Raw genomic sequence first — 285037 nt, 5'->3', positions numbered from 1 at the left:
GAGGAATTGATGAGACCTGTTTCCATTAGCATTTAGGATACCACACCAAAAGAAACTTGATTTCTGAAGAGTTGCCTTTCCTGAAACATGCTGTGAATAGATGGGGCTTTTCTTGTATTGGCCCATGAGAGTAGGCAGTCCTGATGGCATGCTGTTCTCTAAAGAAGCTTCAGAAATCTTCCCTGCAGTCCCACCTGAGTTTCTTCTGTAGCGGGGGGTGGGGAGCCTGTTAACATTTGTGTTATAGTGCATTACTGTTATAGTCAGTGTCCTAGAAATGTTGTGTTAAGGAAAATTGCAGCATCTCAGCAAGTTACATAATCTAGTGAAACAGTGTTAAATGGAAACTGGTAAATATATTCATCAGTGATGAAGCACGAGAGCTTTGTTGGGCTGATGCTTTTGTAGTTGCAAGAAAGTTGTACAAAGCATTATAATTCAAGCAAAAATGCATGGTATCAGATTGCTTCTGTGTTTTCTTTTACTTCTGTGCCTGTTACTAACCATGGATTCCTGTTGTTCCACAGAATTACTTCTTGCTTTCTTCTTCTATGGACAAAACTGTCCGTTTATGGCACATATCAAGAAGAGAATGTCTCTGTTGTTTCCAGCATATAGACTTTGTCACTGCTATAGCCTTCCATCCAAGGGTAAGTGTAATAGACTTGTTTCTTCCAGAGGCAGAATTTGAGATTCTTACCCCTTTATTTATAACTTTAAAAACACACTGAATAATAGTTTGTGTGGTTTAAAAGTATCCCATTGGATACTATTCCAGAACAGTGTTTTCATCTTCACTAAGCATCACTGAGAGTGTCCATGTTTCACCATTTGTAGGAATAAGGCAGAAAGTGGTCTGTAACAGTCTCTAACAACATCACAGCTGGCTTAGTTTGGAATAACTCAGCTGACAGGGTTAGTATTTCTGCAGCTTGTGTTTGGAAGAAAAAATGTAATTGTTGTAACAGTGAGCAATGCCTCCAGATTGAGGTACTTTGTTCTGAAGACTACATACGTGTAATATTTTCAGAAATTTGTCAGTAACTTTAATGCTGTCTTTTCAGTCATCATAAACTTCATAATCAACACATTTATGAGATTCTGCAAAGAAGTTTGGAAATTAGTTGGGATGGGTTTAAGGAAATATTTCTGGGCATACTTATAGCACAAGCAGAGAGTAATGCAGTGTGTCCTCTCAGGATGACAGGTACTTCTTAAGTGGATCACTGGATGGGAAACTCCGACTCTGGAACATTCCTGACAAAAAAGTGGCATTATGGAATGAAGTGGATGGGCAGACAAAATTGATCACAGCTGCCAACTTCTGTCAGAATGGCAAATATGCAGTAATAGGTACATATGATGGAAGATGCATCTTCTATGACACAGAGGTAAGAGAGTTTTTGAGATTTTCTCATATTAAGCAATAAAGATTGAAAAGTCATGGTTGTTATTTAAGTATCAAGAGACAAAACCTGTTAGAATCTGAAGCAAAATAGGTAAAAACTTCAAATCAAATTATTTGAAATAAACATTTTTAAATTTCTTTTCAGCACTTGAAGTACCATACACAAATACATGTACGTTCTACCAGAGGCCGAAATAGAGTTGGAAGAAAAATTACTGGCATTGAACCCTTGCCTGGGGAGAATAAGGTACTGTATTTCAGTAAAAGCTTGACTTGATATTGGAGTCTTGCATTTATATCTAATGCTCATTAAGTTTGTTTTGTTTCCTCAGCTAACCTTTGTTTACCATAATCAACTTAAATCAGGATTCTTCTTCCTCTCCTAAGATGAAATTGCTTTTGCCTATTTTGCATTGCAGAGTACTGTCTAGTGGTAAAAAATATATTTAGTGATACTCTGATTAATGTAAAGCTGAGAAAATGTTTATAGATTAAATGGCATTCAGTGAAGATTTCTTTGGCGTAATTAATGTCTCCAAATTTAATACTCATTTGGAAACATTCTTCATTCTTCACCCTGGAGGTGTTCAAGGCCAGGTTGGATGGGGCCCTGAGCAGCATGGTCCAGTATTAAATGTGGAGGTTGGCAGCCCTGCCTGTGGAAGGGAGCTGGAGCTGATGATCCTTGTGGATCCTTCCAACCCAAGCCATTCTATGATTTGTACAGAAGCTGAAAAAATGCTGAGAGCTCAAGGCAGATATTCAAAAAAGTGTACTCTATTATTTGGAATCAGTCCTTTTGCTTGGTTTTGCTCTGAACTGAAGTTGTGAGTTGAAAGATGGAGAATGAACTCTGCTCCTTCTTAGACATGCTAACTGCTTCCACTTCTAATTTTTCTTTCATTTCTTTCTAGATACTGGTGACATCTAATGATTCCAGAATTAGATTGTATGACCTAAGAGATCTGTCTTTATCTATGAAATACAAAGGTTACGTCAACAGCAGCAGCCAAATCAAAGCCAGCTTTAGGTAAGACAGTATTTATGGCAAAGCAGTTGTTGAATTTTGGAGGTACCATGGATGAAGTACAGAGGTTTTTGTTTGAATAATCAGTATACCTTGGTACAAATCTGAGCCTCTGAGATGTCTTATAGCTCAGAATACAAAGGTAACTGAAGACTGTAATTCTATGAGAAGATTCTATAAATTGTGAACTTAGTCTGACTGCACTTGCGAAGCTGCAGGTCATCTGAAGAGCCACTGTAATGTTTTCTTGAGCATCCAATGAAAGTGACGTTTTTCCTTCTTTCTATCTTAAGCCATGACTTTACATACATTGTAAGTGGTTCAGAAGACAAATATGTTTATATTTGGAGTACCTACCATGACTTGAGCAAGTTTACGTCTGTAAGGAGAGACCGTAATGACTTCTGGGAAGGCATTAAAGGTAAGAAGTCAATTATTTTATCAAAGACTTTAAAAAAAATAAAAAACTGGAAGACAAATATTTTTCTGAGCAGTATTGTTCATTTAGTTTGAACAAATTATTAACATTATAAAGCAAGTTGCATTGTAATTTTTGGGTTCTTAATAAGTGGACTCAAAAACCTGATCCTCAGGAAACATGCGTGCAATTAGGATGCATGATTGGGATGGCAAGAGATGATGTGGCTTGGAGCTTTTCCAGCTTCAGTCAGATTCTGAATGAATGCCATGTTTCACTGGCAGAGTTGAGTTGTGTAAGTATGTAATCAAAACACTTATCAGCCCTTAGATCCCTTATGGAAAAGTGACTTCAAAAACAGATGTAAACATTTATTTACTTTTTTTGTCATGTAATGAATCAAAAAGAGCAACTCTTCTGTTTATCCAGCCTCATCACCACTCAATGCACAGGGTTCTTTTGGGAAATGCAGGCAGTGTTTATATCAGATGTGCTCTGGAACTCTTGCTAATTAGCTTTGGGTGCTTACAGGAGCTTCAGAGGTCGTCAAAGTTGTAAAACAATGATAATTGTTCCTTGAATGATGAATTTACTTAGTGCTGCTAACACTGATATTCTTGGGTGCTTACTAAAACGTATGCCTGCTGTTCTTGTAAAATGAACAATCCCTTGAAACAAGGTAATCAAAATTGGATTGTCTTTCTGAAGCACACAATGCTGTGGTCACCTCTGCGATTTTTGCTCCCAATCCTGGCTTGATGGTGTCACTGGAAACTTCTGATAAGCAAGATGCTGAAAGTAAAGGAGAAGATTCTGAAACAGCAGATACCATTCCCTCTGGTAGGTATTAAAATGGCCTCTGCTTGATACCATAATATGAGAATACTTTCAATGTGGGAGGGAGGCTTCTTTGGAAGAGAAGTCATTGCAAGGGGCGTGAATGTTCTGGACATCTTGGCTGCTATTACAATGCAAAAATCCCAGAACAGGAAGTGAGGGATGTAATTGTTGCCCTGTGTATTTTGGCAGTATTCTTGTTAACTTGAGCTCTTAGGAGGTACAGCTCTAGCTTGTATATAATGTAAAAGTCCCTTTCTTAGAAATGCAGATGTTTCTTGAAGAAATGGTTACATAATAAGAATGTGCTGGAGGAAGAAAAATGTCAGCGATTCTTTTAATGAGAGCTTGATTCATTTTAAAGAAGTAACAGATTATTCTCTTTCTTTAAGGAGCACTGAAGACAGATCACACAGAAGTACTTTTATCGGCTGACTTCACTGGAGCAATCAAAGTCTTCATTAACAAAAAGAAATGTGTATCTTAATTGTTTTGCAACTGACAGTATAAAACCATGGTACTGTGGGATTAAAATTCCATAAATAATGTGGGCAAAAGCAGAGTATCTAATATAATAATGTTACAGGCTGATTTATTTTTAAAATCTTTATTTTATGGCTACTCAAATATTGGATGCTTGGAAAGCAGTGTCTACCTAATTAACACTTTGGCTTGTAGAATAGAAGGGAATGTGTAAGAATAATGCTGCCAAACATTAGACTCTAAACTTTCTGAAAAGAGGTATTTTGCAATGTCATTGTGAACCTGTACAGGTTTCTGCACGAAAACATCTTCACATCTGTGTGTGCCTTTTGGTTACATGCTCTAAGTTGAAAATGTGTTGGAGATTTTGGTGGCTCTTGTGGCCACTGGGTGTGGGGGGTGGGGAAGATGGAGGAATGGCTGGAAAAATGCTGAATGATTCGGTCTGATCGTTGCACAAAACTCCATTTGAGAAAGATGTTGAATTTGTAGTAGCTATTGTTCAGAGTTTTAAGTTATGCAAGTTTTTTGATGGGTCAGCAACAATGTGTAAATGTTTTTATAAATTTCTCAACTTCAGGACGTGAAATTTTTTGTTGTCTTTTAAGTGTTGTGGACTTTAGATTCCTTTCTTATATATAATTTTTTGCACACTGGAGCACAATACTTGTGTAAAGAATTCTCTCATTCCTTGTTCATGGGCACCAGGATACGTTCACCTTCCAGATAAAATTAAGCTGCATTAGAAAGTTCTTATATTTTACAACTATGTAAAATAAACTGTTTACATTTTTTTAAGCATTGTAGCTTAAAGTTTTAAGTTCTTGTTTGTTTGTTTAGTGCTACTGAATTTTGGAAGTCTTTGTAAATATTCATATAAAACACCTATGAAGTAACATTCTGGGCACCCTAGCCCATGAAATGTTATTGATGGTCAAGTGTTTCAGAGAAAAAAATGTCATTAAACTTGGTCACACACTTGGAAAGTGTTGCTTCTTTTCCATTTTGATTCCTATATTTGCCATTTGTCTAAATAGTGTTGGCTGCTTTGTGAGATCATTGGTTTTGTGTGCTCATTTTTCTTTTTAGTTCTGTTTTGTCCCATCCTGTCACTTTTTTAACAGCTCTGTCATGGGGAATGGAGTACTGGGACTAGCTGTGGAGCAGAATGGAGTGTAGCTGTACAACAATCTGATGTAAGGAGGAGATTTCAGAAGCGTGTAAAGATTCCTGTTGTTGCCATTAGTGAGAGAATGAAAATATGGAAAATCAGGGAATTGGTCCCACTGTCTTAATTCTTTTTTTCTCAGATGATGGTGTATCGGCTTGAACATGAAAGGGAATTGCAAGGGATGTATTGTCCAACAAAATAAATACAAAAATGCTGTGTGCTTTAGGAAATTCACAGTTGACACTTGGAGTAAGTATAGCTCATGGATCTGAAAATTCCTGTATACACGAGGCAGAAGCAAACTCTTGAGATTTTTGGTTTTGTTCCTGGAGCTCTATTGACTTGACAGAGGTGGGAAGGTGGCACAAAAACACATTTAATCTGTAACTCCAAAAGCGAGTTTTGGTAATAGGTTGTAATGCAGAAGGCTGTAATTTCTTTTTCCAAGGACCTACTTATCCTTTTCTTTAACAAAAGCTGTTGACATCCATGTAATCCAGAATCCACTTACAAAACACAATTGAGAATTTTCAGGAGATAGAAGTGAGGATATGTATGAATTAACACAGAAATTCATGAAGTGAGCTCTCTGTAGTGTCAAAGATGATACAAATGCTTCCCTTCAAGACCTAATTTCTGCTCTAGCTGGCTCCTGTCAGTTTATTCTGGCAGCAAACAGCTATGACTGGAAACAGAGTTGTTTCTCTACTACCTTTGTCTCTGAGTCTCTGAGACACTTTGTCTCTGCAAGCTGGTGCATGTGCAGAGAAAAGGAACAACAGTATCTAAAGCAGCTCTGAGAAAGAAGGGAACAGACTGTCTCAGATTCTGTTGTGACAGGACAGGGGGAAATGGTCTCAAACTAAAATGGGCAAGATTTAGATTGGCTACCAGGGAAAAGTTTGTTATGCTGAGTGTAGTTATGCTCTGGAACAGGTTGTGTAGAGGTAGTGGTGGATCCCTGTTGCTGGAGGCAGGGCTGGATGGGGCTCTGAGCAATCAGATCGAGCTGTAAGTCCTGTTCATTGCAGGGGAGTTGGGATGGATGGCATTTAAAGATCCCTTCCAACTCTAATTTGTATTTTGGCAATGTCTATCTTCTATATGTATCTTTTTTCCCTCTAATTATAGTAATTATAAGGTTATTTGAGATTTTCATATAGGCACATTGGTTTTGATTCATTCTGTGAATGTGGGAACAAACTGGAAGGCTGGCTGGTTCTCAGTATGTGGTACTGGAGCTGTGCTTCAGAGTTCTTTATGCTAACAGCTACAGCTACTAATTCTGCTTCCCTAGTGTTATCCTAATAGTAGTGTTTTGCTACTGGGATGCTAAGGCAGCTTTTCAGTTCACGTGATTAGAAAATGGTCCTTTTCCTGTGTGTCCTTCAATGGCAATTCAGGCTTCTACGTGGAAATCACATCAGAATGTAATGCTAAGTATGTGGAGCACGTAAAACTCGTGAATTTTGCCTACTTTCCTCTTCGTTGTTTGGGAGGGTAGAGAAATCCTGAAGCAGCATATGGGATTTGTGTTTCTCCTGTCCTTGAGGAGCTGTGGCCATGCAATCCTGGGTAAGTCAGCAGAGGGCAGCCCTTTAACAGCAAGGAGCTCTTAGCCCAAAGGTAGCATCGATGTGTTGCCATACAGCTGGAATATGCTCCCAGCAATTGTGAAGTGAGGAAAGTGAGGATGTAATGGTATTCATAACTGTTCCTCCCAGCAAAAAGTCATGCCTGGGTCTGGGTTACCGAATCGTGCTGGCTCAGTACAGGAATGCAGGCCTCTGTGCAATGAAGTGAAGCAATGGGATTAATCACCTACTTACGGTTAATCACTTAGTTAAGTGTTTTTCTGGGATAGGCCCATTTGAAGGTGATAAATAGGTGCACAGATAACCAGTGAAGGCAGTGCAAAACAGGATTCTTTTCTAATGATATTACCTGTCTTTTACCTTGGATGGCTTGTGAGAAATGAAGCCCTAAGCCTGCCTCTAACCCTACAGCTTGTCTGAGGGGTTCTCAGTGATGGCCCAGGAGCCCCATATGTAGGGTTTCAGATTTTATATCAGTGTCAGCTCAAACTGGTGAGTTAGGCAAAAAATTGGTTGCTTTAGCTTATCCTCTGTTACAGGGCTACCAATAAGTGGGTAAGATTTTGCTGTTGGTCTTATACAGTGTATGTGCAAAACTTGTTTTCCTGTAGCCTGTGCTGTCCTGAAGTCAGCCTGAGCTTGCAGCAGATTGTTCCTTCAGAGAAATGTGTTCGCTGTAGTTCCTGTGCCCCCAGTAAGTACACATACCTGGGAAAAGGGCAGTAATCCATCAGCTGTAGCCCTTCAACAGGAGAGCCTGGTGTTCAGTGCTCTGCATGGAATCTGCAGAAGGCAAAGGGGAGGCTGCAGTTTCTTACATGGCAGAAGGCAGCAGTTTGGGCATTTGTAAGAAATGTATTGAAAAAAACTATTATTTGACTAAACCATGTTTTAAAAATGAAAATAGAAGTGATTTCAGTGATGACTGCATTTTGTAAGAGAGCCTGTGTTTTCTGTTCTTTCCTGGGAACAGAACATTTTCACCTCTTGAGGTCTCCAAGGTCTGTTGAGGCTGTGAGTTTCTTATGGCTGAGTTCAAGAAAGTTGTTCCCTCTGAGGTGATGCCTGAGCAGATCCACAGCACCTCCAGAATCTTGCTGTGTTCTCATGTGTCGTTGTAATGCTGGTAAACCATCCCTAACCTTTTTTCCCCATCCAAAAGGAGACTACAGCCACAAGCCTTGCAACCTTGTGCCTCCTCTTGTAGTAATGTTGTGGCTGCTGTTATCTGCCTTAGTGCTTGCTGTGCCTGAGACTTTTATTCTGATGTTCAGCATTCTTGAGAGCTTTCTGCATGTTGTTTTCATGTCATGTGTCCTCACTGCTTCTATTTTCCTTCTGTTTCCATGCTTAGCTCCACAAAACAGCCTCAGTTTGCTGGCTCTTACTTGGCTCAGCTGAGTGGGATGGTGACTGGGCGCAGCCCCTTGCTGGCACTGCACTGCACTGAGCTCGTAACCTCACTGGGAACTTCTTGCTTCTGACTGCATAAACAAGGGGTGGGTACTCCAGGGATCATTTTATTTCCTGTCAAGTGACCCATCATGGTGCTGCTCTCAGATCTTTCCCTGATCTAGCAAACCAAAGGCAGAAAATAGTACTGCCATGAATACTGGTCTCCTATCACTGCTGTTGCACTGGCTCTTGCTCTCCCATGAGGCTTAGGCTGTCCAAGCTCCCTCCTGCAGGCAGGATAAGCAGGGCTGCCCTGTTCTGGAGCCAGCAGCCATGTAGAGACTGGTGAAATCTCTGCAAGAATTCCTATGGCTGTAGGGATAAGGAAGTGAACCTCAGTGCTCCGTGAACCTCAGTGCTCCGTAGCTGGAATTGTTTGTCACAAAGCTTTCTGCTTCCTTAGAACTAGTTTAGACAGATTTTGAAAAGCCTTAAGGAAGGATATTAGTGAAAATGTTAATGCTCAAGTGATTAAACTTCCTCCTTTTCTGTCCCCCATCTAGATATTTCATAATCAAGTATAAACTTTTGGATTAGTTTTGCCTCTGTAGAAGATCAGAGCGCTGTTTAATATGAAATGGTGTCTGCTGCCCCTTCCATGAACTGCTAAAAAGCAGAACAATAACTGGCTTGCATGCTTTAGGAGTCACACAGAACAGTTTCAATGGTTTGGATCATAGTAGCTGTATTCATTACTCCCCTACACGTTGGCTCTCCTCATCTAAATGATTTCTCTATGTGTTGTGTGACTGACAATGTGTTGACAATTCCCGTGCGGTGCTTGTAAATAGGATTCAATCAGCCATAGCATACGCCATGTCCAGATTCCATAGGGCGTGACTATCATAGAATCATAGAATGGCCTGGGTTGAAAAGGACTAAAATGCTCATCCAGTTCCAACCCCCTGCTATGTGCAGGGTCACCAACCAGCAGCCCAGGTGCTCAGAGCCACGTCCAGCCTGGCCTTGAATGCCTCCAGGGATGGGGCATCCACAGCCTCCTTGGGCAACCTGTGCCAGTGCATCTGTGACCACAATGCAATGCCAGAATGCCAGCCAGGAATGCCACTGGGAACAGCAGCATAGGAAGGGGAACAGAAGAGCACCAAGTGAGCCTCTTGTATGACTATAGTCTGTGTGCAATATGACTGTATCTGTGTGCAATACCATTGCACTATAAAGCAAAGCAATTTGAAAGTAAGGCACTAAGATATAAAATACATGAAGTAAAATAAAACCAAAGGATCTCTCTGCCATCAATTCGCCATCCTCGGGACTGCGCACAAAGCTACAGGGACCAGGAACAGGCATTAACTCCTTTCCCCTCCTGACTTCTGGCCGAGCAGCCAGGCAGTAAACAGCAAACTGCCATACTACAGCAAACTGCCATGCTACAGCAAACCCCCCCAGGCTGGAGATGCTCAATAGCGGGATCTCGTCCTGCTGGCTGCTTAGCCTTACAGGAAGGCAGCAGGGACCCACTTTGGGGAGGGCTGCGTGCGGAGCATCAGCCCTAACTGCACGGAAACGCCGGTAAGCTCGGCTCTCTGCGGCCGGGAAGCGCCCAGCACCTGCTAAGGGGACAAAGCGGGGCCGGGCCGGGGCGGGCGCTGAGCTCGGTCCCTCCTCGTCCCCGCCCGCCGCTCAGCGGCTCCGCCCGGCCCGGCCCCGCCCGGCGCTGGGAGGCAGCAGCCCGCGGCGCGGCCCCGCTCGGCTCGGATCCGCTCGGACCATGTCGCCATGTCGGAAGTGAGGAAGTTCACGAAGCGGCTCAGCAAGCCGGGCACGGCCGCCGAGCTGCGGCAGAGCGTTTCGGAGGCGGTGCGAAGCTCTTTCGTGTTGGTGAGTGGCAAGGAGGGGAGCTCCGGTTCGGTGCGGTGCGGCGCGGTGCAGCGGTACCTTGGGCAGCTCCCAGCCCGGGGGAACGGCGGCGAAAGGGGCGGAGATGGGCAGGGGGTGCTCGGAGCGGGGGAGAGGAAAGGGATGGGCAGGGGATGGGGAGCGCTGAGCAAGGGATGGAGTGCGCTGGGTGAGGGAGAAGGGCCGGGCAGGGCGCGGCTGAGCCGGGCAGGAGATGGGGAAGGGCGGGGCAGGAGCACAACGCCCTCTTCGGGTACTCCTTCCCATGGGTGGTGCTGTGCCATCCTGCCTTCAGCCCCGCTTGCTGCCATCTGAACGTGCTCCGGAGGTGTGAGGTCGCAGGGACCGATGCTCTGTCACCTTGGGTTAGTTAGGTGGTACTTGCGTGGTGGGAGCACGAATCAGTGAGGATTCATCTGTGCAGGGCAATGAGGAGACAGGTAACGGAGCTCATCCCGTTGGGTGCAGGCATTGTGAAGGTGGTAAACAAATAGGGTGGGATTGAAGGGAACTGGCATTGCTGTGAGCATCCCAGGAACTGTGCCTCAACATCTGGGATGGAAGCCACGTGCTTTATCGGATGCGTTTCATCCCTCCATGTGGGATGCTGCAGCAGGTTGTCTTTGTTGTGTGCACAGCTGTGCAAATGTTGGCTGCGGTATCCCAGGGGGATGCTGGGGGTAGTTCAAAGCTTCCCTGAGCTCTGTTGGATGTGTTTCACCATTGCTCATTGAATTACTCTAGCGTGCAATCGCACTTGACCTTGACTTTGATGGAAGGTTAGGAAATGGGACATGCAGAAAGTGCAGTACAAGTTGAGTGAATAAATCCTGTTCGTTCTCAACTAGTATATTAAATTGTGTGAGAGAGCCAAATAGATGGAGAGTTTTAAACATTTCTTAATAAAATAGAATTTTCTTGTAAATTTACTAATTCGTAAGGCCAAAAAGAGTCATGCTGACAATCCAGTCTGGTTTCCTTGTGCCAATACTATTGTTTCCTATGTCCTTACAGGCTCCTGTGGGATTTGCTTTCACTCTTTCATCAACAATACATACAGATAAATGCTTCATAATAACTGATGGAACCCCTTGTTTAGAACCTCAAGAGCTTTGGTGTCCTACAGGCAAATGGTGGCACAATGCCTGTGCCGTGTGCCCTCTGTCAGAGCCTGGAGGGATGGGTGGGATTGCAGATGAAAATAAATGAAACCCTGACAGCAGCCTATAGGAGCTGGCAGGGTTCAGCAGCCACTCTTTCTGAACCTCTCCAGGGTTTCATTGCCTGCACCACCTCTGCCAGCTCTCTCTCATTCTCTCAGAAAGGCAAATCCCCAGAGCTGCTGCTCTGCTCTCTGTGTTTGCAGCCAAGCACTGGAGGAGGGCAGGGCAGGTGGCTCTGATTCCTGCTCTTGGCAGAGTTTCCTGCTTTTGACAGTTCAGCAGCAAAGGGATAAATCCCAGCACTTCCTCATCCCTGGGAAGAGCTGTAGGATACTGCAGCATTTGGAGAATGGGAAAGGAGGTGGTGTGAGCTTAAAGGACTGTCTTGGTTAGCATTTCAGACACGCTCAGTGATGAGGGATGAGGAGCATGCTCCTCAGGTTGCTCCAGGGAAAAGGTGGTTCCTCTCCCTTCACCGTTTGTAAGAAATGGATGGGATTGGTGTCCATGATCTGGCTGTAGCTGAGTCCGTAGGAAACTGTGGGGATGAGCATGGATGAGAGCAAAGTGTGGGGCACAGAGCTAGCACCAGGGCACTCATCTTCCTCCCAAGAGAGAGTGGGTGCCATGAAGCTCTATCACTATGTGGTGGATTTCAGCACTTTGGGCATCCAGAGCACTCCCTGAGGAGAAGGAACTGTCTGGAATAAGAAGCCATTTGCAGTCTGTGGATGAAATACTGCTAAATGAAAACATCTCTGTGAGGAGAACCTTTAACGTCATGGAAAAGGTCAGCCTGCATGGAGCTGTAATTTGTGCATTAGAGGAGGTGCATCTCCAGGCAGGAACGCTGCGATGCTGCAAGGCAGAGAGGCAGCTCCCAAAGTGTGGTCCTGCAGGTGCAGTGCAGCTCATGTCGTGCTCTTTCTGTTCCTGGTTCCCCAGTTATACTGGTATAGCAGAAGGAGAATATTTATTCCTCTCTTTGGTGTGCAAACCTGGAGTCAAGTCGGTCGAGGCTTGGGTGGTAACGTCGCTCCTTTGTGTCTGTGAAAGGGATGGGGTGGGAAGAGCAATGGGGATCTGTCCCGTGCTTCACTCCAGTCTCCCCCAGGTGTCCTGGGGTACCCGTGTCCTTGCTTTGCACCAGCTGCTTGGTTGCAGTCAGTGCTGCTCTTGTTACAAGTAAGGCTGTAGTCCTGATCTGTAGCACCCAGCTGTGGCAGGGAGCCCAGAGACACTTCTGTCCTTCAGTGGATGAAGAAGGATGAAGTGCAGCTTTCACTTGGTGCTCTTCTGTTCCCCTTCCTGTGCTGCTGTTCCCAGTGGCATTCCTGGCTGGCATTCTGGCATTGCATTGTGTTCACCGATGCACTGGAACAGGTTGCCCAAGGAGGCTGTGGATGCCCCATCCCTGCAGGCATTCAAGGCCAGGCTGAATGTGGCTCTGGGCAGCCTGGTCTGCTGGTTGGTGACCTGCACATAGCAGGGGGTTGGAAATAGATGATCATTGTGGTGCTTTTCAACCCAGGCCATTCTATGATTCTATGATGAGCTATGTAGAGGAGCTTTTGGTGAGAGAAAAGGCTTCAGCCAGAATCCCTTGAAAGCAAAACAGCCCTACAGAGCAGCACCACAAGAGCCCTGATTTTTTCTGCCCACTCTTCTTTGCAAAGCTGCAGGGCAGATTGTATCAGCTTCAGCTTTGAATGGTCTTTGATGGATGCTACTGTTTATAAATCAATGGATGGCAGAATAACCAACAAACAAAGTCACTGTTTCAGTAGACAAATTTAGCAAAAGCATTAAATTGGCTGGTGAGATAAATGGCGTGCAAAACAATGAAGGAAAGTTTTAAGATTTGGTTAGAGAGAGGAACAGGCCTAAGTGCAGTAATTTAAACTGTTCTTAGTCATGAAATTACATGCAATTTGAACCTTGGGGCAGCAGTACTAAAATACTGCATTCGAACTACGAATTCATAGCTAAAGTGTTGAAATTCAGGAGAAGGATCCAGGTTGGAGCTCAAGGAGAGGAGCCAGAGGACCTTTGGCAGTGAATGGACACTGGTGTTCTTGGCTAAGGCCTTCAATGAAACCTCCTTCCTCTCCTTCTCTCCACACTTTGGACGTTACTATTATGGGAGGGGGTTGAGGAGCCCACAGGGAGCTGCCAACGTGTGACCTGTGCAATCACAGCAGTGCCATGGGATGGAACTCAGCCCATGCCCTGGGGATGTGGATGTGCGCTCTGTGGTCTGGTGGAGGTGTCCCTGCACCTCTCCTTTGCCTCATTTTAGCCTTCCCCCAAAACTTACTGGGGGTGGAGTAGAGTTGAACAGAATGCACATGAATAGGAGCAGTAATCTTGTGGTGTTGCAGCATAGCAAGAGCTCTGCCTTTTGCCTGGGAAGCCTGACCAGCTGCCTGGGCTGACTTGTTTCTTTGGATGAATCATAGAAACATTCAGGTTGGAAAAGACCACTAAGATCACCCAGTCCAACCCCAACCCACCCCCACCGTGCCCATCACCACATCCCTCAGTGCCACGTCCCCACGGTTCTGGAGCACCTCCAGGGATGGTGACCCCACCACCCCTAGGGCTGCTGTGCAGCACTGCTCTTTTGGAGTAGAGATTCTATCTAATATCCAACCTGAGAACATAGAGTTGGGCCTCTCCTGCGCCTCCTCTCCTCCCAGGAGCCATGCAGTGAGCAGTGGCTGAGTACCAGTGGGAGAGGGTTGTCTCAAGCAAGTTGCAAGTTTTCCAAAGGTGTCATTCTCTGAATTGACAGAGAAATAAAATGTGTGGGAGAGGATAAGATCAGAGAAGCAAACATTTGACAAAACACAGACAGTCCATTTTCCCACCATGCTGCCAAAACAAGTCATCTGGTGGCAATTTTTGATCTCCCACGAGCGTTCTGCTTTTCTTTACATCATTTCTACGCAGATTAACTAAAGATACATCCACAGCTTCACCAAAGGACACGGACTGGGAGCACCATATCTGGGCAGCAGGCTTTCCCCACGCTGGGTGTTGGCCAGCTCAGTAGCTCTGCTTGGTGATGTGCATGCTGTGCAGTGGGATGTGGCTGCAGGAGTGAGCCCCATGCACTCGGGCACGCTCCCAGCTTCAGCCATATGTCTGCCAGCACATCAGCTCTCAGCAACTGCAGCATGGGAGATCATCTGCATGCAAACTGCACTGATTCTTGCCATCCAGATGTAAGAGCGCCTTCTCTCCTGTGTTACACAGTGCTGCTGGCAGATTTGGCATGAGGCTGTGGGCTGCATGCCAGGAGGAGATGGGTTCTGTTTGATCCGGGCTGGGCTGGGCTTGTATGTACTACTTGGTTTCAGGTAGGCACCAAACAGGAGATAAAAAGCTTCCAAAGAGTGATGTTGAGAAGGTTTTGACTGGAAGCAAAAAGGCGTTTTGTTCTCTCTGTGTTTTTCTAACAGCTTAATCTATATTATATGCGACTGAATTTATACTCCTGCAGAGGAGATCAGCTTTCTGCATAGAATCCTCCTTTAATAAGCTAAATTTGCTTTGATCAGTGTGAAGGCTGTTTATGTGCGGTGCTTGTAGTGATCTCAATGCTCGAGAGAGACACAGAATATATGCATGTTCCCCTTTGGGTGCAGTTGATATGCTGTGTTTGCATAACTTCAATAGCAAAAGAGCAAAAAAGTATTGGAGACATGGGAGGAAATTCTGCCCCTGCTTCAGAGGGAGTTTTGCCTCCAGAGTGCCATCAGCGCATGCTTGGGTGACTTCTGTGGAAGGAGGTTATTACTCATAGAAAACAAACGCGTTCTTAAAATTAATCACTTGCCTTCCTGAGTTGGTGCTTGTGCTGTCAAGGACCTCATTTAGCTCAGTGCTAAATGGCCCCGGGCTATGTGTGCAGTGCAAGTGGTCAGGGCTGCTCCTGTCTGAGTGCACAGCAGTTGTGCTCTGGGTGAAGGGCATCACTTTGCAAGGCCTGCACACCATGCAACCACCTGGGGCTGCTTCCTACAAATCTCAGAGCATCTGCCACTGACACCCAGTCTAAGAGAGAGAACAATGCCTCCTTATGCTGAGAAATGGGCACTGTAGGATGAACCATGCTCAGTGTGGCCACTTCCTGAGGTTTTTTGAGGCTCCAACAGCTTCACACAGACAATGAGTCTTACCCTTCCCAAAGCATCCTTGAAGTAGGTTTCCATGAGCTCATTATAGGAAGGCTCTGAGGATGTGAGCTTTGTGCACGCACCTCTTGCCACAGGTTGCAAGCTCTGTGGCTGTGCTTTTTGTGCTTGTTGGGCAAAGCTGAGAGTGGTTGGTTGTGTCTTGGAGGCAATGCCATGGAGATGCAGGTGTCCCTGCACTGACAGCATCTGCCCTGACCTGCTGTTAGCAGTGCCTGGAACAGATGGTTGTCAGCAGTGCCGGCAGCAATGCGGATGGGGATTTGGTGTGCCCAAAATCCAACGAGGGAATTGCTGTGGGATTTGTTTCAGCCCTTTCTGGTATCTGGAGATATTTGCAGTGTACCCCCCCGAGGCGCAGGAGAGTCTGAAGTTGGGTTGCTGGAGCATGTATTATAGCATCCTTTTATATAGGCAGTTTGGTGGCTCTTACATGATTCCATTTAGCTCTTTGCACACTGATTTATCATCTCTAATGATACAAAATTACACAAAGCTTTTGACATTTCTACACCCCGAGAATGCAAATCACAATTGCACACAGCAGCTGAAGAGCAACCGGTCTTAGGGTTGTGGTTTTAGGTTTCCCTGCTTAATTGGCCTCTTCGCTCCTGTTCTGGCTAAGGAAGAGAAGAATGGTTTTGTGTGCCTTTGTGGGCACTGCTGTCATCTTAGAAATACTGGAGTATGATTCCCTGTCACCATCTTCCTCTATCTCTTTCATTCCCTTAAAAAGTGCAAATCAAAGCTCTCTCTTGCTGGCTCTTCCCTTCAGCACAGCTCTGTCTCATCTTTACAGTTTTTCTCTGCCTCCCGCTGCTTCTCTAATGGGGTCAGGTCTGCTTGTTCCTAACCCCTTTCTCACCCCTCTCTCCTTTCTTACTGAAATGCAATTTCTTTCTCTCTTCTATTAATAACTCCTGTCACAGGGCTGTCCTTGGGGAAGGGCTTTGTGGAAGAGACCACTGCTTGGGTTCAGAGTATCCTTGCTCCTTCCTCCTGCCCTAACTCCATACTGATTGATATCCCTACTGCAGCAGCCTGGCCTCTCCATCCCCTGAGTAGGGACATGGCAAAGGTGCAGCTAAGGATAAGGATGGCTTCTCTCCTGGACAAAGTTAGGACTTAGTCATATTGTGGTGCTGTAGCTTTTTTTCGTGACAGCCATACTTCGAGTTATATTCTGCTGGTGGGCAGGAGACTGGGATGTAGGTTGGAGCTGTGCTGTGCTACAAGAGCACAGACGGAGGGCAGGGCCACAACTTGCACACTGAGTGCTTGGGGGTGGGTGTACCCGAGGGGTAATGATATCTCAAAGTAGAGCAAAAGCTGTGGCTCACCCATTTCTCAGGTGTTTGGTGGAAGTGGTGAATCCACAGGCTGCCCAGGGAGGTTGTGGATGCCCCGTCCCTGGAGGTGTTCAAGGCCAGATTGGATGGGGCCCTGGGCAGCCTGGTCTAGCATTAGGTGGAATGGTTGGTGGCCCTGTGTGTGGCAGAGGGGTTGGAGATTCATGGTCCTTGAGGTCCCTTCCAACCCTGGCAATTCTGTGATTCTGTGATTCTGTGAATCCGTGAGCAGAGAATTTTTTGTGCAGTTCAACCCCACGCATCTGCAGAGCCACTGAGTCAGGAGAGGTGAAAGGAAAGTGGTGGAGAGGGCTGAATGCAGCACAAAGCTGGGTTTTAGGGAGGTAAACCCCACTCTCCCAGGCAGCAGTTTGGAAAGTTACATTCAACCTTTTCCCCTGTGCTCCTTTGTCCCTTTGCATAATGCTGACATTCGTACGGATGTCTTCATTTTTGGGAAAGCTTGGAGGTGCCTCCACCAACAGCATTATTTTGGCTGGGCTGAAGCACTGCAGAGCCTGCCCTGCAGCTATGGAGCGTACAGCCACACATGGCTTACTGAGGAGAGAACCATTTAACTTAGCAGCTACCGCAGGCAGAGCTGAGATGGGGGCTATGCAGACAACTTCCTGAGATGTTTCAATCACCACCAACATCTCTGGAGCTTGACTTCACTGTTGTGGGTGTTCACCTTATTGCTAAGGCAACCCAAAACCCATGTGTGACTTCCTGCTCCAGCTCTTCTGAGGTGCTGCAGAGACTGGGGTGAGCCCCCGGCCATGGTTTGCCTGCAGGAGTGGCTGCAGGGCTGGCTTGGCCCAGAGCACGAGGTTTCTTGAGTGAAAAACAAGGAATTTTGGGAGCAGGCAGGAAAGGGAGGAGTTCTGCTTATGTGCAATTAATTGTTTTAAGATGTTCTGTCGTTGGATCTTCTGGAACTGGATGCTAAATATAAAACTCGTACTACATAAATAAATGATGAAATAGCAGTGACATCTGAAAATCACTTTGGGGTGCTCCAGTTAAGAGCTTATATAAATAAGTATTATTGTTGTTGTAATTACTATTTCCCCTTTTTTAGCATTCCTGCACTTACAGAATGTTTTGAGAATTCATGTCTGGCAGAAATTCAGCTGTCCCATGGAAACCAGGAGCTTTTTGCCAATTTCTATTAGCGCTATTATTTTCAGAGAAGAAAATCAGAGCAGCACTGCGTTTCCTTCTCTTTCACTCTCTGCAGCAGATGCTCAGCTGGATGCAGGTGCAGCTCCGCTGATGCAGGGATGCACTGAGCTCTGTTCCATGTGCAGCAGGGCTGGGTTTGAGCCAGGATGTACCCTTGCATGCAGGGAGAAGTGGGATTTTGGGTATATCTGGGGACTGGAGGTGCTGTAGCATGTCCCAGCTACAATCTGGTGGTGTGTTTCCTATTTGATTGGGGTGCTGTTTTCAGAGGTGACATGCACAGGTTGGCTGCAAACCCACCACTCTGTTGAACAGCTGTTTCCTTTAGCTCAAGTGATTGTGCAAGTTTCTCAGCTTTCAGGAAAAAAACAGCATCTCTGGCCCTTGTGGTTTGCAGATCTAAGCTTCAAAATGTAATCTCCTGAAGTGTGGAGTCCACTTCTAAATAAGTGGGAAATGAAAGTTATCCTGACTTCCTAAGCCAGTCTGAAGGTGCTTCAGACCCTGACTCACTTTTATTTGCCAGGACTGAGCAGTAATAATGGGTAGATGCTTATGTGTCTCCCCTGACATCAATTTCTTGACCATTTTGTCAAACTTTCCCCAAGCTTTTATCTTGAACTGATGCTCTCAAAGACAATGCTGATAACTACAAACACTTCCTTTTTCGTTAGAGAATTGAGCATAACACTGAAAAAGATTCCAGTCAATGCATGGTTCTGAGCTGGGTTCACCAGCTTGGATTCAACCCCAAGTGAGTGCAAACTGGCAACGTGCAGCAGCCCAGAACCCAGCATGTGCTGGCCCCAATGCACACGGCAAAAGGGGCCAAGGTAGGGGAGAAAGGAAAGGTTGCAGTGACTTGATCTATTGTGGGGTTGTTTGGTTTTTTTTGCAGTAATCCGTCATCAAAATCTTTCATTTGGATGCCAGGATCTGTCTTAGAGTGCTCAGCTGAGGCTTCTGCCCTGTGTGCCTGGTCCTGCGGGTGCAGACGGGTGTAGGCAGTGAGACTGCTTTGTGCAGGACTTGAACTCTGTGCTTTAGGATGGAAAACATGAGTAATTTTCACTGCAGATGTTTCCTTGCAGGGTGCAAGAACCGTGCACCCATCCTCCCTTCCCCATCACTTGATTTTTTATTTCAGTGAGCACTCCAGGCAGAGCCAGCCATCTCTGTTCAGTGCAGAGAAGAGGGAGAGAGGAGTTACAGCAGCCTTGTGTGGGAGTGCTTGCTGAGGGAGTGCCGGGGACTGGGGAAGGAAGAATCTGCTATGCCTGCCTGGACCACAGCTGGGATGTGGCTGTTTCCAGGGTATGAGATGAACAGCACTGGGCTACCCTGCTGAAGGCATCACCTAGCATCTTGCCAGGGAGCCCACACTGCCAGAGGGAGGATCTGATTGCTTCTGGGACAGGAGCAAATAGATGAGCCGAATCCTTTCCTGCCTTCCTCCCTGCTCAGTGCCTCCTTGGCCCTGCTTTTCTCCAACCCCTGTCTCCAGACTCAACTCAGCCTTCCCGAGAGCTTTCCCACAACAACCATCCCTTCTGCTTGTAACTCCTTCATGTCCTTCATACAAAGCCCTCCCAGGGTTTTGGGTCAGAACTGTGGCCTGCAGATTCTTCCTAGATCACAGGGCTTTGTGCCTCCAGCACAGCTAAGATTCCCGTCTGGGCATTTGCCTTGTGTTTTTAAACCTCCTTCTCTCTAGACAGCGTAAAAATAGTCTTGGCCTGCTCATACCCAGCCGTATTGACTGTTTTTCCTCCCTGTGGTTTTACCATAGCCCATGTCTCACAGCTCACCCTGGCCCTGCAGTTCCATCCAGCTGACAGCTGTATTTGCAGCACTGTCCCATGGGAGCTGCATCTTTGCCTCCCTCCTGGCTTCTCCCTGAATGTGGCTGTGCTGAGAAGCCTGCAAACCACTTGGCAGCAGCAAGGCTGCGTTGTGTTGTGCCTGCTGCCATCTGTGCTGACTAACACTGCCGCCCTGCTTGCCCTTCCTCCCCAGTTGCTCTGTTTCAACCTCTTTCCTTTCTCCTCTGCTTCTGAAGGCATTGGGTCAAAGACACTGTTTGGCTTTGTACTGGGTTACAATGGTTCCAGATGTCGGATAGGCAAGCAAAGCATTTCTCACTTTTTTGTTGTTCTTCCTTCTGCCCGGGCTCCTGGGATGATGAATTATGTGTGAATCTAGGTCTTTTTAAATGAAGCACTCCAGGCTTCCTGCAAGCTGGAGCTAGAGCCTGCGAATGCGATCAGATGGCAGTGCTGGAGCTGGGGGCTGAGAAAGTGAAGAGCCACAGATGTGCTACTTAAATAAAAAAACCTCTTTAGGACTACATGGTCTGAGAGTGCCACGACTGGTGGTCTCTGAACCCCTGCCTTTGGAAAAGCTTTTCTATGGAGTGAAATCCCTCACTTCCATTTGCCCATGCAAGTTGCCAAGTGTGTTTCTTGGTTCCCAGATGTCATATAAACTTTCCCATGACCTTCAGGTTTCATGAGCAACTCCATAACTGGGGAGTTTTCTTCTCTGAGTGATCTCTCTGCATTTGTAGGTTATGTATTGTGGTAGGACAGGGTTCCTCCCTGGGCTGATGCTGCTCTTTGAAGCGCTGTGTCTGTGTTTGGTACAGCCAAGGGGTGTGTGCTTCCTCTTTTTTGCCTCTTGAGCTTTGAATCAATTCCCCATTTTGAATTTGTCTCCTATTTTCTGTGTATTTCACCCACTTGGTCCTATGGGATTTGCCTTAATATCTGTGCTTTGCTAGGTGTTGCACCTAAGTGTATTACAAGGTTGCAGGTGAAGTAGTAAATGGGCAGTAAAATGCTTGCTAGATTTTGGGAACAGTCTGAGACAATACATTGATATGTATGTATGGTCCGTGCTGTTTCCTGTTCTTTCAGACACTTCAGAGAAGCATCACTTTCAATACACAGATCACTTGTGTCTCCAGCTGCTTTGTGAGGGTGGGTTTGTGGCACTGGGTCAAACTTCACTTCTGAGGATTGAAAAATCACTGTGTGCCAAGTGCTGCTGAGCCACGGAGTGTTTTGGTGGAGGCAGGGATGGCCATGCATCATACCCACTGGGGACCATAGGGAAGAAGTGAAAGCCGAGCATGGTGCGTTCCTTATCCTGGGGCAGTGGGTTCTTCTAGGGCTGTGAGTTCTTCTGGAGCTGCCTTCTGCTGAGCAGGGGGAAAAGTGAGCTGTCAGCCCACGTGGGGCGCGTGTCAACGCAATGAGCAAACTGGCTAACACAGAGCCAAACCAGCTGGGTTTGCCATCAGGTTGCTTTCTTCTCTGGAAATTGTTTGTTTCAAATGACAGTCAGTCTCAAAGCACTGAAAATACATACATTTCTGATCGTTTTCCCTAGGCTGCTGTTTTAAAATAACCTCAAATTAAACATTTTTCCTTCAATTTCTGTACAGTAGTGTCGCTGTGATTATACCTATAGTAATTCTGGGAGAACGAGAGCTCAGAAAAACATTATTCACATAATAAAAAAAAATACCACATTGGTGCAGTTTAAATGCAAGACAGTAGAAGTCAGGTGGCCACTGTGTTCAGAGCCGTAAAAGTAGAAAATAGAAATGCCCTTTCCAATTGAATGCATGAAGCCTTGTTTATAAAGCAAATGTAAGGATTTTTATGTGCTTTGCAAATGGCTACAGACAGGAGATGGCTCAGGGCAGTGAAGCTGGAGACATTTCCATGGGGTTTTCCTGGGGCCCGGCTCTCTGTGCTGCCTTGCGCTGGCGTTTGTGGGCATGTTTCTGTTGAAACAATTCAATTGAATTTCCTGTTAAAATGCCAGCCAGCTTGCTTCTTGGTGGAGAGTCAATAGTGTAATAGATGGGCTGTTGTTCTGCTCGTGTCATTGTCCAAGAGCAGCTCGTGACCTGGCCAGGCCCTGCTGACCACCCATCCCTCATGCAGGCCCTTGCAGCACTGTGCATTTTTTTTTCCTGCAGAAACATGTTGGGTTTGTTGCTGGACTGGCAGCATTTCTTTGCACTTGAATATTGGCTTTCCCTGTGGAGGAATTTGTGGTTTCTAAGACTCTAATTGCTTTAGTGTAATAGTTCTTCCTCCGCTTTCATAATGGCTTTGGTGGGTGCCATCTGCTGTTGTGTCAGCGCCGGGCAGCAGGGCTGGGCCTGCTTTGGGAGGTGTGCTTGAACCCTGCTCATTAGTACTAAGACTACAAAATCTGCTTTTCAGGGCTTAGCGTTTTATCTCCTGCCCTGCTGGGACCAGAGGGGGAGCAGAGGCTCCCTCCTGCTCTGCTGCTCTGTTTGCAGGGCCCTGACAGACTGACGGAGGTGTCCGTGTTTCCGTGGCAGCAGGCAGAGGCCACACCACATCCTTTTCTCAGCAGTTGCTCTGCTTGCATATGGCTTGACCTACATCCTTTGAGACGTTGCTGTGGTTCCCCTCGTGGCCTGTGACAACTAACTCCGTTATGTCACGCAGGGTGCACTGCATGCAGCGTTGTCTTGCACTTATGCTGCAAAGAGCCATCACACAGCTGAATTCGGAGTACCCAAAGCCACTGCTTAACACCACAGCAATGCACAGTGCTCTTAGAAGGATTCTAATTCACCCTTACCCTAGGGCAAGGTGAGATGTGAGCTGGTGTGAGTTCAAGCAGCTCGTGCTGGGGGTGCTGGTGGGATTGCTGCAGGGATGGCAACAGAGCTGTTGAGATTTGGGGACACCAGACCTTATGCCTACAAATGGGAGAACAGTTTGTGAGCATCCCAATGTGTTAATTCACATTAACGTGCCAGGCTTGGCAAATCCGCAGCAGTGTGTAGCATTGTAATGAAATAAGACTGGTGCTTCGGATGATTAACCACATTCAATTAAGCATTTAAGGAGTGTGAGGCTAACTGAGGAAAAACTGGATCCCTTCTCTCCATCTTCCTGCTGGGTTTTAGGGACTCCTGTTTTTCTGGTAGTCCTTTTACGTGAGATCTCTGTGCAACTCAGATCCTGGAGCAGAAGCAGTGCTGGGGCTGGCAGCTCTCATACTGCAGCATGGGCTCTCTTTGGGGCCACACTGCCCTTCCCCAGCTGTGACCCAGTGGATTGCTCCCTGTTATGCTCCAGTGCTGCTCAGTAGGCTCTGGAGTTTTCTTTTAGAACTGCATTAGCAGTGAGGAAAAGTTTTCCAAAGAGCGATTAAGAGGGAACTGTTTCAACTGAGCAAATCCTTGCTGGATTCCTGCAAGCATGGAAAATAGGCATTTTGAATGCGAGAATGCCTGGGGCAGGAGGTGTACTTTCCCCAGACAAAAGTAAGACATTCTCTGTGGACAGCCAGAAGCAGGGCAAAGCAGCTGCCCCTGAGACATCACTGATGTTGGTAATACAGGTTAGATTGCACACAGGCTCCATGCTGTCCTCCCTCAGCGAGCAGCTGGGATGTCATCCTGCTGCTGGGATGCAGTCCTGAGAAATACAGTCTGAGAGGTACCTCCTTGCATTTCTGAAGTGTTTTGGGGAAAATATTTCATCTTGTATTTCATTGCGCGTATCACAAGCTTGCCAGGTATGCGCCTGGAATGGAGGAACAGCCAGGGAGCTATGGGAACAGTTCATCCAAGTGAAAATATTCCGTTAAGTTTGCTGATGGTTAAGGAGATTCTGACATTCCTTTTCTAAGAGTGGACAGCCCCACCTGCAAGGGCATGCTCTCCCATGGGTACCTGCCAGCCTGGCATCACGTTACAACCATCTGTAGCATAGCCAGGCACCAGCAGACTTTTAGCTGGAATTCAAACAGAGATAAAATTGGAAATTCCTTCCTCTTTTATTGTAACTATTCATGTGCATGTGCTGTCATGTGTTTGCTTGCAGTGTACAAAGTAACTTTCTCAACTGCAGTGCCTGATTTGTACTTACAAATGCTGATGTCTAGGGCTGGAGAGCTGAGATGGTGTTTTCCTGCTTTGGAAGTTGCTTTTGTGTTTTTTTTTTTAAGCTCTGTTTTCTGGACTTGTAGCATGAACAGAAGTAATACAAAAGAAAACGTGCTGGCATTCTCTTAATAGTTTTTAATGATGACTCCAGGGATTTTGGAGAAGTTCCTCTTGCTGCCCAGAAATGTAAATAAGAGCAAAGCCAAGCTCTAGAGTTTTCCAGCCATGAATATGGTTTATGCAGAGGGCTTTCCTGCATTTCCAGAGGGATCTTCCTTCCATGGAGAGGATCCCTGTGCTGGACTTGCAGGCAGCTTGTTCCCATCCTGCCAGCAGCACCTTTCTAAAGGCACTCATCAGCTCATCTAGTGAAACCAGCTTCATGCTGGTGCAGGAGCCTGTGCTGCTGCTGAGCTCTGCTCATATTGGAGGAAGCTGGAGCTTGCAGCTGTTAAAGCTGCACCCTGTGGAAGAGGATTTCTTGCTCCATTAAGAAATTAGAGACTATGCCTAGGCAAGAGCAGTGCAGCACTTGCTTTCTTCCCATAGTTTGTAACCAGGCCTGAATAATTTAACCCCTTGTTTCCATCACTGCAAAGCCTGCATGCCAGTGCTTCCTTGCATCGTGCATGCATCCAATTGTTGAGTTAATGGGCAATCCATTGGTAACGTGGTTTGAAGACATCTGACTAAATTATGTACAAGATGCTAGTTATTGGTTATTTTTTATATATATACGTAATTGTTACTCTCTTCTATTTTTCCTACAGGAAAAAACCAAAGTGGTTGAACCCTTGGACTATGAGAACGTGATCCTCCAACGCAAAGTTCAGATCTACAGCGATCCCCTCCGGGACCTGCTGATATTTCCGATCGAAGATGTGTCTGTAAGTTTATGCTGGCTGTTTTTTCTCTTTGAGGCTCATTCATCTCCAGTCCTGCTTACCTTGGAAAATTTCCACTCTTGGCCGCGTGTTGATTTTGGCTGTGTTACTGACACATAAAAGTGAAAAGGCCCCCTGGTGATTTGGGCCCACTGCGTTTACTCAAAACAAGCATCAAACCCTGGAGACCCAGTTTGCAACGAAACCATTTTCCCCTTTTCCCTGCAGCTCTCAGTCATCAGTCGGCAGAGAAGGACTGTCCAGTCTACAGTGCCAGAAGATGCTCTCAAGAAAGCTCAGAGCCTCTTTGTCAAAGAGGTAGGGGCAAAAGTCCACGCAGTTCCTGCCCACAGCACCTTCTCCCTTAGGCAAGATGTTCAGCTGCTGGTCTGCAAGTTGCAGATTGTTTTTTTCCTGCATGGGAAGAGCTGATTGCTGGCAGGGTGTTTGCACTTGCTAGTTCCCACTTGTGCCTCTTATGCTTTGCTTCTTCCCATCAGCTTTTGTACTCAGACAATGTGTGTGGCTTGAGCTGCAAGGTGCAGGTGTGCAGCTTCCTTCACTGCATTCTGAGTGCTGCAGGTTTGTTCTGCAAAATGCTGCTCTCTAGGACCATTCCCCTTCAAGGGCAGTGGAAATAAATGCAAAGTGATGGTCAGCATTGAATGAGAGGCACTGCAGTTCCGAGGGCAGGAAATCTTTCTTGGGAAGCAATCCCCTCCCAGATCACTTCTCCTTTTTTAAAGTCTTGGAGCTCTGTAAATTGAAAGTCAGTAGCTGTGTCTAGCCAGATGCTGTGTGATTTCTGTCTCCATACTGAGAAGTTTCCTATGAAGTTCTGTGTGGCAGCACAAAATAAGTGAAGCAACCCTGCTTACCTCACCCCGCAGCCTGTAAACTTTTGGACTTGTGCATGGTTTTGTTCTGCTTGCTGTAACTCTCAAAGAGCTCTATTGTTTTCCTTCCAGTGCATTAAAACCTACAGCTCCGACTGGCACGTGGTAAACTACAAATATGAGGAATACTCAGGAGACTTTCGGATGTTGCCATGGTAAGTGTCACACTCCCTTGGAATACTAATGTGTGGTCACAGGGCCGTAGTTTGATCAGGCTTAGGAGAAATAGTCAAAGTAGGTCTGTTCTGAAGAGCCTGCAGAGAAGTGAGGCAGCAATGGAGCAACAGCATTGATCAAATCATATTAAAATTTGCGAATAATCTTGCAGCCTGATCTGGCTTCTCTTTTAGTGAGATGGAAGGCAGATGGGCCTGCTGTATCCCTGTGCTGCATAAATGCAAGTCAGCAAAAACTCTGAAGAGACAAACTGCTAAAACGGAAAGCTAGTTATGTGGTCTTTACACTTAGCTTCCACAAGGTGTGCTCAGAAGTTGGCTGTCCCCAGTTGTAAGGGGTGGAGGTCTCCTAGCATCTTCTGCAGAACTTGCTGGTGTAACTGGCATGGGATAGCTGGTGTAGAGGATCTGTGTTCCCCAGTCTTTGACAATTCAAATGTGTTGTGATTTCAGCAAATCCTTCAGGCCAGACAAGATTCCAAGCCACGTGTTTGAAATCGATGAAGACTTTGAAAAAGATGAGGTAAGGAGAAAATGTTTTATATATTCCACTCTAAGATCTGTTAAAAGGCTGATTTCACAAGGCAAAGTCAGAATTCACTTCCCAGCAGTGGTTTTCTGGGGAGGTGCTTCATACTAGAGATACGGGGCCAAAACTGAAACATTGATCTAATTGAAAGTGGGACAAGATAATCTGCCAGAGCCAAGAGTCTCCTAAATTAGGTGGAGGATGAGCCATCAAGTTTTCTGTGGCTTTTCCACTTGATTCAATGTGACAATGAAAGAGGAAAAAAAAAAAAAAAAAGAAGAAGCCAACTGACAAACTAAGTAAAATTCTTCATGGCCATAATTTAAAGCAGACAGTTTGGTTTCCAGCCGCATGATACACATAGATACAACTTTATCAGGGTCCTCTTCTTCAAAAGGTTTGTGCTCTGCCTCATAATCTGTGTATAATCTGTATATCACATTTTCTGCAGAAGGAGGGTAGCGCTTTCCTGTGTGAAGTTTAATTCACACGCTTGGCATTAAGAATTCTTAGATTACAGTGTAAGGAGTTTAGTCCAGCTGTTTCAGATCTGCATGGCACTGGGATGCTGCTGAGGAGCAGACTTAGGAACAGGGAAGTTTCTTTCTTGCAGTGCTGTAGTTCTGGAGAGTTACTTCAGCGTGCTTTTAGTAATTGTTTTGTATGTCCCAGCACACTTCTTGTCTGGAATGAGATAGCTTTTTCCTAGATGGAAATGTATTGTCAAATCTAGCTTTGATTTTTTGGCTGTATTGGTAGTACGTTACTCACTTGATCCATTACCTCCTTAATAGTATTTACTTTTGGCTGGAAACAGAGCTGTGTGGTGTCTTATCAGCATGCCTCTGAAAAAAGTAAAGAGACAAAGATATGCTATCCAAATGTGGTGGAGAGCTTGCTTTCTTCTGATCAGTGTCCCAAATACACAAACAAATGCAGTTACCATTGTTGGTACTGGAAGAGTATTCCAAGTACCTTGGCAGATATTTGGGCATTTATGTCTTTTGGCTTGGCCGTATCTAAAGGCTTCTGTTATAGTTTCCTGACAGAACATTTACATGAGGATATGCAATGGAAATTCATGTAAAAGAATTCTCTTGATTCTCTGGATGAAAAAAAAGTAAAAACGTTATGAAGGAAAAGCTGTGGGTTGTTTTACCCAGGGAAATAAAACATTAGAAACTTTTTTTAATTGGAAGTCTGGCAAGAAAAGAGTTGAAAAGCTGCTGTTTCGGATGCAGGAGATGATATAAAGCAGTGCCTTGATAGCTCATTGGCAAGTAGTCCAGGTTCACCTCTGCTGCTGAGTCACTGGAAGGCACAGGGCAAGTTTCTTTCATCTCGTTTCCCACTGTCCCTAGTGGAGGTCATTGCCAGGTATGGGTGGAGGGCTGCTCTCCCTTTCCGGGAGCACAAGGCAGGACCAAAGGTAGAAATCCCAGCCGATGTGCCAAGAACAGTGCAGCTGGGTCACTTGAAACTTTCTGATTTGATAAATGCGAAACAAGTCAGTCGCATTTCAGCTGTTTGGCTTTGATGTTTTTTTGCCTCAATTTAAAATGGAAAGTTGATTTATGAAAAAGGAAATGATGAAATGAATCTGAAGTGCTGCATTTTGCAACTGTCCTAAGACACCATGTAGAAAATGTCCAACTTCCCCAGCTTTTTGAAATACTGCATAAGGACCAATATGCATTTCCTCATTGCAAAACCCCTGTGCAGCTCTGTCAGCATAGATGTATTTTTTCCTTTGAAAGGTGACCCACGCTAGCTTGTTACTTTGTTGGAAAGAGATGACTCTGAATTTTCTTGGTATAACACTGTACATGTTAAGTGTGCATTCTACACTGTGGGGTTAACTACGTCGCTGTGGTTAACTGGATTGCTTTCTAGTGCAGACATACCCTTGTGTCCCAGGGGTATTTTACATGGGAGGCACTTAAGCTGACCTGCTCTTTTTCTGTTCTTTTGCTCTCTTTCAGGATTCCTCATCTCTGTGCTCCCAGAAGGGTGGTGTGATAAAGCAAGGCTGGTTGCACAAAGCAAATGTCAACAGCACAATCACTGTTACCATGAGGGTGAGACTTATCCCGTGTTAGGTTAATTGTGAACAAGACACAGCCTCTTTTAAGTTCAAATCCCATCTCTAAAGGCAGTGGGAGTGCAGGGATGGTTTCAGGTTTGGGTGTGTCCACCCCTCTTGTAGGGCATCTCAAGATGGGTTGGAAAATGCAGTCTGGAAACAGCTTTTGATCCTTCCCTTCCCAGAATTTAAGCCCAGTGCACTTCAAATCACAGCAGGCAAGCTGAGCACGAAGGCAAAGTGTGCTCAAGTAAACCAAGATTGTTTTCACAATGAGCAGCAGAGGCTAGGAAGAGGAAGGTAATTTAAATAACAAACAGCTGCCCTGCAAAGAATACTCTCTAAATTGATAGTTTCCTTACTGGTAGGAAATATGTACAGAGAGCAGCTTTAAATTGAAATGACAAGCCTTTGCTCTAAAAGCAGGGATGATGTCACTGAGGAGACAGAGCACTACTGACCTCGAAGCAACAGCTGCCTTGTCTCTTGTTCTCCTTTGCACACAATCTGGCTTGACATTGCTTAGGTTTTGCAGTGGAAATTTTTAATAGATCCACCACAGGTTTTTGCCATGGCAAGAAGCCTGTCCAATGTTCCACCATGCAGCTGCCTTCCTACAACACAGAGAGAATACTGTGTAGTTATCCTCAGCTGTGCAGCTGAGGGATGGCTGCAGTGAGGTCCTTTGCTTTGTTGGTAATTACAGTCTCTGCAGCAAGCTATTTATCTAAGTGATGCCAGAGGATACAATTCAGAGGGGTTAGGCACAGTGTTCCCTTCCAGTTCCATGCAAGTGAGCAAGTGGTTTTATTGTACATGTGATTGTATCAGCAGTGATGGGGGCACAGAATGACTGGTAGTCTCCCATCTGGGGGTGAAAAATGTTCTTTTGTAGCTATTCCATGTATTCGGAACAGTGGGAACACTTAGAGCTTTGCAGTGCTGCTTCACCCTGGGATGCTTCGTGGTTCTGCTAAGAATGATATCCAGCCACTGTGAGATGCAGCCTGTGCCTCACACACCTGCCAGCATATGGTGCTGTCTTAATTGCTGCCAAAATGCTCTCCTGAATTATAGTCCAGTGCCTATGGGCTGACAAGTATGAAGGAAGGTGTTCTGAGAGAAAGCTGGAGAGTGTGCTGGCTAATTAATTAATTCAGTCTTCGTAACAATAACTCAAACATACAAATACCTCTCTCAAACTTACTGCATTTGAGGTGAGAACTGAACACGCTAAGCCAAAGCCAGTTCGTGAAAACAGATGTGTTAGAAAAAATGGCAACACAAAACCACAGTAAATGAAACCACGAGCACTTGCATGGATTGCAGTGTTCTTTGGCTTGCATTTGAGGGCTAGGAATTTCCACATGTCTGTTACAAAGTCTTCTAGAGACTTACTTTGTAATTCTTTATCAAAACAAACAAACAAACAAAAAAAAAAACCCTCTAGAAATATGTGCTGGAGAGCAGGATGAATCTGTTGCACTGATCTAGATTTGCCATGTGCACAAACTGAGGCTGGAGCCAGCTGAGAGAGGAGCTAGAAGCCCTGGGGCTTTGCTTTAGATGGACAAACTCATAATAACAACAGAGACATTAAAATTAAAGCAGATGACAAAATCTCTCATTACAAAACCAAGTCATTCTCAGAGGGGTGCATCTACAACACTCAAGGGTCATCAGTGCTTCTTGTTAACAATATTTTCTCAATAGCAGGAGGGCAGAAACTGAGACTGTTGCTTGTGATATCCAGCAGAGTGAGTACTTCCATGAGTGAGATGTTTTACTTTTGCAGGTATTCAAGAGGAGATATTTTTACCTGTCACAACTCACAGATGGCTCCTACATTCTTAATTCATACAAAGATGAGAAAATTTCAAAAGAATCCAAAGGCTGTATTTTCCTGGATGCTTGTAATGATGTTGTCCAGGTAGGTGTGCCTGTACTTGAGCTTATGCTTTGCAAGCTCAGAGATGGAAATGTTCACTCTGTGACATTGAGAGGTGAAAGAAAGGACTTACCAACTAACCCAAATGTGCAGCCCTTCAGGTGTACCATTCCCAAAGTGCTTGTAAGGTTTTAGAAGAAAGTATTTTTACTAGGCTTCAACTTGGGTTGAAAGCCAAGTGTAGCAGCGCATCACTGCTGTGCCTTCTGCTGTTCCTGTCAGAGCTGAAGCTCCAAGCACCAAGTGTGGCAGAGCCAGTACAGGGCAGCTTGAATTACTTTGGCTGTTTGCTTCAGCACAGATGAGTCAGAGCTGTGCATTTCCATTTATCTTTCTGAATACAGCTAACGCAGAAGCGAAGATGCCTTGGTGGGGTACAGGATGTACTGCCCAAGTTGCATCAGATTTGCCTGGGTTTCTCACTGGGAAATGCTGTTTAAAGACAGAGATCAGAAAATTATATTGAACCACTTTCCTCTAAGATAGAGTCCTCTGAATGTGCCACATTACTTACTGTGCTGGGCAAATCCAGCTCCTGTCTTCTCTGGGTAAATATTAAAGGTCTAATGATATAAGGGAGCCTGCTGCTGTTCCTCAGTGCAATGTTTGTGGTTCATTCTGGCTTAATTCCACTCTCAGAGTAACTGGCAGCTATGGAGCTATATTGCACATGATTACAACCATACAGCCCTCTGTGATTACTGCAGCAGAGGTACCAAGGAGGGTCCCTGTATGGTGAGGTGATTCTTCTCCCTGTCATAGTATTTCAGTTCAGGTTGCTTTTTCAGAGAGGAGCTTTGCAGAAAGTCCTGTGCTGATTTACTGAGGGAGGTGTAACACAAAACTTGCCCTTTCTTCTTTGTTCAGTGTCCCAAAATGCGCCGCTATGCATTTGAACTCAAGACAATAGATAAGTACAGCCACTACCTTGCAGCTGAAACAGAGCAGGAGATGGAAGAGTGGCTGGTGACTCTGAGAAAGATCATTCAGAGCAATAGTGAGAGTTCGGTGCAAGAGAAGAAAGATACTGTGGAAGCTGCACAAGGTCAGTTTATAAATCAGTACCTGCCTTTACTTGTCTCTAGCAGGAAGCAAGCAGGGTGCCTGCAGAAGCATCCATTTTTCTTTCTGGATTAATTGCAAGTATTGTGGCTGACAAAGGATGTTATGCCAAATGGCTTAGTGTAATGCAGACAATATTCTGAAGGATAAAAGGGAGAGAAACATGACCCTTCCTCTGGATGGGAAATCCGTGGCTACGTTTCAAGACCCCTGGAAAGTTGGATCTGGGCTGAAGTTCTGCTTTGGAAAAACCTAGCAGGCTGTTAATAGTACATTCTGCTATTAGTAATGTATGGAAAAATCTTACATCCAAGTGGAAAAGTCTCCATAGATTATCCATAAACTATTTTTGTGCTATTGTAAGCAAATATTGCAGGATGCTTTCTGGCAGAGGAAAATAGAATGGTGCTCCTGCAGTTGTTTTGAACATCTGCTTTTCGTGTCCTTGCAGATGATGAATCAAGCACGCAGGGAAAATCAGAAAACATCCTGGAAAGCCTGGAGAGAAGCATGCATCCAGAGCTGATGAAGGTATTGTTTTTGCAGGGGTCGCTCTCCCAGCCCAATCTATAGCTCTGTCCACCACTTCTATCTCCTGCATGATCCAGAGTGCAGCTGCCTACTTCTGCCTGCTTTCTCAGTTAGCAGAGTCACTTTGCCTTACTCTGAGTGGTGTTGGTGGATGCAGCTGGGAAGCCTTGCACCGTCACAAAGGATACCTGAAAAATATTTATTTTATTTTGCTCCCATTCTTTCATTGAATGGATGTGAGGCCGGGCAGTAATATCAATGCTTTTCTTTGTCCTAGTATGGAAGAGAAACAGATCAGCTGAACAAACTGAGCAGAAATGATGGAAGACAAAACCTCTTTTCTTTTGACCCAGAAGTCCAGGTAAACATTCCCCTGTTGGCAAATGTGAGGTTTTGCTCCCTTGGCATCGTGCCTCCTCTATTTCCTTAAACAACCACAGCATTTGCCTGTAGATACAGCAGGTTTTTTGGCAGGTTGGAGAATAGGAGTTCAGCCTACGTCCCTGTCAATGAGGTCTGAACAAATCAATGCTAACCTGATAGCTCAAATAAAAGGAGCATTTGCAGTAGCCCCCCACGTGGCCTCCCTCTAGCTTTTCTGGTTTCTGTGATGCATCTTGTTTCTGCATCTCAAACTCATCTTTTGGGCCTTTGGGAGAGTTTCACAGTGGGGCAGAAGCAGCAGAAGTGGGATTGCAAGGAGAGCTGCAGTGCTGCATGGGCTCAGCACATCTGGAGGAACGAACAGTGACACTAGAGGTGAACTGCAGAGTTTTCACACGTGGGGAGATACAAGCAGAAGAAACTCCACACACTGTTCTAATGCCCAAAGTAGGGGATTGGACACTTTGGTTTGTTTTCTGCTCAGTTTTGACCTCTCTGCTAAGCTCTCTGCCAAGACCCAGCTGTGGGATTTCAGTGGAATGAGCTGCAATTGTTAACACAATTGCAGAGAATTGTTCCAAGTCCTTTCTTAGTTTCTGGTTCCCTTTCTGGAACGTTTGCTGCTTGTTCACACCTGTGAAGAAAAACATCCTGGTTTAACAAGGAAGTGTAATTAGGCTTTAAAAAGTTTAATTGTACTAAATGAACTTTTTTCCTGGCACCTCTTTAAAGTATTTGACAGATAGTCCTGAGGCATCCAGGAGAGATTTAGGTGTGTTTTTTTCTGTTTGTTTTTTTGTTTTGTTTTTTAAAGGGAAGCTTGAAGAAGTTTCCTATTACTTAATCAAATAATACAAATGAAAATATCATTCAGTGCAGCACAGAACTTTTTTTTTTTTTAATTTTGGCTAGATTTTCTGCCCTCCCTATGTACACAGAGCTCTACATCATGGTGTGGGTCATTCAGATCTGCTCTTAGACTGGACATCCAAAATCACCTCCCCAGTCAGTGCAGTGTGTACGTGCTTGTGTGCCTGCTGCTAAGGAAACTGGGAGAAGGAACATAAACCTGCAGTGTACTTTCCTCATAGAAGGAAAATGGAGAAAACAGTGGGAAGAGTTTTTCAGAATCAGATGAACAATTGCACCCTGTTTTGCACAAATTACTTGATTTGAGATCCGTGTCTCACTTTTGCAAGCAAGTTCTGCAGAATTTGAGGGAGAAAAAGCAAATAGAACCGTGCCAGATTGTCACTGAGAGATGTGCTGATGTTTAGGGGGGTTGGTATCTGTGTCCCTGGTGCCCAGGACAGTGGGAGTGGTGAAGGTTATGAGTCTTTCCCTGGCTGATGGTATTTTGGTCACATATGTGCCTGCTCTCTGAGAAGGGTGGGCACTGAGGAACTAACTAGCCATGGGTGTGCTGGTTTAGGAAGGATGTGATTATAACCAAAGCTGTTTGGATTTCCCAGCCAGCTCTGCGGGCAGCCCTTGTTGTTGCTAACCTTACCACTTATTGCCGTGCGTCTAGAAATGCCTTCAGTTCAAGATGTTCATGATCCCAAAAGCATGTGCCTTCTCTCTATTTCAGGCACAGGGACCATCTCTTAAACTAGTCAAATCTTCAAAGTGGAAGATACTTTTCTGAGGGTAACGATGGCTTATATTCTGCTTTCTTCCCCAAGCTCTAAATGGTGTTTTGGGAAGATCCCCAGGGTTACAGCAAAGCAGGAAGGAACTGAAGTCATTCTGAGGTTTAGTTTTCTGTGCTCTACAAACCAGATTGCTAAAAATTGATACATCCCCATGAATTCATGTCTTGAACACATTTGTGTAACATCACAAAATGGCACTCATCTGTGAACGTCTCGTACTTTTTGCACCACTTAAACAAAAATGGTCAAGATTGTACTGGCTGTAATGTGACCCCTTAACATTATTTGGAGGTATGTTTTCTTTTTTAATGAGACCAGATTTGTTTGTTTGCTGTCTAGAGGCTCGACTTCTCAGGGATGGAGCCGGACGTGAAGCCATTCGAGGAGAAGAGCAGCAGGCGCTTTGTGGTCTGCTGCCAAGATTTGTCCCTCAACCTCCTCGCTCAGCTCAGCGACCAGTCAGAGGGAGGACCCACCAACGTAAGGAGAGCTCTGGCATTTCCTGCTTTGTCTACTGGCAACAAAAACCTATGGCAGGTTGATCTGGATGGATAAAGGAGTCCCATTCTGCCATGAGCTATAGTGGGGACTGGGCAGGTGCTGTCTGCTGGCCCAGGGTCTTTGCAGGGTTTGCCTGCCTCAGTATTCTGGTGTTCCAGAATATGTCTTGGGATGGAGTTGCCCTAACATACCTTGGCCTGCCAGGAACTGGGAATACTAGGAAGCCAGAGGTTCAGATGCACAGGGAACAGGGAGTGTGTTTGCAATATTCTGGATCCCCATGAAAGTCCTGTTGGTAAATGATTAAGCTCCATCTCTAAGCCACCCACTGCTGTGTTTTATTTCATTTCCTCTAATGGCAAGGGATTTCCCTGTTCTGAAATCTCCTGCCTCCCAGACCAACAGTATTCACAGCCACTTTATTGTATGCATTTGTTATTGTGCCAAAGCTGTGCCTTAGCCTAAAAAGCTTTTCCTTGTATCTTAACCTGCAGCTCAGAAAATTGTAGCTAGCAATTATATCTCTCCTCTCTCTTTGGTCTGCCAGACTTGAATAAACCACTCTCCTCCAGGCTTTTCTCCCAAGACATTCTTCCCATTACCATGTCCTGCATTGGAGTCAGCCCTTGACACAAGGGTGCCCAGATGGCATTGCAGGGCTGGGAGGCAGCAGCACCAGCTGACCAGTCTGTGCTGATGGTATCACGGTCCTGGTGCGATCAGCCAGCACACCAAACTTGTTCTTCAGTCGCTCCCAGCAGATGAATGCATTACTGATAACAGATTGATATTATTTGATTGATATTATCAGCCCAGTGCTGGACCTAATCAGCATGTTTTTAGTATGGAGGTAATTTTAGTATTGAAGCCTCCAACTTCTGCTGTAACATCTCGGATGTGCTACAGCCTCTCTTCAAGCCTTCACTTTTATCTTTATGTGGACAACACCTTCTGGGATCATTAAACTAAAAACACATGGAATTGTTGGCACTTGCATTGTGCTGTCAAGGTCAATAGCTACAAAACAAACTGAGCTTGGTGCAAGACAGCCTTCTGCTGTAGAGCAGCTCCCCAGATGCAGATTTTGCACGTAGAATTCCCAGCCTTGTGCTAGCTCTCCTGGCTGGGAGGTGGTTTGCACCTACTTTGCTTCTGTGCCCCCATGTGTAGCAGCAAGGGAACGCTCTCAGTGTCTGCAGATGGGCCATCCGGGGCTGATGGACTTCAGGCAATAAGAGGGGTTCTCCAGGATGTGTTCATAAACATTCTTAAGTTGCTTTCTGTCCCATTACCAGGGTTAAACAGCTCTGAGTAATTTGGATCATTTTTTCTCCAAACTTGTAGTTTATCATTTATAGAAAAGCCTTTCTATTTTTTTCATGAAAGCCTTTTTTAAAATCGATTAGATCAAAACATAAGATAATGAAGAGGAAAAGTAGACTTATGAATGTATAAAGCAAATAAGCATGAACTGTAAGAATCTGGGAAAATTCTAATAGACAAAACTAATGGAACAAACAGATGCAGGAGGGCATGGCTGGTGGGGAAGGCAATGCATGTGAATAACCTTGAGTTGGTACCACGCACTTTTTGACACACAGATTCCATCTGCAGGTTGAGCCCTTTTTCCTCAGCTTGGCGTTGTTTGACCTGAAAAACAACTGCAAGATTTCTGCAGACTTCCACGTGGACCTGAACCCTCCGTCTGTTCGTGACATGCTGCTGGATACATCAGCTTCTAAGGCAGAGGATGTGAAGGGGCGTTCGCCAGGCGAGAGCCTCGTGCATGGGATCCCTGAGTCCTGCCTGCGCTACATAAAACGGGTGAAGAACTGACTTTGTCCTCTCATTCTGTGTCTCTGTGAGGCTGTAGCTGTTCAGTAGCTTCACGTTTTGGTCAGTCTCAGCCTGATTGCTACTGTGGGTTCATAGGCACCAGCTAGAATTCTTCAGGAGCTGACCATTCTCAAGCCTTGATAGCTCCCATGGCCCATCCATGGCAGCTGCCAGAACAGAGTCTGTGTCCCCTCTGGGAGAGGACAATCAGGGCCAAACCCAGTGCTACAAGTAGGGTATCCCACTTGCTGACAGTCTCCCATTTTGTCTGTTGTAGGGTGTTTTCTCTGTGACCGATCCACATGCGGAGATCTTCCTGGTGGCCCGTGTGGAAAAGGTGCTGCAGGGCAGCATCACACACTGTGCAGAACCATACATGAAAAACTCGGACCCAGGGAAGGTGAGATGGGGCTGTGAGGGGATCTGCTTAGTGATACTGCATGCTGCTGTGGGCAGCAGTGTGGTCTGTAACGTGGGATGTTTCTGCTGCTCTGTAGCTGCTTTCTGGCAAAGTCTGATCTCCGTACATTCTGCTGCCTGTGCTGTAATAAATGTGTGAAGTGACAGGGATTTTCTATCAGCTCCTCAGGCCATGCTATGCTGTGTGTATGCAGCACTGTGCATTGTGAAATACAGAGCATCTCCTCCCTGGAGAACACAGCCCTCTCTTTTCTTTTCCCAGTGCAGCATGGAAGCAGTGGCACATGCTCACCTTCTCTCTTGTGTTTTTCAGACAGCCCAGAAGGTCCATAAGGTGGCCAAACAGGTGTGCAGCCGTCTGGGACAGTACCGGATGCCCTTTGGCTGGGCTGCCAGGTTAGTGGCTTTGGACCGTGCTTTTCCTGGGTTGGGAGCTGCTGCTGTCAGTGATTTGGGACAGCATCAGGCTGATGTGGCTGAGTGGGCTGGGGGCCAAGCTGCTGAAGTCAGTGAGGCCGCATGGAAGCAACAGAGAGCAGAATCTGGCCCTGACTTCTCATGCAGAACATGGATTGGCCTGAAATACTCTCTCTAGAATTAGAAACAAAATATTAAATAGTAAACAGTGCTGGGAAGACTGTAACCTTCCTGCTGACCTGCAGCTACTGATTTCAAGGCAGAACATCCCTGTGGCTGGGTTACCCTGTCCTGTGCTACTGTGAGAACTGGTGCAGAAATTACCCCCTGGCACCATGCATTGCCAGGGAGAGGACAAAAACAGACACAATCAGCAGTTACACTTCTGTCTCTGGCTCTGCTTTAATTAATGTTCTTGGGAACAGCTGGAGATAGTGACTGTATTTCATTGCTGTTATTTCAGTGCTAACTCCCTTAAAACTCATGTCAGAAGAAGGCCCTACAGGCAAGTTCAGTTCTCTGCCACTGCCTCCAGTTGCTAAATTGCCATTTGGTGCTGACACCAGGGACAGCAATGACATGGGAACACCAAATGACTGTCATAGTGGACTGGGATTTGGTGGTGTGCAGCATACCGTGTGTATTCTGAAGCTTGATTTTCCTATGCCTGCATCTTTACCATCATTTAGGGAATGTGTCTCTTCTTTTCTGCAGACCGGTGTTCAGAGACTCCCAGGGCACTCTTGATGCTGAAGGAAAATTCTCGCCCTTGTACAAGCAAGACAGTGGCAAACTCTCGAATGAAGATATGCTGAAGCTATTAGCAGAGTATAAGAAGTAAGCGTGGTGCAAGGGCTGAACAGGCCTCTTAACATACATTTTTAAGCAGTAGGTGTAAGCATGAGATAACAATTTCTAAAATACTCAGGAGGTAACTAAAAGCCCTGCTGATGGGTTCAGCACTTGAATTTTCAAGATTCACCATCTCGTTCCTTTCTTCTAATGCAGACCAGAGAAGACAAAACTGCAGATCATTCCAGCCCAGTTAAATATTGTCATCAAGGACATCCCACTGGACTTCACAAGTAAGTATCTCAGATCTGAAAATAAATGCTGATGATGCTAGCCTCAGGAGTTAGTGCTTGTATGGGGAGCTTTTCTGTTTCATTAGCAAGAACACATTGGGGTTGAAATAAGAAATCAGTAATTCAACACAACCACTGACTTGTTTTTCTGATGGATTCTGTGGAGAGAGAGGTGGAGATGGATTCTGTGGAGAGACACCCTCGGGTGTCACATTCTGCTTGGATGTCACATCCTAAATCTAAAGGAAGCCACCTGTCTGCTTTTGCCATTATTATTACATTGAGCTCAGATAACATTTTTGATCCATAACATTACGTGTTCAGTGTCACATTACAGGATCATCCCATATCCTGTCATGGATTCTGTCATCTGCTTCCCCATCTAAAAGACTTTTTAGCAGGCTGCCCTTCTTCTCCTTTTCCTCCAACACCATGACTTGAGTTAAAAACTCTCTTGATGGAAGCAGAGGGTGGAAAAGTTCTAACACTGTGGGAATTGTGCACTTTGAGAAGTCAGTCTCAAGCTTTCATTTCAGAAATCCATCATCTTTGGTCATGTGGTATCTGCATGTTTTATAAAGCAGTAACAGGTCAGATTCCTAGAGTCTTAAGACAGAGGTGCTGAGCAGAGCAGCCGTCCCTGCCCAGACATGGGAAGGTCAAAAGGCCCTTTGATTTTCCCCAGAACTTCAGCAAAGTGACACTTCTGTAGTCCCCTCTGGCAAGAAGAGCACAGCCCTGTGGTTCCTGTGCCCCATCTTTTCTCAGTGTTGCCAGTGCAGCTGGGGATCTCAGATGTTACATGATTGAGAGAATTTGGCCCTAATTATTTTTATGGAGTGAACCATACCTTGCTGCCTGGTCATGCACGTGGGCCTCTGGAATGGAGAGAACTGAGTTCTTGGGAGCAATGGCAGTTTCAGACCTGCAAATTTCATGACACATGAGCTGTGCTTCCCATGTTTGTGGAGCTCATCCTTTCCTTCTCTTTTAGATTGTGTGACAGCTTCTTATATTCCTATAAAGCCTTTTGAGAAGAGCTGTGAAAACATTGCAGTTGAAGTGGAGGAGCTTGTCCCAGAAGTTGCAAAATACTGTTATCCCTTCACTGTCTACAAAAACCACCTGTATGTGTATCCCTTGCATCTGAAGTATGAGAACCAGAAGGTGTTTGCAAAGGTGAGTGACTCGGTGGGCTCTGGAGTGATGCTGCTGACCTGTGGATGTGGCTCATCCTCCTCTTTTCTTCTAATTCAGGCGAGGAACATTGCTGTCTGCATTGAGTTCAGGGATTCAGATGAAGCTGATGCCAGGCCATTAAAGGTGGGTACCTTTTATTTCTAGTGACCCGAGGCTGACATTTGTTTGCAGCTTTGTACCATATGCCAACCAGGCTGAGCAGAACAATAGGAAAACAGTTTCCATGCTCACTGTTTCCATTCGGTCATCTAATTTAGGGTGGCAGCAACCCTGAATCAAGCTTCTCATTTGTATTTCCAGTGTATCTATGGCAAACCTGGAGGCCAGCTCCTGACATCCAATGCATATGCAGCTGTGCTGCATCACAACCAGAGCCCAGAGTTCTATGACGAGGTAAAGCAAAATGATGGGAAATAAACTTTCCTGGTTGCTACAAAGCCAAGCAGCTTTTCAGGATACGTCTGTTTCCAGGGCTGGGGGAAATACAGGTTAAAAAACAAACATCATCTCTTTCCCCCTCTGTAGAAGAACCCAGCAGAGCCAGAGATTTTATCAATTTTTAATGCCAGTTTGTTTTCTGCTGTTTTTACTGTCACGCTTTGTGCACTCCAATCACACACCACCATTAATAAGTAATGTGCAAATGTGCTGAAAATGTTAGTTGGGATTTATTTAAGATGGTAGGAGTCTGTCTTGTATAACTACGTAAAATGTAACATTTGTGAAATAAAATAGAACTTAAAGTACTATTCCATGATTAAAAATACAGCCTTACCTATCATGGTATCATTTTAGATTAAAATTGAGCTTCCAATTCACCTCCATCAAAAGCATCATTTGCTTTTCACCTTCTATCATGTCAGCTGTGAAATTAATACAAAGGCAACATCGAAAAAACAGGACACCATTGAAACTCAAGGTATGTTCACTCCTTACATTACTTCTGCTGGAGCATAATATTTGACTACAACACTTTTCTATCTACATTTTCTTTTGTGGGAGCATCTTAAGACAAACCGTGGGTTTAAGCTGTGTATAGTGAAGCTCAAATTTTGCTGCTGGTTCCAAACATTCATGTATGAATGGGGAAATTGTCAGTCAAGTCACTATCACTTAGCACAAGATCAGGGTCTCAGGGGCCACCCCTGCCAACACTGGGCATGTGTAAAAGACTGAAGTCCTCCTGGTTGGGATGCTTCTCCTTTCAGCTGGTCTTTGGGCAACTAAAGGACCTTTGCCACTTTGCTCAAGACTTGCACATCATTTCTGCTCCTCAAACCCATTTCTGATCTCCATTGTGCTGAATTTTGTTCACTGAGTCAGCAGGTAAAATATGTTTTAGCAAGGTTGACACGATTGATCACTGTCTGGTAGGAGCTACAACTGTGAGTTGGATTTTTGTAGGGTGAGATACAGCTCTTTTTGGAGCTTGAACTAACTATATATCACTGTGTCTGCTAACTTTGTCATTGGTTTCCTCTGCAGTGGGATACGCTTGGGTCCCGTTGCTGAAGGATGGACGGATTGTCACCCTGGAAAGGCATTTGCCTGTTTCATCCAACCTTCCACCTGGCTACCTGGGTCTTGGGGACACAGAGTCACGAAAGGTAGGGAAGACATTAAAAATGGGCTTAAACATAAAGGGAAAAGAAAAGCTGAGCTTTTGCTGCCCCCGCACGTTCTGGGCTTGTGCTTGTGCATGGCTGGAATGATCGTCACAGCAGCGTAGCCCTCAAATCTGGTGTGTTTTGTGATAGGTTGGACTGGGCTATTGCACATGGTGCACAGCAGGAGAGTGGACATGTGTTCTGTGAGCATGTTCTCATGTGGTCAACTCTGCCCATGGCTGAGTCATGTCATTGGGGGTCTCCATTCCTCCACCTCAAGCTTACCTTCTGACTCCTTCTCTGCCTGCATACAACCACCTTCTTCCCACAGTCTGAAGCCAAGTGCATGAATGTTGTCTGTTCACAGCAGTCCAGCGTGGATGCAAAGTGGGTGGATGGAGCAAAGCCACTCTTTAAAGTCAGAATCCACTTGGACTCAACCGTTTACACCCAGGTAGGTTGAGCATGTTATCTGTGTAGACTTTTAACACAAAAGCAGAGGAAGCGTTTGCTGTATCTCTGCTGCTTCTCTGCTGTTTGCAGAGCAATGCTGTGATACTTCTCTAGCAGCAGGTCTGGAATTCATTGCTGGGGTTTTCTGCTTTGTCTGGGTGTAATGAGACAGCTGTATGAGTGAATGAGCACTGGGAGGTGCTGGTGTTATCTTGGCTGGTGGCTCTGTAACTGGCAGGACAAGGGAAACATTTGAGTAAATGAGCTGCTTCAACGGCATGGAAAGGAAAAGAACTGGTGGAGATGGAAGATTTCCCCCAAACATTAGACTGTTTTTTGATTGGCATACAAAAAAGAAGTTTTCTGACTACAGCAGAGACTTTTCACAAGAAAACCAGATTCCTCATTTCCCTTTGAAACCAGTTTAGGCTATTTAACCTAGTCCTTAAATGTTCTGCTGACTTTCAGTGGTGTTGGACTTCCCTAAGCTTCATGTGATGTGCAGCAAAAATTCCCAGCAGATGCTCCAGGGCATTGCCTGTCCACACTGTCCATAGGGAAATGCCCTTGGCAGGGCTTTTTGTCCTGTGCTGGATGTGATCAGCTGCATTTGCATTCACTGCAACTTGTTTTCAGCATAATCCAAACCTGTTTTAAAGTCTTACTGATTTTGTACAGCACATTATCTCCATTTCCCTTCAAAATACATCCCCAGATCCTTTTCAGGATTAAGTAACTCAGTAATTAACTTTAGCCTGGGAGGAGGAGGGAGAAGAATGGGGAAGCAATGGCAATCATTAAGAGTTGCAGCAATGCCGTAGTCCTGGGGCAGGTGGCAGCTGGGGACCAAAAAGTGCCAGTGATAATGACAGGGAGCTTGCTATGGATGTGGTTCTAGCTTGCTGCTGTGGGTCAGTCAGTGGAGTTTCAGGTGTAAGCTAGAAAGCAGGGACTGACAAAGACTGAGGCTACTGCACTGAACTTGCTTTTCATCTCTTTCAGGACATGCACTTGCACAAATTCTTCCAGTACTGCCAGCTGGTTCAGGCAGGTGTGAAGGAAGTCCCTGGAGAGCTTGTTAAATACCTGAAGGTGAACAGTGCCTGTCAGTGAGCTTTATGTTTTTCTGCATCATCAGTAAATACCTGGAGCCCTATTCTGTAGGAACATGCACTTGGGCAGTGCTGAGATCGGTTGTGCAAGATCCTTACCTTTTCTTACTGACATGACCTTCTGCTGTCTGTGTGCTGCTTCCTGCTACCTTTCCCAGGAGATGAAACAAGTCAGCATCACCCATCTGTGCTCATGGCACAGCCTCCTCCCAGCAAACTTGTATGCTCCCCCACTGCAGCCCTACATCCAGCTGAAACTTTTAAAGCTGTAGTGTGATTCCTCTCTTTCAGGAATAAATCCATTCAAATCAAGACTTTTTTTCAGGCTGAAAAAGATCAGTGAGATTGTATCTTGCTGAAGTTTCACCATAGATGGGCTGTGACCCCAGACCCAGCTTTTCAGCACTCACTGCAGCATGAGTAAGGGCACTGGAACGGGCCCAGCAAGGCTTTTGAAAGTGTTGTATTCCTTGGCTCTTCAGTGTCCTTGCTTCCTTCCAAGCTGCCTGTGTTTGAGATTGCTGCTGTAGCAACAGCTCTGCTTCAGTGGTGGGGATTTATCATCACGGAGTTACTGGGTGTGTTTCACATAGTGTACAAATACCCTAACCAGAAATATGGCAGGTTTGGGAGCCAAGCACTAAAAGAGCAGTTGCTTTGACCTCACTGCAGTCTGCAGACAGGGAGACATTTCCATGCTGACCACAAGTGGGAGCTTCTTACTTCTGTGACATTAGTAATTTCAGTAATTTAAATATTTACATACAGATTTAAGATTTAGATTTGTAGTTTAAAAACTGAAAATGAAACACATCATCTTTTCTGGACTCATATGGTGATACTCAGGCAAAAGGGGTCTATGTGATGGGGGAATGGTGCATGCACCAGATGATCCTGACCTTCACCAGATCTTAAATCCCACTTGGAATAGCAAGCTGTGACCTCTAGAGAAAGGTCTCACTGCAAGCTGTTGGGCATCAGATCTTTGCAAAGGCCTTTGGGAAAATGGGACTTCATCCCCTCAAATGGCAAGAAGAGTTGGCAGCAAAACTTCAGCCTTAAGTTCTGGGTTATTGGGGTCAGCTTATAGCATGTGACCTCTAATTAAGTCACAGCTGCCTTGGCACATCTGAGAGGAAGATTAATACCTGCCAGGAGTGATTCATGCTGCTCCCTGAAGGCATGCAGCTGGGATCCATCAGTTGGAAGCAGGCAGTGAGCACTGCTCAGGGTCCAAGTCCCCCTGTCCTCTGGCAGGCTGATGTCCACACCCCAAAGCATTTTCTAATGTCTGTGGACTATAAGTATTTGACATCTGCAAATTGTTGAACTAAAAGTGTCTGTGTTTTGAACATTTGTTTTAGTGTTTGCACGCCATGGAGATCCAAGTAATGATTCAGTTTCTACCTGTAATTCTTATGCAACTATTTAGAGTCCTTACAAATGTGACCCAGGAAGATGAAGTAGCTGTCAACTGCACCATGTGAGTATCTGGTAAACCATCTGTCTTTGGTTACAAATGCAAAGCCACAAATTACAGTGCAAGGCGGGGTGGTTTCCCAGTACAGGGTGCTAAGTGGCGGTGCTGGCTGTCCACTGCTGCCTGTTGGTGTGGCTGTGCACTAAAGCACTCAGATGGCACATCCAGGTGGCATAGGGCAGTGTGGGGTCTGGGAGCTGCCTATGGGAAATGTGTGATCTGATAGATAACTGCTGAGAAGGAGTGGTGGGGACAGCGAGGTGGTGAGGGGACAAACCTGGGAGCAGGGATTGGATGAATTGATTGATTGATTTGTGGCTCAGAGGCTTCTCTGCAGAAGTTTCAGGCCAGTAGGGTTTGCTGTTGGTGTTGTGCAGTGCTGCTCGGCGGTGCCTGCAGCCCCCAGAGGGCAGTGCTGCCTTGTGCCCTGCTGCTTCTCCCAGTGGAGCACTAGAGCATCTTTCTGTCCTACTAATGATCCCCGTGCATGCAAACTGATGGGTGCATTAAACACATACGCTTCCACCATACTGCAGTGCAGAGGGGGATGCTGCATACCACTCCATGGAGGTCTTGCTTCAACTCCAGGTCATGTGCAGCCAAAAGCATTTCTCTCCAGTGAAACTAAAGGACAGAGACTGAGCCCTGGGTCCCCAGGGATGTAGGGCCCATGTCCTGTGACACGGGCTGTGGGAACTCCTTCTGTGAGGAACACTCTCCTAAGTTCTGCTAAGGACAGAGGACACCTTCTGGCTGATCAGTTCCCGTGTGTCCCTCCACCAATTTTTTCAAAGCTTGGCTTGATCCTTTCCAGTTTGTCAGTAGCTCTCCATTAATGACAACTGTTTTCCTATCCAGGATTTCAGAGTGGAATTTCGAAAGTTGCCGTATCTGATAAACAGCTTGTAAACTCTCTGTGGTTTGGCTCGTGGGGTCTGTGACAGTATGCAATGGTTTGTTGTTCTCTCTGACCTGGACTGGAATGTAAATCTCTGATATTGGCTTGGGAAACCAGGCGCTTGCTGCCTTCATCAGCTGCCTGGAGTGCTTCCAGAGGGCTGGCATGTTCTCCAGGGGCTGTGTCCCCAGTGAACTGCCAGACTACAGCTTGAAAATAATCCAGAGCGTGTAACTAGGAGCAGGAGAAGATATATATCCTAGTTCAGTAAAAAAGAGCTTTCAGAATTAGTAAATTTGGGGGTTCAGGAAGAGTATAGGGTTTGGGGGTTCAGAGTATAACAACCATAGAGAATTTTTCCCCGCTTCTCTGAGCAGATTTTGAGTTGTTGTTTGATTTTTTTTGTTTGTTTTGTTTATTTGCATAGTTTTTTTAAAAAACTATTATTTATCTGATGTAGTGCTGCAGCTGTAATAGTCATTCATACCATTGTTAGGACAGGGCTCACAGTGAGGAGAAACTCAGTATGCCACAAAGCATAGAGTGTGGATGAATCTGCAGCATGTGCATTAGGCAAAAATGGGTTTGTTCTCCATGTAGCTGCTCTGAAGATGCAGCCACTGTTGGGCAACCCCAGCCAAAGAGAACTGGCTGAGAGCAGATGAATGGCATATTTTTGTTTTTGACTTACCTAACCCCTGAGTGTTGTTCAGGTGCCCAATGCTCACTGCAATATGGGTGTAAGTAGCTGCAGGCTTTCATGCTGGCATGCATAAAGAGTACGATGTGTCCCCTGCAGGGAATCCTCCACCTCCTTGTGCAGGGAGCACTGAGCATTGAAGGCAGCTGGGTTGGGTGACACCAAGAGAAGAGGCTTTGGATGCTCAGCTCTGAGTGCTCAGTGGGGAGGCTGAGTTATGGCAAGAATAGCGCAGCCACAGGAGCTGTGAGGGACCCTGGCCTGCAAATACTGGCTGAAAAACCAGTGGTGAGGCTTTTGGGTGGAGCAGGATAGGGCACACGTGGTGTCTGCTTTTAAGTGTGGGAGGAACTTGCCTTCACGTTGCATGCTGAACACATTTCTCCCCAGGGTTCTTCTGCACATCGTGTCCAAGTGCCACGAGGAAGGCCTAGACCACTACTTGCGCTCCTTCTTAAAGGTCAGTCACGGCTCGCTGCTCCATGCAGCTCCGTGCTGGAGCAGGCACACTGCTGATACTGTCCTTCTTGTCTCCCAGTACGTCTTCCGAGCTGAGAAACCCAGTGTGACACAGGCAAAGATGACCCATGAAATCCTGGTCCTTTCCATGGCCACGATCTTGAAGCAATCAGCAGATTTTCTCGCCATCAATAAACTGCTCAAGGTGAAGCACAGGCAGCGCTTGGTTGCTTGAGGTGAAAGGGAAAAGGGGATCTGATACAAAACCCAGTATTTCCACCCATCCAACCCCACCACAGGAGCAAAGCTACCACGACGGCTCCTTGTATCTGTGTCCATGAAGTTCTCCCCTTACAACAAAGACAAATTCTTACAGCGAGCCCACTGTGTTAAGTCTCATGGCCAGCCATAAGCAAGGTCTTTCCATTTTGCCAATTTTACCTCTTTTCTTCAAGCCAGATAGGAGAGGAAAACTGAGCTGCTGCCCTTCTGGGCATGGCTGGCCCCCCACACTCTCCTTGCAGGGTGCTGTGGGGTGCAGAGGGGTTGGAGCTGTTCCTACCCCAGGTAGCAAAGTGTGCTTCCAGGTGCCTTCCCACGCTGAGCTGGCTGCTGAGCACAGCCATGCTTTCAAAATGCCATCTGAATGCAAACTCTCCCTCCCACACTGCTTTTTCCCCACACAGCGTGTTCGATCCTGTTGAGAAAAGCAATAGTATTTTTTGTTTGTTCCAGTACTCATGGTTTTTCTTTGAAGCACTGGCGAAGTCCATGGCAATATACTTACTGGAGGAAAACAAAATCAAGGTAAAAACGAATCTGTTCGATGCTGCATTACAGAACCACCACAAACAAACTCTCCTGTGCATTTTTTCAACCAACACTTTGGCTTCCAGCTGCCCAGGGCCCAGCGGTTCCCAGACTCCTACCAGCACGCCCTTCACTCGCTGCTGCTTGCCATCATCCCTCATGTGACCATACGCTATAATGAAATCCCCGAGGAATCCCGAAATGCCAATTTTAGCTTGGCCAACTTCCTGAAGGTCAGCGGTTTCTTTCATTCTCCCAGGCTTTAATCAGAATTATATGTGTATAGAAATAAGTAGCACACAAACATAAGTGTCTGTACTGTCTCATCCCTTACGTTTCTTTGGTGATAAAAACTTCAGGGAGTTTCTTCCTAGGAAAGACACTTTATCTTTTTGATAGACTGTGGCACTCTATATGCTGTCTAGGGTTTTCAATCCTGCCTAGCAACTGTTCAAAACCTGAGATGAAATACACATGTTCTCATTTTACACATTTTACATATTTTTGTTGTCTGCTGGAGATTTAAGAGAGGTCGTCTAAATAATCTCGGAAAAATGGGAGCAAGCATATTTTGGAAAGTAAGCAGCAATCTGGAAGATCAAATCTGGCTGTTGGTGGGGTGGTGGCATGGAGATGATTTAGGGAGATTGCTTTCTCTTTTACTGATCGGTGACATGCCACTATGTCTTCTGCAGCGCTGTTTGACCTTTATGGACAGAGGGTTTGTTTTTAACCTGATCAATGATTACATTTCTGGATTCAGCCCTAAAGACCCTAAGGTAAGCAGTGCATTTCTTGGAAGTTTGTATGTGTCTGCATCAATCAAAGCTCTGTAGTGAATTATTTCATACCATGAAATTTTTGCTATTGCACTGAATGCTGTTTAGATTCCCCGGTCTTTATGCAAGAAACACAACTAGAAGCAAATAAGCCAAACTGAAAGCATATTTTGTGTTTGTTTGGTTTTATTTATTTATTTTCTCAGCTGCTGGTTGAATACAAGTTTGAATTTCTTCAAACCGTTTGCAATCATGAGCACTACATTCCTCTGAACTTACCGATGACCTTTTCCAAACCCAAGCTGCAGAGAGCTCAAGGTATGTTTTTTCTCAAGGGACTGGTTAGAAAGCTATGGTTTGTCTTTCTCGATGGCTACAGAGCAGACATAACTCAGTTTAGTGTCAAGGAAAGTATGCCCAGTTTAGCCTGTCTGATGCTAACCTTAAGAGAAGATGTTGATCTGGCAGCGTTACTTAAGTCAGCTCCAGAATGGTCTGCAATCAGTCCGTACAGTATTTCCTACATTTAAGTTTGCAAAGGATTAACAGTATCCAAAAGAAATTGCCCCTATTTCAGTAAGTACAGATTATGCAAGTCTAATCCTTTGTACCCACCACTGTCAGCATCAGAAGGGTGCCCTGTCAGCCAGAGTCACAGCGAACGGAGGTACAGGAGAACAGACTGCATTCACTGCTCTGCTGTCAGCTCTCTTTGTGGTTTTCTGCTTTCATTTTGAACAAGAGTGTAGGGCTGTGCTCAAGCCTGGGTTGAGCACAGCCAGCAGAAGCCTTGAGTCTGTGCCAATCCTCAATGCATACCATGCTTATACAGTGGCATCATGCACACCCAGCCTGTTCTCACTGTCACACCACACCTCCCCCTCTCCTGGTGTTGTTCTCTGCAGGGCAAACGGGGTTTGCAAGTGCCTAAACTGAGGTGTCATGCAAATGTGAATGTCTGCAGCCATGCAGCCACTGTGTTGAGTGCAGGACACACCTCAGTGGCCTCCTGAGGTTTCTGTAGACAGAGCTTTATGCTCTCTGGGTCATGGTTTCTCACTTGTTCTTGATAAATACAGTGCAGATTGCCAGCTCTGGGTGCAAGTAGCCTGGCCAAGTACCACAGAGGAAAGCGAGGTTTGGAATTCCCCATGTGAAAGCCCTGTGGATTTATTTTGGTGGAGGTGAGGGAATGTCTGGGTGTGCCCCCAGGTGCAGCCATGCAAACCCTAGAGGGGTTACCTTTGCACCCAGGTAGCAGAAGCAGCAATAACTCTCAGGTTTCCCTTATTCTGGTATGTCTCTGATTGCTCTGAGCTTCCTCGGGGCCAGCTGCTGATCTTTTACATCACTTTGGCTACTTGACTGGCGTAGTTTAACAAAGTGCACTGCTAGAAATGGCTGAGATAGAGAAAAGCACACAACCATGGTGCCTCTCCTCTGCTTGTAGCAGCGTGTTAACACAAGGGTGCTCTTCCTTGGTTAACATTCACCTTTGTGTTTGCCAATGGTGAAACTGAAAAGCTGTAGGAGCAGCTCATCCTTTCTCCTCTGTGTTACTGTGATTAGGACCTGCCAGTTGAGGTTTTGTTTTTAAAATATCCTCGGGTATTTGTGCTCGCTCAAAGAACCCATGCAATTGCCAGGAGTTGGAAGTTAAGCAAGTGCCTTGGGAAAAACGTGAAAACATGACATACTGTCCAATTTCTCCAAACATGGGGAAATTTTACTTATTCCTGCTTACTTTCGCTGTCTTTATATTTGTTCCATTTCTTTTTACATGCAAACTAGATATTTGCATGTGCTGTGGAGCAGTAAGTGGGTCCAACTTGGATGACTGAGTCCTCTAGTGTCAAAATAAATTAAATATTCAGTCTCCAGTCAATTAGCTTGTATCCAACTAATGAAGTAACCATGATGTGTGACACTTAGGCATTTGCTAACATGACTAACAGTGAAAGCTAGATAATACTCCAGATTGCTTTCTCTTTCCTCTGAATCAGATTTTCACAAGCCAGTAAGGGCAACTTATGAATCAGCCAACAATCTGAAAGTATTTTTTGCATGGAACAGTGCTGTTGGAGCCCTTTGGCTGGGACTTCCAAAGCTGTGTGTGTGCACCACAGAAAAGCTTTCACACCTGTGGGCTTTTCAAAAACATATCAGAGCTGAGCACACGGGGTTTGTACCATCTGGGGGAGGAGCACACAGCTTTGAGGTTATCCCTCTGGGAGGCTCAGAGCTGTAACGCAACAGTCAAACAGTGCCTGCTGAGGCTCTGATTAAGCATATGGGCTGCCTGAAAGAGATAATGGTGGGTGTCAGGGCAAGGTCATTCGTAGTAGCCTGAGTGCACGTGCAACCCACACTGAAATCTGTGTCTCTGTCGCTTTTCCGCTGCATTATCTGGGCAAGTCAGTGACAACGATGCCTTACCCATGTTGCAGCCATCCCTTTGATCACAGCATAGATACAGGCTGAATCTGTGTGAGATGCAGACTGCAAGTCAGTTCACCAGGATGGTTAGGTACTCAGCTGCCCTTCTCCATGGAGCTGTGCTTGGTGTCTGCTGGCAGGGAGCTAACGGAGCCTCACAGCTCCTGGCACACAGCTCCCTGGAACCCTGCCCTGCTTCCTGAGTCCTACAGTGGGGCTGTGTAAACTGCTGGAGGTCACTTGGCACCTCGTCCTTGTTTGCATCCCTCACTCCAGCAGCATTTGCCTCTGCTCCGCACTCTGACCCTGATGATAGCACGGGGTTCTTGGAGCTGTGCTGCCTTTCCATGTTTCATCCATCTCTGACTCTACAACTGGTGCTCGGAGCGCTGAGATTTGCAAAGCGTTGCGCTGCATAAATCCTTCATTTAGCTGCTGCTGAGGTGGTGAGGTCTGGAATTAATGCCTCGTCTGAACTGGGAGATGACAAATTCTTTCGTATTACTTTGTGGTTGAGAAAGCTGTCATCGATTCAGGCTTCATTAAAAGATCACTGCACTGTAGGAGAGAGTGAGATGGACTGTACCCTGTTGTGGTGCCAATGCCAAACTGTTGTGGCTTACTTGACCGTTCTGTCTCAGTCTGAATAGATCATTGGAACAGTTCCCTTAACCATTGCTTTGCTGTTTCTTTCAGATGTAAATCTTGAATACAGTTTAACTGATGAGTATTGCAGGCATCATTTCCTGGTGGGGATGCTTCTCAGAGAAACCTCTGTTGCCTTGCAGGACAACTATGATATCAGATATACGGCCATCACAGTCTTAAAAAATCTCTTGATAAAGCATGCCTTCGACAACAGATACCAGCACAAGGTCAGGCATATTTTCTTGGCTTTAAACGTATAATGGTCTTGAATTTTATGGAAAAACATCAGCTTTAGATTTTGTATGGTGCACTGAGGGCATTCTCATTACTGTTCAGGGAACCGTTTTAAGTTACAGTTATGGCATTACAGGAATAGCTCTGAGAAATGATCTAGGAATACAAATAATGTGGCGTGATAACTGCAGAGCTCTTATCCATGCTGAGTATTTACATAATAAAACCCCGAGCCATTAAAGGACTTGAAAGTGTCTTTAGCCAAGAGGCTGTTCAAAGTTAAGCAACGTCAGTGGTCTTCTGGACTTGGACTTAAATTAATATCCTGCGTTAATGTACTATAATTAGGAAGCAGGACTAATCTCTGTTACAAGTCAGCTGCATGTTTTGCCAATTAGTGAGCCAGAAGAAAGGATCTGTGGATTCTCACGAGATGCTGGATTTCCGCTGGGGAGTTTTCAGCTTCCTTTAGTCAGTGGCTCAGCATGTGGTATTGCTGAGAGCTTGGAGACGGGCTTGTTTTCTTTCTTGATTGTGATCCCTGTTGAAACATATGTCCTTGAAAGTGCTGAGCTACCAGTGCAGACACTACGTGTCCTTGTTGTAGGCTGTAAACGTGCCTCTGTTAAGAATTTAGCTCTTAAAATTGCTCTTAGTTTGCTACATTCAGGATTTTACTTTGGAATATGGATAGCATCCTGGACACAAAGGGTGGGGGACGTGACCCAAATGCACCAGGGACTCCTGCCCCTCTGCATGGACTGAAGCCAGCTCCTCTCCTCTCCTTTCTCTGCACGTTCAGCAGCATGAGTGGGAGGGCTGAGTGGGAGGTGGTCTTGTTTCTCTCTGCAGCAAGGATCCCCAGTGACTCGCGCAGCCTGGAACAAACCGCAGCACGTGGTTGCTGCCCAGACTTGGTGAAACAGGAGAGGTTTGCCAACTCTCTGTCACAGCTGGGTCAGAGGCAGCCTGTTTCGGCTCTTCTGGGTGCCTGAAAGCCCTCATGCTAATTCAGAAACTGTTTGCTTCATCAGTATGCAGCAGCTCCCTGCCTTCTCAAAAATGCCACGTGTCTTAAAACTGCCCTGCTGTATTCTGGTATGCGTCCTGCTCTGGGCAGCATGGCCAGAAGGCTGCATGGAGCCAGGGCAGGATGCTCAGCTGGCATTCTGGAAACCAGTCCCATTGCAGGCAGCAGACGCTGCTGCAGTCTCACTCCAGCTAAGGAAACCTCATCTTCATCAATGGTTGAGAGAGGGTTTGCTGAGCCCATGGGCATTATCAAGGTTTCTCATATCTTTTGTCATACGGAATCAGAAGAAAATGTTGGGTGCTTGTATCAAAACAACACAGCCCTTAGATATCTTTTTCTGTCAATTCCAGGATAATCATTTTTTAACAAGAAAAGAACTGGTTGTCAGAGAGCCTTGCATTTAGAAAAGGCCAAACGGACTGCTCTTGATTTTTTCAAAACTTTATAAACAATCTGTATCAGTTAATTCAAGTTTTCATGTTAATCCCTTCCTCCAAACTGTTTTAACTAGAAGTGTTTGCTATGGACAATTCCCAACTGGAAGCAATAGTCAGCACCTCTGAAGAAGCAAATATTTTTATTTCATTACTGCTGGGTGTTGCACTTCAAAATGGAGCTGTGAAGTGCCAGTTAAAGAGTTAGGAAATCCGGGATTGTGTGTCCAGAACTGAGGTCCCCAGTGTAAGGAAGGCATGGAGCTTTTGGAGTGGGTCCAAAGGAAGCCATGATGATGCTCAGAGGACTGGAGCAACTCTCCTCTGGAGAAAGGCTGAAGGATCTGGACTTGCTCAGATGGGAGAAGAATCCACAGAGATCTCACTGCAGCCTTCCAGCACTGAAAGGATCTTTTGAGCAGAGAGGAACTGACTTTTTACACAGTCTGACAGTGGCAGGACAAGGGGGAAGGATTTTAAACTAAAAGAGGGAAAATTTAGGTGAGATGTTAGAAGGAAATTTTTCACTCAGAGGGTGGTGAAGCCCTGGCACTGCCCAGAGCTGTGGGTGCTCCATCCCTGGAGGTGCCTAAGGCTGTGCATGGGGCTCTGGGCATCCTGAGCTGGTGTCTGGTTCAGTGGGTGGGAACCAACCCATGCCAGGAGGGTTGAAACTAGATGATCTTTAAGGTCCCATCCAACTTAAGCCATTCTATGATTCATTCTATGATTCTATGATTTGTTTGTCATGCTTCCTGTACAACTGGGAATGCCATTCAGCCCCCGAAATCCCTCATTTCCCAGAGCTCATTGCTGGAAGGGTAATACCCACTGGTGGCATATACACATTTTGGCTGAAGAATTTCCTTTTTTCACTTTGTGGAAACCCTGAGATCTTACCTCTGTTCCTCTCCCCTTCTGCAGAACCAGCAGGCCAAAATTGTCCAGCTCTACCTGCCGCTGCTGGGGCTGCTGTTGGAAAACATCCAGCGCGTGGCCGGCCGCGATGTGCTCATCTCCTGCACGGCTGCCTCCAGCCCTGTGAGTACAGCCCAGCAGCCCAAGTGGGCTTCTTTTTCTTCCTTCCAGCAACGTGCTTGTTTGTTTTGTTTGACCTTTTTTCCTGTGACGGTTCTCTACCTGCTGCGTTGCTGTTTTCTTTGCTATTGTATTCCTCCATGGTATGCATGCTCTGCACAGGGGTAAGTCCCTCCAAGTGCAATGAGCTAGAACAGGACTCAGTTCCCATCTGTCTCCCAGATGGGCTAGGGCTTGCAGATGAGGCTTCCCTGTTTGTTTAGGGCAAAGCAGCAACAGGAGAAAAAAAAAGAAAAACAACATCAAATCAAGTGATGAAAAATGAAAGGGAACAAGCTGCCATCACTTCCTTTAATGTGCCTTGCTGTTCCCTGTACTACTCCTCAGGGCGTTTGTTTCCTTATTAAGGATGTAAGGAATTTTCACCTGCCACTCTAGTTTTCTTTTTTATTCCATTATTCTCTTCTATAAAAGAATAGGTGTTATCTTCTGTTGGTCACAAAAACCTCATATTGCTTTACAGGCATCCAGGGATGAATTCATCTGCAACTTTGCATCCCCCTCAAACAGATCCAGCCTGATTGCAGACAAGGATTCAGGTAAATTAACTGTTCTAAAATTCTACTTTCGCTTTTATTTTCAATGCAACTACCACCAGTCCTTGGCAGTGTGATATGATGAGGAGTGTGGGTGCAAACCGCATCATTTGGGGTCTGTTGTTTTTTTTTTCAGCAGCACTTCCAAATGGCCATGGGATGAAGAGAGAGGACTCAAAAGGATCCCTGAACTCAGAGGGGGCAACTGGTTCCCCGGATCAGAGTGAAAATGTAATGTATCTGGGGTTAGAAAGGACAGTGCTCACTGCACCTACCTGTGGGCTGTGCGCAGGCTGTTAGCTAAGGGGGACAAAAAACAATTGGTAACAATGAAAAAACAGTTTGTAAATATCAGGGAGACCTCATTGTGGCCTTCCAATATTGGAAAGGAGCATATTAGGAGGGGGTACATCTGTTTACAAGGGTGATAGTGATAGGACAAGGGGAATGGTTTTAAACTGAGACAGGGGAGGTTTAGGCTAGATATGAGGAGGAAGTTTTTCACACAGAGGGTGGTAAGGCACTGGAACAGGTTACCCAAGGAGGTTGTGGATGCCCCATCCCTGGATGCATTCAAGGTCAGGCTGGATGTGGCTCTGGGCAACCTGGTCTGCTGGTTGGCGACCCTGCACATAGCAGGGGGTTGGAACTAGATGATCCTTTTCAACCCAGCCATTCTGTGATTCATTCTGTGATTCTACGAAATACCTCTGTATGGAAAAAAACAGATTCATCTTAGCAGAAACTGGGCTTAGTGGTCTGGTATGCTTTCCCTCTTTAAAAGCCTCTGAGACAAAAATATAAGTGTTGGCAAATTATTTATGAACAGCAAAATCCATGAGGAAATTCTCTGCTCCCACAGTGCATGTATCCACACACAGATGTGTTCCCTGTGCTGGGACAGGGCTGAGCCCAGTCAGCATACATTAAGTGGTGCTGGGAAGTGGTTTCCACACACATCTGGGAGTCAAAGCACCATGATGTGAGAGTTGGTGATTGCTGATGTGGGAGATGAGATAGTGGTAGGAAAATCAGCACAGGGTAATATCCACAATCATAAACTTGTAGAAAGTGACAGCACTAAGAGGTCTGACTGCAGCATCCAGATAGCGTGTGCTCTCCTTGTTGGCAGATCGCACACATGGAAATCAGTATTTGTGCAGACCAGCTCCTGGTTTGCCTTCAGGTGCTCTCCAGATGTGTTGGATTGGCACGAATCCTTGATACAGCTTTAAAAATATTGGCCCTTCCAATGAGCAAAGCAAAGCAATGCTTATCCGGACTCCTGCTGACTGTGTCCTGACATGCTCAGGAGAGGTGGGGCTCCCCTTCAAGAATCACAAGGCTACAAAACCAAGGACAGCCAATCGCCTGAGCATCACACTGCAGAGCTCAGGGCATGTGCTTCCACCCTGCTGACAGCAACACCTGGCTGGGTTTGCAGAAAACATTTCAGCTCACCTCATCCCCACAACCAGGCACACTCGTCCATATCCTTGAAGGTATATTTTTTCAGAGTAGTAGAAAATAGCTTCTTCTGTCAATGCATATCACTTCCTCAAAGCCCTGTAAGAGCAATGCATTGTGAAGGAGCACAGCTTTAAGGCTCTGTATGGGAGCAGACATTGTTTACTGCAGTTCTGTTGGATTGTGTGCTGTCTGGACAATTTGGCATGGTCGGCAGCACAGTTCTGGCCATAGCACTGTATCTCCAGCCTTAATCTGAATGTTTAATTCTGTGTTCTTATGACTCACGTCCATAGCCTGCCCCAGAATAAACAACACATATGATCTGCGGGTCAGTTTCCAAACATGTGAGGCACAGCTTTAAGAGAAGCATCCTCCTTAGAGCTTAATTGTATCTGTTTGTCAGAGGATATGAATAGGGCAAGCACAGAGAATGCCAAACAACGTGGTGCATCTTTAAAAGTCCTCTCTTTCCCACCACAGAATGCGCAAGCCTTCCTTTCCCTCAAATACTGACAACAGAAGACTTTCTCTTGTGTTTGCGTAACTCACGAAAGAGGAGGGGAAAAAAACAAAAGGCACTCCCAAAACTCAGGAGGAAAAAACAAAATGGTTCTTTTCTTAAGTGGAAAGTTCCTGTTTCTTTAGTTACTGACATTTTGGTTTGATGCGTACACGTTTAACAAAAAGATTCTTGCTTTAAACCATGAAAGTGAATGAATTTTGTTTGGCAAAAACTTCAAAAACATCCAGAGGTCAGATGCTGTAGCGAGAAGGAGCGATAGCAAGGCTGCCATACGTTTTGCTAGAAAAGGCATCCTTCTCTGCCCAGACATCTGTTTGCTGGGCAAAGAAAGCTTTGGCTGGATTTCCAGACTGCCTGTCCCTAGATGGGACGTGTCCAAGGCATGTCCTGCGAGCTGCTGCTGGGGACAGGAGGAGCGCTGGTGCATCTGGCACATGCCAGATTTGTTGTGTCTGTGCTTAAGCACAGCCCAGACACCCATGGCCACTGAGCCTCCACGTGACATTCCTGTCCCATTAGATCCGCAGGAGCTCCACGAGGAGCAGCGTGTCTCACTGCAGCCGCCTGGACCAGTTTGAGATCCGCACGCTCCTGATGTGCTACCTCTACATTGTGAAGATGATCTCTGAAGGTTGGTGGCTCTTGCTCCTTATGGGGTGTACCAGAGGGCAGCCAGAAAGACAAGAGGCCGTCGTGGGCTGCTTGGGTCTATAAGGTCCCTTTTCTATTAAAACAGAAGAATCTCAATGTATTTCTTTCTCTCTCTCAGACACACTTTTAGCCTACTGGAACAAATTCTCACCCCAAGAGCTGATCAACGTCCTTGTGCTTCTGGAGTGAGTATCACGAGGCTGCAGTTCAAACCCTGCACCTCTGTGCTGGCAGCAAGGAGGAAGAAGTGAGTGCAGCTGCCTCTCAGGATGCACAGGTCCCTGCAGAGCCCTAGAAGTGTCTGGCCAGGGTGTGATGAGTTGGCACAGCAGCAGATAGCTGGGGAGTCAGCAGTGCACCAGGGAGTTCAGAAGCAAGGATCTGAGGTCTTGCAGTGCACGAATATAAACCCCAAACTCTCCTGTATGGAGGAGTGTGTCCACAGACAAGGGTTGGGAAGACTTAAAATGTTCTGATTGTTCCTGATCTGCAGAATCTGTAACGTTTTTCTTTCTTTCTTTCTAGAGTGTGTTTATTTCACTTCAGATACGTGGGGAAGAGAAATATCGCCAGGTACTGTGCTCTTCCATCTGGGGTTGGAGGCCCTCCCCACGCTCCCTGCTGCAGCTCGGGCAGGAAGGGAGCACTCACACCCACGCTGAGCAAACCCTAGCAGGCAGGAAGTCTGTGGGGCCACACTGGGACTCAGCTCAGTGCCATGCAATGAGCAGAATCCTCTCCTTGTAGCACCCTTCCCCTTCCCTCCTCTCTAGCTCTTGCACGAGACCCCCAGCTCCAGGCACTTTTGGCTGCCTGTGCAGGTTTGCAATGTACCCTGCAGCTGGCTGCAGGTGAGACATGAGGCATGGCTCTATCCCAGCCCTATGAGCAGCAGCTCTCGTGTTCTTAGCTCTAAGACAATCTGAAGCAGGAGACAGTAGTTCAGTCAGTATTGGGATGAGCCACATTAATGCATCAGAGGGAGGCCACGTCTCCAGGCAGGTTCCTCAGGTGTCATAGAATCACAGAATGGCTGAGGTTGGAAGGGACCTTAAAGGTCATTGAGCTCCAAACCCCTGCTGTGGGCTGGCTGGATGCCCCCCCACCAGTTCAGGCTGCCCAGAGCCCCATCTGTGGCCTTGGGCACCTCTAGGGATGGGGCACCCACAGCATCTCTAGCCAATAGTGTCAGTGCCTGGTGAGTGTCAGTGCCCTCTGAGTAAAGAATTTCTTCCTAATATCTATTCTAAGTTTCCCCTCTTTTAGTTTAAAGCCATTTCCCCTTATCACTGTTAGACCATGTAAAAAGTGCTTATAAGCTCTCCTAAGTACTGAAAGGCTACAATGAGGTCTCCCTGGAGCCTCCAAGCTAAACAAACCTAGTTCCCTCAACCTTTCTTCATAGGAGAGGTGCTCCAGCCCGCTGAGCACCTTTGCAGCTCTCCTCCATACCTGCTGCAGCAGCTCCACATCCTTCTTGTGCTGGGGCCCCCAGGCCTGGAGCAACCCTTGTCCCATCCCACAGCCTTCCTTCCCCTTGCAGGGTGCACGATGTCTGGGTGTCCAAGCATGTGGCAGCTGATAGGAAATCGCAGACGATGCCAGCACTTCGCAGCAGAGCTGGGGGGATGCAGGCACGGCTTCAACACCTGGGCAGCTTGGACACATCTTTCACGCTCAACCACAGTACGTACAGCAGAGCAAGGTGTGCCCATGTTAGCCTGTTGAAAACTGCATGCATCCATTAGTCACTTGCTCCTCATTGCCTGGGGATGTGGAAAGGGAGAACCTTATCTGTATCAGTATTTGGATTTGGTGGGAACGAGAGTGCTGAGCACCATTTCCTCCTGATTTGCTTTCCATTCGCAGATGCAGGCACATCAGAAGCAGATATTGTGCACCAGGCGTTGCTGGAAGGCAACATAGCCACCGAAGTGTGCCTGACAGTCCTGGACACCATCTCTTTTTTCACTCAGAGTTTCAAGGTCAGCTTTGAAATCAAAAGTGCCATAGAGCAGCGTGCTGTGTTTCTGTGTGCCTGTTGCTTTCAGTGATCTGTTCTTTTAGACTGACAGATTGTGGAAGTGTTTACAGAAGTAAATCATTTGCAGCTTGTTGCATGGAGTGTTTCATGGGCTTGCCGAGCAATTATGCAATATCTCCTAATTCCTTCAAAAATGCAAGACCAGAGAAAATTATGTGAACGTTGTTTCTTATGATTGTACACATTAGCAAAATAGAAAAAAAGGAAGCCACCATATAGAAAGGAGGGACCAGTGGAAAGGGAAATGAAGGTCTGGCATGCTTTCAACAGTCACTGCTTTCTATCATTAATTGCTTAGGTTTAGATTTCTGTATATTGCTGTGTGTGGATGTGTAGGGCTGAGGCATTCCAGCTGTACTTGACAGTCCAAATAACACCAGTGCCCTCCATGTAGTGATTCACATTTGTGGCAGTCACTGTCATCTGCAAGAAACAGAGCCTCTGTGATGGAGAGAAGCCCAGGCAGGCAACCAAGTACTGACATACTGGTCCAGAAAAGCTCTTCCTCGAAGTTGGAGGAACTCATGAGCAGAGTTCCTCCAAAGAGCATTGTGTTTTGCATGGTATTGCAAGAACAGCTCTGTATCTCAGAGTAAGCACCACCAAGATTTCATTTTCAGATGTACTGAACAACACGGAACAAATCGTATCCTGTGCTTCTGTTACAGAGCAAAAAGGCCATCCTGGTGCTTCCATCTGCTCCAGCAGATGAAGGATTCCAGCAGCAGAAGGATTTAGATGCAAGAGTTAAAGCTTGTTTTATTTTCACAGTTGCCTCTTTTTTAATATAGCTGGACCACAAAACAACGTGATTTTCAAACCACAGGATAGGCTGCATTCCCTTCTGCTTTAGTGGGCTTCTGCTTTGCTTTTACGGACATCCAGTGTTACCACACAGAAGTGTGCTGCAGTAGAAGTGCTGATGTTGTTCTTATTGACGGCATAAATAATTTCAATTAAAACATGTGGATCATAAGTAAAACTCTTGTTGAGACTCGTAAAGCAAAATGGAGAAAGCAGTGTCTTATGTTGGCAACTGCCTGTTTTATTTAAAGCATACCTGGACCATTGGTGAACATTTTACAAGCATTGTCCAAAACCTAACTTTGTTTTGGAATTAGTGATGCAGTAGTGTCAACGTGGTTTTATTCTCTTCTCTTAAAATAGCTTCTGGCCAAATAGGTAAGTTTGTACAGATTGTCATGGTTTCTGGTGATAGCTTTAATGAAGGCTCTGCTCCACATCTGGGTTAAGAATTGATATGGTGCAACATTATCTCTGTCATTTTCACCTTCAGACACAACATTGCTGCAAAGTAAATTCTCTCATTGCTTTCCAGACCCAGCTCTTAAGCAACGATGGCCACAATCCCCTCATGAAGAAGGTTTTTGATATTCATCTTGCTTTTCTGAAAAATGGGCAGTCAGAAGCAGCTCTTAAGCACGTGTTCGCCTCCCTGAGAGCTTTCATCAGCAAGGTACATAACACAGCTGTGGGATTTCTGTAGGCATGACAGAGGAGACCAATATCTCCTGGCCTTGGCTGCATGTGGGAGAGGGTAGCATGGCTGAACCAATCCCTGCACTTTGCTGAGCTCAGAGCCCTGGAACACAGTGAGGCTGTCCAACCCCCTGAGCTCAAAGCCACAGCTAACCACAGCAGAGCAGTATGATGCTATTGCTGGCATTTCCTTCCATGTTTGTCACAACATACCACTTCTCATAAGTACATTTTCGATACCAGAGGTACACGCAAGCTCCATTGCTTCCAAGCTGCACAGTTATAATCAAATGAATGAAAAGCTCTGGAGTAACTGGAATGCAACTTTTTGTTAATGAGGTAAATTTGTCTGGCTTGAGATTGCAGGCTGGCAGCCCAGCATGTGATGGACATGCAGCAATTATTTCCAAAGGAGGTCTTGCACAACTCACTGAACAAAATTTGTTATTAGACAGAGACATCTAAAACTGTTTTTCAAAGATGGAGAAAGCCTGTGCTATGAATGTTTTACTGTAACCACACAGCAAAGCTAAGAGCTAATATGAATATGTCTAGGACTGATGTTTGGTTTGTCCTGAGCAGATAGACCAAAAGCAGAAAATGCAGAAGTCTCACTAGCTAGCTGGCTCCAGACAGCACAATTTCCTACTTGAGGTTTTCCACAGGGCTCCTTACATCCTCCCACACTGGCAGCTGGCACCAGCAGGAATCACTCCATTTTTCTGCAGGGTCTAATTGATGATTATTGCTCTGCCTTTCCCTGTGTCTGTCAAGTTTTCTGCTTGACCATGGTCTGCATAGCCTTGAAATACATCCTGCTGCAGATCTACCCACAGCCCACATGGACACAGTCTACCTGCTCCTCTCTCCCTTTAACTAGCTGAAATTTTGTTTAGCTGTAAAAAAAGAAATTCTCCCTGCAGCAAATAAGAGATCTTCCTTGCCTCCTTGGCAAATTTTCTGTGGTTGTAAAAGCGTGCGGCCAAACCTACACACCTATTCCATCTGATCTCACCATCAGCCTTCACAGCCTGGAGCCCTGTGGGGCTTACATGCTCACTTTCCAAAGCACCGATTGCAGCAGTGCAGGCTGCACTCTGGGCTGCTGTGAGGATGGGGTCTGGGTGGTTTCCTTGGGTTTCTGCCAGCTCAAACCCACAATGGATTTGGCATTTAGGGTGGTGAGTCACTGGCACGAGCTGTGCAGAGCCGGGGATGCCCCATCACTGGAGGTGCTCAAAGCCAGGTGGGGTTGGATGGCCTTTATGGAACCTTCCAGCCCAAATCAGTCTGTGATTCTGCCATTCTATGATTTTCTGGTCCTGAGATCTGAAAGATACCTTTCAGTTAATTTCTCACATTTCCCCAATGACAGGACACAGTGTTGCTTCTGTAAAAGCAAGATATGAGCCCAGCAGATGGTATCTATAAGGAAGTGATTTCTTTGCCAACTCCGTAACCACATGGGTCCCAAACTTCCTTTTAAGTCCTCTGAAGGGCTTTTCTAAGACACAAAGTGACGATTAAATAACTGGGGGTGAGGGTTACAGCATTTCACAGCAAGTGCAAGGATGGTTTGTTTTCCTGCCAGCTTGTTTTGAAATACAGAAATTGTCCTGTTTTGTTTTGAGTTGCATATTGTGGCTAGCTATAAATTAGTGTTAACTTTGAGAAAGCCAAAACTGCATTACACCTTTGACACAGCTGGAATAGACAATTTCCCATTTTTTATGGCCTTCTGCAGCCAATAATTAGAATGAAAAGAATCCCCCTTTTATCTCGTGTCACAGCAAATGATTGTTGGAGGGAAAAATTGAGAGCTATTTCGCTTCCTAAAATCTGTCTTAAAAATACTCTTCTTCTTTCACTAAACCTGGTCATTTGCTAGGAAGGAGACTTTAAAAAGATCTGTCGCAAGAAAGCAAAGAACAAACAAGGTCTATAATTGTTTGCATGTTTGGTTTTGGGTCTAAAATGAATGCTGCCTGCATGCATGTATGCTGGGAACATGTTGGAGGCATCACCAATCCCAGGCCCTGAAGGAACAGGGCAGCAGAGCCTTGCTCTTTTTCTGCAACAGCTGATTGTATCCAACCACATCAAGTCTTGCTTTCCCTCCCTGTTAGCGCAATCTCACAGCAGCAGACTGGGAACTTCACTATCTTCTAGGCTGGAAAAGGCAAGAGGGAGCATAAAGTTGTCTGCCCTGCTTTACTGGGGTTTATAATGGCCCCTGGCAGCTCTAACTCAGCAGCTGGCCAAAGTTATGGCAAGCGCAAACCCTTTGGGTTCTCCCCGGGTGCCAGGAGTGATAGCATCTGCTCAGGATCAGTCTCCAGCAGGGAGTTGCCTGGGGATGCAGGCTTACTGTGAACAGGGCACAGGTTCTCCTCTTGGAGCAACACAGGGAGAAATGCACAGGGAGAAAACTGGAGCTTGTTCTCCAGCAGGTTCCCAAGAAAAATTTTTCTCCTTAGTATTGGGTTGGAAGTGTCTGATAAGTCTCTGCAGGCAATCACTGATTCATCCTGAGAGTCAATGCCAGCCATATTCCCTTGGATATCCCTGTGCTGCCCGTGCACTCCCAATTTCATATCACTGCAGCCAGCTCTGGGCTAATCTCAATTCTGAGCATGACCCCATCTCGCAATGGGGGAAGGACTGAATTACAACAGGCAATAATTACTTAATAGCTTCTTGCTCAAGTGCATACTTGATCCTCTTGGCCCCATTTTATTCACTTCTTTTCTCCTGTTTTTTTTTCTCTGTGACAATTTTCAGCAAGAAGCAGAGATCACCAAGTAGTGGAGCAATGTCTTCACACTCTTTTAACCTGTGTGGCTCTGTGTAATGGTGGACTACACCCAGTGAAGTAGTCTTGCTAGATACAACTCTTGGTTCCTGTTTTAAAACCTGTTTACCAGCATGCCATGGTGGTGGCCCCAGCAGTTTGGCTTAGTTTGGAAAGGATCTTAATATGGAGTACCTACAAGCTTTTCTGAATCACATATATTTAGCGTAAAAGATAGAAGGCCAAGGTGACAGCTCCAGGTTCTGACACAGAGGATGTGAGTGAATTCATGGGCAGTGTTTACTGTCATTTCCTATGAGGAGAAGGTGGTAGAACAGAGAATTGGCTCATGGACCATGCACAGGAAGATGTGAACTGAGCAAACCTCTCCCCTGCATGGAGAAGACCCATGGTTATGGCTGTGCCAAGAAGTCTATAGGGCTCAGAGTGCCATCCCACAGTGTCCTAACCTTCACTACTCCAGCAGGCTCTGGTGTCACCCCATGCAGCCACATCCCTGTGGTGGCTGCGGAGGCAGCTGCATGCCAGCACCAAACCCTTCCTTCTTCTGCTTCCCTGTGCCCAGCCCAATGCAGTGGGGGTGGAAGGAAGCAGCATGCAGTGTTCCTTCCCCACCAACCACCACTCTGACCGCAGGTGAATTGGTGCTCCAGCAAATCCTGCAGAGATGTCTGCCGCTCTGAAATAGGTGTTTGCTCAGGGGACAGATGTGCTACAACAGTGTGGGCCATTCCATTGCAAATCCCCAAGCCCTGCTCCCAGCTGAGATGACTCACACTGCAGTTTGGCTTTGTTCCACTGCTTCCTGGCGCCAGCTCAATATGGGGGGCAAGGGCATGAGTCACTGTGTGTGTTAGGGGCTCTGGGACAAGCGTGTGCTTTTTTTGCATGGAATTCCTGAGGGAAGTCATCCTTTTAGGTGTTTTTTTTTTTCTTTCTGGGGCGTGTGGAAGTAGTGGTGCAGGCATCCAAGCACGTGTTTGCCAGCAGGTCCTGTTGGAGGGCTCTGGCAGATACCTCCCACAGCAGACATTGGTGGGACCTCTCCTCTCTCTCCTATGTTTAGGGCTTTTGTAAGGGACAGAATAAGACAGAATTACATATAAGACAGAATTCTGTCTGATGTGCTGAGAATCTTCCACTGAACCCAAATGTTGTTTGGGATAAGGATAGATGGACATGCAGAAGCACATCCCCAAAAAGCATGTGAGCTAAGGACAGCAAGAAAATGCAGTTAAAAATAGGCCCTGAATGTATTCCCACAAATTAGTTTTGAGCACAACACTTTGGCAGAAGTTTTATTTAGGCTTCCCAAGGTTGAGCCCAATGTACTGCCCCATGCCCTTGCCCATGTGAGCCCTATAGGTGTAATTTTGTGGTGTGTGTTCTAATGTTTGCCTGTCTTTTGTGAAGTTTCCCTCAGCGTTTTTCAAGGGAAGGGTGAACATGTGTGCTGCCCTCTGCTACGAGATCCTCAAGTGCTGCACTTCGAAGGTGACCTCCACAAGGAACGAAGCCTCTGCTCTTCTGTATCTGCTGATGAGAAATAACTTTGAGTTCACCAAAAGGAGAACGTTTCTGAGAACACACCTTCAGGTGAGCAGCTGGGGAAAGGAGGGCAGTGGGATGCCTCAGGTGTAGTGAATGGGTGTATCAACGTAGCTATGTCTCACCTCATGTCTACAGAGGAGCTTATCATTTATTTCTAAAAGGAGTGGTCTTATATATGGGCAGAAAGCTTCTGGATTTCCTGGTTTGCCTAATCCCTGTTTTCAGTGATTGGCCCCAGGCTTTTTGGGTGCAATACGATTCCATCAAGCACTCCACGTTGTTGTGTTTTTGGAATTGCTACAAGACACACCTCTGCTTTGGATGCTGGCTGGGGTGGGGTGGAAAGATGGCATGAGACACCTTCAGGGCAAGAGGAGGGATTTTGCTGGAGCTGCTTTTGCAGTGTTACTTTTTTGAAGCAAATGTAGATACCTAGATGTGCAGATGAATGCTGTGTGGATTGTGCTAAAATAGGGAAGATAATGATAACCTTACTTCCACATCAGCATTCGTATTAAGACTTATCTCGTTAATTCTGTGAACTTGCTGTTCAGCAAAGAAGTTTGGCCCTCTGAGGAGTGTTTGTCCACAGGAGATCGGACAGTGAAGCCACAACAATGGTCCTTGCTTACACTGTGGGAAAGACATGATGTTTTTTATGAGCTTTTTTTGTAACTGTGACAATAAAGCTCTTCTATTGGGCTCATTTGAATAATGCTCCTTTGCTGTCCCAACAGATAATAATTGCAGTGAGCCAGTTAATAGCAGATGTGGCACTCAGCGGTGGGACGAGGTTTCAGGACTCCTTGCTCATCATCAACAACTTTGCAAACAGTGACAGGCCTATGAAGGTAGGTTGGAGAAGAGAGATCACATCGTGTGCTATCAGTCATTAATGCGAGATGTGGGATGCACTCAAGAAAATCATGTTTAGGATAAGCCTAATTAGTTCTAACTGTAAAATTGATAAGTCTGCACTGGACTGTTTGCTCAGAAAAAAGGGATTATGCCAACAGCAACAGGGACAGGTGCACTATGTCATGTTCCACTATGCCCAATGCCCAATGCCAAGAGGAGGGAGCACTATAATTCAGGTTACACTTTGCATGGGGTGCTCCTTTCAAGAGTATGCAAAGAGCTTTCTAAGAATTTCCAGCTTTGATAGAAATGACAGGGGAGGACCTGTTACCTAAAGGCCATAATTAGCAGGAATTAAAATTAACTCTTTTATTGTAACCAATATTAATGATGTCTTCTTTTGTAGACACTGATGGTTGTATTTCTTTGGAAAATAATTGTCTGCTCTTGTGCTGGAATAAACAGCTTCTATCCAATCCATTGAATAATAAATTATCACTACAATTTGCTCTGTTGCACCCAGTATAGCTGCCAATGCTGGATTGAGAAAAACAGGAGAAGTTTTACAGCTCTGTGATCATTCCATGAGCTAAAGGAATGGAGCCTCAGTTAGGTGTTGAATTGTGATATAACAAAATTATATTTCGGATATAATACCTGACAGAACCTCTGTTCCCTTCTGCATACAGATGTCGATAGGGGTTTCACTAATCCCTGTTTTGCTGATCTTATTCTACATCGTGTGACCATTGTTATATCCAGATTATATACTTACATAGGAGCAAGAGTACAGGAGAGGCCTCCCAGTACAAGACAGATCCCAGGACACTGGAGATGGTGCTGTGCACAGACACAGACATAGCTGGCATGTGGGCAAAGTGAGCCAGGCTCAGCACAGGGAAGAGAAAGATGAGGGGGCATCTAATGAGGTTTTAGAGAAGAGGAAGTCAGACTTGTCCCAGAGGTGCAGAGGGACGGGACGAGAGGCAATAGGCACGAGATGCTACAAGGGAAATTCCAGCTTTACATAAAGAAAAATGACTTCCCAGAAATGTTCCCTTTTTGTAACAGGGACCAAAAAGGATATTAGATATTTTTCCTTGGAGATTATCAAAACTTGGCTGGACAAGCCTCAATCTAACTGCTTGTAGCAGAGGATCAGCTGGAGACTGTGTTTCTTTAACGCATTCCTGTGGTGAGAATGTCCATGGGACTTTAGGAATTAAAGAGTGACCACATCAGACACTAACAGTCCAGATGGTGAACTCAGTGGAAAATGCTTCAGGAATGGTTTATGGTTCCATTTTGTGGCGTTTGCATGCAAGGAGCACTTCTGTCCAACCCTCACCCAGCTCCTCAGCTTGCAGAAGTACCTGCTGCAGTTCAGCACTGGAATAGCCAATGTCTTGTGCATGCCCAGGTGGAAACACTTCTGATTGCATGTTAAATACTGTATGCTGTAAGCACCGTGTGTTCAATAGGTAAAACTGCAGTCAGTGTTATTTCCTATGCTTTGCTTTTTAGATTGGTAGTAAGTGGAGTTTTGGCTTACGGGTAGCAAAAGTCTTTGAAAAAGCCTGCCACACCTTTTGTCTCTGTGTTTGCTTCTAATTAGATTTGTTTTGTATCAGGCAACTGCTTTTCCTTCGGAAGTCAAAGATTTGACAAAGAGGATCCGTACAGTGCTTATGGCCACTGCTCAAATGAAAGAACATGAAAAGGATCCAGAAATGCTGATAGATCTACAGTACAGCTTAGCTAAATCTTATGCAAGTACCCCAGAGCTACGGAAAACATGGCTGGACAGTATGGCAAAAATACATGTGAAAAATGGAGACTTCTCAGAGGTAATTCACAAAATTCACAACACGGTGCTTAACAAGACAGATGTGGAGATGAGATTTTAATTTTCCCTTTGTGCTTTGCAGGCAGCCATGTGTTACGTTCACGTAGCAGCCCTTGTTGCAGAGTTTTTGTACAGGAAAAGTAAGTGTTTGCTGTTTGAGGGGCGTGAGGCAATGCAGTGATGAGTGACAGTTTGGTAAATGGTTATTTGTGGATCTCTTCTAAACAAGCTAAAAAGGAAAAGAAAAAAACAAACCAACGAATGCATTGTGGCATGATGAAGGTATCAGACGATGAATAGTTTTAAAGAAAGTAATCCGAGTGTTACTGGGCTGGTCAGGTCTTCTTAGGTCGTCATGTTGGCACTTCACTGAGTAAAATAAGAACCGACACATCACGTCTCGGTTGAAATGTTTGGATGTATTTCACATTAGGAAATGTGGTCATGGGGGAAGCCCATGTTAAAAACTGTCTGCCAGTGTGTTTATCAGAAGTATCACAATAGTCAATATGGGAAACTATAGGAGAAAGCAGTCAAAAGTTAGTCAAAAAATGAGGCTATAGCCTAACTATACAAATATGTAACCTAACTATACAAATAAGTAAAGAGCAACCAGGAAAAAAAGGGAGTGTTGTGGTTTAATGCAAAACAGGAAGCAAGGACAGACTCACGTGTTCTCAAGTAACAATACAACGTTTTGCGAGTTTTCTTGTAAATATCAATTCTCCAGTTGATACATGGACCACATTTCACATCCCTATGTGAGCAAGCAGTGCTGAAAGGGACTTAGCTTCCCACTGCTTTTAATGTTAGGCTGCACAGAAGATGACTGCAGGCACTGCCTTGGCAGGAAAGGTCTCTGAGGGCTTTGCTCAGGGGGTTGGAAGTCCCTCCACATTCTGTACTTTGTGTTGGCTAAGTGGGAAGAATCAGGGCATGCTGATACGTATACAAACTTCACATGGCTGCAGAGGGGAAAGCATTGAAAGTGGTCATTCTTTATGTGTGCCCTAGAGGCTGCTGACCACAAGCCCCATGTGGTTGTCACCCCTTTGCAATCACAATCACAGGGGAGAACTTGTGAAAAAGAAAAGGAACAAGGAATATCAAGTGAATACCTCGAGTTATTTCTGTCACTGACACTTTACATCCATGTATTATATGTAAGGCTAGAAATGATTCAGTACAGGCTGAACTACTCAAAGCTTTGGGGTGCAGCAAGAACTGTGCTTTCTGCTAGGGGTGTACAATCCCAGTCACTTCCTACCCAGCTTTCCAGTATCTCACGATAGCTTTCTTTTTGCATCTTCTGTGGAAAAATACACCCTTTGTTTCAGGCTATCAGGTTAGTCAAAGGTGACTTCAGATAGCACACTGGAAGATCTGTTGTGCTTGGTGTTAGTCACATATCAGGAAGATTCCTGTGGCAAATGGCTGGGGAGATTCTGATGTGTTCAGTCCTATTATAGCAAATGAGCAGCAAAAATGAGCAGTGTCAAGTCCTCTGCTGCTTGTAGGACTTCATTATTAATAGACTGCTTCCTTGGCTACTGAAGCAAGATATATTTGAAATAAATTATTCCATGAATCCATTTGCTTTTGTTTACTACAGAACTCTTCCCCAGTGGATGCACTGCCTTCAGGAAAATCACTCCCAACATTGACGAAGAAGGTGCAATGAAAGAAGATGGCGGGATGATGGACGTCCATTACAGTGAGGTGAGGTCACGTAGCACAGACTACAAGGGCTCTGATAACCAATTAAGATTTAGTTTTAGACTCATGTGAACTGTAACGAATTAGAGTTGTATGCTGGCATCTGCAGAAAAGACTGTTCCATGGCAATTTCCCAAGAGAAATCTGATGAATTTTTTGTGTGCAATTCAGATACGTAAATCTGGTATAGCTTTTTGGTTCCTCTGAAAGGCTTTTCGAGCCCTGAGACTGAAAAAGCTACACCGCAAACTTTGCTTGCCATGTTATGCAAATGCTAACTCTCGCCAGCACCGGACAGCACAGCATAGTATTTTCAAGAAGGTAGAGAAGGTTAGAAGTCAAGGTCTGCTGAACAAGAAGTCAGCTCAGGTTCCCCTTGAGTTAGGGCTGTGCTGCCATGGCAGCAGAACAGTCCAGAAACCAAAGCAGTGCCCGGGGGAAGTAAGAAGATCCTCCTGTCAATTATAAAGACTCACAATTACTGCTGTATCACCCCTGTGCAACTGTATTGGGTGAGCCATGCGGCTGAGCAGGGTGGCATTCTGCTTGAACATCCATTCATCAGTGCTAGGCCTGGGGATCCCAGCAGCACATCTTACTGCTCTTGTACACATGTTCCTCAAATGTGTTTCTTAGACGTGTACCCTCTCTCTTCCAACACTATCATCTCCGTATCCTCCCAAAGCTTTGGCATTTTCTTAGGAGGTACCTAAATAACCAAGGCATACTTGCACTATTGTGCAAATGAGTTATTAAGAATGAAACTTTTTAAAAATCGAGAGCTTTTTTTTTTTCATTCAAAACTTACAGAATACCTTTGGAAAGGCCAAGAGCACGCAGTGTTTAAAACTCTATAGCTCTGGCCACAATAGTGGAACTTATTAAATTATCTGAAGCTCAAATGATTTATATTCTTTTTGACTTAACCACACCCATTTGATTTCTCTTGTAGGAAGTCCTAGTGGAGTTGCTGGAGCAGTGTGTGGATGGTCTATGGAAAGCAGAGCGTTATGAAACAATTTCTGAAGTTTCCAAACTGATCATTCCTATTTATGAAAAGCGGCGTGAATTTGAGGTTTGCATTTTGAACTCATCTGTGTGTGTCTTGTTTCACAGACTGCTAGGAAAAAGCAAAATGCTTGTATTTCTGATGTGGAATTAATGGGTCGGTGTCAGTGTAGCACACACTGTGCTTCAGGGCTGGTCATTAAACAAATCAGTGAAAGATAATGGAGTGAAAGGAGTTAAAGCTTTGCTCCTTCCCAGCACCTGCTGTGATCTGTGCCCTGGTAAGATTCAGCTGCTGAACAGCTTCCCTTTCCCTCCCTCTCCCATGACCCTTCCACATCAGAACAGCATGCAACTCTGCAATTGAAGTTTGGAGAAATCATGATCTATTTTTTTCATCATAAAGCTGTTTTTAATTAGAAAAAATGTCGCTGAGGAAAATACTGCAAGTTTTTCTACCCTTAAAGGCTTAGTGCTTAAAGGGAACGTGCTGAGACTGTAGGTCCAGCCTTCTCTCTAGGGACAGTGTTTTATTGCAGCCTGTGGTATCTTTCAGGCTTGAAGCCTGAAATTCTGGTTTGACTCCTCTAGAGAATTGTGTTCAGACATTTCAGTAGCTTCCAGCGTTAGTTAGAATTTCCTACTTGAAGTTCTGCTTTAAAGATGTCAAATTTTGCTTTCCAGAAACTTACTCAGCTGTACAGAACACTTCATGGTGCATATGCTAAGATACTGGAGGTGATGCACACAAGGAAGAGGCTTCTTGGAACCTTTTTCAGAGTGGCGTTTTATGGACAAGTAAGTACAGACACAGGCTCACCAGCTACTGCTCACCTGGCATCCTGCCCCATGCAGCTGCTGCTCAGGCAGGTCTTCAGCTGAAAAGCCTGATAGCTCCACAGCAGGGTCTGGTGCCTTTAAGGTACCTTCCAACCCAAGCCATTCTATGATTCTGTGATTCTAAGTAGCTGGAAAAACTGAGAAGATCTAAGGCTCAAAGTCACAAGAAAGAGTGTAAACATCATATCTTCTGAGCCCGAAGGCAGTTACTCAGTGTTGTTATTTTTCCAGCTAATCTAATGAAGTGTGTTACATCTCATCTGCCATGTGTCTTTAAATGGTCCTCTTCTACTTGTGGACCCATAACTCTGGGGGAAATGCAGGTCACCTCTCTAGAAAATGCTATGTAAATGACACTAGCCCTGCCTTTCCTGGTTCCTTCTTTTAGAGCAATTGATGTGTACCCCTGAAACCATCCTGAGTTTGTACCTTTGACCCCTGTCACTTCACACACAACAAATCTGATCACTGACTTCTGCTGCAGCAAACGTTCCAGACTTTGTACTTTCAATATGTGAAAAGCAAATAAGTTAGCAACAAATTAAACAACTGCTAATTTGGTTTTCTAAAATCTAAAGAAATAACTGGGTCAAATTACGCAAGCTAACATCATCCTGACAGCCAATGCTTGATCCAGTTTTGCACTTTAGAGCTTTGCCAGCTTTATATTGTCAGCTGCACAGAGATCCTTCTAACAGTCTGTCACGACTTCTGACCAGAGCAGCTTGCCAAAGCATGAGGCTTTCACACTGTTTCCGTTACAGGAAGGACTGGTGATGCAGGCACAATCTTTGCTGCAAGTTTTTCTCTACTTACCACAAATATTCGGAGTTCCACTTCCCTGAATACAGGAGAAATCAAAGCAGCGGAAACACGTTTCTCCATTTATTACTTGAAGTCCCTGTTGGCTTACACAAAACCCTCTTATTTCCAAATTTCACATGGCTCTGCTTTCAGGTCTTAGAAAATTTGTTTTTCTACTCATTCTCTATGCTTTGTTTTTGTGCTTTATGTCCTGGTTGCTTCTTTCCAACCTGCCTCAAAGACAACCTCTGGCCAAACCCTTCTGCCACACTGTTTGGATTTCTTGTTAGTCATACTCAGGCCTTTGTGCTTTATGATGATGTGTTTGTATTGGTCAAGGATAAAATTTCTTTACACAATATTTGACGGAATCTGTTAGACTACACAGAGTCTTTGTGCAAACCGTAGCCTTCTAAGCCTCACTGACATTCTGAATTGTTAGTAGAAAGTTGCTTTCAAACCAGCAAATCTTAAAGAACATTTTCCAAGCAAAGAAACTCATCTATTCCTCATGCCTTGTTTGTGATTAATGCTAGACGTTCTTCGAAGAAGAAGATGGGAAGGAATATATCTACAAAGAGCCAAAGCTGACGGGCCTTTCCGAGATCTCCTTCAGACTTCTTAAACTTTATGGAGAAAAATTTGGGTCAGAAACAGTAAAAATTATCCAGGATTCTAATAAGGTAAAATTAAACTGCGTGAACAAGCTAGTGAAATGCAGTGAACATCGGGGCTACATTGCAGATGAGTGTGACATAAATATTGTTCTCTGGGGCCTGGGACTACACTGGGCATAGAATATCTATCTATTTATGCTCCCTTGGGTTGCAGCTATGGATTCATCTGGGTTACTAAAGGCAATACTGGAGACCTCAAAGGTTTTGTGCAAGCCTGCAGATTTGCATGCTACAGCACAGTGCTGCACAAGTGGTATTTCGTGGCCTGGAACCAACATGGTTGTTTTAGAAGGTCTGAGTAACGTGTGAATGTGCTGCATTGATGGGTAGCATGATATGACTGCTCCTTCCAGGTACACCTTTTTGACACCAGATGAGGTATTTCTTGTGCTGCAACCTCATTGTTTTGTGTGTCTGCTAGCTCACAGTCTAGCCAACCCTGCTGAGGTCAAAGGGAGTGCCTGATATGTCATTCACACGCATGCAAAGGGGCTGAGACAGCGGGGAATCAGAGCATTCATCAGGTCCCAGGAGATAAATTAAACAATTGTAAGTCACTAACCTTTGTTTTTCTAGAGTGTAACTCTCTTGTTTCACAGGTCAACATTAAAGACCTTGACCCCAAGTACGCTCATATTCAAGTGACTTACGTGAAGCCCTATTTTGAAGACAAAGAGCTTTCTGAAAGAAAGACTGAATTTGAAAGGAATCATAATATCAATAGATTTGTATTTGAGACGCCTTACACTTTATCTGGAAAAAAGCATGGCAGTGTGGAAGAACAGTGTAAAAAAAGGACCATTCTAACCAGTAAGTTAAAGCATCTGAACGTGAGGCAGTAGGTATCAGCAACTAATTATAGACTTATTTTAGCTCATAAAAATATCCCAAAAGAGTCAGAAATTCTCTCCGATTCTTAATCAGAATTGTGGTATAATAATCTGGTTGGGAGGGGAAATTTATCTTACATTTCTATGGGCAAATTTTTATAAATGAATAAATGATGCTGTTAAATTAGAGCTTTGTTCAGGATTTCACCACGCCGAGTAAAACTGATCTATCTGTACATACTTCTGCTTACTGAACAGCCTTTCAATCTATAAACTTTCTTTGCTGTTTCTGCCAGCTTTGAACTCCTTTCCATATGTAAAGAAGAGAATTCCAGTCAATTATGAGCATCAGGTTAATTTAAAACCAATTGATGTTGCAACTGATGAAATAAGAGACAAGACAGCAGAGCTGCAAAAGCTCTGCTCTGCAGGTGATGTTGACATGATCCAGCTGCAGCTCAAATTGCAAGGCTGTGTTTCCGTGCAGGTAAGGCTTGACAGCTCTTCAGAATTACATTGACAGACACATCTCAATGAGTCATCTTTTCACAGCACGGCACGTTTGCTTTCCATAAATGATTAACTACCAAGTTTGCAGCACTGCAGCCATCAGCCTGCCACTTACTTGAGACAATAAGCATTTTGTCCAGTGCTGTTTGCAGTGCTAAGTGTTACTGTACCTCAGCTGGCCGTGGAAGAGTTTTGAAATATACTTCTTTCTTTAAGATTGCACTGGTAAATATCAGGCAGAAATAACCTCTCTGTGAACCTGACTTTTTTCCAGCCGGATATATGACTTTAAGACTCAGGCCATACTGCTTGCCAAGCAGAAGTATGAGGAAAGTATGAGGAAACAGACTCCCTTCCTCTTCTTTATCTGCATTTATGTTTTGGGCTTTCAAAACCTAGATAGAAAAACTAATACTCAAGTTTAGAGACTTCAGCTGGTGATATTAGTAGCGCAGAGTTGGTGGCATTCAAATAACATGATAATGGTTTTCAAGCCTTGAAAAATTGGTCTAACCTTCTAAAATGCCCTCAGCAACTTAAAAGATGTGGCATAAATGACTTTTTACTTCTTTGGTTCCAGGTTAATGCTGGTCCCTTGGCCTATGCCAGGGCTTTCCTAAGTGACAGCCAGTCCAGCAAATATCCTGCTAAGAAGGTGAATGAGTTGAAAGAAATGTTCAGGTAGGATTTCTAATGTAATAAAAAATAGTAGCCTGGCTGGAACACGGTTCTGGTTTTTTTAGGTGTGTTTTTTGCATGTCCCCAAAATCAGCAGATGCTCCATGCTGAGGTGTATCTTACAAAGATCCACGTGTCACAAGCTGCTCAGACATAGGGAAAAAAGCCAGTGTGACAATATATGTCAGGTCTTAGGGTTGTGATTTCCATGCTTGAATGCCTTATTCAGTTATTTGCATTGATATTTGAGGTGATAGTGTGAAGAAAGAATGTTTGAAAACCAGAGGCCTGATAGTCATGTTCAGGGCCCTTTCATACTGTGCATTGTTTTCCCATCTTTCAAAGGGATTTTTAACTACATATTAGCATTTTGAAACAAATCCCTTTTCAGTTTATGGGGGACCATCATTCTTGATTCTGTCTCTAATTTTGGACACTAATGACTTGCACAGGCATTTTTCTATCCATCTCCAGCCCTTCACAGTAGGTGCTTTGAACATGGCCTTTTACCTCCCACTTGAAAGTGTCTCCCAAAACCCAACCAGGTGAAGCTCTCGCTTTACCTCAGGACTTTTGTGTGTCCCCACACTTTGCCATACTACTTTCTGGACCTCCCAGCAGTGAGCAGTTGCCCACCAGCTCCTATATTTATTGCTTGGTGCCCATTTCACCCACTGGTAACTTATGGACAGAGCATTTGGTTCAATCCTGTTTACCTTCATCAAGTGACCAAGCAAACCATGAAAAGAATAAGTAAATAATCTCTGCAAATCTTCCATGCACGGCTGCAGAGCAGAGGTAATGTTTTCCTTTACTTTCCAGCCTTGCTGTGCAACCAGAAAGAAAAACCAAACATAATCTGTTTCATGCACACACACACAGAAAAAAAAAAAACATCCTGGAAAATCCCAGAAATGCTTGTGTTTTTGTTATAGTCTCAGTTAAATTAATGAAATAATTAAAAGGAGAACTATGCATGTGAAATGAAAAGAAGAAAATGAGAAACCATGAAATGAGTAGCTGTAAAAACAGTATTAGAGCTCCACGTGATGTAAATTTCTTCCTGGAGGGTGTGCCTGCTGTTAGAAATTTGACCTCAGATGGACCAAACCCTGTGTACCTGACCATGGCCTGCCTCTGTTTGTGACCCCACTGGCAGCTGGTTGGGCTCCCCTGGGATCTGCTCACTGTGTGTGGTGCACAGGCTCTGGAGAAAGTCAGAGAGCACTGTGTTGGACTGCAGGTGCGTGCCACATTTAGTGCCATTTAGTGCCTATGGAGCCTCCAAGGAGCTCCTTCAGAAAGCACAGTCCTTCCCCATTCCCTGATCCACTGTGCTCAGGATGGCCCTAGAATGTGACTTGGAGAAACAGGAAGACATGGTTGTCTGCTTCAGTAGAAGACCGGGAAACGGTCATGCCTAAAGTTCATTCTTTTCCTCCCCAGGAAATTTATACAAGCCTGTGGAATTGCTCTGGAGCTCAACGAGAGACTCATTAAGGAGGATCAAGTGGAGTACCACGAGGGACTAAAATCAAACTTTCGGGATATGGTGAAAGAGCTTTCGGACATCATCCATGAACAGGCATGTACTGCATGTCAGGAGCCCACAGAAGTGGTTCTCTGTGCTTGAAAAGTAGCTAAAGCTGAAAACTCACTGAAAACTAATAGAAAACACCTCATGTTATCAATGACATGGTTGGTTTCCCATTCCATCTTAGCTGCATGAACAGCAATGAGCGAGGGTGGCAGAACACTGGAACAGGGGGTAGTGGAGTCTCCTTCTCTGGAGATATCCAAGACCCACCTGGATGCTTTCTCACACAACCTGCTCTGGGGAACCTGCTGTAGCAGGGGTTTGGACTTGATGATGCCCCTTCCAACCCCCACAGTCCTCTCATTCAGTGCCAGAAAGTCTCATCCTCGTGTTGGTATGCAAGATGGAGCCTTCAGTGATTCGAGTCATTGGTTTCCTAAATGTTGTGGTCATCAGAATTCTTGTGCCATGTTTGGCTTTTGTGTTTTCTACATTGCAGGAAAGCTGTGATAAGTCACAGATTGAAATTCTCTGCCTAAATTTCCGTTTCCTCAATTATATCCTGCTTGACTTCCTTTTCTTTCTTTTTTTTTTTTTCCCTTTAAAGGATATTTTCTTTGAACATTGACCTAATACCAATCATTTGCACGCATTGAGAAGATATTTGTGCTGCCTTCCATCATCTGTTTTAACGTTCTCTTGGATCTTTCTAGGAAAACACATTTGAATAGTAGCATCTGTGCGGTGCACACCTCCCTCGTATCGTGCTGAGAAATACAATGAGAACCTTCTGAAGTAGCATCTGCTTTCCTATTTTAACTTCATTATGACCAAAAAAACCTCATTGCAGTCATATAGCAGCAAGCATGTGAGATGAGCATTGCTGAATGTTGTGATTCATAGGTCTTGAAAGTTAGGAGAGTTTCCAAAATCTCCTGCTGACGTAATGTCTTTTGTCTTCTTCTGGCTTAGATAATATACGGCTCAAATTTTGTTTATTTGCCTTTAGTGCAACAATCCCATGTGTGACAGTTAATTACAACTGCAGCAGTCCCTGAAAATAGGTAAATCCCACAGTAATTGGAGCAGTTGTTCAAAGGAACACAGAAACACGCAAGTGGCAAAATAACCAAGGTGCATCGGGCTGCTTTTTCTAAGTCAGACTTATATACAGTAAAACAATGCTCAAAGGCTTTTTGGTTGCTTTATTTAAAAAAAAAGCACAATACAATTTCAGGGGAACAGGATGTGGAGTGTCATGATGGGGCTGAATTTCATTGTAGAGATATAAAAGACGATGTGTTTGTGGATAGGTGACTGCCACGTCCCCTCTGTGTTACATTTCCCTGCTATTCCACTCAGGATCACCTTTCTCTTAGTGGTCTTTTCCTTTAGCACACTCATTTTTCTCTCATTCATTGCCTACTTTGTTTACTTCACTGCTGAATTTGGTTGAGAGTTGTTTATTATAGGAGTTGCCACCTGCTTACTCCGCACTGTTTGCAAATGCTTTCCTCCAGGACATCTGATTTGCATGCAGCTGCTGGAACTTCTGTGGTTTCTGAATTCTGCAATAGTCAAATTGGAAACAAATCACTCAGTTCTGTGCTGTGGGAGCTCTACAGTTAAAATTATCCTGGAACAAAGAAGTACCATTATAGCATGCCCTATGATTTTTACATATTTACAAATGCACTGCCCTGTTCTCCGATTAATGTGCAGAATAGTACAGCAACTGAAATATCAAAGTGAATTGCTCGTTGGGAAGGATATATTTTCACTTTCTTCTGTGGGGCTTTAGTATTTTGTATTAAAATATGGTGTTTACGAGCACTGTTCTTAGTTGTTGTACAATGATCTGTAGATAACCGCTGACCTGAACTTTGTACTGCCATCGAATGGGCTCAGTATCTGACAATCTAAGCAGCAAAACGTGTTTTCCTCTCCTGCAAAATTAGTCAGTTAAACATGAAGGTACATTATATTCATTAAGGGTTCTCATTACAAATAACAGGTCCTTTTCTAAGTGTGTTCAGTGCCACGAAGCACAGGCAACGCACTTAGTGAAGGTGATGGGACAGATGGGTCAGCCTGTGACCTTCCTACTGATATTTTAATTGAGGGAAATGTGAAAACAAGCTGCAGGCAGATGGGCACAAGAAGCCTCCGAATGGCTGAACACTGGGTGTCCAGAATGTGTTGATGATGGCCCAAGGATAGTGAGAACTATTGGTGATAAGGGGATGGTTGGTCTTGGATAGGTGGACTGGATGATCATGTAGGTCTTTTCCAACCTTGGTGTTTCTGTGATTCTCTGATTCATCTCAGTTTGCCGACTGTAAATTCAGACAAACTCTGATGAATCACAGGGTAAAAACACACTCAGCTTTAGGACAGCTCTACTGGTGCACATAGATTCAGTGCTGTAAGGCATTCTTCAGGTTAGAGAGTGCAAAGTCTTGGCACGTGGCACAGATGTTTGCTGCACTTAGCTGCATATATCCCCATGCTTATGTATATAAGTATTTAGATCTGATTTATACTGATGCTAAGATATAATTTAAAAGTTCTGTACAGAGAAAATTGTTTCTTTCCTAGACTGGATAGTCATAACTGAAGGCTATCTGGTAATGTACAGAAGGGCGTATATATCTGAATGCTACAGAAATTGCTAAATCACTGTTCTTTCTCATTTCTGTTATGCTGCCTTTGTGAAACAGCTCTGAAGACAAGGTTGGATATCTCTTTCCCATACCTATTTAAACAACTTTTTTATAGCAACAAACTGAAACTTTCACTGAGCTTGTGGCTGTTCTGTTCTGTCTAGATGTACCACGAAGACCCAATGCACTCACCATGGATGCACGACTCCTTGCACGTCTTCTGCGCCATCAGCGGCACATCCAGCAATGGAAGTTACTGCTCTCTCAGACCCACTGCTGAAATATAAACGTATCGGTGACACTTCACAGAGCTTTCTCAGGAATATTTGGAACTGTGTAAAGGACTTTTAAAAATCCGCCATAAGCAGAGATTTTGGTTTTTTCCTCCCCCTTGAGTTTACCGTGCTTTCAGACAGGGTGCTTGCTTCTTCTGCTGAGCAACATGGAAAGTGCCTGGACATTGCACCACTGTGCTTCTTTTCTACCTTTTTTTTTTTTTAAAGCTGAGTCTATAACCGGACACGGAAAGGCAGTTAACCAAGTATGCATTGAATTGCAGAACAAGGAATTGAAATGATAATGGTACTATGTAAAGTTGTACAATGGGATATAATAAAATGTAAAACTACTCTGTAAATAGAAGGAGCATAGAGTATATAGACATTAGCACTGTATCGTATTTGCTGCTAAAAGCTTTCGTGGGCAGGGGACGTGAAGGAGAAATTGTAGTCACTGTAAGAGACCTTCCCCTTCTAGAAAGAGATCTGGGGCCCGGATGTCCCCAGTTGCACTCACATAATGAGAGTAAAATCACCCTGGTCTGGAATAACTAAGACTTAATTCAGAAATGATAATTATTGTACATCCTCTGGGCAGGTGGTTGTAAAGTAACCTCCACAAGAGCTGGATTTACTCTAGCTGGTTTGAATCCTGGCTAACCTTTCACATCTGCAAAAGGATGGATTGTAGCCACTAAGGACAACCCGAGAGATTTGTCATTTGATAGCAGTTTATCCTCTTTATTATTCACGGTCTCACACAAATATAAGCTCTGAGGACACCTGAAAGTGGGTTGGGAATTACAATGTTCCAATAAAGTTCTTATTATCTGTGAGATGTGTTTTTTAACAAAGTGCAGCGCATTGAAATGAAATAGCTCAGACCTGACTGGTGTTAACATAACATGACATGAATGGTCCCCCCCATGAAGCAAATCTGTTTTCTGAAAACGTGTTATTTTTGTCCAACAGGTGTTGGAGAAAATGTATTTGCCATCATTCCTCTACTCCTTTTTCCCCTCCCCTTAGCTTTGATACATTGGCTCTGTTTTCTTAGGGAAGGAGAAAACATATCAGGAATTCTTTTATCCAACAACATTTTTAAAGTCTGTGTTTTTCAAAATCCCATCAGTTGTACCTATGGTTCCAGTAGTTCATATGGAAAGGTTTGGGGTTTTTAATGAGATGTAACAAAATGCCATTATAAGAAGACTCCAGCCTAGGTATTTAGCTTGGCTATAGAGCTGAAAGAATGCTAAGCTTCTCATTTCTGTAAGAAAAATTATCTTCAGGTAGTAAACGTACCACATTCCAAATGTTTATTGACTGTGATTCTAAATATCTGAAATTGTCTTTTGAGAAACAAACGTTGTGATCCGTAAATCCACCCGTGAGCTTTGCAAGCAACACACAGATGTGGCATCGTGACCACCAGACCGCATTTCTGCTTGTGTGTGCTCTCATGCCAAGCAGGCTCTGCATTTAGCTTGCAAGAAAGAGGAAGAGAGATTAGGACATGTAAGTATGGTTTCCTACCTTATTGATTTGAATCTTTCAGCAAAGGACATACAAGGGCAGAGAGTGAGAGTTTTCCAATTTTCTAAAAGGTGATGAAGCAGTTTTAATAGTGAATACGTTAAAAGGCTTTTTTTGGAGCTAGTAATATTCCAAACTCTGGTACTGAAGACCTATTTTGAACATACCAAGCAATGATGAGATGTGAACATACTAAAACTCTTGAGCTGTAGCTCTTAAATACGACAGAAAATCAAATTGTTCTCCTGGAATTGCAGTGAAATCCTTGTTCATGTCTCTGGATATCTTGGATGTTCCACAATAACATGTATGGATGAATTTTCACTTGTTATTCCTTATTTTTGCTGGAATTCCAGCAAAATTCTTGTTCATGTCTCTGGATGTCTCTAATATTCCAAGTTGAATTTTTGTCTTCACTTCTAATTCTGTTGTTGGTCTTGGAGTTGTCATTTCAATTTAATGTTAATATAGAAAGTTGTTGCAGTAAATCAGCTAAAAAAGTGTATTTAATTCAATTAGCATATATAAATGAATAAGAAAAACACTCATTCCTTAAGGATTTGTCCCCCGTTCCTGCAGCTAAATAATCCAACCGGATGTAGAACAGAAGAATCTCAGAGGAAAAGGTGCCTTTTAGACACCGGATATAATGACACTGATGACAAACCAGCTTGGCCTTGCTTTGTGTTTGTACCAATCTGAGAACAATAGGGAGTGATCAGTGGACTGCAGAATGCTGCATCCGTCATTACTCCTATCTCTGGGCAACTCTGCCCGGAAGGTGCTCCCATTTTCCCTTCCTATCCTTTTCATAGGCAATTGTTACCATTGAAATAAGCCCTCCGTTGTTTTTTCTTATTTCTGGTTGCAGTAGCTTAATTCACAAACATTCTTTCTAATATCCTTATAGCTGCACGTACATATTGTACAAGTAGACCTCTGATTACTATTGCTGCACAATTGCTGTCTAACCTGTCAAGTCTCCACAACAGATGCGTCGGTCATTTTGCAATCACTGCTGTTTGCACAAAGGGAAAAGGAGTGGGTAAGATGCCTGGCAGCGAGGATTAGGAGCATCATTCTCAGCATCGGGACTTTTTTGGATCGTTGTGTGTTAGAGCCAAACAGATTAGGGCATGTAGAGCCACCCAGGGTCTGCCAGCACTCTGCACACGAGAACATGCTTTAGAGATTTGTTCACCTGCGTGAGACGGAGCTGGCAAAGCATCAGTATTTACTGTTGCCTCTGGCAGGCGGCTTTTCTCTCTGCACACAGATTAGAAAGTAGTATTTTAAGACATCATTTCAACGTTTCTTTCAAAATAAAAAAGCCTGGGACCTGGAATTTCCTGCAGCTGAGGATATATTTCTGCACACTTGTTAATGATCTGAATTTCTGCCAAAAACAGAATTTTCCATGAGATGGGGGTAACAAATGGGAAATCGTGGCTGTAAGAATTTCAGTTACTCTGGATGTAATTTACTCTCTTTGTACGTGATTAACACCTGCTACTAGCAAGTCATAGCAGAAGTGTTCTTATGGTGTGTGTTGGATGGCTGTGCGTTGTACAGCCCTGGTTAACTTCTGCGATGACAGAGCAGCACCTCCCATTCACCTCTGCTGTGATCCAATGTAACTTTGGCACCGAGTAATACACAAAGCAACTCCACAGAGGTGTTCCTACACTGCTCTTTTTATCCTTGTCTTGTTCTTGGAGAATCAGTAATTTCAGCAAGAAGGGCAAATTCATGTTCCATTCAACCCAAAGATGGGAGAGTTTATTCCAGTGCATACTCAAAGGCTACAAAATGGAAAAATAAGTGTTGCAAACAATATACTTTGCTTTGGTTCCTTTTTCTTTTTTTCCTTCTCTGAATACCAGAATGAGAGAACTGAAGCCGACACCACAGTAAGATGCTGGGGGCCAAAATCATTCAGATGTGCCATTGCATGCACTGTCTCCAAGTTTAAAAAAAGAACCTTCAGATGCGTAAGCACACCAAATCTTAGGATTAGCACTGAATTATTCACTGGGAAATGGAAGATGATGACTCAGAAATAGCACAGGAGCACAGATGTCACGTGTCCTTCTCCGAGGATCCCAGAAATGTGATTCTTCAGGAAACCAATGACTGAGATGTAGGAATTTATACAAATTTAGAATAAAGTGTGATTCTCCAGTGAGGAAATCTGGTGGCAAATCTGCCTATTTACCTAAAAAAGAAAAATGTTCAGTAAATTCATGATCAGGGTTTTGCTGTGTAGTTCCAGTTCTCAAACCCAGACTTGTGCTCTTTGGGAACACATCTCCAGCCACTCTGCTCCCACTAACTCAGCTGATGGGGAGATTCAGTTGCCAGGACATAATTAATATTCCAACCCAGGCAATTGTAGCAACTATAATGTGATGCAATGGAAGTCAGTAATAGCACTGCTACCGCCTCACTTCTACTGCTGCTTCTGCTCTCCTGCACAGGATTCTTGCAAGTCTTGGCAAAACAGCTGCAGAATTAGGTTTGTTCCCACCTGTCTGGGAACAATGGGAGGTGAAGGAGTCACTCCCTTGCCAAATACAAGGTGAATTAAACAGACCTCGAACTGATGCATGCATTTATAGTACCAATGTTTTGGAGAGGGATACAATTTTTTTACACAAGCACGCTTGGTTCCACGTCTACCCAAAAGGGCTCTTAGAAAGATTTAGGTTTTATTCCACATCATTTCTGGATTTCAGAGGTGCTGGTAGCAGCTCGCAGGCAGCTTGCTGAGTTATGAGGCTGTTATGAGTACACATACTCTAAAACTCTTGGCCTGCCCCAAAGAACACCGAGGTCAAAAAGGGAGAGGCCCGCTGAGTCAGAGAAGGTTTTTTCAGCAGTGTTTTTGGATGTTTGTGTTTCTGATCCAACTGTATTCTAATCAAGCTGACTCTTCTTTGAATTGACCCCATCCATCTTTTGAAGAGCCTGTAATGACGTCAGCTGAGATCTGAAGTACCCACAGAAGCTGCTGCAAGATCAGAAACGACGAGGAAAGAACTTTGTGATTGATGTGGGGCAACTGAAGATCTCTGCTCTCAGAAAGGACAGTCCCCCCCCTGCCCCACACTGCTCATCACTGCTGCCTCTTTTTTGCACCCAGTCACCATGCAGCCACACCACGCCATGCATCTCATCCATCTTTTAACCTGATTTAGAGGAAAAAAAAAAACCAAAACATTACTGTTGTTTTTTTGGAACGTGTCAGCAAAGTCACTGCACAGCCCTACGACTGCATGGCTGGACATGGCAGGAGCACACAGCCAAGGGCAGCTCACCAGTGTGATCTTATTCCGATGTAACCAGACGTGATGCCATGTATTTAATAGAGCCTTTCAGAAACACATCAGGTGTGTCGGCATGAGATCCAGGCACTGCAGTGCAGATTCATTAGTTCAGCACATCAGGAAGCACGGGGCTTGCAACAGCAAGATGCAGGACAGGACTCACTGAGATTGGGAAACGGGGAGTCTCGGGGAGGTGGTGAGGATCAAAGCGTTCAGCAGGAGCTCTGATTGCATTGAGACGTGGACGGGAAAACCGACAGCAGTGAGAGCAGGGGCAGGGAGAAACATTGCTTCTGCCTCCGACTGCAGGCAGGCAGCCAACAGGCTGAGCTGAGCCCCGGCTGTGCGCCTGGCGCTGCATCCCAGGAGATAGAGTGGACAAAATAGAAAGAGAGAAGGAAGGAAAACATTGAGAAGGAAACTGAAAGCAAGAGAGAGGTCACTGGGTCTGCCCAGCCGTGCTGTGCAAAGATCATCTGCAGCAACCATAGTCCACATCAGCTACATGCAGTTCTACAGCCTGATAATATCGTCATGTCCTGCAATGTGAAGTGGTGATTTTCATTTGTTTATAACTGGAGGTCCATGGATGCTTTCTAGCAGCAGCTAGGAAACTTGCTAAACCCTCCTGTTTTTCCAGGACTATCCAAACAAACAGGCAGAAAAGAAAAATTACAGCACTGGCCCAGGACATTTCCCCCCCCCCCCATTGTAAAAAGATCTGCTTCCCTTTTTCTAAATCGAGCTCTGAAAAGCAGATGAACTCTTGCAAAACTCCTTGAATTGCTGAGGAAATACTGAATAGTTCGGATGAGTGGGAACAAGCAATCCTCACTAATCGGTTTCGGTTTGCCTTGAAATTTAGCCAGCATCTCCTCTCTGTTCCATGCTATTTTCTATCTGTTTTCTGGTGATAGCCAGGAGCAGGAACACTAACCGGAGCAACAGGGGTCAGAGGAAAATGCCTTGTCCCGAATGTTTTCTTACCCTGGGATGTATTAAAAGATCACTCGTGGGGTATTTCCACTTCTGTGGAAATCTGGGAAAACTACAGCCACGTCACATCAATAAAAGAGAGCAAAAAGCAACCTTAATCTTGATTGCAAAACTACTGAAGCAGAGGAAGTTTGGGAAAGTTTGCATAAGGAAGAGCTGGCGCAGTGGGTGGGAAAAGGAACAAGGCACATTTTTAGTTCAGATGGCAACTACAGCAATGGCACGAAATTGCAGGAGGGATTTGGAAGCAAGGAATTCTGCTGTGGTGGGAACTGAGTGTAACATCATGAGAGCTATTGGGGACTCGCTAACATGTTCAATTTCTTCGCGAGAAGACGTTAGCATCTTGGGCACGTTTCAATAGCGGTCGGAGCCGAGTTGTGAAAAATCACTTTTCCTCCCCCAGATGCGATCTTTTCGAGCTTACGGCCGCGCTGATGCCTGGGGGAGGATCCCTGGGTGGCACAACAGACGTGCGGGGCACACATTCGGCTCCGCGGTGCGGGCGCTGGAAGAAGCGGTACCAGCGGGCAGCAGGCAGGACGAAGGGCCGCCCAGGTGGGCGCTCGTTGGCCGCCGCCGCCCTCCGAGGCCGCTCCCCCTCGGCTCGGGTTACCTGGGCGGGACGCGGCGCGGCTCTTCCCGTCTGGCCCGGCCCCCGCGACGGGAAGTGCGAGCGTGCGGTCGGGCTCGGACGGACGGAGCGCAGGAGCCATGGAGAGCGGGGGTTCGTTCGGAGCTCCGCTGCGGTGTCGGTTGCTGTTCCTCGCCGTGTGTTTTGCGGTGGCGGCTGCAGGTGAGCGGGGCCGGACCGGGCCGGGGGGAGGCGGGCAGAGAGAGCCGGGTTCGGTGCCGGCGGGGAGCGGTCATCAGCGAAAGGCTGCGGGCGGACGGACCGACGGACGGCTGGGGGGCCGGTTGGCATCGTGTACCGAAATCAAACGCTTTCGTTTCGTGGCTGCATCGCCCGGAGTGCGTAAACTTCAGAGGGATCAGCACCCGCACTGCGCTGCGCCTCTTACGGGAGCGGGGAAGGGAGATGCTCGGAGTTCTGCATCTCTTTCCCTGCTGGGCGGCATTGGATGCTGTCGGCAGGTATCTTTTAAGCTCGGCGGGTCTTGGGGTTGTCGCTGTTTAAGAAACTCGAGCCGAAGCTGTGCCAGCATTGCGGTGTGCACTGGGCAGCAGCGGTGCTCCGAGCCGCCCCTCCGCATCCCGGCTGCCTTCGCTGGTGGAAGGGCGAGAAAGAAAGAGGTGCGGGTGCGTGGGGGGCTGGTGAGAAGCGGGGGGTCTTCAGATGCGGGGAGGATGAAGCCCTTTGCTCGCTTTGGTGCGTCCGTACGGCCGCAAGCGTTTGGGAATTGCTGCTTTGTAACCACGAAATGCGTCTTAAGAAAATAAAGGACGAGGAGAAAGGGCTGTTTGTTTGTTTGTTTGTGTTCTTTTTTTTTTTTTTTTTTTTTACGTTATTTTTACAGTAGTTCATACAAAACGTTCGTTGATGTTTCCATTTTATGGTTTTTAAAAGGTGTTGTGGGGTTTTGGTGCTGTTTGTGTTTGTTTATGTGCAGGATTGTTTCAGCTCTGCTATTTGCATTACTGCTGTACTTTATTAGAAGCTGTCGCTGTGCTGTTTGGTTTTGGTTTTCTTTTCTTTTAAAGAGTGAAATTAAAGCTTTGGAATGGTTTGTGTTGGAAGGAACCTTAAGGATCACCTACTTCCAACCCTCCAAACAATCGTATCTTTCATGTTTTGTATTTGGCTGTTGAGGTGTCCTGCCAAATTGCTGTGCCAATGAGATTTGAATAACAAAGTATTAGATTCTGTCTATATTACGTGTAAATACATATGTGTATGTGGGACTGGATGCACAAATAAAAGCAGGTTTTCAGCTGAATGAACCCACACAGTTCTTAAGCTTCGGCTTCAAATTAACACTTTTTGGATTTCAGTTTCTTACACCGCTGCAATTCATGTATTTATAAACCTGGAGTGTTCCCAGTTCTCACTGCGGGCAGGCAGAAAATTCTCGCCAGACCTTTTAAATGGTGATCATTGAGAACACTCACTTTTGTCATGATTTGTGGCTTTTGTGGATGGTTTTAAAGAAAGATCACAAAAAGACATCGCTCAGAGCACATGTCGTCGCATTGAAGAAATATTTGGTGGAGGGTTTTGTTTTCTTTGTGTAATCTAAAGGACCTCCATGAAGCAGCACTTGGTGCTGACAGGCTCAGGCCCTGCTGCTGTTTGGAGGAGCTTTGCTGTGGAAGAGGCAATAGGGAAATGTGTTCTGGATGGGACAGGTGATGGGAATGGTGTTCTGGCTCACTGCCTTGGTGTTCTAGAAGGAGGCTATTTTGTAAGCTTGGTGATTCAGAATTGCTGCGTGTTCTTTGCTTCTGAGATCAGCTGTTTAAAATAATAATCTCACAAGCTTTGTCTGCTCAGAAAAGCCACGAGTGTTCGGGCTAAGGCAGCAAATCCTGGTGACTCTTCTCATTTTTGTTCTGACCGTAAATTGTCACACAGATGGTAACATCTGAGCTCTGCTGCTGCTTTTCCTTAGCTGTGCAAATTCAGAGAGCCATGTGGCTGCTGGATGAATTTTCTTGGAGCTTCAGTAGAAATGGCTCTCAGGACATTTAAGATAATGGTGTGACAGATGCTTGCAGCAGAATTCTTGCTGAAGGAACCTTTTTTTTGCCTTGTCTTCCATCTAGCAGAAGCAAATGTGGTTGCATGCTGAACTGGATGGGAGATCTCGTATCTATGTCATTGTTTTCCCTTTTCACATACATTGCCCCAAATGTTGGAGGGGGTTTTGGGGCACGTAGCGCCAGTTGGTATCAGTTTCAAGTGTTTGTGGAGCTGCTGCACAGCAGAGATACCCCTTCCACAGCCAGCAGGTAGCAATGAGACCTAAACGCAATCGAGAAGCCGCCTCGTTTGGCCTCTTATTAAATATCCTTTAGTAGCACGCAGAGGGTTTCTTAGGGAGTTACCAGTTGCTGACTTTTTCTAGAATGCACCACGCTTTAGTTTTTCCTGACAGTTTTCTACTTTCTGTCTCGTTTCCTTCTCCATCTGACCTTCGAGCCGTGATGAGCTGTTCGAAGGCAGTGACTCAGTGCCCAGGTCTGGAAGGTTGGAGGCACAAATGGGCTTATCCCAGCGCCTCTGAGTCACTTTCCTCTGCTTTCCTCTGCTCTGTCGTGCTTTGGAGGAGGCAAAAAACGTTTACCACTGAAGCACAGCCGCGGTGGATCACTGTTTTTCTGTGCTAAGTTGGCTCAGTGTGTGAGAGCGTGGTGTTAAATGTGAGTAATTGAAGAAACATTGTGGGCTTTTTTGTCTGTTTGTTTGAGTAACACTCTTGGTTTTGATGAGATTGTAGGCTAGAGCCACAGTTCAGCCCAGTTGTTGCTTACGAGTGGTGATGGCTTTTCTCTTTTTGAAGTATTCTTTCTGAACCTGTACTGATGGCTGAACTGTGGGTAGGATAAAGTATCAATGGCTTCACAGACTCTACATATATTTGTAAAAGATTTGGCATTCGTGATGCAAACTCGCAACAAAAAATGGGAAACACGGGCATTGAGATTCATCTTTCCCTATAGACATTGGTTTCTTTGCCACAGATGCTTTATGCTGTGATTTCCTTGAAATTCCTTTAAAATATTTTCCATGTTTCTTACAGTAATTTAAGTAATCAGTGGGCCTTGTTAATGGGAATGGTGGAGGTGTTTTGGTGGACGGTAGCTTATCTGATAGCAAACAGGAAAGAATGCTCTTTATGTTCTGATGAAGAGCTAAAAATCTGTCATTATTAGTGGTGAAATGTGGAGTGATGGGGTTGTTATTGCTATAACTTCTCCTTCTTTTTAGGAGAAAAAATTCTTCCCCCTCCATCCAACCTCAACTATTCATTTATCCAAATCTGCACCTTGAACTGGACGTGGAATCCCCCGGAGAACATCAGCAGCAGCTGTGACCTGGAATATTCCAGCGACATCCTGATCGATGAGGTGTCTCAGCACAAAAACGTGAGTTCCTCTCGTCCTGCTGCTCTGCTGTGCTCTGGTGAATATTATTGTGATAAAGCGATGTCTGCGTGCGTTCTATTATTAAATGTGTAGACATATTAAAAAGAGCAGTTGTAGCACAACTTCTAATTCTTGTCGTGGGATCAAAACCTCAAAAACGAGTCATGCCAGCATGCAGACAAAAACCTGTCACTCTCTGATAATGGAACTACTCCCGATAACACAGAAGTATTGTAGTAATAATGTCAGTGTGTGTGCCTGCCCTGCCCCAGCACTGTGCTTACAGTTGCTCGTGGGCATTGTGTTATGAAGACAGCATGGAAGAAATCTTTTTCTCTTGAAAACGAGTTCATTTGGCTCTTCTGCTTTTCTTTCTGTGCTGGGTGTTTTGCATCCCAGGTGTGATTCTCGGGGTGTCTCACTATAGATTAACAACTCTTTGATCACAATGACAAGAAACCTTTCTGTGACATTGAAGGGGCTGTAGGAGAGCTAACAAGATAATTCTCCATCCATCAGTAGTTCCAAACGGTCAGAATTTGAAGCTTGAAGTACACACTGACCATGGGACCAGCAGTGCTGGGCATGGTTAAAATCAATGCAGCACCCCTAAGGATGTCTGCTGAAACAGTCCTTTGTTGTTGAGCTGTTGTTCATGTTCCTTATGGCCTTTGCACTGTGACTGCTGCGTTCTGTCTGAGAGCCCCAGGATGTGCTGGGATTGGAGCAAGGCTGCGGTTTCACAAACAGATGAGCTGATAGGATGAGTGGACGCTGCTAAAAGGGTTATATGTCATTTTTGACACCCTCTCCTCTAATGATCACTGTCGGACCTTTCTATGAGTCAGTTGAACTTGCTAACTCAGCAGAAAGATATTTACTTCCTTAATGGTTTCAGTAAGTAACTGGAAGCCTGCTTGGATTGCAAGTGGAATGATTTGTGGGAGGGTCTAACAAATAAGGTCAGCAGCAGTGAAATAGCTGTCAGATCCATGCGGACTTATTGCGGGATCATTTTCCTCCACACTGTGCTAATTCTTTGATCCCTTAACCCCACTGTGGTAGGGTTCTTTGCTCCCTTTACAATAGTCATGAACAAACACAGAACTCTGTTTTGCTGAGTTGGGAGCATGTCTGATAAGGAAAACAAACATCTAAGTGGCATTGATTCTTCCATGTGTGGTCAGACGTTCATGGGCTTTCAGCTTTTTTTTTATAGTGTTTGTATTAATAGTAATTTCTGTGTATTTGATGCCGTATTCCAAATGTTCTGGTTTTCTTTTCCCCCACCTAAACCTAGGAGTGGAGAAAGAGTCTCTTTCGTGTGACTGATACAGTCTTGAATAAGGAGATGCGTTTCAAAGTGAGAAGTGAATGCAAGAACAGTAATGCCACCAATCACAGCCAGTGGGTGGAGACCTCTGTTCCACCAAAAGGTAATGCAGAACATCAAGGCTTGAGGCTGGCGTGCATCTCTTGGGTGAGGAGATGGATCCTTATCTGCGCTGTTGGAACAAAATATCACAGAAACAGATCAGAGCAAAATATGTCTGAGAGATACGGGGGTAAAGGGAAGGTCAGTTGGCAGAGCTTAACAGAATGGCACACAGTGATATCTTCTGACACTTAAAGTCTCACGGGCAAGCTCTTCATGTTTAAATGCACTTTCAAGGTGTTGTGATTGCCATCATTCATCTTCTACCTGCCATCTTGTGGTTGTGAGATAAGAGAGAACTTACGTTGATTTATACCTACCGATCAGTCACTAACATGTAAGTTTATTTCTATGATTGGATGTCTGGAAGTATCAGTGGAAATTCCAACTTACCCCAGTGTTGTGTTTGTCCATAGTTAGGAACTAAAGGTATTTCTATAATCATACGATTATTAAGGTTGGAAAAGATCACTAAGATCATCTATTCCAACCATTCAGAATGCTGAGAAAGTAATATTTTTGTCTGGAGAAGATAAATATAATTGACTGTTTTTAAGGAGGGTGTCCATAATAATGATGATAAACTGTGCCTACGACAGTTGTGTACTTCAATTCCTTTCTAAAGTATCTGTAGTTCAACAGAAACAAAATATTTTCCTGACTCATCACCTCAGTTACCTGAGTAGTAATTCACGTGTGGTGGAAACTTTGAGTATCACTGTTACAATCACTGACATTCAGGAGCTCTTGGCAAGATGTCAGTGAACAACTGGAGCTGATGATTGGTTGTGCTGGAGCAACACGATTTGGGACATTACTCTTCTTTTGCCTTCTGCGCGTTTTCAGTTACATAAAAAAGGATGCTTGACTTTTGAAAAGCAGTGAGAAGTGGTAAAATCAAACTTTCAAACTCGCCTTGCAGGTGTTCCAGGTACTGCTGCTGTTGGCTTGAGCTGTGTCTGGCACAACCTGGAGTACATGCTTTGTATGTGGCATCCTGGAGAGAATGCAAGTAGTGATACTAATTACAGTTTGTTCTACTGGTTCGTATTTAACTTTTTATTACCAACCCTAAACTGCTTTAGTGCTAATCTGTAGTTCTACATTACTTAATGCATTTTATTTCCTGTTGTTCTGAAACGTCCTGAAAGCACTGCATACAAGGGTGTCCAGTCCAACGGAAAGCTCAGCTGCTGGAGGCTGCAGAAGTTGCTACTGCAGAGTCCAGGAAATTGATATGTTTATTATATGAAGGATTTGCTGCTTCTAAAGCCCTTTTACTGCCTTTTTTTTTTTTTATTTCTAATTGTGGATTCAAATATGGAAAAAGAAGAGCTGCCCAAGTTTCTCTCCTTGCAGCCCCATAAGTGTGGGCTGTTTAAGTCAGAATTGCTCACTAATGCGCATGTGAGCTCTTAAATCATTGGAAAATGGTATGGAAGCATTAACATTTAGTAGTTCTGTTTGAATCTTCTATGTCATAAATAACTGATTCGCACTGCATGTAATGAAGAGCATCTTTTTATCATCATCCGCACTTGCCAGCTGACTGCCATAAACAGACTCTTGTTCCAAAGGGAGAGGCTTGCAGTGCGGTCAGAAACTTGGCTGATGGGGCTTGTGGGATGCCTTGGGTATAATGTTAGCTGAGAATAAACAATTTGGGTCAGTGCACTGTAGTCGTTGCTGAAATGGAGGCTTACCAGAGCAGGTTGATGCACCTACATTGCACTGTCTGCTCTGAATGCTTCCCTTCTTTCCTAGACCCAAATTAGAGATAAGAAATACAGATACAAGAGGGAACCTGATAATAGGATGGGCAGTTCTGCCTTTGGCAGCCCTTCAGTAGGGCAGTGTGAAACAGGAAAGCATCATTCCTATTGTGCTCCTTAACAAAGCCCGGTTTGCTGGTTTGAGAACAATCCCTTCTGTTTCTGTGGAGGGAAAGTTACTGGAATGTTGTCAGTGGAACCTGCGAGGCAAGGAAGAAGGCAGTCATTGCCTCGCTGGTACTGGAAACGTTTTGGAAAGCAGATGCATGCAGTAGGTGAAATGTGTCCATCCTTAACAGGAACAGCCATACCTCGGGCATTGTGGAAGGAGATTAGTCACCTCATCCTAGCACAAGTGAAACTGTTGACAGGAAGTGATCCTGATTTGTTTGCTCTCTAAACTCTTCTGTTGTTTTGTTTTTTTTTCCCCTTGAAATTGTTTTCCCATGGAGAAAACAAGGACTCAGTCTGAAAGCAGTCATCAATCTGATGCATGGCAGTAGAAACACTGTGACCTGTCTCTCTTTCAGCTATTGGACACTCTATGAAAATAATATTCTTCCTAAAGCTTGATAAGAGCGAGAAGGTTTTTACATAAAATTAATGCTATACAAAAATATGCTATAGCACAACTTAAGATCTGCCTTTAGGATTTGTAACAGCTTTCCAAATAAACTTGCCCCTTGCTTCCTTCCCTTTTGAAGTTAATTTTTTTTTTATTCCTATAGGTTTGATGGTTTGGAAAGACACAAGGAGTGCAAAAATTATTCTGTGAGCCAAGGAAGCTTTGAATGTGCCTTCAGTTTTACCTTCCCTCAGGCTGCCTCAGGGATCAGGGAGTACCCACTGATCAGTATATTGATCAGAGATGACTCTGAAAATATTATGCCTGTATGCGTGACTGAAAATCCTACCACCCTTGGTGAGTTGAATGCCATGTAGAGGGGGTGGGAAAAAATGGTGGAGGAAAAGAAATTGCTGGTGTGTCAATGTGTTTGAGAAACAGTGTGATTAGCTGTTCCCTTTTCCTACTGATCTTTGATTTAGAGATTATCTGTATACGGTTTGGTTCTCAGGAAGAGTTTTCACTCATTTCTATTCTTACTCTTTCTTTGTTTTGATTCTTTATTTTTTGGTGCTTTTTCCTCTTTCTGTTGCTAAATTGGTATATGTGTAACGTTATGCAATGTAGGACTTCTGCTCACATCTGTAACCAATGCAATACCATTTCTAATTATTTCCATTTATTTCTGTTCTGCATGTCAGTAAAACCTGCCACACCAACAATAGCTAAACTATCATATGTTAACAATGGAATTCATCTGCAGTGGAGTGAATCGGGCACCATTCCAGCAAATTGTCTGAGTTATGAAGTGAGATATCACAATGGTGACTTGACCACTGCTCAGACAATTCAAGTGAGTTTTCATTGCTTACATCTAACAGTTGCTTTTTGTTTTGTTTTCCCTGTGCATAGAATCATAGAATGGCGGAGGTTGGAAAGGACCTTAAAGATGATCCAGTTCCAACCCACTGCCATAGGCAGGAGTGTGCCTTCTGTAACTTGTGTTGATGATCACTGTAACTCATCCTTTGTTTAGAAACGAATAACGTGCTGCGTGTGAATGGGTTGGTTGCACTAGCTGAAAGCATTGTGTGGATTTGATAGATTTTTCTCCCATACAGTAGTTTTCCAGTAGTAATATATATATATATATATATATATATACACAACATAATCCATGCTAGTCTTCCAAATCCATGCCATTGTCTATTGCAAAGCAATGAATTGTAATAACTCTCGGGTAAAGAGCTGTGTGTTCAACTAAGTAACAACGCTCACCAGGAAATATACTGTAGTGCCTAAGACTTCCTCTTTGATCTGGAACTTTGGTCTGGTGGCGTTGTGCTTGCCTGCTATTGGTCTGCTCTCTGCCAAGTGACTTGTTTGTCCTTGGATGACACGGCTCGAGTACTGTGGAGCAAAATTAATTGCACACAAGATGACAGAACCTTGTACAGAAAGTTGTGGGGGATTAAAAGTGACAACAAAGGGTGGGTGTGGAAAAAAAGTTGTGCAGTCTTAAATATACTGATTATACGTACGTATAAAAAGCGTTGACTTTGGTGTCTGGATGTACTCATGCCTGAATCTGTGTAGCTGAACTGGCTGTGCTGGCTGATCAGAATGGTAAACAACGAGATAAATTTAAAAGCAAGGTGCCAGTCTTGTTCAGCAGAGCATCGTTAGCAAACTCAAATTACGTTAACAATTCTCGGGGAATTGGCCTCTTCTACCAAAAATATGTGAAGTTTGAGCCCTGCTCTCCATGGAGGCATTGGAGAAGAGTTTTTTGTAGTTAAAGTTAAATCAATGTTGTTACCCTGTCTGAGGTGGGGCAGGCAGTGCAAATCATAGATGTTTTGTCAAAAAAAAAAAAAAAATAGAACAAAAGGCACCATGCCAGACACTAAGTCTGATGAATGATAGGTGCAGCAGTGAGTCAGTTTAAATCTTAGCTTTGGAATCTCTGCTTAGGCACTCTTTGCTGCTTAGATGCTATTATGTCCTTTTCTGTGAAGTTCAGTATTTATGAAAAGATCTTCCATCAAAACATAAGTATTACAATAACTGCAAGAGGGAAATGGGCTTGTTGTTGGTTTTTGGTTTTTTGGTTATTTTTTTAACCAAAAACTATATTGGTAATCATACAAAGCAAATTACTTTTTCCTTTTATGCTAGGTTAAATTTAATTCTACGTCAATTCCTAGTGTTGACCCTAATAGCAAGTACACCTTCCAAGTGAGAGCACTGCCCAAGGTTGAATGCTACAGCAGCAAGTTCTACAGTGAATGGAGCGATGAAAGGAGCATCGGTGAGAGCAATTCTTCCTTGAATTTGAATTTATCTCCTAGGAACCTCATACCTTGCCTGATAATTTAACGGGTATCCTGGATCATCTTCCTATGTAGGTATTTAATTTTGCACGAAGAGAGATCAAGGGAATTCTATTATTGCTTACACTTCTGTGTTTTGGGTTGCCATCTATTTAGCTGTGCAGTCACCTCTTCCAAGTGCTGTCACTTCTTCAGCTCTGAGTCTCTGTTTTCCATTTTCTTGCCAACTGTATCTACATTACAGTTATCACATTTTGAAAAATAATGTCCTTGCCTACGAAAGTATTAGCATGTTTGAAAAACATTGTCTGTGAGTTAATTAGACTTAATTTATTCATTGTCATTTTTTTCCTGAAAAGCCTCCCAAAACATCCCTAAGTTTCAACAATTTTTGTCTTCCAGGTGAGAATCCAAACTCTGCGTTCAATTTTATTTTAATTATCACCATTCCACTAATAGTGACAGTGTCCACAATAATCCTACTCGTTTACCTTAAAAGGTAAATTATTATATTGCTTTATTTACAATCCAGTACTTCTGACTGGTCTTTGATTTACGTTGTAACACATCTGTCTTCCAGTTAATTGCTCACGATGTGACACATTTCAAAAGTAGTTGCTTTTCACAGTAGCATGGATCAAATACCAAGAATGGCAACCATTATGCCTCATCCATTGGAAGTAGAGTAGTAGGCCAGATAGGTGCTTTGTTTTCCTGTTGGTAACGTTGCTTATCTCTGCTCACAGTTAGATTCTTGTTGTACGGGTGTCGCATCCTCTCTTTTTAAGCAATGAAATCTGAGTTCAAAATTAATATATATGGAATGCATATACAAGCGTGGAATTAAAGAATGGGGCTGCAGTTGTGCAGAAGCTACAAATGAGCTGGTGGTGTCAAAGCTGACTCCACACATTTTTTTTGTCTGCACCCAACTGTGACTTGGAAATGGTGATTTTTCTTTTGTAATGAATTCATCTGAAGTTTTTTTTTCTTTATTTTCTGAAGGCTTAAGATATTAATTCTTCCCCCAATCCCGGACCCTCGGGAAATCCTGAAGCGCATGTTTGGGGAGCAGAATGAGGATCCCCAGGTTGGTACAAAGCTGTTTGGTGAGCTTATCTATGGAGCCGGAATCTGTAAGCTTCCACTTTTCTTTTTGATACCATTTATCTCAAAACCAACACGATATATATGTAAGACCAAGTAATTGCAATGGTAAGAGCTGTATGGAACCAGTTACCCAAAGCTTTATGTTGTGAAAACTGGTCTGTCTTGTGGGGGGCTGAAAAAACAATTTTCATAATGAAAAGAAAAAAAAACGCTGCTAAAAACATTGCCCTTCTCTTCCAGAGTTGTGCAAAGGAGGACTGTATGAGTGGTTACGACAGGTTAATCAAGGAAGAAGAAATTCATTCTTTAATTTTAATAGAAACTCCTGAATCCTCTAATTCTGAAAAAGAGCACCGATAAACTGCTTTCAGAATAGAAGATAAATGAAGATTTCCAGAGTTGCTCCTTTAACTCAGGTGACAGTGTGGATGTGGAAAGGCCTGCGGACCATTCACCAACTCCTACCTTCCAGAGTCCTTTCTGAGCCTTATTTCTTTGATGCTCAGAAGATGCATCACCACTGTTGGCCATTCTTCCATCTCTGCTAGCAAAATTATTCATCTTGAATCCTTTGAGATGAGCATGTACACAAATATCATTGGACTGCATCGCAGCGTTTCTTGTTCAGCCTCCAACCTGCTCTACCCTATTACTTGTCACCTGCACCTGTGTTTGTGCTGCACAGTTTGTAAGTGTTGGCTGCTTTTTTGTCAGTTTTTGTTTGTTTTAGAGCTCTGAAGTGTTTGGCTTTGTTCCTCAGCAGGTGAGGCAGGGTTTGATTGCAGCAGGTGAGTCACTGTTGTGCTGCACACCCAGCTGCCAACAGATGGGATGCAGAGCAGTGGCCCTTTGGATGCCCTGGGCGGGGGGTTTCCAGGAGACATCCATGGACTGACCTTCCCAAGCTGTGCTTCAGCCGTGGGCTGAATAAACCCAGTGTGAGAGTTGCATTTTCTTGAGATATATATGAGATGCCTCCTCACCTTCCAGCTGGTATCCAGACTGTTCACAGAAGGCTCGCTTTGACTTTTTTTTTTTTTATCCTTTCAAGTGCCTTTGCTACAAGGCCTTCATGAACTTTGAGTGTTAATGAAACTTCTTAAGTGATAACCATTATCTTTACCTCTGTTGTGCAGTGGCTGGTGACTGTCACCAGACTGTCATCCTGCTTTGGCCATATTGGCCAAATGACTATAGAAGAGAAGCTAAATCATAGGGAGTTTATCCAGCAGAATTACCAGGATGGATGTATGAGTCCTAAATCACAGAAATTGAGTGAATGCAAAGACTTCAAGATTTGCCTGTACTGCTGTGCTGACGGATTTGGGGAAGGAGATGATGACAACCTTGGCCTGCTTTTTTGGGGACAAACTTTGTTGTTTCAATATTGATATAGAATTGTTAAGGTTAGAAAAGACCACGAAGATTACCTGCTTCAACCGTATGATGACATTTGGATTCCAGTTTCCTCTCTTGGGACTTTGCAGTTTTTTAAAAGGTGCTTATTTGACTTCAAGGAAAAAATTTATTTGACTTTTTTTTTTTTTTTAATCATGAATTAATTTGTTCATTTTTTTTCTTGCATGGTTTTATTTTGAGGTTACTTTACCCAGCAGAGCCCAGCAGAAGTTTTCTGGCACAACTGTGATGTTTCTCCGCACTGAGTTGCGAGCGTTTAGTTTGTGAGCTGTGCTGCAAAGCTGCTGACAGCAGTGCGTGGTTTGTGCTGGAGGCAGAAAGCCTGGGGAGAAAGGGGCCGTGCAGAGCTGCTGAGGGGCTTCTTACTTCTCCCTCTTCTCCCTCAGCATCACAGCGTGGCTGTGTGGGTTGTTGAGGTCTTCATAGCAGACTGGAAAGAGATCTCCAGAGGTTTGTTAGGAGCGTGTTCTGAAACCACTGATGTTTTAAAATTCAGCCCTACCCTCAACTCAATTTATCAAAATCCTGAAATGAAATACTGTTTTGTTTGGTTGTTTTTGTTTGTTTTTTGAGAACATACTATTCTACAAGTAGTAGAACTAACACAGCTATAAATGTACATCCTTTACCCTCCCATGTACTTCCTCCCCCTCAATATTTCCCAGTCCCCACTGAACCACTCAGATATGCAGTTCCTTCCGCATCTCCTGCCTACCTCCAGCTGCTGATGGTGGAAGGGGAAGGAGAAGTGCAGCAGAACTAACAATCACATACTACTTTAAATCTTCTACTTGCAAACATGCTAAAAATATATAAATTGGTTGATGAGACAAAACAAGAAGTCTCAGGGATTTCAGTGCGATAAAATGACACTCAGGTTATACAGAGTCAGCTAGCAGCACTGTTTGGTATTCCAGAGTAAAAGAATAGCATGGGGGGAAAGTTATTAATTTAGTTCATCCCGCTGCCATGCAATGCTCATGTCATTACAGAGAGAATGATTTCTCACATCTACCTCATCTCAAATGTTGCTTGTTGTAGACCGCTAGACAAACAAATGTATGATTTCAGTATCAGTAATCATAACATAACGTAAAGGTTTGTGGCTTTCAGTATATCAATCTAGGAAGATAATCCTTGGTACTTTACCCTGAGTTCTTTCGGCTTTGTTCTGGTGTTTATGGTAAAACCAAAGTGTGTTTGTTTGGAAAACAAACAGAAATCCCTTAAGGAAAAGGAGGGGGTAAAAGCAGACCTGAAGTTCTAGGCTGAAAGAAGAGCTTAAATGCACAGGATGGTTTATATCAATAGAGAAATGTTTGGGGTAGTCCTTTGTTTTCTATGTAATAGCACTTGACACGCTTCCCGATGGATGGGTGCACTTCCTGAGCTTGTGTTTTAGCATGCAAAGTGTCTGCGTGTATTGTGGTCTCCAGCACATCTTGTTTACGGTGAGGGTTTTCTCCCCACTTTTGCTATTGTTTTTGTGCTGTTTGTTGCAGTTACTTGAGCTGTACGTTTGTTTAAAAAACGAATAAAGACGTTGGAATATTTTTTGATACAGGTGTGTGGCGTTTTGTTCTTGGCTTGAGAGAAGATGGCAGTGGTTTGATAAGGAAGCATGTTTGAGGCACACAAAATACAGAAGAAAAGCGATGTGATGCTTTGCCACCTCTCCTCTCAGTCAGCACAGCCCACGTCATCAATGGGCAACACGCGGATTGCTGGTTTGGGGCTAAAATACTGAGATGGAGATGGAGCTGTGCACACAATGCACGCTCTTGCCCTGTGCATTCTCACTCCAATGCTACTTTCTTCCATTGGTGTGTTTTTCCGTAATAGAGAAGTAATAAATAATACCTTCTCAGGCAGAAATTGGACTTGGTTTGCTGTAACCGTAGGAGTAGTTTCAGTATTTTATGTGCCTGTTAGCTGCTGAAGTAATTAAAAAATGTCAAGTTGCTAACCTGATGATAGCCATTGCCTGGCTGCTTCGACCCAGATGTGCTCAAGTGCCAAGTAAGCACATCAGCAATGGCTTGTTTGAAAGATTCCGTGAAAGTACACGTTGTTCCCTTCAGTTCAGTGAGCAAATCATTCAAAGTGAAAGAACAGACTGTGAGGATAAATAGCAAGGCTATTTGGGTTTTTGTTTTCCAGTTCCACAATTCCTGTGGCACTAATGAGCAATAATGATTTTAAACACTCCTCAAAAATTGTTCTCTGTTCTTAATACACTGTGCTCGATACAAAATGAAGTTTTCTATATCTGACATGTACAGAAAAATCCAACACCTGATTCACTTGTAAATTTTCATAGCTCTCAATTAAGGTATGACATGACATAATTAGGTAGCTTAAAAGGAATCAGTAGGTGGATACCTCAGTTGTAAGTTAAAGCATTTCAGTGCTTAAAAGGTACAACTATTCACAGATGGAAGACTTTCCAGTGAATGGAAATACCCAATAAATTTAGTTCTGATTTAGCACTTGAAATATTCAGAATTTCCACTGGAAGGAAAAGGTTGATTTTCTTTTCTTTTCTTTCTTTTTTGTTAAAAGGCTTTCAGTTTTGGAGGGATTTTCCCCTTGCCCCAAGAAAGAGGTGGGTGACTGGCAGCCAGGTATGGCCGTGGCACTGCAGAAACAGCCCAGCACTGTGCTCAGGCAGCTGCTGCTGCTCTGGGAGTGGGCACAGCGGGGCTGGGGAGAGCAGGAGGTCAGCCAGCACTACGGAGAACTCATCGAGATGATGACCAACTACTTTGGTTTTGCTCACTTGGTTTTTGCTGCAAGCATTCAGTCAGAACAACCCTCAGTGAGCGTGTTGCCAGCTGTAGAAATGTGGCTTTTAGATGAAAGCTAAAATCCAAACACAAAATCAGATTAAGGTATTTCGATTTGGACGAGTTTCCTACGAGCTCTGTTGAATCATGGTGAAAGTAGATGACTGAAGATCAAGGTGATGTAACTGAATCCATGCTATCACCACAGCAAAGCGATATGGATTTGGGTGGGAGGCACTGGAGAGAGAAAAACTTTCTTTCAGGTCCGGAAACGGCGCGCTCAGGTTTGCACATGAAGATCTTGAAAGCTTGTTGATGGCTTCTGGGTCTTTTCTTGGTTTTTTTTTTTTTTTTCACCAGTTCTGTTGGTTTAGGTTAATGAAATAATTTCTCTTTGCTGCAAACCTAGCGTGTTTATCATTAAGGTATCCTCTCTGCAGCTGTGCTGTGATTATTTCCAAGTGGTGCTCTTAAGGTAATAACTCAGCAGGGAAAGCTAATGACTGCTGTCACAGCAGAGCTGTAAGCCAGCCAGTGTATTCTAGTAATTTCTGCTCCTTGCTTTGCTTTTGCCAAAGCACTAAAATTATTTTGACTCTTGCGCAAAGCGTCTATGAAGAGATGTTTTCCAGCTAACCCGTGTTTCGAGTAATCATCCTCTTAGCCTACTGCACTGAAGTTTTTGCTGTACAACTTACCCTAAATGGCTAAAATAGTTTTGACTAAAAGCATGGGATTAAAAATAGAGACGAAGAGGTTTGTTTTTGCAGTATCACTTTTTGGAACTTGGACAGATTGAAAAGTTAGCAGCATGCTGAACCAAAGTTGAATTACTATTGAGCTTTTTAAAAAAATAATAAAACTCAATGTGTGATGGAAAATATACTGATTTTTATTTATTTTTTTTTTTTAGGATGTGCACTGGGTGTTTTTTCCTACTGATTCAATCAAAGATTAATTAGATCACATATTATCAGCTTTTTCTCACTGGTGCTGTTCTCACTGGATGAAAGTCCAGTGCTTCCCTACAGCACTCAGGTGTCACTGCCCCTTCTCCTGGGCCTGCTTGAACAGAGCAAGTTGAAGGGAAATCATTGGTTTTTTTTGACAATGGCAGTGGGAGAACTGAAATTAGCTCCTGGTAACCATGTTTTGCCTCTTGGAACCTTTCTCCCTCCTACACAGCAAAGCCTCTGAGCATCACCTATTTCCTTCCTTTACACAAAATGTCAGTGTAGAAACTTAGAAAATACCGAGGAGGTACTTCTAAAAGCCATGAAACTGCTCAGCTCTTCAAATGTCAACGTGTCCATCTGTTACAAGGAACATTACTCGCAGCCTGGCTACTTAATTTTTAATTTACATTCTATCGTAGAATTATAGAACCACCAATGTCGGAAAAGACCTACATCCACCTGTCACTAACACTTCTCACTAAGCCATGTCCCTCAGCACAACGTTTGAATATTCTTTGAACACCTCCAGGGTTGGTGACTCCACCATCTCGCTGGGCAGCCCGTTCCAGCACGTGATGCTCTTTTGGAGTAGTAGTACTTCTTAACATCCAGCCTGAATCTCCCCTGGTGCAATGTGAGGCCATTCCCTGTATCCTATCACCAGTTACACGAGAGAAGAGGCCGACCCCCAGCTCGCTACAACCTCCTTTCAGGTAGTTATATCCTCTTCCACAAAAACATTCAAATGTAGGTAACTTTGCCTAGATGGGCAAATACTAGGGCAGTATCACTAGCTGGTGTTTTTCCAGAGCTGATTTTCACATTGCTTTTGTTGCACGTGCAGGGCTTTGTGGCTTGTGTTTCATCACCCATTGGTTAATGCTTTGTGGAGCTGGAGGGGCTCTCAGTTCACCACTGTGATTGTTTGCCTGCAAAAGAAATCTCCAGTGAAGGAGGGTCTCCAGGCTCTTATTCTGCTGTATTTGCCTTAATTAGAAAGCTCCCATAGTAACTGACCTAAATTGAATTTGCTGCAAATTTAGTTGATTCCTTGTCCTTCCTGCCATTTCTGCAAATTGTGGCTGTTCAGCAGCTGTTCTGCACTCTTGAATGTTGCCCTGACTTCAGTCTGCTTTCACTTTTCTGCTTTGAAAAGAGTCTGAATCTTTCAAACTCATCGCCTCAATCGTATTTTCTAAGCAATTTGTCATTCATTTTGTCTTCCTTGTGGTGCCTGTGCTGTATTCTAAGCAAAACTGCATCATCCCTCAAACAGAACACTTGCCTGGTTGGGCTGCCAGTCCTCATTTCCCAATATGTCCAGAATTAGGAGCGTCTCCTCCTTGCTGCAATGGATTGTTGCACAGTCATTTTCAGGCTTCTGACAATTTGTGATTATTTTTTAGCAATGCTTCTACTCTGTCTGTGACTTTTTACTGATTGATTTAATTGAATTAATTGATTTCTCTTGCCTTAGAGGAATGCTTTTAATAACTTCTGTCACTTACATTTCTATGCCAGTTGAAAACTGTTGCAACTTTTTTTAATACTCTAATTGTGTCCCTGGATGTTTTTCTAACCATTCTTCATTCAATATAATCAATGGAGTGCATTCTTTCACATGATTCAATTGTTCGAAATGCTAGATGGAGCTATTAACCTGACAGATTTCTGGAATAATCTGCTGAAATACCATTTGCTGTCCTACTGGATGGCCAAGAGCTCTTTAGGAACTGTCCCTGCAGACACCTAAGGTCAGGCTGGATGGGCTCTGAGCAGTGATGGAGCTGTGGGTGTCCCTGCTCAGTACAGGGGAGCTGGACCAGATAGCCTTTAAAGGTCCTTGAGTGTTCTACATTTTAGCAAGCTGTGTGTCCATCTCAGTGATAAGCTGTTGTAGTTCCTTGAATTGATTGGAAGGTTGCCATGTATATGTGTCCTACCAAGAAAAAAAAAAAAGGGGGTACAAACAGTTGTTGAGGGCTTGTAAGCAACATGAAGAGATACAGAACTTACTTTATCCTTATAGAAATCTTAGAACAAGAGTTGGATAACTGGACAAATAACTTCTTGCAGATTTCCTTTCTGCAGAAAATCGTGACGTTTGTGGTTCAGTTTTTAAAGAGGATTCCCATTTGTTTCAAAGGGATGTACAGTGTTTCAGGTGGCTGCAGAATTGAGGTGGTTCTGTGCTGGGGGATCAGCACGGCCCTGCCCACCCGAAGACACACACTTTGAATGCTCTCCAGCCAGTACATCTGGATGTGTCTTTATTTGCCTGCTGAAATGCTCTGATTATAGATAATAATTTTTTGCAAGGACTGAAACAAAAGGAAAATGGAATGCACCATGATTCACTGTCTGTTCCAATCTTCCCCACTGAGTCATACACCTCTATTTCACCTTTTATCTTGCAAGGTACACACAGACTCTCCTTGCCTGCTTCACCCTCTGTTGCAGGATGCCCTTAGCCTTAGTGCAGAGCAGAGGCAGGGCATGCTCAGAAGGAACGAAAAACATCAGATTTCCTGAGATAGCGACCACAAATGACAGCATACACAAAGCAGGCTTCATTACCAGTGCCCTGCCAAGCCAGGCTGCAGCTTCTTGCCTCGAATCCTCGTTGTTCTACCAAATATGGCAGGAGGATGAGGTCTGGTGCCACCTATTGCTGCACGTTTGTCAGTCTTTGCTCTAAGAACACATGAAAGTGGATGCAATGTGGGTTTTTGCTCTGTTGCTATGTTCTCAAAGTAGAATAAGAATGGGAAGTGCACTATAAAAACAGAGAGTTGAGGCTTTGTCCTCTCCTATAATATAAGCTGTAATTTACAGGAGGTTTTCTGCTCGCCAGTGCCCAACTTTGTGCTGCTGGTCTTTATATCTTCTTATTTATACCTGCAAGCTTTTATTTTATGTGTATGTTGGGAAGCTGTGTAGCATCTTCATAATGCATGTGGACTTTGTTGTGTTTTTTGTTCTTTTTATTTAAGCAAAGCCTTCTAGAGTTCCTAATTTGCACCACGAGTGTGGCCCCTGTGGATTTGTAGATGCCTATAACAGTGGGATTAGAGTGCATGTCTCTCCTGGGGTGACTGAGGTGTATCTTTCACAATCTGGAACTGACTCAGCACTCAGCACTCGTACAGCTTTTCTTCCTCATGAGGAAATGTAACATCTTGTCTGGGTTGGGAAATGTGATTTTTTTTTTTTTTTTTTTAGCAACTAGGAAGAGGAAGCAGCTGAGAACTCAGTCCCCTGTGCAAAGCAGAGCTTTGGGCTAGTGTCCATCCCACAGCCCCAGGGGGGTGTGATGCTGGGAGCTCCCCTAGTGTTCATACACAACTACATACAGTCCTATTCCAGATGGTGTCTATGTAACACTTAGTCCATTTTCTTCATCACAGACATGCATAAAGGTGTTTTATGGAAGATTTTGTGGATGTGCTGCTGCTTAAATTGTCCTCCTGTTATCTACCTCCTGATTTGCCATGGGTTTTCCACTTTTCTTCCCCTCAAGCCCAACACAATGGTTTGACCCCGCAGCAGCTCAGCATTGCTTGCTCTCTCCTCCCACAGTGGGACGGGGAGAGAATCAGAAAGGTAGAAGTGTGGGAACCCATGGCTTGACATAAAGGCAAAGAAAAGCCACGGTGAGAACAAAGGAGAGCAAAGTGAGCAGTTTGTTCCCATCAGCAAGCAGCTCAGTCCCTTCCGAGAAAGCAGTGCTCATTGTGCATAAGCTTCTTGGAAAGATGAACGCTGTCACAACGTGTGTCTCCTCCCTTCCTCCTTCCTTCCCCCAGCCCCCAGTGCTGAGTGTGCTGTCACATAGGATGGGGCAATGCTTTGGCCACCCCCTGGCTGGCCCCCAGCCCCCAGCCCCTCACTGGCAGTGCAGCACATGAAGCAAAAAGTCCTTCACTCAGCGTGAGCGCTGCTCAGCAACAACGAAACACTGCTGTGTTATCACTGCTGTTTTCATCAAAGATCCAGAACACGCTACTTCTAAGGAGGGAATTAACTCCACCCAAGCCAACACCACCACATCAGACAAGTAGAATAAGCGATGCGAAGCAGCACTGCCTTCAGTGCACACAGCTCATGATAGCAAGCAGTGCTGTAAGCAGATTCTCATCTGAAGGCACCTACTTGGGATAAGTGAGTTATGTGCGGCCTCTACAGGAACTGGCACACAATCAGTGCTTTCACTGTACAGCTGGAGTGTCATAAAGTCCTTCTGAGCGCTAATAAAGTTAAGGTGGAAAATCGTTGCTGTGTTTAAGCTAAAGCCATGTACTTTCTTCAGTACGACTCTTGAATATTAGGAGTAAAACTTCTCATTTTGCCAGGAAAAAAAAAAAAAAGAAGAAGCAGCAGCAGCATGTTGTGTCTCCAAAAGCACAGAACCTAAGCTGGCTTACTTGGACTGATACAACACAGATACAGATGGGTCACATCATACCTATTTTTTTTTTCTTCCCTTGGATTCTTTGCCTTTTTGGTGCAATTGAGTCAGCCCCTGGCTCTCCCTTGATTATAAGGGAGGTAAAAGCTTTCTAATGGAAGGACTCTGAGCTGCAGGGGAAATGTCAAACACTGTAAGATCCACGGCAGGCCTTGGTGTTACTTGCACCTCATTTACAAATAGTCAGAGGCACTGCTCCTACCAGCTGCAGCTTGGACTTGTCTGGAGTTATTAATGCTGGAGGATAATTCATTCCTAGGGAGAGCCCGAGCTCCTGCTACATGTGCTTTTCTTAGCTTGGAGGGGGCACATGGAGAAAGGTACCATACTTTCCATGCCAACAGAAAGGCTGTGCTGAATGAGGTGTTGATATCTGCAGATTTGTGCCTTGTGCTCCCTGGTAGACAGCCACTTGGCAGGCGGGGGATTGGCAGGTGTTTTTTCTCACCTGGTATTCATTCACAGGTCTCATCCATCTCCTGTTTTACAAGCTGGAAGGACACCTCCCCTGTGAGGACAGGCTGAGAGCTGGGGTTGTGCAGCCTGGGGAAGAAAAGGCTCCAGGGGGACCTGGTAGCAGCTTGTCAGTATCTAATGGGGGTCTATAGGAAGGAAGGGCCTGTTGTGATAGAAGAAGAGGAAGTGGTTTCAAATTTAAAGAGGGGAGATATAAGGGATATAAAGGAAAAGTTTTTTACTGTAGGGGCATTGAGGCTTTGGCACAGGTTGCCCAGAGAGATGGTGGTGGTGATCCATCCCTGGAGACACCAAGGTCAGGTTGGACGGGCTCTGAGCAGCTGATCGAGCTGTGGGTGTCCCTGTTCAGTGCGGGTAGTTGGACCAGATGGCCTTTAAGGGTTCTTTCCAACTCCAGCAGAAAAGCTGAAAGTGCCCAAAAGTCCAACAGTGAAAATGGAGGGGGTGGGAAGTGATGGTCCCCCTCCCCCCCCAGCCTCACAGAAATCACGTTTGCAAAAGAAATGGAAGCGTAATCCAACATATATACAACGATCAGAGAGCAGGAGGGTGCCGTAACAGCTGCGTGCGTTCGTTCATTCGTCGGACCGATGTCGAACTCACTCTCTGCAGAACAGCGCAGGCGGAGCGGCGGGGCGGGCCGTGCAGCTGGCACTGCCCTGGGCCGACACTGGGGGGCAGGAGTCTCCTACGAACGGGTCCGCGCTGCTCTGCTCCATTCCCAGCGTGGCATCTCCAGGTACTTCGCACTCCCATCCCCAGGAATGCATGCCTTGCCACCCGCTGTGCATGCCTAGCCCCCACCCCGAGCACGCCCTGGCACCTTGCACGCCTCGCAGCTGCCCCTGGGTGTGCAGGTGTGCTGTCAGACGTGCTGCAGGGCATGGACTGCAGAGGGGCTGGCGCTGAGCTTTGGAGGTGAGTGGAGGCTGTGCATCCCTCCCGCTGTTGGGATACAACGTTAGGGCGTGCATCTGTCCTGTTTGAGAGCAACTAACAGCTCCTCGGAGCACACAGACATCCTATATGGGAACGTCGCCGTTCCGTGGCATATTTGTGAGTTCCTCATGCTCTTTCCCCTTTGGGGCTTTACATCCCTCATCCGAAAGACTCGGTGGGGTGTGAAAGGGCTTTGTCAAGGTGCAAAACACAGCCCAGTGGTGAGAGGGGGCAGGACTGGTCCCTCACAGCGTGCAGCTGCTGGGCACTGCCTACAGTTCCATTCAACTTCAAGCAAGCAAAGTGGCTGTGTTAGCCTAGAGTTACCTGTGTGAGCAGCATGTCTCGCGTTCCCTTCATAGAGAGGGCTCCTGCAGTTGCCTCTCCTGGTACTTTAACAGCCTGAAAGCCTGAATTAGTAAAGGTAAAGCACACCTGGGAAACACCTTAGAGGCACAGCAGGGTGCCCAGGCTCTGTTCAAAAGTCTAAGATGACAGGGAATGATTGCATTTTATTAATAAGCCACTAATGACAGTTTCTTTGGCGTTTCCTGAAAATGTAATGTGTTGGCTTTGTCTTGCCTTCTGCTCACAGAGCGCTCTGATGTCAGCAGCCAGAAATCCTGCTGAACCGGCCTAACCTGCAAATGAATGAAAGTCGGTGTAATCTGCTCTTATCTCTCCTCCGCCCCCAAATCCATCCACTTGAGGCATCACAGGAGGGCTAATTGACTGCTGAGCTTCCTTTTGGTGCAGACACCTTGGGTGACTTGGCTATTTTCTCTCAATTTTGTTTCCTAAACAAATCAGCTTCAAAGGCAGTGCTGGTGCAGGTGGCAGTGCTTTGTGATAAGTATCTCTGAAATAACTGGGGGAAAAGTCTTGCTTCACCAAGTGCTTGCTGTTGGTAGTTGTGCTGCCTCTCCCAGAGAACAACAGTGAGAGTTTAGCACTGGGAGAGACACTGGTTGCTGCTTTTCTTCCCTATCCCCTTAGCCCTCAAAGCAGAGACAGGTGGCGACTTTTGGGTGGAAAGGACTGCTGTGGAGTGCCTTGTCAGGACATGGGACCTTTGCAGGGACATGGCACCATTCCTCAGAGCAGCCTTTGTAATGAGAAGGGCAGATGTCTGTGGGAATGGTCTCATGGTTGGGGGCTCTGATAGCCACCTTACTCCTCCTCCACCCTGCAGAGCATGGGGCCAGATATGCTGTATTTTCTATTTCTGGGCTGAAAACACAGTGGAAGTTTGGAGGTGAGGGAGGCTGAGCTCTTTGCCTTGGCATCGGTTGGGGGAAACTGCTCCCTGCCATCCTGCAGGAGTGAGCAAATGGGCAGGATGCAGAGGGCTCCTGGGTCTGCACCAGGTACAGAAGGGGACAGGTCTCAAAAGCCAGCTCACATCAAAAAGGACCTACATCAAGGTCTGGGAAACCACACAGGGCACCCTTGTGCCACGGCCTATGCTTCAGCACAAAGCATGGGCTGAGAGGCAAAGCTGTAGGGCTGAAGATATTTACTGAAGGGATGGGATGCAGGACCCAGGCCATTCACCTAAATATTTGCATATGTGCAGCTGAGCCTTGTTTTTTCTTTTGGTAAAGCACTAGCAGCAGTATCCAGCTGTCAATAACTGCTCCAAAACATGGGGACTATGGGTGTAGCAGCATGGGCACACAGGGGCAGAGTGAAGTGAGGTGCTAAGAGCTGAGAGAAGAGCACATTAATCAAAGTGGGTTAGACTTATTTACTTATACAGGCAGCTCTGGAGCACATCTAAGGGGTATGGGTAGGAAGCAACCAGGAACAGGAATGAGGACTCCCAGCACCCAGGTGGGTGAATATCTCCTTGGTGCTATTTGCTGCTGCTGGCCAAGTCCCAGCTTCTTCTGCAGCCCTCCATCACAGAGATTTCCACTCCCTTTGCCCATCACCACAAGGAGAAGTGAAAGAAAAGCACTGCAGATTAAGATGTGGCCCTGGAGTTCTTCCTTCCCATGCTGTCATGCCAACAGCACGCTGTTGGTTAGGTTGGTGTTTTCCAAAGGACAAGCCAGCCGCAGTGCATCCATCAGGGCAGTCATAAACCACCACACCACAGCAGGAGGAAATGTGCTGGAGAAGACATACGGGTTGGTTGGACCTATATCACCCGAGTGTGTCCTTGCAGACCTCGATGCTGTCACCAAACAGTTCACAGCTACAGCAGGGCTGTGACCAGCAGTTGAAGCACAAACCTCCAGGCACTGGGTAAAGCTAGATATGGGACTTGTCCTTCCTGACCTTACACTTGCAGATTGGTGACCTGTCTCCTCCTGGGGAGCTGACGGGGGATGAAATCACCCTGCAGGGTCTCCCCCTTGGTGGCAATAGGATGTGGGGCAGGAAGGCCATGTGAGGGCACCTGCTTGCCCTGCCTGCCAGCACCCACACCCATCCCTTGTCCCCAGGCATCCCAAGCCAGAGGCACAGGAGCACACAACATGGGCAGCCAGCAGTGACAGAGATGACAGTATTTCCAAAGGCTGGCACTATGTTTCATCCTCCTGGCTTGTGCACACCCTTTCAGGAGGCTGGCTTGTTCCTTTTATCTGTAAGCTGATGTTTAACCAAGTTAAGCATATTTAGCTTTAATCGTTCTTCATCGGCACTGTTGACTTCGAGCCTTCTCTCTTCTCCTCCCCTGAATTTCAGTCTGTAAGCATCATGCTTGATTTGCCTTTCTGTGAACACAGGCTTGTCTGTTTGGTTTGCACAAACTCCTGGATTATTTCTGGTTGTCTGTCCACACCATGGTAATGATGGTTGGACCATGGCTTGATGGTTGGACTAGATGATCTTGGCAATCTTTCCAACCTTAGTGAACCTGTGATTCTATGAATGAACAGAAAGTGGAAAGCTCAGCTAGAGAAGTTTCCTGAGCAACTCTATTCTTCATGTGATTCAGCAACTGCCATTGCAACTGCAGAATGCCATAGTTTTGCTTTCCTTTGTGTTTGGAGAGTAGAGGAAAGACGCAAGAAAGGGAAAATGGAAAAAGAAGATGCCATATTGTGCTGTCTGGGAACAATCAGACTGGTACAATGCAAAACTATGGTGTTCCAAATTTTCTTATTTGAAATTGCAAAAACAGCGGGGTTCTGCAAGACACAGCTCTACTGTGTTTCCTCCCCAGGGTTACAAAATCTGCTTGCAGGTCACCATGCGACAGCCAGAGCTGCAAAGGCAGAGCTGTGCCCTGGTGGGCACTTTCCAGGCAGGAGAGCTTCCAGAGAGCTGGCGATAACCTTGCCAAGGGTAGGTGAGTCCATCTTTTCACTGCTTTGTTGTGCACTTTTTCCTATGTGCAATAAATACAATTTTGATACATAAAATTGGTGAGTGAAATAGGGTTAGTCACAGGACTTCCTGACAAAACTCAAAAACAAGCTTTCCTCACTTCCTTCTTATGAAAGAAAGTTCATCTCTCCTCTGCTGCACTGACTTCTTTGTTTCCCTCTTCTCCCACTTATCCCCTGATTCTGACTGGGATCTGAGTCAGTCTAGTAAACATTTTGCCTTGCAGCAACCTTTCCAAACACAGCAGGAGGATGAGGCTCTGGAGTGTGCTCTCAACACATCTCCTGGGGATCCTTTTGCACTCTCTGGCAGGTTATCCTGCTGTCTTCCTCATTCACACATTGAGAAAGAGAGAACCAATGTCCCAGCAGCTCATTAGCAGTGAATGGTAATGGGGTCTGCAATGCTTCCTCTTCCCTATCTCACTCACATCCTCTGTGTACTTGAACCTTTGTAGTGGCAGTTTCCTGGACTGAACACACTGCTTGTAGGAGAGGGTACTTACCTAAGTCTCACCATTATTTACATTTCATTTAGAAGCATGCCTACTTTCAAGACTAGCATGCAGAGAGGATGCACAAACTGCTGTGAGTTCTTTAGATGCAGCTGTCTGTCACCCTCATGCCATTTAGTCTCCCCAGTAGCCTTGCTGGCCTTGATCCACATATTTATGCCTGACTTCCTCATCAGCACAACAGGTAAACGTAAAGCTCTCCCAGAGCAGCTGGGAGAGAAGTAACTTATGAATCACTTGCTCTTGGTCAGTCCTAGTTGGAAGAAAAATGACTCCCTATGCACAGTGCTGTACTTGAAATTTCCCTTCCCTCCTTCAGTCTCTACCACTGAACCCACTTAGACCAGCTCCCAGTGTTGGTGTCTAGGCTTTCTCCATTCACATGGAGAGACCCTTGCGTGGAGTTCTTTATGTTTTACCGATGACGCTCTGCCCATACAGTGTGATTGCAGAACTGAGACAGAACTGTCAGCTCTACTGTCACCTTGTTTGCTCCTCAGCCCTGTTCTGGGCTGCTTTTCAGCATTGCTTGAGACTTCATTTCCTGGAAACAAGAACTGTGAAGGCAGGAAAGTTTCTAGATCACCTTACTTACACGCTCAAATGGCAATGAGAAGCCAGTAAGCTTTTCTGGTAGCCCCATGTTTCCTCTCTATTCCTGTTATATTCTGTGCTAAAATTAGCAAAACTCTGAACTGTCCTCACCCTCTCAGCTTCTCACTGGCCTCTCTTTCCCCCTTACTGGCCTTGATAATGTCACGAGCATCTCCTGACCTCCTCTACACAAGCCACCACCTCTGATGTTTAGAAGCATGCCCAAAGCTGGGCACTTGCTGTTCTCATCAATTGATAGCCCAAGCAGGACACAGATATTGAGGCTCATTTCCCACAGCCCAGTGGCTTCTGAACATTTTTCCAAAAAGTTCCATACTCTCTTCTTGCTGAAGTCCTCCTTTGACAACCAGCTCAACTTCACATCTTTTATGCACACAAGAATTTTCTTCTGAGGCTCCCAGTGAAGGCGATGTTTGTCACTTTGTGCTCTGGAAGAAACTTGGGAAAGATGAACCAAAGACAAAAATCTCTCTGTTCCCTCTCCTAGGAAGTTATCAGCTTCCTGCATACAATGTGCATCTCTGCTCTGGAAAAGAGCTCGGTAACCACAATATTATCAGGCTGTCTCTTCACATCGGTTCCTGGCTCAAACACATTCAATTCATTCATTAAAAAGACTTGTTGCCATCGTTACCAAGTTCCAGCTGGAGGCTCAGGTGGGTCTGCATGAGCCAAGCTACTGTCCTGTCCCTATTAGGGCATTGTCATTAATAGTAAAGGTACAAAGGCAAATACAGCACTGGTGTCTACTAGCTGTGGCAGTAATACAGTCCCAACTGTTCAAGCTCACTGTTCCTTTTGGGCTCTGCTTGCTGGTGGGTAACACTTTCCTCTGCTGGGAAACAGGAATGCAAAGGCAGACATGGAGAGCAGAGAGCTCTGCACTTGGTGCCCTGCTCTGGCCTTGCAGAAGCTGTAGGCAGAGACAAGGGCAGTGGGTCTCTCCCATTTCTGACAGCTCCTTGAGGAGTTGCATGATTCTTTTAACTGAGAGCTACCAAACCCTTGCTGCTCCTCAGGTGCCAGGGACAAGTGCTCTTCTACAGCCACATCCCAGTGCCTTCTTTCTCTTGCTGATTTGGGGCAACAAGGAAGAAACTGGCTGTGGTTTGGGGTGATCCCAGCCCCATGCAGGAACTTACAGTGCTGCAGTCTCTTCCTATTTGCCAACATCACTGCAGGGGCAGTGAATTTCTAAGCTGTATTCCTCCAAGGAAACCATGAAGTTATTTCTAGCTCTGACTGAAGTTTTCTCTTCTGAGCATCCCCGTCTGTGCTCCCCACCAGGCTGTGGCCGCTCCGCCAGCCTGTTTTCAGCAGGTACCAATAGCTGTGATGTGCCAGGAGCACTTGGAGGGCTGCCCATGCATTTTGCGAGCCCCGTTGCCACGATACTGAACGCAGAGCAGATGTTTATTTCAACAGAGATGGCTTTGATTCCTCTTCAACTTTTCTCTTGAGCTGCCACCGTGTGTGAATGCTTCTTCCCAGGAGCCAAGCACTGTCAGGCCCAACAGGCAGCCCTTGTCACTTCAACCAGCGTGAAGGGAAGCGGGCTTGCGAGGCATGTGGCAGGGCAGCACCAAGCAAACCAATGGCCCCGGCAGGTTTTAAGCCTCCCAGGAGGGATGAGATGGGCTGAAAATGGGTGTGCTTATGTGTGCATGTGTCTGTATGTGTGCACAGCTGTGTGTGTAAATACAAGTGCTCGCTTGACGCTGGCTGGATGATGACAGCTTGGCAAGGCGAGGGAAAAGCAGTCTCCTGCTCTCAGCTGGTGCTCCTAGCACTTCATTGTTCTAGTTGTTTCTTCCCAGTTTCCTTCACCATAAAATTGCTGCCTTGCTGCAGGCCTGGACCAGTGTGCATGGGGTGATGAGATAACTCTCTTCTGGATAGCAAGAGAAGCCAGACACCAAAAAGATCAAAGATGCAATAAAAAGGTGAGCAGATCCTTTTTAAAACAAAACAAAAAACAAAAAACAAAACCGTAATTCCAAGTGAGAATTACTGAGACAAGCTACTACTTCTCTCTGAAGCTGCTTTTCCTATTCTTTTTTGATTCCTCTTCCTATTCCCTTCCTATTCCTTTCCTATCCTATTCCTTCTTAAAAAGTTCCTCTCTCTCTTTTCTTTCTCTCTCATAACCCATCCCACCTCTCTCTCTCTCTCCCCACCTTTGCTGGGTGCTGGCAGAAGGCTGCTTGGGGCTATCAACCCATGTGGAGCAATTGCTTTTTCATGAAGAATTTCTACCAGATCCAATTTCCTGTTACTATTTCCTTACATAAAAATGTTTTTAATTCTATAAATACCTTATGTATTTCACTTATATATATGTCTGAACCAGCTATGCAAAGAAGCTGTGCTGATGGGGCTGGCATTTGGCTTGCCCACTGGCAGGGCCTCTCACTCACTTCCTTTACCCCCTCCATTGCTGTGGCCAAAGTATTTTTGGTATTCCAAGTGTGCGAGCTTTGCTGAAATTTTGGTTTCCTGCTATGGGGGGAAATTAGAGCAGAGAAGAGTTATTTAAAAGAATAAAGTATATTTGCAAGCAGGGAGGAGAGTATGTGAGAACATTCCTTCAATAAGATCTATGTTCTGTGATGTTAAACTACTGAACTGTATCTAATTACATATGTGTGTGTATAAACACACTGTTTATTTTACAAATGAAAGCATAGGTAAAGTGTATTTGTAATGACGATGCAGAAACACAACATTTAGCACTATCTCACTTCTGCACAGGACTCCCCTACAGAGGACTGGCTCCTTTAAGCCAAATACTACACTGAAACACGAAGTTCACTAGGACAAGGATCTTTTTATGACAGAGGTGGAAAATTTGCCCTTGAACCTATGAACAGACCATTTGACTTGTTGTAATCTTTAGTCACATAGTGACTCACCATTCACCACACGGGTACAACACGCATTCACTGTTAGCTCAGCACCTAAAGACAACTTACTGATATTTTGATTACGTCCAGGAATAACTCCCAGGGAAAAGATGGTGAAACTGAGCTGCAGGATTATTTAGGACCATGGATATGGTGTCTCCCTGTTCTGGCAGAGCAAATAGCTCTGCCTACAGTGGCAGGAAGGTTCTTTCATTCCAGCTGCGTGCCGTTTGGCCAAATGTTAACCTTCCAGGTTGAGACTTCAACACAGAAATGGGCAGATTATGCCAGATTGAATATCTGTCTGCCATGGCAGCTTGTCTGACTGGAGCCAGTGGCAGCGACTTTGGGAGAGAGTGTGAGAATGGAGTTAAATCTGGGCAGTGCTTGCACAAGGCTCCAGGGTTTTGCAGCTCACACATACTTCCTCAACCAGAGGTGCTGGTTTTATAAATAGTATTTCCCAATGTTTTTTCTTTCTTCCATTACATTGTCCAGTCACTTCTGGCCTGTAGCAAAGAGTTCCCCAGTGTAACTATACCCTCTATGAAGGAGTACCTACTTGTGTTTGTTTTGAATTTGGCACCTGCTTGTTTGATTTAATGATTGTTAGTGTTTGCATGGAAGGAGATGGTGAATGAGCATCCCTCAACCACCCTTTCCATTCTAGGTGTTTATCTCAGCCTGATTATTTTCCTTAAAACTTCAGGAAGTGACAATTAAAAAATAGTTCAGCTATTTCTAAGAAGACTGCAGGAAGATGTGTCATTTTGCCCCTCTAAGGAGAAGAAATGTGTCCCTTTGCTTTTGAGGGAGGATGCAGAATGTGGTAAAGCAATCATTGCTGTGTCGAGGATGTGCCATTGTTGTCTTCAGGATGAAGTGCACAGTTTGGACACGTCATGTGAGAACTGGAATATCAAAACACTTTGGTGATGTGGGTAGCTGAATTCTCTCAATAATCCATTTGTGCTGTAGGAGCTCCAAGCACCTGCTGGCCAGGGAAACCCAGAACTGGAGAAGGCTTTTTGCAGCCAGTTCTTCTTGTGGCATCAGGCTGCTGTCACTGTGCTTGGAACAAGGGGAACCTCTACTCTATGTCCTGGCACTCACCTATGTGCACGTAGACAGTGGGAGGCTGGAAACAATTACACCAGATCACAGAGGAAACAGACAAGGGCGGATGCTGCAGGAGCTGGAGAATGAGGGGAGGCGAGGAGCTTGGATGAAGGGTGTGGACAGGGAAGCCATAGGAAGAAGTGGATGTTTCTAGACCAATGGCAAGGTTTTACAATTTTAACAGATTACCTGGATGTAGAAATATCAAAATTGGGATTGATGATAGATCTACATCTATCTGCCATGTGGGGGATTACCAGCAATTCCCAGCAGCAGTACTGGAAATTCTGCAGCTACTGAATAACTTGCCTCTAAGACAAAGTGACTCCTAGTGCCCATGAATCAGAAACTGATTTATGTCGAGGAATGGAGAAATTATATCCTTCCGAAAACATTTTCATTCTTCTCTTTACATCTCTGGTGTTCTCATTAATAAAATAAATATGCCTTTTTTTTTTTTTTTTCTGGTCTCACTCAACTTTTACCATCCAAAGCATCTTCAGTGGAGGGTTCCAAACATAAAGACGTGAAAGGCATTATATTTTATCAGTTTGGGATGTAGTTTCCTGCTTTTATGGAAGGACCCTTTAGCGATGCTGCTTTTATTGTGAGAAAGGTATGAGGAGTCCCTTGAGCCCACAGCTATAAAATGTGATATTCTTCTGCTCACCAGTGTAATGATATTCATTTAAGTTTGGAAGTGTGAGAGAAATCTCTGCTGTGTTTTATGATAGGTCTAAAGCAGCTAATGTGGTACAGGTAATCCTTGTATTTTTACCAACTCCCTGCAGTCTTTTGGTGAAGAAATAATCGTGCTTTCACACCAGAAACACCAACGCAGCAGCTGAATGCACGATACAACAGAAGGTCTGATTTGGGTTGCACTGCTACTGTGGGGCCCCAAGAGTTGTCCTGTGTGGATTAGAGACACAATGTAAGTCTTGGAAAACAGCAGCAACAGGCATTCACAGAGCGGGCTGTGACAGGGCAGGGAAGGCCTTTCATACAGCAGTATCAGCAACTGACCATCTGGCTTTCTTAATGAATGAATTAGATCTTGTTAATTACAGAGTGGCACACAGTATTACAACCCTTTTCTTAAATGTTATGGTGCCAGCCTACCTCACTCCTCTGCCTGGCTTGGTGATTCAGTCCTTACGTGCCTGTCTGATTTCTCAAGATTCCCTGGCAGACTTTTTTCCCTGGCTGTGCTCCCTGTATCATCCTATGGTTTTCCTGGTGTGTGTGGCATAAACACATTGTACCATGCATCCCAATAGTCCTGTTCTTATCCTATTAAATACATTTGTTACAGAGCCTTTGTTGTATGTGGTTTTATGCAAGTCTGAAATGCATAAAAGGCTGAAAGTCTCAGTTTATGGCCCTAAAACAGGAAGCATGAATTGACAATTTGTACTCTCTGATTTAAAGTAAAGAGGTGCCTTCAAAATGGAGAAGACAATCCAGGCAAGGCTGAGATAACCAGTTAGCAGCATTTTAGGAACAAAAATCGAGGTAACCAAAAGAAAAGCAGAGCTTCAGAGCCAGAAGAGGAACAGCGGAAACCAGAATGGTGATGCATTAGCAGTTGGAACAAAACTGCTCTATTTCCTTTGCCAGGATTTTTTCAGGGATCACCTTCTAAAGATCAGTATGAGGTAAGATGAGAAGTGACTTGGGTATGTTAAAGTAGAATGAATCAGGCATGATTCAGAATTGTTAAGAGTGGATATTTATTCATATATTTGCTGAGCTGCTGTACACAATTAAGAAAGCTAGTCATCACTAGAAATCCTCTTTTTGTCCCAAACATTTATTAATCAAAATATTTTAAAATTTAAGTGCACAGTACAAACTTTCAGAAAATGAAATATTCCGCTCATTAAACTGATCTCCTTATGGGCTCCTGGTTAACCTAGATGTATAACTTCGCTTAGAAGCTTTTTACAGCTACGTATTTTTTAAATAGTGCAGAAGAATTGAAATATTTTAATAACGGTAAAGGCTGAACAAAGTGGCAAGTCAGAAAATAAAGTAATTCCAGCATGAGCCACAAGTCTGTCCTTAGCTAACATCACTGTGAGTTGTTTTCTGGTTCAAACCACAGCGAGTTAAGGTTGGAAAGACTGAACACTGAAATTCTTGGCGCTAGCATAACCTTACCTTACACAGAGGTGTTTTGTTCTCCTTGCCATGGTGCAGCATTTCTCCATGCCGTAATGGAGAGAGACCTCTTTTGATCACACTCTTTTTGAAGGGAACTACCCTCTGAACGGGGTACAGACAACAGTCTGATATCTCACCTGACCTTCCAATCGCATGGCTTTCAGGCCCATGGATCTGTGAATTTGAGCAAAGTCCTCAAGAGTGGTGAGGTGCTGGAACAGCTGCCCAGAGAGGTTGTGGATGCCCTGTCCCTGGAGGTGTTCAAAGTCAGATTGGATGGGGCCCTGGGCAGCCTGGTCTAGCATTAAATGGGGAGGTTGGTGGCCCTGCGTGTGGCAGGGGAGTTGGAGATTCGTGATCCTTGGGGTCCCTTCCAAGCCTGGCCATTCTGTGATTCTGTGATATTTGTAGACGAATATGAGTATGACTACCTCTTGTAATTTCTGTGCTCTTGCCCAGAAGGTTGAAGGGAAGGTCATAAAAGATGTCATTTTTAGCTTCAATTGAGTAATTGGCAAAACTTTAATGTATAGGAACGTGAATCATACAACACAGAGAGGTGACTCACATATGAATGAGAAAAATGTCGCCCTAAAACAATGCAATTTTCTCCTCCCTGGGTTCTGGCAGAACCTGGGGGAAGCTGACCCCACAGTTGAAGGAGAAGGTGGGAAGAGGAAAAAAAAAAAAAAAAAAAAAGACCATAAAATGTCCAGCAAATCATTTGCACAGGGGATACCGGGGTACGGGCACTGTGGCTGTGTTTGATGTTTTTGATGTATGGAAATCTTAACATGAACCAGCAGTTTGCTCTTGCAGCTTGAAAAGCAAATGGGATCCTGGGCTCCATCAGAAGAGGGATGGCCAGCAGGGTCAAGGAGGTGATTGTCCCTCTCTACTCTGCTCTTGTGAGGCCCCATCTGCAGTAAGGCGTCCAGGTCTGAAGCTCCCAGTACAAGAAAGTCAGAGCTGTTGGAGAGGGTCCAGAGGAGGGACATGAAGATGATCAGGGGGCTGCATCACCTCCCCTATGAAGACAGGCTGAGGGAGCTGGGCTTTTTCAGCCTGGAGAAAAGAAGGCTGTGGGGTGACCTCATTGCAGCATTTCAATACCTAAAGGGAGCCTTCAAACAGGAGGGAATCAACTCTTAGAAAGGGTAGATAACAGCAGGACAAGGGGAAATGGTTTTAAGTTGAGGGAGGGAAGATTTAGGTTGGATGTCAGGGGGAAGTTCTTCACAGAGAGAGTGGTGAGGTGCTGGAACAGCTGCCCAGAGAGGCTGTGGATGCCCCGTCCATCCCTGGAGGTGTTCAAGGCCAGGTTGGATGGAGCCCTGGGCAGCCTGGGCTGGTATTAAACGTGGAGGTTGGTGGCCCTGCATGTGGCAGAGGGGTTGGAGATTCGTGATCCTTGAGGTCCCTTCCAACCCTGGCCATTCCGTGATTCTGTGTTTGTGGGCACCGCGCTGGGTAGGACGGGGCCCGCAGGGGACAGGGCCTTGCCACAACGCGCCTGGGGGGGCACGGAGCGCCGTGACAGCTCCGCAGGGCCGTACAGCACGGCGAGCGGCCCCGCCCGTCACACACCGCGCTCGCAGCCCCGCCGCCACCCGGCCGCTCCTCCCCGCCCGGCCCGGAGGCGGAGGCAGTGACGCCGAGGTCCGTGCGGCGGCGGCTCCGCCCCACGAGGCCGGAGCTGAGACGGAAGAAGCCGCCGCCGCACAGCAGCCGCCTCCTCCTCCTCCTCCTGCCGCCCGGGGCCCGATATGGCGCTCTGAGCCCGGCCGCGCAGAGAGCCGCCACCCGGGGGGCACCGAGCAGCCGCCGTCCCCGCTTCGGGAGCGGGAAGGGGGGCATGGGCAGGGCCGCCGCGGGGAGCCCGGCGGGCATGGCAGAGCGGCGCTAGGAGAGCCCTCCCCGCCCGCGTCGCGCAGCTCGGCCCCGCGGCCCCAGCGAGGTGAGTCGGCGGCGGGCGGGGCCGCGCGGGGAGGGAAGGAGGGAGCGCGGCCCGCGCTGAAGCCGCTCCCCGCCGCTTTGTCCTTCCAGGCCCCGCCGCCGCCGCCCAGCAGCAGGGAGGCCGAGAGGAGGGAGCAGCGGGCGGCGCCCGGCCGCCGCAGCCCGCCATGGCCCACTCGCCCGTGGCGGTGCAAGTGCCCGGCATGCAGGTGAGCTCCGAGCGGCGCCGGTCCCAAAATGGAGGCGGCGGGTTCGGCTCCGGCTCCGGAAGCGGCGCCGCGCGGAGGCCGCCGTTGGGGCGCTGGGTTCGGGGGAGCGCGGGCGGAGCGGAGCGGGGCGGCCTGGGAACGGGGAGGCCTCGCGGGGCTTGGGGCTGGGAGCGGGCCGGAGCCCTGGCGGTGCGGGAGGGGTCGCTCGGGCCCGGGGAGGAGCCGCGGCGCCGCGTACCTGCGGGCTGAGCGCCCTGAGCCGCTTTGTTCGGGATGGGCCGCGTCCCGGAGCGCGGAGGGGCTTCTGGCGAAAGGCGAAACGAAGTGAAGTGCGCTGGAAGTGGCGATACCGACACGGGCCTGCGGAGCGGAGCCCTGCCTGCGGCAAGGCCTGGTGCTCGGGGAGAGGTGCGAGCCGATGTTTGTGCTGCGTGCCGTTGGGAGCCGTCATCTGTCAGAAAATGCCTCCTCTCCTTGGCTGGGAGGGAGGCCCGGTGTCCTTCGTGTGCTTGTGGAACTTGTTGGAACAAACGAACGTGCCGTATGTAAGTGGTTTTTCGGAGGAGGGCTGGGGTACCTCTGACTCTTCATTCTTATTCTGCTGGACAGCCTCGTGTGAGTTTGGGCAGCGATCTTTATCGAACAACAAGGAGCTGAGCTCATTTCGGTGCTGTTTTCGGCCTGTCAGAGGCTGGCAGCTCCGTCAGCGTTTTTGGCTTTCTCTCAGCTCCATACCTGCCCCGCAGCTGAAGGATTCTGGGGTTTTCTCAGTACCAATAACAGAGAAGCCTTTATGATACATCTGTGTGAGATACAAGGAGTTCAGCAGGTTCAGAAGGTTAAAATTTCTTCTGGTTGGGTATCTTCCATGTTTTTCAGAGTGTAGAAGTGATGTATAAAGACCACTTCTATGCTGATTTGCATTGGTTGCAATGCTGAGGTTTGGTTTACCTTTTTCACTTCTAGTAACTTGAAGGCCTTCTGAAATCAGTTAAATTTTGGTTCTCCACTGACTTTCTGTTGAGATAAGATGACGTAAGCCACACTTTCTATCCTCTGTCTTCTGTTAATGTTTTTGTATTTGGAAGACTTCTATTTCAAAATCCAAATTTATCAACTCCTTATTGTCATATCTACTTGATCTATTGCTGACCTATTTTCCATGGCTGCCTTGTCACCACCAAAGGACCTTGAGAATTATTTGAGATCCTGTTTTCTGTTGTTAAACCACTAACATTTATGTAATAGTTTCTCTAGTGCTGTTAGCTTAACCCAAATCTCTTAACATATAGTACGTGTAAAATCCTTTTTCTCTATTTTCTTTAACTGTTAGATATGTGCAGCTGTATAGAATTAAGAAATAGCTCCTTATGATGACTTTTGATGAATGCTGTTACCCAAGTCCCAACAATCTTATAATGCAAAGAAATTAGATTTGGTGAAAAATTACTCACCTCGCTGTTCCTTAAGAGGGACTGTAATGTAGTTTAAGAAAGCAAACAAAAAATCTCTGGCAGAGGGTGGTAGTCTAAAGTATAAAGTTTACTTTTTTTTTTTCCCTTCCTTTTAATACTTATTTGAACTGTTCATTCAAGATCATCCAAGTGATTACGAAAGCATCCCTGCATCTGCTCAATGTTAAAATGAATGCATGGCAACTGAAGAAGGAATAAATAGATTTGCCTGTGAAGGAGGAAGATCTAATAGTTATATTAAAACTAGCACTGTGCAAAAGTGCATGTAGTGTCAAGTTCCATGTTTGTAGTCTGTGTTGAGGGATGTATTTTCACTGAATGTAACAGCTGAAATAGAATTTGCCAGAGAACGTGTTACAGGTATGAATCCTTCGGTTTTACTGTAATTCTATGACTTCCATCCCAAACAAACAAATCAGACTCCAAAAAGACTTTGCCAGTTTATCACTGAAGCATTAAAAAAGCTCTTCTGACTGCTTTAAGATCTCTTAAATGTTTTATATCCAAAAATACTGAAGGTCCCATAGAGTTGTTTTGGTCAACTTGAACTCTGCCTGTGAGTAGTATGACAACAACGGAAGACCCGGAGGTAGTATTATCTGCTGCCCTTATGAATAGTTACAGAATTATGTGTTTATTTAGTGGTTGCATTCTGTTTAACCTGTCTTGTGTCCTTGACAAAAGCAGATGTTATACCCAACAATTCATGCCTGTGCAAACAGTTTCCTAAAAATGTTTTTTTTCCTCATCACTTACTTGGAAAGGCCCAGTTTGCACCAGTTGTATGATATGAACATATTCAACACTCAAACTTCTAAGCCTGTTTAGTATGGTCAAAGAACTCAAATGTATAAAATGAGTCAGGTTGAAGCTCTTATTCAGTTTTTGTGGTACAGAGGGTTCTGTTTGTTTCAGATTATCAGGAAATGTAAAGTATGTCAGTTCAGATTGATGTGTCTTCTCGTGGGCTTATGTTATTGACAGCATCTTACACATTACTCCAAAATTCATTAGTACGAATGAGTGACAGCTTTTCTAAGGTTGGACAGTGGGGGAACTTTACTGTCAGCATTCTGAATTTTCAGGCTGGTCTATAGATTTCATCAATGGAACTTCACATAAATAAGTTCTTTATTTAAACTGGTACACTTTTCAACGTGTAAACTTTTCCTATTCCAATTTGTTGTGCAGAATCCAGGTCTGAAATATGAATTAACTCGTGTTTGTGTTGATTCTGCTCTCATTTGTGTTTCTTGTCTCTATGTGTTTCTGAAACCCAATTTGTGGCTTTGTATTTCTGTTCCTCTGCTATTCTACTCATCTAAATATTTTTTAACTTTTTGTTTTTCTTATGGCTTCGTTGGTATATCCAGTAGTCTTGAGTGTAGCCACAAAGGTTAGACCTGATCTGCTCTTACTGGCATCCAGACTATCCCGCAATAAAAAGCGTAACTTCCTCTAAAAGCAGAGCAGCCAGGAGCACGTGACCTGTCAGCCACTGTACTCTGATTCACAATTGAAGGACTGCTTGATTAAATACAAACTTGAACGTAAAGGTGAGCTTTGCTCTCAGTGAACAGACCAGCTGTAAAGAGCTCTTCAGTGCGCAGCCTGAGCCTGGCAGTTGGAGAGCCTGTCCCTGCAGGATGCTGTGGGGGAGATCAGTTAACATCTGGTTATTAGATGGGTATAGAGAGATGAAAAGAGAAATCGCTTTTAGATTTGGAAGTGATGGGCTGAGATTTAATAAATAAATAAATGGGTGCCTTTGTAGAAATGCGCTCTTTGTGTGGTGCCTAAAGATAGTCTGGAGGTGTGTCAGGTTTCTAGTAAGCCTCATTCATTGTAGTTTCAGGAGTGTCTCTTAGTTAAGAGCAGACAGTTCATTACTGTCAGATACCTAAATGTTTAGAGGGTGTGCATTGGAGGATCTTGAACCTTTTGAGGAAGGATCTGTTCGAGGATCTGTTGATGAACTACTGTCTCAGAACCGAGTTGCACTCAGTTCTGCAGTGGGTTTACACTTCTATTATTTAGAAACGTGACTTAACTAGAGAAAAGTGGGACGTCCAGCTCTTGCAGGACGCCGTCGGACTTCCACGGTGCCTACAAAAGAGGGGTTCCTTGTGATTGAGCTAGGGTGGGCTCTAGGGTTTTGGCAGTTAAATCAAGGAACTGAAACTGGACTAAGGTATTTGAGCCACAGCACAGTCAGGCTGCAGGAAGATAGCATTTTAAAAAATAGGGAGAGCATGCCTGTTTGCTTCTTCAAGTAGATCACATGAAAACATTTGTGGAATTTAACACTGCAGTTGTTTGCCTTGTTGTGCTTGCTGTACAAGCTGTATCATACCTAGTAGCAGTCTGCTAACTCAGCTCAGGCTTCATTAGCTGAGCTTGGTTCTTCCATCTCGTGCACTTTGATAAGTTATTCTGATGACAAAGAAAAGCAGAGCTCAGTCATACTTACATTGGCTTAGTATCATCAAGGGAGGATAGAGCAAGCTTTGGAAAATGTTTGCTACGTGGAAGCTATGTAGGTATAACCAACTGGAATTCAGCAGATATTTTATCAGTCTGAGAAGAAAAAACCTACAGCAGTCTTTTACTGGTAATTTTTGGGTGCAGATTTTACAGTTTTATATGCTCGTTAAGTGCACTGACCTGAAATTCAGCAAATCTGCTGAAGCTGCAGGGAATACATAAGCCAAACTTGACTCTTCTCACCTTAATTGCTTTGCTCTTCTGCACCATCTGATACTACCACTTTTGAGCAGAGAATAATTTCCCTCAAAAGGTTTTTTTTTTTTAAATATGCCTAAAACCAGATGTTCAGCTTTAAAAATACACTTAATTGTTACTTTTATTCTGTAGAGGTTATTTTATTGAATTCAATATTGAAGAGATTCACCTGAAAATGAAGACCTGTGACCCGTGCCCTGCAGGGCTTGTTGCGCTGCCCACTGCTCTCAGAGATCTGTGATAACTGTGGCACACCATTAAGAGCTCATGACTAAATGTGCCTCTGCAGCTGTATTTCTAGTGTGAGACCTATCAAACATCTTAGTAAAGGTGGGCACCTTATCTTCATTTTCATTGTTTTCAGTGCCCTGAAAATACGGTTTTCAGTCTTCCCCAAAAGTGAAAGGATGAATTAAAAACCTGTTAGTGATTGTGTCAATTGTTTGGTGATTAGCTTCAGATTTAGAGTGGGTCAAAAACTGTGAAAAGTGCTAAGAGGTGGTTTGTAAGGCTGAAAAAAAACCTGAGTTTAATAACTGACAGGCACTTGAAGAGTTCATGGATGTTTTGGGGGGGGATTGAGTAGGAGATAAACAGTACAAGGTTAGCTTTGAAACTGTTCTGTAACGTAATTTTCTGGTATGCTGTAATTAGTGGCTATATGTATTCTCTCTGCAGGAATAAACTGTTGGTGAAGTATTTATCAAGTCAGAGCCACTGATGCAAGTCCTGCTATTTCTTTCCAACTTATAACAATCATTGGCAATCAAATTCCTTCTCACCTGTCTCACCAGGTTTCTTGATGTTCTGAAACTCTATTTAAAGAACTGTCGTTTGTTCTTTAAATTCATTAGTTCAGCAGTTCTTTTAGAAACTGTTCTGCTGATTAGATGAGGATCACTGAACATGATCCTTAGTTCTGAAGGAGGAACTTAAATCTTGTGAGAAAGGTGCCCATCTGGTGATACTAAAAACCATTCTGCCAGAGGGACTGCTACCTAAATAAATAGGACAGAAAGAACTAAATCAGTGAATTTGTTAATAGAGGGTCTGACAAGGTAACAGTATCTTGCTGGTCTTGTTCTTCTTTTCATCTTGTGCATGTGGTTTTGCAGAGATACACTGTATATACTGAGTGTTGTTTAGGTCTGTAGCTCAGGACAGATTTTGGCTTAGATCTTTCTTGATTACAGTTCTTCAAAGCTTCCCTTCATAGCTGAGTGTTAGAAGTGTGAAGCAAAGTTTGTCTTGCCAAAAAATGTGGATTTGAATGGTCTTGGTGGAGGCAGTGTATCCTTGTGGAATTACATATCTTGGGTCTGCATGAATTCTGTATGCGCTGATGAATGAGAACTGTTGGTTAACTGCAGGTTTCACACCTGAGCTGTGGGAATGTTGGGAGCCCAGGGTGACAGCTCTGGTTTCATGCACCAGGAGTCAAGAACCATCTGTTCCCTCAATGTTTGTATTTCCTCACCTTGTCTGCCTTTTGCAGGCTTTTCTTTCAACTGGGGGTATGTCCTGAATATTAGAATAGCGTTGACTTGGAGGGGATGGAGGATTATCAGAGGGTATTTATTATCTGTGCTTTGCTAGATGTCAAGCTGTATTTCATTGCAGGCTTCTGCACTGGGAGCTGAATGTAGAATACAGGGAAAAAAAACCCATTCACCTTGGAATGACTAATAGTGTTGTAAAGCGCAGAGCAAAAAAGGCTGAATTTCCACTGATGCAAATCGACCTGAAAGCATGTAGAGAAATGTGGAGGGGCAAGGTGATCCACACAGCTCCAGTGCCAGCGTTGGCAGAGAGCTCCTGCAGGGCAGAGGCTGGGTGTGGTGGTGCAGACTGGCAGAGATCACTGCTGTTGATCTCTCACCTAGGAAGGCGTTATCTGGCAACCACTCACAGCAAGAACACTTTTACATTCCTGCTCAGCTTTATTCCAGCCTAGTTGGCAAGAAGAATCTGATTTTCTTTTTTAAGGTGTTTTTCTTCCTCCCCTACCCCTTCCCTCTGCATTTTATGTAATGAGTTGCTTTGCCATGCTATGAGTGTGCTGCAGAATTGGGGAAAAAGGAGTTCCCTGAAATGGCCAGGTTGGTTCTTGGTGGGGAAGGTTTCTTCCTTCCTTTGTAGCTCATTTGGGAGTTTTATTTCTGTTCTTTTCATTGTGTGCTTCTTGTAGCTTCAGATCCTGTGATTGATGTGATCAAGGGCCTGTATTGAAGAGGAGGCCTTGAAGAGAGGATGGGAATGCAGGATTCTAGAAGACTGCTGTGTTTCTCCAAAGGGTCCCTTCCAGAACTAAAGGAATGGTGTCATATCCCCTAACTGTGGGTTCCCATTTGGGGTTTATTGCAGTGGATATTCCTGGAGAACTATCCATGTGAAATAAAGTTATTGGCTTGCTCCTTACCCACATGCAGTGTTCTGGAGCTATCCCTTTCCAGCCAGTGTTTTTTCTGTCACATTCTAATTTTGTTTAGCTTGAAAAAAAGCAATGATTTTAGTAGAGAGACTTAACAAGGATACTTGACTGTGTTTAACTTAAGGTTTTGTTGCTGCTTTCTGGTCTATGAACCAGCAAGTTTAAAAAGCTGGATTTTGTTGTTTGTTTTGTTCCATCTGGATTATAGCATGAGTTTAATCTTATTTACAGGAGGGAAATCTGTATATCATGTTCTAACTTGCACAGAATGAATGCTGAAATGGCTTCTATGATAGAACAGCGAGGAGGCCTTTGAAGTTTGGGTAGCGATGCAATTTAGTTGCAGATGCTAAACCTCTAAGTATTATAAAAATAGTACAGATGTCTAAATTATATAATTTACTGCCGATAGAGCTGTGACGTAGTTGTTCCTTTAAATGGGTGTGGCAAAAATGGAAAAAAAATTGTTTGTGTACTGATAAGCAGGCTGCTGGCTGAAAGGAAGGGCATACACTGCAAGGAGGCTGCAGCCCATAAATGGTGCTTTTTCCGTGTTCCCATTAGATGTGGCTTTTGTAATCTCTCTGCAGATTAGGTTTTTCAAAGCAGTTCATGGAATAGGAAAAGTGGAAATATTCTTTTCCAGTGAGAAACTGGAATAGTCTTCTATCTTCTGATTCTCATGTACAGGCAGTTCATTGAGGTGGCTTAATTATCCATTCAGCAGTCATTTGTCCTGCTCTGTTCAACAAAGGAGATTACATTTGTTTGGAAAGAGCAGCTTGGTGAATTCCATAATAAAATACAGAATGGAATTTGAACACTTGGCGATCCAGGCATCAGTTGAATTCTGACTTCTGTCAGCATCAAAGCACACCCAGACATCCTAGCTGTAGAGTGTTGTCATTTGGGCCTCTTTATTGCAAATTACAGTGCAGATCTGGTCATGTAATTTGTGGCCCTCCTCCCCCTTGCCAGGCCGTGCTCCTCACAGATGGGAAGCAAATGAAGGACAGGCAGTGGTTTGAGGATTTTTGTTTTTAAATGATACTGTGTGCTTAAAAGGTATTTGTATATAGAATGGAAGTTAATTGGGACACTGTTAACTGTAAGTTACATAAAACTTCTCTGGCACAAGAACTTCCTTTTTATGTCTTTCCTCTATGCAGAATATGTAAACAATTGGGGTCAATTCATAATTGCCAGCATCAAAGGGCTCATCTATAGTAGATGTACTGTTCCTCTAGCTTTTTGCTTATTTACCCTGTTCCCTAAGCTGCTTCATGCTGTGCTACTGAAGTGGGAGAATAGCTAAGAATATGGGAAGTTGGGTCGTTTCCTTTTTCAGCACAATATGCAACTGACAACATGCATCTGTCACAGGTCAGAGAGAGCTGGAGAATGAAGATGATTCTTCCCTTAAAAATCTGAGACTGGGCAAGAAGGAAAGCTGGTATTTAAAACTGGTAGTCGTAAGAATTGACAAGCAGCTGGCCTTATAGCCAGTGTGATGAAAACACAGTCCTGTAGGTTTCTGCTTTTGTTTTACACTAGTGTTTTCAGGCCCTTGCTAAACCCAACAGTGACTCTTGGCCTTGAGTTAAAGGAGGTGCATCATTAAGGGTGTAACAGAGCTTAGGTCCCCCTCAAGGACAGCAAAGCTCAAGTCTGTTTTTTTTTCCCTGTAGCGTAGAAAAGTTAGGTAGTATAAAGATTTGATACTTTGACAATAAAACAACTTGATTTTAAAGTCACTTTTTACTTCAGTACTTACCATACAGTTCTGGTGAGCATAATGAAGTGTCTGATATCTTGATGTTGGAGTCTTGGAAAGGACTGCAGGGAGATATCGGAGTTGAATTCCCTACAGAAGTCACTGAGAAGCCAGAGTTGCATACAAGATGGAGGAAAAAAATGGTTGCAGGCTCCACACTTATTGTGAATGTCTACAGGTTTTCTTTTCCTGATTCTTTGTAAGTGATAATGGATTTGCACCTGTGTTTTCATTGACTTCAAACTATTTTAGTATTATGTATATATATACAAGCCTGTGGCACTGTGTGCGTAACTTACATTGTAATATGCATTTAAGAGAAAATACGTGGGTGAAGAAGAGATCTAGAAATTAAAGTCTTTCTATACCTGTTGTGGCTTTGTTTTGTAAAGAAGTAAAACATTCCCGATGCAGGTGAAACATGGAAGTAAAGTATGTGGATATAGAGATATATAATAGAATGTGTGTGGCCTCTAATTTAGGTAATCTCTGAAGCTGCGTGCAGATAATGTATGAAAAGAAATTCAATTAAGATGTTTTGGCATATCTGCTGAGTGAGACATTACTTCAAAATCCCATAACCTGTTGGTTTCACCAATCCTATTCCCACATATTTTCAATTTTCTTTTGCATCTAAATAGAACAGAAACTCACAGGTAACTTATTCCCTGAGAATAGATAATATCTGTGAATAAATTGGTTACCTGTGACTTCAGTGTGCTCTATCCAGTGTTTTGTTAGTCAGTTCAATGCTGAGAATAGGTGAAGTGACTCCAAAGTCAATAGCATGATATTAAAAACCACGTCTCTTATTCATTGTAATCTTAAGACTGTAGGATATCTTAGAGAGTTTGCAGTTAATAGTGAAGTAACAGTTATGATGCCTAGCTTATTTTATTGTCAGCTGTAATTCTGGGACTTAAGGGAAATGGTGCAGTACACACTGGCTTCAGCAGCAAAGCTTGCATGTATTCTTCATCTGGCATTTAATGCTAATATGATTGCAGGCCTGCACAACAGATAAGACTTCTCCAGAAGCTTTCTGTAAGATGGCTCTTCTCCTTAAATTTCACCCTTGACTTCTAGCAGACTTAGAAAGGTCAGACTTTACTCTAGAAATTATTTGAGGTGTTTGAAATTACGCAGGTAATTCTAATGACAATGCCGAAGATACCACATGGTAGGGCCACAGTGGAGGGGATACTTGGAAAACGGTAGACACTCTAGTCTTCTTTTATTAAGTCTTCTGAGCTAATTACTTTATCTTTTACATAACGTACACATAACTGCTTGAGCAATGTTTCCCAGTCTAGTTGAGCTATTCTGTAACACTCCTACAATTTTAAGGGAACTTCTATTCCAAATAAACACTGTGAAATGCTTCAGCATCCACATAACGTTACAGCGCTTCTGATTCAGGTTTTTGAAATAGTTCTGAGATAATAGTGTGTGTTTTCACACTGATGACTGCTTAGAAGGAATCTAATGTGACTATGCTGAATTATTTGCTCTGGGAAACCTTGAGGATCCTGGGTCTGAATTAGTTGGACTGAAACTGAGCTAATGGCTTGCATCTAAGATACTTTACATCTAATGTTTTTCATCCAGTTGTAAGAAGATTCATTAAGGAATTTTGTTAAAGGCTACTGAGTACAAGAAGGCTCAGTTCTGTGAATTGTAGGTCTTGAATAAGATGTTATGTGGAGACTATCCTTTTCTACCTGTTGTTCATTTGTATTTCAGTATTATAATACAGCTTAATTACTGAATAATTTACCATAATTTGATTCATATCATTAGAAGCCTGTATAATCTTGGAAGTCAAATCTGCAGCGTGCTTTACCTTTGTTTTAAAGGAAGAACACAGAATTTGGAGAGCAGGTATATGAAAGGGTCAGAGAGAGATAGGAAGGTGAGTCAGCCAGTCAGTCCTGTAGCTGAATCTAGCCAGGGCATTGCCTTGCTGTGTTTATTAAAAAGAAAATGCTTATGTAAGCCATATTGGCAGAGTGCTTGATAGCAGCTATTGTGGGTATGCTGGCAGAAATTGTTGGGCTGTGGAGGTTTTTATCTGGGGACTGTGAGCAGCAGGCTGGACAGTGGGGCCTCTTGAGATCCCCTCCTAGCCAAATTACGGTGTGATTCTGGGACTCTGTGTATGTACACACACTTGCCTGTGAACCCAGACAGTAATGGCATGGAGTTGGAAAGAAGGATAGGAGAGTTTTTGGTAAGCACTAGTATAGGTTGTGTCGTTGTGCTGCGCTGTTGAAATGGTGGACTTCCTGAGCTGTGCAGAGGGCTTGTGTTGTCATGCTGATACCGGTGCTGTTACTCATGCTGGCTAGATTGAAGCTGGCATGTGTATATGCCTGAGCTTGTCATATTTGGTGCTGCTTCTGCCTGTGGGAGCAGGCTTAGAGGTGAGAGGAGCCAAGTCTTGCTGATTTGTCCACTTACAGGTGTTACCTTATCAGAGGTGATGGAGTCCATGCGCTATTATACTGATACCATCTGTTGTCCAACAGACTTGACTCTCCATAGAAACCAATTAAAATAATAATGCACACTCGTGGGCAACTTTCAAAGCTTCTAAACCTCTTACCTATTCAGCGAAAGCACACAGAGTAACAGTTTTGCTCAGGGGTGTTAGTTGTATTAGATTTTTAATTTTGGGCACGTTAGAAGCTTAACTGACAGTTGTGCTGCAAAATCTCAGTGGTGGATGTTGCTGGTATATGTACACGCATTTTTTATTTACATAAAAAATATCTCCATCTTTCTCTGTACTGAGAGAGAGAAGATGGGCATTGCTACATCTTTTTGTCTTCGATTAAAAAATAGTTTGCTGTAGTTTTTTGTTTTTTATGAGACAGAGGAATACTTTAGAACAGTAGCCAGAAAGATAAGGCAATTAAGAAAGGTAAAGGTAAGTCTGTTTCACAGTGCAGCTTTGTTCTAAGCCTGTGTTTTAAGTAATGTGAGTGTTCTTAGTTTGAAGCCTTTCCAAGAGAAATTAGCTCAATATTAGCCGTGATTGTTGAGAAATTCTTGCCTTCGTCCTGGAGTATCCTACAGATATTTGTCAGCTTGGGTGAATAGCAGAAGCTGTAAAGCTGGCTTTGCTTGCAGGAAAAGAATTTGCTCAGAATAAAGATCTGCCTTTTTCCTTTAGTAATTCCACACCATTTGTTCACCTCTGATGTGCCTTTGTTCCACTCTCCCATGGGTGCACATGGAGTGCTGTGTGTCAGGATATCCAGCCACGCTCCATCCCTCCCTGTACTGCAGCACTCCCACATGATGGCATTAGGAATTGCTGGAAGTTAAGATAGCCTTAAAAGCTCCGATTCACCTGAAGTAGCTTGGGGGTGAGAGTTGAGGCCTGCCTTGTTGTTGACTGTTAAGTGGGTGGTGGGTAGGGTGGGATGGCATGTGTTTCTACTGAGGAGTGCAGAGGAATTTTCTGCTTGCATTTTGCTTGGGGAGAAACCTTAAGAGCTGCTCTTTGAGTTCGTCAGGCTCCTGTCAAGGTTGGATCAGTGACTGTATCTGGCAGCACGTTGCTTTTCTTTTAACTATGTGGAAGTGTTCAACAGGTTTTCTACCAAATCCAGCAGTAGGTACCAGGTAACTTGAATGGGAGACGCAGGCTCCAAGATGTCTCAAAATAAAGCTAGTATTTCTGCAGCTGATTGCTTTAGGGTTAATAAAAAGTTTTGCCAATCCTCTCTTTACACTTTCATGTCATTTTTTAAATGTAAATGAAGAATTACTGGGTATCTATTCTTACTGCAGTTGCCACTGTCGTTCAGGAATACATTAGTTTGCTAACTAAATAATAGTCGTGAGGCCTACAGTTGCTTTCTTTCTCTTTGTATTTATTGTCATGTAATTATCCCAGATTTCAGGTCAAAATAGTTCTCATCATTCACTTTGATTGTGTATTTGCTTATCAGTAGATCTAGCAATATTTGGGGAGGGGAACAATTTTATGCATAGTTATTTTTCTGAAGGTGTATTCTTGTGTATTTCTTTGGTTTTTATTGCATCAGAGTAGTAAAGAGCTCTTTGTGGGCAAAGAAGAAATTCCTAATTCTTCCTGCTTTAATGTATCGCCCAGGCACAGTAGTGTTTCTTGTATTTGCAAGATTTAAAAATTCAGTTACGCAGATCAGCACAGATCTGCCATACTGCTTAATGTTCCTTCCTCTTGTGAGAGCACAAATGACAGCTTCGTATATATGAGCAGTGAATTGATTCTGCTGAAAATAAACTTGACAAATCATATGGTTAACTCTTAGCTAAATCTGCTCCCTGATTCATCTCACCATATTGTGGAATAAGTTCTGATCCTGATAGAAGGAAGGGAATGGTACGAGGCCGATAAGGCAATGAGATTGCTGCTTTATTGCAGTCAAAGGAGGAGCAGTGTTTTTGTTTTCCCAGTGAAGATTTTTGCACCTATTTCCAAGACAATGATGTTAAGATGTTTTGTGGAGTTCCGTGTTGGTACTGGAGTATTCTGCTGTGCAGGGTAATCATGCAGCAGATGCACAATGGCTGCTTTTGCCAAAATGATTGCTTCTGTCATGACAGTTGAGTTGGTCTGCTGGGTAAGCATGATGTGTAGGGATGCAGGAGAGACATCAGGCATCAGAATCAGAGGGTCTTTGGGCAGAGGTTTCTTGTTCGTGGCAAGTTAACAACAGCAAAGCTGCTGCAAGTGCTAGAGGTCATCCTTCTCAAAATCCTGTTGTGTTTTTTTGTAATTGGTAATGTATTTAACTTCTTCTGCAAAGCACGGGCTGTTCTGTTAACACATGTGCTTTGCCTCTTAAATTCATCTTTCTGCAGATTTCCTATGCTCTAAAGTTCAGTGCTCTTAAATTATAGTTCAAGTCATCCATATCCATCAGAAGTTGCTGTGGAGGCTTTTGGATACACAAGCAGCCATATAATACGCTTTATTTTGAAAGAAAAAAGAGAATTTGCTTCTTTCCCTTTTGTTTTTCTTCCTTTCTCTTCCCCCTCTTTGCTTGAATGAGAAGTGTTAGTATCTTTGTATGATGTCAGTGCTGATCTTAGAGCAGTTTACCTTCAGAGTAAACCAGGTGTCCTCAGGAGTGCTGTACTGACTGGTGCTGTGTTCCCCCACCCAATGCATGTTTGGGTGATATCAGCTGGTTCTGATCAGTGCTTCAGTTTCATTTCTGCATCCATACTCCTTTGAATGTCTCACAGTCCCTTTTGCTGCCCTATGTGTGCACCATCTTAGCAGATTTCAGAAGCTCAGTGTGCTTGGGTGGAGGATGCTGCTGGTGGGCTCCAGGTGCAGCAGTCCTCTTGCAGCTACTTCTGTGCTGTATTACTTGCAGTGCAGCTTTGTCTGCTCAAGGCTGTTGGCCTTGTAGGAGAGCCCAGCCTCATTCACGTGGGTAATGATGTTAGCTCTTCTGTGCCAGTAATTGCATTCTGCAGACTTCTGAATTACCACACAGACAGGATTAATATTAAGAACAGCTCTATTCTTTCCTTTAAAAGCGTTATGTGGGAAATGAGATTTGTACCTGATGCTTTCCTTGGTGGGAATCATTTGCCTTTGACATAATTGCATAATATACATTCTGTAACTAATAGCTGAATTAGAAGTTAGGGTATGGGAAATAAATTCATCTGATACGAGCCCTCTAATGATGATAAATCTGGATGATGTGTTCCTTGGGAACTAATGAGGGCTAATAACTTGGAAGTAAATTAAGATAGCTCATATCTTTTTTATTTTTTTTAACTTTTTCTCTAGAATCATAGAGCAGACCCAGAAGAATTATTCACAAAACTGGAACGCATTGGGAAAGGCTCCTTTGGTGAAGTCTTTAAAGGAATTGATAATCGGACACAGCAAGTGGTTGCTATAAAAATCATAGACCTCGAGGAAGCAGAAGATGAAATAGAAGATATACAGCAAGAGATAACAGTTCTAAGTCAGTGTGACAGTCCTTATGTAACGAAATACTATGGATCATATTTAAAGGTAAGGTATGGTACTGCACAGATATTTACTAGCAACGTGTCAGCCCATTTTGAATGATGCAAAGGAAACATTCTAAAACTGAGGAAATGTTATCATATCAACTTGACTTCTATTTTTTTCCTTTGAATGGCGTTGACTTTGTTCTGCTCCTTTTGCTGCTCTTTAAGGCTCAGATTTTCACAAAATGGCTACAAAAGGAACGGAGTTGACAGAAGATTCCTATTGCTTTTGTAAAATTACATGGAGAAAGAGGTTCTCTCTTTTTTTCTTTCCTCCCAACTTCTAGTACAACTTTGTGCCTTTTTGGAGAAGGAAAAATATGTTTTCATAGCTAGGTTAACAAAAAAGAGAAACCTTTCTTTGATATGCAAGGAAACCCTGTGCTGTGTGGAGATGTTTGTAATCATGCATTATAGTAGGCCTGAAACAAAGTGGAACTGACAAGAGTACAAAGTGGTTATATAACTCTGAAGTGTTATCTAAGGCATAATTTAAGAAACAAGCTTAACAAAAAAGTAAACATCAAATCAACACGCAGAGCAATGCAGAACCCCACAGAAATAAAAATTGAAAGTATATAAATGTATAGCACTGACAGAATGGCTGGATATAACTTTTAGCTCCTGGTTAGGGTTTTCTGCTCTTTAAAAATTCCTGGCAAATGCAAGAGTGTGTTAATTCTGCATTACTTTCCTTACTGCTGTTTGGGTACTTTTTGTTGTATTCTGAAAGATTAATGCTGGTTTCCTGATTTTTTTTGTACCTCTACTATTTGGGGAAGGCTTCTGTGGGTGAAGAGATGTCTGTGAAATTGTGTTTATTTTCCCTTAAGAAACTTCCCTTAAAAAGAAACTTCCCTTAAAAAAAATCACAGGAATGTTTTTCATCCCAGACTACCGTGGCAGTTAATTGTATTGCTTGCTCTTCCCTGCCTAATTAGTATCTTAGGCTAGATTTATCCTTGGTTGCTAGTACTAAGTCTTCCAGCTTGAGATTCCTTGGGGGGGGAGAGTGTATTGGCTTTGTTAGAAGTGTCTAAAGAATCTTTTATGCTGTCTCCAATTTTGGTAATAACAGGTATTTTGAGAGTACTGTCTGTCTATTCTTAAAAGTAAAAACTAAAGTTGTTATAGCTTCTCAGAATTATAGCTAATAAAAAATTAGAACTGCTGTCAGCCTTAGTATTCAACTGTTCAGTATTTTGTTCTGCATATTCTTTAGACTTCTCCTGGAAACAGTGAAGTATGTATGGTTTTGTACAAAATGACTTTATAATTAAAGGTTAAAGAATGTTGAGGCTAGATCCTGAAAATTAAGACACATTATTTCATAGAAAGCAGAGTCCTGGGCTGCTGAGAGCAATAGCAGTTCTCAGTGGTTCTGACTAGTACCAAGATCTTGTCAAAAGTGATCAAATGGGCTTGTTGGTTTTATACATAAAGGTTATTGAAAATAGCTCCTATAAATACTTTCAAAGGTGGGGCAAAAAGAGCACAGGTGTATTTCAGTATTTAAAAGTAACCAAGTTTATTGAACTTTGAATAAGCAGATGGTTACTGCCATCAAGTCCCAGTCAGCTTCAGCTCTTCTCCTTTGTAAGAAAGCACATTTGATAATTGAATGTTATGATGAAAACATTAAATAAGATGTGTTAACTGTGAGGATTCTCTAATTGTTAAGTTTTTCAGATGAAGTTTTTTCTCTATGTACAGTCTTTTAAATATTCTGGAGCTTTACACTGTGCTTAGTTTCTTGCTTGTCAGGATGCAGAGCCAGCATTGTGACTAACAGGAATGGAGTGACCCAGTCCCAGGGGCCCTGTGACTTACCAGCAACATGCAGGATCTTCCCAGTGCTCCTCCTGCTAAGCAGAAACTGAACAGGAGGAGGAAGGAGTGTCTTTATCTCAATTACTTGACTTACTAATTTGTAACCTAGTCAGTTCAACTGATGCTATATAAGATACTCTTATATTCTGCAGCCTCGCTGCTCTTTAGCTACAGCTTCGTGTTTGACTTGTAAATGTGGTTTTAAAAATACAGACAGCCCCTAAATATTTTTACCTAACAATGTAGTGTTATTTTTCTGTTAGTAGATATTTTAAAAACACTATTGATACAAGATAAGGTCTACTTCCTTACCACTGAGGTAGAACTGATGCTAATTTTCCATTATTGTGAAACAAAAAGGTGCAAAATTCCCAAATTATGAAGACATGGGATACGTTTGTATCTTGAACTTTGGAGCTCAAATGGGAATTTACTGTTGAATAAATTTTAAAGCTTTGCTAGTCTTTTCATTTTCTCTCTTAAATTTGGATGTCTTGCATTTGATGTAAGCATTGGTAGGTGATATACAAACATGTAGTCAAAGAAGACATTGTGAATGCATTTGTGTTGGGTAGGAAAGGGTTTTGCCTTTCATATCACATCTTTTGCTGTTAAGTGTGTAGTTGTGCAAGGTTGCAGCTGTTTTGATGAGCTTTTGTAGATGCACGATAACTTAAATCCTGATATAGATGTTTGTAGACATTCCTGTCTGTGGTAGGTGAGCATGTAAATTTGACTTGTCATCCAGGATTGCACTTTGATTGCAGTTAACATCATACCTCACTAAATAAAACATAGATTGTGGAAAGTGCCCTTCAGAATGATAGCGTGTAGCAGTGTAAGATATGCTAGGGTGCTGAAGTGTTGTCCTCATGTCAGTATTACTGCCTTATTGGCTTATCCAAGAGAAAGATTAAAGTTACTGAGAGTTACTTCAGTTCTGGTGTGTTCTAGTTATGCCAGTTTGTGAACCTCGATAAAATACGTGAGCTGTATTTTCTGTCTCATCCCATAGAGAGTGATCATCTCTGGGTGACTAAAACACGTGGATTGTTTTCCTTATTTGTGCCATGTAGCCTTTGGGCTAGGGAATTAATTATCCATCCTGTAACTTGCAACTACTGAACACACCTGAGTTGCTTTTATTTTTCAATTTTGCTTTTAAAACAAGCCTGAAGTTATTCTCAGCTTTTAGTATGGAAAATTCCTATAGTAACATCCAGAACTGTACAGCACTTAGTGCAGCAAAGCTTTGAGGCCATCTGAAGATATTGTTTGTTCTACATTGTCTATTTATACATGGCTGACCTAAAATAGCTAGGAAAAAGGTTGTACATGCTTGGCTAGAAAATATCCCCGCCCGATTACGCTGGATAGCAGCAGTTTCTTTGAGACATTATTTCAGAAACACAGTACTTATTCATTTCCACCTTCTGCTGTTTTCACGTAATGGTCAAATGCTCCAAACACGTCTGGTAACCACAATGTTTGCCTTAAACTGGAGCTCCTTGCAGGTCTTCTCAACTGACAAAGTTGGGCTTTATAAAAACTGCTAAAATTAGCCAACCCTTCCCTGCTGATCTCATAATATTGGAATAGACTCTCATAAATTGCATGTTTCTTAAATTTAGTATAAATCTAACAGAGTGTGCCTTGTTCGCATAATTGGATGTGGTACTTCCAGAAACTGCACCTTTATTTGCTTGTTGTTTCCTTTAGATTTCTATCACTAGTCAGGAAATAGGGTAGGTCAGAGTACAATGTGAATGCAAGAGGCTTTAAAAAGGACTTCTGCTATGAGCTTGTGCTTTGCTGTAAGAAACTAGTGCTAGTAAATACTTCCTACTTAGAAAGAGTGCATGGTATTTGGGCTACATTAGTATTTCTGATAGCTGTGTTTTTCAAATAAGTGTTTTTATTCTAGTAATTTCTTAAGCATTAACCTATGGGTTACTGTTCTAGGTTTCTGTTTCTGAAATGTGAGGGAATTTTGGTGAGCAGTTGGGAAACTGCTTTTGAAACATACTCTATGTATCTTGTACCAAATCTTTCCATTTCTGTTTACATTAATCTGCCACTTCTTGCAGTTGCTCGCAAAGGACAAAAGCAGCATCTAGAAAACCCTTGTTGGAAGAACTTGAATTCTAATACTGCAGCTGAGATATTTCAATAAAGAAAGCACAATAACTCTCAGTATAAAGATCCAAGTAGCATGGCATGAAGAACAGAAAGGAACACAGGACTTCGAAGTATTGCTTCAAATTCAAAACAGAGAAGAAAAACCCTGTGAAATCTAAGATAATTAGATAAAAAGTATAACTTAGGGGAACTGTGGTGTTCTTATCACTGACCTTTTAGTGGTTGGTTTGGAATGTCTGATGTAAAGACCTCAGAAACATGAGCATTCTTGTAGAGTTTGGGTCTTGCCCAGGAGCTGTAACTTGGTAATTCATGGGGCTCTGATTGTGTTCTCCTAACAGCTGGCTGGTACTCCACTGAAGTACATTTTCTTTTTTTTAATGGTACCCTTGGACTTCTAACATCTCCCACTTCTTCTGTAGGGCACAAAACTATGGATAATAATGGAATACTTGGGTGGAGGGTCAGCTTTGGATCTCGTAAGTATATGATTATTTGCATTCTAAGTCCTAGTAAAACTTATGGAGTGGTTTTATGTATCTCTTGGTAACAGAGTCCAGATTTCACTGTTACATCAGCACTACATTGTAATGCTTCAAGAAGTGTTAATTTGTATAATAGTTCTGTCACATGTTGGTGCCTTGAGTTGAGTCTTTTCTATTTGTTGTTCCTATCGGTTGTTTCTAAGCATGAGGAAACTTTCATTCTCAGTCAAATGCAAGGTGGTAGTTTTCTTTCTTAATACTTTCTTAGTATAGAAGTACTGTTTGCCACGTGAGGAGGAACTTGTGGGAGGGTGGGGGTATTTCTGTGGGCCCCACCACCAGGTTATTCATTACACTTGCATACAAAATACTTCTGTTAGGATAGGATCTCAGGAACGAACGTTGTATGTCACCACGGAGTGCAGTTAAAATTAACTGCTCAAAAGGTGTTTAGTTTTCCACTTTCAGAAATCCTGGTTGAACATGAAAGTGCCTTTTATTTCAGATAGTGGAGCATTCATGAAGGATGTAGCTTAGGCAGTGCAAGAGCACGGTTCACTGTATGTGGATGTGGTTTCCCCATATTTTCAGTACAGCTCTACCTCAGCTGTAAAGCTATGAGACCCACCCTTTCCTGCAAGATAATATAACGCCTTCTTTGTGTGATCTGAAGGAGAAGTATCATGTCTTCAGTATTACAGAATGGTGTTAATTATATGTTTGCTAGCAGTGGTTCTGTCTGCAAGGGTCTGTGTATGTGCTTAGCCTCACAAGTCTATTTCAACTTTATGAAATTACATCATATCAGCTTTACTCTAGGAATGCAAAAGCATAGGAATTATGAGTAGCATGTAATAGTTTGTAGCTTGGGAATTTGGTCATCTTGAGAAATAGGCTGAGAGAATTTGTTCTTTAACACTTCTACATAGTTTGTAGTCTCTTTTGGACTGTCAGAAAATAATGAAGTAATGTGGGGGTTTTTAGTAGTGCTCAGTGGTTTTAGGTTTTAATGTTCTAAAGGGCAACTTAATTTTTATTTCCTTTACTTAACCTCAACTTTTTCATGTTTCTATTGTTCTCCATTTCACTGCTGTGAGTTTTTTGTGTGCTTTTTAAATAGCAGAATTACACATCTTAATTATTCTGTTTTATGTACATAGTTTTCTAATGTGCAAAGCTTTGACAATTGTGCATTATGTTCATAATGCAAAAGCAAGCATAGAATCAAAAATATTGGAACAACTTTAAAAAAAACTTTTATTAGTTTTATTTTGAATTAAACAGCTTCTTAATGGACTCATTTTAAATGCAGTATTGGGTCTGCTGTGTTTGGTAAGAATGTAAAACTTCTTGGGAAATTCTAGCTTTTCATGGGTATTGCATGCTGAGGGGAGTGTGTACTGCATGGAAAAGTAACAGAATTTGTAATGTATTATCAATAGAGGAGATGTGAAGATAATTATTCTAATGGCATCTTTTTCTGGTAGAATACTAAGCTACTTAATTGAATCTTCGCTTTATGAATTCCATTAGCTCTTTAAATTAAAAGTGTCTCAAGTTTAAGATTGATTTAAATCAATAATAAGGCAGAAATTAGATATGGCTAAAATGATTTTACTGTGTGTTTTCTCTAAAGCTTCGTGCTGGGCCTTTTGATGAGTTCCAGATAGCTACTATGCTAAAGGAAATCCTGAAAGGTCTTGACTACCTGCACTCAGAGAAGAAGATTCACAGGGATATAAAAGGTTCACTTAAAATGCATCTTTTTAAAATCCTTAAAAGTAAGTAGAACAGCATTCTGACTTAGATATTGTATTATTTCCTCTTGACAGCTGCCAATGTCTTGTTATCAGAGCAAGGTGATGTTAAGCTTGCTGATTTTGGAGTTGCTGGGCAGTTGACAGACACGCAAATTAAGAGGAATACCTTTGTTGGAACTCCGTTCTGGATGGCCCCTGAAGTTATCCAGCAGTCAGCATATGATTCCAAAGTAAGTATGAGTGTAGAGGATCTCTTCTCTCTATCTGCTGATCTAACATAAATGGCTTTGTTTTTTTGTCTAATTCTATCAGTACTGGAAGGAAAAATGATAATAAGGAGGGAGTACTCCTATTTCTCTTGTGTGTATGCCCATGAGATGGTTTAGGGCATGGGGTTAGTGAAATGGCAGTGTATTTTAGTGCTGATACTAGATTTTCTGCCCTGGTTACATGCATCCAGAAAGCTAAACCTCTTGGTATGTACAAAGTAACTTTTTGTAGTGTTTTTCTTAGATAGTAAGTCTGTAACTGTACTTGTGATGGGCCCTAATAAAAAAACCTGTTGAGTATCTGAGAAGTTCTAAAGATCCACAGAGATCTTTCCCAGAGTCAGATTTGAAGAAATGTGTATACATATGAGGGATAACAGTAAGGAATTTGTACGTTCAGCTATAATTTTCATGTGTAGGGTTTCAGCTTTATAACTGTGTTACTCATTCTGTGGCATTTTGGGAAAGCTACCTTGTTTTAAAAACAGGTTCTCCAATCCAAATTAAAATAATTCATCTTCCGGTTTTCCTGTATCAGCTGTGCCACCCCTTCATTTACGTTCTGCACAATCTAATCTCCTGCTTTCCTTGTCTCCTCAACGTTGTTGCAAGAGCAGTACCCTTTCCCCCTTCTTTCCAAGCCTTCGGATACAACAGATGAAGGGTTTTGGACAGGACACACTAATTTCTAGCCTACAGTTGTTGGTTATGATATTTCAGTAACAAACAATGAGCTACTGTAATTCTTCAGTATTAAATAGAGATATTTTAGTAGTTCTTCTGAATAGGAAAGGAATATTGTAGAGAAATGCAACTTGTAACTCAAAGCTGCCCTTATAATTGTTACAACTTTGCCATGTGTAGTCAAATCATTCCTAGGCAGTTTTTAATGAGAAACGCTTATAGTGATTTTAATGGCTCCTTATAACTCATCTGAAAATAGTGCAGAGAGTCTGTATTTCACTTGGGAGAAGCCTCTAAATTGAAAGAGGATTTCATAGTTCATGAGACATTAACAAAACTTGTCTTTTAGGTAAAGTCAGTATCTCTTCATGATTCTTCAGGAATTCCTGCTTCCAATTTGATGTTTCAGGTCTAACTGGAGTTGTTGGTTGTTTCCTAGCTAAATTCATTAGGCTGTTAGGGAAGAAAGCAACAGTGCAAGAATATTATGTTGTATTCATTAGTCAAAGTTATTAAAGACTGATTAAATTGCTTATGTCTTCAGGAATAATAGCCTTGGGGTATAAAAAACAATCCTTGTGCATTATCAACTGAGACTAGAATTAATTCTACTATATAGATGCAGATTTCAGTTAGTAAATCATCATTGTTATGATGGCATTCAACTTTGTACTGAAAGTAATTTTTCCGTTTCACAGGCTGACATCTGGTCATTGGGAATCACTGCTATTGAATTAGCCAAAGGGGAGCCACCCAACTCTGATATGCATCCGATGAGAGTTCTGTTTCTCATTCCAAAAAACAATCCTCCAACTTTATTAGGAGAATTCAGTAAACCTTTTAAAGAATTCATAGATGCGTGTCTGAATAAGGATCCAACATTTGTGAGTAGATAAGTGTGTATGTTTGTAATGTGTGTAGAAATGCTCATGTCTCTTTTCTTAATGCATGTTTGTCAAGTATTTTGCTGATGTAGTGCATCAGAGTTGACTAAAATAGTTCTAGAGACTAATTTTGACTGCAAATAGCAACAGTGCTTTTTAATAGTTCTCTCCACCCCAGCCTCTTTTATTTAAAGTAATGGAGGGAGGAGGAATGACAAAGGAAGTGATGGCAAAGGCAGCTTCCCAAAATGCATGCAAAGCTAAGATAATGTCAGAAGAGAAACCCAACAGGAATCCTAGATCTCTTCCCTGGTAGAACTTTTGTTTTCTGTCTGAATTCTGCTTACAAGGAAATGCATTGGAGAAACTTGATTAGTCATTTTCCTGGGTGTGTACTTTCTAGCATAGAAGGGTAAGCAATATAGTCTGTGTGACTTGGTCATATTTTTAGAGTGCTTGTAAATATGGATTACTGGCTTTTTTTACTTCCTGTTTCTACTAATTTCCTGATGCTGTATGTGTTAGAACTGAGAGTCTGTTGTTGTACCAGATTTTCCCTGCTAACACTTAAAGTCATAAAATGCTAGCATAACGTTAAACATTCCAGTGTTTTGTTTTTTTCACAGCGCCCTACAGCAAAAGAACTCCTGAAGCACAAATTCATTATGAAAAATGCCAAGAAGACTTCATATCTGACAGAGCTAATTGATAGGTTTAAGAGATGGAAAGCAGAGGGACATAGTAGTGATGAAAGTGATTCCGATGGTTCTGATTCGTAAGTTAATTTTCACAGTTTAGTCTCTTTATCTAGCTTTGTTCTCTGTGTTTTGCATTGGCTTCTTTAAAGAAAACTGTTTGAAGCTAAAGGCTAATGCTTAAGTCGGGCTATGTGCTTGTTCTCTAAACTTTTTTTAACCTCTGAACTCATTTTCAGTTCTGCTTAAGTGCTGTGTGTTTCCTACTCTGAGGCTAGTGGTTATACAAAAAGTACTGAATCATAACTGGAAGTATTGTTTGCACAATGTGGGTAGAACAACATATCCTCTGCAAATCTTTGGTTTTTCTGGATACCAGATAACTGGGATGCCATTGGAGAAGGGAGGTCCTAGAGATAGACAGCATCTTTTGTTGCTTTGGTAGCATTTCAGCTTGGTCTCTGAGATAGTGTTTCCTAAGTTTTAAATACGTGCTTTTTTCTTATTTTAAGACATATAGAAATAATCCTTATAGATGTGTTCTAGTCTGGTCTAGTATTAAATGGGGAGGTTGGTGGCCCTGCTTGTGGCAGGGGGGTTGGAGATTCATGATCCTTCCAACCCTGGCCATTCTGTGATTCTGTGTTATGTATTTGGGTTACCTCTGGCTGCTTAGCATTATGTTGTGACTGGTGTTGTGTACATCGTATCCTTTTCCTTCAGGGAGTCAAGTAACAAAGAGAACAACTCTCATCCTGAGTGGAGCTTTACTACAGTTCGGAAGAAACCAGATGCAAAGAAGCTGCAGAATGGGACGGTATGTAGTCTGAGTTCTGCTAAGGAATGGCTTTGTAGCCATCGTAAGGAAGGTAGTGTTAAGACTTTGTAACTATACATTTTTTCATATGAATTGACAGCCTTTTTGTACCTCAACAGATAATGCTTGTTACTGATATATCCGTTAACTTTGTCAGCCTTAACTTCAGAAGATATCACATACTAATAGTGTCTATTCATGGAGATATGATTTTTTTTGAACTCTGATGTAATATTAGAGAGAGTAAATTGAGCTGTTACAATATATTGAGTGCCATCAGGCATCTCTTTACACATCACAATGCTTGATGTCCTGTAGCCTGTTTTGAGGTGTACTGTAAGGGCTGTGTTGAATTCATAGGAAGTTCTAAAATCACATGGTGTGTTAAATGCAGCTTATGTACTGCATAGGAACATACTGATATCCTTATTTGTTAATTTTAGGATCAAGATCTTGTTAAAACCTTGAGTTGTTTAACTATGATAATCACTCCTGTCTTTGCTGAGGTAAGTTTTCTTTTCAAATTAGTTTTTTGAATTAATTGTCTGAGTGTTCACGAATTCTGTAAGCTTTATCTCATTTGCTTTACTACTCAGCTCAAACAGCAGGACACAAATAATGCTAGCAGAAAGAAAGCAATTGAGGAACTTGAAAAAAGCATCAATATGGCAGAAGCAACATGTCCAGGGATCACAGATAAGATGGTGAAGAAACTTATGGAGAAATTTCAGAAGTAAGTTAGTATTGTATGCATTGTGTGGTGGGGGGAAGCACTTCCATTTGGGAAAAGCTGGTTGATTTTGGGCACTTGTGTTAGGGAGATTGCAGTACAGTTTTTTGATAAGTGAAAGATCTGTTATGTATAGGGCTCAGCTTTTAGCTTCATTGTTCATACAGAACACTTCTGGTTATTGAAACAAAAACTAATAAGAAACAGTGACTTTTTCTGGTCTTTTAGCACTTCAGTTTTATTGTAGCTGTCATACTTTGTTTCCTTAAGTTTAGCCTGCAGTTGTATCTTAAGCATGTTTATAGCAAGTAAGTCAAGGAGTCTCCTTTTCCATTATCTTTCTAGGGAATGTTTTTTTAAGTGTGTATTTTCTTGTTTGTTTTCCTTTGAGCAGTTAGGATGAGGTGAAGGCACTTAACCACTTTAATGATGCACAGGTAGTTACTTGCTGTTTGCCACACCAGAATATAATAATTAACACTCTTCCTTGCATTTTCATGTCCGTAGATTTTCTGTTAATGACTCATCCTAAGAAACTTCACATAATTGACTGCTGTTTCGTATGGACCCAGTGAAACCCACCAAAACTACTTCAAGCTTGGCAGTGCTTAGCTCATGAGCTCCTTGTGCCTTTTGGATCTTTGCAACATATTGATGGTGATTTGAGGATTTGAAAGAACCTACTCAACTATTTTGTGGCAGTGCACATGGTTTTATATTTTCAGGAAATTATTTTGTAAAGAACAACTTTTAATATTGTAGTTTCACCTGTTTAATCTGATAAAAGTTGAGGTGCAGTTTTGCTTTTAGAAATAACCATTACTTTAGTTAATAGAAAGTGCAAGTACAGTATGTTTTGATGCTATTTTGTTCCTGTACACAGGGATGTACAGGTCTTTTGTATTCATGAGTTAAACTTTTGTAAATCACTAACAAGCTTCAGAGAAAATAGCTTTTTCACGAGCGTATTCAAAACGTAGTGGCAAGGTTATTGCTGTAGCACCTGCTTCAACCAGCATATAGTTATCGTGCCCTGGAAAATAAACCTGCAACAGTATCTACTATGATTCTAAATTGGTACAGTATTTTAGGCAGCTCTATGATTAAATATATTTGAGAGCAATATGTCAATAGTTTGCAGGTGATATGTAGCAACAGGTATATCCTGATGTACAGTATATGTATTACCTTTTAGAACAAGTAGTAACTCGATCTTACATCATCATGGAAGGAAAATTAAAGCAATACAGTTGAGGGGGTGGGGCTTTTGGCAATAATGGACGAAACCTGAAGTCCAATTTAATTTAATGTTTCTGCTCTGACTATATATACCTGGGTGGAAGGGAGCCAGAGAAGCCGAGCGTCGCATGATACATACCTCACAAGCAGGTATAAGCGTAACACCAGCGTTCTTTGTGGTGGTGTTGTTTCTCCTGTAAGATATTTATACACATTTTTGTTCTTAAATACATTAAATACAGTACATCAACATAATTTGTTTATAATTTTCTGGAAGTGTATTTTAAATATGTATTTACCAGTTAATATGCAAAGAGCTGAGTTATAGATATTCTTTCACAAACAGGTAGTACTGTGCAGTACGGAGTGATTTTTTTTCATAAAAAGTAGGTAAGACTATAAAGTTGCTTTCAGTTATATATTTATGGTACTGCTAGATGGGTAATCTCTTCTGTTTTGTTTTGGTTTTGTTCTTTTTTTTCTTTCTGTTTCAACCCAGTATGTATATTATGCTGAAGTTTTGAACTGGGATTGTTTTTCAGTACTTAGCTGTGGAACTGTTGGTGTAAATTTATTTTTTGATAAAGGCTGGGTGTGTTTATTTTATGGTTCAGACCTGCACATTTTGTTTTTGCACAAAAGTCATTTTAAAGAATCTGAAATATATCTGCCAAATATTGAAAAAGTAATGGTGTGCAAGTAAATACTGCATTTTTAGTCAAATGTTGCCATTACATCGTTTTTATATAAAGGACACTTGTGAGAGATGGTGGTTAGATATGCCAAGGACAATTATTTTCAATGGTGCCTACACTGTATAAAAAAAAAAAAAGAAATTACTTTTAATTCCTTGTTTTAATTTTAAGAAAGTGTTTCTGTTTAAAACTTTCATCTGCTATATAACTGAAATTCGATTAGAATTTATATCTGAGAAACAAAGTCTGGAAATAGTTTTTGAAAACAATAATGTTATGGATTAAATAAATATTTTTATAAATGTAAAAGCAGCAGAAGTTGTAAATACAGTTGATCTGAAGCTTTACAGAATAACTGCATCACAGAAACAAATTGTAGTGCTCCTCTAGCTTCTGTAGTTGTTAGTCTTGTAAATCTGTTTATAGATGAAGCTTATTTCAATGTTTTGGGGGGTTTTAAATGGTTTAAAAATAAATATTTAAGTTCTGTAAACTTTCACAAGCTTGTTCTGTCGTGCGTTTTGTTCTGGATTTCTAATAGATGTGCAGAGGTGTGGATGTCCCTCTTAGAGTCTGGTATTGCTTTTCAGCAGAGGCACACAGAGCTGCGTGGTCATCCTTATTAAAAAGGTTTGGGGTCCCTCCCACCCCCATGCTGTTCTTACCCACAGAGCACCTAGCAGCTGTTGTGCAGCACAGAGTGCTGGAGAGGCAGAGCAGCTCTAGTGATCAGCTTGGTTTCAGTCCCATAGAGGTGCCTTCAGGATCAGACAAGTGTTCATGCCCTGTGACAGCCATGTGCAGATGTGGGAGTGCTGGCTTAATGGTGAGTTGGACGTTGTGGAGCGGAGGTACAGAAAGGCCTGTGCCACAGTGACCTCAGCTTCTATCTACTTCACCTGTCTCATCCTAAATCTCATTTTAAAGACCTGCAATACTGATTTCTCAGAAGTAAAAGCATGTTTTTACTTCTGTGCCAGCTTCCTTGTAAGGTGCTTTTCTTTTTTTTATGAGGCCAAGTGGAGGGGTGATAGGAGTTTTTCTTGACTGTTTTAAGTGGTGGCTCTAGCCTGTGGACACAGGGTCTTTTAATCTGTGCAACTCTACAACCAATTTTGGGTAGCTAGGAATAGTGAATTAAGGGGATAAAGGAACGTGTAGTCATACCACAAATAGGACACGTTGCTGAACTATGGTGCACCTTATGAAATGGGTAGATGTATACCTACCTCTTAGGACAGTGTGTGGAGGGGAAGTTATCCGTGTTGTCGTTCTCTTACAACATCAATCCCTTTAAAACTTTATTTTACTGCATGTGGCATTTTTGCACCTAAGATCTCTGCTTCACAGGACAGTAACTCTTTAAGAATGGATGTCTGTATTACTGGTTTCCAGAGAACAGTTGACTTTTTTGCCATTATGTATTAGTTGTTGAACTGTGTAACTTAATCAGCACTGTTCTGTTGCTAGCAGATAACCAATGGGAGAAGATACCAAAATATTCAGGCAAGAGCCATCTTGCTTGGTTGGTTTGGTAGTTGTCCCACTGTAAATTGAGAAGAATTGACATTGAAGTTTATATCCTCCTTGATGAAACCCCAGTCTGATTCCTCTGATACTCTTCTGTATGGTAAGCATGTGGTATTGTGAAAACCTGTTCTTGCACTCAGTTAGGTGCCTGTAGTTGGGTAGGAGAGTATATAGATTCTTAATGTGTTTGCATAAAGCTTAGTATTTGTTAAAAGTCTGGTTTTTATCACGCTCTTTCATGACTTAACACTGGAATAAAATTATTTTCTTTGCAAAGTTGTAATGGTATATATGCTGGCTTGCCTTATTTCACCTTATTCCAAGAAACAAAGTTACACTTAACACAGAAATGAGTTAGATATTCTGAAACCTTAGCGCTCCTCCAGACTGATGTTCTTCCTATACTGTGTATGTTTTGATGTTTTATACCCTAATACATACACACATGTAGTACTGCTTGCTTGCTTAATGAGTGCATTTGCCTTTTCCTATGTACTGATGTCTTCCATCATCAGCAGTTCAAATCCTTCTGTGTCATCCCTCCATCCCCTGTTTTACCAGTAAAAGTGTGCTTAGTTGATATTCTTTCTTTTTCTTGGTGAACAGGGCTAAGATAAGGCAGTACAGGTCCCACGGTTAAGGATTTTCTTGGTTATCCCTTTGCATTTGTGCTTACTGTGATTGTTTCTTTATTTTAGTTGGTTCCAGGGAAGTTGGTTTATGTGATGAATTTAGTTTAAGATGTTAATTTCTATCCCTTTCTCAGGGCTGCTTAGTTCCTCTGCTGTTGCTGGCCATCATGTGTGATGTGCTAAGTTACAGTGCACATGCTGTGTCTCAGAGCTCTGTGCTCAATGGAAAAAGTCCAAAAATAGTCCCCAAGTCCTTGTTTCTCCATCTCAATGTAGTTTTCCCAGCATAGTCTTGCATGCCGGAGCTGACAGTTCCTGAAGGTTTGTGCACTGTAGTTGGATGATGATGCCTTTGGTGGGACTCTGGACAACACCCAAGGTAAAGCTTATCTTGGCCTGCCTTCACACAGCTCCACGTGCTCAGGACCTAACAGTGACTGTAGATTTGCCTGTGTTCTTAAGGTATGACAGATATTTAAGGGATATTCTTTAGGGACCATGCATAGACTTTGTAGTTGCTTATTTTTTCCTTACCCTGTTAAGCATGTGAACTGTCACGCCTAAATGCTATTTCTGATATACAGCGTGGGGAAAGGGAAGAAACAACTCTTCAAATTTACCTTTTCTCTTTCTTTAATAGAGCAGTCCCAAAGCTGCATGGAGGTTCCAGGTAGTTCACAGCTTCAGCATGGAATAATCTAGAGCAAAAGCAAACTCTGCTCCACTATTGATCTAGCATGTTTCTTTGGGCAGCTGACCAAGAATGTGGCTGTTCTCAGCAGCATTTATTGAGCCATACAGTTGCTGAGACAATGAAGGCAGAGAGGTAAACGAGACCAGCAGCTCTGTGGAGCACTGAGGGCTACCAGGGAGCAGGGGAAGGTGGGTCACAGTAGAGATAAGGCAAAAAGGAAACCAAATTTCAGCTGTGAACAACTCCTTTTTATTGTCCAGCTCCTAAAACAAAAGAAAATGATGCACAGTGTGAGACAGTAACCACAAACCTAGTTCTTTGTACATCTTAATCTATTTGGTCCTTGCTTCAGCTCCTGTGTTCCTGCTGTGTTCCTGAAATCCATTCCAGTATCTCTCATAGATAGACTGTCCCTATTGTAGTCATGTCCTACAGTCTCATAGAGTTATTAAAAATCAAAGAAAAAGTAGAAAGGTAGCACCATTCTCCTGGTGGCAGAGTAGATGACTTGTAGTTGTAGGGTAATGGTTGTGTTATTACAAAAAAAAAAAAAGGAAGAAATGCGTGCAGCTGCTCTCAAGGACTGGGAGCATGATTGCAAGGTGAGGTAGCAGACAAGCTCTGTGCTGGGACATTGGCAGCTCCATGACCATGCTGCTCCCCTCCAAAGCTCAACGTGTGCTTCCCAGGGCCTGGAAAAACAAGATGTTTATGAACTTTCATGGGATGCTGCCTTCTTTTCCACCCAGTGTACTGATAACAGCAGCAGTGGCTGAGCTCTGAGCCAGCCAGCGAGGACTGGAGGTGGTGGCTGTGGGGGTTTGGGAGAGCCTGGCCCTTCTAGCTGGTGTTGGATCCCTGGAGGGAACAACCTGGTGACAGGAATGTGACATCTTCCTTATGTGCCACAGGAGATGGGTAATTCTGGATGCCCTCAGCTATCTGTTAAAACATCCTCTAAAGCTAATGTCACTCACACGATACAAGCCAACCCCTTGTTTCACAAACAGCAAGCAGGACCGTGATCCTTCAGCAGGCATGGCTCTGCCTGGCCTCTCCTTTTGGCAGGCATGAGGCACCTACGTGAAATACCTGGAGGCCTCCCTGCAAGTCCTCTCCTCAGCAGCACTGGTGGCCAAGGACACCTCTTCATCCTCCTCCTCCTCCAGCTGCAGGCTGCCCGAGGACAGCCGCACACGGGCCCTGGGTGCCCGCAGCACTCTGCCGTACAGGGAGCAGTAGTCAGCAGCCAGGAGGTCGGAATCGGAGTCGCTGGACTCGGTGCTGCTGCCCACATAGCGCTCAGCAGCACGCCGCAGCCCTGGCACTGCGCCCTGCTGGGCCAGCAAGTGCTGCAGGATGCCGGCCTTCTGGCTGCTCAGGGCTGGGCACGGACCCAGGGGCCTGAACTCAGAGCTGTAGGGGAAGCGGATGGCCTTCATGTCCGACTGACTCCAGGAGCGCTTGGGAGGCTGTTCCTGAAGGCTGTAATCGAAGGAGCGAGCTGGCTGCCTTCTTTCTGCATCTGGGCCCATGCTGGTGCTCACAGCCCTGTGCGAGGCTTCGTGCTGCAGTTCCCCCATCCATGTGCTGCTGGGGCCCCACTTGGCCGTTTTTGTGGCCATGGGGATGCACCCACCGGCCGCTCCCTCTGCCTCCTCACTGGGCACGTGGCACAGGGGCGGTGGTGGCCTGTCTACGTAGAAGAGGAGCTGGGAGGCCGGGGTGGGTGGCAGCGGAGGGCATGGCACATCCATGTACACCAGAGGCCTGACGCTGACCTCCCGCATGTTGCCCACTGAGGGGCTTCTGCTGCTCCCAGCAAACTTGTGGTGGGGGCGGAAGGATGTCAAGGGGTTCCTGCTGCTAAAGGGGTCGCTGGGCTCCCATGCCCGCTCCAACTCCAGCTGGGCGTAGAGCAGAGGGAAGGCGGAGCTGCTCTTGGAGTGGGGGAGGAAGGTTGGGACCACTTCAGGCCTGAAGCGCTCCAGCTCGGCAGCAAACATCATTGCTGTGGCAGATCCGCTGTGGCGGCTGTCCAGTGTGGGCTCGGAGGTGTGCACCCCGCTGGTGGTGCGGAAGGAGCCGCAGCTGCCGTAGGCCAAGCGCAGCTCCTCCACCTGTGAGACGAGGGGTGTGTGGGTGCCCAGGGGCAAAGCAGGACCAGCAGTAGGATGAAGAGCCAGGTGCTGGCTTGGCCTGTAGCTGCTCCCCACCCACCCCCTAAGGTCATACCTGCTTGGACACATCAGTCAGGAGGTCGGGAGAGGAGCGGCACTGCCTCTCATCATAGTGGGATGCATAGTGCTTCCTGCAAAGCAGAGTACATGGATGGGTGCATGGCTCCAATCTTGGTCCTGCCACTTCCCCTCTCCCCCCCCCCATCTCCCTCCGCCTCCCAGTACCTCTCAAAAGGTAAGCTTTTCATCTTTGCCTTCCTCCCGTGCTCCAGCAGCTGTCTCTGCGTCCTCCCACTACAGCAGTGAGGATAGAAAGATGTGAGAAATGCCCTCAGCCTGGCCCTGGGCAGCCTCACACCAAGGTTTTCCCCTGGGCCCTTACCTGTAGCGGAAACTTGAGCCCTTGCTGCACAGAAGGGCTTTGGGCTTTGACTTGGGCTCCTCAGACAGCCGGAAGAAGGCATGGTACTCCACGCATGTCTTCCAGAAAGCCTTGCAGGCATCCCTGCTCGCCATTGTGAACTCCAACGTGTCCTTGCACAGAGTCTGCATGGCAGGGGACAAACACACAGGGCTCAGGGTGCAGGGCTCTGTTTGGCTGCTTACCCACCTAAGCCCCAGCACAGCACTTACAGCAATGTTTGCATGGAGCTTGATGAGAAAATGCTTCCTCTTGAAGCTCAGTTTGCGAATTTTGGACCAGTTGAACGTGTTAATCTTCGTATTGCCCTGCAAGGAAGGACAGAGCATTACTGTGGGACAGGACAAGCAGAGAATGCAGAAATACAACTGGGTCAGAGCTGAGCTAGCAGGTTCTGCACAAGCTGCTGCTGCAGCTCTCAGTGCTCCTCCCTGGCTCTAGGCAAGGGGCTCCAAGGGTCTGGTGTTCACTTCTAATATATCAGTTGGTTCCAAGAGTGGCAATTGATGTTCAGGGCTGAATGCTGCCTACTAAAGCTGAAACTGCAGCAGTCCGAGAGAAAACTCACAGAAGTCACAGCAGCTCCCCATCCTTCCCAGCCCACAGGGCAGGTGAGTTAATGCAGAATCTGCTCTTGAAAGAAGTGCTCATCTCACCTCCATGTCCTTAACACCAGCTTGGACAGACTGCAAGCACACCTCACCTTTCTTATTGTTACGCATGGATTTGGACACAGCCACGCAAATCGAATGGTGTCACTCCGTACTACAGCACTGACTCTCCTCTTGGCTTTCTGGGAGAGCCCAGGCTGCCATGAGCTCACAGATGCTCCAATCATGCCTGCACACAGGGGGTGTTTACGGCTCTCAATAAATCATGGGGTCTGGCAGCACTAATTGCCAACTGCAGACCCACAGTTAGGATTTTTTCTGTGCTAGCAAGATGTTCCCATGTTGAAGTTAGTTGGTGTGGGAGCCGAGCGCTGTTTCACACCGGCTGCGAGGAAGTCTGTATTTATTCTGCAGCTACACTGTGATTACAGCATTATGTAATTGCACAGACAGTAGATGGCTATTTTTGCTGGAAGATTACACGGTGAGCGTGCATGACGCAGCCGTGTAACCTTTGGTGCTTACACAGACGTGCATGCAATGACAAGGGCTGTGCATGGGCATGCACTGCAGCGTACATCCCGAGCTGGCAAAGCACAGAGCCTAAGGCTGTGCCCAGAGCAGCTCCATGGTCCCAAGCTGTGTGGGACAGGGAAGGACTTGGAGCTGGCATGGGGAGAGGGGAGGATAGGAGGTGGTGCTCACCCGCAGGACCAGCACCCCCATGTGTGTCACCGCCAGGTTGATCTGCGTTCCCTCGCCATCGCTGGCAGGGTGTGGGCGAATTCCATACATCTCCAGCTTCCTGGCCACATCCAGCAGCTGGGCATCTGACTCTGCCGGCGTCTTCCCCCTGGAATCCCAAATACACCAAGAAATTGAAGGAATTAATAAAAGGTTTTAGGATGCAGGCATGCCAGGGTACTGAAAAGCTGTAGCACTGATGGAGAGGCAGAGCAGCTCTCACCTGTGCCGTCGGTGGTAGTGCATGATCTTGTTGTCCAGGTAGTCCTGGTTGGGCAGGTACCTGTGTGTGGCCAGGTGCTGCTGGTCTGTCTCCTCATGGAAGTCACCCAGCTCGGCTGTAGGGGTGCATAGGGAGAGTGAGGTTGTGGGCACTCTGCACTGCATGGCTGAGGCAATGCCCTGCAGCCCCGCTGTCCTTACACTGCAGCAGGTGGGAGACGAGCAGCGCCGCACTCTTGTCACTACAGGGCAGCCTCGCCAGTGCCAGGTCCTTCTTGATCTGCAGGGTGAAGAGGTACCTGCAGGGGGGACAGGAGCTGCCCTGAGCATGGATACTTCCATGGGACACAGAGCCAGGTGCACCTGTGCCCCTGCCCAAAGGATGGAGGAAGGGGGCATGGGAGGAGCATGCAGGCCCCCAAGGAGGATCCAGCTGGGCACACCCTGAGCAGTGTGCCCCTGCTGCTCATATGGCCATTAGTAGGTTTCAGAGCTAACATTCCTTTATGCTTCGGAGGGCATTCATGTCTCTCGGGGCTAATGTTCTGCAGAAGCACTGCGTTGATTTTATTCTTAGTTCCTGTTTGCAATGCTTTCTGTGAAATGTAAGAGCTCGCCCTGTCCATTTCAAAAATAAAATGGAGGTTCTTCTTTCAGAACACAGCTTGAGGCAAGAGCCAGATGACTGAGAGCCCAACTGCTCAAACATTTGGCAGAGAGCACATTGCATTGCCATCGAGTGGATTTTGTATAAAAACAGAGCATCAAGAAAAGATACGCATTGGGGTTTTGTTTTGTACAGCACGGGGCTCTGTCAATATTTGGGATTACCACCACCAACAGACAGATCAGATTGGATGATGGTAAGGAAATAAACACACGCGTAGTGACTGCAGAAACAAGGTGACAGGGCAGTAAGGGAGCATAGAACAAACACGGTACCTCGTCAGCTCCTCTCGCAGGTGTCCGGGGTCCACTGGGAAAAATTTCACCATAAATTTGAAAAGAACCTCCTTAGGATCTTAAAACACAACACCTTCATAAGTTTTCTTTCACGTGGCTCTGGAGAACATTCACAACCCTCTTCACACACACCTCTCCTTATGTTACTCTGCCCCTTATAGGCCTGGGGCAGAAGCCCTGAGCGCTAGGGCCTCCATCCTGCCCAGACCCCACCACCATGGACGGAAATAAACAGGGAGGTGAACTCCTCAATAGCATTACAGAAAACATGACCCAACATTACTTTAAATTGTTAAGGGTCAGGAAGGGGATTTCTGCATAGGTTCCTATGGCAGCAATGCTTTGGGTGTTGCCCTGGAGTAGTGCAGCTGCCATTGGGGCTGCATGTTAAACCCTCAGCAAAATCAATGGGCTTTCCCTGGCCCTTTGAGCCACTGGGATGCACCAGCATCCATCTGGGCAAAGCTGTCCTGTGACACAAGCAAGAGCAAGCAGCCAAACCCAAGGCAAAGCACATGGAGGTAGGAAGTCAACTCTGTAGGCACCAAGAGAGCCACTGCAGGACAGCTCCAGGACTCCCCATAGAAACACAGGGTCATGCACAGCCCTATGATTTTGACCACTTCCTAACCATCGTGTTTGTGGCAAATATCATTTGGTTCATTGCAGGCTGAAGGAGGGGCTGTGTTAGCACTGCTCATGCATTCAGGTCGGGCTGCAGAGCATCACCAAGCAGCAATGGGGCCTTGGGTCTGGGAGGGAGTGGGGTCACTGTGTGCTGAATGCCTTACAGCTGGGCACCTGGGCTGCAAAGAGCTGCAAATGGGAAAGGAGGGCATTCAGAAAGCGATCCCCACTGCTCCGCCAGCCCAGCAATGCACACACACAGCCACCCCAGCTGTTGGGATATGAACAGCTCAAGCCTAAAACATGCAGCTAGCACTTTGCAGAAACATTTCTGAAAGGGTTCGTTGTGTCTTTGCAAACAACCCTGCCCAGCCTCAACCCATTAAGGGAGGGCAGGTAAACACCAGAAGGCAAAGCTCCCACCCCCAAGAACAAAGAAGGACAGCAGAGTGCAGCGCTGTCTGCTTCCGCAATGCTTGAGAAGAACCTCATTCTGGCAATACTTACTTTTAATTTGCTTTGTTATGGGTTTTAGAGGCTCCAACCAGACCTGAAACAAGGTAACAAAGAGCTGTCAGCAAACAGCACTAGGGCAGCAGAAATGAAAGCAGCAGCTTTGTGATGGGATGCCATAAAGGAGCGCTGGCCAGTGTGGGGCTATCCTGCATTGCCACAGGTGGCTATGGGTAAACCCCATGAGCAAACTGTGGTTGTCCCCAGGGCTTCGTCAGCCTGGCTGTGGCCCGCAGCTCCCATTTTCAAGGTATTCCCATCTCCATTTTCCACACAGTGCCCCGATGCAGGACGCTGCTGCCACGCTATGGGCACAGTGCACACACTCACGTGGTTCCCAGCCTGGCTGCAGAACTCCAGCCCGAAGTATTCTTTCTCCACGAGGTTGAGGTGGCTGCAGGTGAGGTTGAACAGCCCCTTCCCGCAGGACTTTTGCTGGTGAGCAAATACATGGAGAAGCAACAGGTTAGCAGTGCTGACAGCATTAGGGAGGGGGGATTCAGGGAGGTTGGGAAGTTGTTCATCCCCTTCCCTTCTGCTGAGACGGGCTGTGGGTTGGTTTGTTACTATGCCACAGCAAAACCTTACTCAGTAAATGTCTTTGTTAGATGGGATGGGACACTTGCAGCTTTATGCCACTTATCTTGGCTCGTGGAGGTCAGATTTCTCCCCAGCACTTCTCACCTTTCCTTAGGAACTTGATAAACCGGGAGAGAACTCTCAGTCTCAGGACACCTGTTGCAGTCACTGCTGTTGGGATTGGAGCTGCAGACAGACACTACCTGGGTGCCCCCACAGCTGGGCACAATGAGCTGCAATCAGTGGTAATTAACAGCACCAGACCCTGCAGAGATCCTGCACCCTGGGTCAGCAAAGTGCTGATGAAGTAGCACCATGCTCTGACACAGGAGGCCAGAAAGCACCAAAACTGTACAGGGCATGGAGCAAAAACCAGGAAAAACTCAATTCCTAAGTTATTAACTTGGGCAGAGACACCCAGGAGCACAGACAGGCCGGCACAGGGGCAGCTCAGGGTTCCGTGGGGGTGCTGTGGATGGCTCAGGGCTCAGTAATGAGCACCTGTCACAGCTGCTGCCAGCTCTGCACGGTCAGCCTGCTGCAAAGTGATAGCCTAATAACAGCATTTGCTCTGCAGCACACCCGGTTCTCCTCGAAATTACAAGATCTCAAGGCTAATTAAAAACAATTATAAGGGTTGATTTCTAAGCTAGAATTTTCCAGCATGAAAGGCCTTGGCCTTTGTCAGGTGTACGGGGAAGATGGGCACATCCCAGCGGGTTGTTACCCACCCGTGTGTGGGCAGAGAGCTGCTGGCTGGGCTGGGTGCACGCAGCTGCTGCACAGGGCTGGGCTGCACCCCACGTTCCTAAATGTGCCCTTGGAGCTGCCTGTGGGGCTGCTGCAGGGCACAGCAGTGGGGATGGTGGAAAGGAGAGGCTGTGTTCGCCTTCCCTCTCCACACTGCAAGCAGCAGAGCAGCCCAGTGCCCTCAGTGCCAGGCAGCCACTCACTGATGCCTTCCCCTGCCCCAGAGCACTGTGTTACGCTGATTTGTAACCAGCCCTGCCATGTTTTTTCTCTGCTGTCCTTCTCCTCCCATTATACTGAAGTGCTCTCCATTGAAAAAAGCTTTCCAAACTCGGGAAGGGCTTAGGATAAGTCTCTCGAAATGCGTGCTCAAGACTTAGCCCAAAGCGGTCCCTTTCTAATGGAGAAGTCTCTAATCCAGTTCTCATTTATCTGAACCACACAGCATGAAACACACAAAGTGCCCCAAAGGGATTTCCAGGACCCTTCCACGCTAAAATAGGAAATGGCTCCAAGTCTCTCTAATGGAACCTATTTGTTGCCCTATAGTGTGCAGAGGCACAGGACTGCATTTTGAGCAAAGAAGAGAGCAGAGATGGATAAAATGCAGCAATATTGTAACAGCAGCATCTTTCCAATGGTCTCTCACCGTGCCCTGATCTAACCAATACGAATCCCTGGCAAACATCTGTGAATGACCACTCTCATTTTTAAGAAAAACTCAGGTCTAAAACGCATCAAAGAAACCAAATCAGATGACCTCCATGTCATTCTAAATGAAGAAATTACTTTGCAACCCTCTTTGTGCAGAATCGCTGTCACAAAGAAACTGAACAGCACATCAAGACTGAGCAGTGATCTATAAAGAGAACAGAAGTGCCTAAGATCTGCAACAGAACATTAAAAAACGAATTTTATATTAAACACAGCAGTCCCAAAATAGATGCAGGTAAAGGTTAGAACAGATTCATTTGGCTTATCTCATTCAATCAGCTGCTGTGGTTAACAAAGCCCAACCAACAGCTCAGTCCCACTTCCAGCACACAGACAGGGCATCGATCACATTGAGTTTCAGTCATCCATGTACACACACACCCATCTAACACCTCTGATATCAATGTCTGACATTTAAAACGTATTTCAGCAGTGGATATTCAGAGCTGGTATTCATTACCTGTGAATTATCAGTAACAGTGTGCTTTGGGACACTGCCATGTAAAAACAAGATACGGTCAGCTTGCTCCTCAGCTATTCCCCAAACCACACACTTTTCTTTTTCATCCTGATGCCCAAGGAGAGATGCACACAGACGTTTCTCACCACAGGCTGTGTAGTTCAAGCTGCAATTTTCATGCTGTTCTCAGACTTATTTTTGCTTTTTGGATGCTAACACAGCAGCCAGACAAATGAGAGCACCCCACCCCCCACCCAGAGCATCACCTCACCTTCCCCAATATCCAAAAGATAACACCAGATAAGCATTCCTCTTTCTCTATAAGATACCCACTTACGTCCACTACAAAGATCTTCTGGGAATCATCCAGGAACTGGACCTTCAGATGCAGCATCCTGGAGCCAGGCAGGCGCAGAGCCCTATTGCTGTGAGCAGTGTGCAGGGCAGAGAGCCTCCTCTGCTCGCTCACACTGCATCCTCCCCACAGCTGGGTGCAGGGCTGCACGCACAGATGGGCAGGGGAGGCTGCAGCAAGGGCACGGAATGCCTGAGAGTGGGCTGAACGGCATCGCTGTGCTGAAGGATTCTTCCCCCTGTGAACTGTGCTTCTCTTGCTATGGGAGAAGGCTGAGCACCGACGCCGTGTGGTGCTGATGGGGCTGGCACAGAGGCTGCTAACACAGAGTTTTACAGATACTGGTGAGAAATGGGAAGGCGAAGCGAGGGCAGGAGTCACACAGCAGGGTCAGGAGAAATGGCAGAGTGGTTTTGCTGTGAAGTTTGGCTGTGCTTTGCTCTGCCTCACTGCAAGCAACCAGCCGGCCAGCAGCACTGGGATGGTTCACCTGAGCCCCCAAAATGCTTCGTGCTGAACCAAACCCTGTGGGAGCCCTTCTTGGGGATGCAGAGCAGAGCTTGGGGCTTTCCCCCAATACCAGCTGAAAGCTGTGTCCCAGGCACACGAGCCATGACCCTATAAGTGCAAGACAGAGAAATACTGGGACAGGAGGTCCAGGCAAACCCCCTCCTGCTGCTGCGCTGACTCTGTATGCGAGCACAGCCACCTCCTGCCAGCAAGGACCTTTCCAGCTCCAGAGAAGGATTCCTAGACTGTCAGTTCCTGAATAGCTGCTGGTGGCAGCTGGGGACCCATGTGTGCAGGGGAAGAAAGAGGAAGCAAAAGGAAAGGCTTTCCTCTGGGCTAACTCAGCAGGCGGCTGCCAGTGAGTGCTGTTATACACAACACCTCATCAATTTGTTGTTGAGAAAAGAGTACAGTTGTCTGACAGGGCTGAAAAGCACCAACAGCTAGCCCTGACTAAGAGAAGCTCCTTAACTGTTTAACAAGGACAATTATTTCTCATTGTTTCCCCAAGTCATTTTGGTTTGAGCACATCTCAATCGACTCAGCCAAAAGTTCTGCCCTTCCTAAAACTTCTGAGCCAGAACCACCCTATTTATTGAACACAATAACGATGCATTTGCATTTCCATCAAACTTTGCTTGCTCAGCATCAGCAAAATAGTTTGATGTTATTATTCAGAAGTCATTGCTGGGAAATGGAAGTGGTCACATTGTTAATTCTGTGCTTTAGGTGCAGGATCATCAGCTATGAACCACCTGTGCTTTACCACCAGAAGATGACATTGCAGCAACACTTCTCTCTCCAGTTTGCCCCAGTTCTCCCCAGAAGGAGCCGTGCTGAGCATAAAGGAGAGCTGAGCAGCATCACCCCCGGGTGGTGCCAGCACAGCAATGACACCATGACACAATGACATCACCTGGAGGAGCAACAACCCCTGATCTCCCACAAAAAGTCTCCCAGCGTCACCTGCAATCCCCGATGGCTGATAGAGAAATTAACTGAAAACACAAAACTTTCTGGGAACGCTCAGTAAGACACACTGCGACCACGCTGAAATACCAGTTTCTCTCCGTTTATCTTTTGTTCTCAATCCCTACAGAGCTGTGCTTGCAGCCAGGCTCCCTCTCGTGGCTGTGACTGACAAGACGGTGCAAGTGGCAATAAGGCTTAAATCGGAATCGATGGAGTTGGAAACGACCATTAAAAGCCATCTGTCCAACTCCCTGCACTGAGCAGAGGCACCCAAAGCTCCATCAGGTGCTCAGAGCTCCATCCCCTACCTTGGTGTCTGCAGGGATGAACACCTGAGCACAGCAGTACCACCACCCATGGTGCAGTGACGCAGTGCTGACCCTTTGTTGTGTTTTTTCCTCCAGATTTCACGTGTCACATAAGAAGGATGGTTGGACTAAATCATCTTGCAGGTCCTTTCCAACCCTGTGATTCTATGATGTACTATCAGGAAGTGAAGCAGAATTTTTTTTTAAGCAAATGCAGATGATATAAAAGAATCCTAAATAGCCCTACTCAGCTATTATCCAGAATATGACATTATCTCATTTTTATTATGATGGTTGCGCTCGGTGAGGTTTAATTTTGATAGATCACTTCCAAGACGCAAGAAAGCAATTTATACAGAAAAAGCAAAGCCTCATGATTCTCTCAAGCCAAGTCTATGCTTCTATAGACTCAGGCATTGTTTGGCGTTCAGTCATTTCTATAAGGGGATGCAGCTACCTACATCTTATGCAGCAGCAGAAAAACCCCAGGACTTGGCTAGGCTGTCCTCAGTTTGCATCAAGCGTGATGCAATGAACTCTTCCAGGCCCACCCAACACAGCCCCACCCCAACAAGGCAAAGCAGTGCAGGTTTACCTGCAGTCAGTACTGCTGCAAAGTCACAGTGCCCAGGCTCTGTCCTATCAGTGCTGTCAGATGAACCCATCAACCCCTTCTGTATGGCTCTCTGAGTCACGTGCAGAGCTTTCCCACCTTATGCTCCAAGGCAGAAAGCATCAGATCCCAGCTAGGAACTCATATTGGTTTCACCATGCAGGTACTACACTGCAGAAACCTGAATGACGGCTGGCAGTGCCTGCTCTCTGCTCACATAGTTCTGGCAATGGTTACGAGACCGTAAGCAGCAGCAACTGCTCAGCAGGGAATTAAAGGCCAGGATAGTGGAAGCCTCTGCTGAGCATCGTCAAGAACGATTCTATGGCCAAAGGCTGATGCTAAGGAAGCTATCAAATTGACTCTCCAACAGCTGAAGAAGAGAATGAGTGCTAGAAGAAAAGATGGACATCTAAGGAACTATATTGCTTACTTTCATGACAGATGTGGTTTCCCTCTTGGCTAGAGACAATCATCTCTAGTTGAGTAAGCCTTGATTACATCTAGGCAAAGAAACACACGTGTTGTCAAGGAGCCTCCAGGCTAAGGGATCAGACCCACCTCACCACACAGACACCAACCCTGCGTTTTGGTAATGTTTTCCTCCCTGGTAGCCTCTCATCTACAGCTCCCTTCCTTTAAAGACCCTTATTAGCTCTATCAAGGCCCACCAAATTTCAAGTATATAGCTCAATTCAGAGCTGAAGTTGAATGAAAGTCATTCTTTACAGCGGGAAGGAGAAGACAGCAGAGCAGCATCCATCTGAAGCTGGGAGCTTGCTGCTTTTGTAGCGATCCAAGGCAACCTCTATCCCATGGTTCCTCTTCCAGGGCCTTCCAGCAGAGCGTGCTAGCTGCAAGGCAGACACGATTTAAAGAACAGGAAACATTCACACACCATGACTGGCAAAAGGTTTCAAGGGGATGTTCATAAAACCTTTGTAAGTTTGTCTTTTTGGCCTCATACAAAACAATTCAGTGTTCTGACAGGTGAGAAACAGCTGACGTAGTTAAAACACTTGTTTGGAGAGGTAACTAACAGACATTTCCCCAAAAGGAGCCACTCAAATCCAGACTGCAATGCACTTCCAAACAGCCTGACCACAGGAAAAAGCCCCGAAGCTAAAATCTTTATTCAAACCTATTTTAAAGCTACATTTGCATTTCTGAGCTTAAACATAGTGCATTTGGCTTGTCCATGCTAATTCCTGGGACATCCAATGGAAACCAGTGCCAGGATCAGCATAGTGACTGGAGTCACAGGGACACAGGGCCTCAGGGGACTTGGAGAGACCCTGCACAGCAACCCAGCACAGCGAGGCAGGGCTGGGCACACCACAAGTGCTCCTTCATCCAGCCAATGCTCATCCACTGTTGTCTTCAAAAGTGCTCCATCACCTCCGACTGCACATCACCCCAGCACTTCAGCCATCCTGAGAGCTTTCTCTCATTTCCAACATAAAGCACTGAAAATTCAGTTTATTTCTTCTTGCTTTTCCACAGTGACCACAGACATCGCTAATTTGCATTTATGAATAAACGTCTAAGGTCTCTTACGGTGGAAGGGTGAATCCCAGGCTGACAATGATCCTGTCTGTCAGTTCCCAAAAGGACAAGTAGCCCTTAAGGAATGTCACAAACACATTGCTCCACAAAAAGGAGCACAGGCACATCACCAACCAAACATTAAAAGCACACACGTCCCTTCAGTGAGGATTAGTTCAGGTTCCTGCAACACAAGAGACTCCCCCCTACCAATTATTGCAGTTACCTCCAGATTTTTGCAGAGCTCGAAGAGAACCACTGCTTTGAGAGAGGACCAGAGGCAAATTTCAAGCATTGATTCCATACTAAATGTACAGGTTCTGAGAAGAGCAATGCACTTCACTCTCTACAATCCTGTAATTAAACTGCATCATCGCTGCCAGCAAAGCTTTTATAAGCTCAATGCTGCCCTCAACAGAGCCAACAATTAACTACAGTGGGATTTAATCTTTGAATCCAGCGCTGCTGTTGCTGATACACAGCGAAAAGTTCACCTCCTCTGCTCCTTGCAGCTCTATGGACCAGGCAGAGCTAAAAACGGCTACTTTTAAAATAAAAGCCAATGATTTCACTTTCACACTGTGTGGAGCACAGGGCCACACTCCCCTGCCTGATCCTGCCCATGGCCTCCTCAGCTGTGACCCAATGCGTGGTCGAAATGCCCACCTCTGCACCCCAGGTCTGCTGACTGGCCAGCAGAGAGAACTCAAACTGATTAACGTGCATTGTTTTAGAAGCTGTATCTCATTTTAATTAAGACTAGACACTCGCACCTAGCTCAGAGCTGTAATTACAGCAAAGCTGATAGGGGCAGATAACAGCTCACCACCCACCAGGAGGTGCGGCAGCCGCACTGCACCCCACCCACACGAGTATCTGCGGCACTTCCTCCTGGGGCTGCAGCTTCACAGCGAGCGTGCAAGGCCAGCTCTGCCCTCGTTAGCAATTCACTTACGTGTCACAGTGCTGTGCAGGATGGGGAAGAATTGTCCTCCAGGTTTGTGTGAGTGCCGTTCACACACAGCGGGGGTCAAACCTGCGTGAGAAGCAGGACGAGGAGCTTTGTGCACGGCCTGTGCACTTTGGTAGCAGGAACTGTTAAAATGAAGACAAAGCTGCCTGGGAAGCCCCACCTCCGTGCCCTCTAACACAGGCTTACAGCAGCACAAAGCTGTCACACCTATTTTGTGAAAGACACCACTCGACACTTCGTTCAGCTGAGCTGAATCTCAGCACCAAGACGTTTGAAATATAACGACACACAAATCTTACCTGGTTCCTTAAAGCCCCCAACCCTGATGACTGCACAAACTGGACAGGTGAGGGCACCAGGACCTCCTGGCTGCACTCACACACAGCTCCGGAGCTGAGTAGGAACAGAAGTAGCTCAGTGCCACACAGAGCAGGAATATTATTGTTCAATGATTTTTTTAACTGCGTGAGAAATCAGACAGACAAGAAGCAACCAACTACATCTCAGAGCACAGTGGTCTTCATCAGCAGATGCACCCACTGACACATCATTGCCGGTCACAACAGCCCGGAGAAAGCAACTCATTTACTGCAGGCTGACTGGGGATGGGAGCCTGCCCTTCCTCTCCGTCATCCTCCTTTGAGATGGAAATGATTTCCCCATCTCAGAGAGGAAGTGGAAGCCTACCAACAAGATAAGGTTCACGCTGTTCTACAGGAGGAGGGGCATTAAGTCTGAGAGGTGACATGCCTGCCTACCCAACCAGAAGTGCTACTAAGAGAGCAAGGCTGTTTTTAAAGCTTCAAACACATTTCACATTAATACACATCTTTAGTTACAAAAGCAATACAGAAGGTCAAGTACCAAGACAATAAGTTCTAAGGAAGAAGCAGTTCTTGTTACATCTAGCCCAGATGACTCAATCACTGACTTAGCAAATGTAAGGCTTTTACAGAGCATTTAAGATAACAGCCAGCAAATAGCACTCTCAGCTGAAAGGTTTCCTAGAGAAATCTTCTGCCTCTCTGAAGCAGAGCTCCAAATGTGCTCATCAGTGAGCGAGGTGGAGAGGCCAGCACAGGGTTACCAGGAGACACGGTAAGATGACAGCAGCAGGACCTGCACTCATTGCCACCTACACATACAGAAATGCCTGTGTGAAAAAATAAGGCCATTACAGATTTGGACAAGGCAAACATATATACTCAAACCAGAAAAAAATAATTTTATATATATACTTAAATAAGAGACTTGCTTGTTTGGCCCACTCTAAAAGAAATGGAACACAGACCAGTTGACCCCAGTTTGGTAATACAGGTATCTATTTTATTAAAAAAAGTTACAAACAGGTGGACTGTAGGGTTGTCTTACAAAATGACAAGTATGATTTCTACTGGAAAAAACTCTTTTACAAAGCATTATAGGTAATTGTTCCGTTTTTTGCACTTGTTATTCCAGATTTCACCTATCACTGATAAAGATACAGTACATTAGATACATGATGTTAGGTTACATTTGTATTTGTAGAGCCCTACTGCAGTGATTTGAACAACTCCTAAACAGATGCCATAGTAAAGACGATACATATCTCATTTATTAGCCTCTTAATCTAATAAGCAACTTCACATGCAATCTATTGAGGAAGCCTAAAATAACTTTTGGTCCCTTTTTCCCCCCAAAGTGTGCTGAAGCAACCATGTCTCGTTCTCCCAGTCCTGTCACTCTAAGCTAGTTCAAGTTTAAAGTTTTTCTTTTTTTTTTTTCTTTTTTTTTCTTTTTTTGGCTGAGGACAATGAAAATGAACACTGCTTTGATAACTACCCATAGGAATGAACCACTGATTAATATCAACCAACTTTTCCCCCCTTAGACAAAGGAAAACTAAGACCTTTATGAATTACTTTTATTTCCTATTACTTCCTTACAACCTACAAAAAAGATCAACAACCACCACTTAAAAAAACCTACTCTGAGTACAAGGTTTGGTTTAATTTTGATATTAAAGTGCAAACCTAAATATTAGCCTCAGCCTGTTGATAAAGTTTGTACAAACAGGGGAAAAAAAAACAACATTTCAAGTAACCCCACAAGAAAATATCAGGTGTTTTGATACCCAAGCAGGAAACCTGCTCTTCTCTTCTCATCAGGATTCAAATTCAGTGCTGAATGTAGACTCAGAATCTGTATTTCTGCTAAACGCTTAAGTCAGCTTGTGTTATTACCAATAAAACACATTAATGTTGAGATACTGTACTGGTGATCCTTTATTGTTTCAAATGCCATCATCCACAATACATTTCGTGAGTTTGAAACTGCTTAACCTCACATATCCATCACTGCTTTTACTGGAGCTTTTCTCGAAGGTATTTAGCTATTACAGGGAAAGAATGGACATTTCTAGAAGCATGTTCAAATGACTAAAGCTGGGCTCCTAAAAACCTAGAACTTTGGTGCAGTAGGTGAGCTGCAGTTATTAAACTTCTGCAAAGAAAAAAAATCACACATTTTAAACCACTGCTAGAAAAAGCTCTCATGTATGCAACATGTTACTAAAACTGAACAAAACGATTTCATCTGTCCTTTGTACATTTTCATTCTGCTCTTTATACCTGTGTTATTGTTAAGATTTTCAAGTATTCAGAGAAAATGTTGATCAGGTAAACAATATGGAAGGCAATGGCTGTTTAAAGCACGCTTGCAGTTAGTATCACTGAAACCTGGTGCTTTTCCCCTTGTTACACCAACTTGTCTCTAAAATTAAACTTGTTTATCGGGAAAAAAAAAAACCAAACCTAAAAAGCAATTTGTGACAGTGCAAGAAAAACTTTTAACAAATATTGCTTTAAAATATTATTCAGAAAGACAAATATTAGGAACTACAAAATGTAAAGTGATCTTATTTGCATTAGATTTACATGTGCAGAGGTCTACCAGATGTCGCTTACTGTGCCAGGCAAAGCTGAGCTGCCCCGACCAGGCACACAGCCCATTCTGAAGGATACATTATCCCTTTCCAAAGGCATAGAGAAGCTACATGTAAACAAGCAAGTTGAGAAACTCAGTAGACAGAAAAGAATGCTGTCATTTTTCAATGCTACAATTGTTGTTTTCTGATTAAATGAGTTTAAGAAACCCACGATTGCCCAAAAAACATCAGCTGGAGACTTCACACCCCATTCTAACAGATCCCTGCTGTCAAATCAGACCAGTTACAAACAGTATCACAGCTGCACTTGCCAAGAAAAGGGATACTACATCCATACAACAGAGGTGCCTTCAGTATCTTTTCATGACACTGTCACACGTAAACAAAAAGTCTCAAAGAATGACCGACTGCATCGGAGGAGAAAACTTTGCAAAGAGAAATAAGCACTGATGCGAGGTAATATACAGAAGTAACCATTTGTTTAAGGCTCAATTTATTCTCCATTAAAACTCTCTTTTAAAAGGCATTGAGTAGGTAATACTGAGTTTAAGTATTTAATAAATACAAGTTCAGAAATTGATTAAAGAAATCAATTAAAATATTAAAAATGAACTCTTGCATATTAGCCATTATATGAACTTAGAAAGCTATAAAAGGACTGATAGATAAAGAACAGATTTTAAACTTATGGTAAACATGCTAAGCATTCTGATTAAGGTGTGTGGATCCTGGAGGCCACCAACCTTATGCACTTAGATGTATGGCAATGTGCTGTAATAGAGACAGGTTTACCAAGGCTCAGCTCTGCAACCTGGGCTGAAAGTTCTCCAAAGCAGCATCTGTGCAAGTTTCCTCTGAGTTTTATCTGAAATGCAAACAAAATAAGCAATGAAAATCATATGCAATACATATTCAAAGGGAACTCAGCTGCTTCCACAGCGTGGAACTAAGCTCCAAAGCAGTACTTTACACAGTGGCACTCTTGAAGTTCTTTTCTTCTAATCCTGGTACTGTAAGAGGCAAGCAGGTAACAACAACCATTCACTTCCTAACAGCTGCTCCCAAGGGACACTCAACTGTTTTTAAAGATGTCCAACAGCTAAGGGAACTTTAGTGCACCTCCAGAGTGATCATGTTGGTGGCAGGGAGTGCCCTTCACCACTGAGCAAAGCAAAGCAAAGGCACAGAACACAAGCCCTAGGAATAGGCAGGTGAGCCAACCAATTTGCTTCTGACATCTGAGTTCTCAGCACTCTGATCCCCTACTTTACCATCAAAAAAGCCCTTAACATTTCTCAGACAGCTTCACAGCAGGGCAGCATGGTGTGCTGCTGTTCTTAATCACACACAAAAAAGTAACCTTTATCAGCACTGCCCAAGACATTTCTGCATCTCTGATGTTCATGGGTTATGGAAGCAGAGGGTCCCTGTACTGTTGGAAAAGAATTCAAACCAAAACAAAGCCAGCATCATTTAGCTTTCAATAGTGATGCATTAGACCTACTTAATACATCTTTCATCTTTGCTTGGAGCATAGGAGGCAAACCATTTAAAGGGCAGCTCTTCATCCTACCAGGATTTAATCCATCTCAAAACTTCACCTAAATGCAGCACCTAGTGCTGTGGCCAGCACAGAATCACATGGCACAGTAATAACAGAAGCAAGCAATAGCTTCCTCAAAATGCTCTTTCAGCATCCGTCTGTTTGCGTATCAGGGAACACCCAGATAGATTTCTGATCTTTCCATTTGACTTTATTTACTACAGTGTAAATACCAGGCTGATTTTCTCACCCATGATATTCCTCTACTCCCTCTGTAAGCAGGCAGAAGGGGGTGGGGGGATGTTAAAAAACCTGGTAAGATGCATGTCCGTGTCACAGTCACACACAGAAGACAGCATAAATTCAGGTTTAATCCCTAAAGGAGTACTTTTCCTTCAGCACTTGCTAATGTCAGTTAGCCATGAATGGAGGGAGCAGAAATCACTAACCAGGACCAGCCAACAGTAAGTGTTGTCAACCTGTTCAGTGCCTCTAAAGATGACCTTCAACAACAGGCATTGTATTTCAAAGAAGATGTAAAACATGAAACACTGTCATACTGAAAATACAAGAGAAACGTTGGACTGAGCAATAGGGAGCAGCTACTGGGAATCTCCTATCTCTGAATGCAAGAATGAGATGACAGAAGACCACTGCAGAAGCAGGACAGGGAGAGCAAGAACACATATTTTAAAAGGAAGTATGGGTTATTCTGATTACGTATGTGTTCCCGCCTTCACTTCACCAAAGGCTGCCTGGAACAGTAACTCAAAGACATGTTACTCAAGAAATATTGTTAAAAAACCTACACAATGTCCTACTCAATACCTCAACAGATAGGTTGAGCTATCAACCAAAAAGACGTAAGTGATAACCGCTACTTAAAACTGATACTGAAACAGCCTTAGATGTGACTAGGAGCAACACACATTCTCACCCCTCCCTTAAGTTCCTCAAAAATGCAGAAACACAAACAGTCTCCGTGTACTTCACCCCGAGCTGACTAACTGGTCCACACCAAAGACAGTTCCCAGACACAGACAGGTCACACACTGCAGAGGTGATGACAGGACAGAGCTTCAGCTCAACTCCATTTCCCACATGCATGTTTTTGGTGTTTTTTTTTTTTTTTTTGTAAGACAGCAGTTTTAACTGCCCTGGTTTCACTTTACCTAAGAGGGGCCACTGCTCAAGCAGATGTTTGAAAAGCAGTACTCATCCCTTGGATCACAATAAGAACATTTACCCCTAGAGAGCAGATTACAGCTATCAGAAGACACCATCAGCAGCTCTCCTACACTAGAGCACACAAGACATTTATTACCAGGCAGCAGAGCTAACGAGATCCTACCCCTAATTCAATCAAAGAGGAGGGATCGAATAGGAGCCAGGAAAAAGAAAACATCCAAAAAACGCGAGGCTGAAATGAGGGATATTGGACAGAAGCAGCATCTCCCAGAAGCAAGGAAGTATTTTGATGCTCAAGGTTTTATGCGACTCCTCGAGCATGGCAGAATGAAGAAAGCCATACCACAAACTTAGAATCTTGTGTTTCAAGAGATCACAAAGACATAAGAACACAGATGTTTCTTCTGAAGCAAGAGCATGCTCTGCTTAGAAAACTCATCCTGATTCAGCATAACTTAGAAGGATTCAAAGGGATAACACACGGCTCTGTTCCCTCCCACCTTTAAGCCTGAACTTTGTATCTAAAGTCATGTTCCAAACTGGCTGGATTACTCAGAAGCTTCTCTTAGAAGTAACCAACTCTGGCCATACAAATTTCATGGATAACAGGCCTTGTTTTGTCAGATCTGAAGACAGCAATCTGCACAAGATGAACCACTGGTAACTCAACAGATTGCTGTAATTTCTGGCCCAATATCATAAGAGATGCACTTATTTGTGAAACTGTCTTAGAACTTGATGAAACTGCATTACTATGAGTGGTCCAAGATATTAACCCTGCAGCACTTCATTTGTATTTTTCTCTGCTCCAATACAGTTTGGTCACCTTTCAGCCAAGCAAACCTTGAACCTGTACACGTCTTACATGGTGACAGCAGCCCTTCCTTACTTCACAGAACTGGAGATAAAAATACCATGCTATCTTTAGTATGACAGTACCAGGGTCATGAGTACCTAAAATTTTACATCCACAAAGCACTTGATAACAATCTCAAAGACAAGCTTTGAGACTTCTCTGACCTTACGCTCATGATTAAAGAGGATACATAGTCCAAAGCTTCCAGTAATAACCTGTTTTCACTCTTGTCACTCAGACATAAGAAGCTCCTTTGACTTGAGTTACTAACACGGCAGTCAGAATTTAAGCTTTAATCAGTGTAGCTGTCAAGTGAGGCAGTTCTTTCCCTTGCATTTTCAAGTCCTCCTTCATCTCTGCACTTGCCCTTACAGATTACATCAAGTCTGTAGCATCCGGCTCTGCAAACAACTGTGGGTCTGACAGACCAGCTGGCTGTACAGAGAGGGCCTCTTCCAAAGCAGGGGCTTGAGCTGGTGGTGAAACCACACCCACAGCAGCAATGAGGAAAACAGAGGAGGGGGTTACAGAAGCACCTTGTGCAGGAATGACAGTGCAGCTGCTTGCATGGGAGGTGCAGAGCCACTTACACAGCTGGGTGAAAGGCAAGGTGTGGTACAGAAAGATGACCTTGCAGGCAAAGGCCTTGCAGAAGAATGAAAGCAGTACCCAAGACCAGTGAAGCTTGACTTCAGGGTCCCTTCTGAACACTGTACTCTTGCCACACCTCTTATGAGTCACTGGGAAAGCAGAGTCAGGCCTCGGTAGGCCATTTTATCATGTATTCTCTGCTCAGGAGTCTTTAGATGAAGAACACTTTGTACATGTCCTTGACTAGTACATGTGGGCTTCTAGCCACTCCTCACAGCTCAGGGTAGCTCTCTTAAACTTATTCCACTGATAAGACAGAAATGTACTCGAAGTACATTCAGTTTATGTACAGCTTTTTTTTTTTTTTTTTTTTTTAAAAGCAAGCTCAAAGTCTCCTCAGTACAATTAGTGGGAAGCTTGGCAAATATAATACTATTCAAGTCCAAAGTTAATTCACATTAACTTGAAAATAATTCAGATACCAAACACAATGAAGAATCCCACTGAAACATCACGAAAACATCATTAAGGATACAGTAATGTCCAATACAGTGCTGACAGTCGAAACAGGTGGAGATGAGATGATGAACTTTGCTGCACTACAAAATTGCTACAAGCAAAGGCAGCGTTCCCTGAACCACCAATACTGCAGTAAGGCAAGAAGTCTGTGTGACTCAAGTAATTACGTGCAACGGAACCCATGAACCTCCAGCTCTTTCAGAGGAAAGCTACCTCCAAAGCTTTACAACTTAATTTCAGATTCTTTGGCATATTTTATCATATTTAAACAGTATGGTTATATGCTTCAGTTAGTTACGACTGTTCAACCAACCTGCTCTGTATGGCCATGACTGAGGTTTTCCTTAACTTCTCTCACTGGACGATGCAAGTTGTACAACACTGATCTTGTTTTTCAGGCAGGGAGGCATAGTTCATTTGCCTGACGATCTCAGCAAACAGTTCATCCACCATTGTTTTGCTCTTGGCTGACGTCTCCATGAAGGGGCAGCCCCACTCCTGAGCCAGAGCTCTGCCTTCTGCAGACAAGACCTCTCTCTCCGACTCCAGATCCACTTTATTCCCCACTAGGATCAGAGGGACTTTCTCGTATCTCTTCACCCGGACGATCTGGTCCCTCATTGGCTTGATATCCTGATCAAACAATCCAAGCAGTTAATATGTGTAAGCAATCATATGAAATCACTATATAACCACTACAGAAGCACATTTAACCAACCATCACACGCTACTGAATACTGAAAACATTTCAGAGCTTTATTAAATTCGTAACCACGTGGAACTAGAACTCACAAGAAGTTCTACACCCACCTTTAATAATGTTTGAGGGTTTTTTTCTAATTTTACACAAGCTATTCTTACATTTTATAAAACATGCCCATAAAAACATAAATCTCAGAGAGCCTTTCAGTTCAGCTGGAGGAAGACACAGTGCAGCTGCTTTGGAAAGGTTGATTTCAGTTTTCTAAAACAAATAGTCTCAGGTCTAACGACAGCAAACCTGTAACATGAGCAATATCACACCACCACACAGCCCATTAGGGTGTTTGTGTTCAGTTTACAGCTCGAGAAAGCCAATAATTTAAATAGCCTTCTCACTTGCAGAATGCTTAAAATAATTCATTGTGAACACGTTTAATCACATGTAAGTAACCAAATTAGATGCTGCAAGAAGACTGCATTACCTTGAGATGCATTTATTCAAACCTGAGCTAACATCAGGAGTTTACACTTTCAAGTCTGAGTCAGCCTCCTCTGTCCCCTGACTGTTTTAAGTCACTATCAGTGCCAGCCACTAAGTTCTGCAAATTCTTGCATAGTTCTGAGACAAAGCAATTAAGTGTCTGAAGTCACTACTGTGTAAAAGATCTGCAGAGTGGTTTACACCTACAGGCTTGGCAGCAAACAGATAAGAATAACTAAATATTAACAGGGTGGTTTGCTAACTGTACGGCCATTCCTTGAATAATGGGGAGTTGCAGGTCCCCAGAATATGTGAAAATAAAGGGAGAAGCAACCCAACATCCATGTTTTCCACAGGGAGCACATGTGCAGCTTGTATTTAGCTACACGGAACCCTCTGCTAAGATAAAGCTGAGCCCTCAGTAGAAACAGACTGTGCTTCAGTGGGGGTGTGTGAGATTTCTCCAAGCAGCTGGAAAACGCCCAATTCCAAAACCAAAGCCAACACAGCAGATGCAAATCCCTGCATTGTATGCAGCGCTGCTAAACACACGTTTCCCTTCAAATAAAGCCTCGATCCTACAGGCAGCTTAGCCGAGGCACTGGCTGAGACACTTCTATTTTCTGAGAGTTTTAATAGTAGGAACGAGATCCAGAGCAATACATTATCCCATATGGCTCGCTTCTCTTCAGCACACCACCCACAGTGCCAGAGCACCGAGCTCACGCTGGACAGGAACGTGATTTTGGGGGGGGGGAGGGGGCGGAAAACAGCAGCTGATTTAGCAAGTCTTAACCGAAGAGCAATAATTCTCTCTTCAAAAGCAACGGAAGAAAAACTCCTTTTAAGAAGGAAAAAAAAAAAAATTAAAAGAGGAAGTGTTGGTTTTAATATCGAGTGATCTCCTCGCAAAAGGGGATTGCCAACACGTTTCTAACAGGGAAGTGGGAGCGGGTCATTGTTCTCCAGCGCTGCGTGGGCCTCCACAATGCAGGCACCCCGATAAGCACCCGCACAGCGCGGGGCCCCGGCCGTGCTCAGTTCAGCCCTCAGAAGAAGGCTGAGCCCAGCTTCCTGCTGAGCCCGGCGGCCCCCGGCCCGCTCACCTGGAAGGACTGCTGATTGACCAGGCTGTAGACGAGGATGAAGCCCTGCCCGTTTTTGATGTAGAGGTCGCGCATGGAGGCGAACTGCTCGGTGCCCGCCGTGTCCAGGATCTCCAGCACCGAGGGGGACGAGTCCACCTCGATCTCTTTGCGGTAGAAGTCCTCGATGGTTGGGTCGTACTTCTCGATGAAGGTCCCGGTGACGAACTGCACCGTCAGGGCGGACTTCCCCACCCCCCCGCTGCCCAGCACCACCACCTTGTACTCCCGCATCGGGCCCCGCTCGCCGCTCCCCCGCCGGGCCCGGGCCTAGGGCAGGCGGCAGCGCGGCCCTCGCATAGCCCCGGCCCACCTGAGGAGAAGGGCGAGGCCCCGCTGCTCCCGCGCCGGCCCGAGCAGAGACAGCCGTTAGGGCCCGGTGCTGCGCGCTGCGGCCAGGCCCCGCCGCTTACCGCCGCGCCTCACTCCATCGCGCCGCGGGAACCGCCCGGCAGCGGCCAGCCCCGCCCGGAAGGGTTACGCTGCGGCACCGGAAGCGCGCCCCTCCCCGCCGCTCTGCGCGGGTCACTTCCGGCCGCGCACGCCCCACCCCCCTCTGCGTCTGACGTCACTGCGCCGAAGGGGACGGGTTTGGGTGGGGCACCGAGGCGCCTCGCTCTCCGCTCGGGGGACCGCTTTGCGTGCGGCACCGCGGAACGGCCCCAAGATGGCGGCGGGGCGCTGGGGGCCGGGCCTCGCCTCGCCTCGCCCGGGGCCGCGTGCGGTCGCTGTGGCGCCGCGCCGCCTCTCAGCCGCAGCGCGGAGCTTGTCGCCCCGGGGCGCGGGGCGCGGTGCCCGGCTGCGGCTCCCGCTGGGCTGCGGGCGCCAGGGGTCAGCAGGGGAGCTCCGCGCCCAGCCCAGGGGGCAGCCCGGCCGCGTGCATAAATAGCGTTATTTGTTCACCGGCTGAGAGCCGCCGGCCGGTTCTAATCGGCGACAAATGGGGGAGGGAGAAAAGGGGAAAGGGAGGAGGAGGGTTACAATAATGAGATTACACGGTCACTTTGGTTCCTTGTGTGCGCGTCTTTGTGGCGCTGCCGGGCCTTTGTGCGATGGGTGGAGGAACGAGCGAGGAAATGGGGCTGGGGGCAAAGAGCACAGCCGGGCGGCACGGAGCGACAGCCGGCACAGCTCGGGTTCTTCCCTCAGCTCCTGTTAATGGAGATCAGTCTGGGGTCTGTGAGGTTTCCTTCCCGGCTCCCAGCACGTGGTGCTTTACGGTGTCTGTAGGAGGTGGAGGTCACAGCGCAGTCATTCCCTACATCAGCACTGGGCTGCCGTGGTCTGCAGCCACAGAAGTTGCTGCTGATGCTCCAGATGAGAACGGCTGATGCTTCTGTCAATGCCCAAGCCCCGTGCCATGCGCTCACCTCCAGCCAGCAACACCTTTCTGCTGCTCCCATGCTGTCCTCACCTCGCCATACCTCAGGTGCAGCACGCCCTGGGTCTGTGACCTGGTTTCATCTCCACTGCTGTTTTTTACCCATCTCTTGCCAAGGAGAACGACACAGGGCTCGGCCCACGGGAGGGTTTGTGCTCCCTCAGCAAAACAAACCTCCTAAATGAGCATCTGGGCAGCGTTTGATTCCTGCTCTGTGCTGTTGATGTACTCAGCTGCTCCGTGCCGTGCCCGCGGCCAGCAACAATAAAGCGGGCAGTTATTAAATTAACCTGCTAAGACACAGATCCTACAGGGATGTTCGGGGAGCAGACAGATGGCACAAGCAAAGGGCCAGGACTAATTGCAATCCCCATCTCACGAAGGCGAGAGGTGGCTCCTGTGCAGTGCTGCAGAGCCCTGCCCTGTCCTGAAGCCTGGAGAGGAGCAGCCCAGGCTTTGGAGGGAGGGAGCAGCTCTGATGGCAGGGGTACAGCTACTTCCTCACCAGATAAAACGTGAGCAGTGCACCGACTGCTGTTGCTGCCTCTGCAGGCTGCAGTAACTGAGCAGAGGTGGCTGTGACTCACTGCCTCTGCGCAGGGTCTGCACCAGGCCCTTGCCAGCAATTCTGCAACAGGTGGCTGAGCGGAGACTGCTCCAGCAGGGATAGCCAGGATTTCACCTAAGTTAAGCACTAGCTGAGTACATAGTATGTGTGAATATAGGCAAAAGAAGCTTAAGACTTTGTGTCATTTCTTCACCAACCCCAGAATCATAAAAACAGCTTTCTGTTTCAGCTCCTTCAGAGTACGATGAGATCTGTCTTATGGGCTGGACGTGTTCACCTGGCTGAGCCTCTTAATTCTGGGCCTTCGCAGCAGGACTACCTGCAGAGACTGGCAAAATAGCTTTTGCTCTTTGCCAGTTTCTCCTGCCAACATGGAGATGACTCCATGTGCGAACCATTGGTGATGGGTGAATGGTTGGACTGGATGTTCCTGTGGGTCTTTTCCAACCTTTGTGATTCTATGATATTATGACTCAGAGGCAAGTTCTGAGGCCTTTTCTCTGAAATTTCTTGTTTCTGCTGGGGTGCTTAAACCTATTACTTTGCTTGCACCTGAAAAAAAGAGATTCCTCCAAAGCAGTTACTGATTCTGGGGATGCACTGAGTTACAGCTGGTACAAGAAGGTAACTGGAATTTCTGAGGAGGACAATCCCAGTCCTGCTCACCTCCCCAGAACCTCGCATATCTTGTGATACCAGCACAGCTCTCTCTCACTAACACCAGTTTCCACCAACTTCCCCAAAGCTGAATGGATGGAAATGGCCTCAGACTTTCCCATGGCAAATCACCAACACATGTGACAGCCTCTCTCTTTCTGCATACATAGAAGGCTTCCAGGCAGTGCTGTCAAGGAGTAAAGCTGAAAATATGCCTCTCTAAGGCTCAAAAGCCTGAAGGTAACAACGAACAAATAAACCAAGCCTGTTGTTTTAAACCCTAACTGAAAAGAAAGGTTGAGGAAGGTAAACATGCTGTCAAGATATATTGAAGACTTGTGAAAATAAAGCAATTTAAAACTGACACCTAAGAGAAGAGTTCTTTCAAAATTCCACGGGTTTCCCTTTTTAATCATATTCCCTCAGCAATTACAATTCAGATGCTAGAGCAGTGTGCAAACTTGTGCATGAAATGCAATAGCAGAATGAAGCAGCTAACAATCAATTAGAGTGGTACTCTCCAGTTTATTCCCATTGCAGGGAGAGAATAAAACCGAAAATTCAACCCAAATGGGGATTTGTGAAAACACTGCATTCCATGCCCCATCCCTGTGCACTCTTCTTCACACTCACCACTTTTTGCAGCTACAGCTGAAGATGTGCATGTGCAACAAAGTGAGCGGAGAGTTCTTGTGCATGTGTCTGGGTCAGCACACTGCATGTGGCTCTCTGGAGGGAGGAGGCAGGTAATGGGCTGGGATTTAAGCTCTTCTTACCCATCCTCCAGTCCTCATGAATAAGCAGTGTTTCTTCTTCATGCAATCCCAAGAGTGGGAGGAGGTTCGGGTTGGGTATTAGGTTCTTTGCTGAGAGGATGGTCAGGCATGGAACAGTCTCCCCAAGGAAGTGGTCGTGGCACTGAGTTGCTGGAGATTGAGAAGTGTTTGCTCTCAGATGTGGGGCTTGAATTTTGGGTGGTCCTGTGTGGAGCCAGACATGGGACTAGATAATTCTTGTGGGCCCCTTCCAACTCAGGCTATTATATGATTCTACAATTTTAAGTGTATTGGCAGAGCTGCAAGCAATGTCTGGACAGACAGAGATTCTCCCCAGACTGCATTTGCAAAAGCTAACAAAACTGCCTGCAAAGTGAGAACACGGCAATCTCATTATGAGACACTTTATCAGCCTTCCTGCCAAGGGAGGGCAATGGCGCAGAGCTCCTCCTTGCCAAAACTGTCAGCTCCCCTGGAAGCTGCACCTGCCTGTCTGGAGACAAGCCAGGCAACATCCAGGAGCTGTATACTGCCCTGACAGCAACTGCTGGAGAGCTTGTGGCACCCAATATGGGAGGCTGCTATCAGAGCCTGGAGCCCTGGGCTCGAAGATGTGGAAGCTCCTTGAAGCCTCTTTGGAGAATTCAAATGGGATGGAGTTGTAAAACAGCTCATTTCTTGACTTAAAAAATGGAGTTAATATTTGCCAGCCAGGATGAAGAGCAGCAGGGACCATCGATAGGCTCAATGGGGCAAGTTGTGCTGCTGAGGGCTCATTGGGTCTCTGTGGTAGTTGCCCATGATCGTGAGTCTTCTGTTGTGTGCTTTATGAACTTGCTCAAGTTCATTTTGAGGATAAAAGCCAGCAGTCTGACCCTGTCTGGCCCTGCAGGTGGACACACAAAGCCCTGCAGGAAAACAGCTGTGGCCAGGGTCCCATGGGCACTGTGCTGTTGGCAGCCCCCAGGTGAGCCCAGGCACCAGGGAAAGGATGCTCTTGTCTCTGCCTTGTGTTGCAGCAGACCTGGAAGCAGGTGCAGATCTTGAACCCCTGTCCCTGCTGAGTCTGAGCCCCTACTCCTGCCCCGACACACTCACATTTCCCTTGTCCTAGTGAGGTCCATCTGCTAGTCCAGCTCTATGTCTCAAGTGGTTTGGGGATGCAGATCTGAGACGCTGGGGGAGAGCACTGAGGCTCATCCTTGTCCATAGACTGAAAGCTCTCCTTGGTGTGGCACACCTGCCTCATCCCCAAGTCTTTTCTTATCTCCTGCTTTTCATTTTCCTATTTTTTTTCCCCAGTATTTAATCCCATGTTAAATTCTTTCTAATCTCTTAACATTTTGCAAGTCTCTTTTTCTTTTTTTTTTTTTTCTGTGAAGGTTTTCTAATCTCTGTGTCTCAAGACTTCATACCTTGCTCTGCCACTATGCTCTGATCATTTAAACATGAGTTCTTTGCACATTACACCTGTTCGACATAAATTCTTGCATGTTCCCTAGGAAGAAAATTATCCTCTATTATCCAGTACTTTGCAGTGAATGGGAATGGACATGACACCAAGAGCAGCAGCAGCTCCAGTAGTGATTAGAGGTGGATAAAAGGCAATTAGCAGCTTTGCTTTGAGTTTGGTGCCATGCCTTGTTGCCCAAACTCTGCAACCTGGCTGAAGTTGGTGGTCAGTGGGATGGGGTGAAGGGATTTTGTCCCTGTGTGCGTCCTAAGTGAATGGAAAACCAAAGCTTCCATCAGGCTTCCATCAAAGCTTCTCTGCCCTGGGCTAGGTCCATCTCTGAGGAGTCTGGGGAAGTTTTGGGAGCGTGCTGAGGTTGCTTTTGCAGGCACAACTTGTCGCCTGCTCTTCTTGCAAAAAACACAGCCTAGCAAGCATGGGAGCCTGGAGGCTTCTCCTGCTGCTGCCATCATGCCCTGAGCTGGCCCAGCCACTTGCATATGGGGGACACACAGTCCCATCCTTGCCTAGCTGTTCACTCACAGCAGGTAGGGCTGAGGTGGCACCTGCAGTAAGGGATATTAGGGGACTGCCACGTCTCCACACTGCACAAGGGGAGTAGAGCTGCCTCCCCAGCCCCAGGACAGCACTGCCAGGAGCCTCACAGCAGGCCCAGATGGAAGGGATGCTCCCTCGTTTTGTGTCCTCACGGTGCAGATCAATAATGCTGCAAAGAGGAAATCCTTCCTGCCTGATCACTGCAGCACAAAGGTTGGAAGAGGCAGTGTGGGCTGGAGCAGCCCTATTCCCTCTGCTCCTGCCTTGCAGCCCTGTGCCAGGACTGGGCTGCCTAGTGGTGGGTGTTCGTGACTCATTATCTCTGCTTGCATCCTGATGACACATTTATTGCCAGCAGGATGGGCCTCCTGCCAGCCCGCCAGCCTTGCAGAAGGGAGGGAGAGAGGAAGGCTGGCTCTGCCAGAGCCAGGCACAGCCAGCCAAGGAGGCAGCAAGCACCTTCCCCTCCTGCAGTACCCACTGTGCCCCAGCCACTGGGCTGGCAGCAGTGGGGTCATAGTGACAAACACCTTTAAAACATTCTGTATTAGGTGAGAAATCTGACTCTGCTTCCCCTGTACCAAGTCTTAATACAGTTCAGACCTAAATACAGCACTAATGCAAAAGCTTAAAGGATTTCCCATAATTGAGCAAAGCTGGCAGAGGGGCAAGAGCATGGGAGGATGATTGCAGTCCACTTTCCCCCCAGCACTGCCCATGCTGTCCAAATCCAGCCACAGCCCCACCCTGAGAGTGGGAATTAAAAAATCTTCCAAGGACTCATCCTCACCATGAGAGACAGCCCAAAGCATGGCCAGGTGGGGGCTGCTGCCTCTTGTTCAGCTTAGCTGAGCAGGAACAAGGGGCACAGAGTGATGTGCATGGGGCCAGCTGCTTTACAAGGGGTCAGCCCCTGCAATTAGCTGCCCTGCTTTAGGCAGGCTCTTAAATTCCCTCTCCAAGCTTTGACACAAGCTGGGTGACCCCGTTTGAATGATGCAATCAATTAAATACTCACAGTGGCCTCTGCAGCTGTGTGGATCAGGAGTGCCCTTGGCAGCTGGGATGCGGTAATGTGGTGTGAGCAGGGCTGGTCTTTCCTGGATCAGCCCTGAGTCCTGAGCTGTCATTGGCATTCCCATGCCACTCCGAGCCCCCCAGCCTGCCCCATTCTCCCTGAGGGACCTGTGCTGCTTTGGCATTGGTACAGAGGGCAGAGGGTTATCACAACCTGAGGTCACAGAGGAAACAGAGATGCTTCCAAGCAAACAGAGGGAAGAAAGTGGAAGAGGTGATGGAGCAGGGCCTGGGGCCAGTGGGGCAGTGGCAAATCCCCTGGCACAAAGCAAGCCCCTGAGCCCTGGTCTGGCGGAGGGAAGGGTCCAACTGCTGCCTTGGGCAGGGGGCACAAATGCTGATCCCTCCCTGTATCCCTGGGCACCGCAGGGCTTTTGCCAAGAGCTGTTCACAGTGGGAGCCCTTCCAGGCACTGCAGATGTGGGGCAGAAAGAGGGCAGCTGCAGGGACATGGCACATAGCAGGGGAGCCTGGGCCAGCCAGAGCCACTGCCTGCACAAAGGCGCTGCAGCAGAAACCACACCACTGAGATCAGCTGAATTATGGTGACATACAGCATTAAAGCAGTAGCTGCATTGATTATAAACACAGTATTCAAGAACACGGCGGCTACAGAGGACAGGAAGGCAGCAGCAGCTCCTTTGGGATGGCGCAGACAACATTTACGAGCAAATAATTCACATGCACCATGGAGCGAAGCAGAAATACCTCTGTACAACCCAGGTGTGGCTCTGAAGAAATCCTCTGTGCAGCATCATACCCTCCTGCATGGCTGCAGTGCTCCTCACTGCGGCAGCCTCTGTGCCATCACTCCAGGCTGGATTTACACCTCCAGATCCTGGACAAGGGCAGCAGCAACGACAGGGAGAGGACAGCTGCTGTTGCTGTTGCACCAACCAGCAGAAAACACCCTGCAAAAGGCACAGCGAGGAGGAAAGGGCAAAGGTATTTGCAGCAAAGATCTCCCAGCCCAGTCCTGCCCAGCCTGAAGAAGCACCTGCTTATTCAAGCCCATCCACATGGCCTTTGGACCTCTTTCTTTCTCCAGGAAGGTCTCTCTGCCCTCACACAGCCCAGGGCCTTTCACAAGGATTGGCTTTTGGGGAGATGCTCTCCAGGGAGGAACCCACGTGGGCTAGAAGGGACAAACTGGTTCACTGACAGCAATCACTACATAAAATCAGCATAAAATTGAGAGCACGGGGCTGTTTGTTGGGCTGCAGCTTTCTCTGAGTGGAAGGGTTAACTGACTGCTTTTACTGGAGAGGATATTTTAAATCCACAATTTACTGGGGATTAGCCAAATGTTTCTTTCTCCATCCTCTTCCTTCTAACAAATGGATCAAAGTGAACTATTTATCCAGCACTAAGTCCAGATTGAGTAAAAACTGTCTGCATTTGGACCACAAAGGCTCATCTGAATACGGAGCAAACCCGGAAAAATAGCTATTTTCCCCATGTTTCCCACTGAAGCTTTGACAGCCAAAGAACTAAATGGAGATTTTTATTAAACTTGGCTTTCCTGCACAAACATGTCCCAGCGGAGAGGAAGACGGATAGGCTGGGTGCTGCTATATTTCCAAATGACATTTGCCATAAATACAGTATCGTGGATGATGTGCTCGGGTTCTTTAATCCAACTTCATCCATGAGGCGCTGTCCCAGCTCAAGACAATCAACTGCACTCGAGCAGCCAGGGCTCACCAGCAAGGAGCACCGCCAGCTCTCTTCTTTTGGCCTCCTTTTCCCTCCTTCCCATCCCAAATCCCAGCGCTGCTGTAGCTGAGCTGGCAGTGATGGGCAGTGCTGGGCTGCTGTCAGCAGGAGGCACAATGTGCCTTCCCCAGCCAGGCTGTCGTGCAGCAGTGCAGCTCCCTCCTGCAGGGCTGAGAGCCCTGAGATGAACTGTTTGGGCTCCTTGAAGAGCTGTGCATGCATCACCCTCTCTGACATATGGGGCCATACACTTAAACCCAGCAAGGTTTTTCAGCCCAAAGTCTTGAGCTTCTCCGACTGGAACAGTGTTGGCAAGCAGCGAAAGAAAAGCAGAGGAAAGTTGGGAATGGAAACAGTAAACATTAGGAAAGGGTCCCACACCATTAGTGGAACACCAAAACAATCACTGCTTAGACGTTTCAGTTTTCCCCTTCTTCTTTGCTTTCAGAAACAATTCAGACATTTATCTGTGCCATCAGTTTAGGAAGGAGTCATTTATAGAAAAAAAATCTGCGTGGCCCTGACACACAAATAGTCTCAATTAGCCTGCAAAGAGAAGACAAGGAAATAGGCTGATGAAAAAGGAACAGTTACATAATTTGTCCTAGTCTCGGTCTGCCTTCTATCAAAGTCAACAGCATGTTCTACTAAAGGCAATAGGGAGCACTGCCCCAGCAGACCAGGAGCCTAATGTTTGTTTTAAAGCTCCTACCTTTCCCTGGCAGCGGATTCTTGAACACCTTTGGGAATGGAGATCCTTGTTGTCCAGGCAGCTTGCATGTGAAATGCAGGAACAGTTTGTGTGCTCTCCCATGCTACGATGCAGGACACCAGATGCTGTCCCAGGCTGGGCCTGCACACACACACAGCCCAGGAGCTGCAACAAACCTGCTTTGGATCTCTTTAAGTCAGACAAGGAAACCAAGGAGAAATGGCCAACAATCCATTGCTGCACTCCCTCATGTTGGCACTGCAACCTCCCATTGCACAGATCTTGACTCCCATAATTTCGGGTCACTAGTCTTGCAGCAGCCTGGGTGCTGAGGCCAAAATAGGACAGATTTGAAAGATGTTTTCTGCATCTTCAGGGAATTCCTGACATCTCCTGCTGCTGCTGAGAGCCCATCCTGCCAAAGCCTCTCTGCAGGGCTCAGTGCCTCCAGCCAGGCCCAACCAGTGTGTGAAACCTGCAGGGCAGAGCTCACAGCGACAGATCAGCCCTGCAGCCCCGTCCCAAACCTGGTGCCATCCCTGGACAAGGCTGGGGCTGCGTTTGGTGGTGGCTGAGGAAGAAGCACTTCCAGTGGGTGTGGAGCAACTCCTGCTGAGCAGCACAGGAGGACATGACCTCGATGACACCGAGCTTGCAGAGGGGAGCCCAGGCACATGGAGGTTAGTATTTCCAGGAAGCACGTGGTGTCACGGAGCCAGTGCTGGGGTAAAAGCTCCCGGGGTAAAAGCTCCCTTCCAGCAGTGCTGCCAGCAGGCAGGTGGTGACCACAAAGCAAAGACGCCACTGAACAATGCTCTCACCTCGAGCACTGCTCAGCGTTCAGAAGGGACAAACAAGCAGTGGGGGTCAGCAAGCAGCAGCTCTGCCAGGAGAGCAGCCAGACTGCCCACAGGCAGCACAGCACCCAGCTGAGCACTTGGAGGAGACTATGGGAACCCAGCACTGCCAAAGGGAGATGACTGCTGTGTTACTGCACTGGGATGTTCAAAACGGTACCTGACACAACTGCTGAAAGAGAAAAATGGACACACATCACTGTGTTACAAAAGCTGCAGGTCTCTGGATTGCATTCAATTCCTTCTTCGTGGTTACCTTCAAACGCACAGCTCTGATCTCCTCCCTGATCACACACAGACAGGGTTAGAAGGGAAGCGTGGGCAAACACGAAGCAAACACAGCACACACGTGTCTCAGAGGGTCTGAGGCACAAGAGAAACCAGCAGGCAGCATCTGCAAAGTTCTGCTTTTATTTTTCTAAAATACAAACTTCTTTCTTGCGTTAGTAACTTTAATAGGACAGGCCCGATGCATCCAGTAAAGAGGAGGCACCGGCTACAGAATTCAAAATACTGAAGGTATTTTCTGGAAAGAAATTTATTCTGTTGTTCTACACTTTAAGATATAACATTGAATCAAATCCATTCGTCATTATTTTTTACATCGGAACCTTTAAAGATCGGGACTAATAAACCAGAACTCGAAAAGTTCTTAAACTCCTATTTAATGCGTAGATATGGATCCATAAAAAACATAACCAAGAATTTTATACACTTTATTAAAAGATCAAAAAAATAAACAATAACAATATAGAAGTAACATACTAAAATGAGTAGCATTATGCACATCTCTAAAGCACATACAGGCACTACAGCAATATAACGTGGCAAAAAGAAAAAGAAATTCCAAGCATACACCCTGTTGGTAGCAGTTGAGGGAATGAACTATCGTGTTATGGAACTGAAACACTGCATTAGCCTATGCCTGTCTGAATCTGATGGTATTTTGTTTCTTACAATGCCACAGGGCTAACTGTAGTTGTTTGTATATATGCTAAACTATACCATTAAATTGATACCTAATGTTTCTCTTGTACCAGAGATGCCTATGAAAAGAAGAATTGCTTCAAATATCTACTTCACACAGTACGGTATAAGTGTTTGTATAGACTTAAATTAGAAGTCGACCATTTTGGAGAACATTCTCTGATTTCTGTGATTGCCTAAAGTACAATTCTCTACTTCTACAGAAGAAGAAAGCGATCTGTTGTCAGGTGACATGATCAGGAGCACGGGGAGTTTCGTTTCATTTTCATGATGTAAAATAAAAATATAATTAAAAGAAAGCTAATTGGAAAAGGAAAAAAACAAAACAAAACAAAACAAATAAATCCCATAACCCAATCTAAGAATGGTCTTATCATCCCCTCATCTGCTAGGATACAAAAGCCATGGCAACAAAATCATTTGGCTTCCACCACTATCAAATAGCATCTGTGTACAGTAATAAGGAACTGGAACCTTGTAATTCAGTGTCAGGTAATTCTCTCTGTTGTGTGTTTGGAAAAAGAACTTTGTGTTATTTAACAGTTGTGTTATTTTTGCATGTTTAATTATCTCGTCTGAGAGGCAGAGTTATTTTTGATATAGAGATGTCAGTAGAGATCACTAGCAAAGATTTTAGCAGTGTTGTTGTGATCGTTTTCGTATCCCCAAGCAAAAGAAGTTTACCGTCTCGGATTCATTTCACATAGTGCAAAACAGTTTTTTTCTTGTAATCCTAGAAATGAGGAGCTTGATTACAAAAATTGATTACAGTAAAGGGAAGCTTTAAGAGCACAGTGGCCAGAATTAGCTGATTATTTCATACTAAAATCTACATTATAGTAATGCACACAGAAAGAGACAACATCTGATTTTTTTTCCCCTCTACAGACACTGGGACCACATGATGCTAAGGCTCTGATTCAGCAAAGCGTGCGTTCCAATGAATCACGTGGTGAATTACGGGCTGGGCAGGGGACATTCATGGACAGTGTGAAGGGAGCAAAGTGAAGGGAGGCCAGCAGCAGTGCCCGGAGCCCTGGGATGGGCAGGGGAGGGATACAGGGACACGGGGGCTTTACCAAAGCAAATCTGAGGTGTGAGCTTGCAAAACAAAGAACTAGTTCTGATCAAAAAATAAGCAGGTCGATGCAGGCCTCCCAGCTTCCCCACACCTCACTCAGAGCTGCAGAGCATTGCAGTGCAAGCAACAGAGCAGGAGTGGGAAGGGAATCGAGAGCCTGGGGACCCAGATTGCTGGGAATCAGCAATCTGCTGCAGGGAACGGATATTTTACATCATTCATCTTCTGTTTTCTCTGTCGCAGCTAACATTCCATTTGGGAAAGCAACATGCAGGGAGCAAAGGGACAACCTAGCTTGCATATGAGAGCATCTCCTGGTGCTGCGTGGGCACAGGGCTTTGCCCAGGATTCCCACCGCCTCCGTGCAGCCTGGCAGCCCTGGAGAAGCAGGGGAAGCTGGGGCTGTGTGGGAGCACATGGCCAGCAGCTTCAGGAAGCATGGGTCCTCCCTGGCTGGGGACAGGGCTGTGCTCCCTTTGCATGGCAGGCAGCAGGGCTGCACCCAGCCAGAGGCACCGTGCTGCCTTACAGCACAGCAGCACCGCCTTCCCTGCCCAGCACCCAGCACCCAGCTCCACCACGCACTGCTGCCAGGGCCTCTCACTCTCTCAGAAGAGCACTAAAACAGTGGCACCAGAGGGGAAAGTCATCCCAAACCCATCTGAAACAACTCCCATCCCTCCACTGCTTTTCAGCCGCTCCATTTTGTTGGCTTGCCCCAAAACGGTGAGAAAAACACAAAACCACACGCACACACAAAACCCAGCAAATGGCAACGGTTCAAACTCCCTCTGGGATTTCAAGCACTCCAACGACAGTCACCTACAACAGAGAAACACTTCCAGACAGGAACAGGACGAGGTGCTGGGAAAAATGGGTGTGTGCCACCGCCGACATATCGGTCCCAATAGGATTCAGAGAATGCAAAGCATCACAAACATGACCTCGGGTGTGTTTGAAAATGCAGGCTGATTCAGAACAAAATCTTTGCTAGTGACCTTACTAATTCATTAAGCACTGTTTCCCACTTCTCCGTGCTGCAGGTTGGAGCTGACCTGGTATCAGTCTGCTGTATAATAAGCTATGGCAAACTACAAAGCTTTTACAACAGCAAAGCAACATCATGCTTTCAGATAAGTTTTATAGCAAAAAACTCCTCCTTTTCAAAGCCTTAGTAATACCTATCTCTTTTACAAACTTTTCCTGTATTATTACAGACTTTTTTTTTTATATTCAAAATAAGTTCCAAGGATTTCTTTCGTGGACTATGTACATAAGTGCAAAAAAGGTGTGTCTCACACATTCGTACACTAACTGAATCAGTTTAACTGCAGCATATTGGTATCTTCAACACTGTTACGGGGTCATTCCACAATATTTTTTTTTTTTCTTATGTACAGTTTTTGCTGATATAAATTAGTATTAAAATAGTTACACGTTTTCATCATTTAGCCCTGATCGTAACATAATCACACGAGTGTTCAATTTCAGGAAAAAAAAAAAAAAAAAAAGGAAAAAAAAAAAAAAAAAGAAAACCCAACAGAAAACTGCAAGCAGAGCTACAGTACTGAGAGGGATGGATTCGGAATTCCCACAATGGCGGTGAGTGTGAAATGAAGGAACGACCATCACTACGTCCCCACGCAGCCCGTCGTGCTGTCGGAGTTAAAATACTGTGGAATAACCCTTGCCACACAACAATTTTCTACAAGCTATAAAACCTGACTCTAAATCCATGTGTTGTAAACTTCTCGACTGAAAAAGTGACGTACAGACACCGATTCAGCGTTCACATGGGACTTTGGGATTTTAAAAATATTCAGTCATCTCTTTATCTGACAGTATCGAACTGTACCTTTAACAAGCTCATACTGTTACACATCACTTTTAATTTACATGTGAAAATCTCACAAATAACGTATACAAAGGTAGCCATGTTGTAGTTTTGTTGCCATAGCAACAACAACTTAATATAATTAGTTAACAATGAATCTATCATTGTAGGAGTTACATACAAAGTTAATTTTGTTCTTAAACTGTAAACTATACAGACAAGTTATGGACTGCGTTCTACACCTTACCATGCTTCAGTGTTGGTTTAGAAGAGAACTAAATGGGTTGGACAGACGTATGAAAAGCTTTAAACTTTCTCTAACTCTCCTTCAAAATTAAATTCATTCGTTACTAAAGGTATCAAAAAAGCAATAATGAAGAACCTTATGAACTAATGGTAAAGAAATGAAAATACATGACGTGGGTTAATGCGTTGTAGCCCAGTAACAATGTGTTGGAGCTATATTTACATTTGGATTAGGCTAGCAACTATGAAAGTTATTACAGTCTTTAACATACAGTATATACTCTAAGGCCTTCAACAGGCACGTGGTAAAATCAGGTCAATATCAAACTAAATCCATTCAACAGGAATGGGAAATTAGATTTTCCTCATAAATTTCACCTCCTTCCGTTTTCGCGCGTGTGAAATGTACAAGGGATCAAAACCAAAACCCAACGAGGACTCCAGTTTCTCAATCACTGCGTGTCCTAGAGCTACCCTACAGCGCCAGCAAGGGGCCCACGAGGTGGAGAACATTTCTCATCCAGCACACGCGGCTCCTCGTCCCACCGGCACCTACCGCGGGCACACAGCCATCTCATCTCCGGCGCTGCCCCGACGCTCCCGCGGCTCTGGCTGCCCAGCAGGACGTGGGCTGTGGGCCAGGAGGAGCCCGCAGTGGGGATGAGCAGCTCCGTGGCCGTGCCTTTGGGTTGCTGAGAGCACGGCCAGCCTGCCTGCACCGCCGCTCCTCAGCACCCCGAGCACCGCAGAGCATTCAGGAGCGGGGCCGGCGTGGGCTGCCCTGGGAGGGAATGGTTTCTAGGACATCACGATGCAAAAATACAAAGTCAAAACATCATCAGCTAGAAACTTGCAACTAAAAAAAAAAAAAAAAACAAGAAAAACAAAAAGAAACAAAAAAAAACCAACAACATTGACTGCGAAATCGTGTTCCGAATTACTAAAAACACTGTATTTAACAAAAATAATCTTAATAGTTTTATGAATCCATTTTATTTTAAATCCCTCTTTTATTGTCTGCTTATGTTACAGTTTAGTAGTAGTACTTTTATTGAAACTACTAACAACCTTTTGCGTGAAAATGATCAATCTCAGCTTTCATTTTCCCTCTGCATGACCCGTTTTATCCAAGTTTCAGCATTTCTTGCATATTGTTTGCATAAGGCTGAGAGAAATGGACAAAGAGAAATCACTTTGGATAAATAAAAAATATAGGTTCATGGAAAGTGGGAAGCTTATAAAAATGTCACTAAAATTATATTGATTTAAACAAACTTACATACATCTCTTGTCAAATAAAGGATGATATTCATGCTTTTATGACATTTGTTTAGAGTCACTAACTAGCTCGGTGACTTTGTAAGAGTCTATTTAGGAAATTTATAGTCTGGCGACTGTTTTTTTTTTCTTTTTTCATTTTTTTTTTTCTTTCTTGAACAAAGAAAATTAGAGCAAGTCATTGCACAACTAGTTTCAATAGTGCTACCTCAAATGGCATTTTTGCCGAGATTGTTTTGAATTTGGTGAAGTTTAGTGCTTCAAGCTTTTCTTTCCTTAAACTCATTTACAAATTAACGCTAAATTTGCCAGCAATATAAAAACTGTTGTGGCACCTAATATAACTACCCTGAACATCCCTCATTGGACCTCTTTAATAAAAAATAATCCTTAAACGCTTTTTTTTTTTTTCAGTGCTTTAAATGTGACGTGAAAACAGCTGTATTCTAGGTTTACATTCTATGCACATCTATGCCAGATGTTTAAGTAGATAAATAAAATAGGAGGTTACATCAAAGTGTCAAGATATACAAAAATCCATTTAGCACTGAAAAAGTTCCAACCTCCTTTAACTCATAAAGCCATACAAGCTTGAATGCATCCTTTCTGGCTTAAGAAGATCAGCTCTGTTCTTTGTTGAGGCACTGGCACAGGTTGTGCAAAACCCATTTTGATACACAAATAATTTCAAACAGGAAGTACTCAAATCCACTTTTTCCACTAACAATGTTATGGTTTTGGGAAACAGAAACTCAGTGGTTAAAAGAACAGGTAGGCGGTAGCCAATATAAATGACAGCCACTAATTGCAGGCAACACTGTCTGCTTTTGAATGCTGATGGCTGGGAAGCATTCATGGACATGGAGGGACTGCCAAAACACGAGGTGTACGGCTGAGGGTTGGGGTTGCATGGGTTTCTTCCCTCTTTTAGGGTTAGGTTCAAAGCCTGCTGAAATGAATGGAAAGATTCCTTCTGGCTTGAGGCTTTTCTAAGCTGGACTCTTCGAAGGTGCTTGCTATGAATACATCTCCATACACACGTGGTTGCAACCTGTCCTGGGTTATGCCTGTTGGAGCCAGCCTGCCCCTTTGTCCCTTGTGATCCATGTGGATGCACGTCCATCAGTACATCTGCACTCACAGAAGGACATTCTCTAATCAAGATTAAGGAAAAAAAAATGGAATCTTCTTGGCACCCCACAAAACCACTGTAAGCTGAGGGCAGCAGGACACTAACAATTCGCCCATCACCTGGCTTTAAAAATGATTCTCTTTCTCCTAGCACTTCATACTTCTATGAAGTCGAGGGAGCAAATCCATCTCTTCCATGATGCCAGCGATAGTACAGAGCTATGACAGGGATGAATTTTAGCTGCATTCTCAAATTAAAACGTATTCTGTGTAGCCAGATTGTTCAGCAAGGCAGCACAACACCAGGCAGTGCTGCCCAGGGTGCGTGGGCAAGGAGCTGCTTTATTCACGTGCATGACAAGGAGGTATTGAGAACTAGCCCTTGTTGTGTGACAAACGTTGGTCTTCATCAAGTAGAAGGTGCCAAACCACATCCACCAAGCTCTAGGAACACCATAAAAATGGATGCTTACGTACGATAGAATTTTTCCTGGTTTGTTATGCTGTGTTTGCTTTATAGGGCCAGAACTTAGGGAAAAATCACCAAGTCACGGTCAGTGGTGATTAAAGAACTGGTGCATGCTGACAAAATTTCAGGAAGGGTCACCAGATTTCAGGCTGAGATGTTCAGCAGGCTCAGTGAAGAGATGCTCATGGGCACAGTATTACCCAGCTTGGGCCAAGCCATGGTGATGGGCCTACTCCAGCTACGTGTTTTGTAGCTAACAGTTGGCATTTGTTCCTCTCCAACGCAAATGCCCAAAGGAAAACATCTCATTCATCCACCTATTACTTTCCATTGCATCACGAGAACATCAAGAAAGATTGTGCGCCGTTTGCAGCTGAGAATGCACTTCAACATACAATAGAACTGCAGAAATTCTGAGCAAATCTTTCCTATCCCCTTAACTGAGAGTGGGCTTTTGTCTTTCTCTTTTTTTTTTTTTCTTCTTTTTTCTCCAGTTTCCAGAATCAGCTCACTGTATTTAAAGAAATACTCTGAACTGGATTGAAATCACAGCTGGCCTTGCACATCATTGGTACTAAAAATCTGGAGAGTATCTGAAGGCAAATTTTAAATGATAAAAGGAGCCTTTAACACAAACAACTTCAGCTGACACGAACAGCAATATCCAGAAAAGGGCAGAACATTCCTGCGTCGTGTTTTTCAAGCACATAATTCCTGTTTCCCACGATAACATTTTTAGTAAAAAACAAACAAAACTCCATAAAACCTACAGTATATGAAAACTTAAGACATAACAATAATGAAAAAATGGTATTGAGTATACTTGATAATGATGTACACTTTAAAACAAATCAATAGACTATGATGTAAACAAAACAGTAAGATAACACTTTAAAAACAAGACAGACATTTATCCATCGATAGTATACAGTAAACCAACAGTCCGCTGTGCAGATGCACTTATCAGGATGGTAGTCGTAAAATGATTAAGTGTGTTAAAGTAATGTGTTATAAAAGTCTATTATAATTTTCTACTTGTATATCTCATATAACAGAGCGCTGTTTGTTAATTGTTTCTATAGTGCTTTTTTTTTTTCTTTTTTTTTCTTTTTTTTTTTTTTTTTTGACATTCCCATTGATCAGTTTTTGGTTAACATGTAGGCTGCAACAGGCTTACTGTAGAGGTGGTAAAGAACGATAGAAGGGAAGAGGGGATATATACAGAAAGGCCATGCGCAGCTTCCCACCAAGAAGTCCTGGTGCTCCATAATTTTATGGTTCAGAATTTCAACATGGTCTGCTGGGAAAGAGAAAACAAAGAGTGAGACGTCAGATATTTTTTTCTATAGAAGTCATTCTATTAAGATGCATCTGCATCCTCACTGCATTGCCTTTGAGGTTGCTATTAGTATGTCGTGGAGAGAAAATGTTTTATTCCCTTAATTTTCTGACATAGGGTGAAATTGCTAATAACACACTTGGCATCCTCTTTAATCAGCACTTAGGGCTTTCCATTTCCAGCACGGTTCACACATGCTGACAAAACAATTTGTGGAATGGGAAGGTGGGAGAATAACAATCTCATCTGTGAGACAAGATGGCAGGTAGAGAGCGACTGATGAGAGGGCCAGAGGAATCCCTGACTGCTGCTGCCTCCTGTTCGCTGTGAAGATACTTACATTAAAATCTAATCCCAGAGAGCCAAAGGTGAATCAGACTCAAAAGCCTTGTGCTCAGGCGGCCCTCATCTGGGAGAAAATCTCCTCTCCTGGCATGCACTTGTGAAAATCCTCCCTGCGAAGAGCTAGGCTAGCCAGCCTGGCTACCAGGACCTGGTCACCATGGAGAAAAACATCTGCCGCAGCAGATTCTATTACCAAACTCCCACTCACAGCAGCTTTGGGAATTCACCTTCTGGCACTGCAGAACGCCAACTAAGATCCTTATCTAGCAAAAAAACACGAGCACATGCACAACCTCACATGCTCGGGTGGCTGCATGAAACAGGATCAAAACACAAAGGCTCCTGTGTGGGAATGGTCACTAGTGGGTCTGTGAGCACTGGGGACACTCGAGGAAATCAAGCATGTTTACAGACTGGTAGAAAAGAGCTATGTCCCATAGCTGCAAGGTGGTGAGAGGACAAGCACATCTGGCAGAGTGCATCTGGTCAGGCGTGTGGCCACAGCTCCCTGTTGAAGAACAGGCTGCTTGTCTGGTGCAGATACTCTCCATGCCCAGTAGGCTGGTCCCCAAGAGATCCAACCAAATATAAGGTGTTTGACCTTACTTCTTTCAGGCAAGGGTTTTCACTGCCCTTAAAAGCATGGCTGACTCAGACAGACTGTACCATGCTCACTGTTTGCTAAATAAAGCTTTTTCAAGGAATTTCCTTTCCTACTCTGAAATCATTAGTAATTGTCAGTGTGAGTTTAAGCACACACACAGAAGCAAAAAGAATCCAGAAAAAAATTTCCTGAAATAAATACAGAAATCAATCTCAAAGAGTTCAGTAATGAGGTTCTTCCAATGCAAATGATCTCCTTATCGGGTGGAACAGACTGTTTTGCATGTGTTATGGAAATCGTGGAACATGTCAGGTGTCACGTCTGTCTGTTGTTTAGGAGAGCAATATACTGCACAGCACAGAATGTTTTCACTGACAGAGATACCTCATTGCTCACCTAGACTAACTGGGGTCCACGGCCACCGTGAGCAGGCAATTTATACATACGACAGCTTATTTAGGTCACCAGAGATAAGGGACATCACTGACACAAGTGACTTCTGTCAGCTGCTAAAGATATAATTAGAGAATTGCTTGCCAAATTAATTTCCAGCATTTAAGTACTTGCTTGTAATACATGATCTAAAGAAGAAATGGGTTGCATATCTGTGGCCTGTGTTGGAAAAATCTGGTGATTTCTTGTTGAAGGGGTTGAACTGCTCATTCATCTCTCGGGGTGAAAAATAAAGTGATGAACTAAAACCCTCAAGGGATTCTCTCTCATGAATATTAGCTAACACTTACAAATAAAAGAAATGGAAAAATAACACTGCTGCTAAGGCTGCAAAATGCTCTGTAAGTCAAAGGAAAGGATAAACTTCATTATTCTCAGACAGAGAAGCCCAGCAGCCCAGGATCTGCACGTGTCATGAAGGCTATGCTGCTTGTGGACCTGTGAAGAAAACTACCATGGGCCATGCCCCACTGTGGTTAACAGATCCCTGCCCAACCCCCGCCCATCCTGCTGATGCACAGCAGCTGAAGATGACCGAGTCCTGCTTACCCCAGGAAAAGGAATACTCCACTAACAGCAAAACACGAGTTTCACCTTTTCAGCTGACTCATTACCAGAGCAGTCTTTACCAGCAATAGCATGAACCCCTGAGGCACCTGCAGGCTGCTGGGAGCTGTGCAGAGCAAGAGTAACTTGCAAACATAACCGTCAGACTCAGGGGGATGCAAGAAAGGGAGGCTATAAACACCACAAAACAGCTATTTTAGACACAACGAAACACTGCTTGTTGTATGCCACAGGGCTGGTCTGTATCTGTGCTGCAGCTGCTGAATTGCTGTTGTCTTGGTAGAGAGCAGAGCCACCGGGGTCCTGCAGGCTCAGACCCACAGCCCAAAGCAGCCCCTTTTGGGGGATGCAGTGCCCTTGGAACAAAGCAATCCACGGTAAAGAGAAATACTGAAAAGCAACTTACTGTTCTATCGGGAACTTCTACATCTGTGAAACAAACATGCTGCTACTCAGTTCATCTACTGATAACTGGGATATCTACAGCAAAGAAAACAAAGAACACAACACATTAAAACATTGCTTTGAAATCCATCTCTTCGTTCTGTCTTCAGTTTCAGGTTAGCAAATACATCAGTGTCTTATAAAACAGGATCCACTCCCAAGTTGTCTTTACTTTGCCACACATTGAGTACGACATAGCTGCATCACTACTGATGCCTCGTGGACTATGCGGTGATTGTACTGGGATTTTAGCTCCATGGACTACAAGTAAGACAAATGCTCTGAAATTAGCTGGCTGAGACATAAGGAGCATAGCTTTGTCCAGACTCATATAGCCACAGAGCAACACTGCACAGAAATTTCTGCTTTCTTCTCATGACCAATACGAGTAAGACCTTCTCTACCTGACAACTACAACACAGCACAGAGAAAGAACAGCAATACCTACTGCAAGCAGTAAAACACTGCCGAGGACTTAACACGGGTAAAACTTCTCCTGGAAGCTTTATAACCTCACGCTAACAAAAGACTGCAGGAAACCCCCTGAGACAGTAATGACATTCAGCATGGCTAACAACATCCTACTGAATAAAGCGATGCCCCATTTTTTCTGCTATAGCTCTAAACCTGAGCGTGACGAAGAACTGAGAAAGCTACAACTTGTTTTGGGGAGTCGGGGGGAAGGACTTGACATTTCTCTGGCCTCAGTGGATAAAGTTGTGGCACACCAAATTGTCGGGAAGCATCACTAGGACAGGTTGTGCGTATACAGTTCGGGACGGGTGCGGAAGCAGCCATCACAACTCAGTATCTTCAGAGGAAAGTTTTGGAAAGAGTTATGGCTCGGCAGACATGCATGAAGTCCTGGACACTTATGGCAGTGCTACAACGGCACGTACTGCACATCCAGAGTCATTTCTGTAGGGATGGGTGACATTACTGGTGTAAATAAGCTTCAGACTTCATCGCCTCAACCCCGTTTTGTTTTGTTGAGCTGTTTTTAGAGTCCAATTTCGCAATACGGGGGGAGGCCGCTTTGTGTTTCCACTTCCACTTTCCAGCCAGGAGAGGACATGCCAAAATACCACAGGGAAGGATGCTCGGGGTGGTATTTCTGCTTGAGACTGAAAGCAGAAGTGCTGCAGGTCTAAGTGCAACAGAGGAGTTTTGCAGCCCGAGTTCCGAGTTCCGGGGCACTTTGGAGAAGGCAGCGAAGTGCCCAGACCTGCGGGGCCGTGCCCTGCCAGTCGCCCATCCCTACGATCCCGCCGCAGCGGTTCCAGCCGGTGCCCCCTCACCGATCCCCAGACACACGCTGCCTCTGCGCGCCCGAGCCTGCACCGAGCCGGGCGGGACTGGGAGCCCTCGCCCGGTCCTCGAGATCTGAACACACGTGAAAGAAAGCCATTGAAAGGGCCAAACCTGATTGGCGGTAGCTGTTGCAGCGAAGGGGACGCTGGTGGCAGGAGTTGTTGCTGCAGACACAGTGGTGGGCGTAGCACCGTGCATCATGGGCACTTTCGGAAGGGAACCATGGAAGCGACATACGGGAGGGTGGAGCGTTTTTATGTAACCATGGCAACATGTGGTGGATTTGGGGGCGTGGCAGGAATCACAGCAACAAGCCATGTGACATCGTCATGAAGGACACATCGGGGCGCGGCATGCAATCACAGTGCAAAGCAAGACAGCGTTGGGAAAAAAAATAAACAAGAGAGAAGGGGAAAAGCCAATTACAATTATAATTAAGGAAAAAACCAAAACATTCTCAACACTTAGTACATTTATAAGCAGAACAATGATGTATTAGACTCCAAAGGCCAAATTTCCAAAGGGGAGGAGGGAGGGTGTGCCAGCAAAAGCCCACGTCAGCTCGCACCCCTGGGGAGTTAGACGCAGCCAGCGCACGTTCCTTTGGGTGGGGACATTTTGACAAGCGCACCCTCCCGCCCGCCTTGGGAAGCTCATCCCCTTCCCTCCCCTCCCCGTCCCCGCCAGGAACCAGGGGAACTCAGGGGAACTCTGCTGCGAGCCATGGCAGTGCGTTGCACGGCTGGGGCCTGTGGCACAGCTGCAGCCTGGCCGCCATCCTGCTAGGCCGCAGCTGCAGCAGCCCTCTGCCATGTTTTGTTGTCTCTGTTTCGGCACAGTATGGGCTGAGGGCACTGCAGGAGCATGGCTGGCAGCCCGAGCTCTCTCCCCACGATTCCAGCGTGCTTCCTTACTGTGCTAATTCTAGAGGATTTGATGGGATTCCCTCCTTGCAAGATAGGAGGGGATGGCAAGGGGAGGAGGCCAAGAGGGAGAAACACAGGAGTGCATCCAACGCTCACAACTGGCAGGAGAGCATCCAGAAGGGCAGTGCAGCAGCGGGGAGCTCAGCAGCCTCTCCAAGCTGTGAGGAGCCGGAGGGGATGCTCTGGGGCACCCGCAGATCCAGGAAGCAGGGGAAGGATGCTGCCTTGGACCACTCCAACCTGAAGATAACTCATTCTGGCCAGGCAGGACTTGGGAGCGGAGCAGCAGGCAGCACGCAGGAGCCAGCAGCCTTTGGCAGCTCCTCCTCCAAGGGCTGGGTGAACCCATGGGCAACTTGAACGTCAGAAGCCACACCTGGGGTGTCACCCGAGGATACCCACAGCCCCAGATGTCTGTGGGTGCTCCCACCCAGCCCATCTCAGCACACACGTGGGATTCAGCAAAGTCCAGCAGAGCTGGAAGCTGGGGCCTGCAGGAGCGCTCTCAGGGTTCAGCAGCAGGGTAACCCTGTGCCCACAGGGCCCCCTGCTCCAGTGGGTTGCCTTCAGGTGGAAGAAGCAGCCTGTAGGACGGGGAGGTTCAAGAGCAGAGTGCTTAGCTGTTTCTGCTAAAGCTGCTGGCTTTCAGACTTCCCCAAACTGCTCCCCAGGGCTCCTGCTCCCTCCTCTCACACTGCCCGAAGCAGGCACACTCCTATCCAGGATGGCTGTTGACAGGAGGTTGAAAGCTCAGATTTCACTTATGCCGCTGTGCCCAGCAGCTGTAGATAGAAGTGGGGGTCCCTCAAAGACCCACACAAGCCCCAAACGTGACCCAGATCCTGAGACTAAGCATTTTGGATCCCCGCAGAAGCAGAGAGCATCTTCTCAGCCCTGCTGCCTGATTGCATCCCTGGTCCCCTGTTCACAGTTCCTTGAGTCTGCACTGCTAAAAAGTCACTAATGAGATGAATCTTCAGCTGGTCCACAGTATTAGCCCTGCTTCACTCACTGTACCACTGGCACCCTGCTCTGGCAAAGGGCCTGCCTCTAAATACGTTCCTTCTCAGAGCCTTTATTAAACCAGTCTCTTAAAATGTCCTCAGGACAGCCAGAAACTTGAACTCTAATATACCTGATACAAAAATAACAAACCAACAGGATTCTCCCACTGCTATTCCTTTTGTTGGACAACTTAAATGGGTTGTAAAGACATTTAGGTTAACAATTTTTTTTCTGCAGCAGAACTAAATAGGGGTGGGAATGCATTGCCTTGGATTCTTGTATTAGTCACACGAAACACTGCACTGCACAGAAATTAAAAGGGGTACAACCATTTAAGCCTCAAAGAAGACAGCGGATAGACAGTCACACCACTCAGCCACCCAGGTTCTCACTGATGCATACTGACTTGCTGTCTCTTTCAGATTAGGAAAAGTTGAGAAGTTTGTGTAGAAAAACCTACCAACGCTTGCAGTGGGTGTCATGCACAGAACTGACCCTGCGCACCATGCATTGAAGCGTGGAAAGATGAACAAAAGGGATATTTCATTAGTGAAGCTTCAGTGTTAGAAATCACTTTAACTAAAAAGCAGGTATTCTCTTTTTGCAGCATTCAGTATTTAAGCACATGCAAAACATTCTGCATATAGATACATAAATAGTTTAAACTCAGTTTTAAGAGATAGTAGCAAAACAAATTAATTCTTGCATTCTTGGGTAGTAGAAAATGTATTTCTTCTTCCACCCTGGTATTAAATGATGTGATCTATTCTGGAAATTGGTTGCTTTGTTGTTTTTTTTTTAGTATCAGGTGTATTGATTTCTTTCCAATCACAGAAGCAGACAAGACTGCCTTACAGGAACATCACACTCATGTTAAAACCAACTTTCTAAAAACAATTTACTCCTGTAAGCAGGGATTGGGATTCAAAGTCTCTAGTTTAAAGCTGAAAGAGGCAGTTCCTTTAGACTTGAAACAGCTGCAGTGATGACATCATTTTCAGTGTTCACCCTGATCTCCCCACCTCCATGGCAAACCATGATGCTGAGAGATCATGGTTTATCACAGAGGGAAAACTGACACTTCAAGGACTGAACAGGAGACACTAACAAAAGTAACTCTACCACTCAAAAGGGTGTGAGCTGCTACATGGCACCTCTCTGCTCTGCTGCCAAGAGCACTGCAACGGCTTAGATCAAATTTGCAGCCTGATGCATGAGTAACAGAACATGTGGATGTGTAAACTCATCAGAGATTCATTCTCTGACTGGAAATGTACTTCTCTGATCAGCATTAATGTCCTCAGACAAGAGCCAGTGTCAGCAAACAGATCTGTTATGCATCAGCCTGTGCGTAATCCCATCGCTGAGAGACAGTGCACAACAGTATCATGAGAGTTCTGGATGAAAGCTAATTTACAGTGCTTGCATCAGAAATATGTATCTTTATGTCAGCTTTGGAGACTGCAAACTCAAGGAAGGGAAGCATGTAGCCAGCTCACAGACTTGGCATTCTAGAAAGTGTGAGTGTTTCTTGAAGTTGTTTTTCATTCGGCATCTGAAAGAGCTGCAGTAAGGTCAGCTCAGCCCATCCCCTCCAGAAGCACTTTGCAGACCATAAGACTCCTACTTAGTCCCTCCCTTCATCTCTCCATGTAAGACACTCCTTCCCTGGGAAAACATCCTGGCAACTGCTGAATTCTGAGCATCTCCAATACTCTCATAGGGACCATGAGAATACAAAATTTAGGTCTCGACTCTCTGGACCATGTTCACAGCTGAGGTTCACAGTTTAGTCTCAATACTAGGCTCTCTTAAAGCTTTTCCCCTGGCTCCAAAGAATGGCATGGCTGAGGTCCAGGTCTACTGCATGTTTAGGTCTACTCACGGAAAGGCTTTGTATATTTTTATATATATCACTTGGCAAATGAATACAGTGTTAAAACGTTAAAAGCTTCAGGCATTTGTTTCCATACAATGCTCTGCAATGAAAATAATGATACTAAAACTAAGCTACCAACTCTGAAATGTTCCCAGTTCAGCCACTTGCAGTACTTACTACTCTAAGCAGGTTTTGTTTTTCATTTGGCTGCAGCGAACAGAGGTTAATTGGCGAGGCAGCAGTCGCATCTGCCACGTCAATGTTTCGATTTCTATATGAATTACTGAGCTGCATCTTCCAATTTTACTCTGAGACCTTAAAGGTACAATAAAAGCTGGGAGTTAAATTGCTTTTAAAAAATCTCAGGCTATCATACTGGTCAAAAGACAAGCAAGAGGGAAAAATATGCCTTTAAAGGCAATTACGTAATTTGTATTTACTGAAGATGAGCCATTCCCTCTGCAAACATAACGGCTGCTGGAATATGTAGGTCACTGAGATAGAAGGTTAGAAAGAAACCTGCAGCTTGAAGTGAGCAGGCAGCTCTAAATACAGGTCCACCAGATATTTTAACATGAGTCTTTAATATAGCTACACAAGAGTCAAAGAATTAATTTGGGATTATCCAGTTGAACCATAAGAAGGAAAAACAGGAAGTATGAATTCAAGAAACATGCAGACAGTTTTCTTAGTTGGACTGCTTAAAAAAAAAGGAAAGGCTAAGAAGGGCTCTTTATAAGTGAAAAGCTCTGGATTGCATTAGGTGAAGGAAAAAAAGTCAAACAACATAAATTAACATTCCATCGATTTTTAACACGAAACTTTATACACTAATATTCTTTTGCTAAGGACTCTTACAGATCTGCTTATTAGCTCAATGCCTAGGTCATACAAAGAAAACCACGATGGAGAAAGCAAGGAGACACTTACCCGTGGGGATGAACGCAGGCTGTTGCAACTGCATGTTGGCTAGAGCCTGTTGGTAGTGGAAAACGCTTGGGTTAAAGACTGTGGTGGCACCATTGTTTTTTTCAAGTGCTGGCCTCTTTGGTAAAGGTTGAAGTGCACCAGGCGGCAGGGCCTGTGGATAAGGGAGTCATTAAAGACAAGTGGAATAAAAAAGGGACCCAAAGTAGGTAAAGCATGCAAGAAATAACAGGGGTCTTGCCTGCAAGTCACCTGAAACTGTATCAACGTAACAGACAGGAAACAGAAGAGCAGCTGTATCAAAGTGACAGTTGTAGGTGAAATTACAGCTTCTCTAGGCAAGCAGTTAGTAAAGGCAGCAGGAGAAAGGGGCAGAGTGCAGAAAGAGGCAGAGTGCAGAAAGAGGAAACACTATGGGAGGTGTTCAGTGGGACTGACTTGGGCACACAGGAGGAAAAGCATGGGGAGGAGGAAGGGGAGAGCTGATCAGGACAGGATACTACAAAGCAGGCAATGGGCATTTAAACAAGAACATACCAGCTAAGAGAAGCACTGATGACTATTTAAAGATGGAAGGATTAGTATAAGCTGCAAGTGCCATGGAAAAATAAGGGATGCTTGCCTCTGCTTATTTCAACACCTGACTACACGTATCTATGTGTACATTTGTGGTTGTCTACACGTGTAAGCAGACGACCCACGTGTTCCAGTGGTTAAAGTGGTACCATTGCCAATGGCACATACAATATCACATTCATAGTGAAATGCACTCTCCCTCGTTTTCAGAGAGGCTGAGAAACAACATGGTGAAAACGAGGACTGATTCTCCACTGCTTGCAACAGCTGCACAGCTCACAAACAGCAAATTTGGGCTTGCTCCCAATTTCTAGTAGTGCAGTGCTAGAAGGCCTCCAACAGTTAAATACCACTTGCTCATTATCAGCAGTGGAAAAAGCCATTGACAAATCTGCTGTTTGAACACGATTTGGGTGGGTCTTGCTATCAGGCAAATCCTCTCTTTCTGTTCTATCACACCACAGTACTTCTTCCAGCCTGTCAAACCTGTTTCATGACAAGACTTGGTAAAAAGCATTAGCCGGACTCAGAAACTTCTTTCAGTAAGGTACTCATCATTTACAAAGCGTGTCTCAACAGCAAAGTAGTATGTCAGGTTCTTAAGAAACAGGAATGTGTCTAATGATTTACAGCTTTTCATTGTACCCAAGCAAAAACCACATTTTTTTTCTACATTGTGATAGAAAAGGGTCCTTTTTTAATTATGCCCTGCAGTCCTTTTGCATGTAACACTCCCATTGACGTCAATGAGCTTTACGCACGTGGAAGTCATGCAGAATCAGGTCATTTCTGCCTACTTGTGTTCTGTATCATGTAGCAAAGCAACGGCTGAAAAACAGGGTTAGTACTTTTGTTTGTTCAAATAAATGACAGTGAGGGATGGGCAATGGAGGAGGCTTAGCTAATGAAGGGTTAAGGCTACAAACACACAGTACTTGTAAGAAAGAACACAAGAAAAGAGAATTTAAAGTGTCATGAAAATCAACACACGACAGAACACAACCTAAAGATTGCAACAGTTTGTCACCATTTAGAAATGGGTTTCACTTCAAATTTAATTTGCTATAGGAGACTGCTCATCTGAGAAATGTTAAGCAAGACACTTTCAGGCAAAATATGACTCCAACCTGTTGCTATTCTCATAGTGGCTTTTGGATGGCTTTAATATTATGAAAAACACAAAAATTAGAAGAAGAAATTGCATTTGCAAAATTGCCCTCAGACATGCACACATCCTCTGCTAATGTTAGCAGACAGCCAGTGCCAGCATTAGGATTTCATGATATCTTTCCAAATTTCTTCTGGCTAGTACCAAGAGACAGCAGTCAAACATGAGCCAACACTCTCAGACACCAAAATCTCTTACTTAAGATCTCCATTTTAGGATGAGGTCTTTCAGGTGAAGATACAAGTGTTTCCATTTTTAGGGCAGCCTACACTGGTATCTATGCTAAATCTGTATCTACATCTTGTCTATTTAATGATAGTTCCATAAATGTTCCTCTAGTGCAGAACAGATTTATAGCTTGTAGAGACTGGAGTAGCTCTGCTCACATCAGAGGTGTTTTACAGATCTGCAGAACTCACTTGCTGCTTAAATTCACGCTCCTCACTGTGCCTGATTGCAAAACACGCTTTTTTAGATGCTTCCAAAATCTGCCTCAGAAAAAAATAAAAATTGCTAATTATAGCAAAGCAACTGTGCCAAGCATGCAATGGACTTTTGACTCCTTTCTTCTTGGCCAAAGGCTGTCACTTCCTCAGAAAGTCCATTATGCCATAATGGCAGTGCCAAAAGCAGAACAGATGAAGGCTTTGAGACTTCACTATGATGCCTTGGCTCTCTACACAAGGGACAATTCCTGAGCCTACTGTTGCAGTCAGAGGGAGCATACAAACACCAACAAGCCAAGGGATGTCAAAGCAAAACGGTCCAACCTCCAAATCTCTAACATCACCATTCCTCCTACCTTTAGAGCCCCTCGGGGGCATGGGAGAGAAAGGAGCTATGGCAATCCCATTTCTTTTGCCTGAACAGCACCTCTGGGAAATGCAAACACATCAGCTGGGTTGGAGAAGCCCCAGCATATGCAACATTTCCACAGTCTTCTAGAGAAGCAAGCACACTGCAATGCCTGCAGTGCAGCCTGGAGGCCAGCTTTGTAGAACAGGAGGCAGTGCCCATCTCGGTCTGGCTCTGTTTGGACACAGCCTTCTGGTCACCTGTTCCCATTCTCGGTGCTGTGGCAGTATCCGTACCACAGCACACCCTGCAGACAAACTCCAGCCGCCAAACTGTCACATCCTTGATATCTAACCTACCTAATCCTTGGCTTGGCCAGCACTGTGATTGCTGAGGATGGGCAAGAGATGGCTCTGCGCTTGCCCTGCTGTTTGACACATTCCCCACGTTTGCTACAAAGCCAGAGTGCTTGGGGTCAGGAATTACTATTGGCTTCCAAGCAAACTGTGGCAGTCCCCATGGATGGAGTACAGCACAAAGCAATGCTGTTTGGATGCAAAGAGAAATTCTAACCACATCTGGGCACTGCAGCAAACAACTGTGTTGCATGTGAAACGGGACAGCGTTTCTTTGATGGTCTCGGGACCATTATGCAGAAATCGTAACAGCTTGTGGGGATACATCTCTGCCTTGTACCATGTCCTCGTTCCAAAGGAACTCCCCGGATGTGTCCTATAGAACCTACAAAAGGCAATAGGAGGCTCAACACTTTTCGACCTTGCTGAATTCTGTAGCAATGCCTTCCTCCTGCAGGACAGGAGCTAGATCAGTGCAGTGCAGAACTTCATAACTTTACCTCATCCTGCTGCTTGCCTTTTCCCTCTGGACAAAATTCAGTCATGACAGAAGTAGCAGTAAACTTTGAGAGACGACAGTAGCCTTTTCTGACTCTTCTGTCTGTGTGCACAGAGGTAAGCAACCCTTGCAACATGATCATACCATGTGCTCTGGTGAAGGGGTTAATTTCTTCTGCTTAGTACCCATGTGATAGCCCACACTGATCTCAGGGAACAATTCCCACTGAAAAAATGCCAGGCAGTCCCTTATTTTTGGACTGGGAAAGCGACATTCCTGCTGGAGCATCTGAACATAAAGATTTCAGTCCCTTCTCTGAGTGGCATAGAAATAAATCCTTTGCCATGAATGACAGACAAAAATGCAATGCATGCCTAAGTCAAGATTTCCCACATGCAGGTTAATAACATATTTTTTGCAAGGCAGGAACTGGATTAAATCTTCGCAACAAACAATTTAATTGCTCCTCCAAGTTCCCTTCTGATCAGTATCTCCTGGGAGCAGATCACACTTTCCCTCCTCTGCACTTAGCCGGGAAGGCTGGGTCCGTATCTGACTTGCTGCTTCAGCCCAAGTCACAACACACAGAATGCTTTGAAAGAGGGCAGAGGTTGCACCCATTCCCTGGCAAGCAGCAGAGTCAATCCAAACAGTTCCCTCTGAAGACTACGTATGCTCTTATCGGTACCATAAATTGTTCTCCAGCACAGCCTCCACAAAAGGTTCAGAGGAGGTGACATATTCCAACAATGTGGCTGAAAGCATTCAGATGTTCCAAGGCAGGAAGACTATTAAAAGTCACTTATCTGATCAGGTTTTGTTCATTGAGAAGGTCAGAAGGGCAGGAGAGCTACAGAGTTTTCCCAGCATCAGCCAGATGGAGTCCTCTCAAGGGGTGGCTCCCCGGAGGGCAGCCAGGCACTGCGTGGGTCACTGCCTGTGGGCTTTGGGGCTGTGCTGTACCAGCAGTGAGCACGGGATGCTATTGTGTCAGGCACTGCTGTGTCAGTCATTTGGTGTCAGGCAGGCTATAATTCCAGCCTGCTGGTGGAAGCTGGTCCCTAACAAGACTTCCTCATGCTGCTGTCTAAAGCTCCAATAGGAAAGCCTGTGGACTACTTAAAAAACAACAACAAAAACCAACACACAACAACACCAGTCTTGCTGGGCTGCCCCCAGGGGCTTTGCTTCTGGCCAAACTAAATGCAATTATCTATTTTCATTTAAATTTGCCCCAAACAGAGCTTAAAGAAACATCCTCATTCTGGGAAAAGCAGCCTCTCTGGCCTGACCATACATTCACTGGCACTGGAGGGAGTATTCATCCCACTGACACTTCTGCTTCCCAACACTGAGAATGGGGAGCAACGATCCTCTGTGTCCACTGTTCCCTTTCTCCTTACAGCTGAAGGAAACGAGATATTTTCAGGATGTAATCAATCCCTCGAGTGGAGGTGAATGGGAGGGAATTTGTCTTAGCAGGCTTCTGAAATAGTGCATCACAAAGAGGCAGACTGCTGCTGCAATTGGAAAACCACCTGATAACCCCAAGCTGCAACAGAAAAGCCCCCAGGAATACTGAGCACTTCCAAAACGCAGCTTCAAGAGGAAAAGCTCAGCAGGTTAACGGGTGGCATGGGGATGCAGGACGGCATGTCTGAAGGGACACCAACATCTCTGGTGGGATGGGCAGTCTCCCAGGCACTAACATGACAGACAAGCAAGGAAGGCTTTCATGCAGATGGTTACGTGCAAAGCGAGAAGGTGAAAGGTCCAAGTACCAGGTCAAAGGTTGCCTCCAGCGGTCGCTTCAGTGATCTGACAGCTGGTTGAGTCTTAATTAGCAGGCAGCGAGCACATGATGGCAATGGGCCAGGGAGGGGGGGGGGTCAAGCACAGTAACAAAACAGCGAGCAGAGGTGTGTCAAGAGAGAAGTGTTTTAGGGAGGCGAAGAGAAAAAAAAAATAAAATGAATGCATTATACAATATATTAAAAAGACGAGGCATGCACAACATGGGATGCCTAGGTGACTACCTGGCCTAGTGGCTAGTCAGCTATTTAGCCTCAGTACACTTCAAAACTAAAGAAGTATCAGTAGTGTGTGCACTAGAGTACAGTCACGCAGCTCAGCGATTAGCTGCAGGCAGATGGGAATGGGCACCAGCCCCAACCCTGCAGCTCTGCACAGAGGTCAGCGGGAGGGCTGGTGGCAAGAAGAGGTAAAGCATGCTCAAGCACTACAGAAGTGTGATCCCAAAGCAGGGACTGAGCCTGACCCAGTTCATTCAGCTGTGCTGCACAGACTGCAGCCAAGCAGCTGTGAGTGAAGCTATTGCTCGTGCGTGTCAAGTCACTGCAGGACTGTGTCCTTCAGAAACGTCTGCTGAATCTGGATTTGAAATCAGTCCAGATCTGTTTTAGGAGGACTTATTACACCCGTTTGTCTGGTATGGTTTTTTTTCTTTGTTTTTATCTAAGGAGACTGGGTACCAGTTTTCCCTTGAATAAGATCTTATTCCTTCAACAGGTACAGTAAATGCATCAAACCTTGAAAAGTCAATGAATAATGTAAGCTGTTTTGGTGGCAAGGGTGATGCAACAAGCCATCAATAAATATTTTAAAGGTTCTAGTTAACAGCATACAAATAAGGTTAATTACGTTTTTAAGAGAAGCCAGCAGCATGAATAAAACATGTATTGGCTTTGGTTAAGTAGCAGTGTCCTGGATAATTAGTGAAAAAGCAAAGTGGCAATTGCAAAAAACACAGGGGTTTCATTTCAGAAGGTCCTTTTTCAACAGACCTTGGCTGTTGTTTCAACATAATAGAAACAGTAAGAAATACAGCACATAAACCATGCAGGACAGAGAAATATTGCAGCATAAATTGATTCTTCAAATTATGTTCCAGGTAATACTGATGTTGCCAGGAAGGCAGCTGTTTAATTTCTGTAATCCTTCCCTTTTTGTGTGTTCTGTTTTACCATGAATGAGACCCAACCTTATTTACTGTCTTATTCAGAACACTTTTAGTAGCTTTACTGCTAAATCATATAGGGGGCACGACCTTTTTAAGATTAGTTATTCAAGTAATCACAGAACAGAAGAGGCCGGGAGGTCCAACCACCAGCTCAAAGCAGGGTCAGTCAGAGTGCCTCGCTCAGGACTGCATCCAGACAGGTTCTGAGTATCTCCAAGGACAGAGCGACCTATTCTGGTCATTGAAAATCCTCACAGTTGAAGTTTTTTTTTTTTCCTGTACTTCAATTTGTGCCCACTGCCTCTTGTCCTTTCACTGAGCACTGTCTGCCTCTATCTTCTTTACTTCCCCATCAGGAATTTATACATTTTACATATGGGTACAATCCCCCTGGGTCTCTTCTTCCTCAGGCTGAACAGTCCCAGCTCTCTCAGCCTCAATTTCACTGTGTGTCAGATGCTCCAAGCTCTTCATCATCTAAACAGCCCTTCGCTGGACTCACTCCAGTACATCCACGTCTGTCTGGCAATGGAGAGCCCAGCACTGACACAGCACTCCAGCTGTGTCCTCAGCAGAATTCAGAAGAGAAGGATCACCCTCCCTTGATTTGCTGACACTGCTCTTCCTAATGCAGCCCAGGATGCTGTTGGCCATCTTTACCATGAGGGCACAAGAAACATTTATCATGACAATACTGTCCCCACTCTGGACAATTTTAACACTACAATTAGATTTTCATAACACAATGTCAGATGCAAATTTCCATCTAGAATACATAGATGCCGTTAAAGTGCAGTCAATAGAACAGCAAACATTTACTCCATCTAGAAATCTGAACCATCCTGCTAAGTTTCCCATGAGTTGTTTTCATAATTCTAGGCACTAGAAGTCAAACTGCAAATTAAAGTGCAAGTGGGACCATCCCTACCAGAGAATCAAAAAGGTCAGAAGTCATCTTTAACTGCAGAATTGTCATTTCACTAAGCCTTGACAAAGGTAACAGGCATGAGCCTCCTCTGTTTGCTGGACTAGAACAACTGATGTCTTGTTTGCTTTGAAGTAAGTGGAAATTTTGCTACTGACTTCAAGGAGCCAGGTTTTCCCTGTAAAGGATATATTATGAGATGAGCATTCTTTCCTTTCATCATGTACTGAAGAAGCTAAACTGACACCTGTGACTTAGCTAGGAAGGTGTTTGTTTTGTGTGCAGCTGAGCTTGCTTTCATGATGCATGTCACCTCACGATGTTGTGTCAGAAAGTAACAAGGTTTGCCTCTGCGTCCCTAACTGCTGAGCTGCACTGCATCACTCAGTGCTTCATGCTACAGCACGTGCATACAAAGGATGGAGAGGTGGGATTCACACTGCACATGCTCTCAGCTCTCTAATCAGCCATTTACAAAATAATCTACTTTTCCACAAATGACACACATGACACAAATGAAATCTCTTAGCAATTGAAATACAGTTTGATAAGAGCTCTACTCACCATTGCAGCTGCAGCTGTCTGGTTCACCTGATGTTGAGCTGCCTTGATTTTGGCTTGCAGGTGTGCAGGGGGATGAAAGTACTTGCATTTCTCCCTAGAGCATCGACCTTTGATGTAATCCATGCAAACTGTAACAGTATTTTCATTTGTGTCTATCATCGCAATATCTATAGGGTGAGCATAGCGGCAGTCGTTCTCACCACGTGTGCAATTTCCACGCTGAAACTCTCGACAAACCTTAAAAGAAAGTCACATTGTTGAGAAACACATCGTGCTACTCTTCAGTATTTTCAACACAGCATATAAGTTTGGGAGGCTACATTAAGTAACACGCATATTCTAAATCCATGCTTAACTTGGGCACCACTTGTGCAATCACAGGGCAACTGGTGCTATTCACAATTGCCTCAGGATGAGGGAAACCCAGTGTTACCAAGGCCAACTACCAAAGTAATGCAACTGCAAGTAAAGCACAGAATTTGTGTGAAACGGAAAGTTTCACACAATCCCAAATCTGGTAAGTTAATTTTGTATAGATATCAGTACCCTTCCCCTGTCTCTAAAGGTCAGATTTTAATAATTTTGCCATTTGTGTCTCAGGAGGATTATGCATCTTTTATGGAGCACACTCCTGGGTAGGACTTTTAATTCTCAACGTTGGAAGCTGCAGTATTCAGGTACTTATTCTTAAATATGAGGAGCCTCTTTCATGCAAATAGCCCTCCATAATAAACCTCTGACCTTAGGGTTACATGACAGTGCATTTAATTACACTGCAATCCATTCTAAGGTGCTGCCAAACTGCTGGCTTTAAAAATATCTTGCAGCTCCTCATACGTTACGAGCACTGAAGCATCAAAAGCAGAGAAAAAAGTTTCACAAAATGGAACTTCCTTGTCTGAAGGTATGAAGGAACGAAGAAAAATTATTATGCCCATAGCCAGCAGTGTAAATCACATACACTATCAGACTGCGTGCAGGGAAAGGTAAGACATCACGTGAGAATGGAAGCAATCAGCAAAGCAGTAAAAAGCATGTAACACAAAACAATCTGTTTTCAAATTATACCCTTTTCCACCGTCTTCCAGTGTTATAATTTACACCTGCAGGAGTCTCTGAATTCAAGTCCTCAGCCCTTATTTCCTGCAGAGCTTCTACTAAGGGTCTGAAAGACATTTACAGTTCCTTGAATGCTAGGTCCCAGCATGCCCAGCCAAGTGCCATAGCAATCCTGGTGGGGGAATATCTTTCCAATGCTTCACACTCAGCAGCCCCAACAGTCTAAGCTTTCTGCTTTCTGTAAGAACTTAGCAAGCTTATCTCAAGACAAGAGAAGTGTCTGTTCCTTCCACCCTACTGTTCTCATTCCAAAACATCTCCCACTCAACTCGGTGAAAGGGCAGACTATCTGCTTGCTTTTATTTATTTTTTATTTCCAGTGATTTCAAAGCACTTGGGATCAGTCCCCATATGAGTCTGCTCCAGCAGAGAGCAGCAGCCCTGTGACAGGACTGCAACTTTGCACTGCACTGCATCAGGTCATTGTGGCAGAGTGCAACAGTTGGGCCAATGCACCCTGTTCATTCCCTTTAGCAGTATGAAAACAGACATCCAAATACCTCCAGTTTATCCGTACGCATCAGTTTCTGCCCAGCAGAGCTTCCTGGTACCGTAACAGTTGGATTTCCAGAAACCAGGACAGGAGTATTTGGTAAAAGCTCCGCAGGAACCAAGCCCATCCCAGGAGAAACATGACTCAGGTAGGGACTAAAAGCCATTGTGGGGCTTGTTGCAAGCGATGGAGTCACAGGAAATGTCGTCTGTGCATAGAAAAAGGAGAAACAAAATATTAGTTAAAGAGCCCTGTCTTGGATTACCCAGTCAAAGCCTTACAGCACTTCAATCCTTTTAAGCAAATCAATAAGCAACATTAAAACGCTGTGCTCTTCAATCCATTCATTTATTGCCATTTACTTGTGATCCATTCGTTTCTCCTGAGTCACAAATTCATGACTCATGCTGAACATAAGGCATCTTTATTTGTCAGATCAAAGTATATTGATGATCTTTATAGTTTAATGACACAATTAAGGATTTCATGCCAGCAATTAAGGCAGGTCCAAATTAAACAGACTTCTCCCTCCCAGAGAAATGCCTCAGCTTTTGTATGTCTACACTGCAATGCTGTACAGACTTCAAGGTAAATGGAAGCTTCAGGATCTAGAAGCACGTACCACAGTTAGCTTCGTGGTTGAATTTACTACCAACTTGCATTGTGCTTCATGTTACCACGGATAGTCTGGCTCGGGTAGACAAATTGGATAATTTAGAGTCATGAGAAGCATTTCTGCTCTGGTGCCCTTCAAGGTCTAGCATTCTGCACACTGAGGAATTTGTTTAGGACTGTCAACGTCCTCCAGGCAAAAGCCATTTTGCAGAAACACCCTGAGCCTGTGTTCCATGGGAATGGAGACAAGACGACATCTAGTAATAACACAATAAGCTAGACCTCACAGATTTGCAAGAGCAGACAGCTCTCTGGCTTGAAAGAGACATGGACAGAGTGTGCCAGATGATGTTCAGGTGGGCCAGGACCACACTCAGGACCCCATCCATCCTGTAAGGAGTGATGTTCCCAGGAGGGACAGAACAGCAGACCACAAAGACCTGGACTGCTTTTGAAACCTGAATTGCCTTAGGCAAGCCCTGCAGGAAGAGTGGTGAAGAACACAGGTGGGCCGACCAGCTTCCCCTGCCTGAACTTCTTCAGCAGCTACAGTCTATTATAATTTCAATTTTCCTGGATAAGCAAACTCCTAAACTGAACTCCTAAGTAGGGATAGAATGTCAAGCCTAAGAAACAGCCCTTAATCAGAGAATCTGTGAAACTTTAAAGCACCCAGGTGATGTAAAACACCCCCTTCCCTCCCAGATGGCCAAAGCCTGCAAGGAAGCAGTTCTACTCCTGTAACAGTAGCTTGACAAGCCCTCAGGTAAAGTAACCTGTGACTTGCAACCGTTTTTATTTTTCCTCCTGCCACCTGTTCCGCTGGAAACTCTGGGTTACAGTTAAAGCTTGCTCACATTTGCTGGCACATATGACACTGTCCTCAGCAGCTAGAGCCTCTGCTCAGCAAGAGACACAAGTGTGCTTACAAAGAGCCCTGAGGCAGTTCTGTGGCCGCTCACATCACCCCTTCCTTGCTTTTATTTTTGTACTTCGAATCTCACAGCTTTCTGTAAGAAACTACACATGAATAGTTTGTTTCTTGACAGCATCCTCACCCCAGTAATTTGATATACTAGGAAACACCTTGCTAGCTGTGATCTGCAATAAAGCAGCCCACAGCAGCAACAGCTAAGCTGTCCTAACCTATCTTCAGCTTAATGATGCCCTCTTCTTAGGGTCAGATGGATAGTAACAGCACCTGAGCTGATGGGAAAGGGGACGACAGGCCACTTCCAGCATACACTTTCTCCTCCACAATGACAAGGCACCGCCTGCTGAATCAGTGGACTTTGGTGCTTTAAGAGCAGTGAACCAAATAATCCTCTAAGAGGGATTTCCAATTTTCCTTCTTTTGAGCCTGATCCAAACCCCGCTTCAGCTGATAGGAGATTTTGACTATTAAACCCAGAGATCCTTCTGTCCATAGCCCTTTATTAAATCATTTTGTTCTCTTTCAGTACTTGTTGGCTCGTGGACACGTTACACCTTTTGCTGCTAGAAAAGCTCTTTAAGGATCTTCAAACACTGTGACTCCCTGAACACTTCAGTGAGAAGGCAGCATCCATTAAGACTATTTTCTTTTGTATGGGTACAAGTAATTACACTGACATCTGCTGAACTTCTGTCATCGCTCAAACTGTTAATTCTAAGGAACTTCTTCAGCCTGGATGGTCTTTGCAGGGCTGTGCCGAGGCCTGACACCTGTTGCCAGCACTTCTTTCATGAGTCCACAATAGCTCCAACATTGCAGTATGTGTGGCATACACAAATACGTGGGCAAATCTATCCAATGTATTTCCAGCACCTAGTACAGCAGTTATCCCAGCAGAGCAGCATGGATGGTTGGAGAGGCACTCCTCCCACTGCTCCAGTAGAAGATGCTGGAGAAAGGCTGGGGGTTTGCAGCACCTCACACCAGATGAACTCACCAGAAACCTATAGGAGTGTATTTGAAATGTTCCTGAAGAGATTATATGCCAGCATACAACTGGGAAACAGGTCCTGCACTGTGAAACACTGTCCCTGTCTCCAAGGCCATACTACCAAGAGTATTCCTCAGTGGGAGCAAGCAGCACAAGCTAATGAACAGGAGCCTGATCTAAAGCAAATGAAGGAAAGATGTTCCTGAAGAGGAGTTGAGGAGTGCAATCTCTTCCTGGTTCTGGGACCTGCAGAGGGACGCATGAAGGAGCAGGATGGCTTTTGCTTTCTAGCTGGCATTAGCCATCCACCAATCTCCACGCCCTGCCTGGAATCTGCTGCAGCATTCCCAAGGTTTCATAACCATTTATTCCTCCTGCCTGAACAGCAGTACCTGATGCTGCTGACTGAAAGCTACAGCTCTGCTCCACACCCTGCCCTGGGGCAGCAAGTAGAAACACAGGATTCACGCAGGCACCGCCACTGGGAGACCCACATGCTCCATCCCAGCCCTCCTCAGGCCGCAGCTGCCAGCAGCTCTTCCCAGAAATCTTGGATTGACAGAAGAGCCTGAACCCAGCCCAAGGCTTCTGCTTCCAGGAAACTCATGAAAGCGGAGGCAAAGCTTAGCTGGAGTACGGCTGTATGAAAACCCAGACGAACAACCGAAGAACAAGCAGACCTCACTCAATGCATTAAAGCTCAAAGAGCTGTCTTCAAGTCTGAAGCATATCAAATGCACTGAAAACTACTCCTTTGCAAGCTGGCATCGGGGAGCTCTGTATTTACTGTGGCTGATGAGGGAAAAAGATGGGCTGTGCTCACTGCCAGCCCTGACTGTCTGTCTTGGTTTGGGAAATCCAGTCTGGCTCATGCATCAGTACCAGTAATAAAGACAGTGCCAGCCAAATCTTCCCTCCCTTTACATCTGTGCAGGTCCCCCGTGCCAGGCCTGTCCCAAGGGAATACAAGCAAGTTTCCTCCTTGCAGCCAGAACACAACTGTAATTTCTACTCCAAACAGCACTTTCCTCAGGGTGCCTCCCATGCACCTCTTGTGATTGCATCTTGCCAGGAGATTTGTTGGAGAGATCAATATTTTGACTGCACACTAACAAAAAGCCTTCTTATCAGCGGACAGGCACACATGCTGTGGGCTCTGGACAGAGGGCTGGTAAGGTCAAGTTTTGATGCAAAACCCAACAATGCAATTCCAAATCACTGAAGTCGTTACTGCTAATGAAGCATTGTGGCCAAGCTCTTGAACAGCAGGACAAAAGCTCTGCCTCTGTGGGAACAGCAAAAACATGTGGCTTGCCTTAAGGATTATCAGAAGCTGCAAACTGCTGCTCTCATTTCATACTCAGTTTAAATTGAGCAGATCACCTTGGAGGAGTAAAGAGACTGGGATAGACAGCCACAAACACGTGTGCAATGGAGGAGGCTGGCATGCTGGGACAGCCCCAGGCTCCTTGAGCTGCCAGGCACCACCAGCACAGCCACCAGCCTGCCTGCTGCTGGTCAGCCTGCGAGGTCTGAACTGCATTGCTACAATACAGGCAGCAGCCAGCTTGGATAGTATTAAGAAGGTTCAAAGAGACCTGCGTAATAGGCTGCTTTTAATCACTGGGAGCACAGATGATCACCTTCAGAGCAGGCAGGTGTGCAAACTACAGGTCCCCAGGCTGGCTGAGGACAGAGGGAAGCCCCTAGGAGCACAAGGGCCAGCTGCAGCAGAATTAGGGATCAACTCTACCTGATCTGTCTCTGGAAACCTAGAGGATACTTTTCCCTGGAAAATTCAAGCATGTCAGACTTAGGAACCTGCTATCTGCAACAAAGACTGGTATGCTCTGGGGCAAAACAACCTGATGGAAAACATCACTTTCACTTGCTGCACCCCTTAGAGATCTTGTATATTCAGCAAATGCAGGGACAGGTTTCCTCACAGACTGTTTTTTAATAATCTTAACATATGCAAACACCACCACTAACTTCTGAGCAGAGGGAAACAGCTCACAGCATAGAGGCAGAGGGGCTCAAACCAGCAGTGGCTCACAAGACTGGTTTACTGATTATTAAAATGTTTGCAAGAATGTAAAAAGCCCAAATAGCTTTTTTAAGACCGTATCTCAAGGAGGAATGCCTGCCAAGGACTTAGGCAGCTTTGTCTGTAGCAGGCATTTATCAGATGTGGGCATTTCCCAGACCCAGAGCACAGAGGTGGTTGGAAGACAGTGTGAGCACAGAGAAGGGACTGTCTAAGGCAGAGCCATTTGTCACCACCGTGACACATTACCTGGAACAGTTGATTTTGTTAACAAACCAGAAGTTGCATTCAATTTGCCTAACAGAAATCATGCTGAAGCTGCAGCAGAAACAGAGTGGGTGTGCAGAGGAAAGCAGGGGAGTGGCTGTGTTTTGTTCAGCACAGCCCAAGAGCTACCTCAGGCAGGAAGTGTTGATGCTGAGTTACCTCAGACCCTAAAAAGAGAAAGCCTGAAAATGAGAGATGGTGTGGATACAGAGGTGCTGTTGGCCTGGAGGACAGGAACAGCTAAGAAGCTACACAAGGAAACACACAAAATACAGCAGTAGCTTTTATTACAGACTAGTGATAGAAATATAGAAGATAAAGATCTTGTACTGACAAGGCTGAGGACTGATCAATATCAGTGACAAGTGGTACTGTTCAGAAAAAGTAAAAGCTTGTGTTCCCATGCAGTGCGACTGCATAAGACTTGCTGCAAGAATCCCTTTAGCATGAAGGCTGAGCATGCTGCAGTGAACCCCACTGGCCAAAGCCCAGCTACCTGTTAGCACCACAGCTTGTTTCCCCAGTCAGACCACCAAGACACTCCTGGCTCAAAAAGCATCTCCCTTTCGAGTTGCTGCTGCATAGAAGTCTGGTGTGAGCACCTCACAGCAGTGACTGTTCAGCGATATCAGCTCCCAGGTGGGCAAAGATACTTGTGTTTACCCATTCCTAATGTGCCTTTGGCTATGGATCCAGAAGATCAGATTTTTGCTGCATGGAACAAGCATGCACCCAAAATACCAGTTCCAGTCTCCTCCACTTATTCCAGCCACGTCACTGTGCTTTATTTCCTTCCTCAGCACCGTGGGGCAGCAGCAGAGACCTGCAGCACCAGGATGGATTAACTGCTGGCCTGGTTGTGTCTGGGAGCACAGGTGACTGAGCAAAGTCTACAAAGTGCTTGACAGGAAAGAAAAGATGAAGGGCTTGAAAGCAAAAAATTCAGAGGAACAATTTCCCAGGGCAGCAGCAGTGGTGGAGGCAGGTGTGTCAGCACTGCAGTGCTTCACCCAGCCACCTGCTCATACAGTGCCAGCACGGCAGTGCCTTGCAACCACAGCAGGGCACTGCTGGGTCCACACAGCAGTCAGTGCCCAAGCAGCTCCATGGCCAGCACCAAAAGTCAGCCTCATATTGCTGCAAAGGGGTAAAGCACAATGGAGAGGGTGGGGAATCAGGCTCAGGGTGCATCACTTTTTGGGAGGCCTTGCTTTGGTGCACAAACAACTCAAAGTGACTGTGTCTGGGAAACAAAACTCAACACTGACTCAAGTGGCTTTCCATACCAATGCCAGAGCCCAGCTCTATTCACCTTCAAGAGTTCTACTTCATCTTCAACAGAGACAGAGGAAAACTGGCCTGGAAAGCTTCCAGAACAGCTCAGCCCAAGCCAGCAGCTAAGGAGAATCTGGCGTTTGGGAAGTTGACGTTTTACTACAGAGCTCTCCTCCTCAGTACCTACACAATCTCCTCAAGGCTCCTTTAAGACAAATACAGAGCAAACACTGTTCTGTGTCCTTGCCTGACTCGTTTTGAAGTGCTGTATGAAGCATTCTGTTTAAAACTGCATGATGGGCATCAAACATTTTCATGATTCTCAGCTTTGCACGGATGGTTAACAGCAACATCACAGAGCAAACCTGAGACTCCAGTGAAACAGCTTCATGCTAGCAACCATTAATTCACACCTGGTAGGTTTCTGTGAGGAGCAGGCAGCACACCTGGGACAATTCTTCTCAGAGCAAGCCTTCATTAAGCTGGCATTATCAGGGTCCTGGCCATTAGTTCAGCAGGGAGATTACCTCTTGCTGGATGTCAGCAGTGGTACAAGTTAAGATATATGCTCATAAATGGACACATCCAATGCCATTTCAGGAAATATGATGAGAAGTTGCTACATTAAGCACTATTTTACACATATTTTTTCTGGTGAAAATGCACCTTAAAAAGTCTGGGCATTCAGCTATTGTTTGGAGCTATTAAACATGCTGCTCCAAATCTCATTTCTGGCAAGTATCCCAATTAAGCAGGCATACCGTTGATCAGCTTTCTGATCACATGGAATCTGTTCCACTGCTGCATCTGAGATAATGCTTTCTGCTTTGAAGAATTTCACGTGGAGCTAAGAGGAGGCCCCACCCTTCCCATTTAAAGAGAAAAAACACTCTCAGACTGCTTCCACCGGCAGCATCTTTGGGAAATCAAAAGCAGGTGAAAGGGCCATCTCTTGTCTGTCCTGAAATTGGTGCGGAACAAGCCAGGCAGCAGGAATTACAACAAGAGCTCATTTACTCTGAGCTCTGGGAAAGCAGGAAGCGAACAGTCATCGCAGAACCAATTCTTATTTTTCTTCTTTCCCTATGTCTCCCTCATGGCACAATTTAGAAACCAGGGGCCTTTCTCATCAGATAAGGTTACCTCTGAAATGAGAGCACTAACCAGACAAACCAACAGATTCAGTCTCAGAGGCAATTTAAAAGGCAGCAGTGAAACTGTAGTAGGAGAGAACTGGATCTGCAAGATTGCAAAGTGGGAAGATGGGAACTTTCCAAAGAGGAAATCCCAAAGGTATTTTGAATAGCCAGCCAAAGAACCACTGTGAATTCCCCACAGAGGAAAACCCCAAACAGGAAAGGTTTGCTTTCGATGCAGGGCTAGGAAACCAGTGCTACCATTTTGTGGGAATCCAGGATTTCCTTCCTATGCACACGTACTTCAGTGAAAAGCAAACTCCACTAGAAGAGGTGCAAAGACTGCAGCAGATTCAGGATCCAAAGCAACCAACAAATAGCTCATTTTCTCTTCTGCCTCACTTTTCCATCTTTGAAATGGGAAGAATTATCAGCACTGCCCCCATCTGGGGGCTCTGTAGGTGGGACACCAAGAGGCCAAGCACTGCTTCACAAACTTAGAGGCTAGAAGAGTGTATCTCAGGATCTAGTCAGACCTCCTGCATGGCACATCAAGCACACATCGCCCCAGGAAAGACATTCACCCATGACTGAAATGGAAAATTCCTAATTAGGCTCAGAGTTAAAAACATACAGCTTATTGATGTCAGTGATGAAGAGCTACTTCAAAACCTCTGACATTTTCTTAAGATATACTGACAGACCAACACTCAGCAGACGCAAGCCATCCTCTCCCTGGCATAACGTGGTTCTCCAGCCTGAAAACTGGCTTTAACCAATAGTCCACAGTGGGGACAGGCAGTGAAGGCTTCTCCAAAACATCTGTTCGGCAAACAGCTATTTCCCACAGGTTTCCCTTCTTCTGGAAGAGAAATAAATCTTTCCTACTGTTAGCATAAAACAATATTACCAAGAGAAAGAGTGACAGAGCTGTAGCATTAACACAGCTCTTTGTTGGGACGGCTAGAATGAAATTGGTCCCTCTGACACAAGCGTCTGGTTGAAATCCATCTTTCCCAATTTCAGCCCACCAATGCAACGTACCTACTGGCTGCCTGCCACAGGGCAAAGACCTTCAGCAGCATCAGCCCAGCGTAAAACAGCTACCCAAAACAGAACACACTGGAATCAAGCCACTCAGTTTCAGGGATGTACATGAACAGACTCCACCTGGTGCTAAGATGCTCCCACCTGATGACTTGAACTCGCAGTACTCGGTTATCAGAGGAAAGGAGAGCCACAGCTCCAGAAGCAAACAGGAAAGATATCAGGATGAGTGTGAAACCCAACTCGCAGTGACTTACGATTGGCTGTAGCTGCGTGCCTGGTAGCATGAACTGCATTTGCTGGGCAAACATGGCTGCGGCCGTCTTTTGCTGAATCAGGTTGTTGCGTCCATTTATTTCAAGTTGTGTTTTTAAGTGCGGGGGAGGGTGGAGATATTTGCAGTTCTCTCGGGTACACCGGCCCTGAAAAACATAACAGAACACCATTTCAGTGAATGCAAGGCTTGTGGCAGCCAGAGAAATTTAATGATGGGTTGTTTGGGTTACTGTAACGATACAATCAGGCGGAGGCATTTTGGTGGCTACTGCACTACTTTTGTGCTTTTCCTTTAGCAGAACAATACTTAGGTGAAGAGAAGAACAACACGACTCCTGCTGCTGTAACACCAACTGAGCACTGTCAAAGTGAATCCAAAAGTGAAGCTTCGTAACATTAATTAACGTGATTGAAAAGAAAGAAAGAAAAACCCTAAGTCTAAGATAAACATCACTATTTCCAGAAGCTACCAACAACAGTTCCAGAAGCAACATCAAAAATCTCCCTTTTTCCTGTGTGGGTTGTTTTTCCTCTCCCTCCCAACACTAGACCACTTAATTGGCCCTAACAACCAGACAGAGAAACACGTCCCTACCGCTATTCTAGCTGCTCTGGGTAAAATGCAAGGCAACATCTCTGTAAGAGAAGTACCACTGATCTTCAGCATGTATGTAGACTGAGATGCTAAGAACTGGGAGCAACAAGAGCAAGAGTTCAGACAATTCCCTCGTCATGCTTCCACTCATTAAAAGCCACAGTACCTTGCATCACTGACTTCTTTCTTTCCTTCCCCTAAATAAACAGAACTACAAATGAAGCCAGGGGCTCCCAAAAAGCAGAGGCCTGCTCACGTTACAGACCACCTGAAACCATCACTTTCAAAACCATATGAAAATTGTGCTTTGCATAAATAGCGTTTGCAGGCAAACAAAGAAAAATGCAAATAGTTGACTGAGTACAAAAAATGGTAATATATTTAAGAATAATTAATGCTTAGGTTGTTGTGAGATTTTAAAAACCTTTCTCTATGCATTTCATCTTCTAAAAAGATGAACAGAATACAAGAGACATCTTGTGCAATTTATGCATATGTTTTATAAATAACTTTTATGCAAAAATGGTGAGGTTTTTTGGTGTTTTTTTTTTTTTTTTTGATGACAGTAATTCTTCTGTAGCTATTCAGAGCCCCACAAAATGGGGCCAGAACTGAGGGACACAGAACTGCTACATGATGGATAACTAATAATTGTTACTGCAGACAGCAAAGGAACAGGATCATCCATTACCTAGCCCTTGTCCCAGGCATTCTCTCCAAGGGACGGACACTGAGTTCTCAGCCTCAATATAATTAAGTGTGCCTTCAAAACAAACAAAAAAACCAAAGGGCAAATGAGGTAACCCCATGTTCCTGCCTGCTGGCAGAAGAGCAGCATCCCCATAACCAGATCCACGAGGTCACCCTGTCACACAAAGCACCAGACAGGGCACAGCCCCTCTGGGATGGCCCTCAGCCAAACTGAGGATGCTTCCCTGGGGATTTTTAAGATTTGCCTCTGCCAGGACAGGTGGAGTCACTGCACAGGGCTGAGCAACACCACACAATGCCAATGCTGTGCACCACTGGAGAAGCTGCCTTTGAACCACCTCAGCATACCAGGAGAAGCAGCTGCTGCAGGGGAAGAGGGCTGCAGAATGTGGGAGAGGCTGTGTGAAAGAGCATCACTAGAGACAAGCTCCTGTATCTGCTCCTTGGGGATCAGGCAGTTAAACAAGACTCCCGGCTCTCCGCTGTTATTTTTTAAAGGCAAATAATCAAGTGATGGGCTAAACCTTCCTGAGGTTCAGAAGCTTGCATTTGCTCAGTGAGACTCTGCCTTGCTGCTAGAGGAGGTGCTCAGTGGCTTCCAACAACCAAACTGCAAAATAAGAGGCTTTTTCACGCTATTCTTTTTGGCTTCTCTGCAATCCAACAGCACCAGATCCCTAGCAGCGAGTTAATTGCTCAGAGGCCCTGAGGACATGAATCTTCATTGCCAGACGTTCCTTGAAGTGATGGTAAAATGGCACCACACAGACAGCCCAAGACAGCCAGCACTGCTTCGAGGCAAAGAAGAGCATTAAACCAGAAGGAGAAGGAGACTCCTTTGGGATTCAGCTGGTTTGGGTCGTCCTTCCTGCTTCCATGACCAATCCTGCTCACCTTACTCACAGACAGGTGGAACAGCAAAGGCAGGCACGCTGCTTCAAGGTGATGTCACACATCTTGAATTCAGTTGTCTAAGCCAAGTTACTGTAATTCCACTCACGGCTTTCTCCCCACTGACCCACACACACATCGAGGAGCTCACGATGAAGGTGGCATCTCTACAGCAAACAGGAGCCCAGCACACGGGCTCAGAGCACGTCTACTCTGTTCTGGACTGCAGCCTTCCAGGGCTTACACATTAATTCTTCCTGGTTGGAACCTGGCACACAGTGCCCTGAGTTGGGAGAATGCTAATGTATCTACCAGATTTGGAATGGATCTGTGAGATTGTTTCTAGGCTGCAGGAATGAAGGAAATGAAAAATAGCTGCCATTTTAGTGAGCAATACATATAGGGCTGACCTCAGCTTGAGAGGGCTTTGTCATTCCAACTGAAATTTGGCACATCAATGATACCATACACCACAGTTGGTGTTAAACATCGTTCTACTTCATTCTTTCCCTCAAAACAGTTTAAATCCATCGAGGTACTAAAAACAATGCTTTTATTATCAAGAGAACAACATACTTGATAAGGCCTGGTCTGCAGAGCTGTGAGCAGAAAGCAGTGCCCACTGAGTGCTGCTGGTTCCAATGAAGATATGGAATATGCGTTTGTGAGGAACTAAGAGCTGCAGAGATGCTGCTGCAGAGCAAAAGCTGTGAAGTGCAGGCACTGCAGTCATTTGGGCCTCCTATGGCTCCAGGAAGGCTCAATGAATCACCATGTAAATTTGGAAATCACATCTTCAACCCAGCTCCTATTTAGTGTCATTCTGGTTTCATGCATCATCAATTGCTGCATTCCACCATGACTGCTTAGAAGCCAGCATGGAGATGGGTTTCACTCTCCTGCACCACGGCAGATTCTCCATCTGACAACAAACATTAGGAACCAACCGTACAACAGAACAACACAAAATATTCCTGTCCTGGTGACCTCAGTTTAGACCTCCAGCTAAACAACATTCAAAACGCTTCATCAAAAGTAATGGGCACTTCTGAACACCCACACTGGTAGAGGTAATCCCCTCCTCGACATTTCCACCACTATGTCCATAGTTCCCATTACTTCTCAGCAATGCACGAGCTTAACCACACTGATTTCAGCCCAGTGAAAACAGCCAGAAGGACGAAGGAACTGCCATTATTTGCTTCTCAGTACCAACTGCACCACAGCAGGGAAAGCAATGGGGAACTGGTAGCAAAATCTGCTGTGTGGAGAGTGGGCTGGGGACAAATAAGGACAATTCCATTTCATACCTGGAGTGGCCTAGGAATACAGTAAGAGAAAAAAACACGAGTCAGGCTCCAAAGCCTCAGAGGAGTGTTTTTACCACTAAGAGGTGCTCACTGTTTTGATGAAGTGAGAAGCTGCGGCTCCAGCACAAGGACAGTCTCAGCAGCAGCCAGGTTGGCTATGTGCTATGGGAAAGGCAAAGCCCTCAGAGCTTGACCCTGGACACAAAGCAGTGTGCTGAGCTGCTGCGAACACTGCAGCCAGTGCAGTGTAATTGGAGGAGTTTGTTCTGGTGCTGTTATTGCAGCATGAGTATTGATTCGAAGGAGCACACATTACCACCCTGCCCCAGGGTGGCACACGAGCCTCCATCCAAGGAATCACCGCCCAGCAACAGACTGCTGCTGGCCTGGGAACATGCTAAATATAGCCATCTTTTCTGGCTCCTCACAAAATGGAAGGAGTATGAAGGACCGTATTCATCAGCTTCTTTGCCAACTAGAGCCAGGAGGGAAAGGCATATGGACTGCAATTCCCCAGGCTCGAAAGATGGATATTAAAAATAAATCATTAAAGCATTTTCTGAGAGTATCTTCTCTCCTTCCTTCCCACATGCTCCCCCACCCTGACAGTAGGCTGCTGGCATGTGACCGACTCCGTGTTGCCAACCGAAGTCATGCTGTGATGGCGCATACTGTAAATGGTTGGCATCCAACACGAGTTAACGTGACAACAGCTTGCAATGTAAGTAACAAAGGCAGCTGTTTCAAGCATAGCAGCGATGGCAGCACGCTTAAACGCAATAGCAACACCTGTGTTACACCCAGTGTTTGGAGTGCAGTCGGCTGCACCTTGGTCTGCATCCCCACTGTGTGCCTGCGCAGGGCTGGCTGAGCCACCCCTAACATGCTGCACAAGTTCTCCCCTTGCTGGCTGCTGAAATGAGCCAAACCACGCTGCAAAAGCAGAACTTTCAGCACTAACCCAAGGCTGCACTCGCATTTACACCCATGCCATAAGGCAGTTTGTTACAAGCCTTTAATCAAGGATGCCGGTGAGGGGTTCCAGAGCACACCCGTCTCTGGTTTTAATGACTGCACTGCATGTCCTGTCAATCACCAGTAATTCTCATGTGAAAACCTTTAAGTTAATGCTGTTTTTCACACACTAGAGGCTGTAGTAGTCCTGGGCCCTGACTGTGCTGTCTTCTCCACAGACATTGATGACATGTGCAATGACTGACAGCAAAACGAATGAAAAGAGATGAGGCAGGAAAGGATTTCCATGTTTTGCACAAAACCAGGCACCAAAACACAGCTTGACTACATAACTTCTCTCTGCATGAAGCAGCAGATTTCCCTCCCCAGAGGAGCTCAGTGAGGAGGCACATGGAGATGCGCGGTGCTGCTTACTCAGAGCTCTGGCTGCAGCACGAAGCACTGCCTTCACCCACTCCACACGTGCACAGAGCCTTCTCCTGGCTGCAGAGCCCAGCACAGCTGTCATACATTACGTGCAACACGGCCTCAGCCATCTAGCATGAGCTGCTGCATGCTGAGGGCAGACAAGGACCAGGCAACACAACTGGCCATAGTGTGTAAGTTATCAGGGGGCAGTGGGAGCCAGCATGAGGGAGCTCAGGGCTTCAGCCCGTGTCCATGCAACACACTCTGCTCTAGGTCCGTCCTTACTGGTCTCTGCTCTTTAAGAGGACAGGGACATGGTGCTCTGTCCAAGCTTCAAATCTTCTGCCCATCCTTAAGGAGTTGTGGATTCAAAGTTATCCTCCCAAGAAAGCAAATGTTGAGGATATTTGGAATTCTGTCCATCCACCACCCCCAACTCAAGCGCTTCGTGCCCTCTACAACTTGTCCCTAAGTAACTGGTACCAAGGGCCAGCACTCAACATGCTTACTGCACCCTGTGACTCATGTTGCTGTCTTCAATGCTGTGCCACATTCCTACATTCCTCCTCCCAAAACAGGTACAGAGCTGTGCTTGAAGAAGTCTGTCCATCTCACTGCCGGAGCAAAACGCCCAGCAAACATCAAGTAGAATGGAAAGAGCAAGTTCCCGAGCACAAATGGAGAACAAAGAAGGCTGTAGCAGACAAGTCAGCATGATCATTAGTGACTGCCATCTCCCAGACAGGTGTTCATGCAGCCAAGCTGTCACTCTCTGCAGTTGAAAGAAGAGCTCTGTACATACCTTATCTGTAAGTCCTTTCTATTGACTAATGAAATGTTAAAGTTATGCTGCCAACTGAGTCAGTGTAAAGTACAACCTTGCCACCTCCCTACAATATTGACCCTGGCACAGTACATCACATAGCTTCCGCTTAACCACGATGCATTTTTGCTTGTAGTGCTGGAGCAGCCCACTTTTCTGAAACAGGTTTTGAGATATTATCTACAAAACACTGCTCCTCACTCGTGCGTTCCTATGGAGGGCTGTTAGCCCACTTACAAGGATCCTAAAAAGCTGGTCAAGAGGACTTAGAGAAGTGAGAGACCATCCTCAGGCCCACACAGATCAGCTTCACCTATTTTCCCCAAACCTACTATTCTCCAGGCAAGGGACATCAGCACATTGCTCCCCTTGCAGCTGTAAAGCTGCTCCTGATTCCCAATTCCAGCACTTCCCCTTTTGCAAGTGAAGTTCTAAACTTCTTACCTCACCTTAGAGGGCCAGAACAGCAATTATTCCTTTCCTCTTGGAGGAAATGCTCATGCTTAAAGGCTGCAGTCCCATTTACTCCCTTCCTCAAACCTCTCTGCTCCAGGTGATGCAAACCATGCTCTTTCAACTCCATGAGCATGCTTTCATCCTCTCATTAGGAGCTTCTCCAGCCATCCTGAGGTGTGTGCACGTACAGGGAACAGAGCTCCATCTCAGCCCTTGCCAACACTGTGCAGATAGTAGGATTTTTCCCACGTGCCCTGCAGATGACGCTGCCATTTATACATCCCTGCATGACATTTCATTTCAACAGTTTTGACTGACTTCAACAAGCTTCTATCATGCAGCTGATGGTTTTGCTTATAATTTTGTACTGTTTTGATTGAACTTGAAACTTCAACTCCTCAAGATGATTTTTCCAACTTGCTGAGATTATCCACCACTCCCTACCCAGATCCCTAGGGTGCCTGTAGTTCCTCCCAAGCTCAGAGCACCCTACAAATTTAACAAGCATGCTCTCTATTCCATCTTTCAGGCAACCAGTTAAAAATTAGATAAAAAAAAAAAGTGACACACAAACTGAACCATCTTGCCAAGAGCATCCTTCCAGACTGCCACTGAACTCTCTGTAGTCTTCCAAGGAGCTGTGGACTGTCACACAAGTCTCTCCTATGCTTTTATCCCTGTCTTGTTCGGAAACAATCTGTGCCACATCAAAGACTTTCAAATGAACACCAGCACTCCTTCTTCCATGCCTCTTTAAAATAATCCATCTCAGAGACATTCCAGTTCTACTGCTCCCTCTGCTCCTCCGGTCATTGTTGCAGGGATGGATGCTGGAGAGTTGGTGATTTGCATCCCTCCTGGATCAGGGCTCAACCAGACACTTGTATGGAATGTTTGGTACAAAGCAGCCAATGGTCTGACATGACTTGTACTACAGTTCAGTAGACAATTGCACCTGTAGTTGGTTGTTGATTCCCACCCCCTCCTATTCTTTTCCACATGCTGGTATAACCTTGACATTTTCCAAATGTGGGTATGACATCCATCTACAGAAAGCCCCAAGACTACTGTCAAGACGTGGATCTCTGTTCTGAACAGAACATAGCTGAAAAAGCACAATACATCTTTTAGTCAGAACTACCAGATGGCAATCAACTATGGGAAGGAGAGCAACGTGGATTTCCTAATGTACAGAAGCTTCAAAGCATATGGATAAAAATGCTGGAGTTGTGGTTGAGCTGGTAACCCCCAGGTACAGATGACAGAGGTCTTGTCAAATGCATACCCTAACTACAAATAAGTACAGTTCATAAATACATAATTTGCTGGAAATATAATTCAAGTAGGCCTAAGAAACATAAACCACTGTTCTGCAGCATCTATAGGACGAGCTCTGCCTGACTTGTTTGAACTTCCCACCACTTGGGCTCAACAAGCCATCCCCCTGAGTTTGTGCAAGCAGTTTAGAAGAAAACTGCTAAAACCACCCCAAGTGGTGTTCTGTCCTAACTGAGCTCCACCTGCAGCAGTCAGATTTTGCACGGAATAATCAGACCAAAGCCAGACCCTTCTCAAGCTCCTGGCCTTGTATGGCTCAGAAGAATGCTACAAACAGGAGAGCTGATATTGTACATCACCACGTTACTCACTTCAGCCTCACAAAGCTGGTGCCAGGGTGTCTAAGCACACTGAAGCTGCAGCTCAGAGCTCTGCAGCAGTCACCAGCACAGACACTGCTCGGATGAAGAGAGCTGTGGCTTCTGCTGGGTCTCAGAGGGCCAGCCAGACCTGCCCTCAGCCTGCCCTCCCTGCAGAAAGGAACACTGCCTTTCCTACACGTTGTTTGAAGAGGCATTACCTACAGAGGAGTGAGAGCTCTCAAATTCCCTCATACATCCCCACAGCTGCAGTGGAAAAGCCTGTAGATCTGTCACAAGCTCCCAGCACTACCAAGACAGCCCAGCTTGTCACTGAAACAGCGACTGAATTTCCATCAGCTTCAATGAACACCAGGTCGAGCCCTTTCAGAAAAAGCCTAGGTTTGATTTTGACTGAAACGAGCGAACCCTGACGCTCTGCATGATTTCAAATGAAAGCAGGGGACACCTGGCAGCTCTGACAAGAGCCGTGGGTCTTTTTGAAGCAAAACCTCAAAGCAAAGCTCAGTGGCATGTGTGAGCAGAAGGGAGCTAGAAGGCCCTCCAGGCAAACCCAGGAGCCACATTTTCCACAGCGAAATGATGCTGGTCCTGCTCTGCCCAGTTCTCTCCTTACAGCTGTGAGCAGAGCACTGAGGGCCCACCAGGAGGTGAACAGGATTTGGGCTTCATAACAATTCTGATCCTCTGTAGCCTTAAAAAAAAAAAAAAAAAAGAAAGAAAGAAAGAAAAAGAAAAAAAAGGCAGATCAAGCAAATACAATCACTTCAGTCCAGTGAGGCTCTTCTTGTCCAGTGAATAAGAAAAATGCAGAAGGAATGGGAAACAGACAAAAATCCCTGGCTCTAGCACATTGGCACCATTCATCAGCCTCCCTGTCTCACCCTTGTGACTGCTCTGCTGGGTTATTTTTGCTTTGCAGAGAGATGGAAGGAAGGCCAGGAGGAACAAAAACATCAGCATCGTTTTTTGCAAGTACATCTGAGTCCAAACAAAAGCCATCAAGGGGACAGCTCAGGGGACCAACACTGCAGTGCGTTCCCCAGCCTGACACTGGCAAGCAAGCTGCCTCTAGCAGCCTGACACACAACTGAGCTGATGGGGCTATGGTCAAGCACTTAAGAGTACAGCTGGGCAGGCTCCATCATCAGGCACCGTGTGACAAATAGCAGCACTTTGCTCCAACAGGGAACATTCTTCCCACCCTGCAGCAGAAACAGTGTGGTAGCTAAACGATTTCACCAGTCCATTTTATTTTTAAAGCGAGGCACAAAGCTTTTTGTGAGTAAAATCACGTAAAGAGCCAAACGTTAGAATTAAAACACTGGAAGCAATTGGCTGTATGGTGTGGTCAAATCCTATGTCAACTCTGGCCCTTTCAAACAGCGTGCTTGAAACTACACAACACCTGGACCTGGGGCTCCTCCAGAGCAGAGGCATTCTGCTGGGATGCAGACACGAATATCTAGGACTCCTGAACAAATCTGCAGCCTCAAAACGTTTGTCAAGCTTGTTTTTGTTACACAGCTCAAACCAGAACACAAGAGGAAAAAGCAAACACAGCAACATTTCTGCATCATCATACCCTTTTTAGCATCACCTTCACCACTGACAGGTACTCAGAGCTATCACCAAGCTCTTCTTTGAGCCAATGAGCTCTACAGGCAAACCCAGCTCCATGCAGACAAGCTTGTTAGCATGGAACCCATGTATTTCACTGGGTACCATCACCCTGGCAATTTTTTTTTTAAATTTTAATTAGAAACAGAGTGACATGCCTTCACTGTATTCTGTCAGACCCCAAATAGCCACAGGCACCAGCTGAGCTCCCATTCACCTGCCTATTAGGAAAGCTGAGAGCTGCTGTGAGCGAAGTTTACTTTTGCACATTGCTGAATACAGCAATGTTCTGCTGCATTTCCCCAGGACAGCACAAAGAGGTCATGGCTGTCCTGCTTTCACGCAGGATTTTCATTCCAAGCTGTTTGTTATACTGTTCTGAGTTTGTAAGAACTTCAAGTTATTTTGTTGAGGAAAAGCCCTGTAGCTCCTTCATTATATTTTTACATCTTGACAACTCTTTCCAGCTCTGTTCTCCTGCCAAGCTCTCTCCATTCGGGCCAATGGCATGCTCTGCTATGCTCAATGAAAAACGTGTATTGATTTTATGGTTCTTGGTTTGTGGAACATTTCTGCTCCCTCCAAGCAATGGACAGCGATTAACAAGCCCAAAAAAATATATACTGAGAAAGCACAGCACTGGCAAAGTATATTTTTTATGAACTGCAGAGTCAAAGAGCAAAAAAAAAAAACAAGTTTATCGGAGAGATTACTATTTGCATTGCACAATAAGCTCATTCCTCAAGAGGAATAAGGAGTTTGTTCTGTTTTTTAATGCATCCGCCAATACATTTTGATTAGGTTATATTTTGTGAGCAGCAGCAATCTGCACCACCACACACTTGGAATGAGGCTAACACAGAAGCACCATCAGCTCAAAGTTCTGACCTGACCATTCCTAACCTCTTCCAGGTGTTCTTCTGTTCAGGTTCAGGAATGTTAAAAGCATAATGAAGTACACTTCTTTAACACAGTACCAAACAGGGCTTTCTCCAGGCAAAACAAGCTTTTACAGACATCCCTTATCCTGGAACAGTCCAAACAACTGATCAATAACAATTATGAAAGAAGGCACTTAGCAGCCAGTAAAGAGAACAAGTTTAGAAGCATGTTTAGCCCTAGGATGGCTGCATGCATTTAGTTCAGGGCACAAAACAGGTGACATCCTGCAGTGTTAATGTTTCTAGAGGCGAATGTTTCTGTGCAGGGTTTATTCAAAACCAAAGAAATCAATTCTACTACAAGATGGCATTCCATTGATTTACAGAAACTATGCCAGTCTCTGGGATAACACAACTATAGCATTAAAAACAACCTCCCCCCCCACACACAAAGCCCCAGATCCTTCTAATATGCCTCCCACCTTTTGTCTCCTGCTCTGTCACTTCAGATTGCTACCAAACCAGGGCAGCTTTTGAAAATACCAGGTGTAGTTTCTCCTGTGCCTTAAACCACTTTTTCATTGCAAATCCCATAATCCAATTCTACAACTTTCACTGGCTGACTGAATCCGTCAAGGTCATAAGGAAAGTTGATGCTTCTGACCTTCCTTTACCTACAGCATCTGTTAAATATTACAATTGAAGCAGTCAAACCACACGTAGACAGGACTAAGCAAAGTACATTAAAGCCCAGGAGAATAAATGTTAAAGCACTGTGCTCATGAATACAAATATGGGCTGTGTGACCACCCCTGTCTGCCTCACTCCTGGCGTTTGCACAAGGGAAAAGACAAACACAGGAGCACAGAGACTGACAGCTGCACGGCCAAAGCCCAGTGCTTTCTCCTGTCTGTGGAGAGCAAAGCGATGCTCAGAAGGCCTGGCTTCCCCTGTGCTTTAGATATTTTAAAAATGAAACTAAGAAAAACAAAACAAAGAGTTTATTCGCAAGAACTTGGCAGAAAAACTTACCATCTGAGTACTAGCCCAATTTTTGTTTGTGTTGCTGCAAGCAAAAGCTTAATGGGCATAAACAGATTCCTGGTTTAAAAAAAAATAATAATAATAATGAAAAAAAATGAATTCCATCTGGGCTGACAATTCACAGGGAGAATCCTCAGCCTGGAAAAACAGCTCGGCAGGATGGGCTCAGCCTCAGCTGAAGAGGGGCTGCCAGGGGACACCCGCTGCCTAGGGTGGCTGCAGGGGAGCGGACAGACAAGGCAGAAGGCTGTCACCCTTCTGGGTATCAGAGCCTTTGGTTAAAGCAAGCAAACAAACAAACAAATAAAAAGCATGCCAAACTTCCGATTTCACACCCATGATGTAACAAACTTGCTGCTGGGCAAGGGACTAAAGGCGCTGCTGCCAAAATGCACCTTCAGGACTGCTCCTCCAGCCTGCTCAGCTGGGGAGGCAAGGACCGCACTGCCCTCCCCTAAGCAGGAGGCAGCAAGGCTTGAAAGGGAAGGAAGGGGGAAAAAAAAAAAAAAGAAAAATAACAAAGGGAACAAAAAATAAAACCTGCCTTGCCCCAGGCAAATATTTCACCTTGGCTAGCATGTTCTTTTAGTATGTTCTTTATTCTTTATTACAGCCAGTAACGTATGCACATTTCAGTCGCAAGGGATTTTTCTCTTAAGGAAACCCCTTCAGATGCGCTCTTTAAGAAGTGCCTAGCACTAGAAAGCAGATACATAACCAATCTCTGCTCAAATCTCAAGTGAAAGGAAGGTAAAGGCAGTGTAAATATTTGCTAAGAGTGCAGGGCAGGGCCCACAGCAGCAGCGGAGCGCACAGGCTACAGCAACAGCAGGACAGGTCTTTCACAGGCACCAATTTGCCCACGAAGGTTAGGAGCAAAGGGCTCACAATGCCAAAGACAATGCCAGGCCATTTCTGTGGGCAAAGAAAAAATTTAGCAACACCACACTGCAAACTATGGGACATATTTAAGTGCAGGACACGTGTGCTAGTCACAAGCACCACCCAGGCAGTCAGTCTTTAGGGACAGCATGCCAAATTCGGTGCCAACATCTGAAAACTTGTTAATTTATGATGAATTCATCAGAACAGCCTCAGCCAGAAAAAAAAAAACACCAAAAAACACATCTTAATGATCTGTCCTAATTACAACACTCCTCCCAGACTCTCATTCCACCCCAGCCCGTTATCCAGAGCCTGATGAGGGTCTGTGTGGATCCACACTCCCCACCTTGCTCAGGCAAAGCAGATCTGTGCTTTGCTTCCCCACTGACAGACCCTTCCCAGGCAGCACAGAGCAAACAGCAGCCCGCTCCAGGAGCTGTTCTGCTCCACCTGTACTGCACACAAACCCACAGAACAGCTCTGGAAATGAACTGCCCAAAGACAGCAAAATCTAACAACGTTTGTTTTCTCCAAGCAGTGCCAGGAATAGGGACTAACACATAATGTATTTCATAGAACCCACCATTTCAGGCACAGAAAGGTTAATTCCACGTAGCTGCTAATTAGCTCCATTCCCCACCCTGTAAGGAGAGCTGCAAGACAGGACACAGAGACTGAATCTCATTCTGGAAATGCAACCACTTTTTTCCTGCAGGATGCAGCTTCTACCCTGCCAAAAATTCCGACCTAAATTCTCCTCTGAGTGGCACTGGTACAAGCCTGGAATAACACTGCTCAGTAACAGAGCAGCTAAGAGGGAAATATGCTGCAGATATGTGCGTGTCTGCCCATTCCAGCAGAACAACAGGAAAGGAACAGATCAGGGCTTCCATTTGGTTTGCTTTGGTATTTGGAGTTTTTGTTTTTAATAGCTGTTAGACTTGTGTCTTTAGGTTCAGAATACTAAGAAAAGTCAAGAGAGGTAGAAATAACGAAAGCACACACAGACACCTGCTTGTTCAGGCTTCAGTCACTAAAATCAAACTGCTCAAAGTACTGTGGGATTTTTCAGCCCTTACCAACCTGCTTTCCAAACTCCTGCCCTCAGTTTCCACTCTGAGCCGCTTAGCCTTGTCCCAGTCACCCACACAATGCAGGCTGCCTGATGCTCAGACTTGTGCAGACACGGAGGAATGCAAGGATTTGCTTTCTAATAGAAACCAGCCTTTAAAAGCTATCTTGACAATATGATGCTGGCAGACACACGACCTCATGCATTCTGCTTCTGCCACCAACAAGAGAGACCTTCAGACACAGCACAATCCTTTCTTAAAAGGGCAGCAAGAAAAAGCCCTTTCACGGCCCTGATCAGGACCAGCCAAGATGACAGTCAGCTCTGAGGCAAACATCCATTTGCGTTGAAGCAAGATGGGTCCATCCCGGATCTGTCAAGGAGAGATTTTTCTGCAAGGAAGCATGACCTTTCCTGAGGACATCTGCAGCCTCTCTGGCCACGTGGGAGGAGTAGCTGCAAAGAAGCTCCAGTGTCATTAGCAAGCCTGGAATGCAGCACAGCCGGTGCCTACGTCAGCGAACACCCGGCTGGAAAAAACGCTCTCGCTCCTTACACTGATAGATGGGCTTTGATGGAGCCCAGGCAGAAATCCCATACAAGCTTGGGTAAGCTTCTCTGATTGAAAGAATGAATATTTAAAAAAAAAAAAAAGTACTAAAACTTTTCCCCTGTCTTTGGGCTGCTCGTGGTCAGGTTACATTCTAAAAGGATGCTTAAAAACTATTCTCCCAGAATTAGCACTATCAAGACACCAAAAATCATCTTCATCGGTGTTTCCATCCTAGTTAATGTAAGCTCTCTCCTGTGTGAGCACTTCTGAAGATTTTACATTATCGCACAAAGAAACAAAGCAATAAAAATCCCCTTAATTCAATCTGTGCTGCATCACACAGGGCCACAGCAGGGAGCTTTGGCTGTAGGGTTACACGCAGTGATGGCACAGCTCAGGGCCCTGCTCCAAGCACTACCTAGAGACAGAACAAGATGCCCAAAGTTTTCACACTAAATACATAAAACTTGATGAAAACCAAAATCCATACGGCTGGGGGGAGCCTTCATCACCCCGCAGCTCTGCCACATGAAGATTCCCTTTCTCCACGTCTCACTGCATGTAGGAAGGTACAGCATGGAGCTGCTTGCTACCATTCTTTTTAAGTCATCTCCTCCAGATTACTGATCCTCCACAACCACGAGGCTGTGAGAGCGTGGGGGGAAAAGCATCCAGTTCAGATCGACTGCATTTTCTATATAAGCAATTGAATTCAGCCTGCAGGTTACACACACAGGCTCCGCAGGAGACCACTTCTGCACTTTTCTTACCCCTCAAAGACTTGCTAACTCAGGCACAATCTGCCTGCCTCCAGCTGAGCCCCTCCTTGCTGAATTGCTGCAGAGCAGTGCTTCCTGAGCTCCTGCCTCCCCACAGCAGACAGATTTCTCTTCCCATCCCTTTCAGCTGCATCACCAGCTGAAAGCAACCCAATCCTTATATGCCTCTCAGCCCCCAAGGCACTTTTTCCCTGAGCTCTCACGAGCCGTTTGAGTGGGCTCCGGTGACAGCAATGTGACAGGAAACTGGTGGTGAAGCAGTGCTGGTGCTGTGGGATCGTCTCCTCCCTCCACCAGCTCATTCTGGCCCTGCTGGCATGCCCATACCCAGTCTCCCCAATCCCACTGGGACGTGTGGGAGCCCTGAGGGGCTGCCCCCCCTTCCTGAAGCAGCCCCCACCACCCTCCCTCCCAGCACACTTCAGCCATTCCTGTTGTACTTCCATCAGCCCTGACAGCTCCCTGGCTCCAAGCACCTCTGAGTCACACCGCCTGCTCGCCTCGCTCCAGCTCCTACACTGAGTGCTACAGGGGCCTTACAAGCAACACGACTGACAGAGCAGGGAACCAAGGTCTGCAGGGAGCTAACCGTGATGATCACTGCTTATCTCCAAGCGTACTGAATGCTCTGAGAAACAGAAGCGACCACAGGTGCAACAGAAAGAGAGAGGCAGAAGAGACTCATCAGGCTGCTTTGTCCAGTCCCCATTGATAAAACCACCCACTGGTAGAGATGGAGGGTGTGGGGACTAACAAGCCCAGAGGGATGGAGGAAACAGTGCAGAAAGTAGATGGAGAAACAGGGCTTTGGAACAGGGCTGCAAAAGTCTCATGACACAGGAGCAAGATTGGGAAGAGCTCCTGCAAAAAGTGCCAGGTGCATTTTTAATACCTGCCTCGGGAAGAAGTAACATCACATCCAAAGATGTCCAACCCAGCAAGGCTTCTGCTTCATCCTGCCAGACTTCTTCAGCCCTGCCAGCACTGGGTACCCGCAGTGCCACAGGGAAGGGAAGCCAGGACCACACAGGATCGGGTGGAAATTAATTATAAAAACAAAACTGAACGCATGCTCTGATCCTGCAGAAACAGACAGCAGGAGGAAGATGCTGGTCAGCAGCACTGGGCAGCGCAGTCAGGATTACATGCTGAGGTTTTGTTTTCATGCTCTGCTCAGCTGTGGCAGGGGCTCTTTAAGGGCCTAATCTCCGTGTGATCGTTCCCAGCACCAGCCCTAAGGATAATGTCTGGAATGAAGATCTCAAGGCTGTGCTCCCAGGCAGACTGGCTGCAGCTTCCAGTGGCCACATTGCCCTGGCCATCTCCTCCCAGGGAAAGCAGTTCTCCAAGTACTTTCCCTAATGTCCCTCAATACAGCTGGGCTGTGCAGATCACAGAGAGCTGCTTTCTCATTTAAAGCAGGAGAAAGCAGACAAAGTTAAAGCATCACCATCTGATCTAATGGCACAAACCCCCCATTGCAGCCAGGGTAGGCACTGATGGGCAGAGGTGTGGACACCACTAATGCAACCCAGATGATCCTCACACTCCCGCCTGACAAAACCCAGTGAACACCACTAATGGATCACCAAAGAACTTGGCAATGCCTCTGGTATCACAGCCTTCCTGTAGGGCTAGCTAACCCGGTCCTGGGTTCCCAATCTTGGGACTGGTACTGCAAGCAGAATTTGTTCACCACCACTCAGTAGTGCTCTGTGGATTTAGCCAAGTGTTGGGGTCAACAGCCTCCCTGCAGATGTGTCAGGATGGCACTGGGTGCTTCTCTCTGTTGTGCAGACACATGAACACGCAGAAGTGGCTTGTTTTAAACGTACACATTCCACTACTGCAAGAGAAAAGCTTCTCCCCTAGCACACAGACTGCCACCTCTCAAACAAGGTCAGGCACTGATCTCCTCCCCCACTGCCAATGACCTTATTAGCACTGATCATGGTTCTAATAATATCCTGCATTGTAAGCAGACCATCTGCTGTAACATTTCACTACAAACTTCAGGAATTGCAAGTGTGCTTGGTTTGAGTACACTCACTTTTCAGCAAGCCAATTTTCCCCCTCAAGAGCACACCTTCCCCACGGCTTTAAGCTAAATGTTGCAGAAAGGCACCTCTAGATCACAGCTTTCCAGCTCAGAGCTCAAGCACACTGCAGGGACCAGCGCAGACATGCCACGATGCCAGCTCCAGGCAGGAGTAAAGATGCAGAGGTTAAAACTCACCAGCCCAGAATCACAGCCTTAAGCTCTCCTGGCGATGAGGGGGCACCAAAACCCAACATGAGCCAAACACTGAGCACTGTTCTGAGCCAGATGTCAAGTGTTAAGGCTTCTGAGAGCAGAGATCATCATTCCTATTGCCATGTACTCTCTACTGTGTGGACAGTAACAAGGTTTTACCACATGAGCATATTAGCTATAGTCAAGCAGAGTATTTTTTGCCTTCTATCAAAAGAGAGAAGGCTTTCACAACAGCCAGGTTTGTTTGCAGAGGAATTATCCATGTTTAATAGCTATTCATTCAGAAGGAGCCAGGTTTTGACATGCTTCCTCAGTTCGGACATCTGCCTAAGACACACAGAGTCTTGATACTACAGTAGCTCAGCTCCAGTCAGTCTTCAAAGTCTTCTTTTCTTTGCATTGCTCCCAAGGGGTCAAGAAGTGCAATTAGGCACAGACTGGCATTGCAACACTTTAAAGCAGCCTGAATGCTGGTTTTCCAAATCCTTGGCTTTTCCTCTGACCAGAAGACTGTCCTTAGAGATTGCAGGAGAGACTGAATGGGACGGGAAAAGGTCACTGCCTGGTCTCACTGTTTTATGAACAGCAATAAACAACATTAATGAACGCAAGACTGCTTGCGTGGAGAAACATTCATCCAAATGCCTCAAAGCATTTATTTTAATGCCAGCATAACAATATTTATAGGGGCAGATTTTCAAAGAGCTCAGCTCCTCACTTGGAAATCTAACCGCTTATTTAAATATTCTGTGGGAGATGTCAGACGATGGGCTCTCCAGAAAACCTGGCACATCTTGTTTATATTTGTTTCATATCTTCCAAACGGCTCAATTACATAAATGCACATTGCTGCACCCTTTCAGATGGGTGAACCAAGCGGCAGAATGCTATTCTCAGCAAAGGGATTACACCAAGCTGATGCAGTGCTGCTGAAGAAATCGGTGACTCTGCACAAGCTCATGGAGTCATTCTCCTTGAAGAACCTTCCATCCTCTTCCCCCCAGCCAAGCTCACCAGGTTAACGCAATCAAGAGCAAGAGAGGTGGCGAGGCAGCTTTGCTGATGCAGCAGGGAGGGAGGAGACAGTGCTCCAGTGTTTCTCCATGTTGATGAGGCTCCTGTCTCTCTATGGGAACAGGAACTTGCAGGCTTGGGACCTTTACTGCAATCCCCTTGTCAGTGGTATGGATCAGGGCTGGAAGAAGCAAAGCTTGAGCTCTGGGTAAGATCCCATGTGGATTTGGCAATGCCACAGCCTGCAACACAGCACACGTAGAGGTGTCAGAGCTCACCATACCAACACACCCCACCGTACTCCCTTGGCCAACTGCTGGCTCTGACTCACAGCCACACAAGGGTAAGCTTTAGAGCTGCCAGAGCTTGCCAGCCAGGCTTCTGGTACACAGGAAACCCCTGGGGCTTGCAGAGCACAGCATTGCATTTGCACTGGGTCACAGGCACCGAGCTTGTACCTGCACATCCAAGCAGGTTTGGCAGTACCACGAGTTCCAGGTGCGTGTGCTGAGCATGTGCAAGGAGAGCAGCTCTCCCCAACTGGAAAGCCAGAGGTGACAGACGGAACTGCAGACAGCTCTTTCCCCTGGAGAAAGGCAGGGAGGACCAATTCCCTCTCCCAAAACCTGACTCAACAGCTCACACTTCAGCACAAGTTCTTCACTTTCCACATTAATTCTAAAGAGCTTCGAGCCAGATTTGCTGTTTCGCAGAACTGGAACCTCAGTCCAGAGGGCTTTGCCCTTGAAAAGGGGAAGTGAGCCCTGGGAGCAGGAGCTGGCATGCCTCGGCCCGTGCAACATTGCAATATGCCCATAAAAGGTTTCAAAATGTATCTGCTTAAGTGGACGCAGTTAACTCAGAAGGGTTTAGAATCACATCCCAAAAGAATTTCTCTCTTGCTTTTTTAGGCAACTGAGCAGCAGTCAGCACTTTACCATCATCTTCCCAACCAGAAAACCAAGGTTACTCTTGGCTGATATTAATAATGTAAATGCTGTTGGATTCGCCTTTTGGGACGGCGGTTTGCTCACACCATAGGGACACAAGCAGGGCAATCCAAACTGCAGACAGGCAGAGGCTCTGCATTGCCAGGGCTGCTGGACAAGGAGAGGAGAGCTTGGCAGGGAGATCCCACTGCTGAATCTGCTTGGCCTCTCTCCCCTCAGAGGCTGCCTCCAACGCGTGGTCTCAGCACAAGTTTGTGGCCAATGATTTGCTTTCCAACGTGATCTTTTAGAACATTTCTACAAAACCAGGGCTGTCCCACTCAGACCTGCTCAGATCCCAAGCTCAAATTCAGCCCCTAAGGGACACTGCTCTCCTCCTAGCCTCACAGAGGCAGTAATCCAGGGCAGAGAGGCAAGGGCACAGCTCAGGACAGCAGCCTTCCAGCCATCACAGCGGTTCCACAACACACATCAGTCATGTTCCTCTGTCAGAAGCAGAGTCCTTCAAGTAGAAGTGACTGCTTTAAGAGAAATACATTAACAACAGTTCTTACAAATAAAGTGCAGTCTAAATAACCATTCCCCTGACCATTTTCAGCTATTTCACTCAGTAGCTTAAAAAAAAAAAAGCATCTAAAATATGCCATGAGACATGCAAGCATCCAGACAAGACAGTGAATGTCAACAACACGCTGCTGCAAATCCATTCCTTGCCATCAAATGCTTTAAGTCACTTACCACTATGCAGGTAAATGACTTAAACTGATGGGAAGTAAAGGTTTCTCTCAAAGGTGACTTGGCTCAAAACCATTCATCTGCGTTATCTGCCTTTCCATTACACTGAGCAGAGATACAGCCAGGGTCTCTCCATAAATATCTCTACGGCTTTCTTTTCTTTCTTCTTCCTCTGTAAGAGCGTAACCATATGCTAAGTTTAGTGGGTGTTTTCAGTTGTTTCCTAGTTTGTAGTTTAAAAAAAAGATTTGATTGCAAATCAGTAACAATCAGATGTAGTTCCAGTGAAGTCAGCACAAAACAAGTACAAATTAGCATGACAACTGTACAGCAGCCTCGGGTACAGCAAGGCCAAATGTGAGCACAGCCAGCTTTCAGGCTGCCGTGCGAGTTGGAAAACTATTACCAGATAATGATAACTTTTAGAAAACATACCATCGAGTACAACTTGTACATTTTAACTACTGTTTTTCTGCCTGTTTACAGATGATTTTATAAAGAAATGGTATGAAACAGATAGCAGCTTCATGACGTGCTTAACAAGTTATCTTCTGAAGTCAAAATCCATTACCCTGAAGTTTCCACCGTGCTGCCTTTTTGTCTCTCAAGGTGCTCTTCACAACTCCTCTGCACATGAGAGCATCCACACTCCAAGCGAATTAAAAGAAAAAGACACCCCAGAAAGCTGGGTTTGTGCTTTTTAACCACAAGGCCACCGTGCGGACAAACTGTGAGCAGTATGAACGAGAGCCTCTTTGAACACTTGGTACCCGTCACCTACATATTTTTACATAATGCCTCACTATCTACTAATGCTCCTTCTCTCCGCTTACTGCTCATTAATCTGTGCTTCTAGTGAAGAAAGAAGTTTGGTGGTTCTCCTTCCCTGACATCTTTACAAACTGGAGAAGCCAACGAAGGATTTGCTGGCTAGCAAATCAGGACTCAGACATCTCATGCTGCGGCTGCCTGATCCCGTCTGAAAGGAAAGGTTAATGAGTTGATGAGTGCTTGCAGACAGCCCACCGCAGGGCCACAGAGCCTTTGTGAGCAGTGCCACGCGCCAGCAAACCGTGTCCTGACCCCTGCAAAAGGCATCAGCTACCCATGGGATGGGGTGTGCCGAGCCCGGGACAAAAGCTGGGGAATGAACACTACAGCCATCTCGGTTTACAGCAATGACAGCAGAGTCTTCTCCTTTGCTCAAATGTTATTTCATACTTCTACTTTCTTAAACAAATGTTCCTCAATGAAATCCAACAGACTGCACGTCACCCAGCAGTGAGCAGCCTGCAGCAGGCAAGGCATCCCCTCTGGAAAAGCAATGAGGATGTTTCAGAACAATGCCATCAGCTGCTCTCTATCCCAGAACCCTGCAGGTGAAGGGGAACTCCTGAAGGCCATAGTACTGAGCAATGGCCACATGTCCCCATGGCACCTGGCCAGGCTGTCACTGCTCAGGGCACTCAGGGGTGGCACAGCCACAGCTGACCTGGGGACCCTGCGCTGCCCTTCACCAAGCAGGGCTCACTTGTCTTTCCATTCATACAAATGAATTCAAATAACACAGTTCTTAAAGAATAATGAGGTAGGGGAAGCACGAGTAAAGAGTGAGAGCTCTCTTGGCACCCGATTCAAATCCGTGAACAGCTTCTCACAGGAACTATTTTTAAATTTCATATCAATCTGCTTGAGAAAGGTTCCTTCTGTTGCCTACAAATGTGCAAGCTCTCCCTTTGAAGAACCACAGTTCCAGGGCAGCAGTCCTGAACTCGCAACCTAATTGAGACCCAAATTTGACGACTGAAGTTCTTCACAGCCACACAACACCCACAGAGCACACAGGCAGATCCCTCCTAGCATCAGTACAGCCCCTGCATCACTTCACCAAGAGCCCTTCTATCTTCCTAGCATGTTTACAGGTAGTGCATGCTCATGTGAACCAACACACACCAAAGCATTTGACTTCTGGAATCACAGAAGGAGAACTGCAGCATGAGATTGGGGAAGGAAAAAAAACGCAGTAAGCATATAGATGCTGTGCGTGACCTGACCAGCGAGGTGAAACCATTGTATGCTGGGTTATCAAAGTTCCTGTATGAACGCATTGTTCAGGCTTAAGAGGTCTGTGAGAAAAAACAAGCAACGGCACTACACAATGGATGCAGATAAGCAACCTCTGAACAAAGCCCTGGGTGACTGCGAGACAACGGGAAAACTTATTAGCTGTGAGCATCCTATATCCTGTCTCCAATAAAGCAACACAGATGTTGTGCTAATGCAGGGCGTAAAAAGATGAAAAGAGCACTGAGCAGCGATGGAGCTCTCATTGGGGAGGAAAGGATCAGCGTTCAGCAGCTGTCAGAGGGGAAGAGGCTGAGCACAGAGACGTCCATAGGATGGGCAAACAAAACCTCCTCGTAACAGGTTAGTGTTAAGGGTGAGGCCCCAGTCCAATGCTGTGCAGAGGGCTGAACCCCCAGCAGGCAGCAGTATGGTGAAAGACAAAGGTGAACTCAGTGCCCCACAGCCACTAGCGAGAGAACAGCTGCACACTCAGACAGCTCCACATGTGTGCATAGCATTGCCCTTGCAACCGGTAAGGGAGGCCACTGTTATGACCACAAGTCCCTCGATACTACTGCAAACAGGGCCTTGCAAGCCCAGCTCTGGCCCTAGAACAGAAGGACTATTGTTTGAATGGTTAGTCACCAAGGCTGTTATCTCCTCTGGGAAACGTGTGGTGCACACACACACATCCACCCACCCTGGCTAACCAGCCGGTTGTTAAAGCAGGCTGTGGTTCTGGAGCTGCACCCTGCAATGGGGCAGCAGCACCGGGCACTCCCAGAGAGAGCACCCAGATCCACCCAGAAGATCTCTGTGGAGGAAAGAAGGGCTCGGACCCACTCCCTGTGGGAGCAGCAGGGTGCAGAAATTGCCCCCACCATCAAGCTGTGTGCTCTCTCTCCTCCAGGTGTGCTGGCTGGGAGGGGAGACAGAACTGCCCACTCTCCTCAGGCTGAGGACAGCCCCATGGAGTCTAAAAAACCCATGAAAATTGGGATCTAGCACATACAGGGCACATACTACTGTGCCAGGAGAAAACTGCAATGAAAACATCATTTAACAACCAGATGCAGAGGGAAGAAGCTGAGCTGCTGAAGATCATACCCAACTCTTTTTTTCTTCTCCTTTCTCAACACGGTATTTCCCATCACATCCCCCACTGCTGAAGCGCGCTTTTGTTGCAAGGGACATGGAAATATCTTACATGGCGTTACAGCACTCCTTTCAGTTCACAAATGAATGCTATAAAACAAACATATTCATCTCTTCAAAGGTATCTGCACTGCCACTGGCGACAATTCAGAAAGTTTCAAGGGCACAAAGGACGTGACTTTCCCCCTCCCCATCTGATAAAGAATATTTTTGTCCCTCACCATCATAAGGCCAGCACTGTAAATAAACATTTGAAAGTCACTGCACAACTAAAGTCGTTGCATATATTCAGATTAAAACGAGCAAAACCAAATGCAAATAGGAAGCTTGAACTTCTTGGTGAAAGGGAACAGAAGTGAAAATATAAAAAGCCACAAACGGTGATAAAATGGATAAAGCCGTGTTAGACCAGATCCAGCCCCGGTCTGAACCTGCGCATACAGAACTCCACCAGTTCTGTTAGTCATTGTGTTCATAAAAATAAACCCCAAGGTTTTCATGCAACAGTTGAAGGGAAAACTTTCAAGCCTGTAAAATTCACCAGATTCCTTTTAGAAATTCAAACAGGTTAATTATTCAAATCAAAACACCAGACACAACGTGAAGAGCTCTCAAAAGCAATCACGCATGACATTTCAAGGTTTTTATCAGCTCAGTTAAACCAACCTTGAGAGGTTTCACTTGAAAAAGAAAAACACACAAGCAAAAAAACCCTCAGCTCAGAAAGTGAATACTTCCTAAGTTTTGAAAGTTACTCCAGAACCCTGACAGTGATAAGGAATCGAGAACCATTTGCTTCCTGCAAAACTGACCATACAGAGACAACTGCTGGCGAAAAGGCTCAGCCTGAACCTGGACAAGCTCAGCAGATCCGTGGTGCTCTCACATCCCTTGCAGAACACATTTTCCCAACACCCTTTTTTCCCTGTGAGCGCTGCTCTCCAAATATTTTGCCTGTTCCTCATCTACAGGACAGTGGTAGAGTACATCTGCAGCTCCGTCTCCAGGAAATAGACATAAAGCTGATTCATTATCTTAAAATGCTGCTTTCATTTCTGCTCATTAAAAGCACATTTCAGATCTCTGTGCTGAATACATGGCCAATGTGCTCTGGACACAAACGAAGCACTGGGTTTCAGTTCTCTACTTTTCTCCTTTTGGTTTCATTTACTGCCCACAACATGCATTCCTCATTTCCAGGAGAGCTGCATCAGACCTGAGCTACAGTTAGGAAATGTTCTGGACAAAATTCTCTTTTTTCTCTCCATGATGCGACACTTGATGCAGTTACACCTGATGCCAGATCCAACCAATGCAGCACCGTGGCAGAGTTCTCCCCTCATCACTTATTTCCATTCTGGCTGTGATCTCTAAGCAAAAAGCGATCTGGAACTTCCCATTTTTGAATGAGACCAAACAAAGGAGAGGCAGGCTCCCGGCTAACCCAGATTTCAGGAGCCACATCCCACACCAACCTTTCGGCAGAAAGAGAGCAAAAAACAGTTCTGTAACACTCATAGCCGAGCGATTCGGAAGAGAAGGAAAGCAAGTGAGCTTAGGTAACGCACGTGTTAGACGTCCTCACCTTTAGGGAGTCAAAGCAGGCAATAACTCGACCATTTTCCACATGGCAACTCCGTGACGGATGGGCGAACTTGCACTCTGCATCAGACCGAGAACAAGTTCCTCTCTGAAACTCTCGACACACTTCTAACGTCAGCCATTTTGTATCACGAACCAGGGAAACGTTCACAGCCATATTAAAAACAAAAATTAAAATGCAAGCAATCGCACCCTTCTTCAGGGCAATATTTACTGCTGATCTTCTTTTCTTTATTTAAAAAAAAGGGTAAAAAAGTGAATTCAAGTGAAACGTGAAGAAATAACTAACTTGTTGCTTTGGTAGAACTCCTATTCATCAGCACTTAGGTTTTCATTTAAGTCAAATCGTGTTTGTTTAAACAAGAATCAAACATAAAGCCAATCATAAAATAGAAATCTTATCAGAGTAACTGCAAATCAAATTAGAGGCCAGCTCCTAAAAGTGCAATTGTAGAAGTTAAAATATAAGTGTTATATTTTGTGCCACTGCCGAAGTTACTTGAAAATAACTGGCAGACTTTCAAAAGAATTCTGTGCTCTCCGGTTAATGGTTTCAATTATTCTTGCAAAAAGCATATGCTGCTGGCAGCACTTCAGTTTGTGGAATGGTCTCAGTCCTTGGGGGGAAAACTTTTTTTTTTTTTCCTTCTTTTTCTTGCTTCTCAAAATTACTGTTCACGAGCATCAAAACGAGCAAAAGGATGTTAGGTTTTTCTTTTCTTTTTTTTTTTTTTTAAATATTTGCTACATAGTCGGGGGAAGAAAAAATGGCTGAGCAAACTGCGTGCAAACAGGGAGCACAAAAAAAAAAAAAAAAAGAAGATGGATGAGTTGCCGTCAGGGTACGGACTGCAAGCAACGCCAAATTAAAAAGAAAGGGGTGAGGGGGAAGAGAGAGGCAGCCCTAGACAGAAATCCAAGCAGCGGTGGCTTCAGGAAAGGCACTTTTCAGCAACCTGCAGGGAAAAGAGAAATAGAATCAGCTCCAACCAGACAATCGCCCCTCTCCAAACTCAGCGTTAAGCGGCAGCCGCACGCGCGGGGCTCCCCAGACGCTGACAGTGCGGCACAGTGCAGTCAGCCATTGTAGATAAAAAGGGCATTTCCCACACGAAGCTGCGCATGGGAGGAGGAAGCAACCAATTAGATCGGCTGTTGCAGCAGAAGCTCTGGGCAGCCGCCCAATAAAAGAGATTGTTTCAGATCGATCTCTTCTGGCAGACGTTCATTTTTGTGCCCACTGCACACGGAATGCCTCGGCCTCAAGGCTGTGCCCGGCCCAGGCCCCAGCTTAATGCCTGTGGGGCAGGGGTAGCTCTGTAAGCAGGCACCATTCCACACAGAGCAGCAATACCCCACCGCGGGGGCTTTAGGAACGGTGCATTTTTTCCATTCATCTCCCCCACCTCCTTCCCCTCTTCTGCAGGAGCACAGCAGGAAGAGCAGCCGTGGTTCCCTGCGCACAAAGCAGAAGGAAGCGGCGCAGCTCAGCCCTCCGCCCGCTCCGGTGGGTTTAACCCACTGCCATGCCGGCGGTGTGACGTGAGGACACGCGGTGGTGCATCCAGACGTTTGGAGCCTATGAAGTGAAAAGCAAACCTGGCAGGGAAACGTGAGCCGTGCGTAAAGGGAACAAATTAACCCCTTGTTCACAGCCACACTTCTCCGTGAGAGCGAACACTGCTCAAGCCGTTCCGACTCCAGCACCTCATACTGCACAACAAGCAGCTCCCAATGCACCCCATCCCAGGTGCCCTTGGCATCCATTATTGCAGCCATCCTTAAGAGTTCCACTCTAATATGTGATGCACCAACGCTGTACATCAAATATTACTGATGTTGTGGAGGTTTAGGTCAGATATTAGGAGGAAGTTTTTCACACACAGGGTGGTGAGGCACTGGAACAGGTTGCCCAAGGAGGCTGTGGATGCCCCATCCCTGCAGGCATTCAAGGCCAGGCTGGATGTGGCTCTGGGCAGCCTGGTCTGCTGGTTGGCGACCCTGCACATAGCAGGGGGTTGGAACTGGATGAGCATTGTGCTCCTTTTCAACCCAGGCCATTCTGTGATTCTATGATCCCATCTTCTAACCTCCTAAAACACTGCCATCCACTCTGGCAAGCTCTTGGGGAGTGCAGCATGTTGCTCACATGACCGCTGGTAAGGCTTCAAACTTCTGCAGAAGAGCCTTCAACTACAAGAATAGGAAGCTTTCATTCCTCTTTTATTATTGGTGTGACTTGCAATTACGCCGATCGGTAACCGAGACCTGCTGGAGCAGCCACACAATGCTAGGAGGAAGGCGTGTGGGAAGCTGCTGTCAGCGGCTGCAGGGGGTGGGGCAGGGAGCCTGTTTGATTCATGGGCTGAGTTATTTCACACGGAAAACAACATTTGCTAAAACTACACTATAAGTCTGCTCTAGGCTGATTGGAGTCGAGTTTCTAACAAAGCGCCTGGATTGTTGAATGCAGGACGGCTGCAATGGTGCAGAAGTTCTGCTAAGCCATGCTTCTGGGAAGACCTCTGCATTTTTGGACATCAGGTGGGGAACAGCAAGATCAGATTTGCTAGATGTGTTTTAAACTTCAAAGGAAAGTAATAAAAAGCACATCTCACCACGCTTGTGTCTTCTGGGATTTTAAGAAACAGGGATGCTCTCAATCAACTCTGATTTTGTGGAAGGAGCAAATCCACACACAAATCCCATTCACTCATGTCTCCCAGTCCGAGTGAGCTCAGCGAGCAGGAAAAGATGTGCAGAAGCCTCCCTGCAGCCAGCTAGGGACAGGCTGGGCGCAGCTCTCTAAAACGAGCTACAACAGGTCAAATATGGGTGGGGATTAGAAGGAATGCTCCCAGGAGCTGCTCTGAGCAGACTGAAGTACAACCATCTTGTGCATTAGGTGCCTACTGCACAGTTTCAGGCTCCAGGGAAAGCAAGGCTCTGAACTTCACATAACCACAGCACATTGTGCAAGCAGCATAGCTGTGACTATTATTTCCGTGAGAAATCCTAAGGTCTGTAACAACGCAAGCGTTTGTCTTTCTCTCACCCATGTAATTCAGGAGCACACCATGTGCTCAGACTTTACAGGCACACACATACTCAATAAGCTGTTTGGGGTCCTCAAGATGGAAGATAAGTCACGTAAATCCTAGAAGTCATTAAGCCACAAATATTGAAACGCTCGGATACAGGTAACATGGCTCATATTGCTCTCTTACAACTCCTAGAAACAAAACTACAAAGTATTTGATCTGCCGATAGAAACAGAAAGGAGAGCCCTGCCCCACAGCCTGCAGAAGGGCACAGGTTTGCTCAGCAGTCAGGAGCAGATACCAGGAATATTCTGCCATGAGAACCACACACCCACCTCCCTGCAGGCCAACAACATCACAGAGTCTCACACGGGTGCTATAACATGGGCAGCTAACCAAATAATATCTTACAGTGCCAGTGCATCTTTGCTACCTGCCTGACAAGCAGCAGAGCATCCCTCAGCACACACAGCCCAAATCCCTCATTGCACACACACAAGGCTTAAGCACTGCTTCACCCCGAGCACAGTGGCAGTGACAGCGGCAGGGAGGACAGCTGGAGCTGTACTTGAGTGCTTTGCTGAATCAGAAGAAATGCCTCTGGTTCCCAGGTTTATTGAGGCCGGGAGAGCAGCAAGCACAGACAGAAGTCATCATGTTCAGGCTTAAGTGATTGCAGCCCAGAGGAGCACGAGCTAGGATTTTCTGCGAGTCAACAAATACAGTTCTGTCAATGTTTGGATTGTTGCAAATTCCCTCTCCGTGCAGCCACAGGGAAAGCCTAAAATGTGTGCTTTCTGGGCTGACATCACACAGAGCGCTCATGTGCTGCAGTCAGACTCCCCGCAGACAGCCAGAAGATAAAAACAGTTGACAGAAACCCACCCCTGACACTGAAGTTTCACTTCTCCCCGTTTCAGCTCCTGGCAGCAAACAATCACAGCCACTCTCACCATGATACATCCTTACAGCTCTGTGCATTTTACCCTTCTTGGGAACTGGCATTTCATTCACTTTGTTCTCCAGCTTGTTTCAAACGGGAGGAATAAAAGCATCCATGCCAAAACCAACATCTAACGAGGTTACAAAGTAGCTCCGCAAAACACAGGTTTCGTTAGCTTGCAGGAAATACAACAAAGGCAAGGTGCTGCCTTTTGAACCCTTCCCAGCGAGCCAGGCCTGCTGCACAGCTCAGCTCTGCACAATCCAGCTGCAACTGCAGCATCAAAGCTGCAAAAAAGCAGTAAAAGAGAGAAAAGGCTGTGGTTTCATCTCTTTAAGGAAACAATGAGGATCAAGCCCCTGCTCCAGGGCTGCTTGCTGGGCCAAGCGCAAATTGCTTGAAATACAGCAGGATGGGGGCTTGCCCCAGATGTCAGAGCCAGCCCTGCAGCTAAGGAAGGGAATGGGGACAAGAGCAGTGTGACAAGTGAAGGGCATACGGGTGTTTGCTGCCCCCGCTGCTCGAGGTAATGTGAGGACAAACGTCTTGGCACAATAGTTGGATGCCTCTTGCTTGCATGAAACCGATCTCTTGCACTGACACCCCCCGCGGATGGCAGCTCCCGAGCACGCTTCCTGACAGCCAAGTTCAGAGATGGTAATTTGTGTGACAGGGTGGATTCGAGCAGCTCCCACGTGTAAATGATGCTATTTAAAGAGTTGAAGTTTTTTTGCCTTTTTTTTTTTTTAATTTTTCTCCTCCAGAGAGAGAAAAAAAAGTGACTCAGTAAAAGCAGCAAGGTATGGTTCTATATTTACTGTTCCTCAACAATTTCTAGGTCGTGGCTGCTCAGATGAGAGGCAAAAGTGCTTTCATCCTAACTGACAGCACTGGTGAGGCAGAAGGAAAGATACTTCCCTTCACCTGCTGGGAGAAGGCAGACAGTGAGGGGGCACTGGGCTTTCTCAAGGCCAAGCTCCAGCTTTTTGTTGCACCCAAATGGGTGCAGAACAACTTAGTGCATCCGCCGTCCCTTCCGTGATATGCCAGGATGTGAAGCCTCTCATTCATAGACAGATGCAAGATGGTTTCAGTGACAAAAAAAAAAAAGCTTCCAAATAAATGCTGTGTTCCTGGAATACTGCATAGCAAAGAGAAACGGGAACAATAAAAACAGCACATTGAACTATTTTGTTCTGAAAGAGAAACAAAAGCCTTTAGAGAGCTACAGCAATCCAACAGCATTTTCATATCCTCGTGGAAAGCAAAGCCAGAGCATCTTCCCAAGTTGTTTCTTCTCCACTTTCACAGCAGAAATAAAGAAGGACATGGGAAGCTTCATCCTTGCTCTTCAAAGGTGCCCAAGAGTCAGCATCAAGATTCTGCCAGGGGGTGCCATACTGGTACATGTATTGGCAGTGAGGCATAAAAAAAGGAAAAGCACTGCAGGGAGCTTTCACAGCCAGTGAGGGGAAAGCAAGCATCTTCAGCCAGGACCTACCGAGCCACAGTGACATTCGAGAAGCTCATTTGAGTCTCCAAGAGCATGCGGCAAGGAAGGTACTGCCATGACTGCATCACAGAGCAGCTCCGCTGGGCTTACGAGTGCTTCAGAAGCAAAGCTGGCACGGCTGTAAACAGCAAAAGAAACCACAAAAATAACCCTCATGAGATCAATACATGGATCCTCCGCTGCTCAAGTCCAGATTAGCAAGGCTCTTACCCTGCATCACACAAAAACCTCTCAAATGGCTGCAGACTCAAATTCCTGTGACAGTGCCAGCAGCGTGTAGGCAGCGGGCACACGCTGCGTGCTTGGAACAGAGGGATCTGCACACACTGCGGCCTCCCAGCAGCTCTTTCTCCTCGCCCGTGCACTTACTGCTGCAGGATCCAAGCTGAAGAAGGTCAATGAATTTTCTAGCACTTGCAAGAGGTATTTTTTGCTCTCAAATTAGAAAATATTCTATTTTTTGCTCCAGCCCTTATATTAAGCAAACACTTCGGGAACTTGGTAGGCACTTTGAATATTTCCTTTGTGAACAGTCTGTACCTGGACACACTCCCTCAGGGAACAGTTTACTTAATGCGAGGTAGACCTTTACAACAGGAAAGAAGTAAAGCTTTTGTTCTCCTACTAGATGAACAGAAAAACAGCAGATTTTCTACCACAGCCATGCCTGAGAAGTTTGTTTGAGATCTAACTGCAGCTGTTGAGAGCCATGAATCACCAAGGATCACACTGCACACCCAAGAGTCCAACTTCAGCCCTGACTGCTGTCTGTTCAGAAAGGACAAACCCAGAAACCACACACAAATAAAACACCCCCAGCGCTGCTGCAATGGAAAAGCCTTACTGACAGGATGCAAACCAGCTACAGAAATGGCTGTGTGCAAGAGCTGGATGTTTGGGCATGCAAATACCACACATCTCTGTGCACTGCCACTCATTCTCCTTCCCCCACTCACTCACGCCTCTGGCTTGGAGTCACTTTTTGGAGTGTGGGTTACTGGTCATGACTTCTATGGAATGAGCAGCACAAACTGAATTCTCGGTGGCTGAGGATGCATGTACTGCACCCCAAATCACAGAAAACTTGCCCAAAAGCACCTTGCTAAAGCTGCTGGATTTATAGCACCCCAGAAGACAGGTGCAGTACTCTGCAGGGTCAGTAGTACTGCATGTTGCTGTCCTTGAGAAATGGGCTGTCCACCACCTACCTCTGCAAGCACTGCTCTGTTCATAATGGCACTGGCATGATCTACCCTGACCTGGGCTCTTCTCTTACCTGGAGAAGTGGCAGCTGAGGAATCAGAAAGCTAACGCAAACAATAGATAACAAAGAACTGTGAGAGAAGGAAACCTTTCAGTGCAAAGAAGAAAAAAAACACCAAAACCTTGGTGAGCTTCTCCCTCCATTACAAACATGCGTTTCTCCACATTTGCATCTTGCAACAAACAACTATAGGAAAAATAAGTGCAGTATCTAATAAAATATTTGAAAAAAATCCATTTCTGAACTCTATCATTCTTCACTGTGGTCCGTGGCGCTCCTACTCCCTCAGCTGCCTGAAATCTTCACAATCTGCTTTTCTTCATCATCAACCTCCTGTCCAGCAACATGCAAAGAACACCTCTCCTCTTTGCTCCTGTGAGACTGGCTCTTCTCCAAAACACTTCCACAGGCAAAAGGCTGACAGCTATTTGCCACTGTCTGCTGGGGAATTCTAAGCCAAAAACCTAGTAGAGGAGTACTGCAATTTAAGGAGCTTTTTTTGTGTAATTATTTGTCTCTGAACGAAGTCAGAAAGCTACAAGTGCTGAAGTCCCACACATGCCCTGCAGAACGAATGCATTCCCATAGGGTGCTCCAGGACAGCACACAGTGCTTCAAACAGAACTTCCCCCAGCTTCACTGAAAACATTCGCTGTTGAAAGTAACAACCCCTACCACACCTTTGTTGTTCTTCTGGGCTTTTGATTTCCTACCATCAATTTATTTGAGACCAGGCAGAGGATAAGACCTTTCCTCCTTCGGCTTTCCACTAGGAGTGATGGAGACCACCTGCAGATCCTTCTCACCTGTGAGATATGGGCATTCTGAGCGCATCTCTCCCCAGCCAGAGACACACAGAGAAGGAACCCACACCTGTCAGATCTCTTCTGGCCTCACACGAGGCAGCTCCCTGGGACCAGAGGCCAGAGAGCAAGTTAGAGCACAATGGTTAACTCAAAGGCAGCATTTTCTCTGTGGTGCAGAAACAGCTACGATGCTTCTCTGAAGCAGTGCTAAAATCCCCTCCACTGCCAGCACCACTACAGAGGGGTTAGGACCACAATTACACCAGCTGCAAACACTCACAAAAAAAAGGAAAAAAACGTTGGCAGGGATCTCTAGAGGTCAGCTAATCCACAGCCCTGCTCAAAGCACAGCCAGCTTCAGAGGTGGATGCTTCCATCTCCAAGCACAAAGAGAGTTGTCTGGCACAAAGAGAGCTCAATTGAGTCAAACAGATTTACAGAGGAGACAGAAAAGGCCAAGGCTCATTAAGGCTTGTTCCTCACCACGTAATCATAAGAAATAGGATCAAGCAGATGTATCCCACAATCTACCTGATTATCCTGCTCAGTGCTCAAGAAACCCCCAAGGTCCCTGACAATCAACCAAGTGTCCACGCATTTGGGCAAGCCAATGGGGACACAGCCAACAGCAAGGAATCCTGTCACTGACCTGCCCTTTGCAGGATGCTGCTGGCAGCACTGACAATCAGCCTTTCCTAAGCTTCCAGCACAGCCTTAGCCTTCAAGCCAGACAACGTGTGCCATGAAGCTGCAGAATGAGTGCAGTACGAGGTCAGCTCAGCCATTCAGCGCTGCACAAAGACCAAGGACTTTGGGAAGGCATCCCCAGGCTCAGAGCTGGAGGCAGGCTGCAGCGCCCATCCTGCACACCAACGTGTGATGGGGCACTGAGGAGCAAGGTGAAGCCTGCTCACAAGGAGCTGAAGAGAAATGCTGCAGGTTCAGAACATCTGTGGCTACGATGAGCCCTGGGCTTCCCAATCATGTAATCCCAGTGCTCCAGGAGACTTCTCGAGCCTGCCTCCAGGGCAATAAGAAGGCATTTTCCTTTCAGATCTCACAGTCCATCTCCTTGAAGTACATCCCTGCCCACACACACGCACAAACACACTGCAGATTCACACGGTAACATTAGCTGTCCAGCCAGGTGAAAACTGGCCTGCAGAAAGAGGAGACAGCCACTTGGACAGCAGCTTCAATTCTCTCAGCCGGAGGAACTCACAGAAAACAGAAATAGTTTTTCTTTCAACATTCTTTGTATTGAGTGCTTGGATAAGCCATAAGAAACTTGGCAGCGAACCAGTTTGGTACAAACACAGAGCACCAGAACACAATGCAGTCATCACAAAGCCATCACTCTGGGCCAGACAGTAATTTTCCCCTTTGCACAGGGCAGGCCTCCAAAGCCTTTATGCTACTACATTCAAATCCATCTGAATTACATGATGTGTTACAAAATGAGGAGTCATGCACAGTAATGAAAGCACCTATCACTTCAGGGCTACACAGAAGGGCACAACGCATACAAAGGTACCGAAGAATCATTTGTGAAATGACTTCAGACCTGGGAAAAAGGTAGCTTTGATTTATTCCTAAACTCAGCCCTAAACAGCATCTTCTGGTTGCAAATCAAATGCGATGACTGAAAAAGATGGGAAGAGTCAACAAAAGCATCCAAGATACTTAGGATAATTTCTTTCAGCATTAAAAAAAAAAAAATGCAGGAAATCAGGAAAAGCAAACATACCAACAATTGAGAGCTTATTTTCCATTCCATACACCAGAAAACCCAGGGCAGCCCAGCCTCAAGCCCCAAAGGCACTGCTCTCATACAGGTAGTTCCCATAGGCCGCTACTTACACAGGACAGATGCTCTAGTCTGCAGATCCCAGACTCTGCAGACAGGGGCTCAAATCTTGCCTCAGCTGTGTGCAGCACCAGTGACACTGGACAAAGCTGCTCAGTCCCTCTGCAAGTGGGACCTTTCTCTTGGTGATGCTTTGCAAATAAAACCCAAGAATGGCAGTCAGGCATTATAAAACATCTATAGATGTAGAGGCTGTTTAAGCATTAGATGATGCGACCTCTCGGACCCCAGAGTCATTACAGCATGAAACAGGATACAGAGAGGGAGGAGGGGAGCATGCACATACACATACATCTGCCCCATTACTCCAGCAGGCTGCAACAGGATGAAAGGCATGTCCAACAGCTCCAGTCCTGCTTGCACAGCAATAAACACCCTGCCAGCACAGAAGCACTGCAGCAGAACACGGGTGGGGGGAACAGCAGAGCCAGAAGGCACCTAGAAGGATTAAGAGCCCATTCTGAAAGTGTACTTCTGACACCCAGTACCACCTGCCTGGTGAGTGCCCAGGGGCTGTGTGCCTGGTGTGCCCATGGGGACAGAGAGGGGTTGAGCATCTGCACACAGAGGAGCCAATTCTGTGTGCAGAGCTAAGCTCTGAAAAAAAAGGCAAGAAAAAGACAAAGTCACCCTTAAGGCACTTCCCAAGTTGCTTAAAATTAGTGTGTTGGCCTCTCCTGCCTTCCACACCCCCCAGAATCTATTATTCATTGCTCTTCATCTCATTGCCAGGTAGGTGAATCAACTCTGCAGTGACTGAACATCCTCCATTCCCCCTAAGATGTCTGAGTCACAGACATCAACATAAGTCCTGAGATCTTCAATCATCTCCCCACCTTCCTGCATCTGTGTAACACAACGACCTACAACTTCTCCCCCATGGAAGGTCTTAGCAACAGGAATTACTTTTGATTTCCCTCCTAATGCTTGTGGTGTGTTTTTCTTCCAGAAAACAACTGGCTTAATGTGAAACCACAGGATCAAACCAGGGGTCTGAGAATGCAGGCTCTAGCTAGCCATGGCTCACGTTTGGATAAACAGTGCCTTCCACGTGCTGTATCCTTGCCAGCACCCTGCAGCCCCAAACACACAAGCACCCATCTCTGCTTGGTTGGGTATCTGCCAAAGCTGACTTCAAAATCAGCAGACAAAAGCAAAACAGGGATATACTCCCCCAAATCCAGAGCGTGCTCTTGGAAACACCAGTGCACTTAATTCCTTCCCCCAAGGGAAAGAGCTTGGATGATGGCAGAGGAAAGAGGGGATAGATGGCAAGTGGAGTCTTTGTTTTAATTGGCTGCTGTTAAGAACATTAGAAGGATGTTTGAAGGAGAATGATTACAGGCAGAGTGCAGAGGAGGTAATCAAAGGTGTCCAACAAACTGAATTTATGATGTGGCTTAGCAATCTATCACCTGGCTATCATTCCTACGTACATGCACATACATAAGCCTCAAAATATATTTAGCTTGGGAGGTCTGAAAAAAAAAAAAAGTCTCTTCTTGCAACCCCAGCTAACAGCCACTCTGCTCCTTATAACATTACAGAAGCTACTTATTTCCAACAGAGGAGGCAAGCCAGTTCAGATCTAAAGGATAAAAATTGTTTTAAAGTCTTCTAAATGTGAAGACAACTTTGTTTACGAAATACATACAAGGGAACACATGCATACAGCACAAACTCAGCACTGGAAAATTGGCTCCCTACAATTCCCTGTGATATAGATTCATTTTTTCCAGAGGAAGTCCAATGGTCTTGTTTGTTTTCACCGCTAATAGAGGAGTTCAATGAAATTTTATATTGGAAAAGTCTAATAAGGTCAGAACAACAGAACAGAGCGACTAGGAAGGAATGAATAGCCTTGCCTTTTATTTTTAGCATAAGGATAAAGGTGGAGCCTTGTAAGAGGCAAGGGATGGGCCTGTTTTGGCACACACAGCCAGGCTGGAACACTATGTCCTGTGAGACTGGGGGTGTTGAGTTTATTTTTGCAGCAGCAAATCCCTCAGTGAAATCAGCAGCAAGAAAGCAGAGGGGTCCAGTTTGGACAATAAGCAACAGCCCCAGGGATCGGTTGCAGCAGGGCAGCTCTCAGCCACGTGAGCAGGGAACACTCACCTCCCCCTGACCACGTTTCCTTTTCTTTGCTGGAAAAATGAGCACTTTCAGTAGCTCCGGTGAACTGAGGATCTCTCTACTGCTGCACGTTAAGGGGAAGCCAAGTTACAGCAGGATGAGCACTGTGGAGGAAAGCAAGAGCAAGAACAAGACAGCGCGGCAGAGCAGAGGCGACACGCTGCAAAGCAGCATGGCAGGAACAGGACTCAGCCCATTTCCAAGTGCCAGGGCTGGGTGGCAGAATGCAGTGCGATCGCCTCAGGGAGGGATGAGATGCGCCAGAAGGAGACAAAACGAAAAGGAAGGAACACAGCTAAATAAAAAAAAAAAACAACCAAAAACAGGTGGAGCAGGAAGTGACTTGACTGGGATAAACAGGTAAGAAGGAAAAAGGGTGCATTCAAGAGCAAGCAGGCTGAGGTCTGTTTCCTGGCACAGGCTAATCTGATTGGCATGGAGATACAAGAAACAGAGGCTTAAATAGCTCATGGGAGCAGATCCTCGGCTGGGGAGGGCCATCACCACTCCGCAATTAACTCCGTCACCGCTCAGCCCTGTGCGGCACACAGCTATTGAGCGCAGCGCTGCCCCTGCACCAAAAGCAGGGACTTGACCCCGCCGAGCACAACCAATGCAGAACAAAAGAGAACAAGATTAAGCGCCTTTGTAAGGGTTAACAGACAATAGAGAACAAGCTGTTCCATGCATTCAGGTCAGGAAAAACAGGACTGGGACTTGACACAGACGCAGCGCACGCATCGCTGCCGCCCCACCAGGGCCCCGCTTAACCCCAACCCCTCTGTGTGAGGAGAGGACCACCCCACCCGCGCTGCCACGGAGCAGGATGCTCTTTTCCTTTCAGCACAACCCATATCCTCAAATTCCCCTCTTCACCCCATGGGACAGCACAGCTCAGAGCACCTCTGAGAAAGGGAGCAGACGGGGAGGGACGGCCCTCCCTTCCCATGGAGCCCAGCCAAGGACGAGCAGCCAGCAGCCACCCACTGCCACCCAAGAGCAACAGCAAGGCAGACATGCGCTATCTCCCAGCCCGATAGTCTCCCAGCCTCCCACTATTTTTAACTCAGAGGATTTCCTGAGCCTGCTGTGGTTTGCCTGACGAGCTTTCCCCAACCAGCTGCTCACTTGCTCCTCGTCCAGTCTCTCCAGCACTCGTGCGAGCTCCACGCACCCGCAGCATCCTCTGGCAAGGACCTCAGAGCTCCACGTGAAGGATGAAGATAAGCTCCCTTGGAGCCTCTGGCCACCATCACGCTCAGATCTCCCTACCCCCAGCACTTCAATAGGCTGCAGACCAAGCATCAGTCTCTTCTCAGACGCTTCTTTTTAGGGACTTCCAGTGTCAGCAGTAAGTTAAAGATTTATGGACAGCAGTTGGTGAAGCTTATTTCTCCCTTAAAGGGGAGGGTCAGAGTGACAGAGCAATTGTGGGATGAAATGTCACAATTCCCCACCTTTTGCAGGAGCTCAATACAAGCCTCCTTTGCAACCCTTGCAATTAAAAAAAAATATATTAACAGTGATTTTGAACACAAGACCCACAATTTAGCTAGCCCGCATTCAGGCTTTGTTAGCAAAGCAGCTCTTCTGTAGGCTGCAGCACAAGATTGAGTTACCTCTGCCCAACTACGCCAGGTGAAAATGTTACAGACCTTACCAGAAGAGCTCCAGGAGAGCTGCTCTCACCCCACTGCTCACAGAGCAGGCTAAGCTCTGGCCTCGCCAAGTCTGCAGGTAAGGCAGGGCTTGCAATTATGCAATACTGAGCACAATCACAAGGCATTTCCAAGGGACTGATGACCAGCTGGGTGGGGTTACATTACAATCCATTAACCTAATCAGCATTTAAACCTCAAGAACTAACCAGCAGAGGCTGCCACCGGGATTATAAAACAAAGTGAGAGCACACTGTTAAAACATGCATCTTCCAAGGCTCTGGAGAGCTTCACAGCTACACCTTCACAGCTAATCACATCACAGGCACAGGTTAGGAATAAATGCCCAGGGCTAACGAGAAAGTTCATCCATCTGATCTAGCACAGAAGTGCTTTCCCCTCCATCTCATGCCAACGTTACCTTCAGAGGCGCAGAGCCCACAGTAAACATAGTAAAAGAGTCTGTGTCATGTTCTGAGTTATCCCTTTTAGGAATTAGAGCAAAAATAAGTATTCGGGGAATGGGAACTGTGGTGCTTCCTCCTGCACGGTTTGCAGCATCAGAAAATGAAGCCCACTGGCAGAGCAGAACCATTACTCACAGGCCAGTTAAATTAGGAAGTCACTACTCTGCTGCTTTTTCTGCACACTTAAGGATTGCAGGGCAAGGGAAAAAGCACAGATTTCAAAGAAGTGTCCTGGAAATACTACGTGCCCTTGGATACCTCATATATTCCACTGGAGGAAGCGCTGAACTTAATTCACCTCTCTGTTTAATTGCTCCCTCTGCATGTTCACAAAGCACCAATCGCATGCCTTGGTTCTTATCAACTGAAACATGGTGGTGTTTGGTAATTAACATTTTTACATCTCCTGGAAGTCTTCTGCATGGCAGTACTTCCTGCTGGTGGGTTTTAATGTGCTGTCCTCGCTTCTCTGGAAGGCTGGCTTGCCAACAAGACCATCTCAGCTGTAGACATGCATGCATATAGGTGGACCATGACCTTGGAATATGAAGGATCTACCAGGACAAACGAGGCCCCTCTCCACCAAAACAGGTGTTGGGCTCTGCAGCAGGGATTTTTGCTGTTTTCCCATCGTTCTCCCCTTTTTGTGGTTTTAATTGCTAGTTTCATATATTTCCCACACTTCACATCATTTATGCCCCATTAGGGGCTCTGCTCGCCCTCTTTTTGTCTGGATCTTGGTTCCTTCAACACCTTCTAAATATCATTCCGTTAACACCTGATTTAATATTGCAACCCCTTTAATTACACACAATGGAGATTTCATTGGAAATCTGATTATTATTTGAAAGTCTGAGCATTTCATCCCAGCCTCTGAATTGATCTATTGACTGCTTTCAAATCTCCCATTTCAATTTTACATTTAACACTTTATATCCACAATAATTACACTTCCCATGATCAATATTAACAAACACCATCTCTGGCCCTCTCCCAATATCCCTCCAAAACAGCCTTCCAAAACTGCTCCGGCAGAACTCACGGGATGGATTTGTTCTCAAAGAGGGGCAGTTATGGCACTGATCTCTTCAGCAGGTGAGAAAAACCTCACGAAAACCAGTGGAAGTGAGTAAGAATCCGCAAGCAGCACTACCTGCAGAGCTCGGCGAAATGCCGATGCTGTTGAGCAGGGAAGAGATTGCCAGGCCACGTGGAGCTGAGCAGACGCAGAGCCCAGGCTGGTGGCAGTGTGGGGACTGGCCAGGCCCCAGGGCACAATGAGCATGCAGCCAGCGTGGGGTCCATCTGTCCCAGCTCAAATGGAGAGGGACCAGGCTCCAATGTGGGGAGCCACCACGGATAGGCTCTGCAGGAATGCCTGCCCACACAGAATAGCAGGTGAGCTGTACTTGGCTGGGTTCAGAACTGCATACAAGAACCAGAGCATGGGAAATGCTGACAGGGAGGTCAAGGCTTTGCCAGTCTGCCAGTCCCTATCTCCTGGCATGTCATGCGTATCGTGCCTGTGCCAGCCTGCAGATAGAGATCCCTCTGCTTGCTTCACCGCAGCACAGCCAGCAGAGCAAAGCACTTCTCTGAGGTGCTGGGCTGCCCAGGGGCACAGCTCTGCAGGACACAGCCCTGGGCACAGCTCCTCTTCCCGTAGCCAGACAAGACTCAGCAATCCAGCCCTGCTACAGGGCAGTACCAAAGGGCCGGACAGCCCAAGCCCACCTACGCCTTCTGAGCTGCAGATGCCTAGATTTGCAAGTAAAAATACATTTTCATAGAGGAACAAAGCCATCACCCTCTTTCACACTAATATTTTCCTATCAATCCTTCTCGTTACTACTTTGCGTGCCTGCAGTACAGCAGATCTCTTGTTAGCAGACACAAACCACATGGGCTAATTAAGGAAGACTCCCATCACACTGCCTTCACATCCAGCCACCACAAGCCCCGCAGGAGAAGGGGACTGCTAACAGCATTGAGAGCTCAGCTTGGGCAGGACAGCACTGAGTTTCCTTCTCCAGACACAGGACATGCAGCCGAAAGTGCCTGAGGGGAGTCAGTGCTCCTCCTACCCTGTCTGCAGTGCATTTGTGTTTCTACATTGCAAACGGAATAAAAAAAGATGTGTCCCCAATGCTGCATGAAGCGAGAGTATTTGTTCCTGAATAATTTCTCTAGTATATTAAGCACAAGTCATTCTTATGCAAAGGCTGCCCTGTACAGCTGCCAAGGTCAGCAAGACCTTGCTTTATTTGCTGCATAAGGGCTGGCTGTGCAACTTTTACTTATACATATTTTTCCATGCGTTTTCCTGCCTTAGATTCCCCTCCTGGTAGTACCTATGCATCTTGCTGTCTGTTCAGCAGGTCACGCCACCGTCTCTGGCTGCTGATAATGACTACCCAATATCCAATCCTCCAGTACAGTCAGAATTCCAGCAAACTCTTTCTTACAGTATGTTTAATTCAAAGGCACCGAGGACAACACTGAATAACCATTTTCAAGGAAAACACGCTCCGCAGCTTTTGCTAACAACATCAATGTGTTTCTATTTTCAGAGGGTCTTGACCCGCTATCCACTCACACAGCCATCACTGTTCACATTCTAGTATCTACATACAGATGATTTTTTGTGCAAGGATTGCATTCAACCGAGCGGCACCGCCTGCAAACACAAGCTCTGGATTACAATATCAGTAAGTATAGGTTTCAGTAAGCAGCCAAGTACGTGCACTTGCTGAACAGCCTGAATCTAAATAGATGCCGTGGTCTGAAAATAAGGCCCTCTGATTTTTAAAGGCAGGCACCTTCTGGAGCACTGCCAATGGTTATACCCAGACTTAGGGCCCTTTCCCTTAACCCAGCTGACAGCGTGTTGAGACCCCAGTTTGCTAAATGCTGAGATGCCATCAAGGAAACAATCAGGTATTTACGCAAGGCAGAAACATAGTATTTCAAGACTGCGCAGCCTCACAGCAGTACAAAGGATTCAAACTTCAACAAACATTAATCCAAACAGTCCCGTTGCAGGACCGAGTTCAGCATCCTGCCTGAGGTCAGCAGTTGGGTAGGAGAATTTCCCAAGAGCCTGACCTGCTTGGGAAGCTCATGGCCCTGTTCCAGCCTTTCCAAGCTAAATCCAAACCAACGGGGAGACAGCAAAAAAAAGCACCCATCGCCTCCCTGACCTACCAGGAACAGCACAGCCCCTACTACAGGGCTTCTTCATTCCTGCTGGATTACTGCAAGTTGTACCTCTCCACATCTGATCTCTCCCACATCAGCACTCGGAATCGAGCTCTTGCTTATCAGCCTCTGACGCAAACAGGTTTGCAGCCTGAGAGATGTGCTCAGCTAAGAACAGGAAGCTAAGGACTCAAGATGAGGGCTCCCACATCCTTCCTCCAGCCCAGAAACCAATAGCTGCCTGGGGCCATCTCACTTATCCCTCCATCACTGCATGAACCCCGTTCACAGGGGGCAGTTACTGACACTGAAGTCACACAATCCCATGTGTTACCCTGGGGGCTCCTTAGGCCGTAAACCCCTTCCCCTTTCATTCTGCAGCAGACTGATCTTGGTAGGAACCCACAGCCATTGCCGTAACACAAATCATCATTCAAGCTTAACACACGCACAGGTGCCAGAAGTTTCTCAGAGAGCAGCAGCATTATAATGAGGCAGTACACAGGGGTTAAGAAGCGCTGCTGAAAAGGGAATGCAAACATATGGACTTCAGGCTCTGAGCAAGCACGCTGCCATACATGCAGCTCAAAAGGTTAGCATCGCTTATGAGCAAGAACTGTCTGGCTGAATGCACTGCCTTTGTTAAACCAAGAATGGCTGCATGATAGAGTGGGCTAATTAACTGCGTTTTACTTTGGGGGACACAAGTTTAAATCCTGGCCCTTGTCACAGCTGAAAATGAATTTAGGGACTACAATGAGAGCTGAGATCATTTATTTTCCACGAAATCAAACAATTGCCGGTCTCCTGACAGAGAGGCCCAGAACTGTGTGCAACAGTATCAGTGCTTGCACTGTTATTTCCCCAAGTAGGAGTTATTAACAGACTGATGTGAACAGCCACCACGACAACCAGTGCTGGCTGGCTGGACCGAGCGCCTGAATGCAAAGAGCACCTCCAAGAAATGCTGTGGGCACTTCGCAGTGCCATGGCTACAGAGAAGGGAGCGACATCTGGCAGGGTTTAAATTGCCATGCTCATACCCATCACATGCCCCTTCAGTGCAGAGGGGGCTAACGCAGCTCTGGTGCAACTCTTCTTCGTGGTAAAACCACCAGGGCAGAGCTGGTCCAAAGAGGCCGAGGGCAATTTCCCCACTTCCTCCCCACTGAAGGCAATTCAAGGCTGGTAGGGAAGTCAGTACTTTCCCCATCAATTCTCTACTTTCATCTTGCTTAGAAAAGGTTTTCATTTAGAAACTTCAACTCCTGCTTCGAGGAGAAACCAAGCACCCCCCTCCTTTCAGATTTTTACTACATAAATTTTCACCTAATCAAATCAGACATTTTTGCACTGACAGAAATAATAAGGGAAAAGTCAGAACAGTGGACCAGTCCCAGAATGCTTCCAAGCAAATAAATAAGCATGAATACCTGGAGAGCTGCACTGAGACTGTGCTGCTGTCCCCAGGGAGAAAATCCAAGCCCTTCTCTGGAGCCGGGCTAGAGGCCAGCCCAGCCACAGCTGCTTGAGGTGGGCAGCTGACAGCAGCTGGACATGATGCAGACTGTCTCCCTCCTGCAAGGCTGGCAGCAGACTGCAAACACATACTCCCCAAAGCTCCCCCCAGGCTCACCATCCCCTCCTAGGGAAGGGCCAGAAAGACACTGACTGCATTCTGACTGCAGCAGCAAGCTCCTTCATTGTGTTTGTAGTATGTCTCTTGGCCTCCCTGTGATTCAGTTCACCCATCTCAAATAATGGCAGTCCTCTGCGCCTTTCAGAGAGCAGCACATTCAGGATGTAAAAAGCCACTAGCGGCAGTGAACCACAGTTTTGGAAACAACGTGAAGCACGAGGGTTATTGCTTCAGAAGTGCAATTGTTCTCTTCTTTCCTTCTCTCTTAGCAAAGAAACAGTCTCTAGCATCCTGGGCAGCCAGCACAACTGAAGGTAGGCAGAAAGATGCAAGGGTCAAAAGGAACACAGAAGTATTTTCTGAAGCAGACTCTGGCACACAATACTCAGCAATGCCATGTCTTTCATCAGTAGCAAGCAAAAGACCCAGACATTTAACCCTTTGGTAGAACAAAGTGAGGGGTGGATGCTGTCTTCACAACAGGGTTTTACAGCAAACCAAAGGTTTGCATGGAAAGCTTCCCTTGAACGGTAGAAGGCAAAACCTCAAGTCAGACTTCTATCCAAAGAGCCACAGGCTTGGAGGGAAGGGATGAATCCAAACGTACTGCAAACAAGGGAAGGAAGGAGCAGCAGTCACAGTGCTCTGCAGGCTGACAGAGCTCCCTGCTCACAGGGTGAGAGTCCAAGGCCAAGTCAAATTCTGCAAGTAAGGGCCGAGCATCGCCTCCTGCCATTATCTTTAAATCCTCTTTACTCTGTGGAGCTATTCTCCACCCTCCTTTGCTTTTAATCAGGCCTGACCTACAGATGTCAGTCTCATTTCGGCTAAGTCAACACAACTGCCACGTCTAGGATGCTGTTACAGGAAAAACCTTACTTATGCTTTTGGCTAGATTCCAGAGTGTACTTCTTGGTCTAGACCTGACCTCGTTCCTTTTCTTCAAGCCTAATCCTTTACCTTAAGGGCACAGCAAACGCACAGGGACTCCAACACAGGCCTGTCTGTACTCCATCCCCCTTCAGCCTGCAGAGCCATGAGACTCTTGATCATGCTGCACAAACATAGAGTTTATTGACAAAAGCCTCCCTTAGAACCACACGTTCTTTAAAAGCACACGTGTTCAATAGCTAGAAAGCCAACATGAAACACTGGCTTCACATTCTGCAATGTAAATCCCCACCCCAGTGCTTCCACAAGACACAAAACTTCAATGACCAAACACCAACTTTTCCTCAGACGGAGCCCCAGCCTCACACAAAAACAAAAGTTATGTCTGACCCATCCAGCTTCACCTAAAGATCAGTCATCCTATAGCAAAAAGACAGCAGTGCTGTACACAGGAGCCATGCTTCAATCCCAAATACAACAAGGCTCCTGCTGATGCTTTTGACACTGCTCCCTCACACGCCGCCATCTATTCAAAGGCCTTTCTCCTGGTCCAGGTCCCAGCCCTGCCTCTCCTCTACCCATCACTAGACACAAGCTCCCTGCCTTCCCTCCTTCCTAGACTCGGGCAGCCCATGAGGCTCTGAGCCCTCACCCCAGCCTGCTGGGATCCCTACATCCTCGCCTGGGATCCCACACTGAGCAGGGTCTGACCGACGTGCTCCATCCACCTCGTGACCAGAAGACCTCGACCTCAGTGACGTACTAACAGCAGCAGTGCCAATATCAACCCATCAGTCAGATATTAGCAACTAACCCGTTATCAGCTTATTTGAGAAGGCAGCTCGCTATAAATTCAACCTTCTGGTGACAACACAGGTGTTCCTTGGCTCTCAAGGACATTCGCACGGTGCGTGAACACCTCTCCCATTTTTAGCAAAAACCCAAAGATCTGTATCCAACGTGATGCTGAGCAGCTATTTTCTCAGCAGACAGCAGCGCAGCCTCGCATGAGACGCACAGGAGCTGCAAACAACACCCCTGTGAGGCCAGGAGGAGCCTCCTGATCAAATTCAGAGCTCTAAAACCGTCCTTGAACGCGTGCTACAAGAAATCCTCTGCACACACTCACCTTCTGTATCATGGGAGGAGGCAGGGGTGGGGTAGGAAAAGAGATGGAAAACAAGATGCAGACCAGATCCTCGGGTAACGAAAATCAGAGATGGTTCCCCTGGTTTACACAACAGCCTGAGCCAACTGTGCTTTTAAAATACTCTCACAGCAACATTTTCATCTGCCTTTACATCTGCTACGATCACAAGCTAGGCAGTGTTTTTCAGAGAAATTATTTATTCAGTTCTACAGTGACTAACCTGAATTCTCAGCTTGTTTCAAAAGAAAAACTGGAGCACTTCTTCTCAAGAAGGGAGCAGCGGTGGAGCAGCAGCATTTCTCCTCCCGTTTTTCTTCTCTACCTCTAAGCTGAAACTGTGCTTCAAGGCCAAGTATCTCTACCTCTCATCTAATAAATAAACAGCCTCTACATTTTTCAACTAAAATGCTCTTCTCTCCACCTCCATGCCAAAAATGGGATCATTTTTCCAGTTGATCACTGAAGCCAAACGCTTTTTTTTTTTCTTTACCGGTTCATCCAAAGTGGATGAAATTCCTTTCCTTCTTTTTTAATTCCTTTTTCTGTTCAGCCACCTACTTGAAAAAACAGCTAATCTTACATTTCTGGCTGCAGCCTCGCAATCCGGAATTAGTAGAACACAAAGTTCAAAGTGTGGGATTACCACCGGCTTGGCATCAGCGAGGCACCCTATGAAAAACATCCACAGAAAACAGAGACAGTCAGAAGCAAATCACAGGGTCAGTGAAAGTGGCCACACTACTGTATGAACCACATTAATGCTCCTTCCCAGATCTGAAGAAGAAAAACTGGCTGAACAGAGGTTAAATTAAGGCTCGAACCCAACCAAATTAAGGCAGGGCTCCAAAAGGCACGGGCTCACCGCAGGGGCCAGGCACCTGCCCTCACCATGGCTCTGGTGCCGTGCCTGACACAGGGGAAAGCAGGGACACACACAGCTGCACTGGCTCAAGGCAAGGGCACCCTTCAGCCACATTTCAACACCAGTAAGCTCTCTAACTCTGGAAGGCTGAGGACAGATGTATGTTTTCTTGCATGGAGATGCCCTCTACTCAACCCAGCCTAAGACCTTCACTTACACGAGGCTGTGATTAGGGGATTCGGGTCATGAGCAAGCAGATCTCATGCTTTAATTCTCTCTTGGTTGCCTGAATCTCCGAGATGAACAACATCACGTTCTTGCAGAAATCTAAGCAAACTTGCATGCACAAGGACAGCCACCAGCTCTCTCCTTTAGAAAAGGCAGTCAAGAGTGATAACCTCCCAGCTAAAGGTGGCAGATGTGGCTGCTCTGCTCTCCTCACACTAAAAGCTCAATCTTTGCAAACAACAATCCTAAAGCCAGTCTCATGTCTTTTATCTCCACAATCCAGCTAACGTTACTGCATCAGGCACATCTACAGTGTTACATCTGTATTTCCCCTTCGGTACATCTCCAGGAAGGCACATATCAGCAAATCCTGCAGTGTTATCCCTCTCACTCTCCAAGCTCAGCAATCCTTCTCCCTGAGACCACCTTGCTGAAAACCACGTTGGAATCATTCTGGTTTAAGAGGGCCCTAAAAGCAGCCCTGTACCTCACACCCAGCTGCAGCCCTACTGCCTTCCTCCTGTAAGCAGTGCACAGGACTGGATCCTTGCTAAGTGACCCAAGACTGCAGTAGCACATTTTGAGCTGCACTGCTATTCTGTGTGGCAGGTTTCAATACCTGCAGATGCTGTTCAAAAAAAAAAAAACAGAAGAGTAATTTGTGCTCTTGGGAGCTCACAGACTAAAGGCAGAGGTCAGGAGAAACACTCAGTTCTTATTAATGCTGTTCTGTGAAAGGGGAGGGAAAAAAAGAGTCAGGACTGAGTGCTTCTCAGCAGCAGATTATGGCTAATAATACAAAGATTACAGGCATTAAATGAATTTAAATTCATTCTTTTACCTTTCAAAATATATAGGTGGTTTTTTACCTTCCAGTATTGCTCCCATTTGTAGTCAGCTTCACTTCCTGCCCATCACGAAGACGCTATACTTGGACTATAATCACTATAATGGACTTCTCCCCCTCAGCAGTTTTGTTGTACTAGGTGCCTTAAAAAAGCATTTGTAGTGTTAACTTAACAAGCATCCTATCTTCTCTTTTTTAGGTAATTGCTGCATAATCTTTGAACAAGTTCTGCAGTTCTAATGGCTTCCGTGCCACCAGGAAATAGGAAAGCCCCACCAGTGCACACCACTGAGGCAGGAGAGGAGACTGCCCTCCCACTCAGCTGGGGAGGGGGAGCAGCAACATCCCCATGTATCAGAGGCAAAGGGGACTGAAAAAAAAAAAATCACCTGCCAGCAGTGACCAACATGAGATTTTGAACTTAAATAGTTTCTCATGAAGGTCTGAATTCTATTCAGCGACAGCCTGGTCCCTGCAAGGCAATGCATTTCCAAGCCTACAGTGCACGGGTCTGCGTGCAGTTGTTTGAAATGTAGTTTGTGGCCAATTCCAGAAGCACAGGATCAGCTCAATTCAATTGTCCAGCCCTTTTGTTTCAAAAAGGGAGTTACAACTGGTAAAGAGCACCTGCCTTTGCTCACAGCCTTATGCAACAGCTACATTAAGCATTACTCTAATATTAATCAGCATACAACTACAACAGTTAGCATTTTATTGAGTTAAAAACCCCAGCACATTGCAAAAGGCTGCTGCTGACCAGCCCAGCCCCACCTGTGCAGATGCTCTCCTGCAGGCCTGAGCACCCTCCAAGCTCCATTGCACCAACACTCCCAGAGGCCCTGAGCTCCAGCTGCTCTCAGCCTGGGCAGTTCTGCCCCCTCTCTTGGCTAGGCCAAACATTTACAAGACCAAGCACAAGAACGAGGAGAACAGCAGAGGAAAGAGACTGCGCCTTCCAGTGCCAAAAAACCCATCTGAAGGGCAGTAAGCAGCAGGCTGTGGAGATGACAGAGGCCACAAGGACACTCAGAGCATCCAAAGGTTCTGCCTTGTAGCAGTGCCTCTCTCAATCGCCTTCCACAATTTCCCAAACACGCAAGCTCCACCCAAATTTGCTTCTCTCCTTACCTGCACAGAAAGTCATTTACATCTGAAACGCAGAAGGAACTGGGTGTGGACCCTAAGATAAGGATGAGCCCCCAGGTTGGCTGAGCAGGTGGAGAAGCTCCAAGACCTGGGGTGGAAACTGCTCCTAATATCAACTGGTATGCAAAGCAGTGCGGCCACCCAGCCGGGCTGCATTTACCCATCACTACAGGGACAAGAAGGTGGCACCATACAGAATATAAGTAAATCTACTGTTACAAACTTCCCCGTATCTCATGTCTGGATCTCAGGGTCTTTTCAGAAGTATAACCTTCCACCTAGCATGCAACACAAAATAAATTTGCCTTTCAGCAGCAGCAGAAGCATCCTCATTTCAACCCTGGCACCTGAGCATAAGCTGCCTGATGTGTCATATTACGACACAGCCCCAGAGCTGCACTTCCCAGCCCAGCAGGTCTCTCCTTTCAGCAGTGCCAACCAAACCTCACGCAGAACCAGCCCTGCTCCTCCCTTAAGAACCAGGAGGAGGGCAGATGGATGCTCAGCCAGCTGCTCTGTGCGCCTGAAGATCACCTTCATCTGCAGGCTTCAGGGATGAAGACAGACCGTGTTACCATGTAACCCCATTATCTAACCCCATTAACAGCTCCGTGCTACTGTTTCTTTTTTCTACCTCAAAAAAACCTTTTAGGTAAAAACTGTAACATAAGCAGAGCAGGGTCCTGAGTCAGGGCAAAGCCTCTTTCCAAAACAGAGCAAGGAAAAAAAAGCTTTCTGTTTCCCCTGAAAAGCAGGTCTATGTGACAGGAGAGGTCCTAATAAAGGTTTCACCATCCAAATTAAAAGTCAAAGGCAGCAATACAGGGCCTCCAAAATACAAGAAACACGTTGTGCACAGCGTGAGATTTACTGCTGCCTCGCAGAATGAAGCCAAACATCTTAATATGGAAAAACACTGCTACTTTTGACCCAAACATACCGGGAACAGGAAGTAAAAACAAATTACCCAGCTGCAGCCTCCCTGAGTTACAAGCAGCAGCAAGCAGCATTTCCTGCCCCTGTGTGTCACAGCCCTCCACTGCATGCTGCTCTGCCAAGGCCCAGTAATCACCCCACCCAGCCCAGGACCCATCTCTTACTGCAGGTATCACAGACAGGATCAGGCCTCTGCAGAAGCCCAGCACTCAGCTGCCACGTTCTGGAGCTCTCGCAGCTTTCAGCAGGCACATTCCTAGTTCAGAGCAGGCATTTTTATTTTTCTTCAAGAGTCTGTTCTGGTTTTACTGCACTGTCACCAGCAAACGCTGAGAAATTAAGTCAAGCCTCAATTGGCTTAAAACATAATTGCATTTCTTTTAAATAATAGCTCTGTGCCAAGCTTTTTTCTTTTCTTTTGCCTTGCGTACATTACATCCCAATTACATTCACAAGTTTCCCTATGCAGTGACAGAGATCACGCAGCAAGGCATACAGATGAGCTTATTTCCAAATCACAACATGTGCCCAGGAGCTTCACAAAAAGGCCCCAAGTAGACCAAGGGACCCAGAAGGAAAAACCAGTGCAAAACTGACAGCCTGGCATCTCTTCTGTCAGCAGCAGTAAGGGAAAAGCAGAGATTGGCTTGGAGACTTCAGCAGAAGAAATGTTGAATATCATGCATGTAACGCAACCAAATGCCATTTACACAAACACGAAACATGAAGCAGCAGCTCAGTCTGCTATTTTGATTTAGATTCAGCTTTCAGGAAATCTTGTAGCCATCGTTTTTATTAACTCGAGCAGGTTTTTCCTACAAGGATTTAAAAGGCTACATATGCCAGGTCTAGAATACTTCGTAAAGCAAAATAAGAATATTGTTTGGTGGGATTTTCTTTCTTCCTCTAATAACGACAAGCAGCCAAATTACAGCCATTAGTACAACAGAGGCTTCAGAGCAGATTTGTGCCAGCCTAAGTGAAAGCAGAATTTCACCCTACAACACTTCTGGGTATTACAGACATCTGCCAAAACGATGCAGGCGGCACAAACGTGCACAAACGCACACTTCATCCATTGCAATCTGCAACTTTCACAAGGACGCGGCGTTGTGTGCCGCTGTTTTGCAATAAGGCACCCTGAGCATGCACGCGAGCACTCCCTCCCACACACAGCAGTTCCCAGCCCTACCTCATATTCTCTTAAATCCGTCACCTTCCCGTTCCTAAGCGCTGCCGTGGGGCTGCGTGGTGAGGAAGGTCGCCGTGCCAAATCCCACCCCAGCAAAATCCAAGTTAACACGGAGGCAACAACAATAAGCGGGAGTCCGAGAAGGCGGTCAGAAGTGCCGCCAAAATCAGAACTCCTGCTCCAAAAAGGCCCTCCCTTCGGATGCCTGCCAGTCAAACCCGGTCACGAGGCTGTTTTCCGAGAGTGAATAGAGTTCTTATTGACACAGCTTATGTCTGCAGCATGCGGCCCTCCGCAAGGCTTTCAAGAACAGATCGGATTACACAGACACATTCTCTCTGATTTTATGCATTCAGAAGCCCTCCGACGCCGAACACCGAGCTCTGAAGGCCACTCGTTTTCAGCTCCCTCCCGGTTTGTATGTGCTCTGACAAAAAGCACACGAGGGGCTGCTGAGCCCCTCGCTCCTATCACACAGGGCCATAAGGTTTGGAGGCCAAGGCACGGATCTGCTCCATGCAATAGCCTCATCCCTGCTGCAGGTGCTTAGCATCAGGATGGGAGAAAGGGAAATAACTATCTGCTGACACCACTTTAAATGGGGGACGATAACATCGCCTACCCTCGTTGGAAGATGGCACGGAAAAATGGGAGGGAGCACAGCTAGGGGAATTAACGCTGCCTCGGCTTAGCAGGCAAGAGGCACACAGCTGCAAAAACGCCACCAGCACAAATGGAAGTAAACAATCTACCTAGGAGCAGCAATCTGCATGCACACGTGAACCAGGAGAAAGCAAAGAAAATGGATCTGTTTATGCCATTTCTACATTTAGCAGGCATAATGAATTCAGATCCAGAAAGGAAATAAAAACAACAAAGTCTGGCATACCCAAGATGCTGCTTAAAGGTGAACAGAGAATTACAAAATATTTTGGTATCATAAAGGCTCCAGCTTTGAGCGCGGTTCAGCCTGTGCCCAAAACACACACCAAGTCAAAACCTGAGCATTGCACCAGAAAAGGATGCAGGAGGCTGAAATATACCAATTCATAATATAATTGGGCAAACAGCACACCACAAAGCATTACACAAGTAACTGGCTCCCTGTCACTTAAAATGGAACAATTCCTGCATTAACTCGTCCACACAGAACTGAAACTTCTCACTGAAATGTTACATGTGGCAAACAGAACAGTGAGTGATTTGCAAGTTTGAGCTTCAGAGCTTTCAAGGGATTTTAAGAGCAAATATGCACTGCTCAATACAGACAGCCATCCTCTTCTTTCCCCTCCCAAGCCACAACTGCTGTCCAGCCAAGTGTTTCTATCCAGTTTCAAAGGCTGTTTTGTCCTGCTGGATGCCAGGAGGTGGACCTGGGGAACCCCGAGGTGGGGTGCCAGGTCTGCCTGAGGTGGCAGATCTCCTTTGCTTGGACACTGAGTCTCATTTGTAGAACAGTCTGAGAGCCACAGCTCCTATAACCACATCTGGAAACAGATGTAGGCAAAGCCTGCCTTCCAGCACACAGCCTCCCTCTCACCGACCAGCACTATGTTTCTAGCTCTCGGTTTAGTTTCCACACGTGACTTCTGGTAAGCTCATGGACAGAAAAGCCTGCTCCCATAAAAGCTGCGTGCTCCTTCCCAACACATCTGAGTCACACAAAGATTTGCTCCCTTGCCAAAGCCGAGCTCCCACCACTGGTGTGGCAGGTGTCCTGCTGCAGGCACAGCAACCAAATCCTGACTGCAGATTCATAATCATCACCTGTGCCTGCATTCACCAAAAGAAAATCTCAATTTGCTTTCGGGCACCTGACCAAGCTGCAGGCATTGGTGCCTAGGAAAGCCATGCTTTGCCTTGTGCATACAGAATGCCATTTGCAAGACACAAACAGTGCACTTTTTTACCATCACTTTAACTCAGCATAAGTCAGTGATGGTAACAAAGCCCTCACCCTGTCCTGCTTGTGTACCCGAGATCCCTGTGCCAGCACAACTGCATGGCCATACGGAAAAGCAAATCAGGAAAGTAGCAACAGTTAAAATGAGCGTCACTTTGCTTTGTTACTCTGCAAGACTGTCTCTAAACCATGAGGATGGTAAAGAGACGGGTGAAAAGGGCTAGAAGCAAGACCATTTCTTTCTCAGCAGCATCATAAGCTTCAAAACTGACCTGCAAGCTACACAGCAAGAGGTAAGAAATCCAAACTCCCCTGAGTTTGCAGTCACAAGTTTAAATCCCACTTAAACGTCCTGTTAAGAACAAGATTTGGAAAAAATAAGAAAAAACACTCAGACCTTACAAGTTACTCCTCAACAAAGAAGGAGGAGGCAGAGAAGGCTGCTGCTGGTTACAAAGCAGAACTGGCCGTGAAAACTATCAGAAAACCACCTATGTGGTTGTAAAACTGTATCCATTCCAGCAGCATCAACACTGCAGCATCCCTACTTCTCAGTAACCTTCCCACAGCAGTTGGAGAAAAGAGGACCATCACCAGATCCACTGCCTCATTCTCCTTGGAGAGCCCTCACTCCCCCTTAGTGTAGAGGAGGTGGTGTCACCACAGCCTTCTGCTGTGGCCAGGCACTGCTGGACATCACAGCAACTATGGGGAATTTCCTCCGTGACTGCCAGAGCTGCTCTGAACCCCCTGGGGTCCATCACAGACCCAAAACACAGCACAGAGCCATTAGAGATGCACAGCAGCATCCAGACTGAAAGGTACACGTGTAAAACACAGCTGCTTCTGAGAAGGCAGACTGTGTCAGAGATCAGGCTGCACCTCCTCCTGCTGTAGGTGCATCCCATAATATCTAGAAGCTTCTGTATAGTCCATTGTCTTTCAAATAGAAGCACTCAAATGCCAAAATAGCTCTCAAACTTTTCTGGGCCATCATTACTTTAAAACGACTTAATTTAAATATGAACCATGTCTCTCTATATATACATACACACACACCAGGGGAAATTAGCACTTGCAGAAAGGATTGGTGCCCACACAGCTCCGCTCTGGGCTCACATGTGCTGCACTGCCCCGGATCCCAGCAGCCCCCCAGGATCCCACCCTGCTGCAGAGAGAGCCGCAGCCCCAGCACACACCTCCTGGGGACACCAATATAGGGATATGTACACAGGGTACAGCGTGGTGGGGGCAGGGAAGGTTCAAGACCAAATTACGGAGCCCTTTAAACCCTTCAGCTGCGTGAACTATGCAAAGCTGAACCCATAAGCGGTTCCTTTGGGAGGCTTTTCTTTTTTCTCCTAGGACCGAGATGTGCGATCTGAGCCTTCATTTGTAAATAAAGCTCTGAGGAGCAGGGCTGTGCCGCGTCAGGTATTCCTCCAACCAGGAGAGCAGCACCATTGCAGCTCTATGTACTACCCTAGAAGCAAAACACCCAACAAGGAGGGCCCATAGGGGAACGCATCCCTGCCACCCCACTGAAGCTGCTGTATGGTAAGTTAAACAGCATTACTTCTGCAACTGCATAATCCCAGCAGAACCAGCTCGACTCCAACTGCTCAGCGCAGACACTCGATAGCTCCAGCATGGCACGCAGACTATTACCTCTCTCTAATTACAGGATCACGTTGCATGTCCAACAACCACTGCAATTTACTCCCGCCCCACACACCCCAGCTCCAAATCGCTCATCCCACCTCTCGCTTCTAAACTTCTAGGCATCCTTTGAATAAAGCCAGGAACACCGAGCAACACCTTCATATGCACCACACACGTGCCCCCGAGCCCCCAAAAGGTAAAGCCCTTAAGTAACGCAGGCATTAAGCTCAGGGTAAACAAGTGGGTTAGGCAAACAGCACAGACGCGATGCTGCTGACCAAACACACCCCAGGATCGCTGCTCACCCACGGCTCTCACAGCACGATCAGCCCCTCGCGGCCCCCCCAAAGGCAGCGGTGAGCACAGAGCAGCAGCCGCACTGCCAGCTCGGAGCTGCTCGCTGCCAACAGGTCCCTGACCGTCCCTTCACCTCGCAGCACCTCTCGCTGCACGGGGGATGGGAGCGGGGGGGTGGACGGGACTGCGGCTCCCCGAGCTGCCCAGCCATCGCTCCGCAATGATTCAGCATGGGGGGTGGCACCAGGGAAGGCAACACCTCCCGCCAAGTGTCACCACGGGGCTGGGTGGGAGCGGGAGAAGTTCCCCATCTATCATGGCTGCACTCTCCCAAATGCGTACAGCCGGGCCTGGCGGGGGGGGAGGTGGGGGGAAGGTTCGGGGGGGTTCCGCACGGGAATAACATGTGGAAATATCCACCGCACGGGTAAACGATGGAAAGGGGAAAGAAAAAAAAAAAGAAAGAAAGAAAGAAAAAGAAAAAAAAAGGAATGAAAAAAAAAAAAAAAGCAGCCACTTCCCGAGGCAGCCCCAACTTCGCCAGGCTGTGCTCTTTGTTTCTAGGCAGACTCCAGTGCGGTGGCAAGGAGGAACAAATGCGCATGTCTTAATAAGAGTCCAAAAAAAAAAAAAAAAAAAAAGAAAAAAAGAAAAGAAAAAAAAAAGAAAAAAAGAAAGAAAGAAAGGAAGGAAGCGAAAAGAAACAGAAATTTCCCCCCTCTCCCGGAGGCGCTGCGCTGCGCACGGCGGTGGGAGAACCGAACCTTCCTTCCCCGCAGCGCTGGAGCTGAAACTGCCCGGCCGCTCCGCACGCAGAGCCGCGCTGCCGGCACGGCACGGCACGGCACGGCACGGCACGGCACGGCGACACTTTCGGCGGCCGCGATGACGGCAGCAATTAGTTTGGCTTTTTTTTTTATTTTATTTTTCCCTCCCTTCTGCTTTAAAAAAGACCAAAACTAAACGCAACAGCCCCCCTCCTCCCGGCTGCCCGACCCCGCACAAAGGCGCAGCGCCCCAGCCCCGCGCAGCGCCCCGGGGCAGCGCGGCCTTACCTCGGCGCTCAGCGGGCGGCCGCTCCGTGCCTCGCGCGGCGGCGCGGGGCGAGCCACGGGGGCCGGGTTAGCACGGGGGCCGGCTGCGCGCCGCCATTTTAACACCTCCCTCCCGCCCGCCCTCCCTGCGGCGGGCTGCCACGCGCGGCGTGGGAACGTCGCTCAGAAGCGCCCCCTCCCCGCGTCCCCCGCACCCCTCCCGCCGTCGCCGCCGTTACATTGACGCAGCGGCTCCTGGTCGCCGGGCCCGCCGTGGCGGAGCTAGCAGGGCAGCAGCAGCGGCCGCCGCCGTCGTCGTCGTGGCCCCTCCGCCGCCTCCCGCCGCCGGGCGCACATGGTACGCTCCGGGGCCGCGCCGCGCCGCGCCCCGCCGACCGTGCGCGCCGCCGCGCCGCCTGGCTGCTGCCATGGCAACCGGCCCGCCGAGCGCCGCACCCCCCGCCGGCGGCGGACGGAGAGACCCGGCCCGAAGCCGCCGTCACGCCCCCCGGCTCCGTCCCCGAAGCGCCGCCGAGGGGCAGCGTCCCCGACCGCCGCCCCCGAAGTCGTTACTGCCTCCCCGCAGGGAGGGGCTGCGTCCCCGCGGCGCCCCGCTCCGAACCCCGCCGTGCCCCCAGAGCCGCCGGCGGTGTCACGGCGCTGAGGGGCCGCATCACCTCTGTTCGCAGAGCCGCCGTCGCATCTCCCAGCCTTCTGTCCCCAAGCCGCCGTCACATCTCCCGCCCGAACCCCCTTGTGCCCAGAGCGCAGTCACATCTCCCCGCTGTGTCCCCTCTGTCCTCAGAGCCACGGTCCCATCTCCCACCCAGGACCCACCTGTCCCCAGCACTGCTGTCACTCCCCCCACCAGGCCCTTCCCTGCGGGGAGTCACGGCTCTCCCACACTGCAGCCCACGTTTCACTGCTATTTTGCATCAGCAAACCGAGTCTGCAGGACAGCGGTGTGGGGATGAGGTGTGATGAGGCAGACCAGGGAGTCAATCGGGGAGCTGCGTGCACGCTGTGTCCTGCCAGCCAGCAGCTCATTCCCTGATGCACGTCCTCAGGATGCTGCAGGCCGACCCGCTCCAAAGCAGCCCTTATAAGCATCACTTACACATAACCCAGCTGATTTCTGACTTCTGCATCAAATTCCCACAAATGCTTGCATTTTCATTACCCATTTTGTTAGGTTAAGCTGAAAACAACCACATTGGATCTCTGAGGAAAATCAGATCAGTTGTGTTTGCAGCCCCAGCCCTGCTCCCAGGAGCAGACCACTGCCCATAGTCACCACCACACCAACGCAGAGCTGAAACCAATTAGTTAATGTTTGCAAAGTCAGTTGAAGATGAAAAAGCATTGCGTGCTGCTAATAAAACCATAATGATCCCACTGTTAAACATTAAACACGCGATGTCATGTAAAAAAATCACACTTATGGAAAGCTCCTGCTCAAAGGACAAAGGATTAGCTCCTTAAAAACGGGATGAGCTCAGGTTGGCAGCACGGGGCTGAGTGTTGGGGGTTCAGCTTCTGCCTGATTTTTGCCAGCAAGAGAATACAGCTGAGAGCTAAGCTGGCAGCGCGGCCATTGAAAGCAAGGAGGGCTGTGCTGCTCACAGGACACATCACCCAGTAGTGTGAGGGATAAAACTGGGCACGCAGGACCTTCTAGGAGTTTTATCTTGGCAGTGAGTCTCACCGTAGATGTAAAACCAGTAGTTGTGCTGCTGGGAGGGCTCCAGGAGCAGCGCATGTCTGATGTTCTGACCTACAGGCAAGAAGGAGGAGAGGAACTGGGAAAACCGAGCTTGCCTGTACCTTTGGGCCTGGACAGGGCCACGTTCATGGTGATGAGGCACTGGTGTTTCTGGCTGGGCATGCAATGGGTGGGGATTTGCACAGAGGGAGCTCCAGGCAGTTTGGGATCTCAGAAATGAGAACTCTCCAAAAAGAATGGTGCGTTGCAGGGTATCCGTCGTTTCCTGAACCAAACTGCCCTTTGCTTGGAGCATCCCTGAGCCACGCCACCCTGCTGCATCTTCCTCCTGAAATCTGATGCTGATGGCCATCGGCTGTTGACTGCAGAAAAGCTGAATCATGACACAGAGGTTATAAACAAGGTTATTTATAACGAAGGAAATGACTCTGACATGCAGAAGTTGGAGTGAGGGATTGTCATCTGCAGCACTCAGGTCCCACTCCTCCTCCAACGCTCCCCATGTCCTGAAGCAGATGACAATCTCCCCAACCCTTAATTCACCTGCTCATAGCAGGAACAAAGCAGGATGCTCCAGTGGTGCTTTCTTTGCACAACAGAGCTGCTAGTGTGCAGTGCAGCAGTGCAATGCCAGGGGCAGGCTTTTGCTATCACCCGGCACCTTGCAGAGCTATTTTCAGCAATGCAAAATGATCACACAGTCACATGGCATTGCACTGATGTTCATAGATGTTTTGAATGGAGAGGGAGACTATCCAGCCTGATTCCCCCCTACCATATTGCACAGGCTGTTGCAATTCCCACATGGAAGCCAGTAATTTGTTCTTCATTCCACTCACTAAAAGCTCAAAACACAGTTTTGTAGTGCAGAATCTGGAGGTACATCCTTCAGAGTGCTGCAGGGTGTGTGCTGTGGGTACCCAGCCCAGCAGGAGGGCAGTCTGGTACACACAGCTCAATGGGAAACTTCCTGGTGATGCCCCTTCTTATCATTCTCTCTCAAGAATTTACTTGTGTCTTTATAAATAGGTATATGTTATGTAGGGATACATAGACACATGCATTTAAGAAATCTTTGTGAGATTTGAAACTTTACTGCCATACCTTATTACAACCTTGCTGTTCCTTCTGGAAGGGTTATCTTCGAATAATAGAATCGTAGAAACATAGAATCATAGAAACATAGAATCATAGAATGGCATGGAGGACCATAATGATCATCTGCTTTGTGCAGAGTCACCAACAACCAGACCAGACTGCCCAGAGCAACATCCAGCCTGGCCTTGAATGCCTCCAGGAATAGTGCATCCACAATCTCCTTTGGGCAACCTGTTCCAGTGTGTCACCATCCTGGCTAACATTTTTTTCCCCAACTAAATAACAATTTGCTCATAGAAAATAACAAAAAGCAAAACAAAACCCAAGGCATCAGTGGATTGCATCCTGAATGAGTTCTGCTCCTGTCGTCCTGGCCCACCTCCCCCTGCCTGCTGGGCAAGCAGACACTGGAGCTCTGCTCACACTGGGGACGGCTTGGCACAGCTCAGTGACACCGTGCCCTGCAGCACAGCCACAAGGGTGGAACAGGACCAGCCTTGCAAGTTGCCAGTTCCCTCTGCAGGTGCCTGCAAAGACACGTGGCCACATGCCAACGGATAGAATAACCATCACCCTGTGCTGCTTACGGGGCAGGGATGCTGCAAGGCCATGTTAACGAGCGCTTGGGACGCCTCTGTGATCTGCAGATGAAAGGTGATTTACAGCTGCTTATTATTGTTCTTCTTCATGCTAGGTCTATTATTTTCTGGTGCTCCTCGTTTTGACTCATGCCACAGCCGGTATTTGGTGTGGGGCAGGCTGAGGGGCAGGCTCCTGGCTGTGATCTGCTCTGAGCACCCAGTTTTTGGCAGCTGGCAGTGCCCACTCCTCGCTCTGGGATTTGCACAAAGCAGTGGCACCACAGCAGGCTGCTTAGCTCCTGGTTCTGCAGGAGGCCGGGTTTGTAGTGGGGGTGTGTGCTGTGAACAGGAAAAGCACGTAAGGGTGCACCTTAAATCCTGCTGCAGATAGAAAGGATGGGAATGTACTGGGCCTCTGTGTTTCTGGAAGGGGCAGGAGAGCAGAAAGGGCCGTAAAGCAGCCACCCAACCTACATCTCATCTGTGTTCCCAAACCTCCTTTGCAGGAATTACAGAGAGGAGAGGTTGGTGGCTCTGGCTTGAGTCTGGAGAGGAGGGGTGTTAATGGGTTTTTGTGCCCTTCCTATTGCACTCACCCCATCAGGCTGTGGAGAGCAAGAGACCTTTTGCTCCTTACTACTAAATAACCAGCAGAAGGCATCACGCCGTGTCAGGCAGTTGTGATGACAGAGGCAGAAACAAACTGCACAGCTTCCCCTTTCTCCCCCAAGGTCCACCTATACAGCAGCAGCTTTTAAACCCCTTCAAGTGATGCTGCATGAAGCAATGAAGGAGGACTGGAAGGAGCCCCCAGTCCCCCCCACATCCCCCTCGCCATCACCCCATCCCCAGCAGCACCCTCCTGGACAGCTGTTTGCTGCACAGTTAACAGGTCCAGGGCTGTCACTGCCCTCTCCATTGACACAGCAGCCATGCTCTAAATTCAGTGTTGGCTCACTCCCAGCAAACCCATTTGGGTCCCATTCTGGGAGCGCTGTGAGCCCGTGCCCCCAGCACAGCTGCCAGCAGCAGAGGCTGCACACAAGGACACCCGCAGCATCACTCCTGCCAGTCCCTAATGTCCCTTCAGGGCCCACTGCCTCCTGCAGAAGCACTGCTGGCATGCACGTGGCTCCCCATAGAAACAAATCCACGTGCTGAGCAGAACGAAGGCTTCAGAGCTGTGTCCCAGTGATGATATGTATATATAAACACAATTACAAGGAGCATCTGGGAGGAAGCCCACTGCAGCTTCCATCATGGCTGTGACAAACCACAAGAAAACCAAGGAAAGAAAGCATGTGGAGGAGAATATCCACATCCTTACAAAGCCCTGCCCACTCTCCTGCCCTGCCCTCTGCTCTCTAACAAGGTGTTGCATTTCCTTGCTGCAGAACACCTGCAGAAGGTTGTTCCCAGGGGACAGTGGCTCCAGGTGCACCTTCACCTTGCACAGCTCTCACACCTGTGGTGATGGCACTCAGCTTCGCTGTGCCAGGCTCCTACACCATATTCCTGTGACTATACTACTGCAAATACTCTGCAAAAGCCAACCCCACTCAGGCAGCAGTTGCTTTGAATTGGTCACTGCTGGATATCAATCCTACATGTGATAGATACCAGAATGCCACACCTTGAACCAAAACTCCTTCTGGCAGCTGGGCACAGACCTCAGCTCTCCTTTGCAGTGATGGCTTAGCGAAGAGATACCGAGAGGTGGAACAAAAACACCATCTCATGTCACGGTGACGTTGACAGATGTGATGGCATGGGGCTGCACATGACATTGTGATTTTTTATTAATAAATCTGCACTGCAGAACTGAGTTAGGAAAAGGAGAAATGCCTTAGTGCATGGGGAAGGCAGCTTTGTTGTTTGGACTTGCAAGAGAAGTCACGTCACAGTGAAGGCAAAAACACCAGAGGGCATCAAGGGTGGTGAGTAACCAGGCACAAGCAGCAGACAAGATCACAAAACATTGGACATTGAGGCTCTGCAATGAGCTGCATCATACCTTCGCCCCTCTCCTACACAGCTATTCCTCAGGGGAAGGCATGGCTGTGCAAGCAGTGTCACTGTATGAGGAACACACTGTCCCCAGGCACATTGCTGTGCTGTCTGGGGAGGGAAGCAGAGCCCAGAGTGGGCAGCAGCAGGGCAAGAATCCCCAGCCACGCACTGCATGTCAGCATCTGAAGGGTGAGTGAAAGTTGTTCCTCTTTGGCTAATTGCTCCAGACATTTGGGTTTTGCTTTCACATGCTCTCTTTGTTTTTTTATTTTCTTCCTTTAATTAACTGTGAACCCCATCATGGCTGTCAAACAGGGATCTGCAGAACGGAGGCTTGTGGGAAGGCAGTGATTTATGGCTCTCTGGAAACGAAGTGGCATTTCTGAAGAACCCCACCCAGGCCTGGCAAATACCACGGCTGTGGGATGACTCACTGCCTGCTGGCACTGCTGCTCCCTGCGGCCGGAGCCTGCAGCCAGCCTGGGCACACACATGGCAGAGACCCAACCCTGGCTCTGCAGTGACATTTATTTCCACCTGAGAGTTCCTGCCGTGCCCTCCTGCTGCCAGGGGATGTTGGGATGGGAATAGCAGTGTCATAGGCCTGGATCGAGCTGTGAGCAGAGCTGAATGAAGCAGTGTGTTGGCACAGCCCAGCGAGGGCTGAGAACCTCCTTGCATTCACCAGCTCTCAATCACCAGAATGCAGACAGCAGCCCTGGGGAGCAGCCCCTGTGCTCTACTACACCATGAGAGCACATGGGTGGGATGCGTGACCTTGAGGAGGCTCTTGCACAATCCTCTGTGTGCTGCAGGATTGGCTGAAGAAGCGACTGCCCCCTGAGCACCTGCCACACGCAGGGGGAGAAATCAGTTCAGCCGTTTGCAGGTGTGCTAAAAAAAAAATAGAGAGACAAAGGCGTTACCACTTGGTTAAGATGGCCACTGCCTACTCAGCTGCCTGCTCCCTCACATTAATGTACTGAAAAAAGTCCCTTTGAATTGCTGCACTCCCATCAGCTGCACAGATCAGGCCCCTGCCCGGTTCATGGAGCATCCCCAGAGACCCACAGGCTGCCATACACCTGGATGCCTCATCCCAAGGCTGTTCTGCCCCTGGGGCTGTGTGCTGCAGCCCCTTCGGCACCCCACAAAGTAGTGCCAATGCAGTGCCCCAAGTCCCAGGGGTAAACCAGCTGGGCTGCTCTTCCCCTGCTGTTTTTCCATAGCTCCTCATCCAATAGCTGCTGTAATAAAAAAGGCAAATCAGAAAACAATGCGCTCTGTTGGTGTGTTGTAAACCGGGAGAACAGCTGCTGCTCCTCGGCTGAGCAGGAAATGTTGGTATGAGAGCCATAAAAGCAGAGCTCCTACTTTCAGTTGCTGCATCGTGCTGCAGAGCAGCTCCTGCCTCAACACCTTTTTTCATAACTAAAACCACTGTGGCAGTGGGGAACAACACACAGGAAACTGCTCTGGCTCTCGGCACTGAGTTGTGGCTTTGGAGAGCCTGAAATGCATCCAAGAAGGAGAAAAAATGGTTTCCCAATGGTACCCAGAGTGCAGGGAATCTCCAATGAGCAACATCCTTGGGGTGTCCCTCTGGATTGCAGCATTGCCTCTGAGCGGGACCGGACTGGCTCACTGGTGGGCTCAGAATATGGCTGATCACAGAATCACAGAATGGCCAGGGTTGGAAGGGACCTCAAGGATCACGAATCTCCAACCCCCTGCCACATGCAGGGCCACCAACGTCCTCATTTAATGCTACACCAGGCTGCCCAGGGCCCCATCCAATCTGGCCTTGAACACTTCAAGGGACGGGGCAACCACAGCCTCTCTGGGCAGCTGTTCCAGCACCTCACCACTCTCTCTGTAAAGAATTTCCCCCTGATGTCCAACCTAAATCTTCCCTCCCTCAACTTAAAACCATTTCCCCATTTCCTGCAGTTATCTACCCTTTCAAAGAGTTGATTTCCCTCCCCTCTGTAGGCTCCCTTTAGGTATTGAAATGCTGCAATGAAGTCAGTGATGCTGAAGGGGATCTTCCTTTTTCCAAAGAGATCCCCATTTCTTCCTCTGGTATCACTGGCCCATACACAAGCACATGTTGGGCTCCCTCAGAAGCCAATGGCTGCTCTAAACCCACCCCTTGGTGTGGCTGGGCAGAGCAACCTGTATGCTCCCCACTGTACCGACACACAGAGATGCTTTGTTGAAGCATTACTCAGCTAATATCTTTTTCCTGACTCACAAAAGGTACGCTAATCCCTGTGGGAGAACAGAAGGGGTGGAAGGGTTGCGAAATGCCTCACATTCCTGCTCCAACCCTCCGTCCCTGAAATGCAGCCGTGTGCTCACCCAAATGGTGAGCCCTGCAACAGCCGCTGTGCCACGGTGCAGCTGGAGACCCTTCACACCATTTCACTCCCAGACTATTGCTGGAGCTCCTAACCTCATACAGTCACAAAGTCATTAGGGTTGGAAAAGACCTTTAAGATCCCCAGATCCAACTCCAGCCCATCACCGCATCCCTCAGTGCCACATCCCCACATTTCTGGAGCACCTCCTGGGACGGTGACCCCACCACTTCCTGGGCAGCTGTGCCACTGCATCGCCACTCTTACAGAGATGAAATTTTACCTTATCTCCAACCTGAACCTCCTCTGGCACAACTTAGAGCCATTGCCTGCCACAGCTGGGAGGCAGGAGGAAATAAATAAGTGGGAGATGTCTACTCTTTGCTGAGAATAATCGTGTTAGACAAGAGGAAACTTCCGTCCTGTTCTCTGTTTTATCAGTGGAACAGCCCTTGACAAGACCACTGCTCGGCTTTTCTTCTCATGCCGTTCAGAGGGAAATGTTTCTGCCTTAACAGAAGTGCTGCTTCCTTGCAGACAAAAAGGCAGCCCTTCCCCGCGCTGCGGCACAGACAGCTCATCAAACTGCAACAAAGCTGCCCTTGTGCCGGAGCACAGCTCAGCAAACAGCCTGCGAGTGCTGTCATTCAGGCCTCACATACACAGCACTGTAATGACTATGGATAACCAGCACAGGCTGTGTTCCTACACCTCTGTGCTGCTAACACAGCTGCAAGCTAACACTGCAGACAGAAAGCCCTGGTGTGTGGTGCAGCGGTGCTTTGACCTCCACGAGGCTGCAGTGGTGATGTTACCATCACAAATCAGTCCCAGTGCTTCATCATCAGACCCAAAGGTTTTAACTGCATGCTGGGCACGTGCAGCAGGGGTGATCCATCCCTGTTGTATGAGCACAGATAACTCGGAGCAGGGAGCTTGGACACACTCAAAATGCTACATTTTGGAAACAAAAGGCTTTTTCCATCCGACAATGACAAACATCCCTATAGCTCCTTCCAACAGAAGTGCTGCCCCAGAGTCCCATGCCACTCTACTCGGGCACATTCCAGGCGTGCCAAAGGGAGCGGAGCGCAGGGCGCAGGGCGCAGGACGCACTGCTTCTGCATTGGCTTTGCCGGGGCTCCCTCTAGTGTGCGCAGCCCGGAACGTGGCGAGATGCTCCCGTCCAAAGGACGGATTTGTTGCAACTCGAAATAGATCTACATACGACGGGCACTTTGCTTGGATTTCCAGAGAAAACGCTTGCTTCGGGAGAAAATCAAACATTTTTTGAGGTAGAAAATGGAACAACTGACGGCTGTGTGCTGCGTGTTCACCATCCTGCAGCTGGGAACCGAAAATTCAGAGGTCAGAAAGATTTCTCTGTAATAGCAGCTCTGGCCTAATTTTCACCTATCACTTTTTCATTTATTCCTATCTTCCTTAGGGACTAATCTACGTATTATTATAATAAGGTTATTTTCTGAGTCTAATCTAAGAAAATAAATTAAAAAGGCTGAACTTTCCATTAGATCTCGGAGAGACAGCATTTCTCGGTCAAGGAGAGTGGAGACACTCAGGAATGTATGGGTGGCAAATCACAGTTATTAATGATGCATCTGCACACACACAGCATCATCAAGCTCAGGGAAGGGGCCTGAAACCTGTGTGTTAAGTAAATAGCTCCTTTGTTGGTCTAAGGAGTCACACAGCAAAGCAGCTCACATTTCCAAGAAGCCGTGGAGCAAAATAATGCAAAAGCTATTAAAATCCAGAGGAAGATAGATTGCATTATGTTGCCTAAATTAAAGCCTAAATTAGTACGGATGTAAACATTAAGGTCCCTGCTTTCTTCCAGTTCTGAATACTAAGCAGAACTCGGCCAGCAAACACAATAAATCTCTTCAACAAATGTTGTTGGCTTTTTTTCCCTGTAATTTTTTTTTTAAACCTTTGCATATATTCTAAAGCCAAAGGCGTGACTATACTGGAAAGAGCCTTCGGGTAAATGAAGAGCAAGGAGCAGCTCCCACTCTGCACCCAGTGCTGGCAGCTAAAGGATGGAGATGGAGAGGGCTCTGAGGGCAGAAAGCCCCAGCACTGCTGCCAGAGCTGTGGGTGCCCCATGTCTGGAGGTGTCCAAGGCCATGGATGGGCCTTGGGCAGCCTCAGCTGTGGGGGCAGCCAGCCCATAGCAGGGGTGGGACTGGTGGGCTTTGAGGTCCCTTCCAACCCAACTGTTCTATAGCTCCATTAAGGTTCAGGTGCAATCCCTTCCCCTCTGTGCAAATCAGCAATGTAAAATTAATGATTTCTTTCATCTCTATCCTTGGCAGCTCGCTGGGGCTGCTTGTTCTACTGACAGCAATGATTCAGGAAGCTGGAAAACATTGTTCTTCGTTTACAGTATTAACAGCTGAGTGTACAGACACAGAGATTGTAGTTATCCTCGAGGAAAGGCTGTTCTGCAGCCTGCAAAGTGACAGGATGAGTCACCTTTACATCTTCATTTCTAATGTTGCCTCTGCAGCTTTGGGACAGAACAGCAGCGGGGTCAAAGAGGCTCCTTTGGGGTTAGGACCAGGGCACAGTTCCAGACTTTCTGGGGCAGTTTGGGAGTTTGATGCTTCCATTATGAGTTTCCTCCCCTCCCATCCATAACGCAATTCTCTGCTTACAGCAAATCAATGCAGCAATACCAGATAATGCCACCCCTCCACCCTGAGATGGGGAAGAAAGAAAGAGATGAGCTTTGACAAACGCAGAGAGCCACAAATTGTGCTGCCTTAAAGAGACATCAAAGTAATTTTCAGATCAATGTGATGCTTGACACAGAGCCGGCGCGACTCCTTCCAGATGGGCAGTGACATCCCCAAAGGGCCCGGGAGCAGCCACAGCTCAGCAGCAGCACTCTGTGCACTCAGGAGCCACGCAGCATTCTCCCAGCCATAAAAAAAAAAAAAAAGAAGAAAGGGAAAAGAAAAAGTGCACTGCAATGGTGTGACTGGGTGGTGCAGGGCAGTGTGCACTGCAGCACTGAGTTCATCTCTATCAGTGCTCTCGTCAGTGTGAGGTTTGAGCTCACTCACTCGTGTCATATCTGCAGCAAACACCAATAAGCCCTCTGCCTGTTTCCCTGAGCACAACGGCTTGCAGCCATCCGCCCCTCTGCCCACCTTCATCTCTTCAAAAAGTCATCTGAGTTGAGGAAGATCCAACCGTGCAGGGAAAGGACTCAGCAATGACTTGAGCCATTTGCCTGAAAGGAGCCAAAGGAGTTAAATAGGGGCCCAGAGCCCCTCCTGCTCCCCTGCTCCAGGGAGAATGGGAAGATGGGCACTTTGGCTGCATATCACAGTCCCATCAGGATCTGTCTGTGGTCCCACACAGCTGTGCCATGCAGCGGCTGGTTCCCATCCTGGGGAGGACAACAACTTCCCCGAGTTGGAAGTAGAGCTGCAGAGCTGCCCGTGGCACATCTGTGTGCGCAGGTGTGAGAGAGATTTATGATTCTTCACTGCTGTTGCCATTCCTTATGCCTACAATGGGCAGTTTTTTAGACAAGGGAAGACATTTTTCTACTGAATGAAAATAATGTTTCTGAGAATGACATCAAATGGGTCGATGCCAGCAGCAAACGCACTGTCCAGAGCAGCAGCAGCAGCACAGGTCATCGTCACGGTGTGACTGCACCAACAGTGCTGGGAACAGGGAAAAGGAGCTCCTGACATCAGCCTTCAACCCAAAGCAGATCTTG

At 45.7% G+C, this 285037-nt stretch overlaps 7 protein-coding genes across 33 annotated transcripts in view; 4 read left to right on the top strand and 3 right to left on the bottom strand.

Annotated features, from left to right (window-relative positions):
• WDR44 (WD repeat domain 44) overlaps positions 1-5185 on the top strand; it is a 21125-nt gene extending 15940 nt beyond the window's left edge. For 2 of the 3 annotated variants that reach the window (XM_090150383.1, XM_090150384.1), the window contains exons 14-20: positions 528-650; positions 1200-1391; positions 1554-1655; positions 2323-2438; positions 2729-2856; positions 3562-3693; positions 4083-5185. In XM_090150383.1, the coding sequence (XP_090006509.1) occupies positions 528-650; positions 1200-1391; positions 1554-1655; positions 2323-2438; positions 2729-2856; positions 3562-3693; positions 4083-4177 (888 nt within the window). In that variant the 3' untranslated portion in view covers positions 4178-5185. The remainder of the gene's footprint in view (positions 1-527; positions 651-1199; positions 1392-1553; positions 1656-2322; positions 2439-2728; positions 2857-3561; positions 3694-4082) is intronic. The other variant, XM_031594201.2, reaches the window with a different exon arrangement.
• A 4876-nt stretch (positions 5186-10061) lies between these two features.
• Positions 10062-79575, top strand: DOCK11 (dedicator of cytokinesis 11). 4 transcript variants are annotated; one of them, XM_090150382.1, is made up of 54 exons: positions 10062-10236; positions 24862-24978; positions 25204-25293; positions 25944-26026; positions 26501-26570; positions 28559-28654; positions 30455-30589; positions 31475-31652; positions 32121-32200; positions 32478-32561; positions 34579-34719; positions 36355-36564; positions 36854-36976; positions 37310-37392; positions 38128-38250; positions 38422-38498; positions 39493-39677; positions 39756-39821; positions 39999-40091; positions 40494-40617; positions 41184-41305; positions 41673-41759; positions 42761-42850; positions 44235-44353; positions 46339-46408; positions 46487-46612; positions 47143-47214; positions 47304-47450; positions 47913-47996; positions 48203-48314; positions 51129-51307; positions 53706-53822; positions 54343-54418; positions 54552-54646; positions 56928-57039; positions 57178-57244; positions 57585-57632; positions 57833-57910; positions 58603-58745; positions 58929-59044; positions 60443-60580; positions 64829-65011; positions 65704-65817; positions 67456-67671; positions 67753-67810; positions 69283-69389; positions 70339-70461; positions 71079-71192; positions 72575-72721; positions 73315-73525; positions 73842-74032; positions 74636-74736; positions 76180-76318; positions 79098-79575. In XM_090150382.1, the coding sequence occupies exons 1-54, from the start codon at positions 10135-10137 to the stop codon at positions 79218-79220; spliced, it is 6285 nt and encodes a 2094-aa protein (XP_090006508.1). In that variant the 5' UTR covers positions 10062-10134; the 3' UTR covers positions 79221-79575. The 4 variants fall into 4 exon arrangements, with proteins under 4 accessions (XP_090006508.1, XP_031450065.2, XP_031450064.2 ...); XM_031594205.2 differs by lacking the exon at positions 57833-57910 and having other exon boundaries at positions 41676-41759; XM_031594204.2 differs by lacking the exon at positions 57833-57910 and having other exon boundaries at positions 54555-54646.
• Positions 79576-85528: 5953 nt separating this feature from the next.
• Positions 85529-99311, top strand: IL13RA1 (interleukin 13 receptor subunit alpha 1). The gene is made up of 10 exons (XM_031593926.2): positions 85529-85865; positions 88959-89116; positions 90417-90552; positions 91474-91594; positions 93052-93245; positions 93590-93741; positions 95067-95199; positions 95624-95720; positions 96227-96311; positions 96572-99311. Exons 1-10 carry the CDS (start codon positions 85784-85786, stop codon positions 96689-96691), a joined length of 1278 nt encoding a protein of 425 aa, XP_031449786.2. The 5' UTR covers positions 85529-85783; the 3' UTR covers positions 96692-99311.
• Positions 99312-119709: 20398 nt separating this feature from the next.
• STK26 (serine/threonine kinase 26) lies at positions 119710-147381 on the top strand. 2 transcript variants are annotated; one of them, XM_031594206.2, is made up of 12 exons: positions 119710-119989; positions 120079-120197; positions 134423-134653; positions 139044-139100; positions 140743-140851; positions 140939-141096; positions 142518-142703; positions 143330-143478; positions 144122-144215; positions 144659-144721; positions 144812-144948; positions 145453-147381. In XM_031594206.2, the coding sequence occupies exons 2-12, from the start codon at positions 120156-120158 to the stop codon at positions 145475-145477; spliced, it is 1251 nt and encodes a 416-aa protein (XP_031450066.1). In that variant the 5' UTR covers positions 119710-119989; positions 120079-120155; the 3' UTR covers positions 145478-147381. The 2 variants fall into 2 exon arrangements, with proteins under 2 accessions (XP_031450066.1, XP_090006507.1); XM_090150381.1 differs by lacking the exons at positions 119710-119989; positions 120079-120197 and adding an exon at positions 120310-120742.
• A 2541-nt stretch (positions 147382-149922) lies between these two features.
• FRMD7 (FERM domain containing 7) lies at positions 149923-167586 on the bottom strand. 4 transcript variants are annotated; one of them, XM_090150378.1, is made up of 12 exons: positions 167465-167586; positions 163778-164948; positions 156347-156451; positions 154856-156053; positions 154115-154212; positions 153915-154029; positions 153653-153800; positions 152549-152644; positions 152298-152461; positions 152141-152209; positions 151971-152046; positions 149923-151855 (listed from the first exon to the last, which is right to left on the bottom strand). In XM_090150378.1, exons 4-12 carry the CDS (start codon positions 154906-154908, stop codon positions 150815-150817), a joined length of 1860 nt encoding a protein of 619 aa, XP_090006504.1. In that variant the 5' UTR covers positions 154909-156053; positions 156347-156451; positions 163778-164948; positions 167465-167586; the 3' UTR covers positions 149923-150814. The 4 variants fall into 4 exon arrangements, with proteins under 4 accessions (XP_090006504.1, XP_090006505.1, XP_031450067.2 ...); XM_090150379.1 differs by lacking the exon at positions 163778-164948 and having other exon boundaries at positions 154856-154934; positions 156011-156053; XM_031594207.2 differs by lacking the exons at positions 163778-164948; positions 167465-167586 and adding an exon at positions 158857-160067 and having other exon boundaries at positions 154856-154934; positions 156011-156053.
• A 4145-nt stretch (positions 167587-171731) lies between these two features.
• Positions 171732-174248, bottom strand: RAP2C (RAP2C, member of RAS oncogene family). The gene is made up of 2 exons (XM_090150380.1): positions 173708-174248; positions 171732-172051 (listed from the first exon to the last, which is right to left on the bottom strand). The coding sequence occupies exons 1-2, from the start codon at positions 173978-173980 to the stop codon at positions 171773-171775; spliced, it is 552 nt and encodes a 183-aa protein (XP_090006506.1). The 5' UTR covers positions 173981-174248; the 3' UTR covers positions 171732-171772.
• Positions 174249-191327: 17079 nt separating this feature from the next.
• Positions 191328-273876, bottom strand: MBNL3 (muscleblind like splicing regulator 3). 18 transcript variants are annotated; one of them, XM_090150360.1, is made up of 10 exons: positions 273748-273876; positions 242812-243784; positions 218372-218536; positions 209810-210010; positions 208191-208427; positions 200331-200481; positions 197982-198017; positions 195702-195796; positions 194242-194315; positions 191328-191827 (listed from the first exon to the last, which is right to left on the bottom strand). In XM_090150360.1, exons 2-9 carry the CDS (start codon positions 242983-242985, stop codon positions 194259-194261), a joined length of 1116 nt encoding a protein of 371 aa, XP_090006486.1. In that variant the 5' UTR covers positions 242986-243784; positions 273748-273876; the 3' UTR covers positions 191328-191827; positions 194242-194258. The 18 variants fall into 18 exon arrangements, 15 of the variants coding, with proteins under 15 accessions (XP_090006486.1, XP_090006485.1, XP_090006492.1 ...); XM_090150359.1 differs by lacking the exon at positions 273748-273876 and adding an exon at positions 273530-273646; XM_090150366.1 differs by lacking the exon at positions 273748-273876 and adding an exon at positions 268613-273513 and having other exon boundaries at positions 200331-200376.
• Positions 273877-285037: the final 11161 nt, after the last annotated feature.

Source organism: Phasianus colchicus, chromosome 14 (assembly GCF_987193195.1).
Source record: "Phasianus colchicus chromosome 14, bPhaCol1.hap1.1, whole genome shotgun sequence".
NCBI classification, from domain to species: Eukaryota; Metazoa; Chordata; class Aves; order Galliformes; family Phasianidae; genus Phasianus; species Phasianus colchicus.
Note: the sequence above shows the minus strand (reverse complement) of the source record. Positions and strands in the feature narration are given on the sequence as shown.

Bases quoted from the DNA above. Each gene is read 5' to 3' on its own strand.
- DOCK11 (XM_090150382.1), top strand. From the start codon at position 10,135: ATGTCGGAAGTGAGGAAGTTCACGAAGCGGCTCAGCAAGCCGGGCACG. The intron at 30,590-31,474 runs GTAGGTGTGCCT...TTCTTTGTTCAG, and splicing joins CTTGTAATGATGTTGTCCAG to TGTCCCAAAATGCGCCGCTA. The intron at 44,354-46,338 runs GTGAGTATCTGG...ATTTCTCCCCAG, and splicing joins GTAGCTGTCAACTGCACCAT to GGTTCTTCTGCACATCGTGT.
- FRMD7 (XM_031594207.2), bottom strand. From the start codon at position 158,913: ATGCTGCATCTGAAGGTCCAGTTCCTGGATGATTCCCAGAAGATCTTT. The intron at 156,054-156,346 runs GTGAGTGTGTGC...ACCTTGTTTCAG, and splicing joins GCAGCCAGGCTGGGAACCAC to GTCTGGTTGGAGCCTCTAAA. The intron at 152,047-152,140 runs GTACTGGGAGGC...TCTGCTTTGCAG, and splicing joins AAAAGCTTACCTTTTGAGAG to GAAGCACTATGCATCCCACT.
- STK26 (XM_090150381.1), top strand. From the start codon at position 120,659: ATGCCTCCTCTCCTTGGCTGGGAGGGAGGCCCGGTGTCCTTCGTGTGC. The intron at 140,852-140,938 runs GTTCACTTAAAA...TCCTCTTGACAG, and splicing joins GATTCACAGGGATATAAAAG to CTGCCAATGTCTTGTTATCA. The intron at 144,216-144,658 runs GTATGTAGTCTG...TGTTAATTTTAG, and splicing joins AGAAGCTGCAGAATGGGACG to GATCAAGATCTTGTTAAAAC.
- MBNL3 (XM_090150360.1), bottom strand. From the start codon at position 242,985: ATGGCTGTGAACGTTTCCCTGGTTCGTGATACAAAATGGCTGACGTTA. The intron at 200,482-208,190 runs GTGAGTAGAGCT...CCTTATCCACAG, and splicing joins AGACAGCTGCAGCTGCAATG to GCCCTGCCGCCTGGTGCACT. The intron at 198,018-200,330 runs GTAAGTGTCTCC...CATGGTGCGCAG, and splicing joins GCCTGCGTTCATCCCCACGG to GGTCAGTTCTGTGCATGACA.
- IL13RA1 (XM_031593926.2), top strand. From the start codon at position 85,784: ATGGAGAGCGGGGGTTCGTTCGGAGCTCCGCTGCGGTGTCGGTTGCTG. The intron at 95,721-96,226 runs GTAAATTATTAT...TATTTTCTGAAG, and splicing joins CTACTCGTTTACCTTAAAAG to GCTTAAGATATTAATTCTTC. The intron at 96,312-96,571 runs GTTGGTACAAAG...CTTCTCTTCCAG, and splicing joins AGCAGAATGAGGATCCCCAG to AGTTGTGCAAAGGAGGACTG.
- RAP2C (XM_090150380.1), bottom strand. From the start codon at position 173,980: ATGCGGGAGTACAAGGTGGTGGTGCTGGGCAGCGGGGGGGTGGGGAAG. The intron at 172,052-173,707 runs GTGAGCGGGCCG...TTGTTTGATCAG, and splicing joins TCAATCAGCAGTCCTTCCAG to GATATCAAGCCAATGAGGGA.